This window comes from Homo sapiens, chromosome 7 (assembly GCF_000001405.40).
Source record: "Homo sapiens chromosome 7, GRCh38.p14 Primary Assembly".
NCBI lineage: Eukaryota > Metazoa > Chordata > Mammalia > Primates > Hominidae > Homo > Homo sapiens.
The window spans coordinates 138,590,739-138,829,537 of record NC_000007.14 but is presented as its reverse complement, the minus strand read 5'-3'; the positions used below and the strand labels follow the sequence as shown (position 1 = coordinate 138,829,537).

General features: G+C 44.5%; 3 protein-coding genes, 1 non-coding gene and 3 pseudogenes across 15 annotated transcripts, besides 9 other annotated features; 4 read left to right on the top strand and 3 right to left on the bottom strand.

Annotated features, from left to right (window-relative positions):
• Positions 7,104-7,658: an enhancer, noted in NCBI's record as "OCT4-NANOG hESC enhancer chr7:138506625-138507179 (GRCh37/hg19 assembly coordinates)". NCBI's record gives its function as "activates a minimal SCP1, AML or CMV promoter by ChIP-STARR-seq in naive and primed H9 embryonic stem cells {active_cell/tissue: H9 hESC(naive and primed)}" and the evidence as "EXISTENCE:reporter gene assay evidence [ECO:0000049][PMID:30033119]".
• On the bottom strand, positions 22,779-31,544 carry TMEM213 (transmembrane protein 213). The gene is made up of 3 exons (NM_001085429.2): positions 31,352-31,544; positions 28,140-28,211; positions 22,779-26,638 (listed from the first exon to the last, which is right to left on the bottom strand). The coding sequence occupies exons 1-3, from the start codon at positions 31,431-31,433 to the stop codon at positions 26,469-26,471; spliced, it is 324 nt and encodes a 107-aa protein (NP_001078898.1). The 5' UTR covers positions 31,434-31,544; the 3' UTR covers positions 22,779-26,468.
• Positions 31,280-31,574: a silencer, noted in NCBI's record as "tiled region #1249; HepG2 Repressive non-DNase unmatched - State 22:ReprW, and K562 Repressive non-DNase unmatched - State 21:Repr". NCBI's record gives its function as "represses a minimal TATA promoter and a strong SV40 promoter by Sharpr-MPRA in HepG2 and K562 cells {active_cell/tissue: HepG2 | K562}" and the evidence as "EXISTENCE:reporter gene assay evidence [ECO:0000049][PMID:27701403]".
• On the top strand, positions 31,342-123,244 carry ATP6V0A4 (ATPase H+ transporting V0 subunit a4). 3 transcript variants are annotated; one of them, NM_020632.3, is made up of 22 exons: positions 31,342-31,504; positions 43,278-43,380; positions 58,274-58,407; positions 60,287-60,365; positions 60,664-60,758; positions 66,513-66,638; positions 67,104-67,198; positions 69,660-69,786; positions 72,998-73,080; positions 73,756-73,849; positions 76,701-76,913; positions 80,221-80,371; positions 81,974-82,113; positions 84,258-84,415; positions 89,905-89,998; positions 95,284-95,402; positions 96,445-96,661; positions 100,676-100,777; positions 107,513-107,641; positions 113,657-113,774; positions 119,743-119,914; positions 122,821-123,244. In NM_020632.3, the coding sequence occupies exons 3-22, from the start codon at positions 58,291-58,293 to the stop codon at positions 122,912-122,914; spliced, it is 2,523 nt and encodes an 840-aa protein (NP_065683.2). In that variant the 5' UTR covers positions 31,342-31,504; positions 43,278-43,380; positions 58,274-58,290; the 3' UTR covers positions 122,915-123,244. The 3 variants fall into 3 exon arrangements, with proteins under 3 accessions (NP_065683.2, NP_570855.2, NP_570856.2); NM_130840.3 differs by lacking the exon at positions 43,278-43,380; NM_130841.3 differs by lacking the exons at positions 31,342-31,504; positions 43,278-43,380 and adding an exon at positions 55,603-55,721.
• Positions 55,080-55,582: an enhancer, noted in NCBI's record as "H3K4me1 hESC enhancer chr7:138458701-138459203 (GRCh37/hg19 assembly coordinates)". NCBI's record gives its function as "activates a minimal SCP1, AML or CMV promoter by ChIP-STARR-seq in naive H9 embryonic stem cells {active_cell/tissue: H9 hESC(naive)}" and the evidence as "EXISTENCE:reporter gene assay evidence [ECO:0000049][PMID:30033119]".
• Positions 55,583-56,086: an enhancer, noted in NCBI's record as "H3K4me1 hESC enhancer chr7:138458197-138458700 (GRCh37/hg19 assembly coordinates)". NCBI's record gives its function as "activates a minimal SCP1, AML or CMV promoter by ChIP-STARR-seq in naive H9 embryonic stem cells {active_cell/tissue: H9 hESC(naive)}" and the evidence as "EXISTENCE:reporter gene assay evidence [ECO:0000049][PMID:30033119]".
• Positions 58,308-58,508: a silencer, noted in NCBI's record as "peak6777 fragment used in MPRA reporter construct". NCBI's record gives its function as "represses an SCP1 promoter by STARR-seq MPRAs in K562 erythroleukemia cells {active_cell/tissue: K562}" and the evidence as "EXISTENCE:reporter gene assay evidence [ECO:0000049][PMID:32103011]".
• Positions 78,575-79,377: an enhancer, noted in NCBI's record as "H3K4me1 hESC enhancer chr7:138434906-138435708 (GRCh37/hg19 assembly coordinates)". NCBI's record gives its function as "activates a minimal SCP1, AML or CMV promoter by ChIP-STARR-seq in primed H9 embryonic stem cells {active_cell/tissue: H9 hESC(primed)}" and the evidence as "EXISTENCE:reporter gene assay evidence [ECO:0000049][PMID:30033119]".
• Positions 84,885-85,056: a silencer, noted in NCBI's record as "fragment chr7:138429227-138429398 (GRCh37/hg19 assembly coordinates)". NCBI's record gives its function as "represses an EF-1alpha promoter that drives an FKBP-Casp9 reporter gene in an ReSE screen in HepG2 liver carcinoma cells and phorbol 12-myristate 13-acetate-treated (for megakaryocytic differentiation) K562 erythroleukemia cells {active_cell/tissue: HepG2 | K562(+PMA)}" and the evidence as "EXISTENCE:reporter gene assay evidence [ECO:0000049][PMID:32094911]".
• UQCRFS1P2 (ubiquinol-cytochrome c reductase, Rieske iron-sulfur polypeptide 1 pseudogene 2) lies at positions 127,338-127,912 on the bottom strand (annotated as a pseudogene).
• SVOPL (SVOP like) lies at positions 128,176-235,253 on the top strand. Of its 10 annotated transcripts, NM_001139456.2 has the most exons (16): positions 128,176-128,360; positions 150,459-150,574; positions 151,013-151,104; positions 157,421-157,519; positions 166,393-166,464; positions 169,550-169,674; positions 173,027-173,090; positions 180,401-180,526; positions 184,693-184,821; positions 199,416-199,489; positions 201,175-201,380; positions 202,077-202,188; positions 203,488-203,569; positions 208,403-208,492; positions 233,008-233,121; positions 234,917-235,253. In NM_001139456.2, exons 2-16 carry the CDS (start codon positions 150,493-150,495, stop codon positions 234,926-234,928), a joined length of 1,479 nt encoding a protein of 492 aa, NP_001132928.1. In that variant the 5' UTR covers positions 128,176-128,360; positions 150,459-150,492; the 3' UTR covers positions 234,929-235,253. The 10 variants fall into 10 exon arrangements, with proteins under 10 accessions (NP_001132928.1, XP_011514099.1, XP_024302423.1 ...); XM_024446655.2 differs by lacking the exons at positions 128,176-128,360; positions 150,459-150,574; positions 151,013-151,104; positions 157,421-157,519 and adding an exon at positions 164,045-164,081; XM_024446654.2 differs by lacking the exons at positions 128,176-128,360; positions 150,459-150,574; positions 151,013-151,104; positions 157,421-157,519 and adding an exon at positions 164,713-164,752.
• Positions 139,975-140,577, bottom strand: RPL17P27 (ribosomal protein L17 pseudogene 27; annotated as a pseudogene).
• Positions 160,958-161,539: an enhancer, noted in NCBI's record as "OCT4-NANOG hESC enhancer chr7:138352744-138353325 (GRCh37/hg19 assembly coordinates)". NCBI's record gives its function as "activates a minimal SCP1, AML or CMV promoter by ChIP-STARR-seq in naive H9 embryonic stem cells {active_cell/tissue: H9 hESC(naive)}" and the evidence as "EXISTENCE:reporter gene assay evidence [ECO:0000049][PMID:30033119]".
• RPL21P73 (ribosomal protein L21 pseudogene 73) lies at positions 183,048-183,441 on the top strand (annotated as a pseudogene).
• Positions 204,350-204,478, top strand: LOC124900246 (small nucleolar RNA SNORA40). The gene has a single exon (XR_007060661.1). It is a non-coding gene; the product is annotated as a small nucleolar RNA SNORA40 (small nucleolar RNA).
• Positions 218,400-218,694: a silencer, noted in NCBI's record as "tiled region #10989; K562 Repressive non-DNase unmatched - State 5:Enh". NCBI's record gives its function as "represses a minimal TATA promoter and a strong SV40 promoter by Sharpr-MPRA in K562 cells {active_cell/tissue: K562}" and the evidence as "EXISTENCE:reporter gene assay evidence [ECO:0000049][PMID:27701403]".

Below are 238,799 nucleotides of genomic sequence, written 5' to 3'. Positions count from 1 at the left end.
GATTCTCATGCCTCAGCCTCCAGAGTAGATGGGACTATAGGCGTACTCCACCACGCCTGGCTAATTTTTCTATTTTTAGTAGAGGTAGTGTTTCACCATGTTGGCGGGCTGGTCTCGATCTCCTGGCCTCAGGGTGATCCACCCGCATTGGCCTCCCGAAGTGTTGGGATTACAGGTGTGATCCACACTGCACCCGGCCAGAAAAGAAATCTTTAAAAAAGACAATATACACACAACGGTCAGATATTTAATATTTTACACATAACTGAAGAAATAACTATAACAGTTTTAATAATTTTATGTTTTAATCTAACTTTAGATGGAAAACAACAAAAATAGTGGAAACTAACTGGTAGAACTCATTACAAGATTTTATATGCTCTGAATGTAAATAGGTTTGAAATGACAGAAGAGCAGGGAGTTACTAGAAACAGCTAAGACTTACAAGAAAGGGCAGGCTGATCCCACGCTCAGAGCCTGAACCCCCAGTTCAAATGAATATAACCAGGCGCGGTGGCTCACACCTGTAATCCCAGCACTTTGGAAGGACGAGGCAGGCGGATCACGTGAGTTCGGGAGTTCGAGACCAGCCTGACCAACATGGAGAAACCCGTCTCTACTAAAAAATACAAAATTAGCCGGGTTTGGTGGCACGCGCCTGTAATCCCAGCTACTCAGGAGGCTGAGGCAGGAGAGTCGCTTGAACCCAGGAGGTGGAGGTTGCAGTGAGCCGAGATCATGCCATTGCACTTCAGCCTGGGTGACAAGAATGAAACTCTGTCTCAAAAATAAATAAATGAATAGGGATTTGAGTCATAATTGGCATTTCTTGTCCCTCTGTCCTCTTCCTCTCTGCACCTGCCAAGCAGAGCTTAAGGTAAGAAGAAAAGAATAACAAGAACAGAGATCCTTTTGTTCAGTTTCTAAGTTAGATTATTAATGAAAAGTTCTCATCGGATAGTGCCCTATTAAGTAACTTTCTCCCTCTACAGAACTCGGTACTTTCCTTGCCACACCCTTCTGCACATCCTGGAATAAATGGGGGTGGGTGAGTTTGATTTCTCTACTGCTGAAGACTTGAAAAATTGTAGCCACAAATCTAGGTAAACCACATTTGTGTAGCTGAACTATTATTTGTTGTATTTGTGCCAAAGTATAGCATTACAGAAGTGTAAGACACAGAACCTATCTGGAAAACTCATAAAGCTGTTTCTGAGTGCCTGATTGGTAGCTGGTTCCATCAGTATCTTGAAAATATGCGTTAGTTTAAGTACAGGTATACCCTGGAGATACTGGAAATTCGGTTCCAGACCACTGCAGTAAAGCAGGTCACGAACTTTGTGATTTCCCACTGTATACAGAAGCTATGTGTAGCTATACTGTAGCCTATTAGGTATGCAACAGCATTCTGTTTTTTTAAAAAAGCATACATGCCCTGATTTAAAAATACTTTGTTGTTAAAAAAATGTTAACAATTATTTGAGCCTTCAGTGAGTCCTAATGTTTTTGCTGGTGGAGGGTCTTGCCTCCATGTTGATGGCTGCTGACTGATCAGGGTGGTGGTTGGTGAAGGTTTGGGTGGCTGTGATAATTTCTTTTAAAATAGAACAACAATGAAGTTTGCCACTTCCGTGGACACTTTCTTTGACGGAAGATGTCTCTGCAGCATGTAATGCTGTTTGATAGCATTTGACCCACAGTAAAACTTCCTCCAAAATTGAAGTTAATCCTCCCAAACTCTGTCACTTCTTTATCAACTAGGCTTATGGGATAGTCTACGTCCTCTGTTGTCATTTCACTGATGTTCACAGCATCTTCATCAGGCCTAGATTCCATCTCAAAAAACCACTGTCTTTATTCATCCATAAGAAACAACTCCTCAACTGTTTAGGTTTGACCATGAGACTGCAGCAGTTCAGTCACATCTGTAGGCTCCACTGCTAGTGCCCTTGCTATTTCCACTCCATCTGCAGTGACTTCCTCCACCAAAGTCTTGAACTCCTCATCCGTGAGGATTGGAATCACTTCTTCCAAAGCCCTATAAATGTTGATATTTTAACCTCCTCCCATGAATTACGAACGTTCTTTTTTTTTTTTTTTTTTTTTGAGAGGGAGTTTCACTCTTGTTGCCCAGGCTGGAGTGCAGTGGCGCGATCTTGGCTCACTACAACCTCTGCCTCCTGGGTTCAAGCAATTCTCCTGCCTCAGCCTCCTGAGTAACTGGAATTACAGGCATGAGCCACCACGCCTGCCCGGCTAATTTTGTATTTTTAGGAGAGATGGGGTTTCTCCATGTTGGCCAGTCTGGTCTCTAATGCCCGACCTCAGGTGATCCGCCCACCTCGTCCTCCCAAAGTGCTGGGATTACAGGTGTGAACCATGGCGCCTGGCTAATTATGAATGTCCTTAATGGCATCTAGAGTGAGGAATCATTTCCAGAAGGGTTTCGATTGACTTTGCCCGGATCCATCAGGGGAGTCACTATCTATGGCAGCTATAGCCTATAGCCTTATGAATTTTTTTTTTTTTTTTTTTAGACAGGGTCTCATTCTGTCACCCAGGCTGGAGTGCAGTGGTACGATTGCTGCTTACTGCAACCTCCACCTCCCAGGCTCAAGCGATCCTCCCACCTCAGTCTTCCCAGTAGCTGGGACTATAGGAGCGTGCAACCATACCCAGCTAATTTTTTTTTTTGTATTTTTTGTAGAAACAGGGTTTTGCCATGTTGCCCAGACTGGTCTCGAACTCCTGACCTCAAGCAATCCGACTGCCTCAGCTTCCCAAAGTGTTGGGATTACAGGCATGAGCCACTATGCCTGGCCTGAAATGTATTTCTTAATAAGACTTGAAAGTCGAAATTACTCCTTGATTGATGGGCTGCAGAATGGATATTGTGTTACATATGAAAACAACATTAATCTCTTTGTACATCTCCATCAGAGCTCTTGGGTGACTAGTTGCACCGTCAATGAGCAGTAATAGTTTGAAAGGGATCTTTTTTCTTAAACAGCAGGTCTCAACAGTAGGCTTAAAATATTCTTTAAACCATGCTATAACAGATGTGCTGTCATCCAGGTTTTGTTGTTCCATGTATGGAGCACAGGCAGAGTAGATTTAGCATAATTCTTAAGGGCCATAGGATTTTCAGAATGCTCAATGATCATTGGCTTCAACTTTAACTCACCAGCTGCATTCGCCCTAACAAGAGAGTCAGCCTGTCCTTTGAAGCTTTGAAGCCAGGCATTGACTTCTCCTTCTCCTCTCTTGCTATGAAAGTCCTAGATGGCATCTTCTTCAATAGAAGGCTATTTATCTACACTGAAAATCGGTTTTTTGTTTGTTTTTTTTTTTTGACACGGAGTCTCGCTGTGTCACCCAGGCTGGAGTGCAGTGACAATCTTGGCTCACTGCAACCTCCACCTCCCAGGTTCAAGCGATTCCCCTGTCTCAGCCTCCTGAGTAGCTGGGATTACAGGCATGCGCCACCATGCCTGACTAATTTTTTGTATTTTTAGTAGAGCCGGGGTTTCATCATGTTGGCCAGGCTGGTCTCGAACTCCTGACCTCAGGTGATCCACCCGCCTCAGCCTCCCAAAGTGCAGACATTACAGGCATGAGGCACCATGCCCAGCCTGAAAATCTGTTCTCTACTGTAGCCACCTTCGTCAGTTATCTTAGTTAGATCTTACGGTTAACTTGCTGCAGCTTCTAAGTCAGCACTTGCTGCTTTACTTTTTTATGTTATAGAGATGGCTTCTTCCCTTAAACCTCATGAACCAACCTCTGCTGGCTTCAAACCTTTCTTCAGCTTCCTCACCTCTCTCAGCCTTCATAGAATTAGAGAGCACCTTGCTCTGTATTAGACTTTGGCTGAAGGGAATGTTGTGGCCAGACTGATCTTCTATCCAGACCACTCAAACTTTCTCCATATGAGCAATAAGGCTGTTTCGCTTTCTTCTCCTTTGTGTGTTCACTACGGTAGCACTTTTCATTTCTTTTAAGAAGAACTTTTCCTTTGCGTTCACAACTTGGCTGTTTGGCACAAGAGGTTTAAACCGTGTCAGCTTTCAACGTGGCTTCCTCACCAGGCTTAATCACGTCTAGTTTATTTAAAGTGAGTGACGTGCACCTCTTTCTTTCACTTGAACACTTCAGAGGCCATCGCAGGGTCAGTAATTGGCCTAATTTCAATACTGTTGTGTCTCAGGGAATAGGGAGGCCTGGGGAGAGGCAGAGTGCGAGGGAACAGGTGGTTGGTGGAGCAGTCAGAACACACACAACATTTATTGTTCTTAAGTTCGTGGTGTTCTATGGGCATGGTTCATGGTGCCCCCAAACAGTAGTAACATCAAAGATCAAAGATCACGGGTCACCATAACAGATGATTAAAGAGTTTGAAATATTGCAAGAAGTACCAAAATGTGACTCAGAGACCTGAAGTGAGCAGATGCTGTTGGAAAAATAGCACCAAGCTAGTCATGGTGGCTCACGCCTATAATCCCAACACTTTGGGAGGCCAAGGTAGGAGGATCACTTGATCCCAGAAGATTGAGACCAGCCTGGGCAACATAGTGGGACCTGTCTCTAAAAATATTAAAAAATTAGCCAGGTGTGGTGACCCACGCCTGTAGTCCCAGCTACTCGGGGTGGCTGAGGAAGGAGGGATTGCTTGAGCCCAGGAGATCAAGGCTGCAGTGAGTCAAGATTGCACCACTGCACTCCAGCCTAGCTGACAGAGTGAGACCCTATCTCAAAAAAAAAAAAAAAAAAAAAAAAGACAGAAAAATAGCACGAATAAACTTGCTTAGAGTTGCCACAAATCTTTGATTTGTAAAAAACACAATATCTGTAAATCACAATGAAGTGAAGCACAATCAAACGAGGTATGTCTGTATATGGATTTTCATTCTGGGATATAGTATTAGAATATACCCCAGATCAGTAGTTCCTTTCATTAAGCATTTTAAAATTCTGAGATTGTTTCAAAGAAAATGTTAGTGCAAGAAGTTAGGAGAAAAACAGGGCTTAAAAGGTAAAATGGGGCCGGGCGTGGTTAATCCCAGCACTTTGAGAGGCTGAGGTGGTTGGATCACCTGAGGTCAGGAGTTTGAGAGCAGCCTGGCCAACATGGTGAAACCCCGTCTCTACTAAAAATACAAAAATTAGCTGGGCATGGTGGAGGGCACCTGTAATCCCAGTTACTTGGGAGGCTGAGGCAGGAGAATCGCTTGAACCCAGGAGGCAGATGTTGCAGTGAGCTGAGATTGTGCCATTGCACTCCAGCCTGGGCAACAGCAGCAAAACTCTATCTCAAAAAAAAAAAAAAAAAAAAAGTCAAACAGGGTTCCTGCATTTCAGAACAAATGAGTGTTGGTCTTTTTTTCCAACAGTAGCTCTGCACTGTGGCTGCTTTTGAAGAGCAGCAGGGATGTTCTATATTTAGCAGAATCCAGAAGTAGCTATTCCCCTTGGATCCTCCCAAAGCTGTAAATGAGAGACAAGAGTGATCGCTACCTAGATTGGAAGTCCGAGAACCAGTGTGTGCTTGGGTCTTGGTATTACTTTTCCCAGATATTGTTCTTTCTGGGTTCCTAGTGAGACAAGTTTAATATACAAATTAGGAGTAAAGTTAAATTTTTTAAAAATTTTGGAAAGATATAATTAGGCCAAATTTAAATTAGAACATCACTAATTTAAATGTGGCCTAATTATATCTTTTTTTTTTTTTTTTTTTTTTGAGACAGAGTCTCACTCTGTCACCTAGGCTGGAGAACAGTGATGTGATCTCAGCTCACTGCAACCTCTGCCTCCTGGGTTCAAGTGATTCTCCTGCCTCAGCCTCCTGAGTAGCTGGGACTACAGGCACCCACCACCATGCCCAGCTAATTTTTGTATTTTTAGTAGAGATGGAGTTTCACCATGTTGGCCAGGCTGGTCTCAAACTCCTGACCTCAGGTGATCCACCCGCCTCGGCCTCCCAAAGTACTGGGATCACAGGTGCAAGCCACCGGGCCCAGCCGAATTATGTCTTTTTAAAGCCTATTCACTTAACTTTTTTTGTTCTTCCTTTCCTGGTCAAAATGTGAATTAGCAAAAATAAAAGAAATAAAAACCTGTATAACTCTACCACCAGAGACACTGGCATCAAAATTTTGGTAAATTTTGGTCTTTTTAAAATAATAAATAAATAAATAAATAAATAAATAAATAAATAAATAAATAATCCCAGCATTTTGAGAGGCCGAGGCGGGTGGATTGCTTGAGCCCAGGAGTTCGAGACCAACCTGGGCAACATGGCGAGACCATATCTCTACTAAAAAATATATAAAAAATTAGCCAGGTGTGTTGGTGCACATCTGTGGTCCCAGCTACTTGGGAGGCTAAGATAGGCTGAGAATTGCTTGAGCCTGGGAAGTGGAGGCTGCAATGAGCCAGAATTACATCACTGCACTTCAGCCTGGACAACAGAGCAAGACCCTGTCTCAAAAAAAGTTAAAGGCTGGGTGCCGTGGATCATGCCTGTAATCCTGGCACTTTGGGAGGCAGAGGCAGGCAGATCACTTGGGCCCAGGAGTTTGAGACCAGCCTGGGCAACGTAGCGAAAACCCATCTCTACAAAAAATACAAAAATTAGCTGAGTGTGGTGGTGCACGTCTGTAGTCCGAGCTACTCAGGAGGCTGAGGTGGGAGGATCACTTAAACCAGGGAGACAGAGGTTGTAGTGAGCTGAGATCATGCCACTGTAATCCAGCCTGGGCAACAGAGTGAGACCCTGTCTCAAAAACAAAAAAATTTTTAAATAACAAATAAATCTAAGCCAACTTAATGTTGTTTGGCGATCGGGACGGATGGGGATGATTTTCTTTCTAATTGACCTTCTGGTAAGCTATTGGTTTGGATTCCAGAGTACACAAGGGCAGAGGGTGGCAATAAAAGGATAAGAATTTGTGTGAGATGCAATCCGGAAAGAAAGATCAGAAGATATTCTGGGGCTCTCCAGCAGCCATTTTTCTAACTGCTGGAGGGAAATGGCACCCAGCAGCTAGAGCATCCTAGGGAGTCCCACCCTTTTGTGCCTATCCTGTGCTCTAGTTGACAGGCAATGCCCCACTGACCTCCTGATACAGTTCATGGAATTTTGCAGAGGTTTCCCAGGTTTGTGGCTGAGATGAGAACTTCGTGACTAGGCAAGCCGGGTCCAGAAAGTGACCCTTGGTTTTGAGCCTTTGTCTTTAATGCTGGACAACGGTGAGACTTAGCTCACAAGCTGCATTTTTAGGGACCCTTGTGAAAAACATCTGTATCGATGTCTTTTCCTTGACTGCAGGACTCTCTTTAACTGCTATCCAGGTGAACCTATCAACTCCTCATAAGGCATTTCCTGCCACGGCTGGTGTCCCGCTGTGACTCCCCCAGCCACCGATCAGACAGGAATGAACCAGAAGTAGCTTACCAACTATGAGGTTGGTGCAAAAGTAATTGCGGTGTCATCATTACTTTTAGTGGCAAAAACTGCAATTACTTGGCACCAGTCTAATATTTCTGTGTTGGGGCTCAGGAAACAATACCCCAAAATATGGCACTCTGACATGCTGACCTGAAGAAGAGGTCTCGAGTTCTCTCTGACCCCGCTGCCTCCTGTCTCTCCATCCTCTGTCTCTCCCGAAATACAGGATGAAGTTGTTCTCTGAGGTTCCCTTATCTGCCTAACATCTGGACTTACAAAAAAGAGAAAAGTGACCTCTGGTCCCTTCCCTGAGGTCTTGTTAACTGAACTCATATCGCAGGAAGAAAGACTAAGTCTGTCAATGCAACTGGACAGACTTTTGTCACAAATCATTGTCTGCTCCGCAGGCACAACAGACTTTGTCTCAGGTCATTGTATGTTCTTCAAGCCCATTGAATTCCCTTACAAATCATTTACTATCCCCCAAAATGGCCCGCGCTTCCCCGTCTCCCTTTCCTCTAAGAAGAAGGGTCTAGAACCATTTGTACCCATCGTGTGGTGTGGCAATCACTGAGTAATTTTCCTCCCCCGTGCATGCTAATCAGTTTGTGCGCCATTACCCTTAATAATCTGCATTTTGTCCGTTGATTTTTCAGTGAACCATCAGAGGGCAAAGGGTAAGTTTCCGCTTGACCCAGACATGTGCAAGGCCGAAAGTATGCTTTCGCCTGTGACAAAGTCCTCCACACTTCAATCCCTATCAGGATAATTAAGGTTTCACCTTCTGATGTAACTGGCCCCTGAACCTCAGAAGCTGGGGTAAGTATCTGCATACTTGTCACATCTTTGTGTTCAGAGTTAACTGAATTTTCAGATGTCTCACAATTTTAGAAAGATTGTGATGGATGGCAAAATCAGAATTCAAAATGGTATTGACAGGCTAAAACACAGAGCCAAAAATCAAGAAAATTTTATTTAATCCTATTAAAGTTCTAGGTTAAAAAAAAAATCTGGGGCATGGCGTGGTGGCTCACGCCTGTAATTCCAACACTTTGGGAAGCCAAGGCGGGCAGATCACGAGGTCAGGAGTTTGAGACCAGCCTGACCAACATGGTGAAACCCTGTCTCTACTAAAAATACAAAAATTAACTGGGCATGGTGGAGGGCACCTGTAATCCCAGCTACTTGGGAGGCTGAGGCAGGAGAATGGCTTGAACCTGGGAGGCGGAGGTTGCAGTGAGCTGAGATCGTGCCACTGCTCTCCAGCCTGGGCGACAGAGCGAGACTCCATCTCAAAAAAAAAAAAAAAAAAAAAAAAATTCTGGCTAGGCACAGTGGCTCAGGCCTGTAATACCAGCACCGTGGGAGGCCGAGGCGGGTAGATTGGCTGAGGTCAGGAGTTCGAGACCAGCCTGGCCAACATGGCAAAACCCCGTCTCTACTAAAAATACAAAAATTAGTCAGGCTTGATGGTGGGTGCCTGTAATCCCAGCTACTCGGGAGGCTGAGGCAGGAGAATCACTTGAATCCAGGAGGTGGAGGTTGCAGTGAGCTGAGATTGTGCTACTGCAGTCCAGCCTGGGCGACACAGAGTGACTCCATCTCAAAAAAAAAAAAAAAAAAAGAGAGAGAGAGCTCCCAGAATTGTATGTGCTAATGGGAGTGATCCATGGAGTGGGGGAGGTTATGGATAATGCAAAAGACAAAGGAGAAAGTGAGAGGAATTGGGATTCAGAGCATAGTGGGGGAACTCGCCTTCAGATGGGGAAACAGGCCTTCAGAAGAACAAGAGTATTTCTCTATTGTGCAAAGGAGGGAAAGCATAGGACACAGGCCAAGATTCAGGTCACTCTGTTGATGTGCAAAAATTGGCAACCTTTTTGGTTCTGGAAAAAAATAGTTCCCAGTGAATATGTTACCATTTCTTTAGATTTATAAGCCTTGGGATTTTTTTAGTAGGTAGCAGAAACATTATTTCACAGCAAATTGTTTAATTTTGTGCTTTTTAAGAGATAACTCTGTTTCATTTTCCATGGCAAATAAGATACATTCAGAGTAATGGTGTCTGTTATTTGGTGTAACATAATGATTGAGTAACATGGTATTATTTATTCTTTTAAATTTGTTAGCGTATGTTTTATGGCCTAGAATATGGTCTGTCTTATGAATTTTCCATGTGAGCCTGAGAATCATGGGTATTCTGCTGTTGCTGGATAAAGTGTTTCATAAATGTCAATTAGATCCAGTTGATTGATGGTGCTGTTCAGTCCAACTATGTCCTTACTGATTTTCTGCCTGTGGATCTGTCAGTTAATGAAAGCGCAGTGTTGAAGTCTGCAGCTCTAATAGTGGATTAGTCTATTTCTCCTTGCAGTTTTATCAGTTTTTGCCTCACACATTTTGATGTTCCGTTGTTAGTTGCATGCACATTAAGGATTGTTATGTCTTCTTGGAGAACTGGTCTCTTTATCATTATATAATGGCTGTCTTCATCCTTGATAAATTTCCTTGCTCTGAAGTCTGCTGGTCTGAAATGAATATAGCTACTCCAGTTTTCTTTTGGTTAGTGTTAGCATGGTATATCTTTTCGTCATCCTTTACTTTTAAGCTATCTGTCTTTATAGTTAAAGTATGTTTCTTGTAGACAACATATAGTTGTCTTGTTTTTTTTTTGGTCACTCATATAGTTTCTGTCTTTTAATTGATATATTTATACCATACAAATTTAAAGTGATTATTTATTTGGTTGAATTAATGTCTGCTATATTTGTTATTATTTTCTATTCGTTATCTTGTCCTTTGTTTCTCTTTTTGGGGGATCCTCACTTTTCTGCTTTCTCTGGTTTATCGGCATTTTATTTATTTTTATTTATTTATTTATTTTTGAGACAGAGTCTTGCTTTGTCACCCAGGCTGGAGTGCAGTGGCACAATCTTGGCTCGCAGCAACCTCTGCCTCCTGGGTTCAAGAGATTCTCCAGCCTTAGCCTTCCAAATAGCTGGGATTATAGGAGCGCGCCACCACGCCCGGCTACTTTTTGTATAGTTTTTTAGTGGAGATGGGGTTTCACCATGTTGGCCAGGCTGGTTTCGACCTCCTGTCCTCAAGTGATCCTCCAGCCTTGGCCTCCCAAAGTGCTGGGATTGCAGGCATGAGCCACTGTGCCCAGCCTTGAGCATTTTATATCATACTATTTCCTCCTCTCTCTTCGCATATCAATTATACTTTTTTAAAACTTTTTTCTGCACTAAAGTTTGCAATGAACGTTTATGACTAATCTAAGTCTAATTGCAAATGACACTAGACTGCTTTATGGGCATCCAAGCCCTTTACACATCAGATGGAAACCCAGAAGACATGGTGATGTTTAATTCACAATTAACCCCACCCCAAACACACATGTGCCGACCCAGACATAGAGCTTCCCCGCTAGTGTCGCCCAAAGTTACTATGCAACTTACTCAAACTAATGGGTTGTGCAACCTAAATGCTTTGTAACTGAAAACACCCCTCTACCAGGGTCAAAGATGAAGAGTCCATTAAAAACAAAAAATTAGAAAGAAATAAAATTGAGTGGTGTGGTTTTGCTAGAATGTTTTAAAAGTAATTGCTAGAATGTAATATGATGTGGCATACCCTAATAATCACCATCATCATTGTAGTAGAAGCAGTAATGGTAAAACTAATAACGTATAGGATAGGAACATAAACTTTGCAGTCACAGCACTGAAAACACATTTGCCTGTGCTTACTATATACATGACTTTGGGTAATGAGATTTGATTAAAAACGAAAACATATTGAGAAATAAAATTGAGTAAGTGGCTTTGTTAGAATGGTTTTTAAATAATTGGTAAAATATATTACAACATGTTACATCCTAATAATAATAGTAATAGTGTTAGCAGTAGTAGTAGTAGTGGTAGTAATAGGAGTAATTGTAATAATAATAAAGTACATAACAGAAGAATCGGGTATTAATGTAGTGTAGTCACTATGCCAGAATTTGGGTTCACCTTTGCTTCTTTCTATATACGTGACCTTGGGTAAGTTATTTAACCTCTTTCAACTTCCATTGCTGTAACTGGTGGATGGTTCTTAGGACTCCTGGGGACTTTTTTTTTTTTTTTTGAGACGGAGTCACGCTCTGTCACCCAGGCTAGAGTGCAGTGGCACGATCTCGGCTCACTGCCAGCTCCGCCTCCCGGGTTCACACCATTCTCCTGCCTCAGCCTCCCGAGTAGTTGGGACTACAGGCACCCGCCACCATGCCCAGCTAATTTTTTTGTATTTTTAGGGAGACGGGGTTTCACCGTGTTAGCCAGGATGGTTTCGATCTCCTGGCCTCGTGATCCCCCCGCCTCAGCCACCCAAAGTGCTGGGATTACAGGCATGAGTCACTGCACCTGGCCTCCTGGCGACTTTTATGAGCAAGAATGATCTCTCAGAAGCAGGTGTTTTACTTTCTGAGGTCTTAGAATATCCCAGAAGGTCATTAATTTTCTGCTATATTTTATTTTTTAATATAGTTTTATTATGGGCTGGGTGCGGTGGCTCATGCCTGTCATCCCAGCCCTTTGGGAGGCCAAGGTGGGCAGATCGCCTGAGGTCCAGAGTTCAAGACCAGCCTGACCAACATGGCGAAACCCTGTCTCTACTAAAAATACAAAACTTAGCCAGGCATGGTGGTGCACACCTGTAATCCCAGCTACTTGGGAGGCTGAGGCAGGAGAATTGCTTGAGCCCAGGAGGTGGAGGTTGCAGTAAGCCGAGATTGCCCCACTTCACTCCAGCCTGGGCGACAAAGTGAGACCCTGTCAAAAAAAAAGAAAAAGAAAAAGAAAAAGAAACCCTGTTTTATTATGAAATGATAATTTTTCCAAGAGATTTTTGGAAAGTAAATTCAAGTACAGAAAAGAAAAAATCTCTTTAACTATGAAAGTCCTAAATGGCATCTCCTCCCAACAAAAGACTGTTTTGATCTACATTGAAAATCTCTTTTGAGTGTCGCCACCTTCATCAATGGTCAGAGCCAGAGCTCCTGGACACTTTGCTGCAGCTCCCACATCTGCTGCTTCACCTTGCACTTTTATGTTACAGAGACGGTTTCTTTCCTAAAACCTCATGAACCACCCTCTGTTAGCTTCAGATTTTTCTTCTGCAGTTCCTCACCTCTCTCAGCCTTCACAGAATTGAAGTGAGTCAGGGCCTTGCCCTGGATTGGGCTTTGGCTTAAGGGACTGTTGTGGCCAGATTGGTCTTCTATCCAGACCACTCAAACTTTCTCCATATGAACAATAAGGCTGTTTCACTTTCTAATCCTTTGTGTGTTCACTGGGGTAGCACTTTTCATTTGGTTCAAGAACTTCTTCTCTACATTCACAACTTGGCCATCTATTTGGCAAAAGAGGCCTAGCTTTGGGCCTATCTCAGCTTGTGCCATGTCTTCCTCACCAAGCTTAATCATTTCTAGCTTTTGATTTAGAATGAGGGACATAGGGGGGCCAGGCGCGGTGGCTCATGCCTGTAATCCCAGCACTTTGGGAGGCCGAGGCGGGTGGATCACGAGGTCAGGAGATCGAGACCATCCTGGCTAACATGGTGAAACCCCAGCTCTACTAAAAATACAAAAAATTAGCCGGGCGTGGTGGCAGGCACCTGTAGTCCCAGCTACTCAGGAGGCTGAGGCAGGAGAATGGCATGAACCTGGGAGGCGGAGCTTACAGTGAGCCAAGATCGCGCCACTGCACTCCAGCCTGGGCAACAGAGCAAGACTCCGTTTCAAAAAAAAAAAAGAATGAGGGACATAGGGCTCTTCCTTTCACGTGAGCACTTAGAGGCCATTTTAGGGTTATTAAATGGCCTAATTTCAATATTGTTGTGTCTCAGGAATAGGGAGGCCCCAAAAGAGGGAGAGAGATGGGGGAATGGCCAGTTAGTGGAGCAGTGAGAACACACATAACATTTATTGATTGAGCTCATTGTCTTATATGGGTGAGGTTGGTGGTACTACAAAACAAATACAGTAGTAACATCAAAGATCACTCATAATAGATCACCATGACAGATATAATAATAATGAAAAAGTGGGAAAGGTTGCAAGAATTACCAAAATGTGACACAGAGACCCAGGAGCACATGCTGTTGGAAAAATGGTGCCAATGTGCTCTACACAGCGTTGCCACAAATCTTCAATTTGTAAAAAAAATGTAGGATCAGTCCACAAATCTTCAATTTGTAGGAAAATACAATATCTGTGAAGTGTATTAAAGCAAAGTGCAGTAGAATGAGGCATGCTTATGTGTACCTATAGATATAGATTTATATCATTTTTTCTGCATAACATTTTCTTGAATGGATCTATCAGAATTTAGTCATTCCCCTCATGTTAAACATATGGTTGTTTTTAATGTTTTGCTATTATAAATAATGGTGTGCAGTTTCTGTATCTGTATAAATTGTCTAGGTGTCATATTGTTTCTTTAGAATCAGTTCCTGGAGGTAAAATTACTGAGGCAAATGACCTGAATAGACTGAAAGGATTTTATTCCAAAATATCAATTATATTTCAGAAATCCTGGTCAAATGTATATCCCTAAAAAAAAGTATACCCCTAATGTCCATGTTTGATGATACCTCTAACTGTATCTTCACCAGCATTAGGACTACATGTACATACTTTTTAGTATTTTGTAACTTGGCCAAGTAAAAAATTCTAATGAGTTTTCATAGTTATCATTTATAGCTATATAATATCTCATAGTAATACTATTTTGCCATTACCTTATTATTTGATATTTAATTTCTTTTCCCAATATGTTACATTATCTAGAATAGCAATTATTAGAAACAGCTATTATTTTTCCAGATTATCTTCCTAGCTTTTAGCTTTTTTTCCTTTGAATTATTTTTCTATTAGGCAAATTATTAGAATTACGTCATAAGATGTAGACATTTTCAGTATATAGGATTTAAGAGACTCCTTCTTAATGTGTTGAACATCATTCACTGGTTACCAAACAGAGACAGATCATCTTTCTTGAGGCATGACTAAATGGATGTGTGTGTGTGTGTGTGTGTGTGTGTGTGTATGTGTGTGTGTGTAAGAGAGAGAGAGAGGATGGAACTTGGCTTCTAATGTTACTTTCAACTCAGATTCTATAACTCACTATATGGTCCCAGTATCTAAAGCAGTCTTGCTGATGAGGGTTTAAAGCAGAGAATTTTTAGCCTGGAGAGGATCAGCTACTTTAAAAAATATCCATGCTGAGCTACTTAACCTGATGTGACTTTGGCCAACTCACATTAACTCTTTGGGTTTCATGGAAAGCCACAGATGCAAGTAAAAAATAAATTATGTGAACAACATGAAATGTTCAGCTGAACATCTCTGGGTAAAAAATGAGAATGTCTTCACCCTTAGATAATCATTAAGTTCTGATTTGCCTTACATGCAAATTCCTCCCATCACACATCTTATGCAGATGACCCCTGGCCAGCACCCCTCACCTACATCCCCACCCCAGTGCTTTTCAAAGGGGGTCGCCTGCCCTCACCCTCAGGAAGTTGGGAGGTGAGAGGTTTGTTTGCTTCTGTTGATGTAGCTGCATTTCGTGTGGTCTTCATCCAGAGATGGCTTGGAAAGCTGCCATCCCTGAAAGCAAACTGGAGATGCTGGGGAGATGATGGGAGGTTCTATTTGTCTCCAGGAAAATTTAGCTCTTGCAGTGATATATCAAGTCTATGAAAACTATTTTTAAATGTTAAAAGTCATTTTAAAATTATTAAAACTCCTGCCTACCTGGCATGTACATTCTAGTGTCTTATAGAATAAGAATGGTTCAAAATTCCCCCAGTCTCAGCCTTCTGAGGCACAATGCTGGAGGTTTTTCTCATTAGCGTGGTGTGTGACACAGCTATCTTCTACCCTCCTAACCTGGTTGCGTTGTTTGTTCACACTGCTAGGACAGACTTTCAGAATGGAGTGATAGTATCTGCATCTTAGTTCATTTCTGGGAAAAACACACTGTGGTTTCATAAAGAGTTCCAAAAAAGTCAACAGAGTTGCCTTCTTGAACACATTTTCTTCCTTTGTATCTCCCCAAATCTGGCATGACTCCAGCCTATTTGATGGTGAAAATTTATTTTTAATTTTAATAACCTGGCCTCAGGTGTGAAGGTGAGAAATCTACGCATAGGTATATAGTAAGAGGGAGGAGATTTTATTGTTTAATTCAGCTAAAATGCACACTCCCTAGAATTTTATTCATAACCATCTTCTTAAAAACCATGTTAGGCTGGGTGCAGTGGCCCATGCCTGTAATCCCAGCACTTTGGGAGGCTGAGGTGGGCGGATCACCTGAGGCCAGGAGTTCGAGATCAGCCTGGCCAACATGGCAAAACCCCGTCTCTACTAAAAAATAAATAAATAAATAAATATACAAAAAGTAGCCAAGTGTGGTGGTGCGTGCCTGTAATCCCAGCTACTTGGGAGGCTGAGGCAGGAGAATCACTTGAACCCGGGAGGTGGAGGTTGCAGTGAGCTGAGATCCTTCCACTGCACTCCAGCCTGGGCGACAGAGGAAGACTCCATCTCAAAAAAAAAAAAGTTAAAAATAATATGCTAACTATGATACAAACTGATAGCAATATTGTCTTTAGATTCAAAATAAAATAGGATTCAATAAATTGAATTTAATATCTAACAGTGGGAATACCGTGCATATTATTCTTAGGTGAGGCATAAACATGACTGTTGTCTATCATGATATAGGAAGACAGAAACAATGAAAAGTCAATTTCAATTTCTGGCTCAACTGAATGAAATATCCTTATGTCAATTTGAGAAGCAGGTCATCCCATAGTACCAAGTTTAATTAAAGTGTTTCTGCTGTGACTTAGTGACACTGCATCTGGCAATATTTTCCAGGAAAATACAATCACAGGCCCATGAATGAGCAGGTGTGCTATGAAGTGGGACTTGGAGGCAGCCTATGAGTCGGTCTACCAGAGAACAGAGAAATGAATTGTGGTGGGCTCACATGATAGAATCCTCTGCAGCCGCTGGAAGCTCTGGACCATAGGCACATAGCGGCCTAAGTAGGTCTTGGAAATATTACTACTGAGTGAAAAAACTAAGCAGCAGCATGAGTACTAATGTAAATGCAAACACCTGAACTTATAATAACACTTCACATTTCACAAGAGCGCATACAGGGGCTCATATGGTTGCCTTAGGGAAATAGCCATAGGAGAATGAGAGAGGGGGATGGGAATAAAAGGGATTAGAGAGTGAAATAAGGCTGGGTATGGTGGCTCACCCCTGTAATCCCAGCACTTTGGGAGGCCGAGGTGGGTGGATTGCTTGAGGGTGGGAGTTCGACACTAGCCTGGCCAACATGGTGAAACCCCGTCTTCACTAAAAATACAAAACTTAGCCAGGCGTGGTGGCAGGTGCCTGTAATCCCAGCTACTCAGGAGGCTGAGGCAGGAGAATCCCTTGAACCCAGGAGGCAGAGGTTGCAGTGAGTCGAGATTGCACCACTGTACTGGTCTCAGCCTAGGCAACAGAGCGAGATTCCATCTCAAAAAAAAAAAAAGTGAAATGAGGGGACCTTGCAGAGGCCAGTGGTGACAGAGTGACATGAACTAAGAGGAATGACAAACTAGACTGTCTGCACAGACATCAGAAAGCTGGGGTTAGATGAATAAAACTTCATATGAAGAAGAGCTGGGCCTACATTGGCTGTATGTCATATATTTTTCCAGAATAGATGAGAATAGCTTTCTGAAGAGTAAATGAGCCACTTCTGATTGATTCAGTCATTCTAAGAATGGACTTGATAAATAAATTTAGGTGTTAAAATTTGCTCTTCTTCTGCACAGCAAAAGAAACTACCATCAGAGTGAACAGGCAACCTACAGAATGGGAGAAAATTTTTACAATCTACCCATCTGACAAAGGGCTAATATCCAGAATCTACAAAGAACTCAAACAAATTTACAAGAAAAAAACAACCCCATCAAAAAGTGGGTGAAGGATATGAGCAGACACTTCTCAAAAGAAGACATTTATGCAGCCAAAAGACACATGAAAAAATGCTCATCATCACTGGCCATCAGAGAAATGCAAATCAAAACCACAATGAGATACCATCTCACACCAGTTAGAATGGCGATCATTAAAAAGTCAGGACACAACAGGTGCTGGAGAGGATGTGGAGAAATAGGAACACTTTTACACTGTTGTTGTGACTGTAAACTAGTTCAACCATTGTGGAAGTCACTGTAGCGATTCCTCAGGGATCTAGAACTAGAAATACCATTTGACCCAGCCATCCCATTACTGGGTATATACCCAAAGGATTATAAATCATGCTACTATAAAGACACATGCACACGTATGTTTATTGTGGCACTATTCACAATAGCAAAGACTTGAACCAACCCAAATGTCCATCAATGATAGACTGGATTAAGAAAATGTGGCACATATACACCATGGAATACTATGCAGCCATAAAAAAGGATGAGTTCATGTCCTTTGTAGGGACATGGATGAAGCTGGAAACCATCATTCTCAGCAAACTATCACAAGGACAAAAAACCAAACACCACATGTTCTCACTCATAGGTGGGAATTGAACAATGAGAACACATGGACACAGGAAGGGGAATATCACACACCTGGGCCTGTTGTGGGGTGAGGGGAGGGGGAAGAGATGGCATTAGGAGATATACCTAATGCTAAATGACGAGTTAATGGGTGCAGCACGCCAACATGGCACATGTATACATATGTAACTAACCTGCACGTTGTGCACATGTACCCTAAAATTTAAAGTATAATAAATATATATATATATATAAAAAATCCTTCCAACCTAAAAAAATAGAAAATAAAAAAATTTTAAAAAAGTAAAAATAAAGTTTGCTCTTAGTACGTAAGATACGGAAGTTATCCTTCTACCAGTACTTTTTTTGTTGTTATTGAAGATTTTAAATTTAAGGGATTTTAAATTTAAGGGATTAAATATTACCCTTCTCTGGAGTGGGTACTAATACTCTCTGAGAGATGCTCTTAGCTCAGTTTTTTTAAAAAAATAAACTATATTTTAGAGCAGTTTTAGGTTCACAGCAAAACTGAGCAGAAAGTTCAGAGTTCTCATATATCCCCTGCTCCCCAGTGCACAGCTACCCCCATTATCAACACCCCCCACCAGCCTGGTACGTTTGTTACAGCTGATGAGCCTGCATTGACACATCAGTATCATCCAGAGTCCAGAGTTTGCATTAGAGTTCACTCTTGGTGTTGTACATTCTGTGGGTTTGGACAAATGTATAATGACATGTACCCACCATTATAATTCCGACTAGTTCTGCTGCCCTAAAAATCCTCTGTGCTCTGCTTATTCATTCCCCGCTCCCCACAAACCCCTGGCAGCCACTGATCTTTTTACTGCTTCCATAGTTTTGCCTTTTCCAGGATGTCATATAGTTGGAATCATTCAGTATATAGCCTTTTCAGATTGGCTTTTCTTCACTCAGTAATAGGCATATCCTCCATGTCTTGTCTTTTCTTTTTTTGAGACTGAGTCTCACTCTGTTACCCGCGCTGGAGTGCAGGGGTAGAAACATGGCTCATTGCAGCCTCAAACTCCTAGGCTCAAGGGATCCTCCTGTCTCAGCCTCCTGAATAGCTGGGACTACAAGCATGTGCCACTACGCCTGGCTGATTTTTAAAATTTTTTTAGAGATGGGGATCTTGCTACGTTGCCTAGGCTGGTCTCGAATTCCTGGGGTCAGGGAATCTTCCCACCTCGGCTTCCCAAAGTGCTGGGATTACAGGTGTGAGCCACTGAGCTCGGCTCTCTGTGTCTTTTCATGACTTGATAATTTAATTATTCTCTGTACTTTATATATTGTTTATAACAATACAAACTTAGGAAAGAAACCACTTGCTCAACCAATGAAAAGGAGAGAAATTTGCTTGTTTTTAAACGACGATTTTGGTCCTTATTCCTCCTTGATAGAAAAGAACATGTCATGAAAGAAACATGATAATTGCACCTTGGTCCTGTCTGTGTTAGTAGGAAAGAGAAATGTGCTTCTATGTGCACTGGAATTGCACATAGAAGTGCAATTTCACATCAGTTGCACTCAGGATGGGAAACTGAAATGCCACATTTGCGGCCTGTGGAAGGAAATTGCCATCCTCACTAGGCTCCTTGATCAATGGCTCTTGATCAGTCTGGCCATGAGATTGATTAGGGCTTGGAATCAATTTTTTTTTAACTTTAGCCTTTTTTTTTTTAATTACAATTTGAACAACACATATGCAAATATGCCGTGTAGCAGGTGTGTTTTGTAGCAGTCAAGCATGTAATGGAAGCCAAGTGTTAGATCTTATGTGCAGTTCCCTTTTTCCATGGGTTTTAGCAGCCCTTCGGAACTGCTATGCACATTTTAAAGGGTGCCTATTCCTCAAGGAAACTGAGTGTGTGAGGAACAACCTGGGCTTCTGCTGGAGGGCTTTCTGGATCCCAGCAGGCAGCAGCGTGGTTGCCATGTGTGCTTGAGTTTTACACTCACATGGGCCCTGGAGCCCAGTACACCCAGCCAGCCCCTCAAACACTTGCCATTGCACTCCCTGCTGCCATTCTGAGTCAGGCAGGGGTGGAATTGGCTGTGGACTGTGGGCAGGGGAGGGAAGTGAGCTCAGGGATCCCCAGAGCACGTCCAGGACAAAGCACTGGGGTATATGTGTATGTGTGCATGTGCAGTGTGGGTTTGTTAGAGGGGTTTACTGGAAGGGGGCTTCTGGCTGCCCCAGGACTTGGATAAGAGTCCTGAATTCCCCACCCCTGCCACGCCCAGCTCTCACATAGGTTAGCTCTGTTTGGATGGGAACAGCACCTTTGTGCCGTGCATATGATGTGCCTGGGACCCGGCCTGGCATCACTCACCTCCAGCTGCATCTCCCAGGCAGAGTCTCGACCTCCTGCTCATCCTAGGGGTGCAGCCTGGAGCTGTTAGAGGCTGTGTTAGTATTTGGTCAAGTCTTTACATGTGAGGGGAAGAGACTGGATGAAATCATTTATGCTGAGAGTCTGTAGTTTTTATAAGCCAAGGTTAAGGTCTAGTCAAGAAGAGGGCTCAAAAAAACGCCTGGCTAGAGTTTGGTCAAGGAAGGTGTGTGTGTGTGTGTGTGTGTGTGTGTGTGTGTGTGTCCATCCAGGGAGGAAGAGGCAACTTGACTTGGAAGACCAATCTCAGTAAACCAAAATCCAACTGGGAGTGGGGGGCCGGGGAGGATGAGGGGAAGCAAGGGCAGGCCCAGGTTTATGGGGCCTTAAATGTAGACAATTAAGGGGAGGTTGCCTTTAGAAAAAAAAAAAGGATAGAAAAATTAGGAATACAGTGTTAGACTCAGGGACTCGGAGGGGCCCATTCAAGTAAGGAGGCCTGGAGTGTAAGCTTCTCTTGGTTCACAGCAGATCTTCCTCTGGGGAAGGGTACGTACGTTCCAGGCCATGTGAACAGCAAAAATGAAGGCCAGGAGGATAGAGTGTTTAGGGAATGGGAATCATTTCAAACCCTGTTTGCATGAAGGATATGCAAGAGATAAAGCTAGAGAAATGTCTGGAGATCCAATTACAGAGCTCTTTTGGCTCACCCTGAGTAAAAATCCTGTTCCCTCAGCTGTGCAGAGCCACAGAAGGATTTTGGAAGGGGGTGATTTGATCACTTATTTATGTATTAGACAGATCACTCTGGAAGAAGTGAGGAGGAGGGGCTGGAGCCAGGTAAGGCTGGAAGTAGGTGGCAGGCAGAGGGTGTATACAAGGCACTCCTACCACATGGCAAGGAAGATCCCCTATAGATGACTTCAAAATGGATGCTGGAGTTCAGACAGAGCAGTTTCTTCATCAGAAACATCTAGATTAATATTTCTCCAAGTTTAAAAATATGCTTCTATATATTTTTGTGGAAATGAGGCCTCCCATAGACTGAACATTTGTGTCCCCCTAAAATTGATGTTGAATCCTAGTGCCCAAGGTGATGGCATTTGGAGGTGGGGCCTTTAGGAGGTGATTAGGTCATAAGGGTGGAGCCCTCACGATTGGGATTAGTGCCCTTGTAAAAGGGGCTCCAGAGATCTCCTTTGCCCTCTTTCCACCACATGAGGATGCAATGAGAGGATGGCTGTCCATGAACCAAGAAGTGGACCCTCCCCAGAAACCAGCCATGCTGGCACCCTGATCTCAGACTTCCAGCCTCCAGAGGAATAAATATCTGTTGTTTAGAAGCTCCCCAGTCTATGATAATTTGTTATAGCGGTCCAAACTGACTAAGACAAGGCCCAAGCTATCCTAAGACTTGTTTTTGATTAATTTTTTGTTTTGCTTTGTTTCATTTTAGAGACAATGTCTTGCTGTGTCACCCAGGCTAGAGTGCAGTGGCTATTCACAGGCACGATCATTGGGCATTACACCCTCAAAGCAATTAATTACTGGGCCCGAGTCATCCTCCCTCCTCAGATTCCACAGCAGCTGGGACTACAGATGTGGACCACCAGGTCCAGCTGATTAATCTTACATGCTGTAACATTTATTTGTTAATAAAAAATTGTATATTTGTTTTGTTTGCATTAGGTGTCATGCATATAAAAAGGAATATATTTGAAATGGAGTTTTGCTCTTGTTGCCTAGGCTGGAGTGCAATGGCTCACCGCAACCTCTGCCTCCCAGGTTCAAGCGATTCTCCTGTCTCAGCCTCCCAAGTAGCTGGAATTACAATCATGTGCCACCATGCCAGCTAATTTTGTGTTTTTAGTAGAGACAGTGTTTCTCCATGTTGGTCAGGCTGGTCTCGAACTCCCGACCTCAGGTGATCCACCCACCTCAGACACCCGAAGTGCTGGGATTACAGGCATTAGCCACTGCACCTGGCCAGGAATAGATTTTTAAATGATGATTTTTATTTAATTTAATTAACTTATTTGTTTGAGACAGAGTGTCGTTCTGTCACCCAGGCTGGAGTGCAGTGGCCCGATCTCGGCTCACTGCAACCTCTGCCTCCCAGGTTCAAGCAATTCTTCTGCCCCAGTCCCCCAAGTAGCTGGGATTACAGGCACCCACCATCACACCCGGCTAATTTTTTGTATTTTTAGTAGAGACAAGGTTTCACTGTGTTGGCCACGCTGGTCTCAAACTCCTGACCTCAGGTGATCTGCCCGCCTTGGCCTCCCAAAGTGCTGGGATTACAGGCGTGAGCCACCATGCCCGGCCACTAAATGATGATTTTTAAAGTCAGATAATTATGCCACACCTTAATATTTAATACTTTATTTCTACATATGACATTTTGATACAGACATGCCCCATATAATATGGACTCTGTGTTACATAAACTGTAGCTGTGTTGAGGACAGTGTCCACTGCTAGAGGCAAAGTTTTAAAATGAAAAGTCCAAAAGTTAGGTAAGTTCTGTTGCTTTAAGTTAGGAAGTTATTAGATCCCTGGAAGTTGATGCCTGCTTTCCCTTTCAGATTTTCTTTTCTTTATTTTTTTCTTTTTGAGGCAAGGTCTCACTCTGTCACCCAGGCTGGAGTGCAGTGGCAAGATCATAGCTCACTGCAGCCTCAACCTCCTGGGCTCAAATGATCTTCCCACCTCAGCCTCCCGAGTAGCTGGGACCACAGGCATGCGCCACCAGTCCCAAATAATTTTTTTGTATTTTTTTGTAGAGGTGGGGTTTCGCCATGTTGCCCAGGCTGGTCTCAAATTCCTGGGCTCAAGCAATCCTCCTGTCTTGGCCTCCCGAAGTGCTGGAATTACAGGAGTGAGCCACCACATCCAGCCCAGATTATCTTTTTTAACTTATTGACAGATAAAGATCTGGTCTGCTGTAATCAAAAAATTTTCTGTTGAGAATAAATCTGAGAGGTAGCATCTGGGAAGTAGAACCATCAAACTATAGAACCATTTTCTTTGCAGTCTCAAGGAAAAGAGTGGTTGTATTGATTCGTTCTCTCCTTCCTCTTGTGCAGATGAAAGAAAAGCAATTGACAAAATGCCTACATTTTAATGTGAGATGGCAGACTGCACATACTTCAGTTCAAAGTAGTCTAAGCATCTACGGGGTTCCCCAGACTGGAGGGCATCTCAGACACCAACTGGTGCCCTGACCCTTCACTTATTAAAGCAGAAAAAAAAAAAAATCCTACCACAAGGTTTAAAGACACAAGAGCCATGCGGCTCAGGTTGAAAGAACAACGGGCCTCATGCCTACCCCGATTCCATGAAGCGACTGAAATGGTTCCATGAACTTTTGCAACTCAGCTTGAAACTGCTGATTTGGTCCAATTCTTCTATTTTCCACGTGTAAAATTGGTGCTCAGTGAGATAAAGTGACTTATTTCTGTTCACATTGGCCAGAAATAAATCTTAATTTCCCTTTTTAAAAAAAGATAGTACTCTCACTGCTACGTCACACACTGTTATATTTTTTAAATGTTTGCAGATGTTAAATCAAAGCATGCACCTTAATGAATCTTTTCATCTCTTGGGAAATAAACCGTCACATATTGTGGAAACGCTTCCTTTGAATTTCTGAAAACATGGAACACATACTCATATTGTATATCCACAAAATGCACCAGGAATTATGCAGACGCTTTTTTTTTTTTTTTTTCCAGACAGGGTCTCACTTTGTTGCCCAGGCTGGAGTGCAGTGGCACAAACATGGCTCACTGCAGCTTTGAACTCTCTAGCTCAAGTGATCCGCCTCCCTCAGCCTCCTGAGTAGCTGGGACTATCAGTGTGCACCACCACGCCTGGCTAATCTTTTTTTTTTTTTTGTAGAGACAGGGTCTCATTATGTTGCTCAGGCTCAGACTCTTTTATGTATGTGATCATTTAACACTTAGGAACAAGAAATCCATCCCGTTGCACTGATTCAACATCTGAGATTCAGAAATTATCTGCTGTTTTGGAAGACTACAAGATGAACCAGGCAATCTCTTCAGTTTCTGTTGTCAGGGAACTTTACTTAGATTTTCTGAAAGAGCCACTGAGCAGTTTTGAGTCATTTGCCTCTTCAAGAGATTGTTCCTATTTCAGAGGTCTTTCATTTTTCCTTTTTGTATTTTGACTAGAGTTTATCTGATCTAAATACATGTTTTCTCACAGAAGGCACAAAATGCTTCATAAGGAGTCATTTTGTCCTTTCTTTCTTCTGATGAACCTGCCCTCTCCTCCTCTGCAAGGTTTCACAGTGATGTGCAACGTCCACTCTCCATGCTAAGTGACAGTGACTGTAATTTGCTGAGAGAGCAGTGACCAAACCATTGGCTCCTTCAGAGGCTGGTTATTTCAACCATCTGGAGAAAAATGGAGGCTCCTAATGCAGAGTGAGGACCTTAAGTTGTCTAGGGCAAAGACTCATTTGTTCATTCATTCATTAATTCACCCATGCACTCATTGGACAAACTTGAATAGGGTACTATGCCCCAGGGGTGTGAGGAAGGATAAACTATGGAGTGGCCCATTCACAACAACTGCACATCAGGGCAGAGCAGAAGTGCTCTAACAGCACCAGCTCCAGGTCACCCAAGGATGACCAGGAAGGCTCCAGGCAGATCAAGCATTCGAGCTGGGCTTGGAGGAATATCCTTGATTCTGGAGGTGGAGTTGGGAAGCAGCCATCCCAGCAAAGAACATGGCAGCAGAGAAGCTGAAGACACCAGGATGAGGAGTGGACCAGTCGGAATCCTTACTCCTGGATGTGCTGGGGGACAGATGGACTCCTCCAAAGAGCTGAATGCTGGGCTGAACAGTTTTAGTCCTTAGGAGCTACTGACTGTTGTCAACAGAAGGTGACAGCGCCTACCCTGGCAGCTGCCCATGGGGAGTGATGAGCCGGGGAGGAAGATCCTCAAGACAGTGAGGACAGAATGCAATATCCCTGGCGTGTTCTAGGGGAAGGCAGTGAAGGCTAAAACTTGGGCACCGGCAGGGAGAATAGGTGGGACAGGAGAGCCGTGGAAGACAGGATGAAGCCAGAAGGAGAGCTGGAGAAGGACCTGAGGTGGGGGTGAAGATGGTGGGAGTGTCAAGGGGATTCTCACATTTTTATTTTTAACTTTAAAAAGTTTTTAAACAGAAACAAGGTCTTGCCATCTTGCCCAGGCTGGTCTCGAATTCCTGGGCTAAAGTGATCCTCCTGTCTCAGTCTCTCAAAGTGCTGGGATTACAGGCATGAGCCACCATGCCCACCTGATCCTCACATTCTTTTTTTTTTTTTTTTTTCTGATACAGAGTCTTGCTCTGCCGCCCAGGCTGGAGTGCAGTGGCATGATCTTGGCTCACTGCAACCTCCGCCTCCGAGGTTCAAGAGATTCTCCTGCCTCGGCCTCCCAAGTAGCTGGGATTACAGGTGTGCACCACCACACCTGGCTAATTTTTGTATTTTTAGTAGAGACAGGGTTTCACCATGTTGGCCAGGCTGATCTGGAACTCCTGACCTTGAGTGATCTGCCCACCTCTGCCTCCCAAAGTGCTGGGATTACAGGCATGAGCCACCATACCTGACTGATTCTCAGATTCTGAAATGACAGTTAAGCCCAGGACTCAAGCCAGGGACAGAAGCAGATAACCTGGTTTTGGTGAGAAGGTTATGCACTTGCTTCTGAAAATGTTGATGATGAGACTAAGTCTTATAGTTTCTTGTGCACCTCCCTTGGTGCCTAGAAGAAAGGTTAAAACAGGATACATTACAGAGGGACTATCTTGAGAGAGGAGTTACCTGGGCACAGCCCAGGGGCCCTTGGGAGTGACATGCAAGGGCAGCACTGGCTTGCCTTATTTGGTTCTCCCGCTCTTTCTTCTTTCCCTTGTAAAAGTAACTGAAGCTTAAAGGTGAAAATGACTTAAATAATAGAAACCATGTTAGCCTTACTCCCCTTCCCCATTAGCCACAAATTGGTGGCGATCACCATTTTGTGCACCGAGCCTGGGTCTCACGCTTGCAAGTCCTTGGGCTCATCTGGAGTCAGCTTCATCAGTTTGTCCACACAGAGCAGGATGAGGGTGAGGAACCAGAGGCTCCAGCCAACAGCTGCCGCGATCCAGCCGTACTCGTCCACTCCTGTGCGGCAGCACCGGGCTGCTTGTGGGCAGAAGTCCACGTCTGGTGGGGAAGGGACAGCAAGGACGACGGCATGCACCACCAGCCCTGCCCAGGCTTCTCTACCATTAATATTAACAGAACAATCACAGCACGGTAGCTGACACTGATGAGGCCTACTACGTGCCATGCACTGTGCTGCGTGCTTTTACACGTTAGCTTATGCCTTCCTCACAAAGCGACAGGTGCGACTTTTATTCCCATTTTACATGAAGAAACTGAGGCTGTAATTTGCCCAAGATCACAAGATGGCAGAAGAACTCAAACGCAAGTCTGCAGGACTCTGAAGCCATACTCTTAACCTCTATGTATTATTCCCTAATACCCCTTCCTTTTTTTTTTTTTTCTTTTTGAGACAGAGTCTCACTCTGTTGCCCAGGCTGGAGTGCAATGGCATGATCTCAGCTCACTGCAACTTCTGCCTTCTGGGTTCAAGCAATTCTCCTGCCTCAGCCTCCCAAGTAGCTGGGATTACAGGCACGCACCACCACACCCAGCTAATGTTTTGTATTTTTAGTAGAGACTGGGTTTTGCCATGTTGGCCAGGCTGGTCTTGAACTCCTGGCCTCAAGTGATCCACCCACCTGGGCCTCCCAAAGTGCTGGTATTACAGGCATGAGCCACCACGCCCAGCCTATCCTTCGTTTTAAGTGCCTAAGTTAATGCATTCGGTCATTCAATGAGGGCAGGATAAAGGGAACCAGACAAAATAAAGTGGAACTTTCTCTTTTTTTTTTGAGAGGGAGTCTCACTGTGTTGCCCAGGCTGGAGTGCAGTGGTGCAATTTCGGCTCACAGCAACCTCTGCCTCCCAGGTTCAAGCAATTCTCCTGTCTCAGCCTCCCTAGTAGCTGGCACTACAGGCGCATGCCACCACATCCAGCTAATTTTTTTCTATTTTTAATAGAGACAGGGTTTCACCATATTGGTCAGGCTGGTCTCAAACTCCTGACCTTAGGTGATCCACCTGCTTCATCTTCCGAAAATGCTGGGATTACAGGCATGAGCCACTGCGCCCAGCTGCAAAACTTTCTATTAGCTAGACATGCATAATAGTGGTTGCTCTATGAATTACTGAGCGCCTTGTGGCTAGAAGTAGGCAAGAAGAGGAAAAACGTGCATAGAAGAAGAAGAAATATGTATGCCAAGGACGCCAAAACCAAGCTGTTGCATTGGGTGGAAGTTGGACTAGATGATTTCTTATGGCCTTTCCACCTCCAAACTTCTTCAAGCATTTGAACCTAGGGCATTGTTAGCTGCTGACCTGGGATGGGTCATTAAAGCAATCTGTGTCAAAGATTGTGCACCTAGATGGGGATCAGAGCCAAGAAAGCCTTTCAGACCTGCTCTGCAAATAGTTCTGGGACAAACCACACTGGTGCACAGGAAGGCCAGGCAGGCCCTTGCCCACTTGACACCAATCAACGGAAAGCGGGGAGGCCTTTGTTTCCCTCCCAGGCTGAGGGCCAGTTCTGGGGTTAGAGCAGTTGGCAGGAGAAGCTTACTGAGGCACTGCTCCAGGGTCCCAGGGTCTGGGTGGTGAGCGGTCAAGCTTGAGCTGTTGCTGCTGCTTGCTTCTGGAAGAAAAGATAGGAGATAGTCTGAGGCACTGGCAAAAGCTATTCCCAGGCATAGATTTTGAAATGTTTTTTGTAAATCAGTAGTGAGTATTATGAAAGTATTATAGAAGCTCCCGCATGGGCATATTGAGGCTTTCTGCAACAAAGCTAACTCCCTGTTATGGACCGAATTATGTTCCCCTCTCCCAAGTTTCATATATTGAAGTCCTAACCCCAATGTGATTGTATTTGGAGATGGGACATTCGAAGAGGCAGTTAAGCTTAAATGAGGTCCTATGGGTGGGCCCTAATCCAATATGGCGGGGTCCTTATAAGATGAGGAAGAGGCCAGGTGCAGTGGTTCACACCTGTAATCCCAGCATTTTGGGAGGCCGAGGTGGGCAGATCACCTGAGGTCAGGAGTTCAAGAACAGCCTGGCCAACATGATGAAACCCTGTCTCTACTAAAAATACAAAAGCAGCCGGGCGTGGTGGTGCATGCCTGTAATCCCAGCTACTTGGGAGGCTGGGGCAGCAGAATTGCTTGAACCCAGGAGGCGGAGGTTCAGTGAGCTGAGATCACACCATTGCACTCCAGCCTGGGTGACGAGTGAAACTCCGTCTAAAAAAAAAAAAAAAAGAAGAAGAAGAAGAAGAAGAAGAAGAAACATCAGCAACACACATGCACAGAGAAAAGTCCACGTGAGAACCCAGTGAGAAGGCGTCTATTTGCAACCCAAGGAGGGAGGCCTCAGGAGAAATCAAACCATCAACACCTTGATCTTGGACTTCCAGCCTCCAGAATGATGGCTGTCAAAAAAAATTAAACATCATAGAAGCAAGCCCAGAGACTGCCAGAATACGCAGCACATAGATTGATTCATGAGCAAGGAGTGGAAAGATAAAAAGGACTTTAGCATGAATTGTTAAAGTCCTGTTGTCTTGAGGTGTGGGATTGGGTTAGGGATCTGAGGCATCCAGGTTCCTGTCCATAACTGACAATAAGAAGAGAGATGACCTCTAAGTCCATACTGTTCAATACGGCAGCCACTAGCCACCTGTGGTTGTTTAAATTTATTAAAATCAAATTCAGTAAAAAAAACTCAGCTTCTTGTTTACATTAGACCCATGCCAAGGGTTCCATTGCCGCGTGTGACTAGTGGCTACCATATTGGAAGCACCACTCAGACATGGGACATTTCCACCCTCAGTGCAAGTTCTATTATTAGACAGTGCTCATGCTGACCTAGGTAGATGGAAACCAAGAGATGGATTGGAAGAACCTTCCTAGAAATTATATTGCTGTTCGTTCTGCTTCTTGGGGAATGCAAAAAGGAAAAAAAAAAAAGTGGTGGGCATGGAAACTCTCAAGGTTCCCCTGGCTGTGGGTCAGTGTGTCCTTCAAGGGAGCTTGTTGTCACAGCAGGACGAGTTCAGAAGAAACCTGCTGTTTAGCTAAAGCCATGAAGTTGCTGCTGAGACTAATTTTATGCCACCCAACCCCCAAGCCACTCCAATGTCCTGCTTAAAGTATAGTAATTGCCTCGATGCAATCTGTTACTGTAAATTATTTACAGCTAAATGGCTTAGAGCCTGGTCTTTATTTGTTTTGGAGAAACTGATTCCTCACTATTCTAATTTTCCTTATGACTCAAATAACTTCCTTGGCCCTGACTTTCATTTCACCTCTACACCTAGAATGGAAGTTGTCCTCTTCCAAAGTGAGTGGAAAAAAACCCTAGTTGGCTGAATGCTAGGGTTAGGTTCGAGCTTATGAAATTGCCATTGTTATAGGTGAAAATTGTTCAATATCAGCAATTTTCTGTGGTTCAAATGGAATAGCCCCGGTGAAAATTCCTAAGAATTTAAACATCGCCCTCCTCCCTTATAAGCAGAGCCAGAAGCGAGGGAGGGACTGGCCCTACTTGGGGCTATTCCACAAGAAAAGCTGCTGGGAAGACCCAACGATTCAGTGCAGTTAAACTTGTCTTCTGATTCTGAGCTCCCATCATAAGCAAGGCACTGTCGGGGTAAGTAGAAAGAAACTCAGCACTCTTATTTGGGGAGGGGTGAAGTTGGAAAATAAAATGAATGTGCTTACCATAATTGCTGACATTCACTGTGTGTGTTCTATGGGCTATTTCTAAGTTCTTTACATGAAATTACATCAATTCGTCTTGACAAGCACTATGATTGTCCCCATGAGATAAAGGAGGAAACTTGGCATAGAGAGGTAAAGTCATTTGCTCGAGGTCGCATAGCTAGTGAGTCATGGAAGCTGGACCTGGGTTCAGGCTCAGCGGCTCAAGAGTGCACGTCTTGAACCTCAACACCAACACCCCTGGCAGTGGCTACAGAAGAGAGTCTGAGGATGAGAGGGGCAGACACAGGACTTTGGGGGCAGGGTTGGTTTTGGGAGCAGGAGTGTTGCAGGGCATAGAGAGTGTGGTGGTGTTCTGAGGTGGCTGAGAACAAGATCAAAGCCAGGAGCAGAAGATGGTAACCAAGGTCCCTCTGCCGTGAGTTGCAGAACCCGGCCTGGCAGGGCAAGGCAGGGGATGTAGATCAGCCTTCCAGCCTCCACAGGAAAATGGGGAGATAACCCAGCATTTCCAGTGCCCGGGGAGGCAGGAGGGTGGGAGACAGTGAATGGCAGCCCTCCTGGCAGTCAGGTTTTGTGAAAGTCGCAGAGAAAGTACAAGGGGCAGGGAGGGATGGAGGACTTAGGAAAGGGAAGGTCAGACACAAATGTGCACAGGGAGGATTGCAAAGCACGACAGCCCAGTGGGGCTGAGAAGGAGCCTTCAGGACACAGCGGACCAAGAGATATCATTTTGGTCCCCTGATGGGTGAGACTCCAGCAAATAACTTTTTCCTTTCTTTGTGGCAAAGGCCAAGAGAGGTGGCTGCTCCTGCCTTAGCTGAGGAATTGAGTATCTGATCTCCGTCTCAGGCCAACCTAAGACCCCCCCTGCCCCAGCCCCACCTCCCACCCCCTGCCTAATCCTTCAGATGAGAAAGTTCTGTTTCCTCCTTCCTTTGCGCAGGACCAACCCTGGCCAAAGAATCTTCCCCCTCCTCCTTCTTTCCCTCCCACCTCTCTTCCCTCCTTCCCTCCCCCTTCCCAGCCTGGCCATGAATAAAGCTCATAACGCTACCTGCCGAGCAAGCCGAGTGGAGGGAGGCAAAGGCCAGGCTGAGGATCAGGGTGGCCCGGGTGGCAGCGGGGAGGCGCTGCATGCTGGAGGCTGTGCTGAGTGCCCGGTGCAGGTGAGCCGGTCCTGCGGAGTTGTGCCGAGTGCCTGCTGCAGGTGAGTCGACTCCCACCTGCAGGAGCTGGAAAGCAACTCTGCCAGAGGTGAACTTATGCTGGGTGTTTGGGGGAAACACCATGGGGTGGAGCAAAGGAAACTTGGCCTGTCACACCTTCTCTCACCTCTCTAGAAGGGAAGCCAAACCGTTGGCTGAGGAAGGAAGGGAGGGGCAAGCTGTGCCCTTCTCCCCTGAGCGCAAATATTGTCCTTATTGAGAAACAAGGGGAGGACAAGAGAGATCTGTGTCATGCTGGTTCCTGGGACATGAGTTTGCTGCCTCTCCCATCTGCAGGTGTAGCATGGATGCTCAATTCCATTTGGGCCAATATTCACTGAGCACCCACTATGCTGAAGTTGGGAGATACCTGCTGTCGAAGTGCGTTAATTACAAACACGCATCATTCAACCCCAGAACCGTGTTTGAGGAATGGCTTGGGAGGATAAAGCACTGTGGGTTTCAACAGTGGAGGCCACATCTGCTGATGGGATGCTTCAAGAAGAAAATGGCATTTGAGGTTGGGCATGGGGGCTCACCCTGTAGTCCCAGCACTCTGGGAGGCTGAGGCAGGTGGATCACTTGAAGTCAGGAGTTCAAGACCAGCCTGGCCAAAATGGTGAAACCCCATCTCTAATAAAAATACAAAAATTAGCCAGGTGTGGTGGTGCATGCCTGTAGTCCCAGCCACTTGGGAAGCTGAGGCAGGAAAATCGCTTGAACCCGGAAGACAGAGGTTGCAGTAAGCTGAGATGCTCCTGACCCTGCATTCCAGCTTGGCCGACAGAGGGAGACTCCATCTCCAAAAAAAAAAAAAAAAAAAAAAAGAAAATGGCATTTGGCCTGGGCCTTGAAGGATGGCTAGAATTTTGACAGGGGGAGAGGGGAAGATGGCATTATAGGTAGAGGGACAGATGAGCAAAGGTCCAGAGGTAAGGAAGTGTCAGAGGGTGGCTGTACCAGCAGCACCCAGAAGCGCAGGTGAGCCAAGGCATGTGAGGTGGGGAGGCAAGAGGAGAGCTGTGGGCTAAGCTTCTGCGTGCCTGGTAGAGGAATTTGAAACAAAGTCAGGAAGCAAAGGGGAAGGTTCTGTAGAGATTTTGAGCTGAGGAGTAACTTGACTAGAGCTCTGCATTCCGTCTAAAACATTTATTGAAGACCCACATGTATATAAAAGGTCTCATCCTAGGCACTGGAGACTGAGATGACTGAGACACGCCTCTTCCCCTTGAGAGCACAGTGCAGCAGGGAACCAAACCCGGAAGAAAGAAATTTGATGCAACCTGGCAAGACTCAAATAGGGGTACCTTCCACTGTGATGGGAATAAAAAGGAGGATGGGATGAACTCTGCCTGAGAGGTATAGGGGAAGGATTCACAGAGAAAGTGACATTTGGGCTGGGTGCTGAAGTTTGTATGTGCAGATTAGAGTTGATGGGCTTTTCAAGTCAAAGGAATAGCACCTATAAAGGCGAGGGAATCGTCTGTGTGCACACAGCCTGCCATGTGTGGAAGTGTTCCTGCGCATGAATGGGCCTGGTAAGGGTGAGGGGTGGACTCCAGCTCTGTGGAAAGACATAGAAGGCGTGAGTAAGCCCCAAGGAAAGATTTCCTAGTGGAGTGTAACAGCCCAGGGGAGGCACTTTTTTCTAATTGGCTCTAAGATATAAAATAGTGGTGGCCTATGTTCCTGGATTTGGGGATAGGGCCAACGTGCCCTAGGAAGGGTGATTTTCAGTCAGTGCACAGAAGTCCAGTTTAGGCATTACCACTAGTTGAACATTAAACAGTTGCATGCCAGGCCAGGCTCTCGGTGTGGGGACCTGGGGGTGAGAAAGACCACACAGCCCTTGTGCTCAAGGAACTCAAGGTCCCCACAGAGAGGACGCTGCTTAGTAGAACAAATGCTGTCCTCGATGTTTTCCTCACAAGTAAACCCTGCAGTGGGCTTCACAGGGCAGGACTGATTTATCCAATGGGTACTAGGGATAACAGCGGTACGTGGAATCCCCAAGATTTCCAAGGATCTCAAAAATGTTTGAGACCTGAGAAAATATTCTCAGATCCAAAATTTGAAGAACAGACCAGGCATATTGGCACACGCCTGTCATCCCAACACTTTGGGAGGCCGAGGTGGGAAGATCACTTGAGCCAGGGAGTTCAAGACCAGCCTGCACAACATAGTAAGACCCTGCCTCCGCAAAACAAACAAAAAAAAACACAAAAAAATTACTTGGGTATGGTAGTGTGCACCTGTAGTCTCAGCTACTCAGGAGGCTGAGGTGGGAGGATCACTTGAGCCCAGGAGGTTGAGGCTGCAGTGAGCTGAGATGGCACCACTGCACTCCAGCCTGGGTGACACAGTGAGACCCTGTCCCCAAACAAACAAACAAAAATTTGAACAATCAAAAACTGGGCAAAATAAATGATTGTTTCAAAAGCAAAGTTATACAGTTCACTTGAAATGTTTAAACGGAAACGATTTAATGTGGGACGCTGGGTGCATTTTAATGTGTTTGACGTGAGCAGAGCCTGTCCCTCCTATGGAATCGGAACCTGAGGTATGCAAACATGTAAGATGGCCTGCCTGGGGTTATTGTAGTGGTGGATTGAACAGCATCTGCAGCCTAAGCTGAGACCATCCTATCAAGTCGTATCAGGGAAAGCTTTTCTGGCAAGCAGTGGATGTGGAGGAGGGGGATAATGTGTTGGCCCTCCCTCCCTATTTTATCATTGTTATGTGATGTCGGACTGTTTTAGATGAGCTGTTTGTAGGACAAACATTCTCCTATCTACAGATGGAAGAACTTTGTTATTCGAAAATAGTATAGGCTGGGCCAGGCACGGTGGCTCAGGCCTGTAATCCCAGCACTTTGGGAAACTGAGGCAGGTGGCTCATTTGAGGTCAGGAGTTCGAGACCAGCCTGGCTAACATGGTGAAATCCCATCTCTACTAAAAAAATTCAGAAATATTAGCCAGGCGTGGTGGTGCATGCCTGTAATCCCGGCTACTTGGGAGGCTGAGGCAGGAGAATCACTTGAACTGGGGAGGTGGAGGTTATAGTGAACCGTGATTGTGCCACTGCACTCCAGCCTGGGCAACAGAGTGAGACTCTGTCTCAAAAAAAAAAAAAAAAAATAGGGTGGGCTGGACTGGCCAATGATAACTATTAACCCCAAAGAAAGGGCTGTGTGTGTGTGGCCACTTTTTACTTTACGAGTGTCACCAGTATTTGCTGTTTGTAGCAGGTCTACAACTAACAACTCCATGTGGCCCATTTCCTCACTCATACATTTTGCATCAGGTTTACTTTGGAGCGCATATCAGGAAGTTGCCTTACTCAAAGCTAGACTTTCTCAAGACTTTTTTTTTTTTTAAATGGGTGAGATAGGTATTTGGTTACACACACTATTTTAAAAGTTCAGGCTGAAATGTCTGTGGCTAGGCACCATGGTGGTGGTTGGAGAGAGGAGTAGCCAAGAGAGTGGGATTCCAGGGCTCTTACTGCTTCCAATTTCACCTGTTATCCCTGATAAGATTTCATGTGAAAAAGAAAAGAAGTAGGCAGAGAGTTTCCAGGGCTAAAAGATGGAAAACCTGCAGTCTGTGGCCTGGAACGGCCCAGGGAAGAATATTTCATGTTAATGAAGCTTCTCTTGTGATTCTGATAGGCCCCGTTGCCACCTGTCCATCTCGGGGAAAAGACCTCTCACCTTGAACTTGGGTTTTTCATCTCCAGTTAACCCAAAATCTATTCAGAGGAGAATTGTGGCCCTAACCAAGCCTGTGCCTGCCAAGCCCCAGCTCCCTCACAGAGATGGGGTTGATGGCTCTTCTTGCTCCTGGCTCTGTCAGGATCTGTTTTTACAAAATAATGTCAGGCTCTGGGTGGTTGTGGGACCGAAACATCTAGATGTGGACCTGAGCAGCACTTAGTTTGTGGAGGAGTTAACCTCACTCCCTGCCCTTCAGTGATGGGTCTGTAATTTGGAGAGAACAAGAGGTTCCCTTTTAGGAAACCTTGAGAACTACAGCTGTTAAGATCATGCCATAGAGTTAGTTGATCAAAGTAAGAAAGTCAGCAAGGAAGTCCTGGAGTCCACCATTTGGAATAATTTTTGAACACTTCCCAGGATGACTAATTTAGCTTGTTCAAAATTGCACTGGGAGGCGGTGCAGCTATGGTCCAGACACGCGGAGGTTAACACAAAGGAGGTCCTTCCTCTTGGCGAAAACAACCTTCCACCTAGGTCCTGTATCTTATTCCCTCCCATCTTCTCTGAAGTATATTTCTTAATTTCCAAACATACGGAGGTTTTCTAGTTATCTTTTTGTTATTGATTTGTAGCTTAGTTGCACTGTGACCTGCGAATATACTTTGATGATTTCTATTTTTTGATGTTAGTTAAAAGACACCATATGACCAATTTTTGTGGCTCTTGAATGTGTCATGCAGTTGTGGGGTCAGTGCTCCGGGTAAGTCCATTAGATCAAGAGTGCTAATTGTGTGGTTCAGAACATCCATATTTTTCCTGTCTTTTAAAATTTGGTCTAATTATTCTGTTGAATACAGAGATGATTGCGGGTTTCTTTCTTCCCTGTAGTTTTGTCAACTTTTGCATTCAATATTTGAGGCTGTAATTGAGGTACAAACAAATACGGAATTTTGACAACTTCCTGGCAAATTGAACCTTCTTTTAAAAAATCATTGTGTAATATCCCTCATCTCTTTTATATTTTTGAGATGGAGTCTCTCTCTGTCGCCCAGGCTGGAATGCAGTGGCACGATCTCGGCTCACTGCAACTTCCACCTCCCGGGTCCAAGCGATTCTTCTTCCTCAGTCTCCTGAGTAGCTGGGATTACAGGCGTGTGCCACCACCCCCGGGTAATTTTTGTATTTTTGGTAGAAACAGGGGTTTCACCATGTTGGCCAGGCTGGTCTTGAAATCCTGACCTCAGGTGAGACTCCCGTCTCAGCCTCCCAAAGTGCTGGGATTACAGGTGTGAGCCACTGCGCCCAGCCTTCTTTATCTCTAGTAATGTTTTTTTGCCATAAACTTTACTTTGTCTGATATTGCTGTAGCTATAACAGGTTTCTTTTGTTTTGTTTGGCATGCTAAATCATTTTCCCATCATATTACTTTCAACTTTTCTAAAACCCTGTTCAAGATGGGAGGATTTCTTGAGCCCAGGACTGTGAGACCAGCCTGGGCAACATAGTGAAACTCTGTTGCTACAAAAAAAAAAACAAAACAACAAAAAAAAAAACAAACCTGAGTTTGGTGATGCAAGCCTGTGGTCCCAGCTACTCAGGAGGCTGAGATAGGAGGATTGCTTGAGCCCAGGAGATCCGAGATGGCAGGGAGCCATGATGGAGTCACTACACTCCAGACTGGGTGACAGAGTGAGACCCTGTCTCTAAAATTTAAAAACAAACAAATCAATCTATCAGCTTACCAAGTGCTCTCTACTCTTCCCATCTAGCTTATGTTCCTTTTCTCTTTCTTCTCACTACTTTTGGATTGAGTTGTTGGGTTATTCCATTTTGTAGAGATTACGACATGCATTCCTTTTTTGTTGCTTTTTAAGATTATTTTATTCTGCAACCCAGGAGCATAGATCCAAGTTACCCTGAATATATGTTCTCACAAGTGCATTCTTAACATATCAAAGTCTAATATTAATTGACACTTTCACCACTTTCATAGATAATATGAAGACCTCAGAACTTTAACTCCATTTACCCACTCGCCCAGGCTGGAGTGCAGTGGCGCTATCTCGGCTCACTGCAAGCTGCCTCCTGGGTTCACGCCATTCTCCTGCCTCAGCCTCCCGAGTAGCTGGGACTACAGGTGCCCGCCACCACGCCCAGCTAAGTTTTTGTATTTTTAGTAGAGATGGGGTTTCACCGTGTTAGCCAGGATGGTCTCGATCTCCTGACCTCGTGATCTGCCCACCTCGGCCTCCCAAAGTGCTGGGATTACAGGCGTGAGCCACCACACCTGGCCTATCCACTCCTGATTTTTATACCATTGTAGTCATGTATGTTAGTTATACACATAGTTTTTAACTCAATAAGTCATTATTATTATTATTTTCCAAGTGAATATATGAGTGAAATTTATTAAATTTATTTACATGTTTACCGGTTTATTGTTCTTAATTTATTTCTGCATGTCTGGTCTTCCATCTGTGATCATTTTCCTTCTCTTTGAAGAATACCATTTAGTATTCCCTCAGTGGAGTGATTAACATGTTACTTTGTTTGTCTGGATATGTTTTTATTCTTCCTTCATTCTTGGAAATCACCTTCATTGGGTACAAAATGTAAGGTTGGCAGATATTTTCTTTCAGTGCTTTAAAGATAACATTTCATTTCTTTTGGCTACCATTGTTTCTGTTGAGAACTGTCCACCTCACTGGGGCTTCATTGCAGATAATTTGCCTCTTTTATTTTTTGGCTGTTTTTAAATTTTTCTTTGCCTTTGGTTTTCAGCAGTTTTACTCTGATGTGCTGAAGTATGGATTCCTTTTTTGTCCTCTTTGGAGTTTGTAGGCAATTGGATATGGAGCTTGATGTTATTAATAAGTTTTGAAAACTTCTCAGCCATCAAATACTACTTGTGAACCATTCTCTCCTCTCTTTTTGTGACTGATTACACATAGGTTAGATCTTTCCACTCCATCCTGTAATTCTCTTACCTTCTTCTTTATTCTTTATCTTTTTGTTTTCCTGTGTTTTACTCTGGATATTGCCTTTTGCCCAGTCTTTTATGAAATCTCTTGTCATCTGTGTCTAATCCTCTTTTATAACTACCCATTGGGTTCTTAATTTCGATTATCTTAGTTTTAGTTCCAGAATTTCCATTCTGTTCTTTTTTATATTTTTTTTTCTGCCAAACTATTCAGTCCTGTTTTTCATCTTCATAAACAGAGGGGATATAATTCCTTTAAAATCCGTGTCTGATAACCTCAGTCTTCGCCATTCTTTTCCCATTCGTTTATTTCCATTGTCTATTATTTCTGCTGTTTTCATTCATATGATCATGTTTCTTTGCATACCTGGTTATTTTTTATTGTGGGCAAAATTGCAATTACATACTATTGTTTATAGAAATAACTTGAGACCCAGGATAATGCTTTCTTCCTGTAGACATGATTTTTGTTGTTGTTGCTTTAATCGAGTGCTTGGGGGCAACACAAATCTGCTATCATGTCATTCCGGTCTCAGGAATTGAGACGATGTGTGTCAGTTTATTTTGGATACCTTTCCTTCTATGGTGTAGCCCTTTAGAAATTTCATCCCCAAGGAAATAACCAAAGATGAGCACAAAAATGCATATCCAAAGTTCTCCATCTCAATATTACAATGTTTGTAAAAGTGAAAGCTTGGAAGCAGTTTATAATGAAATAAAGGGTAGCTATTAAAACCGTTTTTGGGACTGGGTATGGTGGCTCACACCTAAAATCCCAGCATTTTGGAAGGCCAAGGTGGGCTGATCACCTGAGGTCAGGAGTTTGAGACCAGCCTGGCCAACATGGCAAAACCCCATCTCTACTAAAAATACAAAAATTAGCCAGTCCTGGTGGTATGTGCCTGTAATCCCAGCTACTCAGGAGACTGGAGGCAAGAGAATCGCTTGAACCCAAGAGGCAGAGGTTGCAGTGAGCCAAGATCATGCCACTACTCTCCAGCCTGGGTTACAGAGCAAGACTCTATCTCAAAAAAACAACAGCAACAGCAGCAACAAAAAACATTCTTGGGTACCATTTAATCACTTGGGAAAACATTTGCCATAGTATACAAAACAGAAAAGCAGGATATAAATCTTTATGTCAATATAATTCCAGTTTTGTAATATATACACATATACAATGAAAAATGTTTGGAATGAATCCTCTCAAAATGTTAGTAGTAGTCATATCTAGGATGTACAGTTTTGGGTGGTTTTAATTTTGTTTTTAATACTTTTTTGTGTTTCCATTTTAAAATAATGAATGTGTATATTATTTTTATGATCAAGAAATAAAATCAAGTTAATACTTTTTTTTTTTTTTTTTTTTTTGAGACAGAGTCTTGCTCTGTCACCCAGGCTGGAGTGCAGTTGTGCAATCTAGGCTCACTGCAACATCTGCCTCCCGGGTTCAAGTGATTCTAGTGTCTCAGCCTCCCGAGTAGCTGGGATTACAGGCATGTACCACCATGCCCAGCTAATTTTGTATTTTTAGTAGAGACAGAGTTCTCCATGTTGGTCAGGCTGGTCTCAAACTCCCAACCTCAGGTGATCCACCTGCCTCAGCCTCTCAAAGTGCTGGGATTACAGGCGTGAGCCACTGCACCTGGCCTAAGTTAATACATTCTTAAAGATTATTTCACAGGAAAGCAATACAGTCACAATGAAGCAGACAGATTTTACATATCTGTCCCATTACCTGGGAAAAATGTTCAATATCAGGGAATCTTCTTTTCCATTAAAAAAACAAGCTGGCCAGGCATGGTGGCTCACGCCTGTAATCCTAGCACTTTGGGAGGCTGAGGTGGGTGGATCACTTGAGGTCAGGAGTTCAAGACCAGCCTGGCCAATATGGTAAAACCCCATCTCTACTAAAAATACAAAAACTAGGCAGGCGTGATGGTGGGCACCTGTAATCCCAGCTACTCGGGAGGGTGAGGCAGAAGAATTGCTTGAACCCAGGAGGCAGAGTTTGCAGTGAGCCGAGATTGCACCACTGCACTCCAGCCTGGGCAACAGAGCGAGACTCTGTCTCAAAAAGAAAAAAAGACAAAAACAACAACAACAACAAAAAAAAACCCCCCAAAAAACCTTAACCTTTAAGTTTCACATGGTGCAGATTACTGCCTATCATAGCCTCAGCTCTTGGAGTGCTCGTGGTCACAATGGAATGTACAGACATATCCACGGATGGTCAGGACACAAAGAAGACTAGAAAGAAGACACAGATATAACATCGGATTACAATTAGAATCTCAGTGTTGGAAAAGGACCTCAGAGACCATCCGGGCCAATCTTTAACCTTGGAAGAATGCCCTCTGAATTAATCTGTTCTCACGCTGCTAATAAAGACATATCCAAGGCTGGGTAATTTGTAAAGAAAAGAGGTTTACTGAACTCACAGTTCCACATGGCTGGGGAGGACTCACAATCATGGCAGAAGGCAAAGGAGAAGCAAAGGCACATCTTACATGGTGGCAGGCAAGAAAGCGTGTGAAGGGGAACTCCCATTTATAAAACCATCAGATCTTGTGAGACTCATTTCCTATCATGAGAACAGCACAGGAAAGACCTGCCCCCATGATTCAATTACCTCCCACTGAGTCCCTCCCACAACAAGTGGGAATTATGGGAGCTACAGTTCAAGATGAGATTTGGGTGGGGACACAGCCAAACCATATGACTTTCCTATAAGGAAAGTAGGATATTATAGAGTTTGGTATAGCTGCATTTGACCTGTCCTGCTTCTTAAGGTTGTTAGTTGGACTTCTGCTTAAATGCCTCAAGGGATTGGTTTCTTACTAATTTTTAAGACAGCCAGCTCTTCTGTGGGTTAGCTCGGGTAGAAAAGTTTGTGAGTTACTGTCATCAAACAAGTAAGGGCATTTTAAGGTGAAGTTAATAAACAGTTGGAAGGAGGGCTTTTCAGCTCTCAACTCTATGATTGGCAATTTCTGGTTCCCTACAATTACTCTTATCATTTGTGCAAAATATTTCTGTTGGCACAACAATCTGAGCATGTGGTCAGATTCATCTTTTGTTTAATAAACAGAGAGATTTGTTCTCAAAGAGTAACTTTAAGCTAAAGTTTTTGGAAATAAGCTGCAGGTTTGTAATAAATATTCCGCCAATTTTTCTTCTCCAGTTTTGTTCACATAAAACCGAAGCGAACCAGATAGTCAAGTCAATGATTGTTTGGACCTGTCTTCCCAACATCCAAAGACCCCTCTCTCACTGTGTTTTCTGGCCTTTTCTATAACTTCCCTTCATTCTCTTTCTCTTTTTTTCTTTTTCCGTTTTTAAGACAGAATCTCACTCTATTGCCCAGGGTGGAGTGCAGTGGTGCAATCACAACTCACTGTAGCCTCCACCTCCTAGGGCTCAAGCCATCCTCCTGCCTCAGCCTCCTGAGTAGCTGGGACTACAGGCATGTACCACCACACCCAGCTAATATTTTTTATTTTTAGTAGAGTTGAGGTCTTGCTCTGTTACCGAGGCTAGTCTCAAACTCCTGGGCTCAAGCGATCCTTCCGCCTCAGTCTCTGGAAATGCTGGGATTACAGGTGTGAGTCACTGCTCCTGGCCTCTTTTTTCTTTTTTGAAAATGCTTTGTCCATATGTTTCATTTTATTTATGTATTTATTTAGAGACAGGGTGTTGCCTAGGTTGGAGTACAGTGGCTATTCGCAGGTGCAATCACAGTGTATTACAGCCTCGAACTCCTGGGCTCCAGTGATCCTCCCACCTCAGCCTCCTTAGTAGCTCGGGCTACAGGTATGCACCACCATGCCTAGCTCCTCATCTTCTCTTGTCCAAGCTGCCTCTAGGTTTGTTGGTTGGGAACACAAGAATCCTGAGTCAAGAGTCCTGGATTCCAGTTTTCATGTTGTCACTTGGAGTGTGACCTTGGAGGAGTCATGTAACCTTGGTGTCGATGCGACTTTCTAGAAGGGGAACACGAGGGGAAAAATCTGGGGGAATTATGCCTTCCATCCTTTGTGGGGAGAATTTTCTCTGGGGTCCGCAGGACTCTGCAGAGGGGATACGTGATGCCCAGAAAGGGTTTTGCTATGTATACTTCCTAACACAAAGGGGTGTTAAGTCCTGTGAGAAACAACTGGAAAGCTACCGTGATGGCATGAAAAGACCCTGAAGTGCAGAGCCCTGGGTTCTGCTTCCAGCTCTGCCGCCAATTACCTGCAGGACCTTGAGCAAATTGCATCTGCTCCCTGGAGTTCTGTTTTCTCATCTCTAAAGTAAGGAGACTGAATCAGGTGATCTCGAAGTTTCTTCCAGTGATAGATTTCTATGACTCTGTAGTCAATGCAGGATATTAAATGGAGAAAGAAGAGAAACAAGATAGTACATTTAAATTCTTTTTTTTTCTTTTTTAGAAAGTGGAGGTGGAAATCATGATAAGAAACTTACTTGTGTAATTGGGAGTAAATATTATTATAGAAAAGGCAGATAACTAGGGAGGTGCTCCCAAGTGAAAAACTTAGGCTAGCGCCGGGTGTGGTGGCTCATGCCTGTAATCCCAGCATTTTGGGAGGCTGAGGTGGGAGGGCTGCTTGAGCCCAGGACTTTGAGACCAGCCTGGGCAACATAGGGAGAATCTCTCTCTCTCAATCTGTCTCTCTCTCTCTCCTTAGGCTATAGGTAAAAAAATCCATCCATGATAAACTTCAGGGCATTCTGTTGTCTCTCTTTTTTTTTTTTCCTGAGACAAGGTCTCACTCTGTCACCCAGGCTGGAGTGCAGTGGTGCAATCTTCGTTCACTGCAGCGTCGACCTCCCTGGCTCAAGCGATCCTCCCACCTCAGCCTCCTGAGTAGCTGGGACTAGAGATGCATGCCACGAAGGCCAGCTAAGTTTATTTTGTGTAGAGACAGAGGCTTGCTATGTTGCCCAGGATGGTTTCAGACTCCTGGGCTCAAGCAATCCTCCCACCTCGGCCTCCCACAGTGTTGGGATTATAGGCATGAGCCATTGTGCCCAGCCCATTCTGTTCTCTTTATGATAAAACTTCATTTTCCTAAGTCTCATTTCCAGTTCCTCCATGACGTGGCAAGTGAAGACAGGAATGAAAGGAATGTAAAGCAGCTTTTCTCTGAAGAGAAGAAGAGAGAGAGACACAGCCAAGGTACGCTGAGGTGGAGAAGAGGGAAGCTGGAGGGCTCCGTGGTGGAGGAGGATCTTCTCCTAAGGAATGAGGTGGTCGTGTGCTGAGGGGTGTGGGGAGGAGTGGAGAGTAGAGGAGAGTGGAGCTGTCTGAGAGCCACTGGGAGGGCTCAGTGTCCTAGGACGTGATCTAGAGGACAGAAAGTGGTAGAACAGCAGGGAGTGCCCCACTGGCGTTGGATGGCAGCAGTGAGCACTGAGACACATTCCTGGAAAAAGTCGTGGCCAGGAGGAAGTGGAAATGTGCATGGCAGGGATGATCCTGGTTCCAGCATCCGTAGATTTGATCTCAGTGTGCTGATTCATGAACTCTTGGACCTTACTATCAATGAATTGCATTCAGTTGCACATGGGTGTGTTTGTGTGTGTGTGTGTGCGTGTGTGTGCATACAATGGAGGAAGTTGAATTCATTCTCTCTTTTTTTTAGCAACCTCAAATCATTCTTTTCTGTCTCAAACACTTTGTTTATGAGTGCATATTGTAAAGGGTGGTGGGTGGCAGAGTCAGTGCCTGGCCAACAGTGAAGAAGTATTCAGCTTGGCTGGGTGCAGTGGCTCATGCCTATTATAATCCCAGTACTTTGGAAGGCCGAGGCAGGTGGATTGCTTGAGGTCAGGGGTTCAAGACCAGCCTGGCCAACATGGTGAAACCCTGTCTCCACTAAAAATACAAAAAATTAACCGGGCGTGGTGGTGCACACCTGTAGTCCTAGCTACTCAAGAGGCTGAGGCAGGAGAATCACTTGAATCCAGGAGGTGGAGGTTGCAGTGAGCTGAGATCACGACACTACACTCCAGACTGGGCGACAGAGCAAGACTCCACTCAAAAAAAAAAAAAAAAGAAAAAAGAAAGTGAGAAGTATTCAGTTTGAGTGGATGATAAAATCAGTTATTTGAATGAAGGCTATCTGGAGGGAATTCAGTTCAGAAAAATCAGATGCTCTTTTTAGAAAAGTCAGATTGTTACTTTTCCAGCTAGATTATTATTTTTGGATTAAATTCCTTGCAAACATTTTAGCTGGCTCTGTATTTATCCTTTGTCATTTTCTAAATTACAATGATCTCCTCCTGTAAATTGATCTTGTACACTGAACATGTGATTGTGTGCAATATTTTCCTAATCCTGGGTACAAGGATATGAGAACACAGGAAGCCCTGTGTTAAAGGAATGCCCGTTTTAAAGGCACGTAAGTGGAATGCTCATCTCTTCACCCTCAAGAGCCATTCTGTAGAAAGTCCTCAGGGCATGAAAGTGCTTTGCCGGGGACCTTTGAGGCTAAGTGTAAAGCTTTTGGAACTGGCAGTGTGCCCCAGACTTGTCTAAAGAATGGGAACAGTGGCCTGAAACACCAAATGTCAAAAGCAATGTTTGTTTGGATAATATAGAGGATTGATTCTGCCCTAAGAAAGTTGTTTCTCTCAAGACCGAATGCTGAATTTAAATATTATTTTCCTTCAAAGTTTTGAGTTGACTTTGAGAGTATATAAAAATATTATGTTTAGGCCAGGCGCAGTGGCTCACGCCTATAATCCCAGCACTTTGGGAGGCTGAGGAGGGTGGATCATGAGGTCAGGAGATCGAGACCACCCTGGCTAACACGGTGAAACACCATCTCTACTAAAAATACAAAAAACTAGCTGGGTGTGGTGGTGGGTGTCTGTAGTCCCAGCTACTCGGGAGGCTGAGTCAGGAGAATGGCGTGAACCCAGGAGACGGAGCTTGCAGTGAGCCAAGATTGCGCCACTGCACCCCAGCCTATGTGACAGAGTGAGACTCCATCTCAAAAAAAAAAAAAATACATATATATATATGTGTGTGTGTGTGTGTGTATATATATGTATATATATATATGTATATATATATATGTATATATATATATATACGTATATATATATATATATATAATGTTTAAGGATTCATAGGTGGATTAGTTTCTTTTTAAAAAATTCAATGGCACAAATAATTAGAGAAATAAGGCTGTATTATCTGGCTTTGGGCAAGTCACTTAGCCTCACTGTGCCTTACTTTTCTGCAAGAGTGGATTGGACTAGATCATCTATATCTTACCTGCCAATGGGCACCCTTTTGGGGGCTAGAGCTGTGTTTGGTTCTTCTCTCCTCCTTTCCTTCTTCCTTTACTCTTGAGGTTCACAGTAGGGAACTTAGAAAATTTACTCTGATTTTGGACAAATTGGACTGTGTTTGCTAATGCTTGGCCTGTTTCAACTTTCCAAGAATCAGCAATGCTATGAAATGTTGCACATAAAAAAATTGAGCTCAGACAGGAAACTTCTAGAGAAATGTCAAAGATGTCATGGTTCAAAGAGATTGTCTCAGATATACATCATGGGTAAGAAAAAGTAGGAGTTCCCATTTTAAAAGTTATTTTTTTGAGACAGGGTCTTACTCTTGTCACCTTGGCTGGAGTGCAGTGGTACAATCATGGCTCACTGTGGCCTTGCACTCCCGAGCTCAAGTGATTCTCCCACCTCAGCCTCCTGAGTAGCTGGGACTACAAGTGTGCACCACTCTGCCTGGCTAATTTTTAAATTTTTCGTAGAGATGATTTCTCACTATGCTGCCCATGCTGGTCTGAAACTCCTGGGCTCAAGCGATCCTCCTGCTTCAGCCTCCTAAAGTGATGGAATTCAGACATGAGCCATGTGCCTGGCCTCATTTTTAAAATTTTTAATTAAAAAAATTTTTTTTAAATAGAGACAGGGTCTTGCTATGTTGCCCAGACTGGTCTTGATCTCCTGGCCTCAAGCAATACTCCCACCTCGGTCCCCCATAGTGCTGAGGTTATAGGTGTGAGCCACCGTACGCAGCCATGGTTCCCATTTTCTAGATGTATCTCCCAACTAGAACTCACAGAATTTGGGGAGGGGAAGTTATCAACTGTCTCTTCTCCTGAAAATAAATAAATAAAACCCTCTCCTGGTGCTCCATTTCCTCTTTAGCTGCTGCCCTGCTCCCTCCTTTCTCTTCACAGTTGGTGTTTTTAAAAGAAAGCTGTAGTTGATTTCTGTGCCCATCTTTTTTTTGGAATGGAGTCTTGCTCTGTCCCCCAGGCTGCAGTGCAGTGGTGCAATCTCGGCTCACTGCAACCTCCGCCTCTCGGGTTCAAGCAATTCTCCTTCCTCAGCCTCCCGAGTAGCTGGGATTACAGGCATCTGCTACCACGCCCAGCTAATTTTTGTATTTTTAGTAGAGAAGGGGTTTCACTATGTTGGCCAGACTGGTCTTGAACTCCTGACCTCAGGCGATCCAACTGCCTCGGCCTCCCAAAATGCTGGGATTACAGGTGTGAGCCACCATGCCCAGCCAATTTCCATGCCCATCTTTTCTTCACCAGCCACTGACTTTCTCTGAGTCCCCAGAATCCTGCCCATTTCACTCCATTGAAGTGGATCCACGGGGTCCCCAGTAACCTCCAGATCTTTCTCAGCCCTCCCCTTCATGAACACTCCATGATTCTCAAGACATTTTCTTCTTTTGAGTTCTCATTCTTCTGATTATCCTCCTCCCTCTGTTTCTTGTTTGTCTCCTCTGTGCAGCCTTGAAATCCTGGAATTTCTCTGTATTCAGGCTTGGACCTCCACTGCCTCTCCCTCATTATGGGTTGAAGTGTGCTGCCCCATTCCATTCATATGTTGTAGTTCTAATCCGGAGGATCTGAGAATGTGGCTGTATTTGGAAACAGGGTCTTTGCCGAGATAATTAATTAAGATGAGTTTATAGCAGAGTGGGGTGGGCCCCTAATCCAATATGATTGGTGTCCTTATAAAAAGGGATTTGGACACAGACACACACATGTGAATGTGAAGGCATAGATTGGAGTGATGCTTCTCCAAGCCAAGGAATGCCAAAGATTGCCAGCAACCACCAGCAGCCAAGTAAGAGACCTGGAAGATTCTTCCTCACAGCCTTCAGAGGGAACCAGCCTTGCGTGGCATCTTGATTTCAGACTTCTAACTTTCAGGGCTGAGATAATACATTTCTGTTGGTTAAGCCACCCAGTTTATGGCACTCTGGTACCACAGTCCTAGGAAACTCATACACCCAATTCTGCGGTCCCCAGGCTAGTGGTTGTCCAATGTTTTTGTCTCAGGTCCTCTTTACACTGTTAAGAATTATTGGGGTCCAGGTGCAGTGGCTCATACCTGTAATCCCAGCACTTTGGGAGGCCAAGGTGGGAGAATTGCTTGAGGCCAGGAGTTTGAGACAAGCCTTGGCAACACTGTGAGACCCAAACTCTACAAAAAAAAAAAAAAAGAGAGAGAGAGACAGAGAAAAATTTCTTTAAAAAAAATTGCTGAGAAGATTAGGAACAAGGCAAGGACATTGTTCCTCACCACTCCATTTCACATCATACTGGAGTCCTAACTAATGCCATAAGAAAAAGAAATGAAAACCATACTGATTAGGAAGGAAGACATAAAATTTTATTCACAGATGACTTCATTGCCTGTATAGAAAATCTGAAAGAGGCTGGGCGCGGTGGCTCACACCTGTAATCCCAGCACTTTGGGAGGCCAGGGTGGGTGGATCACGAGGTTAGGAGTTCAAGACCAGCCTGGCCAAGATGGTGAAACCCCGTGTCTACTAAAAGTACAAAATAATTAGCCAGGCATGGTGGCAGGTGCTTGTAATCCCAGCTACTTGGGAGGCTGAGGCAGAGAATTGTTTGAACCCAGGAGGTGGAGGCTGCAGCGAGCCAAGATTGCACCACTGCACTCCAGCCTTGGTGATAAGAGCAAGACTCGTCTACAAAAAAAGAAAAAGAAAAAAAAAAAGAAAATCTGAAAGAATCAACCAAAAAAAGCTTTCCTGGAATTAAGTTTTTGTATAACAAATCCCTTTTTCTCCATACCTGTTCATAAGGACCAGCAGGAGCAGGGTGCTTTTAGCTGGCAAGGCCAGCAGTACACCTTCACGGTCCTACCTCAGGGGAATATCAACTCTCTAGCCTTGTGTCATAATTTAGTTTGCAAGGATCTTAATCATCTCTCCTGTCTATAAAATATCACAGTGGTCTATTACACTGATGACAATATACTGATTGGACCTAGTGAGCAAGAATAACAACTATTGTAGACTTATTGATAAGACATTTGGATGTCAGAGGGTGGGAAATAAATCAGACAAAAATTTAGGGGCCTTCTCTCTCAGTGAAATTTCTTTTTTTTAATTTTTTTTTTATTTTTTCTTTTTGAGGCAAAGTCTGGCTCTTTCACCCAGGCTGGAGTGCAGAGGCATGATCTCGGATCATAGCAGTCTCAACCTCCTGGGATCAAGTGATCCTCTCACCTCAGCTTTCAAGTAGCTGGAAGCACAGGCATGCACCACCACGCCCAGCTAATTTTTGTTTATTTTTCATAGAGATGAGGCCTCACTATGTTGCCCAGGTTGGTCTCAAACTCTCTTTCCCCAGCCATCCCTGACATTGCCTAATGGGCTCATGAACAAAGTGGCTATGGTGGCAGGGATGGAGGTTGTGCGTGGGCTCAGCAACATGGACTTCCACTCACCAAGGCCAACCTGGCTGTTGCCACTGCTGAGTGCCCAATCTGCCAGCAGCAGAGATCAACACTGAGCCCTCAAGATGGCACTATTCCCTGGGGTGATCCGCCAGCTATGGTACTGGGGGGTCCATAGACTGGTACCAGTCCATGGCCTGTTAGGAACTGGGCCACATAGCTGGAGGGGAGTAGGCATTTCCACCTGAGCCTCCACCTCCTGTCGTGTCAGCAGCACCATTAGATCCTCAGAGGAGCATGAACCCTACTGTGAACTGTGCATGAGAAGAATCTAGGTTGTGTGTTCCTTACAAATCTGATGCCTGGTGATCTGAGATGGAACAGTTTCATGCCCAAACCATCTCCCAACCTCCATTCGTGGAAAAACTGTCTTCCACAAAACAGGTCTCTGATGCCAAAAAGGTTGGGGATTGCTGCTTTACTGCATCTCTTAATATGACCCTGCTCTATAATTAGGGTCAATGGGAAACTGCAACAACACAACCCAGGCAGAACTACAAATGGCCCACACTCTTCAGGAATGAAAATTTGGGTCACTCCACCAGGTAAAGAACCACAACCAGCTGAGGTGCTTGCTGAAGGTAAAGGGAACATAGAACAGGTATTCTGTAGTGTAGGTAGTTATAAATACTGGATACAACCACATCACCAGCTCCAGAAACAAGGACTATCATTGTCAATCAGTATCTTTTCCTTTATTTTTTATGAACACACTTGTGCATATATATACTCATATTAAGCAAATATCTGTTTTCTCTCTTTTCCTTTTATCATGAGACATAAAATGTATTGATTTTATATCAGTATTTAACTATTGTTAATTTTACATCATAGTAATGAAGTTATGGGGTATCAGGAGAAGAGTATACACCACTCAAGCAGTTTACCTCCTCTTCTGGGGAAGAGATTAGTGCATTTTCAGTCGTATCATGTTGGGTAGAATTATGACCCTGTCATTGTCTTTATTTGGAGATTAAGTGTGGTTTAAGAGTTGCACATAGGTGCCAAGTTGACAAGGGTTGGACTTGGAAAGGTTAATTTTATGGTCAACTTGAGTGAGCCAAGTGATGTCCACATAGCTGGTAAAACATTGTTTCTGGATGTACCTGTGGGGGTATTTCTTGAATAGATTAGCATTTGAATGGGTAGACTGAGTAAAGAAGACAGATATTCCATCTATATGTCTATCCTTCCACCAATATTACAATCTTTTATTTATTTATTTTTTTTTAAGATAGGGTCTCACTTTGTCACCCAGGCTGGAGTGCAGTGGCATGATCATGGCTCACTGCAGCCTCGACCTCCCCAGGCTCAGGTCATCCTCCCAAGTCGGCCTCCCAAGTAGCTGGGATCACAGGCACACACCACAAACCTGGCTAATATTTTTATTATTATTATTTGTAGAGATGATAGTCTCACTGTGTTGCCCAGGCTGGTCTGAAACTCCTGGGCTCAAGCAATCCACCTGTCTTGGCCTCCCAAAATGCTGGGATTATAGGCTCAAGCCATCGCTCCTGGCCCAATACCACAGTCTTGATTACTGGTGCTGTACAGTAAGTCTTGAAGTTGGGTAGAGCGTTTCTCCCACTTCATTCTTCTATTCACGAGATCTCTGCTGCTACCACCGGGGCTGGAGGAGCAGAGATGCCTCATTACTGCTCTGCATGTGATCTTCACCATCAATGATCGGGGGAGGGGAGCTTATTACCAATGGATGGGGGTAAAAGTTCTGATTAGGTTTCTTCTGACACCCCCAACAGGGGCAAACAAGGGAGCCTTGTTACCACAGAGTGGGGCTGAATTCAGACTCCCCACTCGGCCTGGAAGTCTAGGCTCCCCACTTGGGCTTTGCTGGCAATGGGGTGGGGGGCAGGGCCATAGTTTTTTCTGTGGCGTTTAACTGGATTCGCGTGATTATTGTCTGAAAGTTTTCTTTCTTGGCAGACTGCCCCTTTCCTGGTCCTTTTGCTAGAGCGAGCAGGCTTTCTTTGGAACTTTTCTGCTGCACATGTACTGGCTTCTGCCGCACTGAGTCCGGAATATACAGATTGATTATCTGTCCCTTATCTGAAATGCTCAGACCAGAAGTGTTTTAGATTTCAGACTTTTTCAGATTTTGGAATATTTGCATATATATATATATATATATAAAATGAGATGTCTTGGGGATGGGACCCAAGTCTAAACACAAAAGTCATGCATGATTTTTTTTTTGTTTTTGAGACAGTCTCACTCTGTTGCCCAGGCTGGAGTGCAGTGGCGCGATCTTGGCTCACTGCAACCTTTGCGATTCTCCTGCCTCAGCCTCTTGTGTAGCTGGGACTACAGGCACCCACCACCACGCCCCGCTAATTTTTTTGTATTTTTAGTAAAGATGGTGTTTCACCACGTTGGCCAGGCTTGTCTCGAATTCCTGACCTCAAGTAATCTGCCTGCCTTGGCCTCCCAAAGTGCTGGGATTACAGGCATGACCCACCGTGCCCAGCCTCATGTATGTTCATATATACCTTACACACATAGCATGAAGGTAATTTTATTTTTCCCTTGAGGACTCTGAATGAAATATGTGTTGTGTGCCTGAGTTTTGATTGCGACCTGTCACATGAAGTCAGCGAAATTTTCCACTTGTGGTGTCATGTTGGTGCTCGGAGTTTGGGATTTTGGAGTATTTCCGATTTTGAATTTTCAGATTAGGGATACTCAACCTGTAGGAAGTAACAAGAAAACCCAGAGAACTCACCTCTGTGTTGTTTCTTGCATCTTCTGATTCTCAGAGGGTCTATCTTCTGTCCAGCTTTCACAGTCTGCTTATGTTTGCTGTATATATACTGTACAGGGTTTTTATTTTTACTGGTTGGGAAGAAAAAGTATTTCTACTCCCTTTTTCCAGATGCAGAAGCCAAAGTAATATATATGTGTGTGTGTGTGTGTGTGTGTGTGTGTGTATTTTTTTTTTTTTTTTTGAGACGGAGTTTCCCTCTCTTTGCCCAGGCTGGGGTGCAATGGCACGATCTTGGCTCTCCACAACCTCCTCCTTCCGGGTTCAGCTATTCTCCTGCCTCAGCCTCTTGAGTAGCTGGGATTACAGGCATGCGCCACCAAGCCCAGCTAATTTTTTGTATTTTTAGTAGAGATGGGGTTTCACCATGTTGGCCAGGCTGGTCTTGAACTCCTGACCTCAGGTGATCCACCCACCTCAGCCTCCCAAAGTGCTGGGATGACAGGCGTGAGCCACCGCGCCCGGCCATAATATTTTTAAAAATGTGAACCAGGTCATGCCATTTCCCTGCTTAAAATTTCCCAAGGGCTTCCCAATGCTATTAGAATAAAATTCAAATTCCTTATTGGCCCAGCAGACTTGGGGCATGGCTTGGCCCCTGCCTCCTACTCTGACATACCATACACATACTTTTTTTGTTGTTTTTTTTTTGAGACGGAGTCTCGCTGTGTCTTTTAGGCTGGAGTGCTGTGGTGCGATCTCGGCTCACTGCAACCTCCACTTCCCGGGTTCAAGCGATTCTCGTGCCTCAGCCTCCTGAGTAGCTGGGATTACAGGCACACGCCACCACACCTGGCTAAATTTGTATTATTAGTGGAGAGGGGAGTTTTCACCATGTTGGCCAGGCTGGTCTCGAACTCCTGGCCTCAAAGTGATCCTCCTGCCTCAGGCTCCCAAACTGCTGGGATTACAGGCGTGAGCCACCGCGTCCAGCCTATACTTCCACTTTCTAAGTAAGCCTCTTCTGTTTTTCAGATAAGGTCACTGAGGCCCTGAGGTTAAATAGCTTTCCCAAGGTCACGCATGGTAAATGGCAGAGCTGGGATCCTGACTCCAGTAGTTGGGCTGGAGCCTCTGCTCTTAACCATTAGGTACGTGTACTCTTTTCTCCACATGTTCCTGAGTGGTTTCTGAGCACCCAGACGTTTGAAAACTATGGCCCCACCCGCTGACTGGGAGACAAAGCAAACACCTGCCTTGGGGAAGAGCAAGATGAGAGGTAGGAGGGTGAAGTGGAGAGTGGAGGGAGGCACGAATTGAGGCCAGGGCTCCTAGTGCCTCTGGAGCTCATATGAAGGGAGAGGTAGAATCAACACAGTTCTTATCTTCCTGCTCTTCTTTGCAAATCTTGAGTTCAGCCTTTGGAACTTCATCCAGGTGTCTGGATTCTTGGACAGATCTGCCCTGGCAGGATGGGTGGGTGCAGCTGAGCTCCGCCTCTCAAGAAACGCAAGCAACTCCTTTCCTCCAGGGTACAGAGCAGGTGCTCTCTCAGAGGGCTGGGCCTCCACTGCCCCAGGTTCACAATCGCTGCCTCAGCTTAGCTGATTTTCCCAAACCGCCTACAGCTCCTCCCTGCTGCTTCCCAGCCTAAAGTTTGATTTCTCACCCTGTGTTCTCTAAACAATCGTTCTAATTTGATCATGCACAAGTATCACCTGAGGAGCTTATTAAAAATGCAAGTCTTGGCCAGGCATGGTGGTTCATACCTGTAATCCCAGCACTTTGGGAAGCAGAGGTGGGAGGATTACTTGTAGGCTAGGAGTTGGAGGCCAGCCTGGGCAACATAGTGATACCCTGTCTTTATGTTGTCATATTTTATAAAAATTAAAATAAAAAAATCAGCCAATGGCTGAGCACGGTGGCTCACGCCTGTAATCCCAGCACTTTGGGAGGCTGAGGCAGGTGGATCACAAGGTCAGGAGATCGAGACCATCCTGGCTAACCCGGTGAAACCCCGTCTCTACTAAAAATACAAAAAATTAGCTGGGCGTGGTGGCGGGCGCCTATAGTCCCAGCTACTTGGGAGGCTGAGGCAGGAGAATGGCGTGAACCCAGGAGGCAGAGCTTGCAGTGAGCCGAGATCGCGCCACTGCACTCCAGCCTGGGCGACAGAGCGAGAGACTGTCTCAAAAAAAAAAAAAAAAAAAAAAAATCAGCCCAATCATAGTGATGCACACCTGTAGTCCTAGCTACTCAGGAGGCTGAGGTGGGAGGATCACTTGAGCCCAGGAGGTTGAGGCTGCAGTGAGCTGTGTTTGCGCCACCACACTCCAGCCTGGACAACAGAGCAAGACCCTGCCTCTTAAAAAAAAATGCAAATCACAGACAATCTAGGAAACTTGAATCCTAGAATTAAGGCAAATTTAAGAATTATTGAATTTTAGGAGTGACTGGTATTTTATGTGTGTTTGTGTGTGTATATGTGCGTATAAAAGAATCCTTATCTTTTAGAGATACCTGCTGGAATATTTTGAAAGAAATAATATGATGTATGGGATTTGCTTCCAAATAATCAGAGGTGGGGAGGGGAAGTGGGTGGGGTGTGGATGATAGAACATTCATGAACTGGTGTGGCCAAGTAATGTGTACGTAGGGGTTCCCTGTACTATTTGCTGTACTTTTGCAGAAAAGTACAGAAAAGTTAAAAAAAAGCACCCCCCTCACTCATTCTGGGGTACCTTCTAAGGCCACTGGTGGGGAGAGTCCCTGTGGGGGATCTGTGCACCACCCTGGAGAAGCAAAGCTCATTCAAACAAACGCAGGTGGCTGTTGCAGCCCCGCACCCCTGGGCAAGAGAAATGCACCTAATTGGCTTGTTCTGCCCCTCGCACCCTCTGTCAAAGAAATAGGAAAAGACAAGACCCCTCCAAAGGAAAAGGGCACATATCACATATGCTTCTGTCTCTTTTTACCTGGGCCACAGCGGAAGCTGAATTTCAGCCATTGGGCATTTCATAAGGAGTCTTCTATTTTCCTTTGAAAGTAGAGTGTTTTGGTTAATAGTTGATAGGATGGTGAGTGTGATATTTTTTATTTTCCAAAACTATTTTAATTTTTTCATTTATATATGTATATACACACATATATACACACGTATATACATATGTGTATATACTATATATAATGTATATAATATATAATATATAATGTATATAATATATATAATGTATATAATATATTATATATATAGATATATATATTTATTTATTTATTTTTGAGATGGAGTCTGGCTCTGTTGCCCAGGCTGGAGTGCAGTGGCGTGATCTAGGCTCACTGCAACCTCTGCTTCCTGGGTTCAAGCGATTCTCCTGCCTCAGCCTCCTGAGTAGCTGGGATTACAGGCACCCGCCACCACACTCTGCTCATTTTTTCGTATTTTTAGTAGAGACAGGATTTCACCATGTTGGCCAGGCTAGTCTCAAACTCCTGACCTCAAATGATCCGCCCACCTCAGCCTCCCAAAGTGCTGGAATTACCGGCGTGAGCCACGGCGCCCGGCCCCCAAAATTATTTTTCAAAGTTATTTTGTTTTTACAAGTTCAAGGGATGTTTTGGTTTACTGGGGTCCTTCTAAGGCCTCCAGGAATCTTGTCCTCAACCTTCAGCTCCCTGAGGGGCAAGTTACTTTCATTAGAAAATAAATGAATGCTTCCTGCTGGGAACTTAAGGTCATGGCAGAGGGCACAGGTGGGGCGGGGGCTGAGCAGGCTGGCCGGTGGGGCAGGTTTGTCTTCACCCACAACAGGCCAGTGTTGATACAACAGAGCTGCCTCCTGGCTCTTTGGGAGCCTGGGAGGAGAAGGAGCCGGGAGGGGCGCTGCGGGGAAGCCACCTGCGGATTCACTGGCTGCTGCTCCGCCCAGGACTGCTAGCAAGCACGGAGGGCTGCCAGACCTGGGGCTCCCTGCTCCGTGCGTCAGGTTGGGGAAACCACCGTCTGCCCCAGACCCTGACCCAGGACCCGCCTGGAGGAAGCTGGGGTAAGAAGGGTGTTGATGCTGTGCTTTTGATCTGCATAAAGTGAATGCCTTGGGTCTCTGGTCTATGTTCACTTGGCTGTAGTTACTAGACAGGGCAGTAGGAGAGCTTTGAATTCATCTTGGTGTCAAAAGGCACAAATGTGGGCCCAGACCATGTGCACTTCCTGAGGGATGATGTTTATCCTCTGGTCTATACATGGGGTATTGCTTCTGGAGTACCCACTTTGTGGTGCTGTTGACCTAGACCGGTGTGGGAGTGGAAACAGGGAATGGTTCTAGCCTCGTGGACTTCACTGGTTTGTGTGTGGGGAATCCAGGCAGTTAAACAAGCGATTGCAAATGATTGCTCTTCTGGGGGCATGTAGGAGGGGGCTTAGCTCCTTGAGGGAGCTGGAGGTGTCAGGGAAGGCTTGTGGAGGAAGAAGATCCTTACATGGAGACTGGAGGAGTGACAGGGTCATGCGGGGCGTGGGATGGACGGTGGAGAGGAGGATATTGAGTTTCCAAACCCAGGGGAAAGCCTGGGCGAAGGGCCTGAAGGGGGTGGGAGCTGGGAGAAATGCAGGGTCCCTGGAGAGGCCAAAGCTGGAGGAGGACACAGAGGAGGCCAGGTCCTGCAGCCTTCGGCTGGCCAGCTCGAGGACTTTAGAGTTGGTCCTGTGTGAAACTGGGACAATGGGTAGGCCCAGTATCGAGCACACAGTAGATACTCTGTACGTGATAAAATTAAATCTACTCTGGAGGTGTGGAAATTCTTCCAGAAGGTTGACCTGGGGGGAAAAAGTGTGATTTGGCAGCAGTAGGGCCGTCGGGAGGATCTTTGGGAATAGCTTCTGTGCCCTCCTCCTCCCCTTGGCTCTCATGTGGCCTTCAACTTCACCATTGGAAAGAGCTTCACTTTCTTCCAACCCCTGGGAGGTGTCCTTCCCTGCCACCTGTTCTAAGTGACACTAAAGGCAGTCCAATGGGCAGCATGACTTGGATGGTCTATTAAGGAATGGAGAAATGTTCAGGAGTGACAAACTGCCCCACCCCAGAGTTTGGAATGCATTGATCGCTGCTGGGAGGCCTCTGATGACCAGGGCTCCGTTCCCTGGCTACGTATGCTGTGTGCGGGCTGGTGGCAATGGCTTCAAGATCATCCCCCAGTTTCACAGTTAAACTTTGGACATGCATCTGTTACAGTATGGTGGATGTTTTAATCTATTTCAGTCTAGATGTTTGAGATTCCCCTTTCAGGAGTGTGAGTCTTAGTCTTTCTTTAATCAGCAGTGTCAATACACACTTATGACTGTATGGTGGAACTGTGTCTTGCAGGTCAGTTTTGGCTAACCTAACTCGCACCATTCCCCTGCCCCACTCACCCGTGGGCATCCTTCTTCCATATACAGGACATACAGATTTATTTTATTCCTGCTGACTGCACAGGGCTCTGTTATATCACAGTTTATTTAATCATTCCCCTAATGATGGATATCTAGGTTACAGCCATTTACTATAATTATTACATACAATATTATAAGAAACATTCTTGTTCATCTGTTTCTCCATACATATCCAGGTCTATCTGGATAAATAGCAGTGGACATCTTGATTTGTGGGTATGAGGGATATAAGATTTGATAGACATTGATAAATTGCTCTCTGAAAAAGCTACAAAGAATTTACACGTTAACGTTGGATATACCCAATGGGCATATGGATTACCAAATCTCATTCTGATGACAAAAACTATTTTTCCTGACTAGGGAAATTGAAGACAAAGTATTCTGGAATCCAGAGTTGGTTGTGATACCCACAACTGAGTTCTAGAGTGACATTCGAGTGCATGAAAGGGCCTGTTTTCTCATACCCTCCACAACTTGAGTCTTTAGTCATATTTTAAAATATTTTGCCAGCTGAGAGCAGTGGCTCATGCCTGTAATCCCAGCACTTTGAGAGACCAGAGTGGGAGGATCACTTCAGTCCAGGAGTTCAATACCAGCCTGGGCAACACAGCAAGACTCTGTCTCAACAAAAAAATAAAACAACTAGCTGGGTGTGGTGGTGCACACCTGCAGTCCCAGCTACATAGGAGGCTGAGGCAGGAGGATCTCTTGAGCCCAGGAGGTTGAGGCTGCAGTGAGTCATGTTTGTGCCACTGCACTCCAGCCTGGGTGACAGAGCAAGACTCTGTCTCAAAAATAAAGTATAATATTTTGCCAATCTGATGGAGGGCATAAAGTGCTATCTTGTTTTTAGAATCAGGATAGCTGGGCATCCTGGTGCACACCTGTAGTCCCCGCTATTCAGGAGGCTGAGATGGGTGGATTACTTGAGCCTGGGAGGTTGAGGCTGCAGTAAGCCAGAATTGCACCACTGCATTCGAGCCCAGGCAACAGAGTGAGACCCTGTCTAAGAAAAAAAAAAAAAAAAAGTCTCCTAAAATCAGAAGTGATTCCTAATGGATTTTTTTTCCCTGTTAGATTTTAATTTAACTTAAAAATTTCACCCTAAGGTTTTCACACATTTATTACCTTAAATATTAATATCTTTTTCTTTTTCTCCTGTAGACCGAGGCTGGGCCAAGATGGTGTCTGTGTTTCGAAGCGAGGAGATGTGTTTGTCACAACTGTTTCTCCAGGTGGAAGCTGCATATTGCTGTGTGGCTGAGCTCGGAGAGCTCGGATTGGTTCAGTTCAAAGATGTAGGTACTGAGTTCTTTGGAGATAAGAGGAAGGCAGGGGTGGGAGTAGATAACTCTTGCACAACACTTCTTTATGGTGAACAATAACCATTTTGTAGGGAGAGGAGCCGTGAGCTGGAATCGATGAAATTCTGTAGTTTTAGTGCTTCTGGCTAGGATTTGTCATGACCAGGCAGGTCATTCAAGAGCGTGTTCTCCCTCCCTCCATGCCTGTCTCCTCTATAGGAATGTCTTGAAGCTCTAATGCAATCACTACTCATTAGATGTCATTGAATTTTTTTTCTCTTATGTAGCATCTTCAAACATTGTATATAGCCAATGGGCATGTAGATTACCAAACCTTATTCTGACCATAAAAACTATTTTTCCTGACTAGACAGGCTGAAGACAAAGTATTCTGGAGTCCAGAGTTGGTTGTCATACCCGGGATTGAGTTCCAGAGTGATATTCTAGAGTTAGACAGTCTTGAGTATGACATGGGGGTATCATTTCCCAGGGGCAGTTTAGACCCTCACCAAGTTCGTAGTCTAATTGAGAAAACCAGTCCTTCTTTACTTCTTCACTAAGGTCAAGGTCAGAGCTAAGCTCCTGCAGGGAAGAATCACATCTTGTTGTTCGCATCCCTAGTTCTTCACACAGGACCTCGTATGAGGCAGGTCCTCAATAACGTTTATTGAGCTGAGCTGAGAGTTGAAGTTTTGTTGATGACTGTGATACGTTACATGGAGCTGTGCAATCTTCAAGGTCTGGTCATTTTTATGACCCCATTGAGGATTTTGAGGCTCATTTGGATAGCCAAGGCAGAGAAATAAGGTAAACTTAGATGAGGACAGACTTCCTTTCCTTCCTTCCTTCCTTTCTTCCTTCCTTCCCCTCCCTCTCTTCCTTCCTTCCTTTTTTCTTTTCTTTTCCTTTCTTTTTACTTTACTTTTCTTTTTTCAGGCAGATATATGATTTTCTCCCATGCTGTGGGTTTTTTTCACTTCCTATTAAGAAAGTGAAAGGACACTGTTAAGTGTCCTTTGATGCACAAAAGTTTTAAATTTTGATTAAGTCCAATTTTTTTTGTTGTTGTTGTTTGAGACAGGGTCTTGCTCTGTAGCCCAGGCTGGAGTGCAGTGGCACAATCACGGCTCATTGTAGCCTTGACCTCCCAGGCTCAAGCCATCCTCCTACCTCAGCACACCACCACGCTCGGTTAATTTTGTAATTTTTTGTAGAGATGAGGTCTCATTATGTTGCCCAGGTTGGTCTCGAACTCCTGGGCTCAAGGGATCCACCAGCCTCGACCTCCCAAAGTGTTGGGATTACAGGCATGAGCAACTGCACCTGGCCAGGACTTTGTTTCTTTTAGAAACGAGAGGGTGAATGTTGAAGCATTTGGGGGATTGAATGTAAGAACACTAAGGTGTGTTTTGCCTGTAACTCACCTGTCTTGTGCATGGAAGTATCTGTTCCTAAGATAATTCCAGCAACATTCTCTAGTATTAAAAAGATAATAAAATGACCAAAAGGGGGCTTAGCGCAGTGCCTCACGCTTGTAATCCCAGCACTTTGAGAGGCTGAGGTGGGCGGATCACCTGAGGTCAGGAGCTTGAGGCCAGCCTGGCCAACATGGTGAAACCCCATCTCTACTACAAATACAAAAATTAGCCAGGCGTGGTGGTGGGTGCCTGTAATCCCAGTTACTTGGGAGGCTGAGGCAGAAGAATCACTTGAACCCAGGAGGTGGAGGTTACAGTGAGCTGAGATCGCGCCATTGCCCTCCAGTCTGGGTGACAAGATTAAAACTCAGTCTCAAAAAAAAAAAAAAAAAAAGAAAGAAATCTATTGGCAGCTGTTGCTACTAACATGTATCTTGTGATTTTCGCCCCCATAGTTAAATATGAATGTGAACAGCTTTCAAAGGAAATTTGTGAATGAAGTCAGAAGGTGTGAATCACTGGAGAGAATCCTCCGTAAGCCAATTTTTTTTTTTTTTTTCTTACTGTTCAAATGTGAACTGGCAAGGGGGTTAATAGTTTGCAGGACTTAATGAACAAATGTGTCCCTATTTGCAATACTTTTTGAGGTGGTCCCAGAGGCCCACCTGGAGGGAATGGGGGAGGTTGGGGGTGGGATCCAGGTGCTGTGGCAGCTCCTAGGACAATTCAGGTAGCTGAGCTGAGTGAAAGGCACATGTCTTGCTTGACCTCATTTCTTAGTTATGAGAAAACACAATCACCTTGGGGTTTCTGGTGGGTTTTCATTCTTCAGGTTTTCTGGAAGACGAGATGCAAAATGAGATTGTAGTTCAGTTGCTCGAGAAAAGCCCACTGACCCCGCTCCCACGGGAAATGATTACCCTGGAGGTAAGTTCTCCACTTTGCTGGCCTCCCCAGGTAAGGACAGTCATGAAGCCTGTCTCCTTGAAGGCCCTGAGAGCCACTTGCAGATTCCGTACCTGTTTGCTTGAAGGCAGGGAGGCAGGCCTGCATGGTCGTCTCCCTCTCAGGGTTACAGCCCCAGGAAAATCCCAGTGTGCGGTTTTTAGAGCCACACCTGCTGATCTGGAGACAGCTGTTTTCCTTTCTCAGCATAGCCCTCGGGAAGCTTAGCCCACTTTGAGGAGTTGATTGCTTTTGTGGGTGTTTGATTCTTACAGGCAGTGTGGTCTTGTCTGCTGGGTGCCACTGAATGGGCTGAGTGTGGGCATAATGGGATGTTTTCTAATTCTCTGGTGGGAAGCAGCTGATGAGTTGGACTCACTCCAGATGGAAGCTGCTTCTCTGACTGGCTTCTGTAGGTCAACTGGGAGAAGACTGCAGTTTTCAAGGACATTTCAGCTGGTGGGGCTCTCCCTCTTTCCTTTCCTTGTCTATTTCCTTCCCCTTCAGTCTTTTATAAAACACTGAATACCAGCTGGGCGCAGTGGCTCACCCCTGTAATCCCACCACTTTGGGAGGCCGAGGCAGGCGGATCACGAAGTCAGGAATTCGAGACCAGCCTGGCCAACATGGTGAAACCCTGTCTCTACTAAATATACAAAAATTAGCCGGGGGTGGTGGTAGGTGCCTGTAATCCCAGCTACTTGGGAGGCTGAGGCACGAGAATCGCTTGAATCCGGGACGCAGAGGTTGCATTGAGCTGAGATTGTGCCACTGCACTCCAGCCTGGGCGACAGAGCAAGACTCCATCTCAAAAACAAACAAACAAACAAACAAAAAAACCACTGAATACCTGCCACGTGCAAGGTAGCTTAGAAATAAACATGACTGTGCCCTCCAAGGGCTTATAGAGCAGATGGTGGGGACAGGGATGAGGGGCAGGGCTGGGAGAGGAAGTGAAGAGGTAGGCAGAGCCAGATCATGGAGGACCCTGGGGGACTTAACTGAAAAAGCAGGTATTTTATCCTCGGCAGTGGAACAGCTCATTCAGGGCGTGGGCAGGTAGGCAAGGCTTCACCTAGCTGAGCCTTTTCTCTGGCTGGGTTTTTTTTTTTTTTTTGAAGATAACTTCAAATTCTTGAAAATTTCAAAGCCATGAGTAGTATAAATCTTGATACTCACATAGAAATATTAGATTGTCAAATCTTCTAGAAAATATTTTGGACCTTATCATATTTTTTTGAGATGGAGTCTTGCTCTGTTGCCCAGGCTGGAGTGCAGTGGTGTGATCTCGGCTCACTGCAACCTCTGCCTCCCAGGCTCAAGCGATTCTCCTGCCTTAGCCTCCCAAGTAGCTGGGATTACAGGCATGCGCCACCACGCCCAGCTAATTTTTGTATTTTTAGTAGAGACAGGGTTTCACCATGTTGTCCAGGCTGGTCTCGAACTCCTGACCTCAGGTGATCCGCCCACCTTGGCCTCCCAAAGTGCTGGGATTACAGGCGTGAGCCACCTCGCCTGGCCTGTTTATTGATTTTTGACTGTATTACAAATTAAAATGGAAAAGTATGTAAAATATTTATGTATTAATTCACTTGAAAATAACAATAATGTCTCATTACATGGTAACATTTTTTAAGTGAAAAATGACTGTCTTTTCCAAGACAAAAACACTTTCATGAGAAGGATGGCATTGTTTGTGAATTTTTAAAGTGCTTGGCTAATAGAAACAGCTGGTTTCTCACACCTGCTTCTACTTTAAATCTGTTGGTGATGTGCTGTTTTTATTGAAGGAGAGGAAGATAATCCAGCCTTACACAGATAAGCAGTGGGAAAAGGGAGGAATATTTTAATAGCCTTTTCAAATAATTATGGATATTCTTCTTTGATATTACACTGAAACTTGACCAGCATAGAGCCTGTCTTGATTTTGTTAAACAGGTAACATGTGCTGCTTTTGTTTTCAAACTGAGTTGGCTGTAGTACCTTAATAAAGGAATTCATCCAACTGGGTTTAGTTTTGGCTGACTTCAACCATGCCAAGGCACACACATTTTCAAGTTTAACCATTTTAAGTTTAAAAGATTCAATCTTGACTGATATTAATAAGCTTTTCTGGGTGGGGGGAGCTAAAATTTGAGTGGATAGCCCTTTTTATTTTTGGGGGAAATTTATTGTTTTGGGCTATATCGTTTATCTTTTATCTCTTTGGTAAGGGTGTCTCTTAGATGGATTAAAAAAAAAATGTCTAGCATGATAGGCCAGGCGCAGTGGCTTACGCCTGTAATCCCAGCACTTTGGGAAGCCAAGGCGGGTGTATTGCTTGAGGTCAGGAGTTCGAGACCAGCCTGACTAACATGGTGAAACCCCATCTCTACTGAAAATACAAAAATATTAGCCAGGCGTGGGTGGCGCATGCCTGTAATCCCAGCTACTCTAGAAGCTGAGGCAGGAGAATTGTTTGACCCCAGGAGAGGGAGGTTGCAGGGAACCGAGATCGCACTACTGCACTCCAGCGTGGGTGACAGAGCAAGACTGTGTTTCCAAAAAAAAAAAAAAAATAATAATAACATGATATTTTAAGGTGTTAAAGCTCTACATTCATACATTTGTAGGAATAGATAAGGGGCAATCAGATGTGTGCACAAGTCCTTCCTTAGAGTTTTTCTTCTGAATGTTATTTGCTGTAAAAATGAAATTAAAACAGCACCAGGGCTGGCCATGGTGGCTCATGCCTGTAATCCCAGCACTTTGGGAGGCCAAGGCAGGAGGATTGCTTGAGCTCAGGGGTTTGAGACCAGTCTGCCCAACATAATGAGACTCTGTCTCTACAAGAAAATAAAAATAATCAGCTGGGTGTGGTGGTGTGCACCTGTGGTCCCAGCTACTTGGGAGGCTAAGGCAGGAGAGTGGCTACCAGAAGGTGGAGGCTGTGGTAAGCTGTGTTCACACCACTGCACCCTAGCCTGGGCAACAGAGTGAGACCTTCTCTCAAAAACAAAAACAAAAACAAAAACAAAAACAAAAACCACCAGCATAAAAGTAGGAGAGTAATATCTTTTACCATTCATTGCTCACTGGAATTGATTTGTTGATTGATTGATTTGACTAATCCTGCAGTTAGCTGTGTTCCCCCAACATTGCTAGAGAGTTGAATCCTTTGGCAAGAGTACACCAATGGCTCTGGGCCCCTGCCTTGTCGAGTTTCTAAAGAGGCTTTTATAACAGTCCTAGAGGAAATACTAATTCAGGGGGGAGGGAAAAAACCACCATCCCCTCAGAAACTGCCCTGGCTTTTCCTTGTTTTCAGGCTTTATTCTCATGCAGCTATACTTTTACATAATTATATATCCATTGTGTATAGTAATAGCAGCATTATTTTTATGGCATCCTTAAGTGGATAGAGGAAATGATTGGGAAATGAAGATTTACTTTTCCCCCCAACTTTGTGTCATTATATTCAGTGTTCAAAATTCAGGGTAATGGCTTTCTCTGAGACGGGAGGTAATGGAGTGGAACTGAAGCTGGATGATGGGCGGATAGGATTCACGCTGCTTGTGTGTGTTTGAAATTTTCCATAGTAATTCAATTTTGTCTAATACTAAGCATTTCAGGGAGAGCTAACATTTACAGGATTATCATTTTTTATTGTTTAAAAAAAATCTCTTTGTGCCAGGCGCAGTGGCTCACGGCTGTAATCCCAGCACTTTGGGAGGCCGAGGTGGGTGGATCACTTGAGGTCAGGAGTTTGAGACTAGCCTGGCCAACATGGTGAAACCCCATCTCTACTAAAAATACAAAAAAATTAGCCGGGCCTGGTGGCACACGCCTGTAATCCCAGCTACTTGGGAGGCTGAGGCAAGAGAATCACTTGAACCCGAGAGGTGGAGTTTGCAGTGAGCCAAGATCATGCCACTGCACTCCAGCCTGGGCGACAGAGTGAGACTTTGTCTTAAAAACAAAAACAAAAACAAAAACTCTGTTAACAGTGTCTTTTAGATGGATTAAAAACTAGCATGATAATCTCTTCTTTAATAGGTGACCTTAATCCATTTCCGTTTATTGTGATTTCTGATTCACTGGCTTTTTCAGTTATTATTCCTTTTGTTTTTTACTTCCCTTCCCTTTCCTGTCTTTCTGTAATACCTGCCAACCCTTCCCCACTACTGATTGGTGTGCAAGCTACAGATGACAGTTACACTTAACACTTCAAGGCACATATTCACTAAATTTTTCTCATAATATTTGCTACTGGTTCAATTATCACCCCTTTGTGGATATATGTCCTTTTTTTCCCTGATAGCCTTTAAAGTTTTATCTTTGTTCTATAGTTTCACTCCTGTCTGTTTCAGTGTGGATTTGTTATTGTTTTTGTTAAACATTAAATTGCATTAGTAGAATTTTTATAAAACATGTAAGGTATAAAAAGTAAGGATCAGCACACACCATGTGTCTGTCGCCCTGTGTAAGATAACGGTACCCACAGGGGCATTCAAAAAACCTGTGTGCCCCTCCTCACCCCTCCTCCATCTCCTTTCCCCTCTTCCCTTCGAGATCATCATTATCCTAACTTCTGTATTTTTCTTTATTTTTTCATAGTTTTATTACATATTTATTTTTCTAAATAACATATGGTATAGCTTTACATGTTAAAAAATTTTCTCTAAATGGAACTATATTGTTTATTCTTCTGCAACTTGCTATTTCATCAATTTCATATATATTATATACATATACATATATACATACGTGTGTGTGTGTATATATATACATATATATATATATATATTTTTTTTTTGAGACAGAGTCTGAAAAAAAGCTTTGTCTCCCAGGTGGGAGTGCAGTGGTGCGACCTCTGCTCACTGTAACCTCTGCCTCCCGGATTCAAGCGAATCTCCTGCCTCAGCCTCCAGAGTTTTGCCCGGCTAATTTCTGTATTTTTAGTAGAAACAGGGTTTCACCATGTTGGCCAGGCTGGTCTTGAACTCCTGACTTCAAGTGATCCACTTGCCTCAGCCTCCCAAAGTGCTGGGATTACAGGATGAGCCACCGTGCCTGGCCCATCATTTTCTATTTTAAGACTCCATATTGTTTAATGTTTCTGAAGTTATTTTTATTGTTATTTATTTATTTTTTTGAAATGGAGTCTTGCTCTGTCGCCCAGGCTAGAGTGCAGTGGCACGATCTCGGCTCACCACAGCTTCTGCCTCCCGGGTTCAAATAACTCTCCTGCCTCGGCCTCCTGGGTAGCTGGGATTACAGGTGTGTGCCACCATTCCTGGCTAATTTTTCTATTTTTAGTAGAGATGGGGTTTCACCACATTAACCAGGCTGGTCTTGAACGCTTGACCTCAAGTGATCTGCACATCTCGGCCTCCCAAAGTGCTGGGATTACAGGCATGAGCCACCGCACCCAGCCTGGCCTAGTGTTTTAAACGAGAGGAGGCATGATTTGCCAAAATGTCTTAACTTCTCCATGAAGTGGCCATCCACTCCTCCAAGTACTTCCTAATCCTCTCGTTTGGTGATGGAACTCTTAAGAGAGCATGCACGTGTGTGTGTGTGTGTGTGTGTGTGTCTGTGTGTGTCTGTGTGTGTCTGTGTGTATGTGTATTAGGGTCTGCAATCATGTTATGTGCTGATTCCTTTGATTTTTTTTAGTCATCTGTTGTGGGTAATGTATTTCAGGAATGTCATAGCACTTTCTGTTGGCTTACCTTCTTTTTCCTTCCTGCATAGACTGTTCTAGAAAAACTGGAAGGAGAGTTACAGGAAGCCAACCAGAACCAGCAGGCCTTGAAACAAAGCTTCCTAGAACTGACAGAACTGAAATACCTCCTGAAGAAAACCCAAGACTTCTTTGAGGTGGTCACGTGGGGATGAGTTACTAAAGGGCCCGTTCCTCAGAACCTCAAATTTCCATTTTGGAAACTGGCTGGCCTGGGATCTGAGTAAATCACTCTGTTTCTGTTCCATGGCTAGGCCATTGGTGAGGGCGGGGGAGTATTTTGGGTGGAATAATTGTAGTGCTGGTTGGATTGAAGGGAAAAATATTATGGTGCTCAGTAAAATGTATGTGCTGAAAATGGCTCAGGCAGAAAGAGAAGTCAGAACCAAGCACAGCAGTTGGTTTGAGAAGTTTTAGGGTTTTGGTAGGAAAAGACCAGGGAAGCTTTTTGATCTGGCCAGGAGCACTCTGTTTTCTGACTTCTGTTAACTTTTTGTGGAAAATTAAAGCTTCACTAAAACCAGAGAAAATCTTGAGGTGTAGGTGCCTTTTGAGTTTCCCTAAATATATTTAAATGAAAATCATAGTGCTTTGACTTTCAGACGGAAACCAATTTAGCTGATGATTTCTTTACTGAGGACACTTCTGGCCTCCTGGAGTTGAAAGCAGTGCCTGCATATATGACCGGAAAGTTGGGGTTAGTGTAATTCTTGTGTGTAGATGGGTCCCTGGTCCTGGCGAGTGATTTCTGAGTGAGTGAATGAACGGGTGAACAAATAGCCATTGGAATGGGGACTGTTTCCCATGGATGCAAAGCCTCTGCCAAGCGATAGACCCATATGTAACTTACTAGGTTGGTGGAGTCGGAAGTGGTGTCAGCTTCTTGTTAGTGGCGATGCTGACCTCCTTGAGCCTGAAGACTGCAATGTTTATATTGCTCCCCCATTGGAAGCTGTGGGGATCATTGTTCAGATGGGTTATCACAACTCTTCCCTGGCGTTGGAACAAGGCTATGGGGACTTATGTTTTTCCTTTCTCTTTAAAATACTATTTTGGGAGCCGGGCGTGGTGGCTCACACCTGTAATCCCAGTACTTTGGGAGGCTGAGGTGGGTGGATCACTTGAGGTCAGGAGTTTGAAACCAGCCTGGGCAACATAGTGAAACCCCAATCTCTACTAAAAATACAAAATTAGTCAGGCATGGTCGCACGTGCCTGTAATACCAGTTACTTAGGAAGTTGAGGCAGGAGAATCGCTTGAACCCTGGAGGTAGAGGTTGCAGTGAGCCAAGATCGTGCCACTGCACTCTAGCCTGGGCGACAGAGCAAGACTCCAGCTCAAGAAAATAAAATAAAATATTACTTTGATAATAAAATGCATTTGGAGTTTGAATTTTTTTTTTTTTTGAAACAGAGTCTTGCTCTGTCGTCCAGGCTGGAGTGCAGTGGCCTGATCTCGACTTACTGCAAACTCCGCCTCCCAGGTTCACGCCATTCTCCTGCCTCAGCCGAGTAGCTGGGACTACAGGCGTCTGCCACCACACCCGGCTAATTTTTTTGTGTTTTTGGTAGAGACGGGGTTTCACCGTGTTAGGCAGGATGGTCTCGATCTCCTGACCTCGTGATCCGCCTGCCTTGGCCTCCCAAAGTGTTGGGATTACAGGTGTGATCCACCGCACCTGGCCTGAATTTGTGTGTTTTTTTTTGACACGGGCTCTCACTCTGTTGCCCAGGCTGGAGTGCAGAGGTGCAATCATAGCTCACTGCAGCCTTGACCTCTCAGGCTCAAGTGATCTTCCTACCTCTGCCTCGCGAGTAGCTGGACCACAGGCACAATGCCAGGCTAATTTTTAAAAAATTTTTTAGTAGAGACAAGGCCTCACTGTGTTGCCCGGGATACATTTTTAAATGTAATTAGAAATGGGGGTCAGATGTGGTGGCTTATGCCTATAATCCCAGCACTTTGGGAAGCTGAGGCAGGAGGATCACTTGAGGCCAGGAGTTTGAGATCAGCCTGAGCAACATAGCAAGACTCTGTGTCTACAAAAAAAAAAATTTTAATAAAAAAAAGAAATGGGATAGTTATGCAATCAAGTTATTTCCAAGAAGCAGTGATATGATGTGTCGTAGCCATGAAAATAATGTGGTGATTCAAAATGGTAGGATTTTGTTCAGTGCCTAAGTGAAATTGAGGCATTTTAAAGCATTTCTGAAAATTGTGAGTTTGGGATTTATGATTTTTTATTCAATAAATATTTGAGGGCCTGATATTTGAGGCACTAGGCATTGAATTTGAAATGAAAATAAAAATATTTATTGGAAATATTTGATCAGAAAGTAATACAGGATCAATGAACATTTAAAGTAATAAGCCAGTGAAAGTCACTGGCTAACATGAGAAGTTTGGGTCAGCAGTTATCTACATGCTTGGATAATGGAAAAAACAGATATATATAGACATCAATGTATTTTTCCCTCTTAGTATTAAAATATTTTTGGAAAAATGCATAGAGACTACTGTTGAATATTTGCTATCATTAGCTACAATGCATGATGAATGGTCTATCATATTCTTTTTTTTTTTTTTTTTTTTGAGACAGAGTTTCACCCTTCTCTGCCCAGGCTGGAGTGCAATGGCACATTCTTGGCTCACTGCAACCTCCGCCTCCCAGGTTCAAGTGATTTTCCTACCTCAGCCTCCTGAGTAGCTGGGACTATAGGTGCACGCCACCAGGTGTGGCTAATTTTGTATTTTTAGTAGAGATGGGGTTTCAGCATGTTGGCCAGGCTGGTCTCGAACTCCTGACCTCAGGTGATCCGCCCGCCTCAGCCTCCCAAAGTGCTGGGATTACAGGTGTGAGCCACGGCGCCTGGCCATTCTATCATATTCTTAATTGCAATTAGTGACGATATAGTATTGGAATGATTAAGGATATTTCAAGATACCAAAGAAAACAGAAGGTCAAAGGGACTTGGGGCAAGTCAGGGCTGGATGCGGGGTGGCCTTGGGACTCATGTCGGTAGAGCTGTGTCGGGGTCCCTCCTGCTCACAGAGTGAATGGCCCTTCCTTTCATGGTGTGTCTTCACGTCCTACAGGGCCTTCTCTCTGCATCCCAATCCCTGTGCCTTAAGGAATGTCTTCCCTTCTGGCTGCCTAGGTTCATAGCCGGTGTGATCAACAGGGAGAGGATGGCTTCCTTTGAGCGGTTACTGTGGCGAATCTGCCGAGGAAACGTGTACTTGAAGTTCAGTGAGATGGACGCCCCTCTGGAGGATCCTGTGACGGTGGGAACCTTGGGCTGCAAAAACTTTCTCTGAGACTTCCCATAGCCCTCAGCAGAAGCGCTTCGTTCTCCCAAAACATGGGGGATCTTTAGTTTGATGAGACTAATATCTATTTCCTTTTTTTCTCCTTTTTTTCCTTCCCTTTTACTTTGTTCCTTTTTAAAAATATATATTTGAAAGGTCAGTTCAAGGACTGATTCTTGTCAACACCTCATAACTGGTTTATTCTTCCCAGAGACATAGCTATACTTTTCTCTAGAACTTAGTTATACTAGTACTATCCTAGGCGGCAGCTGTGTCTTAAAGAACTGAGAACTGATTGAGGTCAGCTTCTCAAGCTTCAATGTGCACGCGAGCATAGAGGTCACCCGGGGATCTTGTTAAAATGCAAATTCCAGGCCAGGCATGGTGGCTTATGCCTGTAATCTCAGCGCTTTGGGAGCCCAAGGTGGGAGGATCGTTTGAGGTCAGGGGATTGAGACCAGCCTGGGCAACATAGCAAGAAAACATCTCTACAAAAAAAAGTTAACCAAGTGTGGTGGCACACACCGGTAGTCCCAGCTACTTAGGAGGCTGAGGTGGGAGGACAACTTGAGCCCAGGAGGTCAAGGCTGCAGTGAGCTATGATCACACCACTGCACTCCAGCCTAGGGAACAGAGTGAGACCCTATCTCAAAAAAAAAAAAAAAAAAAAAAAAATAGGCTGGGCATGGTGGCTCATGCCTGTAATCCCAGCACTTTGGGAGGCCGAGGTGGGCGGATCACCTGAGGTCAGGAATTTGAGACCATCCTGGCCAACATGGTGAAACTCTGTCTCTACTAAAAATAAAAAAATTAGCCAGGAGTGGTGGCGCACACCTGTAGTGCCAGCTACTTGCGAGGCTGAGGCAGGAGAATCACTGGTACCCAAGAGGCGGAGGTTGCAGTGAGCTGAGATTGTGCCACTGCACTCCAGCCTGGGTGACAGAGCAAGACTCCCTCAAAAAAAAAAAAAAAAAAAAAAAAAAAAAAATTCTGAGTCAGTGGGTCTGAGTGGGGCCTGAGATTCCGCAGTTCTTACAACTCCCAGAGAATGCTGATGATGTATTTGCCAATAGATCCCACACTTCAAACAACAAGGCTTCAAGGGGGCTCAGCCCTTAGTGCCATACAGTTGTTGCTGTGAATTCTGTCGGATGTTGCTGTCTCACCTTCCAGTTTGTATTTAATCCACTTACCCTTTAATTCCCAGAAGCTAGGCTTATTTCTGAGCGTCTATAATCTTTTTCAGATTAGAGGCTAAAAAAATTAATTTTAATGAAAAAACAACAAAATTCATTTTGATGAAAAACAACTTTAAAATAAGTGAAATTTAAAATAAGAAAGATTATGAAAAAAATGAGAAACCCCATCACTCTAATGTCTTCATTTGTATTTTGCCTCTTGTACTATTTCTCTCTATAGCCGTAGACAGGTATAATTTTATATGATTGTAGTATACATGGAAATAATTTTTTTCTTTTCTTTGTTTTACCTAATATGAGATCCCTCCCCATATTACTGTGCATCCTTCGTAAAGATCATTTTTAAATTTGACATTAAATCATCACTTTTTATAATCCTGTTTTGACATATGACAGTCATAGTGGGAGAGAAAGTAAAAGCATCTGGAAAAAGATGAGCGTGGACGCCGAAGGTCACCAAAGGGAAGTCATGAGATTAGAGCAGATTCCTGATTCTGGTGGATCAGGAGAAAAGAAAATTTAAGAGACTCAGAAAAGGACCAGGGTAGACTCCACGGGTAGAGAAACCTTTTGGAAATAATGTAACGCAGCAGCTCTGAAAATCCTAAAACACCGCCACTTGCTCCCGTAAGGAAATGCCAAAGACAGGATTCATTTTGATAGTATTTTTAAGGAATATCTATTGTGTCCACTGAGTTGACGTGACGTTGACTATCTATTTTGGACACTTTATTTCTAATTTTTCTCCAGAATGTAGACACCATGATGAGCATCTTTATGCATGTGGATTTTTATTTGCTTTTGAATTACTTTCATAATAAACAAGTTCAAGAAAAATAGGATTGCTGGCTTAAAGGGTGCGGGCATTTTAATGACACCCGATAGGTCCCGACAAATGGCCTTTCAGTGACTTTTCTGATTCCAGTGCCTCGAGTAGTATGTGATGAGTCTATTGGATTTGTCATAACTTTTCCAACAATAGTTTTTGTTTTTGTTTTTTGGGGTTTTTTTTTGAGACAGGGTCTCACTCTGCCACCCAGGCTGGAGTGCAGTAGTATGATCATGACTCACTGCAGCCTCGACTTCCTGGGCTCAAACAATCCTCCCACCTCAGCCTTCCTGGTAGCTGGGACCACAGGTGAGCACCACCACACTCAGCTAATTCTTGTATTTTTTGTAGAGATGGGGTTTTACCATGTTGCCCAGGCTGGTCTTGAACCCCTGGGCTCAAGCCATCCACCCGCCTTAGCCTCCCAAAGTGCTGGGATTACAGGTGTGAGCTACTGCACCCGGTCTGGGTTTTGTCATTTTACCTTTACCCCCTCAAACTAAATAAGATTGGAAGAATGCATTGTTTCAGCTCATATTTCTTTGCTTACAGTAAGAGTTAAACATTTGCATGTCTGCTTGTGGAACACATCTTCCTTTCTTGTGAATTGTCCAACTTGGACTTGACAAGTGTGATTTAAGCAGCAGTCTTATGGCACACAAGCAACTGTGAGTCAAAAAATCTGAGCAACTGTATGTATGAGTCAAAAATTGGGCATGGCTTTACCTTTGTTAAATATAAAACACCTACTCATCCCCAAAATGTCGGTGTTGTGTGTTAATTAACTCTGGTGAGCCAGTTTATCAGCCAGCTGTCTTCGTTTTAAGCCTTGCAATATTCTCTTCTGAATGGTTTCTTGTTTATTATCATATCTCTTAAATGTGGGGCTTAGAGCTGAATATAAGGTCTGGCTGTGGTCCAACCAGCATCGGGAACAGGGAGCCTGTCACCTTAAGGCTGCATTAGCCTCTGTGAGGTCCTGGATGGCCTTGCTCTCAACTGTGAGCTATGAACTTAGATGAACTAGGAAAGTTACAGTTTCCCAGTTTTAAATGTATGAATTGTGTAAGCCTAAAAACAGGACTTTACATTTCTCTCTATTATGTTTTAACCAGAAAGAAACCCCCCCCTTTTTTTTTAACTTATTCTGATTTTCCAGAAAGAAGAAATTCAGAAGAACATATTCATCATATTTTACCAAGGAGAGCAGCTCAGGCAGAAAATCAAGAAGATCTGTGATGGGTAAGAGGGAGTGAATGGCTCTTTCTTCAGTGATTTGGGCCAGGATTAGATAAAGAGATGTGCAATGCCAAATGCACATGACTGTGGCTTCTAGAGGTCAGTAAGGCTTTAGAATAACTTTCTCACATAAAAGTCAGCCCCAACTGATTTTTAATAGTTGTAAGAATATGAATAGGGAGAACTTGAATATGCAAAATGTGAGGGTAACTAAAAGTGGACATGTTCCCCATTTCAGTCTATTCCATCTGAGACTTTTCATCAGCTGCTCCAGAGTAATCCAACTGCATGGCTAACTTGTTTTGGATTTTACAGAATCGTGTTACATGTAGCTCCATAGAAGCAGAAATGACTCAGTGCAGAGGATATTAATACATTAATAGATTCTTAGGAAGGGGCAAGCCCAGCTTGCAGTCTTATTTACCCAGCAACTCACAGGTTTTATGGTTTGAATGAAGCTCATTCATATAACAGAACTGCAGCCTCAATTCACAGCACAAGTGACGTACTGGGAACCCTTATGACTGGGACTCCTTTTCCAGTGGCCAAAGACGCAGTTATTCTAGGATAGGCTGGCCATCTAACTAAAGTCAGCAAACGATGTCTTAGCAGAAAAGGGGATGCAGAATGCTTTGCAGCAAGAACTCACCTGTTTCCTTTGGAATATATTAAACACAGGTTTCGAGCCACTGTCTACCCTTGCCCAGAGCCTGCGGTGGAGCGCAGAGAGATGTTGGAGAGCGTCAATGTGAGGCTGGAAGATTTAATCACCGTGAGTGAGGGGTTTGGGCGCATGGTCTGATGGCAGCTGCAGGAGGGCTGCCTCTGCTGTTTTCATACAAGCCCTGCCCCCCAGGGCCCTTGCTGGGAGGCTGGCTGGAATGCTGGCTATGCCTTTCTGGTTGTGGCTGTGGAAGATTTCACAATTGGGAAACTGTTCGATAAGCTAGAGGGAACGAAGCTGTGTCTTAAGAATGCTTTGCCCAGGGTCAGATTTGACCACAGCCCTAGTCAGCCTTCAGGTGGCCACCCCGATCTGATAAAAGGCACCCTTTATTGCCAGCCTCGGCCTAGACGGAATCTATGATACAACCACCCAGCCAATTAAGTTGAACAACCAGTTTGACTGATTATTTTCCCACTGAATTGCCTGGTTGTTTAAGCTGATGGGTTAATTCTGTAAAAACAGTGAGTCTAGTTTCACCATGTGAACATTCATTCATCCCAAACTCATTTTCTTTGTAAAGTCTGTCACCATCCAGGGTCACTCAACACACTTATGATCAGAAATCTTTCTTCAATCACAGCAGCTTTGAAAGTAATCACTGAAAACAGCTGGGCCTCCCTCGCTGGCAGACTCTCATCAGTGCTAGAGTTCGATAGAACTTTCGGTTATGATAGAAGGTTCATGTGTCCTGTGCTGTCCAACACTGTAGTCACGAGCCACATGTGGCTATTGAGCCCTTGAAACATGGCTAGTGCCACTAAGTCATTTAGTTTGTATTTTTAATTTTAATTCAATTTAAATTTTAGGGCTGGGTGCGGTGGCTCATGCCTATAATCCCAGCACTTTGGGAAGCTGAGGTGGGTGGATCACTTGAGGTCAGGAGTTCAAGACCAGCCTGACCAAACTGGTGAAACCCCATCTCTACTAAAAATACAAACACTAGTCAGGCGTGGTGGCAGTCACCTGTAGTCTAGTCTCAGCTACTCGGGAGGCTGAGGCAGGAGAATCGTTTGAACCTGAGAGGCAAAGGTTTCAGGGAGCCGAGATCGCGCCACTGCACTCCAGCCTGGGCAACAAAGCGAGACTCCATCTCAAAATAAAATAAAAGGAAATAAAATACATAAAATTTAGTAGCTGCATGTGGCTGTGGTAGAAGTCAACTCAGTTTTAGATTCTGGACAAGTATGTTAAGAAATTAGATATGTGCCTCTTTCAAAACCCTTAGGCTAGCAGACAACTTTACTTTTCCAGAAAACCTGTGTTTAATTTTTTTTTTTTTTTTTTTGAGATGGAGTTTTGCTCTTGTTGCCCAGGCTGGAGTGCAGTGGCGCAATCTCGGCTCACCGCAACCTCCGCCTCCCGGGTTCAAGTGATTCTCCTGCCTCAGCCTTCCGAGTAGCTGGGATTACAGGCATGCGCCACCATGCCTGGCTAATTTTGTATTTTTAGTAGAGATGGGGTTTCTCCATGTCGGTCAGGCTGGTCTCGAACTCCCGACCTCAGGTGATCCACCCACCTCATCCTCCCAAAGTGCTGGGATTACAGGCGTGAGCCACTGCGCCTGGCCTGTGTTTAATTTTTTAATCCTCTCCATTACTTCTTTGTCACTTGTCAGGAACACTGTTTCCCCAAAGCCATTGAAGTCCTTTCCCCCCAATTCTCCATGCTTGATTTTATGAAAACGTCATGAGGAGAATGGAAAATAAATTCTGCTAGATGTGTGCTTACATTTAGTATGACGGGTTGCTGCTGTGTCGAGGGCTTCAGATGATCCCAGCTGAGCAGCTTCTGCAGGGGCAGCTTTCTCCTTTGGCTCAGTCCCTGCCAAAGATGAATCTTAGACACTGTCTGATGCTGAGGCATATAATTCGGGCTATGCTCTTTGAGGTTTCTGAAAGTCACCTCTGTGCTGAGGTGCTCTTGTCTCCTGGAAATCCCCAGGCCAGGGGGCATTATATTGCAAAGTGACAGGTAGTATTGGGCTTGTGAGATGCTTCGGTGGCCTCATGGCTCTCGTTAATCTTAGAGCCAGCATGTCTGTCTTACAGTGTGTCTCTTACAGAGGCCATGTGTGCTGAAAAAGATTACCCTGTTTGTTGTATCATCAAAACATAAAAATGATTCCATTAAATAAATTCTGTGTGGGCCCAATTGTCCATTCATTCCTTCATTCATTCACTTGTCATTTATTGGAGGGATTATGTATGTAAAGGGTTGTGGTAGATGTAGTAATCTCTTAGGGTTGCTGTAACAAATTACAGCAAACTGGGTGGCATAAGACAATAAAGATTTATTCTGTCATGGTTCTGGAGGCCAGAGGTCTGAAATCAAGGCGTCAGCAGGGCCGTGCTCCCTCGGAAGACCTGAAGGGAGCCCCCTCCTTGCCTCTCCCCAGCTCTGGTGCTGCGGGCCGTCCTCCGCATTCCTTGGCTTGCAAGTGCCTACTTCTCTGCCTCTGTTGTCACGTGGTATTCTTCCCTGTGTGCCTCTGTGTCTACGTTTCTTATCAGGACAGTGGTCATATGGGATTAGAGCCCATTCAAATCCAGTATGACCTCTTCTTAACCTGATTCCATCTGCAAAGACCCTCTTTCCAAAAAGGCCATATTCACAGGTATCAGAGTTCAGGACTCTTTTATGTGGACAATTCAACCCATAACAATAGGACAATGAGGAATTTAGAAGAAAAGGAAGATACAATCTCTGCCTAAGGGTTTTAGCCTCTAGCGGGGGAGATAAACTGCTCAGGAGAGTTCAAGGCCAGGTGACAGCCACAGGTCAAAGGAGCCTGCCAGAGCAGAGGAAGCTGCTGTGGCCTGTGACACTCCATTTTTGGCACCTTGTCAAACAGCTCTGTGAAGGTTCTCTGTTTTCCTGTGTGTTGTTTTTTGTATAGGTCATAACACAAACAGAGTCTCACCGCCAGCGCCTGCTGCAGGAAGCCGCTGCCAACTGGCACTCCTGGCTCATCAAGGTGCAGAAGATGAAAGCTGTCTACCACATCCTGAACATGTGCAACATCGACGTCACCCAGCAGTGTGTCATCGCCGAGATCTGGTTCCCGGTGGCAGATGCCACACGTATCAAGAGGGCACTGGAGCAAGGCATGGTGCGTGGCAGGTGGAGCCAGGAGGGGTCCGATGAGTCAGCCCCTCTGCTGGGCTCTCAGAGGGTGTTGGCCTCATGGGCCACATGAACTCAAGTGACTTGGTGGTAGGATTGCTTCCTTCATCTTTGTGTCTTCAGTTATCAACCCCACTCGAGGACATAAAAGAAATTCCTTTGTCTTTTCAGTGTTTGACAGTTGTTCACCATTTTTTGACCTTTTGTGAGTACGTATTGAGGTTTTTTTAAAAAAAAAAAAAAAATAGAATCTCGCTCTGTAGCCCAGGCTGTTGTGCAGTGGCACAGTCTCGGCTCACTGCAACCTCTGCCTCCCGGGTTCAAGTGATTCTCCTGCCTCAGCCTCCCGAGTAGCTGGGATTACAGGTGCGCCCTACCACGTCCAGCAAATTTTTGTATTTTTAGTAGAGACGGGGTTTCACCATGTTGGCTGGGCTGCTCTTAAACTCCTGACCTCAGGTGATTCGCCTGCCTCAACCTCCCAAAGTGCTGACATTACAGGTGTGAGACATCACACCCGGCCATACTGAGCATTAATGTGCCAGTCTCTCAGCTAGACTATCGTTTTGGGGGGATTTTGTCTTTTTTTTCTTATTAAAGATGGGGACCTCGCTATGACACCCAGGCTGGAGTGCAGGGCTGTTCACAGGCATGGGCATACTGCCCTACAGCCTCAAACTCCTGGGCTCAGGTGATCCTCCCATCTCAGCCTCCCAAGTGGCTAGGACTACAGGCACGCGCCACCATGCCCAGCTCCACTCTGCTAGACTGTAGATACCACCTGTTACCTCATGGAGGTTATAGTCTAGCTAGAAAGATGAATAACCAAGCATCTATAATAAGAGCCAAAATATGTAGATCGCTTGCGGTGTGTCCGAGATGGCTAAGCACTCTGTCCTCGTTGAGTTCTCACCGCTCCCTCCATTCATTCCTTAGACATTCCCTGTGTACTAGGAACGGATCTAGGGCTTACACACTGGCAGGCCAAGACCCTGCTTTGATAGACATTCTAGAAAGGGACACGGAGGCATGTCCGTGACTAATGAGATTTCAGGCAGTGATGAGTGGTGGGCAGGAAACCAAGCAGGGGACGGCGAGGGGCAGGATGGAGAGTGGGGGCTTGTTCTGATCACCGTTATTCACCCCATTGAAGGAGGGACCCCCTCCTGCCCTAAATAGTACAAGATGGCCGAACACATTACCCTGACACTGGACAGACGGGCTTGACAGCTGTTTTTAGTCACTCGTCTTCAGAGCCCAGGGGAGAAGGACACCGCACGCCATGCGGGCCACACAGGGCTTGCCCTCGGGAACTGCGTTTGGGAGCAGAGTGAAGCAGCAGGGCCGGTGGGAGGCAGGCTCTGCAGTGAACGAGGGTGAGGTGACCTTTGGTTCTTGCAGAAGGATGTGATTAGCTTGTTTGAATAATTTCACGGGGTGGGAGGAGTGAAGCCATTAGGTTGAGGAGTGGGTGGCATGCAGCTGGTTTGGCCGATGGGGAACTAGCTGGGTGGCATATCTGGTGACGGCAGATCTCGTGTTATCTGAAGAAACCCTCTCTGAGCAGGCGGCATTGATAGCATGGGAAGGTTGGGGGCGGGAGGAAGGGTTTTTCAGGCGGAGGAATCTGAAGGTAAAGGCCTTGCAGTAGGAATGGGTTAGAAGGTGGGAGCTTTCTTTATCCCCTTCGTACAGATAAAGAAATGGAGGCACAGAAAGTAGAAGTAACCTGACTACAGTCCTATAGCCAGGAGGCAGGGTTTGAATACAGAAACTGTTCCTCAAAACAGTCGATGCCCCCACATCATGGTCCAAAAACCACCTAAATGGGGCACTTAAAAAGCATTTCAACCAGGCTGAGCAGGGCGGGGGTGCGTCCTGGAGGAAGTGATGCATGCGCAGAGCGCTGGGAGGCTGGCCGGGGAGCAGGTGAAGGGAGGTGCGGCCTCCTGAAAGCAGAGGAGGATTGAAGCTGGGACCGTGAGCACTCGTCCAGCTGGTGTCAGATCCCAGTGGGTGTGCATGTGGCACGTGCTGTCGGGTGTGCGGTGGCTGTACGGTTCCTGGACAGGGAGCACTTGGAATTGTTAAGACTCGAGTAGGTAGAATGGATGCAGTGGCTCACGCCTGTAATACCAGCACTTTGGGAGGCTGAGGTGGGAGGATCATTTGAGCCTAGGAGTTCAAGACCAGCCTGTGTAACATAGCACTGTATGGCTGTAGTCCCAGCTACTCAGGAGGCTGTGGCGGGAGGATCACTTGAGCCCAGAAGTTTGAGGCTGTAGTGAGCTATGATCATGTTACTGCACTCCAGCCTGGGACTTCCTGTCTCAGGAAGAAAAAAAAAGAAAAAGAAAAAAGACTTGAGCAAGTGGAGAAGAGAGGTGGCTAGTGTAGACATGGCCAGTTTCCATGGGGAAGCGTGGGGAAGGGTGAAGGTGTGAATGGAGGATTAAGGCATATTGTTAAGTAGTCTTGATCACAAGACTAAAGAGTTTTGATTTCATTCTTTAGGCGATAGGCAGCCTTTGAAGATTTTAAAGCAGGAGAGTAACATGAGTAAAATAGTGCTTTTTGTTTGTTTTATTAAAAGAGTGCTTGAGCAATCTAGGTGTTAGATAAACGGAGAGGGGAGAGGCTGGCAGAGATGCTGAGGCTTGGAGCTAGGGTGATAGCTGTGGGAATCGGAGGAAAGATTCCGAAAGGAGAACTAGCAAGCTTTGCTGGGTGATCGACTGACTGAAACCAGAGAAGGACAAATCCATGATTCCAAGATTCTAGGAATCTGGGAGAATGGAGGCTCTGCTGAAGGGGCAGGGAGTTTGTGGAGGGGACCTGGCTTTGTGGAGAGTTGATGAATTCAGGATTAGACTCCTGGATTTTGTGGGGTTGGTGACACATTGGAGTTTGAAAGTCTAAGCAGGCAATTAGGAAAAAATTGGGGAAGGGCCAGAGCCATTTGGAAGAGGGGGATGAATTGAGAAAGTGGAGAGGAGGAAAGCATAGAGGGCCAGGAGTCATAACATTCGCATTTACAGCAGTAGGAGACGGGAGATTGTCAGAGACTCCAGAGGGACTCAATTCTCTTGACAGCCCTCCCATGAGATGAATTGGATAAGTATTGGGAAGGTATTAACTCTCTACACATAAGGTCGTGAGTCTCAGAGAGATCAAGAGATTGCCCCAAGTTCGCTCAGTGAGGGACGGCAGGAGCTGGGACTGTGACCTTTGTGCTGACACCCAGCCCAAGACTCTTCTCCTTACATCTTTGTCGCTTTTTTTTTTTTTTCCAGGAACTAAGTGGCTCCTCCATGGCCCCCATCATGACCACAGTGCAATCTAAAACAGCCCCTCCCACATTTAACAGGACCAATAAATTCACAGCTGGCTTCCAGAATATTGTTGATGCCTATGGTGTCGGCAGCTACCGGGAGATAAACCCAGGTAAAGATCTGATGAACTGCACGACTGGGTAGCTTGAAAGTGAAAACTGGTAAGATGGACCCCTGAGGTGACCGAGGTGGTGAACTTGTTAAAACTGTGAGGCTTGGGGCTAGGGTAGTAGCTGTGGGAATCAGAGGAATAAGTAGGATAGTAGGGGCAAGTAGTAGGATTCCTAAAATCCTCCTTGGTTTCGTAATACCCTGTGGTGTCGTCTATAAATGCCGATTGGTGAAAGAATTGTTCTTTGTCTTCACCTGTGCACCCTTAAACTGCAACCTCATCAGGCAGCCGAAGTCAGTGTTCATTTCCTTCACCAATACAATGAGGGCCATATCTTGGCATCTTCACAGTCCTGTGGTTATTGTGTGGGAAAGACACCAGTACACAGAACTTAGAAGACTCGATTCTTGGTGTCCTAAGCTGTGGAATCTTGCTACCTTGGTTAATAAAATAAAGGTGTAGGCTGGGTTTGGTGGCTCACGCCTGTAATCCCAGCACTTTGGGAGGCGGAGGAGGTGGATCGCTTGAGGTCAGGAGTTCGAGACCAGCTTGACCAACATGGCAAAACCCTGTTTCTACTAAAAATACAAAAATTAGTAGGGCATGGTGGCAGGCAGCTGTAATCCCAGCTACTCAGGAGGCAGAGGCAGGAGAATCGCTTGAATCCAGGAGGCGGAGATTGCAGTGAGCTGAGACTGCACCACTGCACTCCAGCCTTGGTGACAGAGCGAGATCCTGTCTCAAAAAATAGATAAAATAAAATAAAATGAAAGGATAGACCAGATACCCTTTATCCAAGGAGTGCATGGTGATTGTTCTTCTCCAGCCTGAGGCCCAGTCGAATTTGTGGCCTGTAATGCAGGGGCCTCCTGGGTTGAGGGTCCCTGCGAGCAAACTGCTGGTGGTGTGTGGTGCATGTGAATGGTGGGGAAACAGACAAAAGATGGGTGTGGAGAAGAGTATAGAAAGCACCTAGAGAGAGAAAGCTGATCTTGTGTTCCATCAAACTTTGTGATTTTTTTTTTTTTGACTTTGTGATTTTTGACAAGTCACTTAGCTTCTGTAAGCCTCAGCACATCTGTAAAGTGGGGAATAAGAATGCCTACTCATAGGCTGGGCACAGTGGCTCATGCCCATAATCCCAACACTTTGGGAGGCCGAGGTGGGAGGATTGCTTGAAACCAGGAGTTCGAGACCAGCCCGGGCAATATAGCGAGACCTCATCTCTATAGAAAATTTTAAAAAGTAGTTAGGCATGGTGGCACACATCTGTAGTTCCAGCTACTCAAGAGGCTGAGGTGGGAGGATCACTTGAGCCCAGGAGGTGGAGGTTGCAGTGAGCCATGATTGTGCCACTGCACTCCAGCCTGGGTGACAGAGCGAGACCCACTTTCAAAAAAAATTGAAAAACAGAATGCCTAGGAACAGATGCACTCATTTATGTGGCAGCTAAGCATGTGTCAGGGTAGGGATGGTGAGAAAAGACAACCAGAAAGGCTTAAGGAAACCCGCATGCAAATCGTGGAGCTGTGGCAGGGAATCTGAGGTGGGGGCCCCGAGGCTGTGCTGAGGCCTCAGGCGTTGTGTGTCTCCCCTCCGCAGCCCCCTACACCATCATCACTTTCCCCTTCCTGTTCGCTGTGATGTTTGGAGACTGTGGTCATGGAACCGTGATGCTCCTGGCTGCACTTTGGATGATTCTGAATGAGAGACGCTTGCTCTCCCAGAAGACAGACAATGAGGTGAGTGTCCATTGACCGTCTTGCCCTGATTCATTTTCAGAATATGAAAATCTGTATGTGGTTTTCACCATAGAAATAACACATTTTTATGAAAAATAAAGGAGAGAAGGAAAGTAAAAAAGAGCCAAATTAACCTAAAACTTCTGGCCAAAGGTAATTCCTTTGGATGGTTTGGTGCCGTTCCTTTCAGCATTTTTGGGTTTTTGTTCATGACTTGATAAGGCATCGATTTTTCTTTTTCATTATATATTTTTTCTAACTCTGATGTTTTTGCCTGATTATGAAAGCAATACATAATCACTGTAAAAATTAGAAAAATGCAACCATCTAATGACCGAGAGAAAAATCACCATGAATGCTTTTGGATATCTTTCCAATTTGTTTGTGCTTATCCACCAATTTTTCAAAAATTGGCATCAAGTAATGCATACTATTTGTAGTGTTTTTACTTAAAATATCATGAGTATTTGTTCATGGCAGAAGCAGCCTGGGACCCGTGTTCTTCTGAACACTGAGAAACCCTGAACATCGTTTCCCCACTCTTAAGTTTCTCCACCTTTGCAGAGTGCTGTGAAGGCTGAGACAACTCAGGAGGGTGCATTGGTTCAAAGTTTATTGGCTGGCCAGGCACAGTGGCTCACACCTGTAACCCCACCACTTTGGGAGGCCATGGTGGGTGGGTCATTTGAGATCAGGGGTTCGAGGCCAACGTGGCCAACATGGTGAAACCCTGTCTCTACTAAAAATACAAAAATTAGCCAGGCATGGTGGTGGGCACCTGTAGTCCCAGCTACTCGGGAGGCTGAGGCTGGAGAATTACTTGAACCCGGGAGGTGGAGGTTGCAGTGAGCTGAGATTGCGCCACTTTACTCCAGCCTGGGTGACAGAGAGGGACTCCATCTTAAAAAAAAAAAAAATATCTGCAATGTTTTATTACAGGTTGAATTAATTACAGCTAGGTCAGCGATGTCGAGGTTAGTGAGCAGAATCAACCTGTGACCAATATAGTTTTCCATGCCAAGCTTAAAGATATGATTTTGTATGGTAAACATTTTGAGTTTCAGAGTTACACGTCAGCACTTCTTGGAATGATTGACACACATTATTCAGTATTATGAGAAAGCACTTTATTCTTCTCAGCAGACATAGTCAGACAGGGAATCAACTTTACAATGACAAGACGCAAAATGAGTATATATCTGACTTGTCATAAATATAGCAGCCATGGGAGGCCAGTTCAGTGCTTATTTCCTGGAAGCACCTGAGACAACAGCCACCTGCTTTCAAGTCCCTTCCTAAGCAGATGAGGCCTTGCTTGCACTTCAGTTTATTTTCTAATGCAGGTGCAATGGAAGAATCTGAGGCATGCATATATATATAATATATATTATAAATATATATTATGTTATAAATATATATATTATTTATATTTATAATATATATTTTATATATATATATATATTTTTTTTTTTTTTTTTTTTGAGACAGAGTCTTGCTCTGTCACCCAGGCCGGAGGGCAGTGGGGCAATCTCAGCTCACTGCAACCTCCGCCTCCCGGGTTCAAGTGATTCTCCTGCCTCAGCCTCCTGAGTAACTGCGACTAACGTGCATACCACCACATCTGGCTAATTTTAGTAGAGACGGGGTTTCACCATGTTGGTCAGGCTGGTCTCGAACTCCTGACCCCAGGTGATCTGCCCATGTTGGCCTCCCAAAGTGTTGGGATTACAGGTGTGAGCCATCACACCCGGCCTTTTTTTTTTTTTGAGACACAGGCTGGAGCGCAGTGGTGCAATCTTGGCTCACTGCAGCCTCCAACTCCCAGGTTCAAGTGATTCTCCTGCCTCGGCCTCCCAAGTAGCTGGGATTACAGGCATGCACCACCACGCCCAGCTAATTTTTGCCTATATGGTTTTTGTTTCATGATAACAAATACCAGCCTAGGACTTTTTGGTGCACCTATATGTTCCAAAAACCATGATGTGTGTGCTCTTCCTGTCTGGATGATTGATGTCTGCTGTGGTCATGTGGCTCCCCCAAGGGTGCCTGCACCGGTGATGCTGGAGATATCCTGTAGAACGCTTCCCTCTGGGGTCTGCTTCAGAGCCCACTGACAATCATCCTCTCTGTCTCTCTGAGGCCAGATTTGGAACACCTTCTTCCACGGGCGCTATCTGATCCTACTTATGGGCATCTTCTCCATCTACACGGGTTTGATCTACAATGACTGCTTCTCCAAGTCCTTGAACATCTTTGGCTCTTCTTGGAGTGTCCAACCCATGTTCAGAAACGGCACATGGAAGTGAGTTGACAGACAGAGATGGTGTAGTCGCTGGCCATCCAGGTGGCCTCAGTGACTGTTTTCATGGTTGGGGGAGTCTACACCTAGGTCTACTCAGAGGTGCACTTGAAAATTCAAATAGGCCAGGCTCAGTGGCTCATGCCTGTAATCCCAGTGCTCTGGGAGGCTGAGGCAGGTGGATCACCTGAGGTTAGGAGTTCGAGACCAGCCTGGCCGACATGGTGAAACCTGGTCTCCACTAAAAATACAAAAATTAGCCAGATGTGGTGGCAGGTGCCTGGAATCTCAGCTACTCGGGAGGCTGAGGCAGGAGAATTGCTTGAGCCTGGGAGGCGGAGGTTGCAGTGAGCTGAGATTGCGCCACTGCACTCCAGCCTGGGTGACAGAGTGAGACTCCATCTCCAAAAAAAAAAGAAAAAGAAAAAATAGCCAAGTGTGTTGGCACGCCTTTAGTCCTAGCTACTTGGGAGGCTGAGGCAGGAGGATGGCTTGGGCCAAGGAGGTCAAAGCTGCATGAGCTACAATCACACCATTGCACTCCAGCCTGGGCAACACAGCAAGATGCTGTCTCAAAAGCAAATGAGAGGCTGGGCACGGTGGCTTACGCCTGTAATCTCAACACTTTGGGAGGCCGAGGCGGGAGGATCACTTGAGTTCAGGAGTTCGAGACCAGCCTGGCCAACATGGTGAAACCCCATCTCTGCTAAAAATACAAAAATTAGCTGGGCATGGTGGCACATGCCTGTAATCCCAGCTACTAAGGAGGCCAAGGCACGAGAACTGCTTGAATCCAGGAGGTGGAGGTTGCAGCGAGCCGAGATCACACCATTGCACTCCAGCCTGGGCAACAGAGCAAGACTCCAACTGAAAAAAAAAAAAAAAAAGCAGATGAGGAAATGGTTGGTTTTGTAATGCTGTCTCCCTGTATTTGTCCTGTGGCTGACAGAGTTGGGGGCAGGGGACACCTGGTAAGGATATGTGGGTACTGTAGAATAGAGAGACCTGGAAGCTCTCTAAATCCCCACAGTCCACCCTTCCCCTATGCATTCTACAGTGATTTTATGCAGTTAATCAGACAAGCAGACTTCAGAATGGAAACATAACCTTTTAGGAATGGAGACTTTTATGGGGAGAAAGATTTTAGAGTTTGAGAGGTAGGTCCATTTAATGAACTGGGGGAGAACAGGGGACTCTGGAGGAGAGGGGACTGTGAAGTGAACAAATAGAAATTGCGACAGCCTCTTGATTTTGGGGGTGATCTTAGGCTACGTGCATCACGTACCTGAGATTCCCACAGTAGCGTGAGGGCTAATTTGTAAAACCTACATATCAATGGTGACGTTTCCTAACATCTGTCTCTGCCCATCTCCTTTGGGTCAGCTTAAGATTTCCCTGTCTCATTCTGGAACTTTCCTTTGAACAAATGAGAAAAGAGGACCAAAGTGAAGACTGAGCTAGGTAAACATGTTCACAATCTCTTTTCCCATTCTTCCTCTCCCAAGGAAGGGACTTCACGGGTCTTACTGGCTCACCAAAATCTGTGGTGAACGTCATAAATGGGGGACAGAATGAACAATCAATTTCATCCAAGAGTTTTTCAGTTAGAAAAGATTCAATCCTGGGTTTATTTATTTTTTTTCTTTTTCTTTTTCTTTTTTTTTTTTTGAGATGGAGTCTTGCTCTGTCACCCAGGCTAGAGTACAGTGGCACAATCTCAGCTCACTGCAACCTCCACCTCCCGGGTTCAAGCGATTCTCCTGCCTCAGCCTCCTGAGTAGCTGGGACTACAGGCACACACCACCACACCCAGCTAAGTTTTGTATTTTTAGGAGAGGTGGGGTTTCACCATGTTGGCCAGGCTGGTCTCAAACTCCTGGCCTGAATTGATCCACCTGCCTCAGCCTCCCAAAGTGCTAGGATTACAGGCATGAGCCACACGCCCGGCCCAATCCTGGGTTTCTTTTGACAAAGCTTTCCTGAGGGCATTCAAAGGGCTTGATGTTGGCACAGAGAGGCTCCAAGAGACTGTAGAAATATTTAGTGTGGGGCAAGGAGATTCTAACGCAGTCTCTTCTTGTTTCTCTGCTAGGCCTAAGTTCCCTGAAGTAGAGATGGGATTCCCCACCTTAAATATAGAAAAACAAAAATATAGAAAAATGAAGGATAAAACGTTTTCTGGAATGACATACAGACAGCTATATCTGTGATTTTTTTTTTTTTTTGCTTTGCAATTAGTATTCTAAAGAGATGCCCAAAAGAACAAAACTTTCATAAATTTAAAAACAAATTAGGTTGAGCACGGTGGCTCACACCTGTGATCCCAGAACTTTGGGAGGCCAAAGTGGGAGGATTGCTTGAGCCCAGGAATTCAAGACCAGCCTGGGCAATATAGGGAGACCCTGTCTCTACATAAAATGAAAAAAAAAAAAAAAATTAGCTGGGCAGTGGCACATGCCTGTGCTTCCAGCTACTTGGGAGGCTGAGACAGGAAGATCATTTGAGCCTGGGAGGTTGAGGCTGCAATGAACCGTGATGGCACTGTTGCACCCCAGCCTTGGCAATAGAGCAAGACCCCGTCTCAAACAAACAAACAAACAAACAAACACATTCATTCTTACACTTAGTTCTGCTCTTTAGATTTAAACTCATAAGTATAGAGATGAGTTTTATTTTTTTATTTATTTATTTTTTATTTTGAGGTGGAGTCTCGTTCTGTGGCCCAAGCTGGAGTGCAATGGTGCGATTTTGGCTCACTGCAACGTCTGCCTCCCGGGTTCTAGCGATTCTCCTGCCTCAGCCTCCCAAGTAGCTGGGATTACAGGCGTGTGCCACTACACCCAGTGAATTTTTATATTTTTAGTAGAGACGGGGTTTCACCATGTTGGCCAGGCTGGTCTTGAACTCCTGACCTCAGGTGATCCACCTGCCTCGGCCTCCCAAAGTGATGGGATTACAGGTGTGAGCCACCGTGCCCGGCCGAGATGAGTTTTGAAACTTGTTCAATCTGCATAATTTCGCCAGCCTACCAACATGAAATTCCATTTCCCATAGAGTATGATTGTGAAAGGCCCGAATTAACTGTCTTGTTACCACTCTGCAGACATGGGTATGAATGCTGTTCTCTTATGCACCTGCAAATGTCTTCTTCCCCAATTCAAGACTCTTTGGTCTTGAATTGGAGCAATGCTCAGCCATATGTGAAGGGTCAGGAGTATAAGGCAGAACCTCATTATCACTGTGGCAGAAGAAAACGACAGCTGAAGTACACAGTGAGCTGATTCTGGTCACCAGCTGCGACCTGGGTCTTGGACCTGCTTCCTTGATGGTTGAAAGACCACTGAAAACATTCCTGTAGTCACTGGAGTTGGGCGTATTGACTCAACAAGGGAAATGGTGCATCATTGGGAAAACCATCTCTATTAAGAGGGTATTAGAAAGGGCTTAGAGGATTTAGCCTTTGTTAGGAGGCGGGGATGTTGGGTCATTTTTGTGGTTTGGACCGTGTCCTTCTTTTTGCCTGTATCGAGGTATGATTGTGGAATGATCTTGTTTTTTCTCACTCTATCATAGTCGCCAGGTGGCCTTGCCTGATGTTGCTGTTCTATGAAGTTGCTTATGCTCAGCAGGAGACACGATGGCTTAGCTATGGGTGCCAGGCCAGTTCCTTCCTGTCAGGGGTGACTTTTCCCTTTATGAACACACAAACACTTCTCTGCTATGGAAATCCAGCCATTTGCACTGAGTCATGCCATTAGGATGGGGGTCACGTCTGGGCAAGCGAGTCACGGTCAGCTGCTGCCACTGCACATTGAGGGCCAGGACAGTAGGCCAGGCTTCCCGATTCCCTCAGCTGCTACCTAAGGCCCTCAGCACCTCACTGCAGAAGGGAGGGAGTGTATTTCTGGGCAGCCTGTCAAGACTGTCTGCTGTCTGCTCTTCACATTTCATTATTTTTTAATTTAATTTAATTTATTTTTTGTAGACGGAGTCTTGCTCTGTTGCCCAGGCTGGAGTGCAGTGGTGCAATCTTGGCTCACTGCAACCTCCGCCTCCTGGTTTCAAGTAATTCTTCTGCCACAGCCTCCTGAGTAGCTGGGATTACAGTCATGTGGCACCACGCCCAACTAATTTTTGTATTTTTAGTAGAGATGGGGTTTCACCATTGTTGGCCAGGCTGGTCTTGAACTCCTGACCTCAAGTGATTCACCCACCTCAGCCTCCCAAAGTGCTGGGATTACAAGCATGAGCCACCGTACCAGGCCTGTTCCTCATCATTTCAAATGCTCATTCCTTGGGCCCTTCCACAGATGCAGTTCTTAAAAAAAAATCAACTCAACATTCTCATCCCCTTAAGGCTTGCAGAGACAGAGTAAGAAATTTCTGGGCCGGGCATCGTGGCTCACACCAAATCCCAGCACTTTGGGAGGCCGAGGCAGGCGGATCACTTGAGGTCAGGAGTTCGAGACCAGCCTGACCAACATGGTGAAACCCCATCTCTACTAAAAATACAAAAATTAGTCGGGCATGGTGCCACATGCCTGTAATCCCAGCTGCTCGGGAGCCTGAGGCAGGAGAATTGCTTGAACCTGGGGTTGGGGGGTGGGGGTGGCGGAGGTTGCAGTGAGCCAAGATCGTGCCATTGCACTCTAGCCTGGGCAACAAGAATGAAACGCAGTCTCCAAAAAAAAAAAAAAAAAAGAAATTTCTTCCCATTGACATCCATTCTTCTGGGTGAAAAGGGGACACAGATTTAAAGACATACAATGGGCTACATGTTTTTAGAGTTAAGTTTCATAGCAGTTGAGGTGTATATGTGAAAAAACAATCCATCCTTCAGAAGCAGCCCCAGTGTTCCCTGGGGAGACTTCCCAAGCATGTCCCTGGGCTGGGGTTTCTTTCCTGTGTGCTCCCAGCATCCCTGCTTTCTACCTCATTTCTGATGTGGTACAAATCCTGATCTCCCTTCCTTTTCCTTCCCTTTCCCCTTCTGTCCCCTCTCCCCCTTCTCCCTTTTTTTTTTTTTTCCTTTCAACAGAGTCTCACTCTGTTGCCCAGGCTGGAGTGCAGTGGTACAATCATGGCTCACTGCAGCCTTGACCTCCCAGGCTCAAGGCAGTCCTCCTGCCTCAGCCTCCCAAGTAGCTGGAACTAAAGGCATGTGCCACCACAACCAGCTGGTCTCAAACTCCTGGACTTAAGGGATCCTCCCACCTCAGGCTCCCAAAGTGCTGGGATTATGAATGTAAGCCACTGCTCCCGGCCCTGAGTTTCTTTACTATAGCACATCAGGCTGAGATCTCTTTGCAAACTCAGATTGTAGCCTCAGTGTTTAGGACAATACTTGATGTGTAGTAGATATTGAACCAACCAAAGTGATGAATTGCACCAGTAGTTGGACTTTGATGGGCAAGTTCGTGACTGGTGGTATTATAGTATCTTTTCTGCCCCGGTTGATCATTGTTTGTTTTTCTCCTTTTCTCCCTCTAAAGTACTCATGTAATGGAGGAAAGTCTATATCTGCAGCTGGACCCAGCCATACCAGGAGTGTATTTTGGAAATCCATACCCGTTTGGGATTGATCCGGTAATAATGTCTTCTTGGGTTAAATATTTCTTATGTGAACTATCTTGAGGAGACCTCTGGAGAGAGAAGAAAAGGCCAACAAAGCCTGTCAAATCAACAAACTTGTGTTGAGATAAAATAACTTCTGCTGACGTTTTTGTGACACATAGAGCCAGAGTCAAGTAAAAGTTCTGTCTACACCTTCTACCCAGCCCCATTTTCCATACAGTCCCCCAAACGTCTGCCTCTTTCTCCATCAATCATATCCCTGGTGGTTAATAACTGCTTCTTTAAAAGGCACTTGGTTGCCTGGGGAGTATGCATATTACATGAGCTATTTAGCGTCCTAATCAAGTTTAAGTTCCCTGCTTTGTATTTTCTTGCAGTGGGAAACATTTCCCTTTTTTCTAAAAAAGTGTGGATTTACTTTTATGTTTGCTTTGTTTTACTGCATAGAATTGACGCTTTTTAAAAAAGGTATTTGCTTCATTTTATGTTTGTTATATCTATCTCAGTCAGCTAGATTTGAGCTAAGCAAAACGATACTTCCTCGCAGCCTGTAGATATAAAGCGGTTTTGAGGAGATACAACACATGCCCGTTCATGTAAAGCTGTTCATTTCTATTGGCCCAGTGCATGCTGCCACCAGGTGGCGGCCTTGTGCTCCAAATGAGCGTGAGTAGTCTGAAATTGAACCTGGCAAATGCTGTCCATGTTTCTTCTAAGCTCTTTCTTTATGGGAGAGAACCTGAGACCTCCGTTTTCGTTGCTGACAATTAGGAGTAAATAGTACTAGCCCTAAAACTGGTTTCCAGTCTCTCCCATCTTACAGGTCACCTCCTCTTAAGTTTTCCTGTGTCATTCCGCTATCGCCCGCCTCCCTGCCCTTATAAAAACATGAATTTTGCCCAGGATTTGTTTATACTTGCCACCCAGGGACACTTGCATTCTAAGTTTTATCAAAAGTGGTAAAGTCCTTGAAGGCTGGTGTGTAAGTTGCAAAGTGCTAAAAACTAATTTGAATTTTTGTGGCCTGCAAGACGTTGTCCTTGGTCAAAGGAATTTCATGTTTAGTAAGCAGGTGGAGAAGGAATCTAGACGGGGATGATCTTAGGGTCTGGTTGATCTTCCTTTGTTTGGAATCTCATTGCTCCAATGGTCTCGTCTCTCCCCTCCACAGCCCACAGTTAATTCATCAGCAAATCCTGCCTGTCCATTTCTGCTCCTCAGACAGAGTGGAGCTACGGTATTTCACATTGCAGAACTGAGTGATCCTGAGTTTCTACTCTGATGCAATTTTGTCATCTGCCCACAAGTTAGAAAAGAAAGAAAATATGTCAGGGTGAAAGAGAATGTGGGATATTGAAAATAATGAAATCTGTTCCTAGTAACATTTAGAATTTTGAAAATTTCTGGTCTTTCTATCCTAAAATAATACATATATATGATTTAAAAAAATCTATACCACACAAAATATTATATAAAGAAAAGCAGGAGTTGGCCAGATGTGGTGGCTCATGCCTGTAATCCCAGCACTTTGGGAGGTTGAGGCGGGTGGATCACTTGAGGTCAGGAGTTCGAGACCAGCCTGGCCAACATGGTGAAACCTTGTCTCCACTAAAAATACAGAAATTAGCTGGGCATGGTGGCACACACCAGTAGTCCCAGCTACTTGGGAGGCTGAGGCAGGAGAATTGCTTTAACCTGGGAGGTGGAGGTTGCAGTGAGCTGAGATCATGCCACTGCACTCCAGCCTAGGCAACCAGAGTGAGAGCCCATCTCAAAAAAAAAAAAAAAGTAAAAATACCAAAATTAGCCAGGCATGGTAGCATATGCTTGTGATCCCAGCTACTCGGGAGGCTGAGGCAGGAGAAGTACTTGAATCTGGGAAGCAGAGGTTGCAGTAAGCTGAGATCACACCACTGCACTCCAGCTTGGGTGATACAGAGAGACTCTTCTCAAAAAAAAAAAAAAAAAAAAAGAAAAAGAAAAGCGGGAGTTGCCTTTCCTACCTCTCCAGTTCCTGCAGTCCTGTTCCTCAGAGATAACCACTTTAACAGAACACGTCTGTATTAGTCCCTTTTCATGCTGGTGATAAAGACATCCCTGAGACTGGGTAATTTATAAAGAAAAAGATTGTGTGGGGAGGCCACACAATGATGGTGGAAAGTGAAAGGCACATCTTACATGGCGGCAGGCAAGAGAGAGAATGAGAGCCAGGTGAAAGGGGTTTCCCCTTATAAAACCATCAGATCTCATGAGACTTATGCACTCCCATGAGAACAGTATGGAGGAAACCACCCCCATGATTCAATGATCTCCCACCAGCTTCCTCCCACAGCACGTGGAAATTATGGGAATACAATTCAAGATGAAATTTGGGTGGGACACAACCAAACCATATCAATGTCTGTGCCTATGTTAGTTTGTATCATATATATATATTAATAAGGGCTTACTTTTTACATAACACAAATTTCTACAGTGCATTTACTGACTGCGTTTGGCATCTATTTGTGAATCAAATCACAAAATATTTGGCCTTCATCATAGCCTGGGCTCTTAACGCAGGAATCAGATTGCCTGTGTTTAAATCTTTGCTTTTCTATTTACTTGCTCTGTGAGTTTGAGCACGTTAACATCTCTATGTCTGTTTCTTCACCTATAAAACGCATATAATAACAGCCCTAGGCCGGGCGCGATGGCTCACACCTGTAATCCCAGCACTTTGGGAGGCCAAGGCATGCGGATCATTTGAGGTCAGGAGTTTGACACCAGCCTGGCCAACATGGTGAAACCCCATCTCTACTAAAAATACAAAATTAGCTGGGCATAGTGGTGGGTGCCTGTAATCCCAGCTACTTGGGAGGCTGAGGCAGGAGAATCGCTTGAACCCGGGAGGCAGAGGTTGTAGTGAGCCGAGATTGCACCATTGCACCCCAGCCTGAGCAACAGAGCGAGACTCTGTCTCAAAAAAATAAAAATAAAAATAAAAAAAACAGCAGCCCTAACTCCTAGGATTGCTTGGCAAATGAAATTATGTTTACATGTAAAACTGCCAGAACAGAGTCTTATGCACAAACGTGGTAAATGCTCCTTGAATATTAGTTCCTCTTATGTTATTTCTTCCTAGGTATGTAAGTAACTTAATCTTCCTGAGGTTATGATAAATTACCTTATCTGTAAAATGAGAATAACTATATCTCATAGAGTTTTCAGTAGAACTAAATGAGATAAACACATCTAAATTGCTTAGTATGTACTTGGTACTTAACTATTAACATTTTAAAATTTTCTTTTTATTTATTTATTTATTTAGAGACAGAGTCTTGCTCTCTTGCCCAGGCTGTAATGTAGTGGCATGATCATGGCTCAATGCAGCCTCGACCTCCTGGGCCTCAATCTCCCTGCTTCAGCCTTCCAAGCAGCTGGGACTACAGGCACGTGCCATGCCATGCTGGGCTAATTTTTGTTTGTTTGTTTGTTTGTTTTGAGATGGAGTTTCACTTTTGTTGCCCAGGCTGGAGTGCAATTGTGCGATCTCGGCTCGCCACAGCCTCCACCTCCTGGGTTCAAGTGATTCTTCTGCCTCTGCCTCCTGAGTAGCTGGGATTACAGGCATAAGCCACCATGCCATGCTGGGCTAATTTTTTAAAAAAGCTTTTGTAGAGACGGGGTCTCACTTTGTTACCAGCCTCCCAAAATGGTAGGATTACAAGCGTGAGCCACTGCACCTGGCCAACATTTTTAATGTGTCAGATTTGGCTGGGTCTAAAGTGTACTAGCAGACCCGCCCTCACTGCATTGAGTGTGCCTGTGGGAACTGTCCAAACAGGTGAGCAAGGGGAATGCCGAGGGCTGGGGCAGGCTTGGTGCCACTTAGATGCCAAAGCCCATGTGAGGGTAGAGGAGGCATCTCTGGGGTCTGGGCACCTGTTATTGAAGTCCCTTCTCCCCGCTTCCCAGCAGCCGGCTCCTCAGTGGGTGCCCCTCTGGCCTGGCTCAGGACATTGCAAAGGAAGGATCAGTGCAAATTAGCACCTGACTGTGTGAGCACGTGTGTGTGTGTGATGGAGGGAGCGAGATGATTGTGTCTGAGGTTGTGTCTGGTTGGATGTTGGCCCCTTAACAGAAGCAAAGAAGTTTGGAGGAGGAAGTCATTTAGCAGAAAAGGTGAGAAAGCCATTGTGCCCTTGTCGCCTTTGACATGTCCCAGAGCAAACCTGAAAACAATTTGGGATGTACCTCAAGTACAGGTGGGGACAGGGGAAGGAGCAAGGACTTGGAATCCTTTCCACAGAGTGGGAGTGGAGACCATGGGGCTGCCGAGATTTAAATGGGGAAGATGAATATTAGTGACTCTGGTCCTTAGCTAGTGTGAGACCCTAACTAACCCCTCCACCCACCAGCCCCCTGCACGACCACCCAGTGTGCTTTTCCTCATGTCAGTATCATCGATATCATTTGGGGCAGGACAGGTACACATGATCCCCACCTGGCAGTGCTGTTTAAAATGGGCCATGTAGAAGGCAGGGACTGTGTCTTACGCATCGTGCTTGCAAAGATTGGCTACAGGAACGGCTTCTTGAGAAAGGTCTGGGGAAATGCTTTGTAATGCGAAGCACTACAGACTTTCAGAGTAAGAGGTGGTGTTATTAAAAAGGATTGGATACATTCATGGGCCAATGAGCTATAGGCCATGATTAAGGAAACTGAGGCAAGTTTGAGATCTTGCCGTAATGGCTCAGATTAGCTTTCCTCTTTTTTTTTTTTTTTTTTTTTTGAGACAGAGTCTTGCTCTTTCGCCCAGGCTGGAGTACAATGGTGCGATCTCAGCTCACTGCAACCTCCACCTTCCAGGTTCAAGCGGTTCTCCTGCCTCAGCCTCCTGAGTAGTTGGGATTACAGGCACCCGCCACCATGCCCAGCTAATTTTTGTATTTTGGTGTAGAGACAGGGTTTCGCCAGGTTGACCAGACTGGTCTCGAACTCCTGAGCTCAAGTGATACACCTGCCTCGGCCTCCCAGATTATCTTTTCACGTAGGATTTTTCTCCCCTGTTTCCTTCCAGCAATTTGATAATAGCACTAATGATCCTGTTACTTTTGTCATTAAAGTTGCATTTATAAAGGGTTTCATCCTTTTTTCCTTTTTGGACTCTAAAATGTATGCATTGAGCTGGACTGAAATATGAAAGTGCAGTTCCCAGAGCGGTTTGCTTAGGGAAAGTTGTGCTGTAGCCCTCAACTCCAGTAGAACTTCTAAGACTCTCTCTCACTTGGTTTTTTGTCCCATTTCCCATCCAGATTTGGAACTTGGCTTCAAACAAACTCACATTTCTGAACTCGTATAAAATGAAGATGTCGGTGATCCTGGGAATTGTCCAGATGGTTTTCGGTGTCATCCTCAGCCTTTTCAATCACATGTAAGTTTCTTGATGCACTCTCTGCCTGCTCTGTCTGATCACACTGATGATGAATGGTGACAGAGCCACTGGTTTGGGAACTGCATCTCTCTGTGCAAGTTTTCTTCCTATGAGGGGTACTTCCCTGGGCATCTGGGCTTGAGCCAAGACAAGCTGGTTGGCTGGAAATGGCAGCACCTCCGTTTCTCCTGAGCAGAGTCTCTCCAAGGTAAGTGCTCCTCTGGCCCCAGAAATATTTGAGGGTTCAAAAAAAGACTGGAGGCCAGGTGCGGTGTCTCACACCTGTAATCCCAGCGCTTTGGAAGGCCGACAGGTGGATCACCTGAGGTCAGGAGTTCAAGACCAGCCTGGCCAACATGGTGAAAGCCCATCTCTACTAAAAATACAAAAATTAGCCAGGCATGGTGTCGGGCACCTGTAATCCCAGCTACTTAGGAGGCTGGGGCAGGGGAATCCCTTGGACCTGGAGGCAGAGGTGGCAGTGAGCCAAGATTGTATCGCTGCACTCCAGCCTGGGTGACAGAGTAAGACTCCATCTCAAAAAAAAAAAAAAAAAAAAAAAAGAGAAACCATTCTTAACTTCCAGGCTGTACAGAATCAGATGATAGTCTCCATTGGCCTGTGGGCCACACTTTGCAGACCCCTATCTTAGAGCATTCTTAGGAAAAAGCTTCCAGGTCCCCATTATATATCCTCTTGCCTTTAAATGTGCAACTCTGAGCTAGGTCTGCATGCGAAGCTGTAGTCAGATCACCACCCTCTCTGTGTGGGCATGACCTTTGCTTTAGACGTTACTTCTAGACCGTGGTTCTCTCTGACTCTTTTGTGCAAAAGCACTTTCCAGTATTTCCTTTCAATTTTCTTTTCTATGCATCCATACAGGATTGCTGTTTGCTGGGGGGGTGGGGGGTGCCGTTGTTTGCCAGTAGTGCAAAAAAAAAAAAGATAGAACATTTTGTGCTTTTGTGCTTTGAGAGAATAATTAAGTCCTAACGTTCCCTTGATGTTCTATCTTGTGTATGTGTGTGTCTTCCACCCCCAGATACTTCAGAAGAACTCTCAACATCATTCTGCAATTTATCCCTGAGATGATTTTTATCCTGTGTCTGTTTGGATACCTGGTTTTCATGATCATTTTCAAATGGTGCTGCTTTGACGTCCATGTATCTCAGCACGCCCCCAGCATCCTCATCCACTTCATCAACATGTTTCTGTTTAACTACAGTGACTCTTCCAACGCACCCCTCTACAAACATCAGGTATTTCTGCTATTTTTTTTTTTTTACTCTTCTTTTATTTACTTGATTATGTCAAATTTCTCTCCTACTCTTTTTTTTTTTTTGAGAAAGAGTCTTGCTCTGTCACCCAGGCTGGAGTGCAGTGGCGTGATCTTGACTCACTGCAACCTCCACCTCCTGGGTTAAAACGATTTTCCTGACTCAGCCTCCTGAGTGGCTGGGACTACAGGTGCACGCCACCACGCCTGGCTAATTTTTGTATTTTTAGTAGAGACAGGATTTCACCATGTTGGCCAGGCTGCTCTCGAACTCATGACCTCAAGCAATCTACCTGCTTTGGCCTCGCAAAATGCTGGGATTACAGGTGTGAGCCACCGCACCTGGCCTCTCTCCTACTCTTGAGTGTTGCAAAGAGTAGTTATTTGTAAAACTGAGCCATCTTGGCATCCAGTGGAGGGTGTTACATCCTTTACATCTCAAAAGTGTCTTATTAAATGAAGGTGCAAGCACTGAGGGCTATAGTGTGGCTCCAACCATTCTTGTTGGGGTAATACATGAAAGGGATAATTGCAGAGGGATTGAAGATTGTCTTGTACATTGGCTATGAAGAAAGAAAAAAAAATAACCCTTCAAATTGTTAGGCTTGCAGCTGTAGAATGTTCTATATGGCACCTTAATACTTAATAATCTTTTATTCAAAGAGTGAACTCTAGCTAAATTAACAAGAATAATAATTGAAATAGAATCAGAAGACAAAGCCCTGTATTCACATGGGCAGACAGTTTCTGGAAAAGCACGAATCAAACTCATGCTCTTCTGTGAGCTTCCAAAGCTGGCGGGAGCTGCTGTTTTCATTTTTTGCTCCTCTTCCAGAGACAGTTCATCCCAACAGTTGCACTTTATTGCCACTCTGATTTCTTCCATTTCTTTTAGCCTCATTATCAACTTAATATTTTATTTATTTATTTATTTATTTATTTATTTATTTATTTATTTTTATTTTTGGAGATGGAGTCCCACTCTGTCACCCAGGCTGGAGTGCAGTGGCACGATCTTGGCTCATTGCGACCTCCGCCTCCTGGGTTCAAGTGATTCTCCTGCCTCAGCCTCCCAAGGAGCTGGGATTACAAGCACCTGCCACCAGGCCTGGCTAATTTTTGCATTTTTAGTAGAGACGGGGTTTCACCATGTTGGTCAGGCTGGTCTTGAACTCCTAACCACAGGTAATCCATCCACCTCAGACTCCCAAAGTGCTGGGATTACAGGTGTGAACCACCACACCTGGCCAATATTTTATTTTTAAAAGGTATACAAATCCTATTGGGGCTGGATATAAAAATAACTCAGTGAGTAATTCTTTGATGACACAAATAACAGTAGCTTTTTCCCCCTGGCCTCTCCCAGTGATTAACCTGATCATATTATCTGAGGGTAGATTTTCACTAAAAAAGACCCATTTCTATAGGTCCTGATTCCTCTGGATGAAGCCCTGTGACTAGTTCCACAAGGCCAGCTGCCCTTCAGTGCAGAGGTTGTCTGTTGGGGATTGCACCCATCAGATGTCGTAGTTAATGTCATGCTTCTACGGCCATGCCCCTTCTCATGAGTTCAGTTCCTAGTTGTGTTCTCTTTCCCTACCCAAGCATCAATAAGAAAAAGAAAAGGCTGGGCGTAGTGGCTCACGCCTGTAATCCCATCACTTTGGGAGGCCAAGGCAGGCAGATCACCTGAAGTCAGGAGTTCGAGACCAGCCTGCCCAACATGGTGAAACACCATCTCTACTAAAAATACAAAAAATTAGCTGGGCATGGTGGCAGGTGCCTATAATCCCAGCTACTCAGGAGACTGAGGCAGGAGAATTGCTTGAACCTGAGAGGCAGAGGTTGCAGTGAGCCAAGATTGCGCCACTGCACTCCAGCCTGGACAACAAGAGCAAAACTCTGTCTCAAAAAAAAAAATAAAAAAAGAAGAAGAAGAAGAAAAAATGCCTTGTAATCAGGTTTTCATAAGGAGTGAGTGTAGATAAGAATCAGAAACAGGTGCATTACTGTTGGGCACCATTTTGTTATCACAGATGGTAACCATGAGCCATCCCCAGAATGTTGACATGAACTGAACGTATTTTGAAGGTTCATTTACTCAGTGCTGGATCTAAACAAACATTTATTTGGATTTCCCAAATAACTCTTCTGTTTTAAGGCAGAGAACTCAGATTCACCAAAATAGTTCGTGTGCTAACTGCTTTCATTAAGACTGAAGTCCTCACTTAGTCTGGAATAAGCACTGAGCATTGCACAGTGAATGCGTGGCTTATCCAACTTTTTTTCCATTCAAAAGCATTATTTGGAGTTGGTTGGTTTTCACACACCCTAGTGTGAAGATTAATTGTCTTGATACAGTTTGAAGTTTTCATAACCTCATTTCGGGGTTATGCAGCTGGAAGAGGCAATACAAGTTAATAAAGTCCCTTCCCAACATTGTCCTGGCTGTCTTTGAATATCAAAGGATAGCCACACACACACACACACACACACACACACACACACACACACACACTCATCCCGTTGCTTTGTACGTCATCGGGGGAAAATCCTGTTGCATAAAAATGGACAAAGGGCCATGAGACAGCATTGTGTGCGGGTACTAGGATGGATAAGTTCAGCTTGGGTTCACATGGTCTCCCTTCCTCTTTTGGACATTTAAAAGTAGAGTGAGGCCAGGCGCGGCGGCTCATGCCTGTAACCCCAGCACTTTGGGAGGCCGAGGCGGGCGGATCACGAGGTCAGGAGATCGAGACCATCCTGGCTAACACGGTGAAACCCCGTCCCGACTAAAAATACAAAAAAATTAGCCGGGTGTGGTGGCACATGCCGGTTGTCCCAGCTACTTGGGAGGCTGAGGCAAGCAACTCGCTTGAACCCAGGAGGCAGAGGTTGCAGTGAGCCAAGATGGCGCCACTGCACTCCAGCCTAGGCAACAGAGCGAGACTCCATCTCAAAAAAAAAAGTTGAGTGAGGATGGAAGATGGAACCGATAAAGTGTTCACTCTATTATCAGGGGGAATCTTGTTACAATTGGGATAATAAATTGTCTCCTGGCATTTACTGCGACCTTGGTCAGAATGCTTGGAGAAACGTGAAGGCTCAAGAAATGTTTTTCTATTTCCTTCCAGCACCGTGCTCTCAATCCTTCTCAGCAGCCCTGACCGAGCCTTCCGAGGCTGGCTGGTTCTTTTGACCATAGCAGCTATGAGTCACTCCTCTAAACTGGTCACTGGGGTGTGTATAAGAAAGGAGGCAGGGGCGTGAGGATGTGAAAGGTGATCTGGAGCAGGAATATAACAGGGACTCCTCCAGGGTTTCAGCAGAGGCCTGAAGACCGCAGCTGCCTCACTCCAAAGGGAAGGCGAGAGAGACCGAGAGTGAGTTCAAAGTGGGTAACCCAGAGCCTGTTGAGTAAATTGCCCACATGGAAGGGATGAAAGTCAGGTAGCGATGGTGAGGAACTTCTTTTTTCTTTTTTAAGAGATAGGAGCAAGAGAGCTCAGATAATTTTCTAGGACTCAAAATATAAAATTACCGGTTGAATACTGTTTGTGACTTAAAGTGACCCAAGGACTTTTGAGTACCACCGAGTGACTGGTAAAGTCATGAGGCCTGCCATAGTTTTCATGCAGGCCCAGGTGAAAACGACCCCCATGGGACAGAGTTCAAGACAAGGGGTGCCTTTATAATGTTTCATGCGTACTTCTTGTTTAAAAGATTGGTTACGTATGGTACAAGGGACTACTCAGAATAAGGAATACAGAGAGTTTCCAGTGTCTACCCCGTGTCGAACATTTGGAAACACTGGACAGATATTTCTCTATCTGCAAGGGGAATATTCCAGGCGTGAAGGTGAATGGATTCATTGAAATGCTTTAGATCTCTCAAAATAAAGTGCTAGTGAAGTGGCCCATAGTGGTCATTTTCATCACGTAAAGTGTGCTGTTCTGCCATGTGAAAATGATGAGATCTCGCCATTTTGGTCTTGCAGCAAGAAGTCCAAAGTTTCTTTGTGGTTATGGCTTTGATTTCTGTGCCGTGGATGCTTCTGATTAAGCCGTTTATTCTTAGAGCCAGTCATCGGAAATCCCAGGTAAGGGCTGTTTGTTTCAGTTCACCCTACTTTGCATAAGAATGTGGGTTTCTGGAAAGATGAATCTTGGGTTTAGAGAGAATCGTCCTGGGCTGCCAGGGCCAGAAGAATGGTGTTGAGGAACTGACCCGCCCTGAGTATGTTTCGTTCTGTGGAGCTAGACTTTTCCACTGGGCCGTCTTATTTCCAACGAGATGCTCTATTAAGGGCAAACACGTTTAAGCCTTATGTCTCGGCTGGTCGCAGTAGCCCACGCCTGTAATCCTAGCACTTTGGGAGGCCGAGGCGGGTGGATCACCTGAGGTCGGGAGTTTGAGACCAGCCTGGCTAACGTGGCGAAACCCCATCTCTACTAAAAACACCAAAATTAGCCAGGCATGGTGATGGGTACCTGTAATCCCAACTACTTGGGAGGCTGAGGCAGGAGAATCACTTGAGCCCAGGGTGGTGGGGGAGATTGCGGTGAGCCGAGATCACACTTCACTCTAGCCTGGGCGAAAGGGCGAAAAACCGTCTCAAAAAATAAAATAAAATAAAATAAACCTTATGTCTGACAGACTTTGTTCAGGGTGTATGTGTGCTGAGTCTCGTGGTAGTTAATGATTTATAAGGGTCTGAATGTGGTTGTTTTATTAGTTATAAATAATATTTTATTATGATTTTACTTTTAAAACAAATATTAAAAGCTTTTTTCATTAATATTCTAAAGTTGTGAGACTTTACTGTATTATGTTACAGATTGTGTCAGGGAATTAGAAGAGTAAACAAATTCAATTAGGTCAGTTTTTGTTTGTTTGTGATTTTTCCCCTGTTGCCAAATACCAGGTTCAGCCCACTTTCTCTTTTTGTCTAAACTGCCCCTGAGCCTTAGATGTACTAGGGGGGTGAAGCAGAGTTTAATATCAGCCTGAACCAAATAGGATTTAGTAAGATTAACCTTCCAGAGGACATCAGCGTCTAGCTCTGACACACAGACGGTTTGAGATGGTCGTTCTCTGCTTTCCTCTATTAGTGCAAAAGATTAAGCGGAATGTGCTGAGACCGTGTATGTTTTAAATGGTTGTAGATATGTTCAGATTAAATTCTATTTTTCTGAGATCTTTGTTGGATATTGACCTGGACAGGCAGCAGAGTCAGGGACCTAGACATGACGAGACTTGAGTTCAGGAAGTTTGTCCCTATGTGACGCTCTGTTTCTCTGTCACCTGCCTCTCCTCCCACTGTCTCCTTATGCCAGTCCGAACTCGTTCCAAAGCTTAGCTGAAACGTAATCTATATGAGGTATTCATAAAGAGGAAGACAAAGCAAGGAAGACTTGGTTATTGTTTGGTTAACTGGTGGGAGAGCAAGGTGGTTGAGGGTTGTTGAGGTGGGTGCTTGTCCAGACAGGTGACCAAGTATTTCAAAGAGGGTGGCAAATACCTGTTTGGAGAAGTAGATGCAAGTTTTTTTTGTTTTGTTTTGTTTTCTAGAGACAAGGTCTCTCTCTGTCTCTGAGGCCAGAGTGCAGTGGCTATTCACCAGCACAATCATAGCTCACTGCAGCCTCCGACTCCCGGGCTCAAGCCATCCTCTTGCCTCAGCCTCCCAAGTAACAGGCATGCCCCCCTGCCTGGCTCAGCATTTTTTTTTTTTTTTTTTTTTTTTTGAGATGAGCTCTCACTATGCTGCCCAGGCTGCTCTCAAACTCATGGCCTCAAGTGATTGTAATTTTTTTTTTCTAGGAACTAAATCTGTCCATAAGCCAAGAGCCAGGTTACTGCAGGCTCTCCTGAGTTCCAGGACTGTAAAATAATAGCTTGTCTTGCTCTTTGTACCACACAAGCTCTTTAAATAGTTGCTGATCTCAAAGTGGTAGATTTCTCCTTTGCGCCACCAGATGACTTAAATAGAGGGAAGGAGGGAGAGAGGGTTTTCCTAGTCTGCCTTCATGGATGATAGCTCTGAAACTGACTGGTAACAGGAGCTCCTGAAGACGGCGTGGAGGCCTGTTCCCTTGGCCCTTGGGATGCACGGCTGTTGGTTGTTTCCTCAGGCGGCTGCTTAGGGTCCTTTTCGTGTCGGAAACATTACCACCTCCGTTCAAGAGATGGTCCTATAATGGCATTATTTGCCCCTTCTCCACCTCTCCTTCATGAAATCCTACAGACCTAATACATAAACAATTTGTTCTGACGGACTTCAGGTGATATGAACAGGGGTCCTGTCTATTAGCCTCTCCTACAACCTGGGTCCCTGCAGAATGTGGCCTGGGAACCTCTCCACTAGAGGGCCGCCTGTGGCGTGGCCCTGGTGACATGCCCCGTGGGCAGCGAGTGAGTACACATCTCCTTCCGAGAGCCCTTGTGGCCAGCCACCAGGCCCCCCACGTTCTGTTTCCCCTTCTGACTTGCTGCTATGAACCCAGGTCCCCCCATACTCCCACATCTCAGGTCACAGTGAAATAACTGTGTGTTTCTATTTAAAATCTTCGGCCGGGCACGGTGGCTCACGCCTGTAATCCCAGCACTTTGGGAGGCCGAGGCGGGCGGATCACAAGGTCAGGAGATCGAGACCATCCTGGCTAACACGGTGAAACCCCGTCTCTACTAAAAATACAAAAAATTAGCCGGGCGTGGTGGCGGGCGCCTGTAGTCCCAGCTACTCGGGAGGCTGAGGCAGGAGAATGGCCTGAGCCCGGGAGGCGGAGCTTGCAGTGAGCCGAAATTGCACCACTGCACTCCAGCCCAGGCGACAGAACGAGACTCTGTCTCAAAAAATAAATAAATAAATAAATAAACTTCATTTCAACATGTGCGTTTTTTATGGTTAATGTTATTGAAACATATAACATACAGACAAGTGCATGAATAACGAGGCACCAATCCATGAAGTATCGCAGCATGAACACGTTCGTGTCACCAGCACTTAAATCGAGAAATGGGTCATCCTTAGAACTTGAGAGTCCTGACCGGGCACAGTGGCTCATGCCTGTAATCCCAGCACTCTGGGAGGCTGAGGCAGGTGGATTGCCTGAGGTCAGGAGTTCGAGACCAGCCTGGCCAACATGGTGAAACCCTGTCTCTACTAAAAATACAAAAATTAGCCGGCGTGGTGGTGAGTGCCTTATAATCCCAGCTACTCGGAAGGCTGAAGCAGGAGAATTGCTTGAACCTGAGAGGTGGAGATGGCAGTGAGCTGAGATCGCCGCCATTGCACTCCAGCCTGGGCGACATAAGCGAGACTCCGTCTCAAAAAAAAAAAAAGTTTTTTTTGCCTTCTTCCTGTCACTCTTACCCCAAGAGCAAACATTGTGCTGACCTCCAGGACTGTCAGTTCGTTTTGCCTGTTCTTGAACTGTATTTAAATGAAATCATCCAGAATGTCTTCTTTGGGATCTATCTTCTCTCATCCAACATTGCAGTGTTAGTAATTACAAATGGTGATACTATAAACATCCTTGTATATATCTTTTGGCACATGGGTTTGAATTTTTATTTATTTTATGTATGTATTTTTAGATAGGGTCTTGCTCTGTTGCCCAGATTGGAGTGCAGTGGTGGGATCATAGCTGACTCACCTCCTGGGCTCAGGCAATCCTCCCACCTCAGCCTCCTGAGTAGCTGGGACTGCAGGCCTGCACCACAATGCCCAGCTATTTTTTAATTTTTTTGGTAGAGATGAGGTCTTGCTATGTTGCCCAAGCTGGTCTTGAACTCCTGAGATCAAGTGATCCTCCTGCCTTTGCCTCCCAAAGCACTGGGATTGTAAGTGTGAGCCACTGTGCCCAGCCACATGTGTTTTTAGAAAGTTGCCAGTAGCTAATTTACAATGATTGCTATATGTTTTATTTCATACGCCACCCAGCTTAAGCATTGTGCGATTTTAGTAAGAGGACTGCAAGTAAGTATCTGGAAGGAAGATAGTCACTAGGATTCACAAGTCCAGTATCACACTTCTACAAAATTATTCATGTTCATTTTAACTAATTCAAGAATAATGAGCAGAAAAGGGTAGAGTTTAGGGTTGGAAATGGAGAAACCGTAATATATCTCTCCTTTGATATTTTCTTCTATAAGTTGAAGGAGAGAGAAAATAGGATTTCGAGATGACAAATATAAAGTTAACTTGAGCCACGTCCCTCCCCATGGGATAAAGAACCACAAGGTGTTGGGGACAGCCTAACCTAGAAGCTGGCTCTTGGCACCTGGCACCCTGGACTCTTGTCTAGATGGACCTGAGCCCACTTCTGGGTCCTACAGAGGCCTTGTTCCTCAGTCTCCTGAGGGCAGACCAGGCCACTGGCATGGACACCACGAGTCCCTGGGTGGCCAAGGGGCAGCTGTCTGTAGGGAATGCGAGCAGAACTTAGACATTTTGGGTCAGGGTGTCTGTGTGCACATACAAGGCCCTCATGATATAGGATGAAGCCAGAGGTGAAAAAAAGAGGGCTCCCTGGTCCAGGGCCAGCTCCCATGCTGCCATGGCATGGCGTGAATTCTGAATTTCAACATAGCCTTCCCAGTTTTTACAAAGATTTATTTTTTAAGCTAGAACCCCTATACACACACTTTTTTTTTTTTTTTTTTTTTGAGGCAGAGTCTTGCTTGGTCACCCAGGCTGGAGTGCAGTGGCGCAAACACTGCTCACTTCAGCCTCAACATCCCAGGCTCAAGAGATCCTCCTGTCCTAGCCTCCTATGTAGTTGGGACAGGTGCTCCCTCAGCCAGGCTAAATTTTTTTTTTTTTTTTTTTTGAGAGATGGGATCTCACTTTGTTGCCCAGGCTGACCTTGAACTCCTAGGCTCAAACATGAAACATATTTTATTTAGGAATTTGTTGGCTTGATGTATAACTTTTAAATATTTCAACCTATGGCATGTGAACTACTGTCTTTGCTCTTGCCCAGAGCCCTGCAAATGTTAAGTGCAGACCTGCTAAAGAAAGGAGGGCCCTGGCTGGGTGTGGTGGCTCACGCCTGTAATCGTAGCACTTTGGGAGGCCGAGGCAGGTGGATCACCTGAGGTCAGGAGTTCGAGATCACCCTGGCCAGCATGGAGAAACCCCGTCTCTATTAAAAATACAAAAATTAGCTGGGCGTGGTGGTGGGTGCTTATAATCCTGGGTACTCAGGAGAGCTGAGGCTGGAGAATCTCTTGAACTGGGGGACAGAGGTTGCAGTGAACCGAGATTGTACCACTTCACTCCAGCCTGGGCGAAGGAGCAAAATTCCTTCTCAAAAAAAAAAAAAAAAAAAAGAAAAGAAAGAAGGGTCCAGATACGTTGATGCCTAATTTGCAATACCCCTCCCATGAAATCATTCTAGAAAAACTTTGGACATGGGACATTAAGCTTCATGGTGACTTGAAAGAAATATACCATTCACACTTAGGGGTAAAACCAGACCAAGTTGAATGGTGACTATGCCTAGATTTTTTTTTCCTTGAATTTTTCCTAAGCTATTTTTATAGTTAATTTCACAAGGCTACATGGAAGGTACGACTGATGATTTATGACCATGTGTATTTCTTTTAACAATGGAAAGGCACTTTTGTACTTGCATTGCTTTAGTGTCAAGACTATAATTTGGCACATTCTGGAGCATTGTGGAGAAAAAGCACATGCACTGGAGTCAGGCAACTGAGTTTGAATTATGGCTCTGCCACTTACCAGCCTTGCCAGCTGTATGATCTTGGGCACATATTTTTCTTTTTTTTTTTTTTTTTGAGACAGTCTCACTCTGTCCCCCAGGCTGGAGTGCAGTGGCACAATCTTGGCTCACTGCAACCTCTGCCTCCCAGATTCAAGCAATTCTCCTTCCTCAGCCTCCCGAGTAGCTGGGATTACAGGCATGTGCTACCATGCCCAACTAATTTTTGTATTTTTATGGAGATGGAATCTCGCTATGTTGACCAGGCTGGTCTTGAACTCTTGGCCTCAGGCAATCCTCTCAACTTGGCCTCCCACAGCACTGGGATTATAGGCATGAGCCACTGTGCCTGGCCTTTAACTTTTTTTTTTTTTTTTTTTTTTTTTTGAGATGGAGTCTCACTCTGTCGCCCAGGCTGGAGTGCAGTGGCGTGATCTTGGCTCACCGCAGCCTCCACCTCCTGAGTTCCAATGACTCTCCTGCCTCAGCCTCCCGGGTAGCTGGGATTACAGGCATGCACCACCACGCCCAGCTATTTTTTGTATTTTTAATAGAGACGGGGTGCCAGGCTGGTCTCGAACTCCTGACCCCAGGTGAGCCACGGTGCCTGGCCTAATTTTTGTATTTTTAGTAGAGATGGGTTTTCACCATGTTGGCCACGCTAGTCTTGGACTCCTGACCTCAAGTGATCTGCCAGCCTCCGCCTCCCGAAATGCTGGGATTACAGGCGTGAGTCACCACACGCAGCTGGGCACATTTCTTTTCTTTTTTTATTTTTATTTTATTTTATTTATTTATTTTTTTGAGACGGAGTCTCTCTCTGTCGCCCAGGCTAGAGTGTAGTGGCACAATGTCCGCTCACTACAAGCTGTGCCTCCCGGGCACATTTCTTAACCTTTCTGTGCTGCAGCTTACTTCTCTAGAAAATAGGGTGATAATTGTGCTTATATAAAATGGTTGTTGTGAGGGCTTAATGAGATAGTGTAGTGTTTAGAACAGTGTCTGGTACATAGGTAGTATTTGAGGAGAGCCTTTATTTATATTTATATGTGTTAGAATTCTCAGGGTGAGTTGAGCGCATTCCTCATTTCCCTGCTTGTTGTCAGCTGCAGGCATCCAGGATCCAAGAAGATGCCACTGAGAACATTGAAGGTGATAGCTCCAGCCCTTCTAGCCGTTCTGGCCAGAGGACTTCTGCAGATACCCACGGGGCTCTGGACGACCATGGAGAAGAGGTATCTGGGACGAGAGCCCCTGAGGAAGACTCCCCAGTTTGTACAAATTCTAGAATGGACATAGGCAGTAGAGCTGGGTGGGTCTGGAGGGCCCCACGGGGCAGTAGCCCTGTCACTGCTGAGTCCTGGGAAGCTGTGAAGGTCTCAGGGAAGGGGACCTACTAGCTAGTCTAAGAGGATCAGAACAGCTATTTAGCAACCAATCTGGGCACATTTTAATATTTCTAGTCCAAGTACCGCTGCATCTGTATGTGTCAGGTGAATATCAGCCTCGGATCTAGTGACATAGAAGGTCCTGCGTGTCACTGAGGACTCCTTGGCTCAGCACCACGCCCCTATAAGCTCTCTTTTTTGTTTGTTTTTGAGATAGAGTCTCACTCTGTTGCCCAGGCTGGAGTGAGCCAATTTCGGCTCACTGCAACCTCCGCCTCCCAGGCTCAAGTGATTCTCCTGCCTCAGCCTCTCTAATACCTGGGATTATAGGCATCCGCCACTGCACCCGGTTAATTTTTGTGTTTTTAGTAGAGATGGGGCTTCACCATGTTGGCCAGGCTGATCTTGAACTCCTGACCTCAGGTGATCTGCCTGCCTCGGCCTCCCAAAGTGCTGGGATTACAGGCATGAGCCACCGTGCCTGGCCCCCTATGATCTCTTTATAATGTTATCTGCCTCTCATGTGAATTCATAAATTGTTTTGTTCCCTCATCCCTCCCTGCCCCTGCCTGTGCAAGGACAGCCACTGCCCCTCAGGAGCCCGTGCCACATCCTCCCAGATGAAAGCAGCTGTCTGTTCCATGTGTTGACTGAAGTCAGCCACATTTGTGAATCCCAAGCTGGAGGCTTTAACCGGAGCTCTGTTCTAATTTGGGAGTGGGAACTGGGTTTCCATGAGGGCCACAGATGCTATAAATGGCTCCATTTGTGGTGTTAATTGCTTATTTTAAAAAGTTTTCTCTTGATAGCCATGTGTGGTGGCTCATACCTGTAATCCCAGCACTTTGGGAGGCCAAGGCGGGCGGATCACTTGAGGTTAGGAGTCCAACACCAGCCTGGTCAACATGGTGAAACCCTGTCTCTACTAAATATACAAAAATTAGCCAGGCATGGTGGTGAGCACCTATAATCCCAGCTACTGGGGAGGCTGAGGCAGGAGAATCACTTGAACCTGGGAGGCAGAGGTTGCAATGAGCTGAGATCATGCCACTGTACTCCCAGCCTGGGCGACAGAGCAAGACTGTCTGGAAAAAAAAAAAATTATCTTGATTAATTAGAATTAATGAAAAATCTCAATCGTGAAAATTCTTCCCAAGAAAATTCTAGGTACAGAGTGATCCACAGTAGTGGCTGTTGACATTACCAAGTCTGTCAGACTTGCTGGAATGTTTTAGAATCCAACCCACGCATGTTCTGACTCCTCAAGTCCTGGCCTGTCCAGGGCAACCTCCCTCATCTCTTCTCCTCCTGCCCTCAATCTATATCCAGACAATTTCCACCTGCCACCTCCAACATGAGCAGGCTGCCCTTGCTTGGGCAACTTTAGTCACCATTCATGGACCTCTTTCCCCCAGGTCTAATCATACATGGGTCTCCCGTCTCCAGGCAAATGTGTGCCTCCCCCTGTTTCTCTTTCAAGTTCCTTGCTTGCTTCTCTCCACGGTAGGGTTAGCCAAACTCAAGGTTAAGGGTGCAGTCCTTGACTGTCACATCTGCCCAAGACTGATCCCAGCCGCAAGTTTGGGGGTTCCCAGGGCCACCCTCACTTCAGGCAAGCTGACTATACATTCGCAGGACCCTTAGGGTCCTTTGGGGCCAAAATGACTCACAGAACTCCGGAAAGTGCTATGCTGACAGTTGTTTTTGTTTTTTTTTTTTGAGACAGAGTCTTGCCCTATTGCCCAGGCTGGAGTGCAATGGTGCGATCTCAGCTCACTGCAACCTTTGCCTCCCAGGTTCAAGCAATTCTCCCGCCTCAGCCTCCCGAGTAGCTGGGATTACAGGCACCCACCACCATGCCTGGCTAATTTTTTTGTGTGTATTTTTGTAGAGATGGGATTTCACCCTGTTGGCCAGGCTGGCCTTTAACTCCTGACCTCAGGTGATCCGCCTACCTCGGCCTCCCAAAGTGCTGAGATTACAGGCGTGAGCCACCGTGCCTGTCCACTTACAGCTTTTGTAGCAAAAGAATTTAAATCAGACAGGCAGAGAGGATAGGGCAGTATCTGGGACAGTGAGTTCCAAATGAGGAGCTGTGTCCTTGGAGGCACATTACTGTCCCCACATTGATGTGTGGCAAGATGTGCAGAGAATCGCCAGCCTAGGCCGGTCACCCAAGCTTCAGTGTCCAAAGTTTTACTGGAGTTTCCTCATGCAGGCAGGATTGACTGATTGATTGACTGATGATTGATTGGTGGATGCAGCCCCAGCAGTTGCTGCAGAGTCCCCAGCTCTCTCCCACCTTGCAGATCATTCCCAACTCTCTAAGCATGTGGTTGGTCTTTCTGGTGTGGCCAGACCCCACTTCAACTATAAGGTGCCCAACTTAAGCCACTGCATTCGCATAAACGATCAGGTGTGGTCCCAGGGGCCCAGCATGAATAACAAAGACCCTTTCACGTGGGAAATGCCAGTGGTTTAGAGGTTACCTCCCAGGAGCCAAGACAAAGCCAGTCCTGTTCGGTAAGGTTAATTATGATTATTATAATTACTATTTTGAGACAGGGTCTTGTTCTATTGCTGAGGCTGGCATGCAGTGGCACAATCATGGCTCACAGCAGCCTTGACCTCCTGAGCCCAAGCGATCTTCCTGCCTCAGCCTCCCGAGTAGCTGGGACCGCAGGTGCATGCCACCACACCTGCCTAATTTTTTGAATTTTTGGTAAAGATGGGGTCTCACTTTGTTGCTCGGGTTGGTTCTGAACTCCTTGGCTCAAGTGATCCTCATGCCTCGGCCTTCCAAAGTGCTGGGATTACAGGCATGAGCCACCACACCTGGCCAAGATGAATTCTTTCTTATGCAGTTCTTCTTTACCTTGACTCTTTCTACCTGCTCACTCCATCTCTGCCCATCCCTGTCCCTTCAATTCCTCACAGCTGCTTTCATTGCTAAATTGAGGTTCTCATTTTTATCTTGTCCCCATAACCTCTGACATCAGTGACTGCACCGCCATTCCTTCCTGGACGTCTCCCTCCGCAGACATCCGTGACTGCACCCCCCCCCCCCGCCCCGAATTCCTTCCTGGACGTCTCCCTCCGCAGACATCCGTGGCGGCACCTCCCCATTCCTCCCCATTCCTCCCCATTCCTCCCCATTCCGCCCCATGCCTCTCCGGATGTCTCCCTCCGCAGACATCGGTGACTGCACCACCCGCCCCATTCCTTCCTGGACGTCTCCCTCCGCAGACCTCCGTGACTGCACCCTCCCCGCCATCCCCCCCATTCCTTCCTGGATGTCTCCCTCCGCAGACATCCGTGACTGCACGCCCCCCCTTCCTTCCTGGACGTCTCCCTCCACAGACATCCGTGACTGCATTCCCCCCTTCCTTCCTGGACGTCTCCCTCCGCAGACATCCATAACTGCACACACACACACACACACACACACACACACACACACACACCGCCATTCCTTCCTGGACGTCTCCCTCCGCAGACATCCATAACTGCGCGCACACACACACACACACACACACACACACCCATTCCTTCCTGGACGTCTCCCTCCACAGACATCCGTGACTGCATCCCCCCTTCCTTCCTGGACGTCTCCCTCTGCAGACATCCGTGACTGCACCCCCGCCCCCCATTCCTTCCTGGACGTCTCCCTCCACAGACACCCGTGACTGTACCCCCCCACTCCTTCCTGGACGTCTCCCTCCGCAGACATCTGTGACTGCAGCGTGACTGCTCTAGCTTCTTTGATCTTTTCTTTTCCTCATCAGTTTCTTGTTTTGTTATCTCATCTCACTCTTTTTTTTTTTTTTTTTTTTTCCGAGACAGAGTCTCACTGTGTCGCCCAGGCTGCAGTGCAGTGGCAAGATCTCAGCTCACTGCAACCTCCGCCTCCCGGGTTCAAGCGATTCTCCTGCCTCAGCCTCCCAAGTAGCTGGGACTACAGGCATGCGCCACCACCCCTGTCTAATTTTTGTGTTTTTAGTAGAGGTAGGGTCTCACCATGTTGGCCAGGCTGGTCTCAAACTCCTGACTTCAAGTCACCCACCTGCCTTGGCCTCCCAAAGTGCTGGGATTACAGGCATGAGCCACCGTGCCCGGCCTTGTTTTGTTATCTCTGAATGAAGATGTTTCCCAAGGCTGGGAGCGCCTCTTTCTTTTCTTTTCTTTTTCTTTTTCTTTTTTTAGACAGAGTCTCACTCTGTTGCCAGGCTGGAGTGCAGTGGCGAGATCTCGGCTCACTGCAACCTCCACCTCACAGGTTCAAGCGATTCTCCTGCCTCAGCCTCCTGAGTAGCTGGATTACAGGTGCACGCCACCACACCCAGTTAATTTTTTAATTTTTAGTAGAGACGAGGTTTCACCGTGTTCGCCAGGATGGTCTCGATCTCTTGACCTTGTGATCCACCTGCCTTGGTCTCCCGAGGTGCTGGGATTACAGGCGTGATCTCCTCTTTCCTTGATCTTTCCCTTGTTGATCTCCTCCATCCTCCTGCAGATGCAGTCTCAGGAGTCCGTTTCCAGCCGGGACTTTTCTTCGGGGCTTCGGTAGTTCCACCTGAGCTCCCATGTGCAGAGTGTCTACTGATAAGGCCCACTGCCATCTGAAACTCAGCATGTGGAGAGCCAACTGCCCACCTCCTCTGTCAATGTCATTCTTCCAGCTACTTGGGCTTAGGAGCCTCAGAGCCCTGGCTGCCCTGGCCCTGAGTGGGTAAGGGGCCTTCTCTGTGTTCCCACGATACCACTGCATGCCCTGGTCATTGCGCTTCCCAGAGTGTGGCATGGGAACCCTTCTACATATTCTCCTGACTAGGCTGTGAGCAACTTGAGGGCATGTACAGCACCAGTCAATTGTCCCCCATGGCCAGGCACAGTGGCTCACACCTGTAATCCCAGCACTTTGGGAGGCTGAGGCAGGCAGATTGCTTAAGGCCAGGAGTTCCAGACCAGCCTGGGCAACATGGTGAAACCCCATCTCTACAAAAAATACAAAAATTAGCCAGGTATGGTGATGCATGCCTGTAGTCCCAGCTACTCGGTAGGCTGAGATGGGAGGATCACCTGAACCTGGGAGGTCAAGGCTGCAGTGAGCTATGATTGTGCTACTGCATTCCAGCCTGAGTGACAGAGCAAGACCCTCCCCCCCCCCCAAAAAAAAATTGTCTGTCACATCAGAGAGCATGAGGGGAGAATGAGCTATGGCTGTCTTCTTCGTTCTGTTATTTACTTCTTTCCTGTGTTACTGAGCTCATAACCAAATTGTCCTTTTTTTTTTTTCTTTAAGGCTGTCCCTTCTCTAAACTATGATGCTACCAGAGTAACCTGCCTCTATGGCTCCTCACTGAATCCAGGTTGTTTCTTCAACTTTACCCATAGCTTGCCTTTCTAGAAACTTCCACACAGGAGGACTGTCTTCTATTCCTCACCTAAACAAGCTCCCAGTTCCAGCCAAATTGTTTTCTTTCCGACTTGACTAGGTGATATTCCCAGCTACCTGTTTCTTTCCCAACCAGGGATCCTTTTGCTCCTCAGGAACAATTTCTTGTCCTTCAAGTCACATTCCTACCCAGCCTTCCTGGCACAGCACAAATCTCATCTCCCCTTACCACCCATTTGTCATCTTTGAGCTTTTTTTCAGCTATTGCTGGGGAACGTTAAGACACACATAACATACGACTTTGTGCTGATAATTCTTTCTCTAAGTCTATTACTATTTCTTTTCCCCTAGTTAGACTGAAAGTGTCTGAACAGCAAAGCCCATGTCTTATTCATCTTTGCATCATTTGGAATAACTTTTGTGTAGAAAATTCTCAATGAAGTAAAATAAACAATTCCGTCTTTCAGTTCAACTTTGGAGACGTCTTTGTCCACCAAGCCATCCACACCATCGAGTACTGCCTGGGCTGCATTTCAAACACAGCCTCCTACCTGCGGCTCTGGGCCCTCAGCCTGGCTCATGCACGTGAGTGAGCAGCCCATCGGGGGGACAGTCAGCTCTCCCCAACACCCCAGGAAATAGGTGCCATGTATTTGGAAGTAAAGGTGACTTCTCCGAGCTATTTGTGGATGTTTGCCAAAAGAATGACTCTTCTTTCCCAGGCACAGGTGCCTTTTCTGTGGGTCTGGCTGCACGTTGCTGGGGTGGTCACCCTCTATATTAATAGTCTCCTACTGCTGCTGTAACAAATTGTCACAAACACTCGTGGCTTAAAACAACACAAATTTGGCCGGGCACGGTGGCTCACACCTGTAATCCCAGAGCTTTGGGAGGCAGAGTTTGGGCGAATTGTTTGAGCCCAGGAGTTCAAGATCAGCCTGGCCAACATGGTGAAACCCGTCTCTACTGAAAATACAAAAATTAGCTGGGCATGGTGGCGGGTGCCTGTAACTCTAGCTACTCGGAGACTGAAGCAGGAGAATTGCTTGAACCCGGAAGGCAGAGGTCGCAGTGAGCCGAGATCACATCACTGCACTCCACCCTGGGCTACAGAGTGAGACTCCGTCTCAAACAAACAGACAAACAAAAAACCCAACAACACAAATTTGGTGTCTTCCAGTTTTTGAAGCCAGAGTCCTAAAATCAAGGCGTGGGCAGCCGTGCTCCTGCTGCAGGCTGCAGGTAGAATTTGTTTCCTGGCCTTTCCAGCCTCTTGAGGCTGCCTGCATTCTGTGGCTTGCGGCTCCTCTTTGCATCACTTCAACCTCTGCTTCCAGCATCAAATCTCCTTTTTCTCTGACTGTGACTCTCCTGCCTTCCTCTTACAAAGACTCTAGTGATGACATTGGGCATATCCAGATAATCCGGGATAATGCCCCTCTGTCAGGATTCTTGGCTTAATCTCATCTGCAAAGCCACTGTTGCCATGTAATATAGTATGTTGACAGGTTATTAGGATTAGAATTAGGATGTAGACATCTTTGGGGATGGGGGAACATATTTTTTCAGGCTACCATGCCCTTCTGCAAGGTGCTGACCTTTAAGAGAACGCCTGCCTTGGTTATGAGCATTGCGGGGAGTCAGTTGGCTGCCTGCTGAGCTGACCCTCAGGAAGTGCTCACCACCTTTGTGAATTCACAGCAGTCCAGGATCAGTCAGGCCAGGCCCAGAAATACAATTGTATCTATCTATCTATCATCTGCCTGTCTGTCTGTCTGTCTGTCTGTCTATCTATCTATCTATCTAAAAGAGACAAGGTCTCACTATGTTGCCCAGGCTGATCTCACACTCCTGGCCTCAAGGGATCCTCTTGCCTCAGCCTCCCAAAGTGCTGGGATTTCAGGCATTGGAAATACAGTTTTGATAAAGATCCGAGCCCCTGGGGTTGCCTAACGTCAGGAATCATGACTCACCAACTCACTTGTAAGCCCCATCTTGATCTCTGGGTCCTTCTCCAGTCTTGTTTCTTGTCAGTTTTCCTTAGTGCCCCAGCACTCCAGACCCATCCGTTTCATATGCAGTGGCCCTGAGGAGCGTTTTTTTTTTTTTTCCTAAGACAGGGTCTCCCTCTGTTGCCCAGGATGGAGTGCAGTGGCGCTATCACGGCCTCGAACTCCCAGGCTCATGTCATTCTACCGCCTCAGCTTCCCAAGTAGCTGGGACCACAGGTGCATGCCACCATGCCTGGGCCAATTTTTTTTTTTTTTTTTTTTGGTAGAGGTAGGGTTTTGCCTTTTTGCCTAGGCTAGCCTCAAACTCTTGGGCTCAAGCAGTTCTCCTGTCTTGGCCTCCCAAGTAGCAGGGACTATAGGCACACACCAACATACTTGGCGAACTTTTTTTTTTTTTTGGTAGAGACAGGGTTTTGCCATGTTGCCCAGGCTTGTCTTGAACTTCTGGGCTCAAACAGTCCTCCTGCCTTGGCCTCCCAAAGTGCTGGGATTACAGGTGTGAGCCATTGTGCCTGGCCTGAAGAACTATCTCCTGAAGACGCAGTACTCCCTGGGCCCCTCTGTGTGTTTGCCCCTGCAGCCCCCTTGCCTGAAATAGTCCCTTCTTTAATTCTCTCTCTATCTGATATTTAATTCGTCCTTCATAACTCAGCTGGAAATCTTCTTTCCTAGTCCCCCAGTCTGGAAGATGCCTTCCTGTGGTTCTGGGGCATGCTCTTAACCTAGCTTCAATTATAATTGTCTTGATTAGCCTGTCTTCCTACTGGACTATGAGCTCCTTGAAAGCAAAGAACCTGACTTTTATCTTAGCATTCCTGGCACTGAGCATAATGCCTAGAACAGAGAAGCCAGGCCAAGGTGTGTGCTGAAGGGATAGAAACGAAACTCCAGTACTCAGCATTCGTGTGATCTTCACAGCTCAGCTGTGTTCATTTCCTCCCACAAACTCACATACACACACTTTCACATGCACATGAACGCTGATGCACACACTCAGCCCTGCAAGTGGCTGCAGCACAGACACCCATAAGCATATCTTTTTTTTTTTTTTTTTTTCAGGCTGGAGTGCCGTGGCGTGATCTCGGCTCACTGCAACCTCCGCCTCCCAGGTTCAAGCAATTCTTCTGCCTCAGCCTCCTGAGTAGCTGGGACTACAGGTGCACACCACCATGCCCAGCTAATTTTTTTTTTTTTTAATTTTTGTATTTTCAGTAGAGACGGGGTTTCACCATGATGGCCAGGATGGTCTCGATCTCTTGACCTCGTGATCTGCCCGCCTCGGCCTCCCAAAATGCTGGAATTACAGGCGTGAGCCACCGCGCCCGGCCGCATGTCTTTACTCCTGTGCACTGCTGTGCATTCATGTGAAGTGGCTGTCCCAGGACTGTCACCTACTTGTTCCTTAGAGTGGATCTCAGCGCTTCGTGCAGTCAGTGGTGGTAATGTTGGTCTTCAGCTCTAACCCCAGCAGTAGTTGGAGGACTTGAGTCATAATAGGGCTGAGTCTAGATAAGACAGGAGGAGGAGTTTTGGTATTCTTGGCCCTATGTGTCGGGGTGTCCTCTGGCCAGCCCATACACACACTGAGGGGGTCATTTGATTCCTAAAAACCCATATGGTTCATGGCTGCCTGCCCTGATTCACCCACTGGGTCATTCTAGAAGTCCCTGCTAGACGTGGCTTCCAGTCCATACTAACACAGTTGCTTAAAGAGGTAATGTGGAAAAATGGGGAAAAAATTAAAACACTGACTTAAATTCTGGTTCCTTTTCTACCACTTTTGGTTGAGTAACTTATACAAGAAATTTAACCTTTGTGTGCCGGGGCTTTCATCAGTGGTCCTAGTAGTTAGCCTCCTGCACTGGTCAGGTTAGGCTAAACTCTGTTGCAATAACAACTTACCCTCTAAATCTCAGGTCCCTAGGCCAGAGTTTGGCACTATGTGTTGGGGTGTCCTCTGGCCAAAATTCCTCCTGTCTTATTTAGACCCATCCCTGGTATGACCCAAGTCCTTCAAACTACTGCTGAGGTTGGAGCTGAAGACCAACATCAGGACCACGGATGACTTGAAGCGCTGAGATCCACTTTAAGGAACAAAGTGGGGCTGGGCGTGGTGGCTCACACCTATAATCCCAGCACTTTGGGAGGCCAAGGTGGTGGGGGGATTACCTGAGGTCAGGAGTTCGAGACCAGCCTGGCCAACATGGTAAAACCCCCTCTCTACTAAAAATATAAAATTAGCTGGGTGTGGTGGCACACGCCTGTAATCCCAGCTACTCGGGAGGGTGAGGCAGGAGAATAACTTGAACCTGGGAGCTGGAAGTTACAGTGAGCCGAGATCACACCACTGCACTCCAGCCTGGGTGACAGAGCGAGACTCTGTCTCGAAAAAGGAAAAAAAGGAACAAAGTGGGTGACAGTCATGGGATAGCCACTTCACACGAATGCACATCAGTGCACAGGAGTAAAGACATGCTCATGGGTGTCTGTGCTGCGGGTACACGCAGGGCTGAGTGTGTGCATCTGAGTATTCGTGTGCACGTGAAAGTCTGCGTATGTGAGTTTGTGCAAGGAAATGAACATAGCCTGAGCTGTGAAGATCACACGAATGCTAAGCACTGGAGTTTCTACTGTAAATCTCAGGTACGGGTCTAACCCGACGGGGGTGAAGCTGCTCCCATTGATGAAAGACTCTGCATCACTGTAGCAGGCAGAAAACCAGATCTTGGGGGGCAGCAAGCAAATAGGGGTCCTCTTCCTTGCGTTCCATGTCTCTGCGTTTATCATGTTCTGATAGCCGCTTGCAAGTGGCAGGCCTGTGTCTCTCTGGGCTACATCATTGTGACCTTTTAGCAGGGGCCTTCAAATCTCAAGCCAAGGATGTAATGATGCTATTTCCCTGCAAGGTGCATATCCCAGGCTGTTGGGCATGATAACTAGGGAAGAAGCATTCACACGTGCTCTGTGACCAGGGACACCTAAGCATGGACCCTTACTTGCATAGGTTGGACAGTGAGAGCCCTTGTAGGGCAGTTAGCTGGGGACACGGGCTCAGCTACGAGTCCGGGTTTTTTCCGATCCCCATCCATGACCTCCCTCCTCTTGGATTTCACTCCCCTCAGGGCCTTTTAAAACATTCCCCGACTGTCAGCCTTTGAGAGACTCCATGGGCATGTAAGAAATGTGTAGAAAAGACCTTTAGAGCTGGGGGTGTGGGAAACAGCTGAGGAGGTAACGGGTAGGGAAGTGGGGGTGGGGGGACGGTGGTGTCATAGGAACAGGCCAGAGGGGGCTGTGTGGCATTTGCCCCTGAACTTTTCGGAACTTTAGTTTCCTTATCTATGAGATGGGCATCATAAAACCTAATTTATAGGGTTGATATGGGCCTTACTGGGATAATATGTGTAAACTGCTTCGAATTCCTCTGACTTGGCTCTTAATTTGGAGTCTGTGGCTGAACTTCAGGCTTTCTGTAAATCCCCTGAAACTACGTATAAGATGTTGTTGGGCGTCTCTGTGTGCATTTTTCTGGGGAAAGGATTCATGACTTTCTTCAGATTCCAGAGGGGACCCGTGACCACCAAAGAGTGAAAAGAGCCACTTTCCCGAGTGAGGCTGAATTCACCTCCTGTGCTCAGTACCTGGCATGTGCCCTTGTACATTGCAGTGACTGAATAAATATTAGCTAAACGTTTTTTGAAATGTGGTTAGGATTTCAATCTTTTTAAAAACATTTTTACTTTGAAATATAGCATGTTTACAAAAATGCATAAAATATATATTCAGCCTAATGGATTTTTGTAAAGCAAACACTCATGTAACCACTTCCTGGTCAAAGAAGAGGCTGTGGCTGGGCGCGGTGGCTTACGCCTGTAATCCCAGCACTTTGGAGGCCGAGGCGGGTGGATTATGAGGTCAAGAGATTGAGACCACCCTGGCCAACGTGGTGAAACCCCATCTCTACTAAATATACAAAAATTAGCTGGGTGTAGTTGCATACACCTGTAGTCCCAGCTACTCGGGAGGCTGAGGCAGGAGAATTGCTTGAACTCGGGAGGTAGAGGTTGCAGTGAGCCAAGATCACGCCATTGCACTCCAGACTGGGCGACAAGAGCGAAACTCTGTCTCGAAAAAAAAAAAAAAATTAACAGACAGTGGCGGCACACTTCTGTGGTCCCAGCTACTTAGGAGGCTGAGGTGGGAGGATCACTGGAGCCTGTGAGGTCAAGGCTGCAATGAGCCATAATTGCACTATGGCATTCCAGCCTGGGTGACACAGTGAGAACCTGTCTCAAAAAATAATAATAAAATAATAATAATCTGGGCTGGATGTGGTGGCTCACGCCTGATTTCCCAGCACTTTGGGAGGCTGAGACAGGAGGATTGCTTCAGGCCAGGAGTTGGAGACCATCCTAGGCAACAGAGTGAGACCCTGTCTCTATTTAAAATATATATATATTTTTAATTAAAAAGATGAGAAAATACAATAAATAACAATCTGCATTTACAAGATAATCCCAGTGGTTTCTCGTACCTTGCAGAACTGTCTGAAGTGCTCTGGACTATGGTGATGAACAGCGGCCTTCAGACGCGAGGCTGGGGAGGAATCGTCGGGGTTTTTATTATTTTTGCCGTATTTGCTGTCCTGACAGTAGCCATCCTTCTGATCATGGAGGGCCTCTCTGCTTTCCTGCACGCCCTGCGACTGCACTGGTAAGGATGGTTGTCCCCTGGAAGCTCAATGTGGTGTTGGGAAAGGGAGTGGGCTGTGGGGCCAGCCGACTGGGTTCAGATCGTGAGCTGTATGTGACTTTAGCAGCTTACATACCTCTTTGGAGCCTTAGTTTAGTCATCTGTTGGTGTAATATTAAATGATGTAATATATGTGTATATATATGTATATATACATATATACACACACACTCATTCATACTTATTCAGACTCTCATATATGTTAGTTCTCATTTACTCCTTCCCTTTTAGATGATCAGTGTTCATTTGTTATTACAATTGGCTTTAACCCAAGTGACATTTCCAAGTATTGGCAAGGTGGCATCTGAGATAGGCTCACAGAAGACATGCTTAGAAAATCTGGAATATTTGGCTTTTTTTTTTTTTTTTTTTTTTTGAGACAGGCTCTCACTCTGTTGTCCAGGCTGGAATGCAGTGGTGCAATCTTGGCTCACTGCAACCTCCACCTACCGGGTTCAGGCGATTCTCCTGCCTCAGCCTCCTGAGTAGCTGGGATTACAGGCGTCTGCCACTACGCCCAGCTAAGTTTTGTATTTTTGGCAGAGACGGGGTTTCCCCATGTTTGCTAGGCTGGTCTCGAACTCTTGGCCTCAAGTGATTCACCCGCCTCAGCCTCCTGAAGTGCTGGGATTACAGGCATGCACCGTCACACCTGACTAATTTTTGTATTTTTAGTAGAGATGGGGTTCCCCTATGTTGGCCAGGCTGGTCTCAAACTCCTGGCCTCAAGTGATTCATCTGCCTCAGCCTCCCAAAGTGCTGGGATTACAGGCATGAGCCACTGCGCCCAGTGAATCTGGGATGTTTGGCTCTTGTTGCTGAGTAGAGGAGTTATACCAACAAGGTATGAAAATCTCAAAAGTGGAAAGAGAAGGAGGGTACCACCAGGAGGGAGACGCTCACCGGGAGCCCTGGACATGCACAGATGTATCCAGTGACAATCAGCCGTCGTTAGGTTGATGAATATGGAAACATGTTTAGGCCTCTGGTTGTCTTCCAAGTTACATTTCAACCAAGAATTCTGAGTGTGCAGTGCATGCCCTTCAGCTGCAGAGACTGTACCCAGCTTGCCCTGATGTTTTCTTCCTCCCTCTATGGCCACTATTCATAAAGAAGCCTTTGCACTTCATGTACTGAGTGAGGAGAGCCACAGCATCCCCTGCCTCCATGATGACGTCATTCCCCTCCATGTCATTGAGGAGAGGAACTGAACTCTGTAAATTAATAAAACATAAATGAGGCTGGGCACGGTGGCTCATGCCTGTAATCCCAGCACTTTGGGAGGCCAAGGCGGGCGGATCAGCTGAGGTCAGGAGTTTGTGACCTGATCGACGTGGAGAAACCCCGTCTCTACTGAAAATACAAAATTAGCTGGGGTGGTGGCGCATGCCTGTAATCCCAGCTACTCAAGGGGCTGAGGCAGGAGAATGGCTGGAACCCGGGAGGTGGAGCTTGCAGTGAGCTGAGATGGAGCCACTGCACTCCAGCCTGGGCAACAGAGCGAGACTCCGTCTCAAAATAAATAAATAAATAAATAAATAAATAAATAAATAAATAAATAAATAAAATAAAACATAAATCATCCGACATGGTATCAGTTATGTGAGTTACAAAAATACAGGTCAAGGGTCTTTGCGTTCTATAATATGTGAGTCCCACATTTTAGAATTAGCTGGAAATGGAAAATGACATGAGAGAGTGCTGCACAGTGAGGGTGTCTTGGCTTGTCATGGGGGTGGGGAAGCTCCTTCCATGAAGGAAGAGTTGTTATGCTGTGACCATGAGCCCACAAGCAGAGAGGCCTGGAGGAAATGAAGGGGAGGGGAAGGGGAAGGTGGTAAGAGACAGATGAGAGAAGGGCTTAAAAAATCCTCAGATTCATGGCCTGGATGCAGTGGCTTACACCTGTAATCCCAGCACTTTGGGAGGCTGAGGTGTGTGGATCACCTGAGGTCAGGAGTTCGAGACCAGCCTGGCCAACATAGCAAAACCTGGTGTTTACTAAAAATACAAAAATTAGCTGGGCATGGTGGTGGGCATCTGTAATCCCAGCTACTCGGAAGGCTGAGGCAGGAGAATTGCTTGAGCCTGGGAGGCAGAGGTTGCAGTGAGCTGAGATCGCACTATTGCACTCCAGCCTGGACCACAAGAGCAAAACTCTGTCTCAAAAAATATATATATATAATATATTTATTTTTATATATATATAAATATATATATAATATAATATATATTATAATATATATATTATAAATATAAATATAAATATAAATAAATATAAATATATTTATAATATAATTATTATATAGAATATATAATATAATATATATTCTATATAATATAATATATATTATATAATATATTCTATATAATATAATATATTATATAATATATATAATATATTATATAATATATATAATATATTATATATTAATATATTAATATTGATGTATATATAATATTATATATAATAATATATATGATATATTATACACACACACACACACACACACACATATAAATTAGCTAGGCATGGTGGTATATGCCTATAGTCCCAGCTACTCAGGAGGCTGAGACAGGAGAATCTCTCTTGAACCTGAGAGGCGGAGGTTATAGTGAGCCAAGATCACGACACTGCACTCCAGCCTGGGTGATGGAGCAAGACTCTGTCTCAAAAAAAAAAAAAAAAAAAAAATCCTCAGGATTCTCATGGCAGCCATCAGCCTGGGTGCCTGCCGTGGCCAACCCTTCTGACTTTGTGCTTGATTTTACGAACGCTCTGCTTCCTCCTTCCCTCCACCTTCCAGCCTCTAACTGATGTGTTTCAATCTCCCATTTCTTACCCCACGGCCTCCCCTCAACAACAGGGTTGAGTTCCAGAACAAGTTCTATGTCGGGGATGGTTACAAGTTTTCTCCATTCTCCTTTAAACACATCCTGGATGGCACAGCCGAGGAGTAGGCTGAGGGCTGCACCTCCCACGGTGGTCACCATGCCAATGAAGGAAGTTCAGTCTTGTCTTTGATATCAGCCCCTGCAAGGCGCTCAATGGGAAGGTTGTTCTTGGCTCACCTGAAGCATGAAACTGTGTATTATTTGGACGTCAGCCTGTGGATTTGATACGACTTAACCACGTCAGAGGAAGGACTTTGGCAAGTGATATTGTCTTCATGTGGGGTATTAATTCTCAAATAATAAAGTAATTGACAAATGAGGGGAGAATGCTAAACAGATGTCTTCTTGCAATATTTTAAATATTGTATTTGAGAAAATAAACATCTGAGTCATTCACTTTTTCCTTAAGATGTCTTTATTCGGCCAGGCACAGTGACTCACGCCTGTAATCTTAGCATTTTGGGAGGCCGAGGCGGGTGGATCACCCAAGGTCAGGAGTTTGAGACCAGCCTGGCAAACATGGTGAAACTCTGTCTCTACTAAAAATACAAAAATTAGCTGGGCTTGGTGGCAGGTGCCTGTAATCCCAGCTACTCGGGAGGCTGAGGCAGGAGAATCGCTTGAACCCCGGGGGGCTGAGGTTGCAGTGAGCCGAGATCACACCACTTCACTCCAGCCTGGGCAAAAGAGCAAAACTCCATCTCAAAAAAAAAAAAGATGTTTTTACTCAAAATTATTCCATACCAGTCTGGGCACAGTGACTCACGCCTGTAATCCCAGCACTTTGGGAGGCTGAGGCGGGTAGAATACCTGAGGTTGGGAATCCAAGACCAGCCTGACCAATATGTTGAAACCCCGTCTCTATTAAAAATAAAAAATTATCTGGGCATGGTGGCAGGTGCCTGTAATCCTAGCTACTTGGGAGGCTGATGCAGGAGAATTGCTTGAACCCAGGAGGTGGAGGTTGCAGTGAGCCGAGATCAAGTCACCTCACTCTAGCCTGGGTGACAGAGCAAGACTCCATCTTGGAAAAAAAAAAAAATTATTCCATACCATTTACTACTGACAATTATAGGCCAAAGCTGAACAATAGAGCTACACAAACTAATCCCAGAGAAGGATCATGCATATTGTATTTCCTCATTTCCTCCTTCCTCAAACACCTTTTTCCGTTGTCTAGGGCTAAGCATTACAAGCTTAGGAACTTTCTCATGAATTTTCACTGAGGAAGAAGAGATAATGTTCTCTGTTTGGAGGGAGGGCCGCCCCCGGTGTGGCTCTCTGGTTGCTAAATCCTGTGAAATGAAGTGTGGCAACATGACATCATCGAGGACTTTGTTTACTGTCAATGCACGTTATGCTGGAGTAACTGGAGAAAGAGATTTGGAGGCTTCGACAAGTTCAGAAAATGGTGTGCTGGGAGGAAAACCACCAAGAGGTCTGGCCCGTTACTCCCTGGCTCTGTGGGCACCAAAGTCATTAGTCATTTCTTAAGTGCCTGCACTAACAAACTCCTAAGAGTCCGATAAGTTATATATATGATACACAAGATATATATCATATATGATATATGTGATAAACAAGATATATATGTTTGCATATATATATAGAGAGGTAGGGTCTCACTCTTGCCCAGGCTGGAGTGCAGCGGTGAGATCACAGCTCACTGCAGCCTCAGCCTCCCAAGCTCAAATGTTCCTCCCACCTCAGCCTCCTGACGAGCTGGGACTACAGGTGTGTACCACCATGCCCAGCTAATATTTTTTAGTTTTTTTGTAGAGTTGCCGTGGGTAGGGGGTGTCTCACTGTGTTGCCCGGGCTGGTCTTGAATTCCTGGGCTCAAGCTATCCTCCCGCCTCAGCCTCTCAAAGTGCTGGGGTTACAGGCATGAGCACCCGGCCCCACTGACTGTTTTGTCTGAATGGACTTTATCCATGTAGGTTATTATCTTCATGGTAACTATACTGATAGAATTAAGTATAATTATCTTTTTTTTTTTTTAGTGCTTTTAAAATTTACAAAATAATAGTATCTTATTTAATTTTAAATTTTCTTTTTCTTTCTTCTTCTTTTTTTTTTTTTTTTTTGAGACAGGGCCTCACTCTGTCTCAGGGACTTGCTGGAGTTTAGTGGTGCAATCTTAGCTCGCTGTGACCTCCGGCCTCCCAGGTTCAAGCAATCTCCAGCCTCAGCCTCCTGAGTAGCTGGGATTACAGGCAACCGCCACCATGCATGGCTAATTTTTGTACTTCTAGTAGAGACGTGGTTTCACTGTGTTGGCCAGGCTGGTGTCTCGAAATCCTGGCCTCAAGTGATCCGCCCGCCTTGGCCTCCCAAAGTGCTGGGATTACAGGTGTGAGCCACCGCATCTGGCCAGTTCTAAATTTTCATTGTTAGTAAAGTTCTAAAAGAGCTGATTAAATTCAAAATATGCTTTGGATGAGACCCTGTTTTTTAAGTGCCTACGTGCCCTGTGTGTGGTAAAGCTGATTGGTGCTCATGGAAGCGGCATTGCTCAAACCTAAAAGGAAGCTTCTGTGTCACCTTCCATGTCAGTATCATGACTTTTCCAGCACAGTGGAAGGCACATATTAGATGCTCAATATTCACTTAATGAGATTGAGCAAAAGAATGATAGCTAAGGTCAGAAGGTGTACATGTTTGAGTCCCAACTTTGATGCTTTATCATGAGTGCCCTCAGGAAAGAAATGGAGTTGTTCCCCTCATTGCCGAATGGAAATAATGATCTCCACCTCTCTGGACTGTAGAAAAGGTGGTTGTAAAGCCCTGGGTGTGGAGGAGATACTGTCAGTGATGGTTGAACTGGGAGAATAGACTAAGACAGCATGCAAATGGAGGGATAAGAAATCTACCAATCCCATGCTGCCATGGCCACTGGACGATTTTCAGGTTCTCAGCTCACAAATGTCCTTCTCAACAACTATCTAAAAAGAACCCTGTGCTTAAATGGATCACCAGCCTGTTGATCCTTAAGTCTATTTTTTTTTTAATTTTTATATACCACTGTGTAGTTTTAAATTAGAATTAGGCCAGGCATGGTGGCTCACGCCTGTAATCCCAGCACTTTGGGAGGTCGAGGTGGGTGAATTGCTTGAGGCCAGGATTTTGGGACCAGCCTGGCCAACTGGTGAAACTCCTCATCTACTGAACGTATGAAAATTAGCCAGGCATGGTGGTGTATGCCTGTAATCCCAGCTACTCAGGAGGCTGAGGCAGGAGAATCACTTGAACCCGGGAGGCGGAGGTTGCAGTAAGCCGAGATCACGCCACTGCACTTCAGCCTGGGAGACAGAGCGAGACACCATCTCAAAAAAATAAAAACAAAAAATTTTTTTAAAGTAAAAAATTAGAACTACCTAAAAGACATTGCACCTTTCAAGTGTATGACAGTGTAACAGTGTTTAACAGTTGTTTTATTAAGTGAATGCTTGAACGTATTCAACATTAAATTCAATTTACTTCACAGTAATGTTTGCAAATACATTATCACTTCTTAAATATTTCAAATCAAGCAACTTGAAGTTCAGAAGGCTTGCTCTCAAATAACTCTTCTACAGTGACGCAAAGACTGAAAGGAGCCTACAACTTGAGTCCCAGTCTCTAACCAACAATGACTGTGTCCTCACTGGTGAACCCATATGAGGGAGCTCCAAGCTCAAGAGGGGCAGGCCCCTTCCAGATCCTCCCAGATGCATCTGTGTGACCCCCAGCAAGGGCAGTAATCACCACCAAAATCTTCATTTGCAATAGGTGTACAACAGGATGAATGCAAACGCCTAGTAAAGAAACTCGAATGGGTTACCCTGATAGGCATTGCACTCATTCTTTACTCCTTTTTTATCTTTTTTTTTTTTTTTTCAGACAGAGTCTCACTCTCTCTCCCAGGCTGGAGTGTGCAGTGGCGCGATCTTGGCTCACTGCAACCTCCGCCTCCCAGGTTCAAGCACTTCTCCTGCCTCATTCTCCCGAGTAGCTGGGATTACAGGCATGGACCACCACGCCTGACTAATTTTTGTATTTTTAGTAGAGACGGAGTTTCACCATGTTTGCCAGGCTGGTCTTGAACTCCTGACCTCAAGTGATTCACCCGCCTTGGCCTCCCAAAGTGCTTGGATTACAGGTGTGAGCCACCACTCCCGGCCCATCCTTTACTTCTTCTTCTTCTTCTTTTTTTTTTTTTTTTTTGAGACAGATTCTCACTGTGTTGCCCAGGCTGGAGTGCAATGGTGCAATCTCGGCTCACTGCAACCTCTGCCTCCCAGGTTCAAGTGATTTTCCTGCCTCAGCCTCCCGAGTAGCTGGGATTACAGGCACATGCCACCACGCCTGGCTAATTTTGTATTTTTAGTAGAGATGGGGTTTCGCCATGTTGGCCAGGCTGGTCTTGAGCTCCTGACCTCAAGTGATCTGCCCACCTCGGCCTTCCAAAGTGCTGGAATTACAGGCATGAGCCACTGTGCCTGGCCCTTAAATCATGCTATGGGCCCTCAGCTGGGACTCTTCAACTGCAGGTTCTTGGTCAATTTCCTTCTTGGTTCTGTGGCATACAAACAGGGATTTGCCTCTCCATTTGAAAGCCATGTTCTTGCCTTCTGGAATATCAAATAACTTGATTGCAATTTTCGACACGGCCGACTCATCAGCAGAAGCACTGATGCTGGAAACAAACTGGGAGATGACATTCTTGGCAGCATATGTGACACCCACAGCAGTTGTTGCAGTTACCAAATAGGAGAACCCTTTCCTAGCCTCGCCATCCTCTTTTGAAGACTTTGTCCCATCAAAAATCTCAATGCAACAGTAATCAGGGAAGTCAGGCACATTGATGTCTGTATGGGAATAACGAACAGAAGCAGGGACATTGAGGCCCACAGAGTTGACCCAAGACAGGCTCATGGCCTGGCCACTCAGTGACTCCTGGCATAGCAAAGGCTGCTCTTGTACAGCACAGGCAGCTTCAGGGTGGCAGGCACCATGGCCTATACCAGGGGCTACAGCATGCCTGCCACCCTGCAGGATATGGCTGACAGGATGGGCATGAACCTGCTCCTTAATTCTAAGCAATGGCTGTGAGCAAATGTTTGCAAGGGCAAAGCTTCCCTCTGCCCCTTGCCTAGGTCTTCTCTTTCAGAAATTCTTCCAGCTGTCCTGAGAACAACATAGTAATTTCCTCCAAAGTTCGGCAGCCTCTTTCAGTCTTAACAAGAAATGTAATTTCCCCTTTAAAAGGAGATCAAGTGCAGGCTGCTGAGAAGAGGGTGTGCCCTAGGTGTCATTCACTTGCCCAGAATGCGAAGTTGGCCCTTAAAGAATCCTGATCTGAGACCCGACCTGAAAGGAGAGGATAAGACCAGGGAGCCAGGCGTCTTGGGAACACAAGTCTGGCCACCCCTGAGAAGCCATCTGTGCTCCAATTTCCGTCTAAGACTTGGCCACGGTGAGGGGAGCAAAAGAGCCTGAAATTGGAAGACTGTCCAAGGAATATACAGAGGTGAGAAATTTGTGGGCAACATTGATCTGGACTTATTTTTTCCTGCTGCTGTAGAGGGTGGGGTGGGGCATTGACTGTTAGTTTGTGGCCGAAGGCAAATGGAGCATGAAAATTTCCTTGGATATTGCAAAACAAATTACATCACACATCACACACAAAACTCAGTTTAAAAAAGATCTACTGTGGCCCAATTATTTCTGGTTAAAAAACAATCAGTATAACAAAATACAATAGAATAAAATGTCAATCAGTCCTTTAGAATTTGTTTTAATGAAGCTTGAACTCCATCTGAGTTCAGGGAAAATCCCCAATCTATCAGTTTCTCACCAGGTTTTGTGAAGGTAGGTCATGGATTACTTTCCCATTGTAGCTTTTTAGGAACTTATAGTGAGGGACGCGAAGCATTCTTTTCCATGTTATTCCCTATTTTCCTGAGTTGGTCTAACTGATCATCCATCTGCCATCCATCCATCCATCCATCCATCCATCCATCCATCCTCTTACTGGGTTAGAAAGGATTTAGAATGACACAGGAAACCAGCCGGGTGCGGTGGCTCACGCCTGTAATCCCAGCACTTTGGGAGGCTGAGGTGGGTGGATCACAAGGTCAGGAGTTCAAGACCAGCCTGACCAAGATGGTGAAACCCCGTCTCTACTAAAAATACAAAAAAATTAGCCATGCATGGTGGTGGGTGCCTGTAATCCCAGGTACTCAGGAGGCTGAGGCAGAAGAATCGCTTGAACCCGGGAGGCAGAGGTTGCAGTGAGCCAAGATCACACCACGGCACTCCAGCCTGGGCAACAGAGTAAGACTCTGTCTCAAAAAAAAAAAAAAAAAAAAAGACATACGGAACCAAAGAACAGAGTATGTCAATTCAGCCTTTCCAGCATTCCATTGCTGAGTTAAGATTGCAAGCTCTATCTCTCAATAATGTTCCTCATCTCCATCTCTCAAACATGTTGTTCTCTTCTTTCTTCATGTAGCTTTTGGCTGAAACTCTAGAGACTACCAAGAAAATACATTTCATATATATGCTAACTAACTTTGAGTTTGTGTTTGAGTGTCCTTTTAATGACTTGGAGAGTAAGCCCCTTTCCAAGGTACAGATGTGAACGCTACAATCCTGATAATCTCCTGCCAACAGCCCTGTGCCCTGCAACTTGCTCCACCAAAGGAATCCTGTTGTTGAAAACTCTGTATCCTAATAGGGTGGGAATGAGGACTTTCTCTGTTGCAGGTAAACCTGTACGTTTGTTTCTTCCCCCTCTTGGCAAATTCCCCTGACACCGGGGACCCACCCGGCCCTGATTATCTTCAAGGGCTATGCATTGGGAAGACCAGTGTTACAAGTGACGGGCACTGAACGCTGTTCCGGTGGCGGGGCGAGGGCTGACTTGCTCCTCGGAGCCACACCTCACCACCAGCCCTTTTTTTCCACCCTCACCCCACCCCCTGCACCAACTATGCCTTTGGAAGAACTGAAGTTTGAAAGCTTCTTCTTCCTCTAAAATATATTGATTTTGCAATGTAGAACACAGGAGAATTTTGGTGAAAAGTATCCATTTTGTCGTGCCTCTCATAAGTAAGATGAAGTGACTAGTTTGGAGAGGTTTTGAGGTCTTATTTTCCAGTAGGAAAGTAGCACACTGAGGTCACAATTTCCCAACACCACTCAAGTTTACCCATGAAATAAAATCAACCTAGTTTAGAAAACAAGTGACTTTTTCCTCCCCTCTTTGGGTAATTTTTTATTTGATCCCAGTGTGTTCTAATATTAGCAGAATATTAGCAATAAATGCCTTTTGGAGACATATATGTATTTGGTAACTCTTTAGATACTTTATTTTTGTTTTTATTATTTTTTTATTTTTTGAGATGGAGTTTCGCTGTTGTCGCCCAGGATGGAGTGCAATGGCACAATCTCAGCTCACTGTAACCTCCGCCTCCCAGGTTCAAGAGATTCTCCTGCCTCAGCCTCCCAAGTAGCTGGGACTACACCCGCTACCACACCCAGCTAATTTTTTGGAGACGGAGTTTCACTCTGTCACCTAGGCTGGAGTGCAGTGGCATGATCTCAGCTCACTGCAACCTCCGCCTCCTGGGTTCAAGCAATTCTCCTGCCTCAGCCTCCCGAGTAGTTGGGACTACAGGCATGTGCTACCATATCCAGCTAATTTTTTGTATTTTTAGTAGAGATGAGGTTTCACCGTGTTCCCCAGGCTGGTCCCAAACTCCTGACCTCAGGTGATCCACCCTCCTGGGCCTCCCAAAGTGCTGGGATTACAGGTGTGAGCCACCGCCCCCAGCCTGTACATACGTTAAAACATTTCCTGAGTAAATGCTTTGTGATTATGGTGAATTGTAAAAATTTGTTCGATGGCTTTGCTCAGAGGTGAGAGACAGTACTACCATGAGGACTTTTGATGCAATGGCACATTGACATATTTTATAAACATCATCTAATTTCATTGTCATCACACACTTAAGAGAAAGTTTATCAGTTGAGAATTGCACAAAACTGCAAGTAACAGAGACCAGAAATCACAGTGGCTTGGATCTAAGAGGTGTATTTCTTTCCTTCATACGTGGTGTCTGGAGGTGAGCAGTCCGAGGCTGCGGGAGATCTCTTGGTCCTCGGTTTCCAGGCTGTTCCTGTCTTATGCTGGCCAGATTCGGTCCAAAGTTTCCGTCTTTCAATTTGCATCATGACCTGAGATGCCAGCCAGAGGGCCAGCCACCCTGCCTCTAGTCTAGCGAGGGGGTGTGAGGAAGAGACAAGGGGCAGAAGAAGGTTTTCCCTGAAGCCCCAACAACCTTCACCTGCATCTCAGTGGCCACTGCCACCAGCAAGGTACAAGGGAAACCCTGATGTTGGGTAGGCAATAGCAATTTCTCCCACCGGCAGGTAGAATTATTTTTATTCCCAGATGAGGAAATGCAGGCAGAAGAAATGGAGTAAGTTTAATCTCGATTTCACCATGACTACTGGCTTTCTTCCTTCCCCCTCCTTCTTTCCCTCCATTCTTTCCTTCCTCCTCTTGCTTCATTCCCACCTCTACTCTTCCCTCATCCCTTCCTTTCTTCCCTTCCCTCCTTCCTTTCTTTTTTCCCTCTCTCCATTCCTGCCAACTTCTCCTCTTTTTCATTACTTCTTCCTTCCCTCCTTTCCTCTTTCCTCCCTTCCTCTGTCCTTTCTTCCTTCTTTCTTTTCCATGTTTGTTAATTTAGTTGGCATAAAATTATACGTAAAGATTTCAAAATTATAATTTACATGTCCTCTTGTGAATTGTTTGTTCCTACAATTTGCCTGTGAATCTATTGGGATTATCTTCTTTCATCTTCCTCCTTCTTCCTTCTCTTCTCTCTTCTTCTTCTTCCTCTTCTTCTTCTCCTTCTCCTCCTCCTTCTCCTTCTTCTTTTTCTTCTCCTTCTTCTTTTCTTCCTTCTCCTCTTCCTCTTCCTCTTCTTATCCTTCTTCCTCTTCTTCTTCCTCTTCTTTTCCTCCTTCTCCTCCTCTTGTTCTTCCTCTTCCACTTCTTCTTCTTCTTTTTTTTTTTTTTTTTTTGAGGCAGGGTCTGCCTCTGTTGCCCAGGCTGGAGTGCAGTGGGTGGCATGATCACGGTTCACTGGAGCCCCCACCTTTCAGGCTCAAGTGATTCTCCCACCTCAGCCTCCCAAGTAGCTGGGACCACAGGCACGTGCCACCACACAGGGCTAATTTTTTAAAAAACTTTTTTTGTAGAGACCAGGTCTCACTCTATTGCCCAGACTGGCCATTAGAATCTTAATATTTTTGTCTTGTAATTTGTGGCTTATATCTGCTACAAACATTTACTGGGTACCTGTATTTTTTTGGCAATTTTTTCTTGTACTTTTAATTTTTAAAAACTATGGTAAAATACACATAACTTCAAATTTGCCATTGTAAATTTTTTATTTTTAAAGTTATTAGTAGTAGTATTATTTTTGTAGAGATGGGGGTCTCACTCTGTTGCCTAGGCTGGTCTCAAATTCCTGACCTCAAGCAATCCTTCCACCGTGGCATCCCAAAGTGCTGGGATTACAGGTATGCACCACCATGCCCAGCCTGTAACAGTTTTAAAATGAACATTTCAATGGCATGTAGTACATTCACAATATTGTGCACCCATCACCACTATCAAACAGGGCCTCTTATGCCAGGCTACCATGTGGACTTCTGACCAATCATTTGATCGTCTCCAGGTCAAGTGCCTATCCCTGACCCAATAGGTCATGGCCAGTAATGGAGAGCAGGTGGGGGCATGTGGCACAAAAACACAGGCCTTGGCTGGGCATGGTGGCTCACATCTGTAAGTCCCAGCACTCTGGGAGACTGAGGCAGGAAGATTGTCTGAGCCCAGGAGTTTAAGACCAGTCTGGTCAACATGGTAAGACCCCGTTTCTACCAAAATTTTAAAAATTAGCCGGGCAGACCAGGGTGCGGTGGCTCACGCCTGTAATCCTAGCACTTTGGGAGGCTGAGGCAGGTGGAGCACCTGAGGTCAGGAATTCAAAACAAGCCTGACCAACATGGTGAAATCCCATCTCTACCAAAAATACAAAAAATTAGCTGGATATGGTGGCGGGCACCTGTAATGCCAGCTACTTGGGAGGCTGAGGCAGGAGAATCACTTGAACTCAGGAGGCAGAGGTTGCAGTGAGCCGAGATTGTACCATTGCATTCCAGCCTGGGGATAAGAGAAAAACTCCATCTCAAAACAACAACAACAACAACAACAAACAACAACAACAACAAAATTAGCCAGGCATGGGAGTGTGCACCTGTGGTTCCAGCTATTTGGGAGACTGAAGCCAGAGGATCAGTTGAGCCCAGGAGGAGGAGGTTGAGGCTGTAGTGAGCCATGTTCATGCTACTGCACTCCAGCCTGGGCAACAGACAAGACCCTGTCTCAAAAAAAGAAAAAAGAAAAAAAACAGACCTGCCTGGCATAGGGAGCACTGTGGGCAACATGTCAACAACATGTGAGTAACATGTCAACATGTCCTCAGTGGTTCATTTTTTCAAAAAAGAATTCTTGGTGAAGGAAAACAGTCTTTCTAAAAATTCAAACTAGGCTGGGTGCGGTGGCCCACGCATGTAATCCTAGCACTTTGGGAGGCCAAGGTGGGCAGATCACCTGAGGTCAGGGGTTCAAGACAAGCCTAGCCAACATGGTGAAACCCTGTCTCTACTAAAAATACAAAATTGCCCAGGCGTGGTGGCACACACCTGTAGTCGCAGCTACTCGGGAGGCTGAGACAGGAAAATCGCTTGAACCCAGGAGGCAGAGGCTCAGTGAGCCGAGATCACGCCACTGTACTCCAGCCTGGGTGAGGCAGAGTGAGACTCCGCCCCAAAATAAATAAAAACAAATAAATAAAAATTCAAACAATGCATAAAAATATAAAGTAAAAAAGAGAACCGAGAAACCTAAAATCTAAACCCTGTAAGTAATTCTAACGTCACCCTTTTTCTCTTGGTCAACTACTACTTCTTTTGAAGTCTCAATTTAGACTTCCCTACAGAAGCCCCCCCAGGTCTCAAGACTCACAAGAGAAGGAGCCCTCTCTTATGTTGCCAGAGCATCCTTCACTAACCTTATCGCCATATTTGTCATACCTGAATATTTGCCTTTTTTCTTTTTGAGACAGAGTCTCACTGTGTTGTCCATGCTGTAGTGCAGTGCATGATCATGGCTAACTGCAGCTTCAACCTCCCAGGCTCAGGTGATCCTCCCACCTCAGCCTCCCAGGTAGCGAGGACTACAGGTGGGCTCCACCACACCCACTGAATTTCTGTATTTGAGGTAGAGATGGGGTTTTGCCATGTTGCCCAGGCTAGTCTTGAACCCCTAGGCTCAAGCAATCCGCCCACCTCGGCTTTCCAAAGTGCTGGGAATACAGGTGTGAGCCATTGTGCCTGGCGGAATGCTTGTCTTTCTTCCACAGTAGGCTGCAAGTTCTTTGGAAACAGGAACTCTTTTCATTGTATTTTATTGTCTGATACCTAGTAGTGCTCAAGAAATATTTGTTGAAAGACTAAACACAGTTTTGGATAACATCTTTGCTGAAATCATTCCATCTATAAAATTATGTAATTAAATAATTTTATAAATTGGCCAGGCGTGGTGGCTCATGCCTGTAATCCCAGCACTTTAGGAAGCTGAGGTGGGTGGATCACCAGAGGTCAGGAGTTCGAGACCAGCCTGGTCAACATGGTGAAACCCTGTCTCTACTAAACATACAAAAATTAGCTGGGTGTGGTGGCGCATGCCTGTAATCCCAGCTACTCAGGAGGCTGAGGCAGGAGAATCACTTGAACCCAGGAGGCGGAGGTTGCAGTGAGCCAAGACCATTGCACTCCATCCTGGGCAACAAGAGCGAAACTCTGTCTCAAAACAAACAAACAAAATAATAATAATTTTATAAATTGGGATCATTATATAGATAAATATTGGAAAACACAGTTCAACAATCAATAGCCTTACTTAAGAGCTTCTATATGGCATTCTATTATGGGAATATATTATCATTTGTTTAGCCACTTCTCTACTGGTGAGCATTTAGTTTGTACCTAATTCTTTTGTTGTTGTTGTTAAAACAACAGTGTGGGTCAGCACGGTGGCTCATGCCTGTAATCCCAGCACTTTGGGAGGCAGAGGCAGGTGGATCACCTGAGGTCAGGAGTTCGAGACCAGCCTGGCCAACATGGTGAAACCCCATCTCTACTAAAAATACAAAAAGTTAGGTGGGCGTGGTGGCAGGCACTTGTAATCCCAGCTACTGGGGAGGCTGAGGCAGGAGAATCACTTGAACCCAGGAGGCAGAGGTTGCAGTGAGCCGAGATCACACCATTGAACGCCAGCCTGGGCGACAGAGCGAGACTCCGTCTCAAAAACAAAAAAAACCCAACAGTGTGGTGACCTTCCTTATGCCCACCTATATCGTTGTATACGTGTTTGACTATCTCATGAGGATGAGTCCTCAGAGTGAAACTGCTCAGTCAAGAATTCTGTCATCCAATGCCTCATTGCCTTTGAGAAAGGTTGTACCAATTTACACGTCTGCCAATAGTTCGAGTGCCTATTTCCCTTGCACTTGGTATAATCAGTCTTTTAAATTCTTGCAAATCTGACAGAGAAGAATTATAACTCCCTTTAATGTGAAGGTACGGTGCGGGTGAACACAGTTTCATAGATTTGCCAGCCACTGTATGTATTCTTCATGTCCCTGATGCCTCCATCTTTTCCTTCCTGAGCTGTAAGAGATTCTATTAAACATGTAAGTTTCATATTGTTTTTTTGTTTAGCTTTCTTTAAATTTATAAATTTTTTTGTTGAAGTAATAAGGGCACATGGCAACAAATCCAATAGTAAAATGAGTTTATAACAGAAATAAGTGATCTCCTGCTTCAGCTTCCCACATCCCCAAAGAAATTCCTTCCCTCCCTGCCTCCCTTCCTTCCTTCTTTCCTTCCTCGCTCCCTCCCTCCCTCTCTCTTTCTTTTTCCCTCCCTCCCTTCTTTCTTCTTTTTTCTTTCTTTCTTTTTTCTTTCTTTCCTTTTTTCTTTCTTTCCTTTTTTCTTTCTTTCTTTCTTTCTTTCTTTCTTTCTTTCTTTCTTTCTTTTTCTTTCTTTTCTTCTTTCTTTCCTTCCCTTCTTTCTCTCTCTCTTTCTCTCTCTTCTTTCTTTCTTCTGGGTTCTATCATCCAGGCTGGATTGGAACTCCTAGGCTCAAGTGATCTTCCTGCCTCAGCCCTCTAAGTAGCTGGGACCATGCCCAGCTAATTTTTAAAAAATTTTTAGTACAGAAGAGGTCTCTCTATACCCAGCCCAAGCTGGTCTTGACCTCCTGGCCTCAAGCAATCAAACAATCCTTCCGCCTTGGCCTCCCAAGGTGCTGAGATGACAGGCGTGAACCACCACACCTGGCAAGAAATTTCTTTTTATTGTGTGTTTTTAGTTTTCTGAGTGATTACTTTTATGATTAAAACAATATAATTATACTTTATTTCTTGGTTTATGACAGTATCAATCCATTACTCACAAGAAAAGTAATTTAGGTCATAATTTTCCTTCCTTTGTGCTATTCTCCCAATATGTTATAGGTATCTTTAGTTATTCTCTTAGCTATTTTTGTAATTATACATGGTACACTTATAGCTCTAGTCCTTATTATGTGAACTTTAGTTAGCATGTTGATTCTTTGGGTAGGATGCCTACCAATCCCTCCACCTTTCCTCACCGACTTCCAACTCTCACCTTTGTTATATGTAATTGGCTGTCCCCTTGTCAAATATACTGACATTTTGTTCCGTCCTGAAACCACAATCAAGTCTTATATGTTTTATTCAAAACTCTGGAGGTTAACTGTGAACCTGAAAATGAATAAACAGCCCCTTTTTTTATGGCCATGTAAATCTTGCTCACTCTAGGACCAAGGGTTGCATATGAAGATTCTATTTATTTCTCTAGCGGTCTAATGTCAAGATCAAAAGGAATTTTATTTTCTTTCATATCATCAGTTGCCTAAAACTATGCCACATTTTAATTTTCTTCATATCATGGAAACAAAATATTATTATTATTATTTTTTAATCAGAAATATATAATGACTATGAAGTCAACAATGCTATTATGTTGACTTTTGTTATAAGAAATGGCAATCTGAAACTGTAATATGTACTTGTGTCACATATTTTTTGCATGGAGCGTTTATATGTGTTTGGCCCAATGTTGGGGAGCAGTGGCTATAGAATGGAATTCATGCTCAGCAGGTGGGGTGCTTCTGGCCTTGCCCACCTCTGCAGCTTCACCTCCCATCACTACTCCTTTCTCACTATTTAAACAACGTGATACTGCTTGTAGTCTTCTCAGCACACATGCATACACACATGCTTTTTGAAAGAATGATGGATATATTCAATTCCATTTTGTAGCAAAACTTGACGTGAAACTCATAAGGCTATTTTTTCTTTTTTGAGATGGAGTTTCACTCTTGTCACCCAGGCTGGAGTGCAATGGCATGATCTCAGCTCACTGTAACCTCCTCCTCCCAGATGCAAGTGATCCACCCGCCTCGGCCTCCCAAAGTGCTGATTCACTTGAGGTTAGGAGTTCGAGACCAGCCTAGCCAGTATGGTGAAACCCTGTCTCTACTAAAAATACAAAAGCTAGCTGGGTGTGGTGGTGCCTGCTTGTAATCTCAGCTACTCAGGAGTCTGAGGCAGGAGAATCCCTGGAAACTGGGAGGCAGAGACAGAGCGAGACTCTGTCTCAAAAATAAATAAAATTAAATTAAAATAAATAAAAACTTGGGCTGGGCACAGTGGCTCATGCCTGTAATCCCAGCACTTTGGGAGGCCGAGGTGGGTGGATCACCTGAGGTCAGGAGTTCGAGATCAGCCTGGCCAACGTGGCGAAACCCCGTCTCTACTAAAAATACAAAAATTAGCTGGGTGTGGTGGTGCACGCCTGTAATCCCGGCTTCTCGGGAGGCTGAGGCACGAGAATCGCTTGAACCTGGGAGGCAGAGGTTGCAGTGAGCCGAGATCACGCCATCGCACTCCAGCCTGGGTGACAAGAGCGAGACTTGGTCTCAAAAACAACAACGACAGCAACAACAGCAAAACTTGTTCTGCTCAGTAGTAAGTGGAAGATTTCCAGGTTTCTTGCTGTTCAATGTAGAAAACAAGGAGACTTGATGGAAATTGTTTTAGTGCCCCTCTAAAATGTAAACCTTTAAGATTGTTAAAATTGTAAAATACGTTTAGATGGGTCTGAGACATCATAAAACATGACTGATAGAAGAGATTTAATGTTGACTGAAGACTGAACTCATTGTTAAGCATTTTAGTTGTAACTGAACTTAGAATGAACTCACTAGGATTTTAAAATACTATTTTTCCATCAAACTGAATCGTTTTATTCCTAGATACTATAAAAGCCAGATTCCTTTTGGTTTTAAAGTCTGCCGCTGTGATTTGCATTACTATTTTATTTTTCTGTTTTTAAAAAAGGAATAAACATATAATTGACATAATCCACCTACATAAAAGTCACCATTTTAAAGAGTGCAATTCAGGCTGGGTGCGGTGGCTCATGCCTATAAGCCCAGCACTTTGGGAGGCCAAGGCGGGTGGATCTTTTGAGGTTAGGAGTTTGAGACTAGCCTGACCAAAATGGTGAAACTCAGTCTCTAGTAAAATTACAAAAAAATTAGTCGGGCATGGTGATGGACACCTGTAGTCCCAGCTACTTGGGAGGCTGAGGCAGGAGAATCATTTGAACTTGGGAGGCAGAGGCTGAAGTGAGCTGAGATTGCGCCACTGCACTCCAGCCTGGGCAACAGAGTGAGACTCTGTCCCATTAAAAAAAGAAAGAAAGAAAGAAAGAAAAGGGTACAATTCAGTGATCTTGAGTATGTTCACAAGGTTGTGCAACCATCACCATGGTAGAATTCCAGAATGTTTCATCACCTGCCAAAGAAACCTCACACCTATTATCAGTCACTCCCTACTCTCCTCCTCCCCCCGCAACCACTCATCTATTTCTGTCTCTGTGAATTTTCACATAAATGGATATTTCATATAAATGGAATCATACAATATATAGTGTTATATGACTTCTTTTGCTTAGCATGTTTTTGAGATTCATTCATCATGCAGCAAGTATCAGAACTCCATTCCTTCTTATTGCTGAATGATATTCCATTGTATGGATAGACCACATCTCATTTATCCATTCATCAGATGATGGGCATTTGGACCATTCCTACTTTTGGCTCCCAGATGCAAGTGATCCATCTTGCATCTGGAAGTTACAGTGAGCTCAGATCACGCCATTGCACTCCAGCCTGGGTGACAAGAGTGAAACTCTATCTCAAATGATGCTTCTCTGACCATTCATGTATGAGTGTTTGCGTGGACACGTGTATTAGTTCCCTAGGGCTGCCATAACAAAGTACCATACACGGAGCGGCTTAAACAAGAGAAATTGATCATTTCATGATTCGAGAGGCTAGAAGTCTGAGACCAAGGTTTTGGCAGGGTGGGTTCTTTCTGAGGCTGGGAGGGAAAATCTGATTCATGCCTCTCCCCTAGCTGCTGGTGGTTGCTGGCACCCCTTGGGGTTCCTTGGCTTATAGATGCATCACCCCCATATCTGCCTTCGTGTTGCCAGGCCATTCTCCCTGTGTGCTGTCTCTGTGTCCAAATTCTCCCATTTTATGAGGACATCATTTACAATGGGTAAGACTCCCACTCCACTCAAGTATAATTTCATCTTTTTTTTTTTTTTTTTGAGACGGAGTCTCACTGTGTTGCCCAGACTGGAGTGCAGTGGCATGATCTCAGCTCACTGCAACCTCCACCTCCCAGGTTCAAGAGATTCTCCTGCCTCAGCCTCTTGAGTAGCTGGGATTACAGGTGTGCGCCACCGTGCCCGGCTAATTTTTGTATTTTTAGTAGAGACGGGGTTTCACCATGTTGGTCAGGCTGGTCTCAAACTGCTGACCTTGTGATCCACCCACCTCAGCCTCCCAAAGTGTTGGGATTACAGGCAGAGCCACCACATCTGGCCCTTTTTTTTTTTTCTTTTTTTACTTTTAATTTCATTTATTTTAATGCTGAATTTACTCTCGTGTCATAAGTTTTTGTTTCTTCTGGGATATCTTTTTCTTCAGGGCAACCTTGTCTTCTGGTTTAGGAACAATCTGTTCCTTTTCAGTAAGGATCATCTCGATGTGGCAGGGAGAGCTCATGCATGGGTAAATCCGACCATAAGCTCTGTCGATCCGGCGGCGCATCTTAGGTGCTTTGTTCACTTGGATATGCTCAATGACCAGAGAATCTACATCTAAACCCTTAAGTTCTGCATTGCTCTCTGCATTTTTAACCATGTGCAGCAAAAATTCAGCACTCTTTTTGGGCCACCAACCTTGTGTCCAGCCCCACTGCTTGGCCTGGGCACACCTGCCCACTCCACCATTGTAACATCGGAATGGTACGCACTATTTCTGTAAAGTGACATCTTTCAGATACTTCGTGGCTTTTCATATATGCATACCCTTGATGACCTGGGAAGTGTCATGAGTGTTCTTAAAGTGAACACAAAGATTTGAACGTCTTGATTTGCATGATTTTGTGGAGTTCTCTGGGTCAAGTGAATAGCAAACCATTTCACAGATCACCTCAGGCCGCTTAGGGAAAGAGGAAGAGCTGACTTTATCTTAACGAATTACATCTGCAATGATCCTAATTCCAAATCAAGTCACATTCTGAGGTACTAGAGGTTAGGTCTTCCATATATAAATTTTGATGGGCACACAATTCAACTCATAAGATTATGTTCTCAATTCTCCTGAGGTTATACCTAGGAGTGGAACAGCACATACGGTAACTCTATGTTTACCCTTTGAGGAACTGACAAACTGTTTTCTACAGGGGCTACATGATTCTAAATTCCCACCAGCAACACACAATGGTTCTGATACCCCCACATCTTCACTAACACTTGCTACTGCCTTTTTAAAAAAATAATTATAAAGTATGAGAAACATACTGCCTACCTTTTTAATTTTAGGGATCTGGCTGGGCGCTGTGGCTCACACCAGTAATCCCAGCACTTTGGGAGGCCAAGGCAGGTGGACCACTGGAGGTCAGGAGTTCAAGACCAGCCTGACCAACATGGTGAAACCCCTGTCTCTATTAAAAGTATAAAATTAGCCGAGTGTGGTGGTGCATGCCTGTAATCCTAGCTACTTGGGAGGCTGAGGCAGGAGAATCACTTGAACCCAGGAGGCAAAGGTTGCAGTCAGCCAGGAACATGCCACTGCACTCCAGCTTGGGCAACAAGAGTGAAACTCTGTCTCAAAAAAAAAAACCCCAAAATTTTTCGGCATCCTACTGAGTAGGAAGTGATATCTTGTGGTTTTGATTTGCATTTCCCGAATGACCAATGATGTTGAGTCTCTTTTCATGTGCTCATTGGCCATTTGCATATCTTCTTTGTAGACATGTCTATTGAAATCATTTGCCCATTTGAAAAATTAGGTTGTCACTAGGCACAGTGGCTCACGCCTGTAATCCCAGCACTGTGGGGGGCCGAGGCGGGTGGATCACGAGGTCAAGAGATCGAGACCATCCTGGCCAACATGGTGAAACCTTGTCTCTACTAAAAAATACAAAAATTAGCTGTGTGTGGTGGTGCACACCTGTAATCCCAGCTACTCAGAAGGCTAAGGCAGGAGAATCACTTGAACCTGGGAGGGGAAGTTTGCAGTGAGCTGAGATCATGCCACTGCACTCCAGCCTGGTGACAGAGCAAGACTCTATTTAAAAAAAAAAAAAATTAGATTTTCTTTTTATTATCGAGTTGTAAGAGTTCTTTATATATTCTGGATACTACACTCTTATCAGGTATATGGTTTGCAAATACTCTCTCCCATTCTGTTTTTTTTTTTTCACCTTCTTGATAGTGTCTTTAGATGCACAAAAGTTTTAAATTTTTATTAAGTCCAATTTTTTTGTTTTTTGCCCAAGTGTGGTAGCACTCCAGCCTGGGCAAGAGAGTAAGACCCTGTATCAAAAAATAAAAATTAAATTAAAATAAAAAAAATGTAGGGCAAGTGCAGTGGCTCATGCCTCTAATCTCAGCACTTTGGGAGGCTGAGGTTGGCCGGATCACCTGAGGTCAGGAGTTTGAGACCAGCCTGGCCAACATGGCAAAACCCCATCTCCACTAAAAATAAAAAAATTTGCTGGGCATGGTGGTGTGCACCTGTAATCCCAGCTACTCGGGAGGCTGAGGCAGGATAATCACTTGAACTCAGGAGGCGGAGGTTGTGGTGAGCCGAGATCACGCCATTGCACTCCAGCCTAGGCAACGCTAGTGAAACTCCGTCTCAAAAAAAAAAAAAAAAAAAAAAAAGAGGAAAAAAGGAAAAAAAAGAGCTTCCAAATAAAGAACACCCTTCAAATGGTGTTCCAACAATGTCTGAAAAGGGAGCAGTAGTTTTAGAATTGTCTGTCCTCATAACTTTCAGGCTCCCAGATGGGCTGAGAGACCAATTATTTTGCTTTTCCCACTATGTGTAAATAACAACTTTTCATACTTTCTATGTTCGCTCTTGAGAGGGAGAATTTCATGGATTATCTCTGAGCATTATTGATCTTTTTCCCATCTGGGAATATTTATGTCTCTGTGACAGTGTTTAAGAAAACAAAGAATATATACACTGCAGTATAATTGTTTGTTATGTTTATCTTTTGCGTCCCCAGCTAGATTAAAAACTAGGCCAGGTGCGGTGGCTCATGCCTGTAATCCCAGCACTTTGGGAGGCCAAGGCAGGCAGATGACCTGGGGTGGAGAGTTCAAAACCAACCTGACCAACACAGAGAAACCCCGTCTCTACTAAAAATACAAAATTAGCCGGGCGTGGCGGTGCATGATTACAGGCATGCTACTCGGGAGGCTGAGGCAGGAGAATTGCTTGAACCTGGGAGGCGGAGGTTGCGGTGAGCCAGGACCACGCCATTGCACTGCAGCCTGGGCAAAAAGAGTGAAAATCTGTCTCAAAAAAAAAAAAAAAAAAAACCCAAAAAACAAAAAACTCCTTAGGCCAGGAACATGTCAGATCCTCCTCTGAAGCCTCCACAGGAACTACAGAGCCAGCACTTGGCAAACATTAATGACCTTGATGTGCTACTACACAGCTGTTCTCTGGCTTCTTTTTTTTTTTTTTTTTTTTTTTGAGGCGGAGTCTCACTCTTTCACCCAGGCTGGAGTGAAGTGGCACGATCTCGGCTAACTGCAACCTCCGCCCCCCCCGGGGTTCAAGCGATTCTCCTGCCTCAGCCTCCCAAGTAGCTGGGATTACAGGTGCCCACCACCACGCCCAGCTAATTTTTGTATTTTTAGTAGAGACGGGTTTTCACCAGGTTGGCCAGGCTGGTCTCGAACTCCTGACCTCAGGCCATCCACCCACCTCGGCCTCCCAAAGTGCTGGGATTACAGGCGTGAGCCGTGGCACCTGGCCCTCTCTGGCTATTTTTATGTTTTGGCAAAAGGACAGCTTGGCTTGAGATTTTTTTGTTTCTGTTTTTGTTTTAACCACTTTATTGAGACATGAATGACATAAAAACTGGTACATATTTAATGTATACAACTTGAAGAGTTTGGAGATAAGTATCACTGTGAAACCATCACCACCATCTATGCCATAAAGCTACCTCCAAACGTTTCCTCTAGCCTTTTTATTTATTATTTATTTTATTTTATTTTTTTTTTGAGACAGTCTTGCTCTGTTGCCCAGGCTGGAGGGCAGCGGTGCAATCTCAGCTCACTGCAACTTCTGCCTCCTGGGTTTAAGTGATTCTCCTGCCTCAGGCTCCTGAGTAGCTGGGATTACAGGTGCCCACCACTGCACCCGCCACCACGCCTGGCTAATTTTTGTATTTTTAGTAGATATGGGGTTTCACCATGTTGGCCAGGCTGGTCTCAAATTCCTGGGATTACAGGCATGAGCCACCACACCCAGCTATTATTATTTTTGTGATAAGAACACTTATCAGAAGATCTACCTTTCTGGCAAAATTTTAAGCGCATGATACCATATTGTTAACTATAGGCTCAATGCTGTAGGAAGATCTTTAGGACTCATTCATCTTGTATAGCCAAAATTTTGTGCCTTTGACTAATACTTCCCTGTTCCCCCTTCCCCTCAGCCACTCAGAATGGCATCCACTATTCCACTCTCTGCTTCTATGACTTTGACTATTCTAGATTCGTCATGTAAATGATACAACATAGTATTCATTATTCTGTGCCTGGCTTGTTTAATTTAGCATCGTGTCCTTCAGTTTCATCCACCTTGTTGCAGATGGCAGGATTTCCCTCTTTTTTAAAGATGAATAATATTCCATTGTGGCCGGGCACAGTGACTCACACCTGTAATCCCAGCACTTTGGGAGGCTGAGGCAGGTGGATCACCTGAGGTCGGGAGTCGGAGACCAGCCTGACCAACATGGTGAAACCCTGTCTCTACTAAAAATACAAAATTAGCTGGGTGTGGTGGCACATGCCTGTAATCCCAGCTAGTTGGGAGGCTGAGGCAGGAGAATCGCTTGAACCCAGGAGGTGGAGGTTGCAGTGAGCTGAGATCCTGCCATTGCACTCTAGCCTGGGCAACAAGAATGAAACTCTGTCTCAAAAAAAAAAAAAAAGAAAAGAAAAAGAAAAATTCCCTTGTATGCATGTACCCAATTTCCTTTTCCACACATCCGTTAATGGACATTTGGGTTGTTTTATGTTTTGGCTATCATGAATAATGCTGTAGTGAACATGGGAGTGCAGATATCTCTCTGAGATAACTGATTTCAATTCCATTTGGATATATGCAGAAGTAGGGCTGTTGGATCATATTGGTGGTTCTATTTTAATTTTTTGAGGATAGTTCAATACTGTTTTCCATAGTGGCTGCACCAATTTACATTCCCACCAACAGTGTACAAGGGTTCCTTTTTCTCCACATTCCCACAACTATCTCTCTCTTGACCTTTTGATAATCGCCGTCCTAACAAGTATGAGGTAATGTCTCACTGTGGTTTTGATTTGCATTTTTCTGAGGATTAGTGATGTCCTGCACCTTTTCATTGGCCATTTGTACTGGCTGCCTATCGGCAATTTGTATGTCTTCACTTGAAAACTGTCTGCTCAGGTCCTTTGCCCATCATTTGAGTTTTTTGAGTTTTGCTCAAGTTGCAGGAGTTCCTTTTTCCTTTTTTTTTTTTTTTGAGATGGAGTCTTGCTGTGTTGCCCAGGCTGTAGTGCAGTGGCACAATCTCAGCTCACTGCAAGCTCCGCCTCCCAGGTTCAAGTGATTCTCCCGCCTCAGCCTCCCGAGTAGCTGGGATTACAGGCACCCACCATCGTGCCCTGCTAGTTTTTGTATTTTTAGTAGAGATGGGGTTTCACCATGTTGGCCAGGCTGTTCTCGAACTCCTGACCTCGGGTGATCTGCCTGCCTCGGCCTCCCAAAGTGCTGGGATTATAGACGTGAGCCGCTGCACCTGGCCAGGATCTTCTTTGCCACCTGCCCCCCTGCCGAGATAGAGTCCCATTCTGTCACCCAGGCTGGAGTACAGTGGCATGATTTCGGCTCACTGCAACCTCTGCTTCCCAGTTTCAAGTGATTTCTCCTGCTTCAGCCTCCCGAGTAGCTGGGATTACAGGCATACACCACCACACCTGGCTAATTTTTGTATTTTTAATAGAGACAGGGTTTCACCATGTTGGCCAGACTGGTCTCGAACTCCTGATCTTGTGATCTGCCCGCCTCAGCCTCACAAAACGCTGGGATTACAGACATGAGCCATTGTGCCCGCCCAAAGAGTTTCTTACATATTTTGGATATTAACCCTTTGTGAGTTCTGATTCTACTACTTAACTAGTGATCAGACATTGGAAAAGTTACATAAGCATCTCACAACTGCCAGGCACAGTGGCTCATGCCTGTAATCCTAGCACTTTGGGAGGCCAAGGCGGGTGGATCACCTAAGGTCAGGAATTCAAGACCAGCCTGGCCAACATGGAGAAACGTACGTCTCTACTAAAAATACAAAAATTATTCGGGCATGGTGGAGGGCACCTATAATCCCAGCTACTCGGGAGGCTGAGGCAGGAGAATTGCTTGAACCCGGGGGGCAGAGGTTGCAGTGAGATGAGATCCCGCCACTGCACCCCAGCCTGGGCAAAAGAGCAAAACTCCATCTCAAAAAAACCCCAGAATCTCAGAACCTCATTTTTTTGAATTATTTATTTTGGAAAATACTACACATACTCAAAAGTAGTAGATAATAATCTTCTTCCAATAATTTTCAATAGATCACCATTCTTTTTTCATCTATACACCCATGTAATTCCTATACATGCTGCCCTCACCCTATTATTTATTTTAAAATAAATCCCAGACATCATCATTTCATTAGTAAATATTTTAGTATGTACCTCAAAAATACAAGGATTCTTTCTTATACCGTAGCCATAATACCATTGTCACACCTAATGAGGCCATCAGTAATTTCTTAATATCTTCAAATTTCCAAACTTGCTAAAATTTCCCTGATATTTTCTGTATCTATATCTCTCTCACATTGCTGTTTTTCTTTTTTTTTTCTTTTTTTTTTTTTTGAGATGGAGTTTTGCTCTTGTCGCCCAGGCTGGGGTGCAATGGCTTGATCGCTGCTTACAGCAACCTCCATCTCCTGGGTTCCAGCGACTCTTGTGCCTCAGCCTCCCGAGTAGCTGAGATTACAGACATGCACCATCACGCCTGGCTAATTTTGTATTTTTAGTAGAGATGGGGTTTTACCATGTTGGTCAGGCTGGTCTTGAACTCCTGACCTCAGGTGATCCACCCACCTTGGCTTCCCAAAGTACTGGGATTACAGAGGTGAGCCACTGCACCCAGCCACACACTTGTTTTATTTTTAAATTTTTTATAGTTGATTTGTTTGAATGAACATCCAAACAAGGTCCATTTTTGATTTGATGTGTCTCTTTTATTTTAGTCTATAGGTTCCCCTTTCCTCTTCTTTCCCTTGCCATTTATTTAATGAAGAAACTGGGTCATTTTTCTTATACAGCTTCCAGCATTCTGCATTTTTCTTATTGCATCCACATGGTGTTGTTTAACATGTTTCTTCATTTCCTGTGTAAGCTGGTAGCTAGAGCTAGATTCCTGATTCGATTCAGGTTCCATTTCTCTTTATGAGAATACTTCACAGGTGATGTTGTATACGTCTTCCTGTTGCATCTCATTAGGACCCAATGCAATCTGCCTGTCTCTGTTTCCATGGTGTTAAGATTTTTCAGTGGGTTCAGGTGTTATCAGTCATATTCCTCTCATAGCAAAGTTCACCATCAGCCTTTCACCTCATAGTTTACAAGCCAGTGATGACTGTTGCCTGGATCCATTATTTTTTTAGAAGGTGCAAAACAGTCATGATTTAATTCCATCCTTTTCTCTGCATATGTTAGCTTTATTATTCACAAATAATTTTCCCTCAGCAACTGTTTTGTTACCCTGATGTACAGACAATTTGTACAAAAAAGTCAAGATATTTACTATTTTTGCTAGTTTTCAGAATGAGTTTATTTCTTACCATTCTCCAAAGGTGATCAATGAGGTCTTCATTATGGTATTACTGTGAACAAAGGGATTTTAACATCTTCAATGTGTTTCAATTCTTGGCAGTCATTAGTTTTTCTGATGTTCAAATTGTCCCATCTTTGGCCAGTGGGAGCCTTTTCAATTTTAATTTGTTTTTGTTTTTTGAGATGGAGTCTCACTCTGTCACCCAGACTGGAGTGCAGTGGCCCAATCTTGGCTCACTGCAACCTCCGCCTCCTGGGTTCAAGCAATTCTCATGCCTCAGCCTCCTGAGTAGCTGGGACTACAGGTGCATGCCACCACGCCTGGCTAATTTTCCATTTCTAGTAGAGACGGGGTTTTGCTGTGTTGGCCAGACTGGTCTCAAACTCTTGGTCTCAAGTGATCCTCCTGCGTCAGCCTCCCAAAATGCTGGGATTACAGGTGTGAGCTACCACGCCCAGCCCTCAGTTTTAATTTTGTAATCTTTCATTACAACCCCAGGGGTCTTTGATATTGCCCATGCTATAGGCTACGACAAGATGCCCCAGGCTCAGTTTGTACATTTCCTGTCCCTGAGCCAGAATCAGCCATTTACCTAAGATGCCTGGGTTTGTTTGTTTATGTTTATTTATTATATATGTTATATAATAATATTTGTTAATATATTTGTTAATATTATATGTTATATAATAATCTCGTATTTCTATTTCCAGTTCAAAATTTGTCACCTAAAGTGCCTGGGTTTGTTTGTTTATATTTATTATATATGTTATATAATAATAATATTTGTTAATTTATTATATTTGTTAATAACATATATTTGTTAATATTATATGTTATATAATAATTTCATATCTCTTTCAAGTTCAAAATTAGGATTATAAATTTTTTACGTAGCTAAATTTGATTTTATATTTATCTTTTTCCTCTTAACAATGAAAACCTGGGTTCCTAACAATATTAACAAAATTACTTTCCTTATCCTAAATATGTACTAATATGCAACTGATGATACCAATATTATTACTAACAATATCATTAGCAAGAATAGTTTAGGCTTTCTGTTTATCCCACTAGGAATATACAATTAAGTTACTATGTCTTAGAGTCATCTGAAAAAAAGTCTGGCCGGGCAAGGTGGCTCACACCTGTAATCCCAGTACTTTGGGAGGCCGATGCGGGCGGATTCACAAGGTCAGGAGATCGAGACCATCCTGGCTAACACGGTGAAACTCCGTGTCTACTAAAAATACAAAAAATTAGCCGGGCGTGGTGGCGGGCGCCTGTAGTCCCAGCTACTCAGGAGGCTGAGGCAGGAGAATGGCATGAACCCGGGAGGCAGAGCTTGCAGTGAGCCGAGATCGGGCCACTGCACTCCAGCCTGGGCGACAGAGCAAGACTCCGTCTCACACACACACACACACACACACACAAAAGTCTGTGTGGGTAAGCCACTGACTTGGTACCCATCTTTACTTGTCTTAGTTTTCTTTTGGCTTTTAGAGTTAAGAATCCTTTTTAGGGTTAAATGCAAAAAGGCGAGGTTAAAAAGAAGCAGCCAGGCATGGTGGCTCACGCCTGTAATCCCAACACTTTGGGAAGCCAAGGCAGGCGGATCACTTGAGGTCAGGAGTTTGGGACCTGCCTGGCCAACATGGCAAAACCCCATCTCTACTAAAAACACAAAAATTAGCCCAGTGTGGCAGTGGGTGCATGTAAGAGGGAGGAGAATTTCTTGAACCAGTAGGCGGAGGTTGCAGTGAGCCGAGATCGTGCCACTGCACTCCAGTCTGGGCAACAGGGCAAGACTCTGCCTCAAAAAAAAAAAAAAAAAAAGACAATGACATGCAAGAAAGCACACTGGAAATACAGTATCTGCAGAAGTGTGAAGTGCTGCTTTGCGATTGTTTTTCTGTATCAAAGCCATCTTCCCTCCCACTCAGAGGATGCTCTTGGTTAAATTGCCAAGGCCTGCGTCTGGCCCCAGGCTCAAGGTTGGTTACCGGTCTCAGAGTCCTGGTTGTCTAATTTGGCCTCTTAATTTAGCTCGATTATCTAATTTAGCCATTTAGTCTCTCCATTTCTCAGGTTCCTTACGTGCCAGACAGTGATAAATTATGATATTTCACAGATCTTCTGTGAAGATTAGAGGGAATAATTCATGTATGTAAAGTGTTCAGGATAATGATTAGTGACAAATACATCCCTCATACAGAGTAATAATAGTAATGGCTTCCATTTATCAAGCACATTAGTACTTGCCAGTTATGGGGTGAGTGCTTTCCGTGAACTAACTCATTTAATCATCACAACAACCTTGAAAGTTGGGTGCCATTATTATATCATCCCCATTTTAGGAAACCCATTTGAGAAAACTGAGGTGTGCAAAGGGCAAATTCCTCAAAGCCACATACCTAAAAAGTAGTAGGGAAGGCTGGGCACAGTCGTTCACGCCTATAATCCCAGCACTTTGGGAAGCCGAGGTGGGCGGATCACCTGAGGTCAGAAATTCGAGACCAGCCTGGAGAACATGGTGAAACCCTGTCTCTACAAAATATACAAAAAAAATTAGCCAGGCATGGTGACGCATGCCTGTAACCCCAGCTACTCAAGAGGCTGAGGCACGAGAATCGCTTGAACTCAGAAGGCGGAGGTTGTAGTGAGCTGAGATTGCACCACTGAACTCCAACCTGGGCAACAGAGCGAGACTCCATCTCAATCAATCAATTAATAAAAAGTAGTAGGGGAAAAAAAACACTGAGCTGCTTGGTTCCAGAGGCCCGGTGTGAAAAGAGGATAAAAATACATACCTCATTCGATTTTTGTGAGGGCTTCAGGAAATTTTGTGTGTAGTGTGCCTGGCATATACTAACTATCCAATAACCATTATATTTCTTTCCTTCTTCCCTCCCTTGCTTCCACCAGGGAAGCTGTTTGGGGAACTTGAGCTATTTAGAAGATGGCAACCAAGCCAACAGAGCCTGTCACGATCCTCAGCCTTCGGAAATTGAGCCTGGGGACCGCAGAGCCACAGGTTAAAGGTGAGATTATCATAGAAGTCTCCAGCTCAACCTGCTGCTTAGAGTTAAGAATCCTTTTTAAGGTTAAATGCAAAAAGGTGAGGTCAAAAGAAGCAGCCAGGCATGGTGGCTCACACCTGTAATCCCATCACTTTGGGAGGCCGAGGCAGGTGGATCACTGAGGTCAGGAGTTTGGGACCTGCCTGGCCAACATGGTGAAATCCCGTCTCTACTAAAAATACAAAAATTAGGCCAGTGTGGCAGTGGGTGTGTGTAATCTCAGCTACTCAGGAGACTGAGGGAGGAGAATTGCTTGGACCAGTAGGCAGAGGTTGCCTACCACTGACCCCCCGTATTAACTTGTTTTTATAATAATGGGTTGGCTTTCTGAAGCTGATAGTCCACACGCATTCCCTTCCCTGCAGAAGCAATTTTTTCCACTTTGTCTTTCGTTGTTAGAGCCAAAGACGTTCACCGTGGAAGATGCAGTGGAGACTATCGGCTTCGGGCGTTTCCACATTGCCCTCTTTCTGATCATGGGCAGTACTGGGGTGAGTGCTCCTTCGAGATGTTGACGAAAAGTGTCAAACTCTGTAAAATATTTGAAGAGATTTATTCTGAGCCAAATATGAGTGACCATGGCCTGTGACACAGCCCTCAGGAGGTCCTGAGAACGTGTGCCCAAGGTGGATGGGGCACCGTTTAGGGAGGCAGGAGACATCCATCAAATACATTTAAGAAATACATTGATTTGGTCCAGAAAGGCGGGACAATTCAAATTCAAAACAGGAGTGGTGGGGGAGGGGGGACTTTCAGGCTATAGGTAAATGTAAACATTTTCTGATTGACAATTGGTTGAGTTTGTCTACAGACCTGGGATTGATAGAAAGGAGATGTTCAAGTTAAGATAAAAGATTGTGGCCACACACGGTGGCTGACACCTGCAATCCCAGCACTTTGGGAGGCTGAGGCTGGTGGATCACCTGAGGTCAGGAGTTTGAGACCAGCCTGGCCAACATGGTGTTGAAACTCCGTTTCTACTAAAAACACAAAAATTAGCTGGGCTTGGTGGCTGGTGCCTGTAATCCCAGCTACTCGGGAGGCTGAGGCAGGAGAATCGCTTGAACCCAGGAGGCGGAGGTTGCAGTGAGCTGAGATCGCGCCACTGCACTCCAGCTTGAATGACAGAGCGAGACTGCGTCTCAAAAAAAAAAATAATAAAATGAAAAAAAAAAAAAAAAGATTGTGTAGACTAAGGTTCTTTTGAAGTCTTATAGTGGCTGCCCTTAGAGACAATAGATGACAAATGTTTCCTATTCAGACCTTTAAAAGGTGCTAGACTTTTAGTTAATCTCTTCAGGATTGGGAGGGCCTGGAAGAAAAAGATCTAGCTCTGTTAATAGAGATTCTTTACAGATGGAAATTTTCTCCCACAAAGAACAGCTTTGCAGGACCATTTCAAAATACGGCAAAGAAACATGTCTTGGGGTAAAATATTTGACTTATTTCTTTTTCACATAATGTTATGCCAAATCGGAAAGTAAGTCACGATCTATAGGGTTAATAAAACCCATCTGATGAGAATTTATGGTTTGTAGGGCATGACTCCCCAGCCCCCTTAGACAGGAATTTGGGCAAAATAAAAACAATCAGAGCTTAGGCCTCAGAGATCACGTGGGTCTTCAAAGCTAACATCATTGGACGCAGCAGTCTTTTTTCTACTGACCTCAGGCTCTGGGCTCTCCAGTCCAGGGGGTGTAGGGATAAGAAAAAGAGCAGGAGGCCGGGCGCAGTGGCTCACGCCTGTAATCCCAGCACTTTGGGAGGCCGAGGCGGGCGGATCACGAGGTCAGGATATCGAGACCATCCTGGCTAACATGGTGAAACCCCGTATCTAATAAAAATACAAAAAAATGAGACGGGCATGGTGGCGGGCGCCTGTAGTCCCAGCTACTCGGGAGGCTGAGGCAGGAGAATGGCGTGAATCCGGGAGGTGGAGGTTGCAGTGAGCTGCGATAGTGCCACTGCACTCCAGCCCTGATGACAGAGCGAGACTTCATCTCAAAAAAAAAAAAAAAAAAAAAAGGAACCCCAAGAGGTGGGTAATCCAAAAATCACTTTCATTCACCTTTGGCAGGTGTTCGGTTATAAAGCAAGTGAGCATTTGTGTCTATGTTTTGGGAATTCAATACTCATTTTTTAAAATGATAGAAATGGAAGTATTGGGAAGAATGGAGAAAACTATGGTATTATTTTATGTAAATTCGAACACATGGCTCTCAAACATTTTGTGCATAAGAATCACCAGAGACACCTGCTGTAATTACATATTTTCAGATCCTTTAAGAGGCACTGATGAAGGCTTGTTTACTGCTAGGGTTTGAATGTGTCCCTTCCAAAACCCAGGTGATGCCAATGAGATAGTGTGAAGAGGCGGGGACTCCTCCCTCGTGAATGGGATTAAGGCCCTTATAAAAGAGGCTTCATGCAGCAGGAGTTTCAGCTTGTTTGCCTTTCCACCCTGTGAGCGCAGTGGTTCCTCCACTCTCGAAGGACACGAGGGAGTAGGTCCTCTCCGGGCAGCAGAACCTGCTGGCACTTTGATCTTGGGCCTCCCGACCTGCAGAACTGTGAGAAAATGAATTTAGATTTCTTATAAATTGCCCAGTCTCAGGTATTTTGTGATAGCAGCACAAATGGACTAAGACAAACACCCTACGCTATTTTGAAGAAAGAAGAATGACAGCTTCACCCAGAGGCTTTCACAACAGTGGTGATGTCTGTGAACCCACACCACTACTCCCGCTTTCTCCTTTAGTAGGTAAGGTGAAAATACGTTAAGAACTCCAGACCAGGCACTGTGGCTCATGCCTGTCATCCCAGCACACTGGGAGGTCAAGGCCGGTGGATCACCTGAGGTCAGGAGTCTGAGACCAGCCTGGCCAACATAGTGAAACCCTATTTCTACTAAAAATACAAAAAACTATGTGTGGTGGCATGTGTCTGTAATCCCAGCTACTTGGGAGGCTGAGGCAGGAGAATAACTTGAACCTGGGAGGCAGAGGTTGCAGTGGGCTTAGATTGCGTCACTGCACTCCAGCCTGGGCAACAGAGCAAGACTTTGGGGGTGGAAGGCGGGGAACAAAACAAAGCTTCATACCCAGATGCATAATGATAATCAGACAGAATGGAAAATCAAAGATATGGGGTCCACTCAACAATGGTGTTGGGCCGGAGGGTAAAAATACATAGGAGGGAGGTAAGTGAGAAAACTCTAGAGGGATCTGACCCTCCCCAAACAGCTAAAAAGTATAAGAAAGGGTTGTGTGGGCGGGGCATGGTGGCTCACACCTGTAATCCCAGCACTTTGGGAGGCCAAGGCGGGTAGATCACCTGTGGTCAGGAGTTGGAGACCAATCTTATCAACATGGCAAACCCTCATCTCTACTAAAAATAGAAAAAAATTACCGGGGTATGGTGGCACATGCCTGCAATCCCAGCTACTCGGAAGGCAGGGTCAGGAGAATTGCTTGAACCCGGGAGATGGAGGTTGCAGCGATCCGAGATCGCGCCACTGTACTCTAGCCTGGGCAACACAGCAAGACTCAGTCTCAGTTAAAAAAATAAAATAAAAAATAAAGGGTTGTGTGATCTGGAGGTAGCCATGTGAGTTTGATGCATCTTTCAAAAGTGTTGCATTCTCAGGCAACAGTCTATTTTTTTTTCTTTTTTTCTTTTTTCTTTTTTTTTGAGATGAGATCTAGCTATGTTGCCTAGGCTGGTCTCAAACTCCTCAGCTCAAGCAATCCTCCCACCTCGGCCTCCCAAAGTGCTGGGATTATAGGCTTAGCCACCAAGCCTGGCCTCAGGCAACAGTCTAGCATAAAAAAGAGAAAGGCAAGATGTATCCTAGTCCTATTTTGATGATAACCAATGGTACAATTGAGAAGATTTCCTTATCTGTACAGTGAGGTCTCATAGGCTCCAAATTTGTTAATTTCCACATTTCAAGGGACAAGTAGGTGTGACTAGGTGAAGTTTTACTATTAACTCTCCTCCACCTTCACCCAGAACATCTCAAGGAAGTGAAATGATCTCTGGTCTTCAAGTATCTTTTTTTTTTTTTTTTGAGATGGAGTCTCACTCCGTTGCCCAGGCTGGAGTGCAGTGGCGTGATCTCGGCTCACTGCAAGCTGTGCCTCCTGGGTTCACGCCATTCTCCTGCTTCAGCCTCCTAAGTAGCTGGGACTACAGGCGCCTGCCACCACGCCCAGCTAATTTTTTGTATTTTTAGTAGAGACAGGGTTTCACCGTGTTAGCCAGGATGGTCTCGATCTCCTGACCTCATGATCTGCCCGCCTCGGCCTCCCAAAGTGCTGGGATTACAGGTGTGAGCCACCGCACCCAGCCTCAAGTGTCTTACAGTCGTGGGAATTCTCCCCAGCTCACCAGCTAGGAAGGGCTCTCTGCCAGGCCACCCCCTCCTGTCTCACAAAGGAAGACAGAACTGCTTATTTGGGTGCAGGGACCAAATCTTTCGACTGGTCTTACGATGGGATGCTTTATGAGCAGGATTCTTCCATCAGCATTGATATGTTGACAGTGATGGGCCGTGGCCCCTCCACCTGTTCAGGCCCTTATTCAGAGGCCATAGAAGCAGCAGTTGGGTTTCCGGGCCTCGTGTGACGGTGTATATAACAGCATCCACAGCAGCTGAGCAGCCTCAGCCTGTGACCAGGACTCCTAAGTCCTGGTCTTCTGTGTATGTGTGTGTGTGTGTGTGTATGTGTTTTCTGGGAGACGAAGTCTTGTTCTGTTGCTCAGGCTGGAGTGCAGTGGTGTGATCTCAGCTCACTGCAACCTCTACCTCCCAGGTTCAAGCAATTCTCCTGCCTTAGCCTCCTGAGTAGCTGGGATTATAGGCACATGCCACCACGCCCAGCTAATTTATTTTGTATTTTTAGTAGAGACAGGGTTTTGCCATGTTGGCCAAGCTGGTCTCAAACTCCTGACCTCAAGTGATCTGCCCGCCTCAGCCTCCCAAAGTGCTGGGATTACAGGCGTAAGCCACCTCGCCTGGTCAGTCCTGGTTGTCTTTAAGACCTTCCCTGAGGTCTAGAGTGAAGCTCCTCTGTGTACCCCACCCTGGCTCCCTGCCTGGTCCCTCTCCCCTAAGGCTACTATAGCAGAATGGGCAGAGTTTTATTCCTTATTGGTTTATTTCCTTCTAGAACTCTTTAGAGGAGTGGCATCTTGGTGAATATGGATCTAGCTCTTCTGTATTACTGAAGGAAGATGAGTTTACTAAATCAAACATTATTCTGAGATTATTATTATTTGTAGACAGGGTCTTGCTCTGTCACCCAGGCTGGAGTGCAGTGGTGTGATCTCAGCTCACTGCAACCTCTGCCTCCTGGGTGCAAGTGATTCTCGTGCCTCACCCTCCTGAGTAGGCGTGCAGTACCGTGTCCCACTAATTTCTGTATTTTTAGCAGCGATGGGGTTTTGCCATGTTGGCCAGGCTGGTCTCGAACTCCTGGCCTCAAGTGATCCGCCTACCTCAGCCTTCCAAAGTGCTCAGATTACAGACATTAGTCACCTGGTCAGCCTCTTCTGAGATAATTATGCTCTCTTACTTCTGATACCTGTTGAACTAAAACTTGCCAGCTGGCCATCTGAACTCTGGACACCACTATAATGCTCTCTTGTGGAGAGACAAGTCACTATAATATGTGTACTTCAAAGTCCCACACGCTGGCTGACATCATTCCAGCTTTTTCATCCCAGACCTCCAAGTCATACAAGTATAAACATTATTATAATAACCCATATAGATATTCTATCAATGTTATCGACAGAACATGTGCCAAACAAATTCATTTTCTCCTTTAATTCCCTTTTTTTCCTCCTGATAACCTTGTCCCTGTCAATGATGTCAGTGTTCTTCCCTTCCACCAGACACAAAATCTCAGTCATCTTTGACTCATCCTTCATGATCCTTTACCTAACTTTCATCATCTATTTATAATTATTCCTTCAATTCTTTTCTAGCATCTCCTTCTTTTTTTTTTTTTTTTTTTGAGAGACAAACTTATCCCTATAACGGATTGCAAAATATGGATAAAGGATCATACTCAAACTGTATTGAAAGAAATATTTAGTAGCATTAAGTTTGTTAAATACACATTTTCTTAGGCTGAGTTCAGTGGCTCATGCCTGTAATCTCAGCACTCTGGGAGGTCAAGGTGGGAGGTTCACTTAAGCCCAGGAGTTTCCAGCCTGGGCAACATAGTGAGATCCCATTGCTTCTTTTTTTTTTTTTTTTTTTAAACACAAAAAAAAACACTTTCCTGCTGATGAACTCATATTACTTTGTACTCATTGCTTTATTTTCCAGCTTTCATGAATCTTACTATCCCAGCTTGAGATCAGAAACTGTCTCAAAAATCCATTTATAAGGCGTGTGCTCTGCAACCTTCATAATCATGAGTACAAAACAACAAAGCTAGTTGATGTGGATGCTGCCGGTTAGCTAGTTTCACCCCTTAGCTATGGGAGTGGCCTTCACACAGCTCCCTCCTAGTGCTACCATGCAACTGCATTGGTCAGCAAAATCATAAGTGAATATGTGTCACAAATTTTTGGGAACTCTCTCAAGTTGTTCAAACCATGAAAGTCACATCCACAAAGGCTGAAGTTCTATAGTTCCTTATCCAACTAGCAGTGCAGTGTGGGTATACAATAGATCCTCCCTGAATGGGGAAGGACAAAGGGGACAGGACTAGGTAGGATGATGGGCAGGCAGATATGAGAAGAAGTGATGACAAGCTGGCACTTAGACATGGCATGGTGTCCCTCTTCTTTAAGGTGGTTGAGGCCATGGAGATCATGTTGATAGCTGTTGTGTCTCCTGTCATCCGCTGTGAATGGCAACTGGAGAATTGGCAGGTGGCATTAGTAACCACGGTAAGTACCTGCTCCCTGTGCCGTGAACACAGCAACTGAGGGCGTAGGCTCCCTTTCCTCCATCCTGCAGGGCTGAGAGCCAAAGGGTGTCTCACCACTGCCACTGTTGGCTTCCAAAACTCAAGGGTTTGCAGCATTTGATGTCTTCGTCACCTTTTTCTTTTCCTAGCATGCCTAATGTTGAACTGCTTACTATCCACATGAGAGATGCAATTCAGAAAGTGATCCCTAAGTCATGGGTTAGTCATAGGTTAAATCGGGTCACTAAAGAAGCTATTTACATGGATCATAGTGACTTCACCAATCACCCTCGCTGAATTATACTGTTACTCCTTCAACTTTTCTCAAAGACCATTAAGAATAGCCTTATGGGCCTGGTGCAGTGGCTCATGCCTGTAATCCCAGCACTTTGGGAGGCTGAGGCAGGCAGATCACCTGAGGTCAGGAGGTTGAGACCAGCCTGACCAACATGGTGAAACCCCGTCTCTACTAAAAATACAAAAATTAGCAAGATGTGGTGGTGGGTGCCTATAATCCCAGCTACTTGGGAGGCTGAGACAGGAGAATTGCTTGCATCTGGGAGGAGGAGGTTGCAGTGAGCCAAGACCACGCCATTGCGCTCCAGCCTGGGTGACAAGAGTGAAACTCCATCTCAAAAAAGAAAAAATAGCCTTATGAGTTGCACATCAAGTTTTGCTACAAAGTGGAATTGAAGATATCCATTCTTTCAAAAAGGATGTGTGTATGCATGTGTGCTGAGAAGACTACAAGCAGTATCACGTTGTTTAAATAGTGAGAAAGGGGTAGTGATGGGAGGTGAAGCTGCAGAGGTGGGCAGGGCCAGAAGCACCCCACCTGCTGAGCATGAATTGCATTCTATAGCCACTGCTCCCCAACATTGGGCCAAACACATATAAACCCTCCATGCAAAAAATATGTGATACAAATACATATTACAGTTTTTCAGTTTGCCATTTCTTATAACCAAAATCAACATAATAGCATGATTGACTTCATAGTCATTATATATTTCTGATTAAATGGGTATGAAAGTTCACCTTCTATCATAGAGCTTTGCAAAATATTTATTTTTAATCTTAAAAGAGGCTCCTGATATATTAGAATGCTGTGGAGGGTGGAGAGCCATTGGAAGGCTTCAGGGAAGGATGTGGTCAGTTTTCTAAGAACTCCAAGGAGATAAGGCTGCAGGGTAGAAGGTCAATGAGGGTGTAACTGCCCTAGGGTTCATCTTTCCTAGTGCCCCAATAGAGCCAACTTATCAAGTGGAGGAATTGCAATAGAGAACATGTTTAATAGACATAGAGTGGCTAAACCAGAGGCCAGAATTTTATTGTATCAGCCTCCCTGAAAATTTGGAGGCAAGCATTTTTTAAAGATAGTTTGGTTGACAGGGGGCTAGAGAATGGATATTTCTGATTGGTTGGAGATGCAATCATAGTGGTGTAGAAAATGGACCAAGTATGCTGAGTCTGCTTATGGGTCACAGGACCAGTTGAGTCAGGGGTCATGGGTCTGGGTGGAGTCATCCCGTTGTCAAAAATGCAAAAGTCTGAAAAGACTTCTCAAAAAGCCAATCTTAGGTTCTACAATAGTGATGTTATTTACAGGAGTAATTGGGGAAGTCGCAAATCGTGTGACCTACAGAACAAAGGCTGGAAAGTGGCTGGTAATCCTTTAAGCCTATATCTTAACAGAATTCAGGCCCCTCTCATAATCCTACCTGGTGGCCTTTTATTACTTTATAAAGGTGGTTTAGTTTTGGGAAGAGCTGTTATCTAAACTGTAAACTAAATTTCTTCCAAAGTTAGCTTGACCCATGCCCAGGAATGACCAAGGGCAGTTTGGAAGTTAAAGCCAAAATGGATTTGGTTAGGGCAGATCTCTTTCACTGTCATAATTTTTTCTATTATAATTTTTGCAAAGATGGTTTCAAAGGGGCTGTGGTATAAGTGGTAGAGTGAGGGTGTGTGTTCTGGGACATATTTAGGAAGTAACATCAGCCAAGGAGGTCAAAGAACCAGCAGGTGGGGAGAGAAAGGTTGATTTACTTGGGTATTGAAGCTGGTTTTAATGAAGACAGGACTTTGTAAGTGCCAAGGGAAAACTTCCCTTCACCTTCCAAAGGTTTACTAAAAAAATCAACTGACAGAAGGTAGATTCATGGGGAAAAAAGGCATACAAAATTTTATTTTGATGGGCATAGCAGGAAGGAATCACAAGAGTGATTACCAATAACCCAGCTTGGGACAGAAACGTATATAGCCTTTTACACAGTGGAGGATGCCAGTGGGCAAAGATTCTTTAGATGGGCAATAAGTCATAAGTGAGAATGAATGAACCAGGGAGGAGTGAGGCACGCATTACAGGAAGGTGAGGGGTGGAGTTGCACAGGAACAAAGGTTGTTCTGTTATCCAGGTGATCTCTGGGAGCTGCCCTCAGAGGACTAGGTGAAAAGTCTGGAGCAATGTGATACCCCCAGCCTCTTCTCTTTTCTGGTGGCTGATCTTTGTAATTTGACATGATCCCTAGGGAGCAGGTTTAAGATAATTGCGTTCCCTTTTTTTTTGTTGTCATTGTTGTTGTTTTGTTGAAACAGAGTCTCCCTCTTTTGCCCGGGCTGGAGTGTGGTGGTGCGATCATAGCTCACCGCAGCTTTGAACTCCTGGGCTCAAATAATCCTCTTGCCTTAGCTTCCTGAGTAGCTAGGATGTGGGTCACCACACCTGGCTAATTTGAAGAGGCTAGTCTCTACTCCTGGCCTCAAGCAATCCTCCTGCCTAGGCCTCTCAAAGTGTTGGGATCACAAACTGAGTTACCACACCTGGCCCAGTTGCATTCCTTTTGGAACAAAGCTTTCTTGGTCAGATAAGGAAACTGCAGAGAGCCCTTCCCTGTGCTTGAGGGCGAAGGAGCAAGACAAGGTTAGAGGGACCTTGATTCTGATGCAGCTGCCTCTATCCTCTCCACATGTCAAAAGGCCAGTCTTTGTTGTATCGCTTTCTGGGCCCCAACGACTTAATAGAAGAACTGTGAGCCCAGGTGCTCAAAATCCTCACTAAAGAGAGTGTCTGGGAGGTAGGTAGACTGATGGGTGGAGGATGGCAGTCAGGTGGCAGAGGCCTTGAGGTCAAATTCTGTAAGACAGTGAGAGCTAGTCTGAAACTGGTGGTGGAGAATTCCAGAAGAATTCCTCCTGCTCCCCAGACTGACAAGGCTGTGCTCAAAGGAGTAGCCCCGGAAGGTGGCAGGGGAAGGGGATGTCCCTGTCACTCACTGTGTTAACCAAATCTTACCTGTGAATTTTAATCTTTGGGGGTGGCACCAGGGAAAATTCCCTCACTTGAGGAACTGGTTGGAGTTCTTCTCTCAGATAATGCATGGTATTGCCCAGTTGTGTTTCTTTCTGTGTCTTGGAGGCTGGGAAGTTTGGATTCCAGTTGTATGCCCAATCACAGCAGCACATCTAAAAATCTGCCCTGATTTTTGCTAACCCAAATGAGATATTGAGGCAAAAATCTCAGTCATCTGAGGTTTATTGAGCTAGAGCTTGAGGGTGTGACTGGGAAGAATGTAACAGCCCAGCGGGTTCACCTTGCCCGCTGACTAGACAGAGCTGATTTCTCAAGACAGGGGAATTGCAATAGAGAAGGAGTAATTCCCACAGAGCTGGCTGTGTGGGCAACTGGAGTTTTATTGTTATTCAAATCAGTCTCCCTGAGCATTTGGGGAGCAGAGTTTTTAAGGACAACTTGGTGGGTGGGGGAAGGTCAGTGAGTCGAGAGTGCTGATTAGGTGGGTTAGAGATGAAATAGTAGGGAATTGACGCTTTCCTCTTGCGCTGAGTGAGTTCCTGAGTGGGTGCCACAAGATCAGATGAACCAGTTTATTGGTCTGGGTGGTACCAGCTGATCCATCAAGAGCACCATCTGCAAAATATCTCAAGCACTGATCTCAGGAACAGTTTAGGGAGGGTCAGAATCTTGTAACCTCCAGCTGCGTGACTCCTAAACCACAATTTCTAATCTTGTGGCTAATTTGTTAGTCCTACAAAGGCAGTCTAGTCCTAGCCAAGAAGGAGGTTGGTTTTGGGAAAGGGCGGTTATCATCTTTGTTTTAAACTATAAAGTAAGTTACTCCCAAAGCTAGTTCAGCCTACACCCAGGAATGACCAAGGACAGTTTGGAGGTTAGAAGCAAGATGGAGTTGGTTAGGTCAGATCTCTTTCACTGACTCAGTTACAATTTTGCAGTGTCAGTTTCAAGAACACCAGCTATGGAAACATCTGTGGCTTGAAGCAGAGGTTTCCGGGTGACTCAGGATTTATACTCTCTTTTAAAGGAAAGAAAGCATGTAGGAAGAGGTGGGTAGCCAGCCAATGAGGCAAATGGTTACATGTCTGTGAGATTTTAATTAGTGCCCAGTAAATCTACATTTTATATAAAATGAGGTGAACATTGGAAGAAAAAAGGGAGAGTAAAGGAAGCATCAATTATGCAGATGTCTCAGGGCAGGTGGAAGAATGGTCTCATCTTCTGGGAAGAATGAGTCTCATCACTTGGGAAGATGAGCTTGCAATCAACATTATCAGTGTGAAATCTAACAGATGTTAGTTGTAGAAGCTAGACTTAGATAGAAAACCTAAGTTACAATGGACATGTCCTTGCTTTATAGGAGGATATGCATCTTGAAGGGTTTCAAGACCAGCAAAGAATTTTCCATGGGGGGTCTGGCTGATGGATAATACTTTGACATAAGATTGTAAAGCAACAGCTATTCAAGGATGGCTAGTGTTGCATTAGTCTGTCTTCAGGCTTAACCTCCTCTTTGGTGTAATGAGTTTAGGAGTCCCGAGATGTTTTATTTTTCCATTATATTATCTTAGTTCCATCTCCCTCATTAAAACTCCTCTTATTAACTTTGGAGCCCTGGTTCCTTTTTTGCGTTTTTAAAGCTCTCTAGTACTTGTTGTCCCAAAGACCACCAGGATGGCTAAATAATAGAAAGGACAGTTTTATTGGCAATAGTGATTTGCAAGCCTGAAAGAGACAGTCTCCAGTGTGCATTGAAGTTGCTTTCTCTTGGAAGAGGAGAAGGACAGGTTGGGTTTTATGTTTCACAAGGCTGGCATCATACATATTTGGCAGGTTTGGGGGCAAAGCTATACATGTTTGTGAGGGGATCCTACATGCAGACTAGGTAAGCTCGTTTGTAACATACATCACATGTTCACTTTGGGGCAGGGTTTTAGCATTAAAATGAGGTGGAATTTGGCTCTTTATGTCAAAGGTGAACTACAGAAAACAAACAGTTTGTGCACTCTCTGTATAAGCTGCTGAAACTGACCTGAGGTCTGCAGTAGCTTATCCAAAAAGAATGTCTGTAAGGCTGGTCCTCTGTCCAATCAGCACTGTAGTGGTCTGGGTTGTAAATCAGCTTGATATCTCAGACAGGAATTCAGAAATCTGCCATGTCTGCCAGACCCTGAACCCTTGACCTGGAGATAACGTTTGTTTCTTTAACCTTGGGGCCCGTCTTAGTTGCTAAAGGGGTGTCTATTTTGGTGTCTCAGATCATATGCTTTTAGAAAAACTTTTAGAAATAAAACAAAGTTTTTACTTAGACTTGTAATAAAGTGACTCGATTGCTTTCTATTTTCTTCTACATATAAAATACTTTAGAAAGTGTCAACCTAAAATAACAGAGAAGCTCTCCAGAGAAATGAGTTTATTTGGAAAGGAATGATAGGTGATTGCAATCTGGGAATTCCTGTGCCATGGCGAACCGTGGCCGGGCCATAGGTGTATCCAGGAAGGCAAGGAAAGTCGAGAGTTTTTTAAAGACAAAATGAGGAAGGCTACATAAGTTATTTTGAAATACTTTTCCTTGGCTACAAGGATCAGTAACAACGGTGGCATCAGTCCGAGGTAGAACAGGCTGGGTATTGTTCTTGCAGAAGCAGTTTCTTGTTTTTTGTTTTGTTTGTTTTTGAGACAGTGATGCACTCTGTTGCTCAGGCTGGCCTTGAGCTCCTGGGCTCAAGCGATCAGTGGTCTTTGTGCAAGGCTGTGGTTTTCAGAGTCCTTATTACAGTTTTTGTGTGCCTGAGAGCTCCTCCTCTGTTGCCTACAATCCCATTTTGGTAGGGTGTGGCCTAAGTGACTCCATTTTGGTTCTCATGGCTTTCAGAAAAGCGTTACTTGCCAATCCTTGTATCTTTAGGGTGACCCTATAACTTTATGTTTAATTCTAACTGATCTGTACCCCAGTTGGCTTGTGTATATGCACCTCTTAGATCCTTGAGAATGCTGGAGATCCAGGTGTGGCATTTGCACCTGCACTACAAAATTGTATTACGTGATACCGTTTTTTATAGTACATGACACACATGTAAATGTGATATTTACAGCTCATATTTCATTGGCTGCATTTGTGCTGTTTCCTAAGGTGCCTACAGAGGCTCCTTCCAGCAGGTACACAATCTCCCTCATTAGGCCATCACAGCTCAGAAGACTTCTCTCTAAGCAGCTGAACTCTCCCAAGGTGACTGTTTCCTGCTCTGGGCTCCTCCCATCCTCCTGTCTTGGCTTAGCCCATCTGACTCTGACCCTGTCCCTGAGCTTACTGGGAACAATTGTGCTAAACGGAAGGGCCAGGCTAATGAGCAACATTGTCACTGTCTCCCAGGCCCCCCAACCCTGTTTTCTAAGCGGTTGTTAATTGAGAAAACTAAAGAATTGTGGGGCTATGATGGCCCTTGTGTTTTGTGAGAGTCATGCTGAAGAAACGCTTTGTGTGTTGCTTAAATCAGAAACAGTGGAGTCATGTCATGTATTAAAGACAAGCACCTGCAGAAAAGAGCTGACCCTAGGGAGGTGGCGAGTGGGGGCGGGGGAGGGTCGAGCGTGGGGGTGGGGGTAGGAAGGGTCGAGCATGGGGGTGGTTGGGGGAAGGGTCGGGGGTGGAGGGGAAGGGTCGAGGGCAGGGGTCGGGGGGAAGTGTCGGGGGTCAGGGGAAAGGGCGGGGATGGGGGAAGTGTCGGGGGAAGGGTCGAGGGTGGGCGTGGGGGTAAGGAAGGGTCGAGCGCGGGGCTGGTTGGGGGAAGGGTCAGGGTTATGGGGGAAAGGTCGAGGGCGGGAGTTGGGGAGAAGGGTCGAGGGCGGGGGTGGGGGGAAGGGTCGAGCGCCGGGGTGGCGGAGGAGGAAGAGCTGGGGGTGAGCAGCAGCAGCGTGCGGGGGAGGGGGGAAGGGCGCAAGAGAGGATCAGGGGTCAGCGGCACACCCATGGAGGATCAGGGGTGCGCCCGATGGAGGGTCAGGGACGCTGGAGAGTTAGGCGCGCGCCCGATGGAGGATCGGGGGTGCTGGAGATTAGGCGCGCATCTGGTGGAGGGTCAGGGGCGTGCCCGATGGAGGATTAAAGGCGCTGGAGGGTTAGGCGCGCGCCTGATGGAGGATTAGGGGTGCTCGAGGGTTAGGCGCGCGCGCCCGATAAAGGGTCAGGGGCTTGCCCAGTGGAGGATTAGGGGCGCTGGAGGGTTAGGCGCCCGCCTGCTGGAGGATACGGGGTGCCAGAGGGTTAGGCACGCGCCCAATGGGTCAGAGGCGTGCCCGATGGAGGATTAGGGGCGTTGGAGGGTTAGGCGCACGCCCGATGGAGGGCCAGGGGTGTGTCCGATGGAGGATTAGGGGTGCTGGAGGGTTAGGCGCGTGCCCGATGGGAGCTCAAGGACGCTGGAGGGTTAGGCGCGCGCTAGGTGGGGCGCGCGAGGGAGGCAGGACGTCTTCCAGGTAGAAGGTGGGGGAGGGGGAGGGCAGGGTAGGGTGCACAAGAAGGGGGCACCACTGAGGATCGTTGGGGGCGAGTGAGGGAGGCAGAGGGAGAGCTGGAGCCCCAGCGAGCGGACAGGTTTCTGTCTCTGCAGTCTGTCAAACAGGGTTACGGAACGTTTCTGTCCTAGAAAGTGTAGCGTGCAGGACCCAGTCGTGGCTTTTGTCGTGCAAGAATATATATGATGAATTTTTCATGGTTCAGTGTGGGAGAAATGCATTTCAGTCTTCCCTCTAAAGAGTGAAGGAAGGAGAAAAAAAGCAGAACAGCGACAGCGAAAGGGAAACAGAGCTGTTTCTGGTTTGTTTTGTTTTCCCCTAGAAATGCGAGCTGACAGCATTCCTTTGATTGCCCTGGAGGCCGTCAGTCAGGGCTGCAGTGAAGCCTGAACTTCTTGAAGGCAGGAAAATAAGGAGCCCAGAGGCACAGACAGCAGCTGAGGTCTCAGGCCAAGTTATAATAAATAAAACCCTAGTGTCAAATCCCAGGTCCTTGAATTTTATCAGGGGAGGACAGGCCATTGTGAGAACGAGTAAGGAAAAGAAGTAGGTGTATCTTAGGACTTATGAATGTTCTGAAGAGTTTTTTAAATGAGTGATTGGATTTGGTGTTTAAAGTTATGTCTATTTGTAATAACATAAAGGGAGACTGCTTCTAGTGGCCCCAATTTGTGTACTGTATAAGGCAGCGCATGAACAGACAATTTTAAAAATTACAGTGGAAATTCACAAGTACACATCTGAATAGAGTGGAGCCGAAGCCGTCCTCTAGCAACAAGCGGGCGGCAGAGGACCCCGTTTCCACCTGGGGCAGGATCTGCCTTGTTAGGCTCCCACCAACAGGGAGCTGAAATCCTGAACATGAAGGGCCTCAGGGGCAAGCAAGACCAACGTGAAACCCTGTTCTTTAAATTAACTTCCATCCCTCCCGTATTTCCAGCCTACTTCTAGTGAAAATGGCTAACGGGGTAAAGTAACATGTAAAACCTGCTTAGAGAACCGTTTTATCTCGCTCCCACTTGCAGATGGTGTTTTTTGGCTACATGGTTTTCAGTATCCTCTTTGGCCTCCTGGCTGACAGATATGGCCGCTGGAAGGTAGGTGGGGCCTCACAGTAGCATTTGGAATTGTCTTTTGTGTATTCTTTTGGGGGCAACCTTATCACTGTTTCTCTTTAGTAGGCATCTCCCTCCCAATACCCAAGATAGAAAATGCAGACATTTCCCTCCCTGATGGAACATTCCAGGCTTATCTTCTGGACATTTTTCTCAGGGTACCTGTGCCTGCAGCTGTTCCTCTGCAGTCCAGGTGTGGAGTAAAAGGAGATGCGGGTATTATAGAGTTCTAAGAAATCTCTACCCAGAAGGATTAAAGGAAGGAAGGCCGCTAAGTGGCTCTATTTGAACTTTTAAAGGTTGGGACTTAGAAGCAGTCATGGGTTGGTTAGATGCCCCCACCACGTCCAGTTTACTGTGGTGGTGTTGAGAACAGAGGTCTGATATCAGTGGGGGCACACATCTGTTCTCCATTTATCCATATCTTCGCTTCTAATGAGTTAATAAGGGGAATGGAAAAGGCCCCTTAGCCCTTCAGAGCAGCCCTATTGGGAGGTTTTTTCCTCTGGTTTTCATTTAAATGACTAGTCCACTGCTGCAACAGCAAGCTCAGAAGAAGCTGTTCTTTCAGGACTATGTGTCATGAGTGAGTGTCCATAAAGTCTCTAACCCCCCAGAGCACCCAAGTAGGTTGGGAGGGAGCAAGTCTCCCTTAATTTTGGGGCAAGAAAACTCACCCTCAGGCACCTATCTGTTTGAAACTAGCAGGAACTGGCCACAAATGAAAAGAGAAGTCCAAATTACAATCAGTAGGAAACAGATGCAAGTTTTAAAGCCTGTGATGGAATTTTAGGACAAGAAAAAGTAAAATGACTAGTGCTGGATGGCCAAGACCATTAAGCCAAACCTGCTGCTATGAGGCAGAGGCAGAGAAAGCAGAAGTTCTCTGCAGAGCCATTTGCCTGAATGTCCCGTCCAGGGACAGAAATGGAAGCCCATGCTCTTAAATGAGAGAGTTTATAAAGAAGCCACCCAAACTGTAGACCTCAACCTAAAGGAAAGGAGGGCCAGATTCAGAAAGACTCACCCTTTTGCCCCCAGTGAAACCTCTGGAGTTAGGGGAACGCAGTGGGTTCATGCAGCAAGTTCAAGAGGAGCCTATTGGTAATTGTGGGGGTAAGGGGTGGTGTTGCTCTGAACCTTGCCAGCTATGCCAGAAATATTGACCTAAAGGAAGAAACAGAGACGAAATTAATATAAGTAGGGAGTTTATTTGGACCAAGATTGAGGATTGCAGCTCGGAAGTCATACAGTCCAGTTGCCCTGAATATATGCTCCGATTAGCAGCAGTTACAAGTGGGTTTTTTAAAGGAGGAGAGAAAAGAATTTGGGGGCACTTCCTAAGTTATTTACTAATAATTTACATTGGTTCGTTAAAATAAGGTATGCTATCAGCTGATTCTACATCTTTCTTGGTGTCACAAAATCTAAAAACATGGAGATAATGGATGAGCGTCACATTGTGCAACTTGCGGTAACCTTTTAGGTAATTTATCAGCTAGTCTGGAAACTACAGGGAAGGTAAGAAAAACAAAATGAAATACAATTACCCTGGGCATGGGTGCGGGAATGTGACCGGAGTCGCATGCTCCTGTGTCTCTGGACCTGATAAATTCTGCATACCTCACATTCCTCAGACTGTTCTGAGCCGCTTTTCTCTCTCAAGTTGATGGATGTACGGAGTTAAAACATATTAGAGTGTGGACATTTGCAGGTATAAACATAAGCAGCTACACATTTTGCTCATGTTGGTATAGCTTTGAAACTAGCTACGTGCTCAAAGTCACGTGCCTACTAAGATTAGACATCAAGACATAAATTATGTCTTCTGATTACAAACCCAGGTCTGTCTTTTCTATTTGCTTGATTTCTGGTGAAATCCTCTCTGAGCATAAACACAAATGGAGGAATCTCAAAGGAAAACATTAGTAGAATTGGCTGTATGTTTTAAAGTACATGAAATAAATAGCATAGATTCTTGTAAATTTGAAAACACGAGTATCTCAAAAAAGCACAAAAAGGCATTTTATAAAAGAAATACAAATTATCAAGAAACTTTGAAAAAACATTAAAGTACAGGAGTTATCAAAAACAAAATACATAGCAAGATATAATTTTTCCTTATCAAATATGTAAGGAAATTTTTCCTTAAAGAGTCCTGCACCGTTGAAATGGACATTTTCATGACTTGCAAGTATATAGACACCCTTACTATATATAACACCCTGTTGGTGTTAATATATCATTATTATTATATAATATTATTAAACCCTATTGGTATAATTTTTCTGACCATCAGCCTGGCAGTATGAAACATGAACCTTGAAAATATTCTGCTAACCTGAACATTTGTCTTCCAGAAATCTAGCTTGCTAAAGATATCAGAGAGGGCATAACGACTTATGTACAGATATCATCGCAGCTTATTTTAATAATGAGAAGATCTGAAACAACTTAAACTGCAACAGTAGAGCAAGGTCTTATGTATTATATTACATGTATGAAAGTACATCTTTCCACTGGAACATTTATAGCCAGCCATTAACACTTCGTTTTCTCTCATAAACAGAGAAGATAAAACAGTGTTAAGAGTTATCTTCTCTGGGTTGGACAATCAATGGTGATTTCAATTTCTTAATTTTCTTTTTTCTTCTGTATTGTTTACTATGAATTTATCCTTATAATTAAAGAAAAAGCAAATACCTTAAATGTTCTCCTTGTACTCCTCCCAACATACTGCCTCATTACGTCCCCAGCAGCCCTGTGAGTAGGGAGGACACGTTTTTGCCTTTTGATGTCCAAGTTCAGGGACCTGCCACCCATGAGGGTGGGCACAGCATGGTAGTTTTAAAGAATGGTCTGAACTTGGTAGGTCTGGGCTTCCAGACAGTAGAATGGCATGGATTGTATTGTTGGATGATTGTGAAAGACCAGTGGGCTTGCTACAGGTTAGCTCCTCAGAGAAGCAACTATCAGGATGGAAACCGAAAATCGCCTTCAGAAGTTAGGGCTTCTTCCCTCCCCGCATTGAGGCAGGTCCCATTCATGTGTTCTGCTGTTGCTTCAGATTCTGCTCATCTCGTTCCTGTGGGGAGCCTATTTCTCCTTGCTGACCTCGTTTGCTCCTTCGTACATCTGGTTTGTCTTCCTGCGGACGATGGTGGGCTGTGGTGTGTCCGGCCACTCGCAAGGGTAAATATGTTACCCAGGGGACCCTGAGACAGAAACGTGTACCCCTGCAGGCCCTGATGCACACACACTGCGCTTAATAGACCAAAAGCATTGTGAACCCAACATATCTGAGACAGGTTTCAGTCCATTTAGAAAGTTTATTTTTGCCAAAGTTAAGGATGTGGCTGTGACACAGCCTCAGGAGGCCCTGAGGACATGTGCCCAAGGTAGTTGGGGTATAGCTTGTTTTATATATTTTAGGGAGACATAACACATCAATTAATACATGTAAGATTTACATTGGTTCCATCTGGAAGGGCAGGACAACTCAAAGGGTGGGGGACTTCCAGACCACAGGTAGATGTTAACATATTAATTTTTTTTTTTTTTTTCGAGATAGAGTCTGGCTCTGTTGCTCAGGCTGGAGTGCAATGGCACAATCTCAGTTCACTGCAACCTCCGCCTCCTGGGTTCAAGCGATTCTTTTGCCTCAGCCTCCAAGTAGCTGGGATTACAGATGCCTGCCATCATGCCCGGCTAATTTTTTGTATTTTTAGTAGAGACGGGGTTTCGCCATGTTGGCCAGGCTAGTCTCGAACTCTTGACCTCAGGTAATCCACCCGCCTTGGCCTCCCTAAGTGCTAGGATTATAGGTGTGAGTCACTGTGCCTGGCTGATCTAAACATTTTCTGATTGGCATTGGTTGAAGGAGTTATCAGTAGAAAAGAATGTCCAGGTTAAGACATTCTGGTCTCCACAACCAAGGTTTTATCATGCAAATGAAGCCTCCAGGTAGCCAGCTTCAGAGAAAATAGATTGTAAATGTGTCTCACCAGACTTAAGGTCTGCGTTGATGCTAATGCTAGAGGGATATAATGAGGCATGTCCGACCCCACTTCCTGTCGTGGCCTGAACCAGTCTTTCAGGTTAAATTTTAGAGTGCCCTGGCTGAGGAGGGAATCCATTCAGATGGTGGTAGTTGGTAGATGAATGGGGTTGGGGTTGGGGCGGGGGGGCACTTCAAATTTTATTTCTAGTTTACAGCATTAATAAGTTACAGATTTATAGATGTCACTTGTGCAAACTCAGTTTAAGCTTTGTTTGGTTTTTAGTGATAGCTGCTTATTTAATGCTCCAGCAGGAGCAGTTTTCTCCTTAAAATGATGCTTGATGGTGAGGCTAGCAGAGTGCTAGATCAAGCAGGTGTTAGCTTTTTTGTTCATAAGGCTAGTCATTGTTTTTGAGATGTGCAATATTTTGTTACAGGAAATACTAACAAGTGTCAGGTAACAAAATGTCAACCCAGGCTGGGCGTGGTGGTGGCTCGCATCTGTAATCTGAGCACTTTGGGAAACTGAGGCAAATCCCTTCAGCCCAGGAGTTCAAGACCAGCCTGGACAGCATAGTGAGACCCTCGCTCTACAAAAACAAACAAACAAACAAAAATTTTTGAAGTCAATCCAAACATAATTTATTAATTTCTTGAATTTGTTGGAAGAGTTTAGTTTGACCATAAGCCCCTGTAACATTTAGGAGTAACTATTTTTGAGTACTATCACCCTATGATTTAAGACTCCTCTTGTAAAAGGGAGGGGGGGGAATATGTCAGATGGGATCGAACTAGAGTGACTCCATCTTTAATAGGGGCTGGGTAAAATGAAGCTGAGACTTGCTGGGCTGCATTCCCAGGAGGTTAGGCATTCCTAGTCACAGGAAGAGATAGGAGATCAGCAGGACTGGTTTCACAAGATACACATCACAAGACACCCCGCTGATAAAACAAGATGTGGTAAAGAAACTGGCCTAAACCCACTAAAACCAAGATGGCGACCAAAGCGAGCTCTGATTGTCTTCACTGCTTATTATACTCTAATTATAATGTATTAGCATGCCAAAAGACACTCCCAGTGGTGCCAGGACAGCTTACAAATGCCATGGCAATGTCCAGAAATTACCCTAAATGGCCTAAAATAGGGAGGAACCCTCAGTTGCAGGAACTCCCCTCCCCTTGAATTCACAGGACCCCTTGGGCTCTTCTCTTCTTGGTGCCTTGGAGGAGATTATTCTTAAAATATGTTAGGAGATGTCAAAGCACCTAATTACTGCCTTCATGTGTTAGAGAAAGAATTGTTCTTCCCTGGGGCATACAGTAAGCTTTGAGCTTTGGAGCCCTAAAGGAGTAGAAGCTAAGTAAAAATATAAAACATTCCCCAGGAAACAGCTCAATAAATATGTTAAAAATCCCCAAATTCTGGCTAACAACAGCAACAGAGAAGAGCAATTAGAAAACTGATGGAATATGTTTCTATTTATTCTTATATTCAGAAGAAAATATGTACTTAATTAGAAACTTGTGCCTTGACTGTCCTCATGAATTGAGAGAACTATTTACCTTCTCTCAGGTGTATTTTAATTTCCCAATGTGTTTTAGAAAAGGGAATCAGGCTGAGTGCAGTGGCTCACCCCTATAATCCCAGCCCTTTAGGAAACCAAGGTGCAACAGTTGCTTGAGGCCAGGATTGGCAATGCAGCAAGGTCCCATCTCTACAAAAAATTTAAAAATTAGCTGGGTGTGGTGGTGAGCACCTGTAATCCCAGCCACTTGGGAGGCTGAGGTGAGAAGATCTCTTGAGCCCAGGAGTTTGAGGCTGCAGCGAGCTGTGATCAAACCACTGTACTCCAACCTGGGAGACAGCCAGACCTTGTCTCTAAAATAAATAAATAAATAAATAAATAAATAAATAAATAAACAAATAAGAAAAGGGAATCAGGCTTGGGAAAACATTTTGCCAGTGCTTCCCTTGGCAAAACAGATAAGGCTTATATTTCTTTTTTTTTTTGTCTTTTCAACATGGAGTTTCGCTCTTGTTGCTGGAGTGCAATGGCACAATATTGGCTCACCACAACCTCCACCTCCTGGGCTCAGGTGATTCTCCTGCCTCAGGCTCTTGAGTAGCTGGGACTACAGGCATGCGCCACCACACCCAGCTAATTTTGTATTTTTAGTAGAAACGGGGTTTTTCCATGTTGTCCAGGCTGGTCTCGAACTCCTGACCTCAGGTGATCCACCCACCTTGGCCTCCCAAAGTGCAGAGATTACAGGTGTGAGCCACCACACCTGGCCAGGCTTATATTTCTTAAGTGTTAGAAGGTTTAAAGTATTGGGAGTAAAGATGTAAACCCAGGAGCAATTGTCAGTTTCGTTCTTACTGTTCTCTTATGTGGATATTAGCTGTCATAATTCTCTTCTGATATATAATCAACTTCTATGCTTTTGAATTCTTTATCCCTGTGACAAGAAAAACTGATTATTTTTTAAAAGATGATTTAGTTTTTTAAAACAAAATTATGCTTTTTCCTGCTTCCTGTTTAGGTTAATCATAAAGACTGAATTTTTGCCCACGAAATACCGAGGCTATATGTTACCCTTGTCTCAGGTAAGGCAACGTAGGAGTTCTACCTGCCTTTGGCATCCTATGGGATAAGATGTACATATAGGCATACCTTGGAAATACTGCTGGTTTGGTACCAGCTCGCTGCAATTAAGCGAGTATCAGAATAAAGTGAGTCACACAACCTTTTTGGTTTCTCAGTGCATGTAAATGTTATGTTTACACTATACTAAAGTCTAGTAAGTGTGCAGTAGCATCATGCCTAAAAAGCAATGTACACACCTTAATTTTAAAATACTTGATTGCTGATAAATTCTAATGATCTTCTGAGCCTTTAGAGAGTCATAATCTTTTTGCTGGTAGAAGTTCTTGCCTCAGTGTTAATGGCTGCTGGCTGATCAGGGTGGCGGTTGCTGAACATTGAGGTGGCTGTGGCAATTCCTTAAAAAAAGATAACAATGAAGTTTGCCACATCAATGGACTTCTTCTTTTCCTGAAAGATTTCTCTGTAGGATGCAATGCTGTTTGATAGCATTTGACCCACAGTAGAGAACCTCTTTCAAAATTGCAGTCAATTCTCCCAAACTGTGCCACTGCCTTATCAACTAAGTTTATGAATATTCTAAATTCTTTGTTGTAATTTCAACAATGTTCATAGCTTCTTCACCAGGAGTAGATTTCATCTCAAGAAATCACTTTTGTTGCTTATCCATAAGAATATAATCCTGTAATATATATTACAGTAATAAATGAATATATATCTATATTACACAAATATAGTATATATTACACTAATATTGCATGTACATATATGTAAATTATACGTAAATATATTAGTATAATATATATATAATAGTATATATACATTTATATGCACATATATTACTGTAGAGTGTGTGTGTAGGGGTGTGTGTGTGTGTGCGTGTGTGTAGCTTATATCACCTTGGAGGATAAAAGTGAGGCTCTGATATTTTTATTTTATTTTTTGAAATGGAGTTTCGCTCTTGTTGCCCAGGATGGAGTGGAATGGCGCCATCTTGGCTCACTACAACCTCTGCCTCCTGGGTTCAAGTGATTCTCCTGCCTCAACCTCCCAAGTAGCTGGAATTACAGACGTGCACCACCATGCCCAGCTAATTTTTTATATTTTTGGTAGAGATGGGGTTTCACCATGTTGGCCAGGCTGGTCTCAAACTCCTGACCTCAGGTGATCCACCCGCCTCGGCCTCCCAAAGTACTGGGATTACAGGCGTGAGGCACTGTGCCCAGCTGGCTCTGATTTTTCTTTTCTTTTCTTTTTTTTGAGACAGGGTCTTGCTCTGTCACCCAGGCTGGAGTTTAGTGGTGCGATCTCAGCTCACTGCAACCTCTGCCTCCCAGGCTCAAGTGATCCTCCCACCTCAGCCACCTGAGTAACTGGGATTACAGGTGCGCATCACTACGCCAGCTGATTGTTGTATTTTTTGTAGAGATGGGGTTTCTCCATGTTGCCTAGGCTGGTCTCGAACTCCTAAGCTCAAGCAATCTGCCCGCCTTGGCCTCCTAAAGTGCTGGGATTACAGGCATGAGCCACTGTACCCAGCAGGCTCTGAATTCTTTTTTTTTTTAAAAAAAAAAAAAAAAAGGAAGTGAAACAGGAAGTGAAAATGTGGTCTCACTATGTTGTGTGGAGATGTGGTCTCACTATGTTGACCATGCTTTTCTGAAACTCATGGCTATTCTCCTGCCTCAGCCTTCCAAAGTGTTGGGATGACAGGTGTGAGCCATCTTGCCTGGTGAGCAGTAATATTTTAAAAAACCTTTTTTTCCGAGAAGTAGGTCTCAACAGTAGTCTTAAAATAGTAAACCGCCTGTAGTCCCAGCTACTCGGGAGGCTGAGGCAGGAGAATCGCTTGAACCTGGGAGGAGAAGGTTGCACTGAGCCAAGATTGCACCACAGCATTCCAGTCTGGGTGACAGAGCGAGACTCCGTCTCAAAAAAAAAAAAAAAAACAAACTCAGTAAACCATGCTGTAAACAGACATGCTGTCATCCAGGTTTTGTTGTTCTATTTCTAGAGAACAAACAGAATAGATTAGCATCATTTAAACAATTTATTTTATTGATACATAGATTTACATATTTTGGGTATATATGTGATAATACATTCGTGTAATCAAATCAGGATAATTAGGATATACATCATCTTATCTCTTCTGTACACTAGGAACCTATGAATTATTCTCTTCTAGCTATTTTGAAATGTACAGTCAATTAATATTAACTATAGTCACTCTACTGATCTAGCAAACACCAGGACTTATTTCTTCTGAGTGTTTATTTGTGTGCAAGATTTACCATGATTCTTTTTTTTTTTTTTTTTGAGGGAGTCTTGCTTTATTGCCCAGGCTGGAGTGCAGTGGGACAATCTTGGCTCACTGCAACATCTGCCTCCTGGGTTCAAGAGATTCTCACGCCTCAGCCTCCCAAGTACCTGAGATTACAGGAGTGCACCACCACACCCAGCTAACTTTTGTATTTTTTCTTTTCTTTTCTTTTCTTTTCTTTTTTTTTTTTTTTTGAGACAGAGTCTTGCTCTGTCGTCCAGGCTGGAGTGTGGTGGCATGATCTCAGCTCACTGTAACCTCTGCCTCCCAGATTCAAGTGGTTCTCCTGCCTCAGCCTCCTGAGTAGCTGGGATTACAGGCACATGCCACTACGCCCAGCTAATTTTTGTATTTTTAGTGAGACATGGTTTCACCACGTTGGCCAGGTTGGTCTTGAACTCCTGACCTTGTGATCCACCCACCTCAGCCTCACAAAGTGCTGGGATTACAGGCTGAGCCGCCATGCCCGGCCCTGTATTTTTTCTTTAGTTGAGATGAGATTTTGCCATGTCGACCAGGCTGGTCTTGAACTCCTGGCCTCAAGTGATCTGGTTGCCTCAGCCTCCCAAAGTGCTGAAATTACAGGTAAGAGGCACTGTGCACGGCCCCAAGAGTTAGCATAATTCTTAAGGGCCCTAGGATATTCAGAATGGTCGATGATCATTGGCTTCAACTTGAAGTCACCAGGAGCATTAACCCCTAATAACAGATTCAGCCCGTCCTTTGAAGCTTTGAAATAGGCACTGATTTTTTCCTCTGTAGCCGTGAATGTCCTGCATGGCATCTTCTTCCAGTGCAAGGTGGTTTCATCTACACTGAAAATCTGTTGAGTGTAGTAGCCACCTGCACCAGTGATCTTAGCTAGATCTCCTGGATGACCTGCTGCAGCTTCTCCAGCAGCACTTGCTGTTTCACCTTGCACTTCTATGTTACGGAGACAGCGTCTTCCCTTAAACCTCACGAGCCAACCCCTGCTAGCTTCAGACTCTTCTTCAGCAGCTTCCCCACCTCTCTTAGCCTTCCCATAATTGAAGAGAGTTAGGGCCTTGCTGTGGATTAGGCTTTGGCTTAAGGGAATGTTGTGGCACTTTGATCTATCCAGACCACTCAGACTTTCTCCATATCAGCCGTAATGCTGTTTCACTTTCTTACCACTTTTGTTCACTGGGGTAGCACTTTTCATTTCCTTCAAGAACTTTTCTGCTGGGAGCGGTGGCTCACGCCTGTAATCCCAGCACTTTGGGAGGTAGAGGTGGGAGGATCACCTGAGGTCAGGGGTTCACGACCAGCCTGGCTAACATGGTGAAACCCTGTTTCTACTAAAAATACAAAAAATTAGTCGGGTGTGGTGGCGTGCACCTGTAATCCCAGCTACTTGGGAGACTGAGGCAGGAGCATCACTTGAACCTGGGAGGCGGAGGTTGCATGCAGTGAGCCAAGCTGAGATGGCACCATTGCATTCCAGCTTGGGCAACAAGAATGGAATGCCATCTCAAAAGAAAAAAAAAAAGAACTTTTCCTTTGCATTCACAACTTGCCTGTTTGGTACGACAGGCCTAGCTTTTGGCTTACCTCAGCTTTCGACATGCCTTCCTCATGAAGCTTTAATCATTTCTAGCTTTAGATTTAAATAAGAGATGTGGCTGGGTGTGGCAGCTTATGCCTGTGATCCCAGTGCTTTGGAGGCCAAGGTGGGAGGATTGCTTGAGGCCAGGAGTTTGAGACCAGCCTAGATAACACAGTGAGGCCCCAAGTCTACAAAAATCAAAAAATCGGGCCAGACACAGTGGCTCACACCTGGAATCCCAGCACTTTGGGAGGCTGAGGTAGGAGGATCACTTGAGGTTAGGAGTCTGAGACCAGTTTGGCCAACATGGTGAAACCCTGTCTCTGCTAAAAATACAAAAATTAGCTTGGTGTGGTGCCAGGCACCTGTAATCCCAGCTGCTCAGGAGGCTGAGGCAGGAGAATCGCTTGAACCTGGGGGGCAGAAGTTGCAGTGAGCCAAGATCCTGTCTCTGCACTCCAGCCTGGGTGACAGAGCGAGGGGGAAAAAAAAATTGGCTGGGTGTGGTGGCATGAACCTGTAATTCCATCTACTAGACAGGCTGAGATGGGAGGATCACTTGAGCCTGGGAAGTTGAGGTTGCAGTGAGCCGTGATTGCGCCACTGCATTCTAGCCTGGGCAACAGAGCGAGACCCTGTCTCGGTAAAGAAAGAAAGATGCGCAACTTTTCCTTTCAGTTGAACACTTAGAGACCACTATAGGATTACTAATTGATCAAATTTCAATACTGTTGTATCTGAGGGCATAGGAAGGCTCAAGGAGAGGAGAGAAACCAAAGAATAGCCAGTAAGTGGAGCCATGAGACTCCACAGCATCTATTGAGTTCATATCTTATACAGGTGCAGTTTGCGGTGCCCCCAAACAATGAAAATAATTGTTGTAGTGGAAGATACATAGAAAATCATGGGTCACAGACTACCATAACAGATGCAAAAATAATGATAAAGTTTGAAATATTGCGAGAATTACTAAAACGTGACAGAGATATGAAGTGAGCACATGCTATTGGGAAAATGGCACCAATAGACTTGCTGAAGACAGGATTGCAACAAACCTTCAATTTGTTAAAAAAAAATTGCAATATTTGCAAAGTGCACTAAAGCAAAGCACGATTAAAAGGAGGTGTGCCTGTGCATGTTTATTTTTGGCTGGTTGATTGTTCTTCGGTTGATACACTGTCTATTATTTTGTACCAACCAAAGAGGCCTGGGAATGCTTGAAGCCATAGGTCCAATTCCAAGGTTTTCTGAGCCCAGGATGATCATCATCCAATAGCATTTAGAACACAGTAACCAAATAGTCTGATGACCGGTTTCACTGGAATGACAGAAGCCTAGGGATGCATCCAGGATAAACTTTCTTCCACACCGAGCTTTCAGTGGTAGGTCCCAGCTGCTACCCCTTTAGGCTGTCCTACCTCCCTTCCAACGATCCTGGTGGTTCCAAGTCCAGAACTGGCTCATACCTGAGGGAATGTGCCAAAATTGCCTCCTTTAGGTGCTCTCAATCCCTCCTCAGGCCCCTGCTGGCCATTGATTAGAGGTTTCGAATCCAGAAGACAGGTCAGTCTAGGTGCCCTGTCCCATCTACACTTAACCAAAAGCCCTGATTTTTCAGAGGAACGAGGAGAAAGATGACCCTTCCCGCTGAAGCCTTATACACTTGGCAATAAATAAAGCAGTAGGAAAATACTTTCAAATTTATTTTTTGTTAATAAACATAGGTGACAATTTTGTTGTTGTTGTTGAGACAAAGTCTCTCTCTGTTACCCAGGCTGGAGTACATTGGTGTGATCACAGCTCCCTGCAGCCTCGAACTCCTGGGCTCAAGTGATCCTTCCACCTCAGCCTCCTAAGTAGCTGGGACTACAGGTGCATGTCATGGTGCCTAGTGAATTTTTAAATTTTTTTTTGTGGAGATGGAGTCTTGCTTTGTTGCCCAGGCTAGTCTCAAACTCCTGGCTTCAAGTGATTCCCCTACCTCAGCCTTCCGAAGTGTTGGGATAACAGGCATGAGCCACCGCACTGGCCCCAAAATCTTTCTCTACAACCTAGAGCGCCTCCTTAACCTTCAGACCTAGGTAGCCAATGACCCGATAGTTACTTGAATGTCTTACAGGCTCCTCAATACAAGATATTCAGAACTAATCTCTTCTTCCCCTTAAGCCTCTTATTTCTGTTTCCAATTTCAGTTAATAGCAAACACTTTCCCCTCAGTGATCTTGGAACACAAACTCAGGAGGCATCCCGGACCCTCCCTGTCCCTCATCCCCAATCACAAGCCCTACTAACACACCCTCTATTATTAGACCTTCAGTCGAAACGTCCATCAGTGAACCGTGTCACCTTTATCTCCAAAATGTGTTAATCCATCCGTTAAAAAATTTTTGTACAATTTGTTGAAAATGTATCAATTAAAAATAAGAATTTTGCTGGATGCAGTGGCTCGCGCCTGTAATCCCAGCACTTTGGGAGGCCAAGGTGGGCAGATCACGAGATCAGGAGTTTGAGACCAGCCTGACCAACACGGTGAAACACTGTCTCTACTAAAAACACAAAAATTAGCTGGGTGTGGTGGCACGCGCCTATAATGCCAGCTACTGAGGAGGCTGAGGCAGGAGAATTGCTTGAACCCGGGAGGCAGAGGTTGCAGTGAGCTGAGATTGTGCCACTGCCCTCCAGTCTGGGCGACAGAGCAAGACTCTGTCTCAAAAACAAACAAACAACCTTTTTTTTCACCATTCACTACTAAAATCCCATTCAATGCTATATCACTGACCTGGTCTACTGCAGTAGCCTTGTTACTGGCTTGCTTATTCATTGCCTCTTTAGCAATATTGTCCCTGATGACTCAAGTCCCACTCTATCACACTTTTCTATTTTCCTTACAGCCCTTACTGCTTTCTGAAATAGTCTTGTTTTTGTTGGTAACAGAGTTCTTTAGTGATGAAATAGTCACCCCGGGCTAGGCTCAGCGGCTCACACCTGTAATCCCAGCATTTTGGGAGGCTAACGTGGGTGGATCATTTGAGGTCAGGAGTTCGAGACCAGCCTGGCCAACATGGTGAAATCCTGTCTCTACTAAAAATACAAAAAAAATGAGCTGGGCGTGGTGGCACATGCCTATAATCCCAGCTACTCGGGAGGCTGAGGCATGAGAATCATTTGAACCCAGGAGGCAGAGGGTTCAGTGAGCCGAGGTTGGATCACTGCACTCCAGCCTGGGTGAGAGAGTGGACCCTGTCTCAAAACAAAACAAAACAAAAGGCAAAATGCTGGACAAAGTGGCTCCCAAAAGAAGATATGTGAAGCACATGGGACAGAAGGAATTTTAATCTTTCTAAAAATATATATTTTTCCTTTTTTTTTTTCATTGTCATAATTCCCCAAAGAACTTTAATCCTGGACTTCTCTCTTCCTAGGTGTTCTGGCTTGCGGGCTCCCTGCTCATCATTGGCTTGGCCTCTGTGATCATCCCCACCATCGGGTGGCGCTGGCTCATTCGCGTCGCCTCCATCCCGGGCATCATCCTCATCGTGGCCTTCAAGGTGGGGAAGCACTTGTGGCTCCTTCCTGTCCCCTCCTCCTGCTGGTCCAGTGGCCTTCATGCCCCACAAATATCTTTTATTTTCCCCCTCGAGACAGAGTCTCTCTTTGTTGTCCAGGCTGCAGTGCAGAGGTGCAATCTCGGCTCACTGCAGCCTCTGCCTCCCAGGTTCAGGTGATTCTCCTGCCTCAGCCTCCCGAGTAGCTGGGATTACAGTCATGTGCCACCATACCCAGCTAATTTTTTTTTTTGAGATGGAGTCTCCCCAGGCTGGAGTGCAGTGCCGCGACCTCGGCTGGAGTGCAGTGGCGCTGGAGTGCAGCGTCCCCCAGGCTGGAGTGCAGTGGCGCGACCTCGGCTCACTGCAAGCTCCGCCTCCCGGGTTCACGCCATTCTCCTGCCTCAGACTCCTGAGTAGCTGGGACTACAGGCGCCCACCACCGCGCCTGACTAATTTTTTTTTTTTTTTTTTTTTTTTTGGATTTTTAGTAGAGACAGTGTTTCACCGTGGTCTCGATCTCCTGACCTCATGATCCACCCGCCTCGGCCTCCCAAAGTGCTATTATTAGCAGAGAAGGGGTTTCATCACATTGGACAGGCTGATCTTGAACTCCTGGCCTAAAGTGATCCGCCCATCTTGGCACAAAGTGCTGGGATTACAGGCATGAGCCACCGCGCCAGGCCATCTTTCTCACATCCTATTACCTTTATTGAGGAGTCTGTCTCAACCAGCGGGCAGCCCTCACCTCCCTTAGCCTGCCTCGTTGCCCCTCTTCCTAGAAGTTTTGTCTGACGGCTCCGTCCTGTTTTTGCTGACTCCACTCTCTCCTTCAGCACCACCTGTTGGATGCTGTTGACATACTCCCAGGCCACCACAGGCTTCTCTCCCACTCATCTGTAGGTTGTTCAACTGTAGAATCATCATCTTCCTTAGTTTGCAGTACAATTCTACTCATTCAAAGACAAGATTGACCACTCAGCAGAACCGGGGTTTTAGTTTGATGTCACCTACCCTATGGAATCAAAGAATGTCAGAATTCAGAAAGGTCCTTGATGGCCATTCATTCTAAACCTCGACTCAATACAGGCATCCCATGTAGAAGCAGGTCTCTGCCAGAAAGCTGCTAGCTTCAGGCATGTGACTATTTTTTTTTTTTTTTTTTTTGAAACGGAGTCTTACTCTATTGCCCAGGCTGGAGTGCAATGGCACAATCTCGGCTCACTGCAACCTCCACCTCCCATGTTCAAGTGATTCTCCTGCCTCAGCCTCCTGAGTACCTGGGGTTGCAGGCTTGCACCACCACGCCCGACTAATTTTTGTATTTTAGTAGAGATGGGGTTTCACCATGTTGGCCAGGCTGGTCTTGAACTCCTGACTTAGTGATCCACCCGCCTCAGCCTCCCAAAGGGCTGGGATTACAGGTGTGAGCCACCACACCCGGCCAGACATGTGACTACTTTATAGATTTCAACAGTATATCCCATCTCCAGGCACCCCTAGCTGTTAAAGTCTTTCCTATGTTGAGCAGAATTTTCTCCCTATAAATTTACCTGCAGGTCCTACTCTGTCTCTCAGGAAGACCATAGAGCTATCTTCTCGCCATGTCATCTTTTTTTCATTTTTCTTTTTTGAGATGGCGTTTCACTCTTGTTGCCCAGGCTGGAGTGCAATGGTGCGATCTCAGCTCTTCGCAACCTCTGCCTCCCGGGTTCAAGCAATTCTCCTGCCTCAGCCTCCAGAGTAGCTGGGACTATAGGTGCCAGGTGCGTGCCACCACACCCAGCTAATTTTTGTATTTTTAGTAGAGATGGGGTTTCACCATGTTGGCCAGGCTGGTCTCAACCTCCTGACCTCGTGATCTGCCCACCTCGGCCTCCCAAAGTGCTGGGATTGCAGGTGTGAGCCACTGCGCCCGGCCATCATCCTCTTAAATATGTATGAATCTATGGCCCCTAAGCCTTTCCTTCTCTAAGCAATGTCATTACCTTCAAGTCTTCCTCATGACAGCTGGCCCCAGAGCCATGTCCATTTTCTTCTGGACAAGCCCAGTTGGCCAGTGCCTTCTATGCAGTGCACTTTTGCTGAGAATCACACACAGGCCCCAGGTGCTCGGGGACCAGTGAGCTTAGTAAGCCACTTGCTTCCTGTGGGCAGATTGTCTGCCTCTGTTGGTGTAGTCTAAGACTTTCTGCTGGCCAGACATGGTGGCTCATGTTTGTAATCCCAGCACTTTAGAAAACCAAGGCAGGAGGATCGCTTGAGCCCAGGAGTTCAAGACCAGCCCGGGCAACATGGCAGAACCCCATCTCTATTAAAAATAAAAATTTTAGCTGGGTGTTGTGGTCCGTGCCTGTGGTCCCAGCTACTCAGGAGGCTGAGATGGGAGGGTTGCTCGGGCCTGGTTGGTCAAGGCTGCAGTCAGCTATGATTGCGCCACTGCCTTCTAGACTGGGCAACAGAGCAAGACTCTGTCTCTCAAAAAAACAAAAAACCAACAACAACAAAAACCAACACAAAGGGCTTCCTTTTGACCAGAACTGCCATCTTCCAGTAAGTCACCAAAATGACCTACACAAAGGGAAAGAGGAGAGGTCACCAGACCTCTTAGACAACATGGAGTTGTTCCTTTGGCCACATACCTATGAATCTGTAAGAAGGTGATATTGTAGACATCAAGGGGATGGGCGCTGTTTAAAAGGAATGCCCCCAGGTGTTACTGTGGCAGAACTGGAGGAGTCTATGATGCTACGCAGCTTGCTGTTGGCATTGTTGTAAACAAACAGGTTATGGGCCAGATTCTTGTCAAGGGAATTGATGCGCATATTGAGTACACTAAGCACTCTAGGAGCCGAGATAGCTTCCTGAAACTCGTGCAGAAAATGATCAGAAAAACAAGCCAGCCGGGCGCGGTAGCTCACGCCTGTAATCCCAGCACTTTGGGAGGCTGAGGTGGGTGGATCACTAGGTCAGGAGTTCGAGACCAGCCTGGCCAACATGGTGAAACCCCATCTCTACTAAAAATACAAAAATTAGCCAGGCGTGGTGGTGCGTGCCTGTAATCCCAACTACTCAGGAGGCTGAGGCAGGAGAATTGCTTGAACCCGGGAGGTGGAGGTTGCAGTGAGCTGAGATTGCACCACTGCACTCAGCTTGGGCGACAGAGCGAGACTCCATCTCAAAAAACAAAACAAAACGAAACAAAAAAACAAGGAAGCCGAAGGGAAGTATACCTGGGTTCGGCTGAAGCACCAGTCCTGTTCCACCCAGAGAGGCACATTTGTGAGAACCATGGCGGGGAGCCTGAGCTGCTGGAATCTTCTCCCTATGAATTCGTGGCATATTAACTGCAAAAAATAAAAAGATCTCTGGACTGTTTTAAAGGGATTGTGGAGGTGTTGAAGGAGGTGACTTCTGATTGTGGAAGAGATTATGTGCTAGGAAGCTGGCATATTGCTGTGGAGGCTGGGCATGAGGCAAGAGGAAAAAGGCTGGAAAATCAAGTGTCAGAATAACCAACAGGGGGACCCAAACTGCCCTCTGGCCATGGGAATGTGGGGCCAGGTGCTGCTGTGGAGGTGCTTTTCTGAGGAAGAGCCAACAGCCTTGATTGCGTGAGGCGTGAGAGACGGGAGGTGGTCAGAGTTGATTCTCGAGCTTCAGTGGAAGTCCATAATGTTTTCTGCGTGCGATGTTCAAAATATTCAGTATTCAGTGGGTTGAGAGCCTTCACAATCAGAACTGATTCCTCCACCGTGTGGGTGCTGGAGCCCCCTGTTCCTGTCACCCTTTGGTGGTTGCATGGTGGGGAGGTCCTGGGGTTCCTGGAGAGGGGGAGGGGGTGGAGAGGGGTGCCCGCAGCAGTGGCTATTTAACAATTGAAAGTGAGAATTTCATTATGTCAACAACTAGGTTGGGCCCTATTGGTGCAAAACTGAGTATCAGCCTGCCGTCATCCTGGAAGGGACTATGATAAGGAGAACATGACCTTTTTTGTTCCAAATCAACTTTGAATCCAACAGAATACCTGCTACATTGCATGCCTTTAAGCTGGTTACATACTTTTCCTATCTTGGGAAACTAGGACTGTAGTGTATAGAGCAATAATAGCTGTACCCCTGGGTTCTATAGCAGTGGCCACTCTGATGTTCTTTGTAATCTCTACCCAGTTTATTCCTGAATCTGCCCGGTTCAATGTCTCCACTGGGAACACTCGGGCTGCCCTGGCCACTCTGGAGCGCGTTGCCAAGATGAACCGCTCGGTCATGCCGGAGGGGAAGCTGGTGGAGCCCGTCCTGGTGAGTGCTGGCCCCCGAGGTCTTCTCCTATCACCAGTGGCCACTGGGAAATCCCCTCAGTTGTGGAAGGCTGGAGGGAGGGGGGACCCTTGTTCTCTAGTCCTGTCTGAGAGGCAGGGCGATGGCCAGGAAAGATGTGAGGCTACATTCATTTTCACTGTGAGCCATGGGAGCCTAGTGAGTTACCTATCTTTGTTTTTCTTATCAATAAAATGGGAATAATAACACCCACCTTGCAGAGCTAATAACATGATTTGGCATCATTGTCAATAGATGGGAGATTGTTTTCTTTTTTGTACTGGCCTTGTTTTATTTTGTTAGGAAGGTTATAAACCTCATTACATGACTTTTTTCATATCTCTGAAATAGTTTCTATAAGGTAGGTGTTAACCTCTTTGAACATTTGGTGAAATTGGCTCTAGAGTAGTTTGACCTGATATCTATTTTGAGTGGTTGGAGAATAGCAAGACATCGTTGAGCAGAGAGTTCCTTTTTTTTTTTTTTTTTTTTTTTTTTTTTGATGGAGTCTTGCTCTGTCACCAGGCTGGAGTGCAGTGGCACGATCTCAGCTCACTGCAACCTCTACCTCCCGGGTTCAAGTGATTCTCCTGTGTCAGCCTCCCGAGTAGCTGGGACTACAGGTGCCCGCCACTATGCCCAGCTATTTTTGTGTTTTTAGTAGAGACAGGGTTTCACCATGTTGGCCAGGATGGTCTTGATCTCTTGACCTCGTGATCCACCTGCCTCGGCCTCCCAAAGTGCTGGGATTATAGGCGTGTCTAAATTGTGGTAAAATATACATAACATATAATTTATTATCTTAACAGTTTTTAAATGTACAGTTCAGTGATATTAAGTACATTTGTATTGTCATGAAACCATAACCACCATCCATCTCCAGAACTCTTCATCTTAACAAAGCTGAAATTCTATACTCATTAAACAAAAACTTTGTTCCCCCTCCCCCACCCTCTAAAAACCACTATCCTATTGTTTGTCTCTATAAAATTGACTATTCTAGATCCCTCACACGTAGAATCATACAGTGTTTGTCTTTTTGTGACTGGTTCATTTCATTTCGCATAATGTCCTTAAGGTTCATCCATGTAGCATAGGTCAGAATTTTCTTCCTTGTTAAGGCTGAATAATATTTCATTGTATGGATAGGCCACGTTTTGCTTATGTGTTTGTTGATGAACACTTCTACTGTTCAGCTATTGACTGATGCTACTATGAACACGGGTGACCAGGTAGCTCTTCAAGGCCTCACTTTCTTTTTTTTTTTTTTTTTTTTGAGATGGAGTCTCACTCTTGCCCAGGCTGGAGTGCAGTGGCGTGATCTTGGCTCACTGCAACTTCCGACTCCCTGGTTCAAGCAATTCTCCTGCCTCAGCCTCCCAAGTAGCTGGGACTACAGGCGCCTGCCACCATGCCCAGCTAATTTTTGTATTTTTAGTAGAGACGGGGTTTCACCATGTTGACCAGGATGGTCTCGATTTCCTGACCTCGTGATCCGCCCTCCTCGGCCTCCCAAAGTGCTGGGATTACAGGCGTGAGCCACCGCACCTGGCCAAGGCCTCACTTTCAATTCTTCTGGATATATACCCAGATGTGGAATTGCTGGATCCTGTGATAATTCTATGTTTAATTTTTTTGAGGAATCACCATACTGTGTTCTACAGCAGCTGAACCATTTTACATTCCCACCAACAGTGCACAAGGGATCCAGTTTCACTACATCCTGGGCAGAGGAGTTTTTAAAAAACTACGATTCAATTTATTTAAAGGTTACAGTCTACTTTTGTTTATACTTTTGATTGAGTCAATTTTGGTTATATATATTATTATTAAAAATTTTGTTTCTTCTTTTTTTTTTTTTTTTTTTGGAGGTAGGAGTCTCGCTCTATCGTCCAGGCTGGAGTGTAGTAGCGTGATCTCGGCTTACTGCAACCTCTGCCTCCTGGGTTCAAGTGATCCTCCTGCCTCAGCCTCCTGAGTAGCTAGGACTATCAGTGCGAGCCACCAACACCCGGCTAATTTTTTGTGTTTTTTGTAGAGACAGTGTTTCCACCATGTTGCCCAGGCTGATCTTGAACTCCCGAGCTCAAGAGATCTGCCCACCTCAGGCTCCCAAAGTGCTAGGATTACAGGTGTGAGCCACCGTGCCCAGCCTTGGTTATATATATTTTAAAGAAAATTATTTAATTTATCTGGGTTTTCAAATTTATTGATATAATGTTTTCAGTGTTCTGAATTTTAAAAATCTATGCGATAATGTGCCCTTTTTATTTTTAATACTGTTTATTTGTGCTTTCTCTCTTTTCTTGGTCCAGCTTACTAGAAGTTTGTGTATTTCATTAGACTTCAAACAACAAGCTTTTGCGGGGGCGGGGTCCATTCTCTTTATTGATTTTTTTTTTTTTTTTTTTGGCTAATTTCCGTTTTATTTTCTTTGACTTTTTTTGTTCTAGCTTGTTGAGTTCAATACTTAGATGATCATTTATTTTCAGTGTTTTTTATTTTTAATAAACAATTAGCTACATTCATGTCTCAAGAGTAAATGTATTTCTATTTCTCAAGATTTATTTTTTAAACCACTGAATTATCTGTTAGCTATGTTATTATAATGTAACTGTATTTTGGTTAAGAGGATGTTGTTATTTGGAATTTATTGAAACTTTCTATTTGTCCTCTATATAGGGACTTCTTGTTAATGTCACAAGAGTGTTTAAAAAGAATCTGTGTTCTCCTTGAGTATATATGTACGTGTGTGTGTGTGTGTGTGTGTGTATACACATACATATATACTCATTGACTGTATATACCCATTGACTATATATACATACACACTCATTGACTATATATATGTTATATATATATGTTATATATATATATATATATAACATATATATATTTGATACGTCTAGATTTTTGCCTCTTGAGTTAACAGTTTTTCAAAAAGACAATGACTTTCTCCATTTCTCCTTATAGGCCTAATAGGGTATATTTCATAAATTTTGAGGTTATCTTTTTTTTTTTTTTTTTGAGATGGAGTTTCGCTCTTGTCATCCAGGCTGGAGTGTAGTGGCATGATCTTGGCTCACTGCAACCTCTGCCTCCTGGGTTCAAGCGATTCTCCAGTCTCAGCTTCCTGAGGAGCTGGGATTACAGGCGCCTGCCATCATGGCTGGCTAATATTTGTGTTTTTAGTAGAGATGGGGTTTCGCCATGTTGGTCAGGCTGGTCTCAAACTCCTGACCTCAGGTGATCCGCCCTCCTCGGCCTCCCAAAGTGCTGGGATTACAGGCGTGAGGCCCCGCGCCCAGCTGAGGCTGTCTTTTCATTGCATTCTAGCATATGATTGATTTTTGTCCATGCATTAGTCTTATTACTTGAAGTATTTCTTTATCCTTATATGGCTTTGGACCTTACATTTTTTTTTTTGTTGTAGTTGTCTAAACTGAATTTAAGTTTTTTTTTTTTTTTTAATAATTTCAGCTTTTATTGAGTTATTTTTTGTGATGGGGTCTCACTCTGTCACCTCGGTTGGAGTGCAGTAGTACTGTCATAGCTCACTGTAGCCTTGACCTTCCAGGCTCGATCCTCCTACCTCAGCCTCCAGAATAGCTAGGACCATAGGTGTGCGCCATCATACCCAGCTAATTTTTAAATTTCTTGTAAACATGGAGTCTTGCTTTGTTGCTCAGGCCAGTCTTGAACTCCTGGGGTCAAGCAGTCCTCCCTCCTTGGCCTCCCAAATTTATGGGATTACAGGTGTGAACCACTGTAACCCAGTCAACTCTTATTTTAGATTCAGGGGGTACATGTGTGGGTTTGTTACATGGGTCTATTGCATGATGCTGAGGTTTGGGGTATGATTGATCCTGTCATCCAGGCAGTGAGCATAGTACCCAATAGTTAGTTTCTCAGCCCTTGCCCTTTCCCTCCCCACTCTAGTAGTCTGCAGTGTCTATTGCTGTCCTCTTTATGTCCATGAGTACCCAATGTTGAGCTCCCACTTAAAGGTGAGAACATATGGTATTTGGCTTTCTGTTCCTGCATTAATTTTCTTAGGATAATGGACTCCAGCTGCATCCATGTTGTTGTAAAGGACATGATTTCATTCTTATTTGTGGCTGCCTTAATCTGTTTAAAAATTTTTTAAAAAGCTGGGTGCAGTGGCTCACGCCTGTAATCCCAGCACTTTGAGAGACTGAGGTGGGTGGATTACCTGAGGTCGGGAGTTACACCTGAGGTTGGGAGTTTCAGACCAGCCTGACCAACACAGAGAAACCCTGACTCTAGTAAAAATATAAAATTAGCCAGGCATGGTGGCACATGCCTGTAATCCCAGCTACTCGGGAGGCTGAGGCAGTAGAAATGCTTGAACCCGGGAGGCAGAGATTGCGGTGAGCCGAGATGGCACCATTGCACTCCAGTTGGGGCAACAAGAGCGAAACTCCATCTCAAAACATAAATAAATATAAAAAAAAAAGTTAAAAAAAAATCATTGTCTTTGAGAATGAAGAGCCTTAAATTCTATTTTCTCTCATGTTAACATGTTGAAAGTAGCTTTGGTTAGTATTTTCCATGTGCATCTTTTTTCAGCTCTTTATTTTTAGTCTTTCTACACTGCTTTGCTTTAAATGTATTTCTTGAGTCCGGGTGTGAGATAGCTCAGGCCTGTAATCCCAGCACTTTGGGAGGCTGAAATGAGAAGATCACTTGAGGCCAAGATTTTGAGACCAGCCTGGGCATCAAAACAGGACCCCTTTTTACCGCTCCCCGCTAAAAAAAAAAAACAGGCATAGTGGCGCACACCTGTAGTCCCAACTAGCTATTTCAGAGGTTGAGGCAGGAGGGTTGCTTGAGTCCAGGAGGTTGAGGCTACAGTGAGCTATGGAGGCTTGAGCCTAGGATGTCAAGGCTGCAGTGAGCTATGATCGCACTGCTGTACTGGACCCTGTATTTTAGTAGCCCGGACAACAGGGCGAGACCCTGTCTCAAAGTATCTCTTGTAAAGCTATAGGTGATTTTTTTCCCCCTTCCTTTTCCTTTCCTTCCCATTCTTTTCTCTTCTTTTCTTTTTTTTTTTTTGAGACGGAGTCTCCCTCTGTCGCCCAGGCTGTAGTGCAGAGGCACAGTCTCTGCAACCTCTGCCTCCCAGGTTCAAGCGATTCTCCTGCCTCGGCCTCCCAAGTAGCTGGGATTACAGGCACCCGCCACCACGCCCAAATAACTTTCGTTTTTTTAATAGAGACAGGGTTTCACAATGTTGGCCAGGCTGGTCTTGAACTCCTGACCTCATGTGGCCCACCCACCTCAGCCTCCCAAAGTGCTGGGATTACAGGCATGAGCCACTGTGCCCAGCCGATATTCTTTTAATAATGAGTTGGACCCACTTACTTCTCCTGGCATATGTGGGCTTCTTTCATTTATTTTTATTTATTTATATATTTTTTGAGACAGAATCTTGCTCTGTTGCCCAGGCTGGAGTGCAGTGATGGGATCTCAGCTCACTGCAACCTTCGCCTCCTAGGTTCAAGCAATTCTCCTGCCTCAGCCCCCCAAGTAGCTGGGACTACAGGCATATGCCACCATGCCCAGTTAATTTTTGTATTTTTTTAGTAGAGGTGGGGTTTTGCCATTTTGGCCAGGCTGGTCTTGAGCTCCTGACCTCAGGTGATCCACCTGCCTCAGCCTTCCAAAGTGTTGGGATTACAGGCATGAGCCACTGTGCCTGGCCTGTTATTTATTTTGTATTTCTTCTTATTTGTGTGCACAGTTTCAGGAAGATATTTTGTGTTTCTTCTGAATCATGTCTTTCCTTGTCTCCTTGACTAACTTCTATTAGATTGAGTTTGCCTTTCCCTCCCCTGCACTTCCTTTTATTAACTTGGAATTAATGTACTTTCTTTTATTCTAGAGGTAGCCCTTAGCTATTGGAAACACACATTTGCAATATTTAATATTATTTGCTACCTTTACCTTTATCTGGTAACTGGTTTTTTCTTTCTCCTCTCTCATTTATATGGCTTTGGACCTTAAATTCTATTTTTTTTTCTTTGAACTTAAGTTTATTTTGTTTTTTTATAATTTCAACTTTTATTTTAGCTGTTTTTTGTGATGGGGTCTCACCCTGTCACCCAGCGGGAGTGCAGTGGTGCAATCATAGTTCACTGCAATCTTGACCTCGCAAGCTAGACAATACAAGGACGCTAAATATGATCTTGCCAATTATTGTCTTCCAAATCTTGTTTGCCCAGGATTTCAGTTACACTTTGTTCATAAGTTTTTCTAAATTGTCATTATTTTGGAGCCAGTATTTATTTAGATTTATTAACATTTTTATTGACTTTTGCAGTTTTTATTACTAATGAGTTTTTTGCATCTCCTTTCTATTGTGTTAATTTGGTTTTATACTTTTTTTTTTTTTTTTTTTTTGAGGTGGAGTCTCAATCTGCTGCCCAGGCTAGAGTACAGTGGCGCCATCTCGGCACACTGAAACCTCCCCTTCCTGGGTCCAAGCGATTCTCCTGCTTTAGCCCCTCAAGTAGCTGGGATTACAGGCAAGGGCCACCACACCCACTTAATTTTTATATTTTAGTAGAGATGGGGTTTCACCATGTTAGCCAGGCTGTTCTCAAACTCCTGACCTCAAGTGATCCACCTGCATTTACCTTGGAAAATGCTGAGATTACAGGTGTGAGCCACAACACCCGGCCAATTTGTTTTATTTTTTATTTATTTTATTTTTTATTTTTTGAGATGGAGGCTCGCTCTCTTGGCCAGGCTGGAGTGCAGTGGCACGATCTTGGCTCACTGCAACCTCTGCCTCCTGGGTTCAAGCGATTCTCCTGCATCAGCCTCCTGAGTAGCTGGGATTACAGGTGCCCGCCACCATGCCTGGCTAGTTTTTGTATTTTTAGTAGAGATGGCGTTTCACCATGTTGGCCAGGTTGGTCTCGAACTCCTGACCTCAAGTGATCTGCCTGCCTTGGCCTCCCAAAGTGCTGGAATTACAGGCATGAGCCACTACGTCTGGCCGATTTGGTTTTATTCTTAATATTTAAATGTTAGATCTCTGTGGGTTTAATTGGGTACAAGAAACACAGTACAGATTTAGCTTTGTTATATCCACATGACTAACCAGTTGCTCTGGGGGGTGTGTGTGTGTATGTATGTAGGTGTGTGTATCTATCTATCTATATATATATATATATATCTATCTATATCTATATCTATATCTATATATATATATCTATCTATCTATCTATATATATATATATGAGATGGAGTCTTGCTCTGTCACCTAGGCTGGCATGCAGTGGAGTGATCTTGGCTCACTGCAACCTCTGCCTCCTGAGTTCAAGTGTTTTTCATGCTTCAGCCTCCTGAGTAGCTGGGATTACAGGCTTGTACCACCACACCTAACTAATTTTTGTATTTTTAGTAGAGTTGGGGTTTCACCATGTTGGGCAGGCTGGCCTCGAATTCCTGGCCTCAAGTGATACACCCACCTCAACTTCCCAAAGTGCTGAGATTACATGCATCCACCACGCCCAGCCCATGATGTATATATTTTGAATAATCCATTCATTATATATTTGAATCTATTTTTGAACAATCTGTTCTAATGATAGATTTGTAGATTCAAGTATATATGGGGATTTATTATATGATAAAGAGAATGTTTCAAGTTGTCAAGAAAAGGATAGACAGGTCTGTTATTGGTATGATATGACACTGTTTTAATTATAGTATTTTATAATATACTTTTCATTTCTGATAGGGTAAATTCCCCTGGTCAAACATCTTTTTCAGAATTTTCCAAGCTATATTTTCAGGCTTATTTTACTAGAAAAATTTTGGAGCCACTTTATTAAGATCTACTCCCACCTTCCCCTCAAAATAAATAAATTAGTTAATTAAAATAAAATAAAATCCGCCGGGTGTGGTGGCTCACATCTGTAATCCCAGTACTTTGGGAGGCCGAGGTGGGTGGGTCACCTGAGGCCAAGAGTTCGAGACCAGCCTGGCCAACATGATGAAACTCTGTCTTTACTAAAAATACAAAAACTAGCCAGGCTTCGTGGCAGACACCTGTAATCCCAGCTACTTGGGAGGCCGAGGCACGAGAATCACTTGAACCCAGGAGGTGGAGGTTGCAGTGAGCCAAGATCACACCACTTTACTCCAGCCTGGGCAACATAATGAAACTCTGTCTCAAAAAAAAAAAAGAAAAATCCTATGAGAGTTTGAGATTTTGTTGACATTATAGGCTAATAATGTAGAGAGAATCAGTATCTTTGTAATACTGAGTATTCTTGCCCTGCTTTAAGTGTATTTCCCAATTTATTTCTTTTTATTTTTCTCAGCAACATTTTATAACTAATGTCAGTACTGCACATTTCTTATAAAATGTATTCCTATCCACTTTGTTTTTAAAAATTATTTTATAAACAGAATTTTAAAAATTATTATTTTTCAGCCGGGCCCAGTGGCTCATGCCTGTAATCCCAGCACTTTGGGAGGCTGAGGCAGGTGAATCACTGGGTCAGGAGTTCAAGACCAGCCTGACCAACATGGTGAAACCTCATCTCTACTAAAAATACAAAAAATTAGCTGGGTGTAGTGGTGTGCGCCTGTAGTCCCAGCTACTCCCAGCTGCTTGGGAGGCTGAGGCAGGAGAATCACTTGCATCTGGGAGGAGGAGGTTGCAGTAAGCTGAGATTGCGCCACTGTGACAGAGTAAGACTGTTTCAAAAAAATGTATATATATTTTTCTATCAGATTCATCACTTTTATTTTCTATGTTGTGTGGCTCACTTACTTTTGTGGTTGTTCTCTGAAGTATTTTTATAGCTTTATAACCCTCTTAACAGCAATTGCCAATTTCTTGATTGCTAAATGGCACCCATTTTGATAGGATTCCTTATGAATTGGTTGAAGAAGCCATTTCCCTGGAGAACAGCAAGAAGCATCTTTAACATGAGTATCAGGCACATTTGGGCATGCATGTGACCTAAACTAACTGCAAGACTTCACCATCTCCACGTGTTCATCCCTGGCTCCTGCCTACATCCCAGCTCCTTACCTTTCTCTCTCCACAGGACATTTATTCTTGGAGTTGACAAGTGTGTAAATCTCATATTTATCAAGTTTAAAACAAAACTCCTGGCTGGGTGTGGTGGTTCGCACCTGTAATCCCATTCCTTTGGAAGGCTGGGGCAGGAGGGTTGCTTGAGACCAGGAGTTCGAGACCAGCCTGGGCAATATAGTGAGACCCCCACCCCCATCTCTATTTAAAAAAAAAAAAAAGTAAAATAAAGCAGAACTCCTCATTTTCCTCCTCCAACCAGCTTTGTTTCCCCCTTTTGAGTCTTTTTATTGTGGCAAAATATACATAACAAGCAATTTACCATATTAACTTTTTTTTTTTTTTTGAGACAGTTTTGCTCTTGTCGCCCAGGCTGGAGTGCAATGGTGCAATCTTGGCTCACTGCAACCACTGCTTCATGGGTTCAAGCGATTTTCCTGCCTCAGCCTCCCAAGTAGCTGGGATTATAGGCATGTGCCACCACACCCAGCTAATTTTGTGTTTTTAGTAGAGATGGGGTTTCTCCATGTTGGTCAGGCTGGTCTCGAACTCCCGACCTCAGGTGATCCATCTGCCTTGGCCTCCCTCCCAAAGTGCTGGGATTACAGGCATGAGCCACTGCGCCCGGCCCATATTAACCTTTTAAAATTTCTGAGACAGGTTCTCGCTCTGTCACCCAGACTGCAGTGCAGTGGTGTGATCTTGGCTCACTGCAGCCTTGACCTCCTGGGCTCAAGCAATCCTCCTGCCTAAGCTCCTGAGTAGCTAGAACTACAGGTGTATGCCACCATGCCTGGCTATTTTTGTACAGTTTTTTGAGAAGACAGGGTTTTGACATGTTGCCCAAGCTGGTCTTGAACTCCTGGGCTCAAGCAATCCTCCCATCTCAGCCTCCAAAGTAGTTGGAATTGCAGGCATGTGCCACCATGCCTGGCTAATTTTTTTGTTTTTATTTACTTGATTTTTTAAAAGACAGGGTCTCGTTCTGTCATCCAAGCTGGAGTGCAGTGGTGTGACCTTGGCTCACTGCAGCCTCAACCTGCTGAGCTCAAGTGATCCTCCTGCCTCTGCCTCCTGAATAGCTGGGACTATAGGTGCACACCACCACACCTGGCTAATTTTTTTTTTTTTTTCTTATTTTGTAGCGACGGGGTCTCACTGGCCCAGGCTGGTCTTAAATTTCTGGCCCCAGGTGATCCTTCCACCTTGGCCTCCCAAAGTGCTGGAATTACAGGCGTGAGCCACCGTGCCTGCCTTAATTTTCTTATTTTTTCATAGAGATGAGGTCTTGCTATGTTGCTCAGGCTGGTCTCAAATCCTGGCCTCAAGCAGTCCTCTCATCTCTGCCTCCTAAAGTGCTGGGATAATAGGTGTGTGCTACTGCACCAGATCCTCAGTGCAGACTTTGATAGGATGAGGAAGAACAGGATCCAAGGATAATAGACATCTGGCAGAATGAGATGGCATCACCGCCAAGGCAGGGAATGAATGCATAACAGGGAGACCAGGAGGTACAGAGAAAAGCTGCTAGTACACAACCTTGCTAGGGCTGGCAGGATCATGGGAAAGGCTCTTCTGACCTCAGCTCATGCTCTGTGTCTGAGATGGGTCCATACCAGCAGTGCTACCCATGCCCTGAATCCTTGCTTTCTTGGGATCCTGTAGCCACCACGGGATGAGTTGATGTCTGAGTGTCCTACACACAGGCAAGAGGTGGGCTTCCCTGGGTGTTCCTGATTTGTTGCCGAGGACATCACTGATGACAAAAGTCTTGAATCCCACTACCATCTGGCCTACATTGTAAGTGTGAGGTGGCATGTACTCCATAGTAATGCAAATATCGTGAGCATTCAGTATGCTGAACCTTCCCCATATTCATCATTGTATTTTGGTAAGGTATTCTCACTTTCTTCTGTGGAGTGTTACCGCCATTATTATATGTATCTCAAAACCTATTATAACTGGAGCAGTGTGTCTGTTCGTTTTGCATTGCTATAAAGGAATACCTGAGACTGGGTGACTGTTAAAAGAGATTTATTTGGCTCATGGTTCTGCAGACTGTACAATCACGGCACCAGCATCTGCGTGGCTTCTGGTGAGGCCTCAGGAAGCCTCTACTCATGACAGAAAGTGAACAGGGAGCAGGCATGTTACATGGTGAGAGAAGGAGCGAGAGAGGTGCGAGGCTCTTTTAAACCAGCTGTCACATGAACTGGTAGAGTGAGAACTCACTCGTTACTGCAGGGAGGGCACCAAGCCCTTCATGAGGGATCCACCCCCACGACCCAAACACCTCCCATAAGCCTCCACCCCCGACACTGGGGATCACATTTCAACATGAGACTTGGAGGGGACAAATATCCAAACTATATTAAACAAGAAACCCGAACTTTCTTCCAAAGGATTCAGAATGATTCCATTATTCTAGTTTATTTTTTAAACATTGGAAATACACTCTCATGGGTTTGGAGTTCAGAAAGCTACTATAACAGCGTCAGCTCACTTCTTCCTTCCTACTGAGATACTGACAATCACATCTTATCGAGCAAAGCAGGGTGGGAGGATGAACTAGTTGCTAGGCAACTATGATTAAAAGAAGAAAGCTATTATGGTTTATAGAGACTACAACATAATCTTTAGGTGGCTGTAAAATTCTGATTGTCAATAGTGTAAACAGTAAAAACAGTTGCAAAAAGAAAAAGTCTTAACAGAGATAATTAACTCAAAACCACGGATAGCTGTAAGATTATAAGATAGCTGAGTACAACCGTTTTTGGCATGTGCTTTGTGAATTGAATGCAGTAGTTGCAACTCCAGGACTGAGGAGCACTGAGGTCAGAAATAAGCTCTCTCTCCTCTTTCCTCCTCCTTTTTCCTCCCGCCCCCATCCTCCCTCCACAACCCCCTGTCTCCCATCTTCCCTGCACATTCTCCATCCTCCCTTTCCACCCTGGCTCCCCTGTCTGGCCTCCTCCCTCCACATCCTACTTCCTCTGCTTTTCCTCTCCTACCTCACCTCTCCCTCCACCTTCTCCATCCCCCATTCTTCACCTTCCCTCTTCATCCTTCTGTTCCCACTTCCTCCTCCTCCCCACTTTCCTTCTCAAGCCTTCAGCTTGCGGCCCCCATCCATCATGCCCATTAAGTGATCTTCTTCACAGTCATCTGTCTGTTTATTTTTTGAGATGGAGTCTTGCTCTTGTCACCCAGGCTGGAGTGCAGTGGCATGATTGCAGTTCACTGCAACCTCCACCTCCCAGGTTCAAGCGAGTCTCCTGCCTCAGCCTCCAGAGCAGCTGGGATTACAGGTGCGTGCCATCACGCCTGGCTAAATGTTTTGTATTTTTAGTAGAGATGAGGTTTTACCATGTTGGCCAGGCTGGTCTTGAACCCCTGACCTCAGGTGATCTGCCAGCCTCAGCCTCCCAAAGTTCTGGGATCACAGGCATGAACCACCGTGTCTGGCCCTCCACAGACATCTCTTGAGCAAGGCCCAGAGCTACTGGCAGTAGACCCTGCCTTCATTCTGGTCACAGTCTTACAATCTGGTTAATGAAATGAGCATCACATATGAAGGAATAAAAAACAGAGCCCAGATGCTTAGAACCAGGTGGGGTGTAGGGGTGTGTGTATGTGTGTGTGTGTGTGTGTGTGTGATATCAGAGCAGAAGGGACTGAGCCATGGCAGTCTGAGCCACTTCAGGGGGATAAATGGGACATAAATTGAACACTAAAAGGAGAGTGAGCCTGCCGGGCATGGTGGCACATGCCTGTAATCTAAGCACTTTGGGAGGCCAAGGCGGGTGGATCACTTGAAGTCAGGAGTTTGAGACCAGCCTGGGCAACATGGTAAAACCCCGTCTCTACTAAAATTACAAAAATTAGCTGGACGATTTGATGTACACCTGTACTCCCAGCTACTCGGGAAGCCGAAGCACAAGGATTGCTTGAACCTGGGAGGCAGGGGTTGCAGTGAGCCAAGATCACGCCATTGCACTCTAGTGTGGGTGACAGAGCGAGACTCCTTCCCAAAAAAAAAGCTTTGGGGAGGGGAGAGGACACTGCAGGCCCCAGGAGATGTGCAGTGAGACCAGATGTGGGAATGTGCCGTGGGTCTTGGTCAGATTGGGAAGAATAGTGGAAGGATGGGGGGAGGTGGGGATGGTTAATGTGTACCAGAAAAAATAGAATAAGACTTACTATTTGATAGCAAAACAGTGGCTATAGTTAATAACTTACTCATACATTTTAGAATAACTTAAGGTGTGTAATTGGATTGTTCGTAACTTGAAGGATAGATGGTTGAGGGGATGGATACCCCATTTTCCATGATGTGCTTATTTCATGAGGTTTATCAAAACAGCTCATGTACCCCCATAAATAGACATACCTACTACGTGCCCCACAAAAATTAAAAATTAACCATTGGAGCAAAAGACCTCTAAGTTCCCTTCAAACTCTAGCTTTCTGTGACAACAAAATCTAGGACACCCAGGACCACATTCCCAGTGTCTCTAGAAACAGCCTGTAATCCCAGGTCTATTTCTGAGAAAAGAGCTGTTGGTTTTCAATGGCGTGCCCTCATCTGAAGCATTCCCAGCTTTACATAAAAATCCATTTCTGTGCCATCATGTAACTCTTCCTTGCTTTTTTTTTTTTTTTTTTCTTTTTTTGAGATGGAGTTTCACTCTCGTTGCCCAGGCTGCAGTGCAATGGTGTGATCTCGGCTCACTGCAACCTCCATCTCCTGGGTTCAAGTGATTCTCCTGCCTCAGCCTCCTGAGTAGCTGGGATTACAGGCATGCTCCACCATGTCCGGCTAATTTTTGTATTTTTGGTAGAGACGGGCTTTCGCCATGTTGGTCAGGCTGGTCTCAAGCTCCTGACCTCAGGTGATCCGCCCACCTCGGCCTCCCAAAGTGCTGGGATTACAGGCGTGAGCCCCCACACCCAGCCCATTCTTACTTGTTTTTATCCAAAGTTATTCAATAGGTACTATGGACAAGAACTTTTGCTAACTACCCCCCTTAGAGACAGAAAAAGAAATTAGGCGTTCTCTCCTTTTTCAACTTTATGCCGTTGTTTTCTTAACAAGTCTCATACTCTTTTTTAATATAAGAGTTTTTGTTTTAATGTTAATTTTAGAAGAATCTCTCATCAGTTTCACAGTCACTTTTCATGTTTCCTCCTACCATCCCCACCCCCGCGCCAGTGCTGGTGGGCAGAGGAAGAGCAAAAGGTTAGGATCTTAAGTTCAGTGAGCTTTGGTACCTGTCAATGATGAGAAAAAGCCAAAAGACAGATCTGGCTGAGACAGATGTGTTTAAAACAATTATCTCTGGGTTTGTGTCAGCTGTACTCATAGGAGCTGAGTGGTTATCGCAGGCCACCATGCTCCAATATGATTCTCATCTTCTATGATCGAAAACAGTGGAAACATCTCCGTTCATCCTTAAGCTGCTGAGTATGTTCTGTCTCCTTTTCATTACCCCAGGAAAAAAGAGGAAGATTTGCAGACCTATTGGATGCTAAATATTTACGGACCACATTACAGATCTGGGTCATATGGTAAGAGTGTAATGATTTCAAAGCTAGTTTTAAATAGAGGCATTGGGAGGAAGCCTATTTAAGTAAATCTATGTGAGTGCCACTGGGGAGAAAAACATAAGACTAACTCCAAATACTACAAAGACAAGCAATGTTTTGTCTTTCTACAAACACCACCACTACTAAATAAATAAGTAAATGGATACATAGACAGAGGAAAATTCCCTAATTGTCTTCAACCAGTTCTTAAATTTTTCTTGTGAGCATATGAGTTCACTTCCTAACTTTTGCAGCCTGGTCTTTTTCTCACCACATGACAGAAACTGGTCCTTTGAAGTCACCAATCATCGAGTCCAGTGGCACAGACTCTTGTGGTACCCTCTGTGATTCATTTCTCTGCAGCATGACCTTGAGTAAGCAAAGATTTTCTAAACAGGACTAAAACATGCTAACTATAAAGGAAAAGATTGATGAGTTTTAATACATTAAATTAGGAACTTAGGAACTGTGTCAAGGTATCATGAAGAAGGCCGGGTACGGTGGCTCACGCCTATAATCCCAGCACTTTGAGCACTTTGGGAGGCCGAGACAGGCGGATCACCTGAGGTCAGGAGTTCGAGACCAGCCTGGCCAACATGGTGAAACCCTGTTTCCACTAAAAATACAAAAAAATTAGCTGGGCATGGTGGTGGGTGCCTGTAATCCCAGCTACTTGGGAGGCTGAGGCAGGAGAATCTCTTGAACCCAGGAGGTGGAGGTTGCAGTGAGCCGAGATTGCACCACTGCACTCAAGCCTGGGTGACAGCATGAAACTGTCTCAAAAAAAAAAAAATCATGAAGAGCCTGAAAGGTAAGCCATCCATGGGGAGGAGAAATTTGCCATGTATATTTCCAGCAAATTATATATACATATATACACACACACACACACACACACACACATATATAAAACATGCTTATATATTAGACATATCATTTTTTCAACAGGAAAAAATAACCCAGTTTTTTAAGTTTTTAAAAATTTTTGAAGTTTTAAAATTTATTTATTTTATTTTGCACTTGTAGAGATGGGTTTTGCTTTGTTGCCCAGGCTGGTCTCAAACTCCTGGCCTCAAGCAATCTTCCTGCCTTAGCCTCCCAAAGTGCTGGGATGACAGGCATGAGCCACCATGTTCGGCCAACAGCCCAATTTAGAAATAGGCAAGAGACTTGAACAGGCGCCTCACCAAAAACATATACCAGATAAACACATCAAAACATGCTCAACCTTAAAGTCACCAGAGAAATGCAAATTAAAACCCAACAAGATACCATTACAAATCCGCCAGTCCATGAGAATGGCTAAAATGAAAGACTGACAATACCAAGGGTTGAGAAGGAGGCAAAGTAACTGGAACTTTCATACACAGCTGACTGGAGTTCAAATTAGTACAGCCACTTTGAAAAACTGGAGGTATCTATCACAGCTGGAAATATGTGTATACTATGGCCCGGCAATTCTGCTCCTAGGTTTACACCCGACAGGCATGTGTACATCTGTATGATGTGTAAGAGACACTTCCACGAATGCTCTGTGTGGCGTCTGAGCCTGGCTTTCTGCTCTCTTTGCTTTCCACATGCTACACGTTCCACTTGGTATCCCCTCCCCACTCATCCTTCAGGTCTGGTGTCAGCGTTGGCTAGTGACTTTGTTTTCTCTCTTCCAGGCTTGGAATCTCTTTTGCCTACTATGGGGTTATCCTGGCCAGTGCTGAGCTGCTGGAGCGGGACTTGGTCTGTGGTTCAAAGTCAGACTCTGCGGTGGTGGTGACTGGGGGGGACTCAGGGGAGAGCCAGAGCCCCTGCTACTGCCACATGTTTGCACCCTCTGACTATCGGACCATGATCATCAGCACCATCGGTGAAATTGCTTGTAAGTGTCCCTCTGCGTGTTGGGTCTCTCTGTCTTGGGTGGTCTATGTGCACTTGAGTCTTAGCTGAGAGAAGTGTGACCCTGTGACACCGCTCCTGCCTAGCAGAACTGAATAAGTTGCCAAGTAGTGCTGAAAAATCTCCAGTTTGGATTGGTGTTGGCAAGAGAGGTCTGGAGGAGTAGACCTTTGAAGTGCTGTATTCTATCAATTGTAAGGTGTTTTTTTCACCCTTACATTTTAACATCTCTGAAATTGGCATGTGGCTTACAATGGCTTGTTAGATAGCAATTGACAGCATTATTTCTATTTTAGTAGACATAAAATGATGGTACTTAAAAATCAATGGCTGAATGTTAAACTGAGCTGATGAAAAAAAATCAATGGCACCTTGAATTTGATGAAAACATATAAAACACTTAAAATACAGGCCTAGCAACTGGCAATCTACAATAGACCTGTATGATATAATAAGTATTCTGGGCACCAGTGCTTATCATTCCTGGACCCACGTGGGTAAAGTATATGTAAAAAGTCTTGAAATTGATGACAACGTGACTGGATTTTGGCTGGAATACTCGTGAGGTTTGGATGAAGTTGCTTCTTTCTGAAACGACAAGGATGAATCCATGCCAGTGTTGCAATATGCCACTTGCCTTCCAAGGTTCCAGAAATTATCTTTACTGTTTGCTTTCTAGTGAATCCTTTAAATATACTGGGCATCAATTTCCTGGGAAGACGGCTGAGCCTTTCTATTACCATGGGATGCACGGCTTTATTCTTCCTTCTCCTCAACATTTGCACTTCAAGGTATTTTCTGTTTAATTGCTTCAGATTTTGTGCAGTGGTTTCTAAATGGAGTCTCCTGACCCATGGTGTTCAGTAGTTTCAGGGACAAGTCACTTTCACCCAGGAGAGTAGAGAATGGGCTGCTTGCTTGACTAGAATGGTCTTGCCTGTTCCCTACTATCCCCGCTTCCCTCTTCCTACAGACCCCATCTTCCTCCAGCTATCACAGGATTATGGGTGCCAATGATGGTGTACTCACTTTACCTACCAAAATATTGAGGATCATTATGTAATGCTTCCTGGAGAATCGGGACTCTGGTTGTTTATTACATTATTTGAACCAGTGCCAAGAAAGTTTAGTAATACAGACAGTGTGCTTATTTGTGCCTTCTGCTCATTTCACTCCTAAATTGCAGTCCTGGAGTGGCCTGAGCTCTGATATGTATCATTTGTTCTACAAGCTCTCTGCACTATTTTCCAGGGGATGGTAGCAGCAGGTGTGCTAATTTTTTTTTTTTTCTTTGAGACAGGTTCTCTCACCTTGTCACCCAGGCGGGAATGCAGTGGTGCGATCTCAGCTCACTGCAGCCTCTAACTCCTGGGCTCAAGCCATCCTCCTGCCTCAGCCTCTTGAATAGCTAGGACTACAGGCACACACCACCATGCTGGGCCAATTGAAAAAAAATTTGGTGACTCACACCAGTAATCCCAGAACTTTGGGAGGCTGAGGCAGGTGGATCATTTGAGCCCAGGAGTTCAAGATCAGCTTGGACAACATGGCAAAACCCCATCTCTACAACAAATACAAAAATTAGCTGAGTGTGGTTGTGGATGTCTATAGTCCCAGCTACCCAAGAGGCTGAGGTGGGAGGATCACTTGAGCCTGAGAGGCTGAGGCTGCAGTGAGCCATGATTGTGCCACTGCACCCAAGGCTGGGTAACAGAGCCAGACTCTGTCTTAAAAAAAGTCTTACTATGTTGCTGAGGCTAGTCTTGAACTCCTGGCCTCAAGCGATCTAGCTGCCTCGGCCTCCCAAACTGCAGGGATTACAGGTGTGAGCCACTGTGCCCAGCAGTTATGCTAATGTGAGGGGCCAGGGTGAATGGCAGCGTTGGGGAATGGAGAAGGCAGTGGGAGTAAGATTGGAAGGAGGTTTGCTTAAGGACCCCACAATCAGGCCAGCTGAGAAGCAGCACCTCCCTCGGGTTCTGAGTTATCTGTGATTGTATCTCAGCATCCACAGTGCACTCGAAGCTGGGCCACTGGAGGTGGTCCTCCATGCTGCCTTTTATAATTTCTCTCCGCTTCCTGTTTTCTAGTGCCGGCCTGATTGGCTTCCTCTTCATGCTGAGGGCTCTGGTAGCTGCAAACTTCAACACCGTCTACATTTACACAGCTGAGGTGAGTTTTCATGCAAGGCTTGCTTACAAAGGGTGTGTAAGGTGAGCTACTTAGGATGTCCATCCAAAGGTAATGCATGCCTGGCTTCTGTTGACTTTTGATGATTTTCTAAAAACAATCTGTTAAAAAGACACCAGAAGTTTATTTGATATGAATTTCCCCTTCCCCACTCAGTCTATTGAAAGCCAATCTCTGGAAGATAGGATCTTTTTCCTTTCTTTAAATAGCATGCATGTAAAAAACACCTCCTTGCCCTAGCACTAGGCTTCCAGAAGTAATAGGTAGCAACATGTTGCATTCAAATGTAGAATTTCCTTTCTCTCTTTTTGAAATTAGAATACACTTTTCACTTTTACTCTTTTGGAAGATCCCTTTCCTTCCATCTGTTATTTGCTGCATGTAGCTTAAATTTAAATATAATCTTGATTTATTCTTTATTAATTTATTGAATTAATACATCTATATGCAAGGTACTGCCTGAGGTAGCTGGAGTATTTCCTCATAAACCTCCCACTTTAAACAACTAATATTCCTAGAAATGAAACAATATTTGAATAGGGAACTTAACAGTATTTTAACTGGTTTTGTCATTCGTTGAGCTACAGGAAACAGTACTTTAGATACTGATAAAGCTGCCTTTCAGGTTCATGGCAGGAAGTGGGGAAGTCTATTGCGATTAAAGATTTGGCATGTCAAAAACCATTAAACCCGCAGAGAAAAGTACTTTTTCTCCCACACAGAGATAAAAATAGAAAGCTATGAGATGTTTGAATTATACATAATACTTCATTTAGTTCCATTAACAAAATCTAAAGTTGATTTATAGGCAGGTACAAAAAAATCAATCCTCTTTTGCAATCCAGAACTCATTGTTCAGTATAAGTTTTGCTACAAATAAGAAGGGGTATTATGATGCCTGAGACACTTTAAAATGATTGGAGTATTGATAACCATAAACGTTGGTTCCAGGCTGGGCGCAGTGGCTCATGCCTGCAATCCTTGAATTTGGGAGGCTGAGGTGGGAGAATCACCTGAAGCCAGGAGTTCAAGACCAGCCTGGCAAGGAAACCAAAATGCCATCTCCACAAAAATTAAAAATTAGCCAGGGATGGGGGCATGTACCTGTAATTGTAGCTACTTAGGAAGGGGAGGCTGAGGCAGGAGGATTGCTTGAGTGCAGGAGTTGGAGGCTGCAGTGAGTTCTGATGGCACCACTGCACTCCAGCCTGGGCAGCAAAGTAAGACCATGTCTCTAAATTAAAAAAAAAAAAAAAAGTTTGGTTCTAGGGCTATAGAATAGAGAATTTAAAAGCATAATATATGAGGAAAATCTCAGCTATCTCAATTTTGTATTCCAATTTCGTGTTGACTTGATATATCAAGATGACTTTTTGTTTTAAAGGCTTTTATCTTCAGAACATGATGTCTGGGGTTAAATGTATTGACATATTCCACAGGTCTGTACTGTTCTTGAGCTGTGATAGCTTAGGAATGAATATGATTTGAACTCAAGCATATTTACAGATGGCATCAAATGGAGAACAAGGCAGATCCACCTACTCCAAAAATGACCCTAAAGTAAATTGGTTTAAGAAATTAGATCCCAAAGATTTCTGGTGAATTTTGAAGACTTCATCAGTATATCCATATTAAAAGGAGATGAAAGAAGCCAAAATAAAAGAATTATGGGCTGACAGGACAACTGGATTAAGCATCAGTTCTATTAAAAAGGGCTAACTTGAAGATTTTTTGACAATAAATTTTACTCCAGCTCTGTAGGGGAACTAAGGTGAACTTGATGGACAGTGGAAGGAATTACAACATGAAATTCCTGGAATAAAAATTAATCGGCTGGGTGCAGTGGCTCACGCCTGTAATCCTAGCACTTTGGGAGGCCGCGGCAGGTGGATCCCTTGAGGTCAGGAGTTTGAGACCAGCCTGGCCAACATGGTGAAACCCCGTCTCTATTAAAAATGCAAAAATTATCCAGGCGTGGTGGCAGGTGCCTGTAATCCCAGCTACTTGGGAGGCTGAGGCAGGAGAATCGTGTGAACCTGGGGGGCAAAGGTTGCGGTGAGTCGAAACCGAGCCACTGCACTGCAGCCCGGTGACAGAGAGACTCCGTCTCAAAAAGAAAAAAAAAATTATTGACTTTAAATAATTTTGCATAGTTAAGAAAATAATTTTGCATAATTAAAAACAAAAACAAATCTAAAGTTATTTTGTAAATTTATAAACCAAAAAAATCTATGCGTAACATGGTGTACTTCTAGAACTGCATTTGGGATGTACAGTCAAACATATTGTGGAATTTGCTCATTTTGAGGGTCATTTCTAAGTATTTTATTTGATTTTATTTTTTTTGTTTTGAGACAGAGTCTTGTTCTGTCGCCCAGGCTGGAGTGCAGTGGCGCGATCTCGGCTCACTGCAAGCTCCACCTCCCGGGTTCACGCCATTCTCCTGCCTCAGCCTCCTGAGTAGCTGGGACTACAGGTGCCCGCCACCACGCCCGGCTAATTTTTTGTATTTTTAGTAAAGATGGGGTTTTACCTTGTTAGCCAGGATGGTCTCAATCTTCTGACCTCATGATCCGCCCGCCTCGGCCTCCCAAAGTGCTCGGATTACAGGCGTGAGCCACCGTGCCCAGCCAGTATTTTATTTTTTATATTGTTTTTTAAAAGAGGTGTGTAACTAAAAATGATAGTTTTCTGTTATTCCATCTTCCAGATGACTCACAATGTGAAAAAAGACTTTATCAGTATTATAGCAAAGAAGCCATCATCTGAATTCATTATTTTCAGTCAGAGCAACCTCATTTTTCAGAAAATAATAAAGTTCCCCATAAAGATATTCCACCCCCAGACCTTCTCCTGTAAATATAGCAGTGTCCTGTGAGGCGGAAAGCATCTTGCTTTTTGCATTTGACAGATGGTGGCAAAGATGTGGGCAACTAAAGGGGGCTATATGCTTTGCCTTAGAGAGTTGATAAAACTGTTTTGCCAGTATTTTATAGCACTAAGAAAATGTTCCAACATTTTGAGAAACCATTCTTTCCTAGAAAGTATTCTCCCTACAATTCTATTTATTCAGGAAGACTTGCTGACTTATTAAACTTCTAGTTCCTTTAAGAATTCTGAATCAATGAAAAACCAATTAATTAGATTTTACTATAAATATCAAAAAGTTGCAGCAAGAAAGTAGAATATGGCTGGGCATGGTGGCTCATACCTGTAATCCCAGCACTTTGGGAGGCTGAGGCAGGAAGATCACCTGAGCCCAGGAGTTTGATACCAGTCTGGGCAACATAGCGAGGTCTTGTTTCTGTAAAATAAAAATAAAAATTTAATAAAATGTTAAAAAGGGCTGGGCATGGTGGCTCACGCCTGTAATCCCCACACTTTGGGAGGCTGAGGCAGGCAGATCACCTGAGGTCAGGAGTTCGAGACCAACCCGGCCAACTTGGAGAGACCCCCCGCCCGCCGCTGCCTCCACTAAAAATACAAAAATTAGCCAGGCACGGTGGTGCATGCCTGTAATCCCAGCTACTTGGGAGGCTGAGGCAGGTGAATCGGTTGAACCCAGAAGGTGGATGATGCAGTGAGCCAAAATTGCACCATTGTGCTCCAGCCTGGGCGAAAGAGTGAGACTCTGTCGATAGATAGATAGATAGATAGATAGATAGATAGATAGATAGATACATAGATAGATAGATACATAGATAGATAGATAGATACATAGATAGATACATAGATAGATAGATAGATACATAGATAGATAGATAGATACATAGACAGATAGATACATAGACAGATAGATACATAGATAGATACATAGATAGATAGATACATAGATAGATAGATAGATAGATAGATAGATACATAGATAGATAGATAGATACATAGATAGATAGATACATAGATAGATAGATACATAGATAGATAGATAGATACATAGATAGATACATAGATAGATAGATACATAGATAGATAGATACATAGATAGATACATAGATAGATAGATACATAGATAGATAGATACATAGATAGATACATAGATAGATACATAGATAGATAGATAGATAGATAGATAGATAGATAGATAGATAGATAGATAGATAGATACATAGATAGATAGATACATAGATACATAGATACATAGATAGATACATAGATAGATAGATAGATAGAATATGCTGTTAAGATTCTGCAACAGCAAAGAGGCTAGGGAATTTAACAAGAACACAGGGGCCAGGTATGGTGGCTCATGCCTCTAATCCCAGCACTTTGGGAGGTTGAGGTGGGTGGATTGCTTGAGGCCAGATGTTCAAGACCAGCATGGCCAACATAGTAAGATCCCATCCCTAATTTTAGAAAAGAAGTAAAAATAAGAACACAGGGAATGGTGTGGCAAGTACCTGGCCCTCTAGTTAGTTCTCTTAGCTGTATTTGTATTGAAGACTTCATCAGATCTCTGGGGAGTATTTTCTTCCCGTTCAGTAGAATCACTTTTATATATTTATAGTTCTGAAGTGGCACTCTTCTCTCTGATTCCAGAGCTTGTCTTTCTAAAATTATATTTGGAATCTTCAGTGAAGCACATTTTTGGAATTTGCTCATTTAAAGGATAATTTTGAAGTGTTTATTTTTCGCTGATATTGTCCCAAAAATTCAAAGTTGTGTACCTGAGAAAATCAACACCTTCTATTCCATATTCTGTAACTGTGTTTGGTGCTCTATGCATTCCAAAACCTGACCTGGGGAGGAAGGGGAAGAGGAGGGCTCGGGGAAGGACGGACATTATCTGACTGGTACTTTCCGTGCCTCTCCCTGCAGGTCTACCCCACCACGATGCGCGCTTTGGGGATGGGAACCAGCGGCTCCCTGTGTCGCATTGGTGCAATGGTGGCACCATTTATATCCCAGGTACAGCCAAGGACCCTGCAGGGAGAGAGAGAGTCTGAGAGAGGGGGTAAGAGGAACCCAGGGACCTTCAGATTAAAGGCAGAACGGAGGATTTCTGTTGACTTCATGAGTTTTCTGGAGGTGCCGTTTCCCTGCTGTTTGGTGGATTTAGGTAGAGAGAGAGGCTAAATCTGCTACCAGGCTTTCAGCCTTCCAGTCGGTAGTAGGCATTGCATTGCGTTCAGGGTTTGCTCCATTTTAAAATGGGTATTACTGGGGGAAGATGGAAAACAATGGTTAACACGAGAAGCTTGGGCAGTTGAATGACAGTGGGCACTAACCCTGAGTTAGAATTGTTGTCTGGTCAGTTGTCCAGGTGGCAACTGTAAAACAGAGCCCGAGAGTAAGGGCAGGTTCAGCTGAGGGGCAGGGAGGTGGTGTGGGGCACAGGTGAGCCAGGCTTAGGCTGGGATAAAATCCAGGGTGACTTGGAGCCGTGGATGGAGGCTTGTTTCAGGAGAAACAACAGAGGCAGGTATGGCGACCCTGGGGGTCGTGGTTCCTCAGAGGGCTATGGAGCTTGCTGCTTTGCACTTGTCAGTCTTTTTTTTTTTTTTTTTTTGGCTGCAAAGAAACAGAAATCCAGACTGGGGTGCGGTAGCTCATGCCTATAATCTCAGCACTTTGGGAGGCTGAGGTGGGTGGATCACCTGAGGTAAGGAGTTTGAGACCAGGCTGGGCAGCATGGTGAAACCCCATCTCTACTAAAAATACAAAAATGAGCTGGGCATGGTGGTGCTCTCCTGTAGTCCCAGCTACTCAGGAGGCTGAGGCACGAGAATCACTCGAACCCGGGAGGCAGAGGTTGCAGTGAGCCGAGATCGCGTCACTGCACTCTAGGCTGGGCGAGAGTGAGACTCTATCTCAAAAAAAAAAAAAAAACAAAACAGAAAAAAAACAAAAAAGAAAAAAAAAACAGAAATCCACATGACCTGGCTGTAGCAAAAAAAGGCAGGAATGAGGCCGAGCCCAGTCTGGGAGTGGGGGCACTGACAGGGGCCCAGGCTCTGTCCTCTTTCTCTGTCTGGTGCCTGTGGTCACTCATTTCCACCTGAGCATGCAGGCTTTCCTCCTCCCTGAGAACCAGGGTGCTGTGCTTGCCTGTGCATGTGGCAGCTCCACAAATCCCGAACACAAACCCTTCGCTCTGGCCTCTGGAAGACACTGATTAGCTCTCTCTGAATCCCGAGATAGAGACCCCCATTGGTCCAGTTGTCCATGCTTGAGCTAACTCAGTTGTGGCCCACAGTCAGGGTTATACATAAATGCAGCTGGCAGAGGTGAAATGACAGAGAGCGGGAGTTGGGATGGGCTGAGCAGACTTTATCAGGTATTTCCCACAATTTAACACAGGGATTTTGCTATCATGAATTTTTTAAAACTATCTTGGGAATGTTTTCCCCACCTGTCTTTTTCACTTTTTTTTTTTTTTTTTTTTTTTTTTTAACATCTGAGAAACCAAGCTAATCCCCACCTGTCTTAAAGAAAAATGGGGATGCCTTTTGTCTGGTGCTTTTACTTTTCAAAATTCCTTAATACTTATTTCATCATTTTCAGAAAAGAACCTAGAGATGAAAAAAGTTGTCATTTTTTTTTTCTTTTTCCAGAGACAGGGTCTCGCTCTGTCGCCCAGGCTGGGGTACAGTCATGGCTCACTGCAGCCTCAATCCCCCCAGGTCCAAGGGATCCTCCCACCTGAGCCTCCCCAGTAGCTGGGACTACAGGCATGCACCACCATGCCTGACTATTTATTTATTTATTTTTAGAGATGGAGTCTCACTATGTTGCTCAGGCTGGCCTCCAACTTCTGGGTTTAGGCCATCCTCCTGCCTTGTCCTTCCAAAGTGTTGGGATTACAGGTGTGAGCCACTGCACCCTGCCAGTAGTAAAACATTAACCCTATTTCTGGATGACTGAACTGAGGCTTAGTTCATTTTCCAAGCTTTCATTAGGAATTGAGTTCTTGACCACCTGGAACATTTTCCCTGGGCATTTGTGGGTATTTATCCCAGAGGCTATGCTGCTGTTGGTGGGTTTGTGGTTTAGGAAAGAACCCAGCTGGGACCAGGTCTCCTGGGGCCGTAATGCCCTGCTCTGTTTAGCCTCCTGTAGCCCACCTGGATTCTTAACTCCTTGTAATTCTCAGTTATATTTTTCTGCTACCCTCCCTTCATTTATTTTCATTTTCATTTTCTTTTTGTTTTCTTTTCCTATCTTTCTGTTTCCTTCCTTCCTTCTTTTTCTTTTTTCTTTCTTTCCTTTTCTTTTTCCTTCCTTCCTTCCTCTCTCTCTCTCTCGCGCGTGTGCACGCGTGCTCTCATTCTCTCTCACTCTTGCGTGCTCTCTCTCTCTCTGTCTCGCTCTGTCACCCAGGCTGGAGTGCAGTGGTATGATCTTGGTTCACTGCAACCTCCGCCTCCTGGGTTCAAGCAATTCTCCTGTCTTAGCCTCCCGAATAGCTGGAATTACAGGCACCCACCACCGCTCTTGGCTGATTTTTTGTATTTTTAGTAGAGACGGGGTTTCGCGATGTTGGCCAGGCTGGTCTCAAACTCCTGACCTCAGGTGATCGGCCCGCCTCGCCTCCCAAAGTGCTGGGATTACAGGTGTGAGCCACCGTGCCCAGCCTGCTACCCTCCTTTCTAAAGTGGAGATAAAGAATAGCACCTACTACAGAGTTTTGCTCTAAGGATGAAATGAGATGAATAAATGTAAAGCAATTAACCCAATGTTTGACATACAGTAAGCACTCGGTAAATGTGAGCTAATATTATCATGATGATCAATAACGGTCAAGGTGAAACGCTATTCCAATGGATACTTCTCAATAATTTAACTTTGGAAAGTATTGTTGTATCAATTTCTGTGCAATCGAGATGCTCTGCTTTCCTTAACAGGTTTAGATTGGGGAGGTTTCGAATCTGGGAAGCTTTGTGCCAGCTCCTAGGATATTTGCCTCGGTTTAGGGTGGTGTGAGCTGCTCCAAGTAGACAGTAGGGTTTGGTGTCACTTTCATGAGCTAATTAGTCACTTTCCTGAAAGGTAGTTCTCAAACTTTAGTGCTTCTCAGAATTACTAGGGTAACTTGATCACAGATCCTTGGATTCCACTCACAGATGCCGATTGTGTAGATGGGATCAGTTACCTACTTTCCTCCCCACCTCCACCTTAAAGATAAGGTCTCACTGTGTCACCCAGGCTGGAGTACAGTGGCATGATCAGGGCTCACTACAGCCTCAACTTCCTGGGCTCAAGTAATCCTCCCACCTCAGCCCCACAAGTAGCTGGGACTACAGGCATGTGCCACCATGCCTGGCTAATTTTTTTGAATTTTAGTAGAGATGAGGTCTCACTGTGTTGCTCAGCCTGGCCTTCCAAGATCCTCCTACCTTGGCCTTTCAAAGTGCTGGGATTACAGGTGTGAACCGCTGAGCCTGGCCTCAGTTACTTATATTTTTAAGTATCCCCAGCAAATCTGATGCAGCTGATGGCGGGCCACCCTCTGGGGAGGCACAGCTATCAATAGGGAGGACTGGGAGATGAGTTCTTCCTTTCACTTAATTCTTCCTCTTGTTCTTCCACTTTTTCTTTTTCCTTCTTCTTGCTCCTCCTTCTTATTTTTTTGCCTAAAACATGCTGTTAAACCAGTTAAACTAAAAATTTTAATCAGTAATATGTTTACATATCCTAATGACTATAAGCTTAATACAAAAGTCTCTTTTAAAATGAATGTTTCAGGCTGGGCACAGTAACTCACACCTGTAATCCCAGCACTTTGGGAGGCCAAGGTGGACAGATCACATGAGGCCAGGAGTTAGAGACCAGCCTGGCCAACACGGTGAAACCTCGTCTCTACTAAAAATATAAGAATTAGGCCAGGCGTGGTGGAGGGTGCCTGTAATCCCAGATAGTTGGGAGGCTGAGGCATAAGAATCGCTTGAACCTGGGAGATGGAGGTTGCACTGAGCCAAGATTGTGCCACTGCACGGCAGCCTGGATGACAAAGCGAGACTCTGTCTCAGAATAAATAAATAAATTAATTAATTGAATGTTCCAGCCAGGCATGATGGCATGCACCTATAGTCCCAGCTACTCAGGAGGCTGAAGTGTGAGACTTGGTTGAGCCTGGGAGTTCGAGGCTGTGATGAGCTATGTTTGCACCACTGCACTCTAGCCTGGACAACAGAGTAAGACTCTGTCATAAATAAACAAATTAATTAATAATAATTCACCCACTGAAAAACTTTAAGAACATTTTAAGATATTTAGTTGTTAGAAACTAATGATAGTAAAAAATAATAGTAGTCATGAGTATGTAGTCCAAGAAAACAATAAAGGAAAATTTTGCAACAAAAGTATTTAAAGATTCAGGGCCAGGTGTGGTGGCTCATGTCTGTAATCCCAGCACTTTGGGCGGCTGAGGCCGGTGGATTACCTGAGGTCAGGAGCTCGAGACCAGCCTGACCAACATGGAGAAACCCTGTCTCTACTAAAAATATAAAATTAGCTGGGTTTGTTGATGCGCGCCTGTAATCCCAGCTATTCGGGAGGCTCAGGCAGGAGAATTGCTTGAACCTGGGAGGCGGAGTTTGTGGTGAGTCAAGATCATGCCATTGCACTCCAGCCTGGTCAACAAGAGCAAAACTCCATCTCAAAAAAAAAAAAAGTATTAAAGATTCACTGAAACACAGAAGGGACCAGTGCAAGGCCTCTGCCAATAGGTCAAGGGCTGCCTCCGCACTTATTCTGGGAAACTTCAAGAGATCAGTCACTTTAGCCCTAGCTAGGTGTCTTAGTTCAGGCTGCTATAGCATGTACCACAGACTCTGGGTGGCTTATAAAAACAGAAACTTATTTCTCATAGTTCTGGAGGCTTGAAGTTCAAGATCGGGCACCCACATGTTTGGGTTCTAGTGAGGGCTCTCTTCTCGGCTTGGAGACAGCTACCTTCTTGTGTCCTCACATCCAGAAAGAGGGGAAAGAGTTTTTTCTGGTCTCTTTTATTTTTATTTTATTTAAAAATTTTTTTCCTTTCTTAAACTGGGTCTAGTGAGGGCTCTCTTCTCGGCTTGGAGACAGCTACCTTCTTGTGTCCTCACATCCAGAAAGAGGGGAAAGAGTTTTTTCTGGTCTTTTATTTTTGTTTTATTTTTTAAAAAATTTTTCCTTTCTTAAACTGGGTGGTACATCTGTGATCTTTTTTTTCCTCCCCCAGACGGAGTCTCACTCTGTCGCCCAGGCTGGAGTGCAGTGGTGTGATGTCGGCTCACTGCAACCTCCGCCTCCCAGGTTCAAACAGTTCTCCTGCCTCAGCCTTCCAAGTAGCTGAGACTACAGGCACCTGCCACCATGCCTAGCTAATTTTTGTATTTTTAGTAGAGATGGGATTTTACCATGTTGGCCAGGCTGGTCTCAAACTTTTTTTTTTTTTTTTTTTTTTTTTTTTGGAGACGGAGTCTCGCTCTGTCACCCAGGCAGGATGGAGTGCAGTGGCACGATCTTGGCTCACTGCAAGCTCTGCCTCCTGATTCACGCCATTCTCCTGCCTCAGCCTCCCGAGTAGCTGGGACTACAGGCGCCCGCCACCACGCCCGGCTAATTTTTTGTATTTTTAGTAGAGACCGGGTTTCACTGTGTTAGCCAGGATGGTCTTGATCTCCTGACTTCGTGATCTGCCCATCTCGGCCTCCCAAAGTGCTGGGATTACAGGCGTGAGCCATCGTGCCCAGCCTTGTGATCTCTTTTTTTAAGGACACTAATTCCATTCATGAGTGCTCCACCATCATGACCTGATCATCCCCAAAGGCCCCACATCCAACTGTGATACCATCATATTGAGGATTCCACCTATGAATTTTGGAGGGACAAAAGCACCCAGTCCATAACACCAGGCATTCCTTGGTTCAGTGACGTGTGCACTGCTGGAACCTACTATGGATGTTAAAGTCCTTTCAGCATGTCCATGGCTTTGGGATTTACCCTAGGCTTGCAGCACAGGCCCTGACAGCCTCACGGTGTGCGGCTGTGATTTGGGTAATGCAACCAAGACCTCTCCCTGTGGCCAGACTTCACATGGTGTTTTCATCAAATGAGATGGTCCAGCATCCAAAAAAAGCATTGAAAAGCATTTAAAATCTCTATAAAATCTCCTCAAAGAGATGTCAGTGGAAAAGCCCATTTGTGACTCGAGCAAAACTTTTAAACAGCCTCTTTGCCTGACTCACTTCCGTTGTCGTCAGTCGCATAGCTGTCATCCCCAAATCTCCAGCCTCGTCCCTTCAACCTTATCACCCCTTTGAAGTTCAAATGCCAGCCGGGCGTGGTGGTCCACACCTGTAATCCTAACACTTTGGGAGGCTGAGGTGGGTGGATCATTTGAGGTCAGGAGTTCAAGACCAGCCTGGCCAATATGGTGAAACCCCATCTCTACTAAAAATACAAAAATTAGCCAGGTATGGTGGCACACGTCTGCAATCCCAGCTACTCAGGAGGCTGAGGCGGGAGAGTCACTTGAACCCAGGAGGCGGAGGTTGCAGTGAGCTGAGATCGCGCCATTGCACTCCAGCCTGGGCAACAGAGTGACACTCTGTCTCAAAAAAAAAAAAAAAAAAAAAGTTGAAATGCTGCCAAAATTCAGCGGAACTAGCCTTGTACAAACTCTGATATATTTGCTTGTCTTCTCTGCTTTTTCTAGCTGAAATCATTCAGCCTTTCAGGCTTCAGAAGAGAGCAAAGTAGACAAACAGAGACTCTGTTAGGAGGAAGGAGAATTCCTTAATTCAGGGTCCTATTTTGGTGACCATTCAGTAAGTTCTTTCTGGAGTAATTCTCTACAAGTTTTAGAGGACTTCTTATGTAGTTTGGCAGTTAGAGCACCAAAAGAGACTCAATTAGCTGCAGTCTATTTGTTAGCATAGAATCAAGAATTATTTTATCCCAACTGAATGTTCAAAACATTTATTGAACTTGTCCTCTGTGCCTGCCATTGTTCTAGTTCTATTTATTTGCAGTAATCAATAAGCCAGATGAGGTGCCAGTGGTGTGCTGGAGCTGGCCTGGACTCACTTTTGAAAGCCGATGGTTAAATTTTCAGGAAAAATCGCAAACTGGTTAATGTCACATTGTTGAAATTAGTCATGGTGCTAGTGTGTACACTGTGGAAATTGACAAATGATGTAAGTCAGGGCCTTGGGTTTTTTGAGAACCTGTTGTTGAACATTTGACAGCACACCACCACAAGGTTCCTGCCCTCAAGAGGCTTACATTCAAGTTGGGTACTTTATCAATATGCAATTAATGTAAAATAATTCCAGATTGTGATTAGTGCTTTGGAGGTACTATGGTAATGAGTAAAAGGGGTGACAGGCTTTTTTAGGTAGTCCTCTCTGGGAAGGTGATACTGAAGTTGAGATCTGAAATATGAGAAGTTGAATGCTGTGTAAAGGGAAACAGCATTTCAAGTAGAATGACTGCTGGTTTGAGGGCCTCGAGGTGGGACAGACATCAGTGTGTTCCAGGAATAGGAAATAGCCATGGTGAGCCAAATGGAGAGAAGTGCAGGGGCAGAATGTGCCTTCCAGGCATATTAAGGACTTTAGATTTTTACCTTAGGAGCAGTGGGGAAAACTTTAAGGGTTTTAAGCAGGTGAGGGATATGATCAGTTTTGTTTTTTAAAAAGATCACTCTGGCCTGTCACGGTGGCTCATGCCTGTAATCTCAGCACTTTGGGAGGCCGAGGCGGGTGGATCACCTGAAGTCAGGGGTTCGAGACCAGCCTGGCCAACATGGTGAAACCCCATCTCTACTAAAAATACAAAAATTAGCCAGGCGTGGTGGCACGCGTCTGTAGTCCCAGCTAGTTGGGAGGCTGAGGCAGGAGAATCGCTGGAACCCTGGGGACAGAGGTGACAGTGAGCCAGGATTGTGCCGCTGCACTCCAGCCTGGCTGACAGAGTGAGACTCTGTCTCAAAAAAATAAAAAGATAATAAAAAGATCACTCTGGTTGCTTGCAGAGAGTAAATTGGAGGAGGGAAAGGGTAGAGTAAGCTTATAAGACAACTCTCAGTTCACATTGCCATGTATTATTGCCATGAAAGAGGAGATTTCAGAATTCTGGAAAACCCTTTCTATTATAGTATAAAGATATAGGAAAACATGGTAAACCTGACTGCGTAAAAAATTTACATTTCTGGCCAGGCGCGGTGGCTCATGCCTGTAATCCCAGCACTTTGGGAGGCCGAGGCTGATTGATCATCTGAGGTCAGGAGTTCGAGACCAGCCTGGCCAACATGGTGAAAACCAGTTTCTACTAAAAATACAATATTAGCTGGGCATGGTGGCAGGCACCTGTAATCCCAGCTACTCAGGAGGCTGAGGCAGGAGAATCCCTTAGAACCTGGGAGGCGGAGGTGCAGTGAGCTAAGATCACACCACTATACTCCAGCCTGGGCGATAGAGCGAGACTTTCTCTCTCTCACCAAAAAAAAAAAAAAAAAATTAAGTCTGGCTTGGATAAGGATGAAAGATAAAGTCTTATCTTTCTTTTTTTTTTTTTTTTATTTTTTTTTTATTTTTTATTTTATTTTTTTTTTTTTTTTTTAATTTATTTTTTTATTGATAATTCTTGGGTGTTTCTCACAGAGGGGGATTTGGCAGGGTCATGGGACAATAGTGGAGGGAAGGTCAGCAGATAAACAAGTGAACAAAGGTCTCTGGTTTTCCTAGGCAGAGGACCCTGCGGCCTTCCGCAGTGTTTGTGTCCCTGATTACTTGAGATTAGGGATTGGTGATGACTCTTAACGAGCATGCTGCCTTCAATCATCTGTTTAACAAAGCACATCTTGCACCGCCCTTAATCCATTTAACCCTGAGTGGACACAGCACATGTTTCAGAGAGCACAGGGTTGGGGGTAAGGTCACAGATCAACAGGATCCCAAGACAGAGGAATTTTTCTTAGTGCAGAACAAAATGAAAAGTCTCCCATGTCTACCTCTTTCTACACAGACCCGGCAACCATCCGATTTCCCAATCCTTTCCCCGCCTTTCCCGCCTTTCTATTCCACAAAGCCGCCATTGTCATCCTGGCCCGTTCTCAATGAGCTGTTGGGCACACCTCCCAGACGGGGTGGCGGCCGGGCAGAGGCTGCAATCTCGGCACTTTGGGAGGCCAAGGCAGGCGGCTGGGAGGTGTAGGTTGTCGAAGCTATATATTATTAACTATTGTCATACCATAATGGTATAGAGCATTAGAACTTATTCCTCCTATCTAGCTTTAATTTTCAATCTTTTAACCAAAGTCTTATCTTTCAAGGGTCACAAAAAAACCCTAATTTAATGGTTACAGCCGAAAGATGATCTTTTTGTCCTATATAAATGCCTGATGTTCTCTTGAAGCATGGGGAAAAAAAATCAGCTCGTAAGATGACAGAGAACTTCACAAGTTAATGGGAATCAAATTACATCCATTTAATTTTTTCAGAAGTGATTTCCAATAAGCCATGAACTTATTGAGAAACTGTACGTTGTCAAAGATCAACAGAGCTGGGCACTAGTTAAAGGGGTAAGGATTGGTTTGGTTTTTGTTTTGTTTTGTTTTGTTTTGTTTTGTTTTGGGGTTGGGGGTTTTTGAGACAGAGTCTTGCTCTGTCGCCTAGGCTGGAGTGCAATGGTGCGATCTCAGCCCACTACAACCTCTGCCTCCTGGGTTCAAGCAATTCTCATGCCTCAGCGTCCCGAGTAGCTAGGACTACAGGCGCACACCACCATGCCCCACTAATTTTTTTATTTTTAATAGAGACGAGGGTTTGCCATGTTGGCAGGGCTGGTCTAAAACTCCTAACCTCAAGTGATCTGTCCACCTTGGCTTCCGAAAAGTGCTGGGATTACAGGCGTGAGCCACTGTGCCCGGCCAAGGTTTTAATCAGTAATAACTATTGCAAAAGAGAAGAGTCCACGGTGAACTGAACTCAGCCTCCATTTGTACAGAGGTGACTGGGTGTTTCAAAGGGAGAGTGGCAGCGGTCTTAGGAGGGTGGCAGGGGCTTGAGCACAGTCAGTGAAGTGAAACATTACAAATACCTGTAAGTGGGTGTCAGTCTGTGTAAATCCCACCTGGATTTGCTAAGTGGCGCTCTTTAAAGTTAGGCTCTGTCAAGGCTGGGAACCTGGGGCCCTATCTTCAGATGTCAGCTAGAACAAATAGATTCTTGGGCAGCCTTGAGTTTTCTCAGGGAGGCCCTTCAAGGGTGGCTGGAGCCTCATAAGGGTGTGTCCTTGAGCTCTTAGAAACTACGTTAGTGTTTAAGTGTCAGGGCAAGGTCAAGGCCTAGTGGAGAAGAGGGCTCATAGGAGCTGGGCTAGGGTTCGGTCAAGGAGAGGATCTTAGCCTCTAATTTATAAATATGTTTGTGTGTGCTGTATTTTGAGTGATTTAAGAGTTTTCCCAAGGGCAATTTTGACCACGTGATTTTTTTTCTTCCATCCTGAAAACACAAAAACCTACAAAGTAGAATTGAAACTTTACTAATATCTCACCATTTAATGATAACAAAGATAAACATTTTAATGAGGCTTTTAAAATATATTTTTCTATGTGTGTGTGTATAAATATGCATATACATTGTTAGTGATGTAGGCTCAAATAAAAAAAAAAAGAGTATAAATTTCACCCAAATATCATAGTACTTTTTATAGCCTGCTCTTTTACTCTCTCTCTCTTTTTCTTTTTTTATGTATGGACAGAGGAGAGGGAGGGGAGAAAGAAAAGAAAAGGAAGGAAGGAAAGGAAAAGGAAGAAAAAGATCTTTTGTTCGTATGTTGTAGACATTTTTCATGTCCATAAATATAAAAAATAGGCATTAAGCTGAAAAATATTTCATTGTATGTATATCCCAGAAGTTACTTTTCAGTTAGTTCTGTATTATTGAACATCTCAACTATTTCAGAAAGATTTTAATATAAACCACAATAATAAGGCTAGGCATGCTGGCTCACATCTATAATCCCAGAATTTTGGGAGGCTGAGGCAGGCATCGGATCATTTGCGGTCAGGAGTTAGAAACCAGCCTGGCCAACATGGCAAAACCCCGTCTCTACTAAACAAAAATTATCTGAGTGTGGTGGCGGGTGCCTTTAATCCCAGCTACTCTGGAGGCTGAAGCAGGAGAATCGATTGAAACTGGGAGGTGGAGGTTGCAGTGAGCTGAGATCACGCCACTGCATTCCATCCTGGGCAGCAGAACGAGACTCTATCCCTCTCCCCACCCCCAACGCCCCCACCCCCCCCAAAAAAAAAACAGTAATGAGCATCCTTGTGCTTGCTTTTGTTTTTTGTTTTGTTTTGTTTTAAGACAGGGTCTCACTCTGTTGCCCAGGCTGACAGGCAGTGGTGCGATCACAGCTTATTGCCACCTCAACTTCCTGGGCTCACATGATCCTCCTATCTCAGTCTCCTGAGTAGCTGGGACTGCAGGTGCTCACCACCACACCCTGCTATTTTTTTTTTTTTTTTTTTTTGTAGAGGTGGTGTCTTGCCATGTTGCCCAGGTTGGAGGCTGGGCTTGAACTCCTGGGCTCAAGCAATCCTCCCACTTTGGCTCCTAAAGTGCTGGGATTACAGGCGTGAGCCATCGGGCCCAGCTGTGCTTACATTTTTATCCAATTGTGCAATTATCTCCTTAGGGTGAATCCCTAGAAATTGGATTGGTAGGTGAAGGGGTCTGCTCGCTTTCATTTTGGTACATTGTGCTCAAGTCCTCTTGGGCGAGCTTGTCCCAGTGCCTGAGAGCCTTGTTGCTTCACATATCGGCCACAGATGTTAGTCTTTCATCTTTGCCAATCTCACTGGCAATAAATGATACCTCTTTATTATTGTAATTAGTGTTTCTTTTATTAGGAATGGTACTGAATGTTCTTATTCATATTTTAATTGGGTAATTTATCTTTTTTAGCTTGCCCACTCAGGTACTTGCCCATTTTTCAATTCAGTCTTTAAAGCATGGATCTGTAAGAGCCTTTCATAAATATGTGTGTATATATATGTGTGGGTGGGTGGGTTTGTCTATAAAGGATTTTTAGCAGTTTTTCTGACATATTACAAATATTCCGTATTTGGCAATTACGTTGCAGAGATTTGTTATTTGTCTTTCATTCTTGTTCGTGTTCTCCTTTTTCTGTGCGGGGTTCATAGACACTCAAATGTATCAGTATTTCTCTGTATATTTCTCGAGTCTGCAACTAGGATTATAAAAAACACACACCTCTTTTCTTCCAGGCCTTCTATGGCATTTTCTTTTTTGAGAGGGCAAGGGGGGGGAGTGTACACTTTTGATTGAAGTATAACATACACGTGGAAGTGCCCACATCGTACATGTCCAACTTACTCACATTTCACAGAGTGAATGCAACCCAGATTCTGACCCAGACATCCCTGCTGTGCCCTCTTCCAGGCCGTGGGCGTCTGTTGAGGCGTGAGGTCCAATGCCGGAAACAGCTGTACAATTTCCCCCAGTGGCAAGCCGGCTGTCTCAACACGACGTATTGAAAATCCATTTTTTACTCATAGGTTAGAAATGTCTGTTTGCTTATGTTCCCGCAATTGGCCTATTTCTAGCTCGCTATTTTAGTCCATTGATCTGTCTGCTTTTGTCACTGACATGTTCTTTTTATTACTCTAATGAGATTTATAGCACGTTTTTTAAACTGGCTGTTCTAAACCCACTTCATTGCTCTTTTTCAGAATCACTTAGTAACATTCCACCCAAATCCTATTAACATTTTAATTGTTAATGTGTTCAATGTAACAGCTAATAGAGGAAAAATTGACTTTTTTTCTGATAGCGTTGTCTATGTATCCAAGAACAAGGTTTGTCTCTTTCTTTGTCCAATCTTTCCTCCTATGGCCCTTGCTGGGATTTTATTGTCTTCTTCAAATAGATCCTATGTGTCTTGCTATGTTTATTCCTAGGCATCTTATGGCATTTTGTTGTTATTAGGAATGGATTGTTTTCTTTCATTATAACTTCTATTTTAACATTCCAAGTAGTTATCTATATTTAGAAGGCTATTGATTTTTTTAATATTGATTTTTAAACAACCAGCTTACTGAATGCATTCCTAATACTTTCTCATTTGAGTCTCTTGAGTTTTTCAGGTTTATAATTGTAGCCCTTCTGCGATTTCTATTTATCCCTTGATGCTGAATGCTTCCAATCAGCATTTAATATGCTTCGGGTTCCACAGCTTCCAAGCTGTAAAATCAACCTTGTTCACTACTGCTTTTCTCCTCTTTCCAGCTAACCTCCTTAAAAGAGTTCTCTTCCTGCTTCATTTCCTGCCTTCCACTCATTCCTTCACCTCCTCCAAGCTGGCTGCAGCCATCTCTACTCCACCAAAATCATTCTTGGTAAGGTCTCCAGTGACCTCTGTGTCTCTAGGTTCAAAGGTCGTTTTAACCCCTCATCTCACCTGACCTTTGACCTGCGTTAAGGACTGCTGGCCGTGCTCTCCCTCCGGCATCCCGTGTTCCCTTCTGGTGGCTCCATCACTTGCACTCTGTGGGTTTCCTCCGACCTCTGTGGCCGCTGCTTCCCCATGTCTTTGTGACTTGTCTTCCTCTACTCTTTCTTTGGTTGTGGATTTCTTATTGCTCAATATTAGACCCTTATAGTTTCTTATTTCACTCTCCATTGAGATGGTATCATCCATTTTATGACTTTAGTTACCAGTGACTTCCTCATGAACCCCAAACTTCTATCTCTAGACGAGGCCTTGCTTCTCGCTCCAGATTCATCCACCTGATTATCTCCCCAGCATTTTCGCCTGGATGTCTCAAAAGCATCTTAAATCTAGCATGTTTGAAATTAAACTCCTGACATCTCTCCCCAAACCCGTCTGGCCTCCCTGCTGTGAGCTCTTATGGCACCTTGAGCTTTTCCTTCATATCACTTATTGTATTGAGAGAGGAGAATGAAAAAAAAAACAAAAAACAGTTAAGCAGACAGTTAGGGCAAGTCCTCCATAGAATTCTTTTTTTGTTTTGTTTTGTTTTCTTGAGACAGAGTCTAGCTCTGTCACCCAGGCTGGAGTGCAATGGTATGATCCCAGCACACTGCAACCTCTGCCTCCTGGGTTCAAGCAATTCTCCTGCCTCAGCCTCCTGAGTAGCTGGGATAACAGGCATGCGCCACCACGCCCGGCTCATTTTTGTATTTTTAGTAAAGATGGGGTTTCACCATGTTGGCCAGGCTGGTCTTGAACTCCTGACCTCAGGTGATCCACCTGCCTCCGCCTCCCAAAGTGCTGGGATTACAGGTGACAGCCACTGTGCCTGGCCTGTAGAATTCTTTTAAACAGAGGAACAGCCTAAAAAATCAAGCTGTAGCTGCACAGAGAAGGGAGCAAGGCCCAATGTGGAGATGCCTTTGTTTTTTGTGTAATGAGCGGGCTCCTTGGGAAAAAATTTCCTCCCCTTTCAGACATGTCCACAGTGGGCTCTGTGGGAACTTGCATAGAAGGGAGGCTTGCCTGAGACATACCCACAGCTGCACAGATAAGGGCAGTTACACAAGTAACTACGCAGATAAGGGAAGTTACACAGGTAGGGAAGTTTCTTATAAAAGCTTTTGTATTCAACTGAAAAATGGCAACCCTCTTCTGGGTCCCCTCTCCACAGTGGAGAGCTTTCCTCTTCTGCTTAATAACTTTCTCTCCAACCTCACCCCTGGTGTCCACATTCCTTAATTTTCTTGGTCGTGAGACAAGAACTCCAGGTAATACCTCAGACAACAAGACTGCAACAATATTGTAATTGCCCATTTATTTTCCAGGCTATTTAAAATCAATCTCTTCCAATAGACTTTACTCGCCATGAGGACCAGGACGTGTGCATAGATGGCTAATTTTTGTGTTCCCGGCTCCTACCGTAGTAACTCTTACTTGAGTGACCTGGTGCTCAAAACATTTTATGAATGATTTCTAACTGGCTTTTTTTTTTTAAATAGAAAAAAACAATTTAAAAAAAAATTTATTTGTATTCAACTATTTTACTGAAATATGAATTTGAGTCCTTGGAGAAACAGATGCCAACATGGAATTGCACATGCAAGAGGTTGATTGGAAAACACCCGAAGGCTGCTGGAGTGGGGAGGGAGAGCCCTGGACCGCAATGCTGGGTGGCCAGCGAGGACTCCCTCTCAGCCAGAGCCTTTGCCTCAGCTGGTGAACTATTGAGATTTATTTGACAGTATTTGTCATTTTTGAATCAATTCTCATAAATGGATGGTGACTGGGACTGTTTGTGGTTATGTGTTTTATCTTGTTAGTTTCCAGAATGACTGTCATTCTATTTTTTTTTTTTTTTTTTTTGCCCAGGTTAGAGTGCAGTGGTATGATCTCGGGTCACTGCAACTTCTGCCTCCCAGGTTCAAGCGATTCTCCTGCCTCAGCCTCCCAAGTAGCTGGGATTATAGGCGCCTGCCACCACGCTCAGCTAATTTTTGTATTTTTAGTAGAGACCGGGTTTCGCTGTGTTGGCCAGGCTGATCTCAAGCTCCTGACCTTGGGTGATCCATCTGCCTCGGCCTCCCAAAGTGCTAGGATTACAGGCGTGAGCCACTGCACCCGGCCTTCATTCTAGTCTTATTAAAAAGACATGGGAAAATTTTCTTTTCTCTCTAGACTCTGTTCCTTGGAGATTTGAAAGAGCTACCTGTGAAAGAGGGAGTCCTGGCACTTTTGAGGATGTTGTTCTTTGGTCATTCTCCGTTTCTTCTCTGGTTGTTTCTCTTAGTTTTATCCTTTTTTTTTTTTTTTTTAAATAAATGTCAGGAAACATTTTTATTGAATGCTTCATTCAAATTTATTAGCATTGAACTGTGGGGAGAATTCTCTTGTGGTTCTTTTCATTTCCTCTACATTAGCGATTATTTTCTCTTTCACATTTTTTTCTCTTTTTTAGAGCTCAGGGCTCATTGTGTTGCCCAGGCCAGTCTTGAACTCCTGGCTTCAGGTGACCCTCCCATCTCAGCCTCCCAAAGTGCTGGGATTACAGTTATGCACCACTACACCCAACCTTCTTTCACATTCTTAATGCCATGATTTTTTACTTTAATTTCTAACTAGGTTTATTTTTTCGTAAAATAAAATATTTCATGCATCAATTTATCAACCCCATTTGTTTCTATTTTCCAGTGTATTCACTTAAGCTTTTGTTTTTATTTCCATTGCACTAATTTCTTAGGTTTATTAACTTTAACTTCTTGAATTGGAAGAATAGTTCATTGTTTCCATTATTTCTTATATTAACTTTTTTTTTTTTTTTTTTTTTTTGAGATAAAGTTTTGCTCTGTTGCCCAGGTTGGAGTGTAATGGCACAATTTTGGCTCACTGCAACCTCTGCCTCCCAGGTTCAAGAGACTCTCCTGCCTCAGCCTCCCAAGTAGCTGGGATTTACAGGTGCCTGCCACCACGCCTGGCTAGCTTTTTTTGTGTTTTTAATAGAGACGGGGTTTTGGCATGTTAGCCAGGCTGGTCTTGAACTTCTGACCTCAGGTGATCCTCCCGCCTTGGCCTCCCAATGTGCTGGGATTACAGGCGTAAGCCACCATGCCCAGCCCACTATATTAACATATTTTATATTAACAAGATTTACAGTCATTTACATTGTTTTCTTAATATAAAAATATGCTTGTTGTAAAGCTTCATAGAAGTATGTAACTGAATATCATCAAAATTAAGGCTGTTGACCAGGCATGGTGGCTTACGCCTGTACTCTCAGTGCTTTAGGAGGTCAAAGTGGGAGGATTGCTTCATCCTGGGAGTCTGAGACCAGCCTGAGCAACACAGTGGGACCCCATGTCTACAAAAAATAAAAAAACTAGCTGGGTGTGGTGGCATATGTCTGTAGTCCCAGCTACTTGAGAGGCTGAGCTGAGAGGATCACTTGAGCCCAGGAGGTCGACACTGCAGTGAGTCGTGACCACACCACTGCACTCAGCTTGGGCAACAGAGTGAGACGCTGTCTCAATGAAAAAAAAAAAAAAAAAAAAAAAGAATAAATTAAGGTTTTTGAGACAGAAATAATTTTGTAAAGGTTTATCGAAAGCCAAATGTGATGACCACAAAGTTGGGAGTGTTCTGGAGTCTGTCACAAGGAGAAAGGTTTTTATAAGAAAGTTTAAAAGAAGAGAAGGAGGTCTTTCATGTCAGAGTTTTCCTCTTTTCATTGGAGGGTATAATACAGAGGTTACATTCATTAGCTGCAGATTACAACATACAGGCTACAAAGGTCTATGTGCAAGATAGTAAAATTTCATGCTTCATCTAATCTGTTTTTTAGACAGAGTCTCACTCTGTCGCCCAGGCTGAAGTGCAGTGGTGCAATCTCCGCTCACTGCAACCTCTGCCTGCCGGGTTCAAGCAATTCTTGTGCCTCAGCCTCCTGAGTAGCTGGGACCCCAGGTGCATGCCCAGCTAATTTTTTATTAGTAGAGAAGGGGTTTCACTGTGTTGGCCAGGCTGGTCTCAAACTCCTGGCCTGAATTGATCCACCTGCCTCAGCCTTCCAAAGTGCTGGGATTACAGGCATGAGCCACCGCACCCGGCCTGCTTTAGCTGATCTTAAAATACATCCACACCCTATTCAGTGTCAGCAGGTTATACATTGATCAGTACATCAACAATGTGAGGAATTTACCATAGGTTTCTTTACTTGGAGACAGAATGTCACCATCAAATCACAAGACCTCCCCAAAATGGATTAATTTGGAAGCCTGCTTGTTTCTAAAGTAAACTGTCAAATGTGACCTGTAAGTTATAAGGGAAAATTATCTGTAATTTATTGCCAGAGATAATCACTGTAGTTCTTCCAGATGCTTTCATATACATATGTTTTGTCTCTCTGGGCATGTCTGTGTGTGTTCCAGTCATATTTGTATATATGTGGATGTGTATGTATATATAGATGTGTGTTTTATATACATGTTATATGTATTATATACAGATGCATGTGTATCTGTAGATAGAGTTACTTCCATGAATATCTGTATATCTATCTAGATATATCTGTGTTATGGTGACCTGCAGAGGCAGATGGATAACCCCCTTTTCAAAGTTTGGTTCACTTGTTGAGACTGATGACACGAACACACACCAAGAGGGCATAAAAAGGTTTCTTACCTTACTTTACAAAATTGAGGTCCTGGGAGAGCAGGACAGACCTCTCAAGCAGGTCAGAAATGGCCTGAGAGAGCAAGAGAAGGGGACTGTGGTTAGGGGTGGAAATGGGGTTGAGGGTGCCTATGCAAGGGCAGGGGCTTTTGTGGTTTAAGCCTCCTGCTGGCACCAAAGGAAGGAGCACTCAGGCTTTCTCATAAGCTTGTCCAGATGTGGAACACAAAAGGAAGGGGGAGGAGTGAGGCTTAAAGGCCATCAGCAAATGTCGGATGGAGTCAGACACCTCTTTACAGCATATAGCTACATCTGTGTGAATATATATGTAGACATGTCTGTGTATAAACACACACATCTACATATATATATATATATATATATATATATATATATAGCAACTGCCTTTTCTCACTAATAATCTTATGTCAGTACATGTAGATTACCCTCATTCTTTTAAGTAGGTGCATAGATTTCTGTGGCATGTATGTGCCATAATTAGATAGCCATCACCTTGTCAATGAATACATTGTTTGCATTTTATTTTTTTCTGCTATTTACAAGCAATGGGAAACTGAACATTATGCACAACACGCCTTTGTCCACATGTGAGTATTTTTTTTCAAGAGATGGGATCTTGCTTTGTTGCCCAGGCTGCAGAGGCTATTCACAGGAGTGATCATGGATCACTGTAGCCTCAAACTTTGGGCTCAAGTGATCCTCCCACCTCAGCCTTCGAATATTTGGGACTATAAGCATGCACCACCATGCCCAGCTTATGTGCAACTATTTTAATCATTTAACATACAGTTATTGAGCCCTTTTATGTTCCACACACTTTAAAATAGTCAAGGTCTGATTCTTTGAAGTTACATACTAGTGGAGAACGGACAAGGGATGAACAGTCAGTTAATACATCAGATAATGATTAATGCTATGAAAACATAAAACAGGCAAAGGAGCTAGTGATGAGGTGGTTAGAGAGAGCTTCTACAATAGGGCAGAGACACGTGGGAAGTAAGGCAGGGACTCAGGAGCATGTTGGAGGGAAAAGCAGAATTCTGTAGAAAAAGTCTATTGAATAATTTCTAGGTCCAAAGAGTGTACATTTAAAAGTGGATGACCAATCTTATCAAATTATGTTTTATATTTTTTAAAAGTATGCACTTCTCAGTATAATAATTTATTAGAAACTTTCTTTTTTTCTCCCCTACATCTTCCCATTTCCCCCTACCCCTGGTAATCACCGTTTTATTCTATGTATCTGATTTTTTTTTTCTTTTTTAGATTCCACATATAAGAGAGAGCATGCAGTATTTGTCTTTTTGTGCCTGGCTTCTTATTATTAGTTTTTAGCATAATGTCCTCTAGGCTCATTCATGTTGTTGCAAATGGCATTTCCTCCTTTTTCAAGGCGGACTCTTCTTTCATTGTATGTATATATCACACTTTATTCATCTGTTGGTGGACACTTGACTTGTTTCCATATTTTGACTGCTGTGAATAATGCTGCAATGAGCATTTGTGGTAGGAGTGCAGATATCTTTACAAGGTGGTGATTTTCTTTTCTTTTTTTTTTTTTTTTTTGAGATGGAATCTCGCTCTGTCGCCCAGGCTAGAGTGCAGTGGCACGATCTTGGCTCACTGCAAGCTCCGCCTCCCGAATTCACGCCATTCTCCTACCTCAGCCTCCCAAGTAGCTGGGACTACAGGTGCCTGCCACCACGCCCGGCTAATTTTTTGTATTTTTTAGTAGAGACAGGGTTTCACCATGTTAGCCAGGATGGTCTCGATCTCCTGACCTTGTGATCCACCCGCCTCAGCCTCCCAAAGTGCTGGGATTACAGGTGTGAGCCACCGCGCCCGGCCTATTTTCTTAGGGTGTGTATCCAGCAGAGGGATTGCTGAATCCTCTGGTAGTACTACTTTTAACTTCCTTAGGAATATCCACAGGATTTTCCATAGTGGCTTTACCACTGACAGTCAGTTTCCTTTCTCTACATTCTCGCCAAAGCTTATCTCGTGTTTGTGATAGACATGTGAGGTGATGTATCTTACTGTGGTTTTGATTTTCATTTTCCTGATGATCAGTGAGGTTGAGCACATTTTCATATACCTCTTGGCCATTTGTATGGCTTCTTTGGAGAAATGTCTATTCAGGTCTATAAACACATTGTTAAACAAGCATCCGTTTCTTTTCATCATCACCAAAAGGGATAGCATTTTTTTTTTCTTTTGAGACACTGTCTCGCTCTGTCACCGAGACTGGAATGCAATGGCACAATCATGGCTCATTGCAGCTTCAAACTCCTGGGCTCCAGCGATCCTTCCACCTCAGCCTTCTGAGTAGCTGGGAGTACAGGCGTGTGCTGCTGTGTCTGACTAATTTTTTTATTATTTGTAGAGACAGGGTCTCCCTCTGTTGCCCAGGATGGTCATGAACTCCTGGGCTCTAGCTAGAGATCCTCCCAGCTCAGCTGCCCAAAGCTCTACAGTTACAGATGTGAGCCACTGTGCCTGGCCAGGGATAGCAAGTTTTTAAACCCTTTTCAATCTGGTGAACGATAAATTATATCTTGTCTTAATTTGCACTTTGTTCATTATTAATCAATTTGAGCAGCTTTCATTTACTATCGTCATATTTTATTAAATTTTTAATGTAATTTGCAATTTTTCTACAGGCTATTAGCCATGTATCATCATACTACAGATGTTTTTACATTGTTTCTAATTTGGTTTTACTATCAAGTTTTTTGGCAAACAAAATATTAAATTTGTATATAGTCAGTTTACCAATTATTTTCACTTAAGGTGTTTGTTTTCCATCAGGCTTAAATGGCCTTCATCACTTGTTCATATTTCTGCAAATATTTATAAAAATGAAAGTTCAGAGGCTTTCAGTGTTACATGTAACTTTAAATTGATTTTTTTTCCTTTTTTTTTTTTTTTTTGAGACGGAGTCTCGCTCCATCGTCCAGGCTGGAGTGCAGTGGTGTGTCCTCAGCTCACTGCAACCTCTGCCTCCTGGGTTCAAGCAATTCTCCTGTCTCAGCCTCCCGAGTAGCTGGGACCACAGGTGCACACCACCACGCCCTGCTAATTTTTCTACTTTTAGTAGAGACGGGGTTTCACCTTGTTGGTCAGGCTGGTCTTGAACTCCTGACCTCAGGTGATCCACCTGCCTTGGCCTCCCAAAGTGCTGGGATTACAGGCATGAGCCACCACGCCTGGCAAATTGATTTTTTCATAATTTATTTATACATAGGCCTGAAGTAAGGATCTAGCTCTAAAAAGCAACAAAACAATGAAAAAGCAACAAAACAATGCCTAGCTGGCTGTTCCTAGGCCATCAATCATCCTTGTGTGTCACCCCTCAAATGATTAAACATTTCCCTGTTATAATAAACCAAATGTCCATAGATACTTGGATCTATTTTGTGACTCATTGCTTTACTGATCTCTTTATTCCAGCACCAACACTACACTGCTAATGATTGCAACTTTAATTCCTCCTAGGCAAATAACCTCTCTGACTCCCTATACCCCCACATTTTCAGAAGTTGCCTAATTTTTTTATGTGTTAATTCTTTCAAATTAACTTTACTACATAAAGAATCCAGTTTATTTAAAAAGTTTGTTGTAATTTGTCTTTTGACATTTCTGTATTTCTTTTTTTTTTGGTTTTTTTTTTTTTTTTGGAGACGGATCTCACTATGTTGCCCAGGTTGGAGTACAATTATAGGGACTATTCTCAGGTGCAATTATAGAACACTGCAGCCTCTAACTCCTGGCCTTAAGTGATCCTCCTGCCTTAACCTCCCAAGTATCTGGGACTACAGGTGCATGCTACTCTGCCCAGCCAACTTAACTTTAGAATTAGTTTTTTCTCAAAATCCTGCTGGGATTTTAATTTCTATTAGAATTACAGATTGTTTTGGTGAAGATTATATTTTTACAAGATTGTATTTGCCTAAGAACTGAAGTAGATTTTTTAATGTACTTAATAGAGTTATAATTTTCTTATACATTTCTTGTTTATTCCTAAGTATTCTATTTTTGTTCCTATTAGTTGTGTCCTATAAATTTAACATGTTGTGTTTTCATTCCATTCCATGTATTTTTAATTTTTCTTGAGACTTCTTTAGTGCATGGATTACATAGAAGTGTTTGGATATTTTGCTGTTACCTGTTCTTAGCTTGACATCCTTTTAGGACTAGAACACACTCTATGATTTCAATTCTTTTAAATCTCTTGAGGATCCTTTTAGGGCCCTGGATATGGTTTATCTTGGTGAATGTTAAGTGGGCACCTGAACAGAAGATGTATTCTGTTATTGGGTGGCCTGTCCTACAAGTGTCAGTTAGATCCCATTGCTTGATGGTGTCATAAAATTCTATGCTGATTTGCTGTCTAATAGTCCTATCAATTGTTGAGGTAGGAGTATTAAAGTCTCCAACTATTTGTGGATGTCTATTTTTCCTTTTATTTCTAACAGTTTTGCTAAATGTATTTTGAAGCTCTTTTATTTGATGTATAACCTTCAGTATAGCTACGTCTTCTTGGTGGATTGACCCTTGTGTCATCATGTAATGTCTCTCTATTCCTGGTCTGGGCTGCTTTTTAGAAGAAGAGATTAACAACAGATCTTTTTCCTTTTGATACAGTAAATCTGGAGTGGTCTCCAAAAATCTGCATTTTAACAAATTTCCAAAATGATTTTTATAATCAGGTATTACTCAGAGTTCTTGCTTACAGACAACAGAAACTGACTTTAGTAAACTTAGGTAGAATTTATTGGAAAAATACCCAGTAACATCTACTGGATTGTGGAGTCTTGTTACGAAGCTTCAGGGAAGGCAAAAAGCCTAGGCAGTTACTCTCCCTGACCCTGGCTGCTGGAGCACAGTTAGGTGACCCAAACAAACTCAACCCATCCGGGTCTCACACCACCCAGGACTTTAAATGTGGTGTAAAGGATGTAAAATGGGGACAGTTTAGGATTCATTCTGGTGGTGGCGAGAATTCTGGTGTCCAGTAATAGAAGTGGCAATAATGACAGAATCTAGACACATGCCTAATTATGGCATGATCTGATCTTAGTTTAGACTGCCTGGCCTTTTGGTTTCTATCCCTTTTCTGAGCTTGCTTCCAAGATTTCCAGCAGTAAAACACACACACACACACACACACACACACGCAGACGTTATACAAACTCCTGTTTGGGGAAAATTGTAATTATTTTGGGAGACAAAATCAGCATTAGTACCTGTCACTTGCTAGGTCAATTGCAAAATAATTAGTGAGATCAATGTTGTGGGTTCTGTTTGCACGGTGAGTGGAATTATTTAGTGTTTTGGAAAGCAGCAGCCCTGAAACACAGGAGGTACGCTCCCAAATTGTGTATCATAAGAGAAGCTAAGTGGTGGTGGTAACACTAGGCTGTGTGTCAGGATCTGTATGTGACTTTGGACAAGTAATTACTGAGACTAGTCACTTAGTCTAGGCTCATCTGTAAAGGGAAGAAATTGTATTCAGCCAGATAGTTTCTAGGTCTTTCTAAATTATAATACATTATTCTGTGATTCTAGAGAGCTTTGCTGTTGGTTAACCACTTCATACTTTACTGTCGTTGTGAGATTAATGGAGAACTATCAAGAACACAGACCAAGAGAAACTAAAGTATGAGATGGAGTATCTGAATTACCAGTATCTGCGTGAAAAGATCCAGGCCAAAGCATGTGTACAGATGGACAGAAACCCAGTTACTGTGGAAAAATTGACACCAAAGAGTTTTGGTGTCACACAACTCCATAACCGGAGACAAGACACATTAGCAATCCTTTCAGAGACTCTGAGATAACACCTCTTCCAAAAAAAACTTTCACCTGTTTCATGCTGTCAGGACTGAAGAGATAATGGATATTTGGCAGACAGAGGATATAGCATGAAGTGAGAGTTAGAAGTTAAGCAAGCTGAAATGGTATGAGAAAGGGGGTGGGGAAACGGGCAGATCCCCCATCTTTTCCATATATCAAAACTTGGCTCTGGAGATGCCTGACAGGTGGATGCCAAGAGAGGTCTTACCTGGCCAATGCGTGTTAATACCAGTTCCTGTTCTTGGACTAATCACACAAAATGACTACACCAGATTGGCTCAGATAAATCAATTTGTCAGGAAGGTACAACCTGTAGAATGGCTGCAAAGGACCATCTTAGTGAAGTGAATCTGTATTTTCTCTTTCACATAAAGAACAGTTTAGAGGTAACTGGAGCATAATAAATTGAGTAATTCTCTTGTGACTTGCAGGTTCTTATGAGTGCATCAATACTGGGGGCCCTGTGTCTCTTCTCATCTGTCTGTGTTGTATGCGCCATTTCTGCATTCACTCTCCCCATCGAAACCAAAGGACGGGCCCTCCAGGTGAGTGATGCAGGGAACTCTGAAGTCTTTTCAACTACCACTTTTGCCCAGAGCAAATGAACTTGGTATATGGGCATCATTGTAGTTAAAATAACTAATAATTCATATCAGATTTCTTTCTGTAAAGTTGTAGTTTGAATAACAAGGACTTTGTTTTTCTAGTAACAGTTGTAGAGGCCTGAGGATTCTATCCTTCCCACTTTTCTTTCTTTTTTTTTTTTTTTTTTTAAGACAGAGTCTGACTCTGTTGCCCAGGCTGGAGTGCAGTGGTGTGATCTTGGCTCACTGCAACCTCCACCTCCTGGGTTTAAGTGCTTCTCCTGCCTCAGCCTCCCAAGTAGCTGGGACTACATGCACGTGCCACCATGCCTGGCTAATTTTTTGTATTTTTGGTAGAGACGAGGTTTCACCATGTTGGCCAGGCTGGTCTCGAACTCCTGACCTCAAATGATCCACCTGTCTTGGCCTCCTAAAGTGCTGGAATTACAGATGTGAGCCACCGTGCCCGGCCTAGTTTGCCTATCTTTAAGTCTAGTTTATTTTTAATGTAACAATGCATTTTAATCAGATTAGGTGATCTATTATGTAATTGTGAATGCAGGGCTTTGTTTAGGTTCCTTACTTGGAAAGGTGATCCAGTCATTGAGTGCTTAAAGCCAGAGACTTACATGATTCATGTGCTTCCTTTTAATTATAAGCAAAAGGATTATCAGATCCTTTATACAAATGAGGAAACTAAGACACAAGTCGAGCAACTTGTATAAAGGAGCACACTAATATTGTAGTGAGGCTAGAATTTAAACCAGACTGTAACACTAAGGGATAGGAATTTAGCGTCACTTAATTTTGCAAATAATGATACATATAAATGGAAACCTGACTCACCATCTAGAATCTCCTATTCAAGTCATATCCACCTAGAAGGCTTTTCCTCTTCTGTTGACTGGGACTTGGTTTTAGCACTATGGGGAAATGATTCTGCATGATTGTTTATAGCCTTTTAAACAAACAAGTAGGTTCAATACATACAATTGTCTGGGCTAACTGGCTACATGTCTTTGGGAAAAATCTTAAAATACACACCCACACCCACTCCCCCTACTTCAGTGTTGTGAGTGGTTACCATATGAAACCACCTGACTGACACCAATACAGCTTCTAGAAATGTTTATAAGAACATGGCAAAAATAGTAACTTCCTTCCAACAACACATACAGACAGCATCCTAATAATTTGGATGAACCAACCTGGTCAATAGTTTTAAAGTGGTGTTGATTCTGTGTTACAACTACTCTAAGAAACTCTGATTCGACAAGTCTGGTAAACTAAAAATCTAAAACACTATCTAGAAGGAGAATATTGGCCAGGTACAGTGGCTCACGTCTGTAATCCTAGCACTTTGGGAGGCTGAGGCAGGTGGATCACCTGAGGTCAGGAGTTTGAGACCAGCATGGCCAACATGGTGAAACCCTGTCTCTAAAAAAAAAAAAGTTATATATATACACAGACACACACGTGTATATATATGTATGTATGTATATATGTATACATATAAATGTATATATAATGTATGTATATGTATAAAACGTGAATTTTTCTAAATGACATCTGCATTATATTAGAATTAAAAAGTTAGCATTGTATCTTCAGATACACAAAGGTAAATGCTAGGATTTTCCCTCCTAATAATTTTTTATTAAAGAATCTTCTATTACTAAAATATCAGATAGCTCAGTATGAATGGACAAGACTTTTAAAAAGTCTATTACTGATCTATTAAATAACTTTCTTCCAGCAAATTAAATGAAGACCTGCAAAGCTATGTCTACCAGATGAGAAAAATGAATTCTATCTTCAGAACTGCGGTGCATTTTTTTAAAACTTGGTTTTACTTCTGTATGCTACTCGGTAATTAGTAAAGTGATTTTTTTTTTAAAGGCATATATGGGAATGGGGTAGGTAACTGTATATTGATCTCTTCCTTGAGGAACAATATATAAAGTACTTTTATAAAATATAATTTAAGCTTTCAAAGGGGTGTGAGAGGGAGATGGTGGGGGGGAAGATGGCTTTTCTTCATTGAAATCAAGTCTGTAAACCTTTATATGAATAAATACTAAATTTTAAACTTACATTTGATATTCTCCCATGAGGTTTGTAGCTAAACTTGGACTGAAATTTTGTAGCTAAGGCAAGAACCTGGGATGATATCATTTCAAAACTACTAGAATAGCCATCAAGTTCAAATCCAAATTTGCCTATGTAACTTACAGCCTCCATAGTTTGATGAAAATTGCTTATTCATAAAATGCTTAAATTAGAGTGAGTATTACACATAATCACCAAGAAGCAGGGAATAAACCAATTTTCCCCCTTACATTCCCTATCTCTAATTTTATTTCTTTATAGGGGGAATCTTTGATTCTCATGATAAAGATTAAAGAATGCAGCAAGCTTTCCGCCATCATGTAATTACAGGCCTGCCCTATTTTATTGTGCTTCCATATATTGCACTGTTACAAACAGCATGTGCTCACTTTGTCTCTGTGTTATATTTTGGTAATCTGTTATGGTGATTGGTGACCTTTGACATTACTATTGCAATTGTTTTGAGAGTGCCACTAACCACACTCATGTAAGAAGGCAAACTTAATACATGTGTGTTCTGACTGCTCTGCCTACTGGATGATCCCCCTTCTCTCTCCTTTTCCTTAGGCCTTCCTATCCCCTGAGACTCAGTAATATTGAACTTAGGCCAAATAACCCTACAATAGCCTGTAAATGTTCAAGTGAAAGGAAGACTCGCACATTTCTCATTTTAAATCAAAAGCTAGAAATGATTAAGCTTAGTGAGGAGGGTATGTTGAAAGTTACAGGCTCAAAGCTAGGCCTCTTATGCCAAACAGCCAAGTTGTGAATGCACAGGGAGAGTTCTTGAAGGGACTACTTTAGTAAAATGCACGAATGATAAGAAAGCACAACAGCCTTATTGCTAATGTGGAGAAAGTTTGGTCTGGATAGATCAAACTATCCACAACATTCCCTTAAGCCAAAACCTAATCTAGAGCAAGAGCCTACCTCTCTGTGAAGGCAAGTGCAAGGTGAAGCAGCAAGTGCTAATGGAGACACTACAGCAAGTTATACAGATTTAGCTAAAATCACTGATGGTAGTTACACTAAACAGATTTTCATGTCGATAAAATCGTCTTCTATTGGAAGAAGAAGCCAACTAGGACTTTATAGTTACAAGTCAATGCTTGGTTTCAAAGAATAGGCTGACTTTCTTGTTAGGGACTAATGCAGCTGGTGAAGCCAATGCTCATTGACTGTTCTCAAAATTCGAGGGCCCTTAAGAATTATGCTAAATCTACTCTGCCTGTACTTTATAAATGGAACAATGCTTATGACAGAATTATCTTTTTATGGCATGGTTAATTTTTTAACCCCATTTTTTGAGACCTACTGCTGAAAAAAAGGACTTCATCTAAAACATTACTGCTCACTGACAATGCACCTAGTCACCTAAGATCTTGATAATTTAATGTCTGTTAACAAAACATCCATTCTGCAGACCATAGATCAAGAAGGAATTCTGACTTTCAAGTCTTATTATTTAATAAATATATTTCATAAAGCTATAGCTGCCACAGATAGTGATACCTCTGATGAATCTGGGCAAAGTAAATAGAAAACCTTCTGGAAACAATTCACCATTCTAGATGCCATTAAGAATATTTGTGATTCACAGGAAGAGTCAGAATAACTCAGGAGTGAGAAAGACATTGATTCGAACCTTCACAAATGACTTTTAGGGGTTCAAGATTTCAGTGACGAAAGGTACCGCAGATGAGACGGAAATACCAAGAGAACTAGAAGTGGAGCCTGAAGATGTGACTGAATTGCTGTCATCTCAAACTTGAACAGATGAGGACTTGCTTCTTGTGGATGAGCCAAGAAAGTGGTTTCTTGAGGTAGAGTCTACTCCTGGTGAAGATGCTGTGACCATTGTTGAAATGACAACAAAGGATTTAGAATATTATATGAACTTAGTTGAAGCAGTGGCAGAGTTTGAGAAGATTGACTCTAATTCTGAAAGATGTTCTACTATGGGTCGAATACTATCAAACAGCATCATGTGCTACAGAGAAATCTTTCATAAAAGAGTCAATTGATGCAGCAAACTTCATTAAGGAATTGCCACAGCCACCCCAGCCTTCAGCAACTGCCACTCTGAACAGTCAGCAGCCATCAGTATTGAGGCTAGACCCTCCATCAGCAAAAGATTGACCCACCGAAGGCTTAGATGATCATTGCACTTTTCCGTAATGAATTATTTCAAAATTAAGATATGTGAGAAGCTATTTGGTGAAAGAAAATTAAGGTATGTACAGTTTTTAGATATAATGTTATTGCACACTTAATAGGCTACAGTATAAACATAACTTTTATAAGCACTGGGAAACCAAACTATTTGTGACCATTTTTAATGTGATATTCGCTTTATTGCAATGGTCTGGAACTGAAACCGCAATCGTTGTCGTATGCCTCTACTTATATGCTATTTGTTTTGAAACCGTTCCATGCATGCAAGACATCACACCTGTGCACACTGAACTCTTAAGGTTATATATGCTGTAGAAAGAAAGCAACTAAGGTTTATGCATTTATGCATAGGTTATGCATTTATGTTTTGTCTCTTAATTGCCGTTCAGCTGTGTAGTCTTTTTTTTTTTTTTTTTTTTTTTTTTGAGACGGAGTCTCCCTCTGTTGCCCAGGCTGGTGTGCAGTGGTGCAGTCTCAGGTCACTGCAAGCTCCGCCTCCTGGGTTCACACCATGCTCCTGCCTCAGCCTCCTGAGTAGCTGGGACTATAGGCACCCGCCACCATGCCTGGCTAATTTTTTTTTTTTTTTTTGTATTTTTAGTAGAGACGGGGTTTCACCATGTTAGCCAGGATGGTCTCAATCTCCTGACCTCGTGATCCGCCCGCCTCAGCCTCCCAAAGTGCTGGGATTACAGGCGTGAGCCACCGTACCTGGCCTCAGTAGTGTAGTCTCTTTAAAGCAGTCTTTAATGGCTTGTAAGTTGTATTCCTAGGTATTTTATTCTCTTTGTAGCAATTGTGAATGGGAGTTCACTCATTTGGTGCTCTGTTTGTCGTTATTGGTGTATAGGAATGCTTGTGATTTCTGCACATTGATTTTGTATCCTGAGACTTTGCTGAAGTTGCTTATCAGCTTAAGGAGATTTTGGGCTGAGACGATGGGGTTTTTCTAAATATACAATCATGTCATCTGCAAACAGACAATTTGACTTACTCTTTTCCTAACTGAATACCCTTTATTTCTTTCTCCTGCCTGATTGCCTGATTCCACTACTATGTTGAATAGGAGTGGTGAGAGAGGGCATCCTTGTCTTGTGCCAGTTTTCAAAGGGAATGCTTCCAGTTTTTGCCCATTCAGTATATTGGCTGTGGGTTTGTCATAAATAGCTCTTATTATTTTGAGATATGTTTCAATACCTAGAGTTTTTAGCATGAAGAGTTGTTGAATTTTGTCAAAGACCTTTTCTGCATCTGTTGAGATAATCATGTGGTTTTTGTCATTGGTTCTGTTTATGTGATAGATTATGTTTATTGATTTGCGTATGTTGAACCAGCCTTGCATCCCAGGGATGAAG

Coding starts and splice junctions, on each gene's coding strand:
- TMEM213 (NM_001085429.2), bottom strand. CDS start 31,433: ATGCAGCGCCTCCCCGCTGCCACCCGGGCCACCCTGATCCTCAGCCTG. Junction 28,212..31,351: donor CCACTCGGCTTGCTCGGCAG/GTAGCGTTATGA, acceptor CTTTTCTTCCAG/AAGCAAGCAGCAGCAACAGC. Junction 26,639..28,139: donor GACCCTGGAGCAGTGCCTCA/GTAAGCTTCTCC, acceptor CTTCCCCACCAG/ACGTGGACTTCTGCCCACAA.
- SVOPL (NM_001139456.2), top strand. CDS start 150,493: ATGGCAACCAAGCCAACAGAGCCTGTCACGATCCTCAGCCTTCGGAAA. Junction 166,465..169,549: donor ACAGATATGGCCGCTGGAAG/GTAGGTGGGGCC, acceptor CTGTTGCTTCAG/ATTCTGCTCATCTCGTTCCT. Junction 199,490..201,174: donor TTACAGATCTGGGTCATATG/GTAAGAGTGTAA, acceptor TCTCTCTTCCAG/GCTTGGAATCTCTTTTGCCT.
- ATP6V0A4 (NM_130840.3), top strand. CDS start 58,291: ATGGTGTCTGTGTTTCGAAGCGAGGAGATGTGTTTGTCACAACTGTTT. Junction 84,416..89,904: donor TTCAGAAACGGCACATGGAA/GTGAGTTGACAG, acceptor CTCCCTCTAAAG/TACTCATGTAATGGAGGAAA. Junction 107,642..113,656: donor TGGACGACCATGGAGAAGAG/GTATCTGGGACG, acceptor TCCGTCTTTCAG/TTCAACTTTGGAGACGTCTT.